Here is a 288358-nt window from a genome sequence, read left to right on the forward strand (position 1 = left end):
AAAGGATTATCTGTTCACACATTTAACAAACATTGTGCACCTATAATGTGTAAGAGTTTAAGACACATGCCTTGAACAGAAAGATGATAATCTTATAGAAGGGGTTAAAATAGAGCCCCAAAAATAACTGTAGTGCAAAGCAGAATGTGATAAAATAATGATGATTATGATATATTATAAAAATACACATTTAGGAAGATTTAACTGTATATCAGGTGCTATTCTAAGAACATTCTATATTATTTTGTGTTTGTTTGTTTTTTTAATCTGCAGAACAATCCTATGAAGTATATACCAGCAACATGCCATTTTGTCAGGTGAGGTGACTACAGCTTAGATAAATAACCTATTCAAGGTCAACCAGCTCCTAAATGACAGAATCATGGTCACATTCGTCTGACCCAGAACCTGCAGAATCACCCACTTGGTGCCTGCTGGAGCTGCGTTCTGCTCTAAGCACCTTCGCCCGCTACACTGCTTGCACCTTCCACCCGTCAGTGTGGCAGAGTGACTGAGGGCACAGAGCTGGCGCCAGGCGCCCGGCCTGAAGCCCAGGGCTGCCACCCCCAGCTCTGTGACATCGAGGAGATTCCTTGCCTTGTCTCTGCTTCCAATCTATCTATAAAAGGGGTGAAGTTCAATGGTTAAATAAGTTAATATACATCAAGTGTTTCGGAGGCTACCCAGGACATAGCATATGCAAGAATTAGATGAGTAGAAGCCATCATTATGATGACATAGATATTGTTAGTCTTATTTTATAGGCAAGAAAACTGTGATTCCCAAAATGAAGCAGCATATGCAAGATTTTATATCTGCTTTTTCCACTATGTAAAACAAGTAGTATTTGGAGGAAAGAGTAATTAATTTCAATCAAAGAAGAGGATGAAGGGAGTTAAGAGACTGGACAGATATTTTTCCAAGTCAAGGCAGCATCATGAAAACCACTGCAGGGAGGAAAGATGGGGAATGGTCACTAGATTCACTGGGCTCCTAGGAACAAACAGTAATCTCATGGAAGGCCTGGCTTGCCCAAAGACCGTGAATTGTTGAAAGCTTCAGCAGAGTTGTATCAGAACCAGCAACAGTGTCACAGAAAATTACAGGCAGGATAGATTGAAGACTAAATTAGTAAAACACTGAATAGGCCCAATAAGGGGCTCTGTATAGCTAGTGGCACTAAAACCAAACAGGTGGAATTTATTTATTTGTGTTCCTTTAATTAAAATTTGTTGAGCACTTACTATGTACTAGGTACTAAGGATATACTGTACAGTGAGCAAGACCCAAACTCAGTCTACCAGGAGATATACAGACAATCAAATAGGTAATAATAAAACAATGATAAATATTATCATTGAAATAATAATTATAATATAATGATAAACGTGATCGAATCGTGTGGGAGCAGAAACTGACCTGGACTGGATGGATCAGAACAAACATCCAAAAGGCAATGGGAGCTGAATGATGAGTACAAATCAGCAGAGGAAAGAGGTGAGAAGGCTGTGTTCCAGGCCAAGGAGTGGCCTGTGCAAATGCCCTGAGGCATGATAAACCCCAGCTCCTTCGAGAAGTAGAGTAAGTTGGTAGGACTGGCTAGAGATAGAGACGGAGTGAGGTATGTAGCAGAAGCCAGATCATCGGGGGCTTTTCCACCAGCATTGATGAACTTCTACTTTATCATAGAGACCCAGGGAAGTGATCAAATGTTAGAAACATCAAAAGACCAGTTTATTATGAGAAAGACCACCACCGTGTGGATTGAAGGAGGCGGAGGCGAGACTGACTGCATTGAGATGCAACAGGAAGCTGGAGTTGCAGAGCTGGTTAGAGAAAGAAGATAGTAGCCTTCATAGGCACAGTGTCACGGAAATAAAAGAGGGATTTAAAGTAAGCTTAGGAGGTGGAATGAACAAGATTTGGTGATGACTAGATGTGAGGGTGAGTGGGAAGAGGAGGAAGGGTGAATCGGGTCACTGGGAGGTGACATTGCCCACTGTCACATCAAAAACAGCAGGCCAGGCGGGAGCAGCTGGGGGATGTGTTGGTAATGGTTCTCCAGAGAAACATGGACATAGGAGGGATACTCACACACGCATGCACGCACACACACATGGTGAGGGGGAACTGCTTCATGCAATTGTGGGGCTGGCAGGTCTGAAATCTGTAAAATAGGCCGCAGGATGGGAACCCAGAGAAGAGTTGATGTTGTAGTCTTCAGTCCAGAGAGAGCTGAAAGCAAAACTCCTTTTTTCTCAGGAGACCTCAGACTTTTCTCTTAAGATTTTCAACTGTTTGGATGAGGCCCACCCACATTATGAAGGATAAACTGCATTATTTAAAGTCCTCTGTTTTAATGTTAATCACATGTATAAACATCCCTTTACAGAAACATTTAAACTTGTATTCGACCAAACAACTGGCACCCTAGCCTAGCTGAGCTGACATGTAAAACTGATTGTCAGTCCCCGGGGAGAAAGATGACTTGGTTTTAGATTAACCCTCACAGTGGGGCATCCTGGAGGAATGTTGGTAAAGTTGGTTCAAGTTCAGATGCAGGTGATGGATTTGGGGTCTTGTTCACAGAAGCAGCCATGACAGGGAACGTGCCTTTGTGAGAGCCTGTGAGAAGGAAGAAACTATGAGACGTTTTTAAAAGGATGTAATCCCCCCTGATAAGAAAGAGGAGGCAGAGGGGGAGACAAGTCAAGGACAAAGAGCATTTCCAGAAGAAAATGTGGTCCCAGAGCGGTACACTTTAGGGAAAAGAACAAGAGCACTCGGAAATTTTCATGGGGTTTGGATACTTTAGTTGTTTATTGAACGAGCCTAAAGGAGAACATACTTGAGTCCCTCCTGGTGCCAGGCGGTCTCCTGCCAGGGCCTTCCCAACCGGTGCCCAGGCAGATCTCTTGCGTTGCCAGCTACCCTGGATTTTCCACTAGGGCATCACTCATCCTCGTGATTTCAAGGAAGTCTCCTAGATCAGGCCCAGAGCCAGCTCTTCCTTTCCTGAGGAGACCCTGCGTTAATTTTTACTTCTCAATGTGCTCTACGTATTTTATGCATGTGACTCTGATTTCCCCTCTTTGGTTCCTCACAGGCCAGGAGGAGGCCTCCTGCACTCGCAGGCTCACGGGCTCCCCACAGGCCACATACACGCCTCTGCACCTGAGAGGGCCCACTCAAACGGCTGGCCGACCCTGCCTTGCTGTCCTGCTGCCCCTCATTGCTTCCCCCTGCAGGTTGCCTTCTCAGCTGATGGCAGAATAATCACCTTTAAGTGAAAGGAAGCATCACATCCCTTCTCTTCCCTGATTCCTTTCCGACATCACCTCCCTCCAAAGAGAACCTCTCACTCCCGTATGTCTCATAGTGGACCTTCAGTATCTGGCCTAAGTCTTCTCTTCAGCTGCTTTATTTATTTCATTCTTTCTTTCAACATTCTTTCATTCTTCACTGAAAAACAGAGAGTGAACATGGTGACTGAGAAAAGTAGAAAAGGTGTGTCTGCTCAGATGGGCTTACACTCCAGTGGGGAAAGAAAAGAATAGATGAACAAGCCTCAATTTCTGGTGGTGAGTGGTCAGAGCTGTGCAGTAACTAGAGCAAAATAAGAAAATGGACTGTGAGTGAGTGGGGCCTGCTTCACACACAGGGAAGGAAGGTGTCTCTGGGAAGGAAGAATGTACAAAGACCTAGACTAAGCTGGAAAGGGTGTTAGGGCCAAAGGAATACATGAGTAAAGGCCCAGAGGTGGGTACTTAGATGGTGTTTTCACACTTCTTTTTAGTCCCCATCCATTGGAAGAGGCTGGAAAACCTGCAAAACAATTATAGTCTCAGAATCCCTTGCAGCTATGATTCTGGATATAAATTAGGTTTTGCCAAATCTTGCACAAGAGTTAAATGGTGACAGTGAGGCAGTGGCCTTCTTCCTGTGGTTTCTGGCTGTCACTCTGGGAAGGTCATGGTTGTCCTGAAGTTTTGTCTCTGCTTGTTTTCTGGCTTTGAGAGGCTGCTCCAGTGGGTGGTGGTTACTTCCCCCCGGGGGATCCCACCCACAGCCCAGATCTCCCAAGTTCAGTGCCTGCACCTTCTGTTGCTGCTTTAGGCCTGTGGGGAACAGACAGTTACCACTTTGTTGGTTCCTGGTGCTTCCCAAGCCTTGTTAGGGCCCATAAACCTGCCTGCACCTTTGCCCCAAGTGCCCTCATTGAGCTCCCTTCAGTTACTCTCCAGGTGCACCACCTGCTTCCTGATAGGAGTTGGCCAGAGAAAAGAGCTGGCCTGACACTGAGGCAGAAGCTGAGGAGCCTACCATGCTGAGAGGCCAGAGAAGTGAATGAATGGTTCAAAGGAGCACAGAGCTTTTGAGGAATCAAGAGAAAGTCAGTATGCTGGCATCCAGGGAGCGTGGAGCAAATGAAATCTGGTGTGCCAGCAGAGGCCAGACCTGCAGGGCCTGGGTGGCCACACAGACACAGAGTGAGTGACCCAGCCCAGCCAGAAACCAGGTGTCTGATTCTCAGAGCAATGCTCTCTTCAGTCCTACTTCATATGACCTTCAGGTCCTAGCTTCTATGTGCTTACTACTTTCCACATGATCCTCTCTCCTGTCACACGGCCAGGGGGGTTGGGCTCTGAATCCTGCCTGTAACATCTCGGAAGAGGTGCAAGGTTGTGTGATGATGACGTTCACCATGCCACAAGACGGCTGGTTTCCACTGACCTCTCCCAGGCTAGCCTCGCCGCGAGGGCAGCCAGCGTTTCTTCTGGAAGCTCTGCTTTTCCACTGTGCCTGCCGCTCCTATGACGAGCCAACGAGAGGAACACAACAGGTGTGCTTGATTCTGAAGCTCCCTCAGCTATCAACGCACTTGGGTGTGATAGTGACACATTTTATGAGACTTAAGAACTCCCTATAACAAAAATACTTCCTAGTTGCCTTTAAAAGCCTCAGCCTTGGATTCCAAAATGGCAGCGGAGTGAATGGAGCTACACAGACCATCTCCCAGGACCAAACTGGAATTACAACAAAAATAAAGACAAATCGTCAGGAAAAAGAAACAGAAAAGCAGCTTGGAGAACCACATAACCAGGGACTGTGACTCCATTCTGGTAGGCTTGCAGAGATGCAAGAGGGGGGCTGGGAGCCCATGGTCTGCAGTGGCCTTATCTGTGAGCAGCACCCTCGGGTTAAACTCCCAAGCAGCTCCACAGCGCAGAGCCGGGACAGAGGCTAAAATAACTACAGCCACTCACCTTGGGCTCCGGCAGAGGGAGGGCAGACTGGCCTGGAACTGTGTGGGGACACTCGGGATTTGGAGGGCGCTCAGAGCTTTTGCTGAGTTGCAGCCACGCAGGACGGTGGTCATCTTACTCCATCCCAGGGCTCTCAGGAGAGGCAGCAGCCCCTCACCTGGAGATTCAACCCCACCCTGTGGGCCATTGAAATGCAAATTGAGGCCCATTAATAACCAGCATCTGCCCCAACCTCCGGAAATCCCCTTATGCTGAGCACCTGAGGGAGTTTTTCATTCAACCGAGAAGCCAAGGCTCTACAGGTAACTGCTACTGATAGCCTCCAGGCAAAAAGCTAGAGGATAACTGTACCATACCTGGGCTAGCAACTCTAACCAAGAAAGTAGGACTTTATAGTGGTGTTTAACGTGGGTCATCCCTGGCTCATCCAAACCCAGCAGAGGGAACCACAAACAGAAGAACACCAACACCCACAGGGAAAATGTGGCAGGCTCCAAAGCCCACTGTGATAGCCAAAATGGTAAAAAAAAAAAAAAAAAAAAAAAAAACAGAAACAAAAGCCAAATGAAAGAACAAGAGACCTCTACCGAAGATGAGATAAATCAGGTGCAGTAAAGCAAGTTAACAGAACTAGAATTCAGAGCCATGATCTTGAGGAAGCTCAACAGCATGTGTAAGGACATGAGCACCATGAGTAAAGACATAGAAATGTTGAAAATCAACCAGTTGGAAATTAAAAACCACCAAGAAGAAATGAAGAATTACAAGTCAGAAATAAAAAACACATTGGAAGGTCTAAATAGCAGAGTAGAGGAAGCTGATGACCGGATCAGCCAATTAGAAAACAGGGTAGAAAAAAATCAATCAATCAGAAAACCAAAAGGAAAAAATAATTAAAAAAACAGAAGACAGTTTAAGAGAACTGTAGGACAACTGAAAACGTAATAACATTTGCATTATAGGAGTCCCTGAAGAAGAAGAAAAAAATGAGCAAGGGTTAGAGAATAACTTTGAAGAAATAGTGACAGAAAACTTCCCTAATTTGGTGAAGGAAGAAGGCATTCAAGTTCAAGAAGCAAAGAGCCCCAAGTAAGAAGAACCCAAACAGGCCCACACCAAGACACATAGTAATCAAAATGCCAAAAATTAAAGACAAAGAGAGAATCCTAAAAGCAGCAAAAGATAAGCAACAGGTTACCTACAAAGGAAACCCCATAAGGCTCTCAGCTGACTTCTCAACAAAAACACTACAGGCCAAAGGGAATGGCATGTGGTAATCAAGGTCATGAAAAACAAGAATCTGAATCAAAGGCTACTCTACCCAGCAAGGCTATCATTCAAAATAGAAGGTCAAATAAAGAGCTTCCCTGACATAAAAAAAAGCTAAGGGAATACATTAACACCAAACTAGCACTGCAAGAAATGTTAAAAGGACTGCTGTAATTAGCAGGAGAAATAGAAAGAAAAATAGAACCACACTAAACAAAAATGGCAATAAATAAGTACATATCAATAATCACCTTAAATGTAAATGGATTGAATGCTCCGATAAAAAGACACAGAGTAGCAGATTGGATAAGAGAGCATGACTCATCTATATGTTGTTTACAAGAGACCCACCTCACAACAAAACACTCACATAGGTTGAAAGTGAAGGGATGGAAAAAAATCTTCCAAGCAAACGAAAAGGGAAAAAAAGCTGGGGTAGCAACACTCATATCTGATAAAATAGATTTCAAAATGAAGGCCATAATTAGAGACAAAAAAGGCCACTACATAATATTGAAAGGATCTATTCAACAGGAAAATATCACCTTGATAAACATAATTGCATCCAATATAGGAGCCCCAACACATATTAAAAATCTTCTGGAAGACTTCAAAGGAGAAATCGATAGCAATACAATCATAGCAGGGGACTTCAACACCCCGCTGACACCACTGGATAGATCCTCTAGACAAAAAATTAGCAAGAAAACAGAGACTATAAATGAAGCACTAGACCACATGGAATTAATAGATATCTACAGAGAATTACACCCCAAAAGTACAGAATTCACATTCTTCTCAAGTGCACATGGGACATTCTTAAAGATAGACCACATGTTAGGGCACAAACTAAGTCTCTATAAGTTCAAGAAGATGGAAATTATATCAAGCATCTCCTCAGATCACAATGGCTTGAAACTAGAAATCACTTGCAAGAAGAACATGCAAAGACATTTGAACACATGGAAGTTAAATAGCATGTTATTAAACAATGAATGGGTTACCGAGGAGATCATGGAAGAAATTAAAAACTTCCTGGAAACCAATGAAAATGAACAGACAAAAACACAAAACCTATGGTATGCAGCAAAAGCAGTTCTGAGAGGGAAGTTCATAGCATTACAGGCCTACCTCAAGAAACAAGAAAAATCTCTAACACATTATCTAACCTGACAACTTAAAGAACTAGAGAGCAAACAAAAAGAAAACCCTAGAACAAGTAGAAGGAAGGAAATAGTAAAGATAAGAGCAGAAATAAATGGCATAGAGACCAAAAAAACAATTCAAAGGATCAATGAAATAATGAGCCGGTTTTTTGAAAAGATAAACAAGATTGATGGACCCTTAGTTAGACTCACCAAGAAACAAAGAGAGAGAACCCAAATACACAAAATCAGAAATGAAAGAGGAGAAGTAACAACTGACACCACAAAAATACAAAAGATTGTTAACAACTACTATGAACAATTATATGGCAACAAATTTGACAACATAAGCAAAATGGAGAAATTTCTAGAAACACATAGTCTCTCAAAACTGGACCGGGAAGAGATAGAAAACTTGAACAGACCAATAACAACTAAGGAAATTGAAGAGGTAATCAAGACTCTCCCAGCAAACAAATGCCCAGGCCCAGATGGCTTCACGGGGGAGTTTTACCGAACATTCAAAAGAGAACTAACACCCATTCTCCTCAAACTATTTCAAAAAATTCAAGAAGATGGAAGACTTCCAAACTCGTTTTATGAGCCCAGCATAATACTAATTCCAAAACCATAAAAAGAAATTAGAAAGAAAGAAAACTACAGGCCAATATCTCTGATGAACATAGACACCAAAATCCTGAACAAAATACTACCAAATCGAATCCAGCAATACATCAAAAACATTATTCACCATGACCAAGTACGATTCATCCCAGGGATGCAAGGCTGGTACAATATTTGCAAATCAATAAATGTGATACACCACATAAACAAAATGAAGAATAAAAACCACATGATCATATCAATAGATGCCGAAAAAGTCTTAGACAAAATCCAGCATCCATTTCTGATAAAAATGTACTGCAATGTGGGAGTAGAGGGATCATATCTCGACATAATAAAGGCCATATATGAAAGACCTACAGACAACATCATACTCAATGGGCAAAAACTAAAAGCATTTCCCTTAAGAACAAAAACAAGACAAGGATGCCCACTTTTGCCACTCTTATTTAACATAGTACTGGAAGTCTTAGCCACAGCAAACAGACAGGAAGACAAAATAAAAGGGATCCAAATTTGAAAGGAGGAAATGAAACTCATTATTTGCAGATGACATGATACTATACGTAGAAAACCCCAAAGACTTCATCAGAAATTTACTAGACTTAATAAATGAATTTGGCAAAGTAGCAGGATACAAAATTAACGTCAAGAAATCTACAGCATTGCAAGATGGTGGTGTAGGTAAACGTGGTATCGCGTCTTCCCACAACCACATAAAAATTACAACTAAACTACGGAACAACCATCATTCAAAACCGCCTGAAATCAAGCTGAATGGAAGTCCTACACTATGGAATTAAAGAAGCAGCCACATCGAGACTGGTAGGAGGGGTGGAGGCGCAACGGGTTAGTCCCACTCCCACATGTGGCAAATAAAAATCAGGAGGTTACCTCTGCTGGAAAGGTCCTCCCTGAGGATGGAGGGGTCCCCATCCCACATCAGACGCCCCACTCAGGGTTCCAGTGCCAAGAAGAGAATCCCCATAACTTCTGGCTGGAAAAACCAGCGGGAACTGAGGCTCAGGGAGGCTGACATGGCTGGAGCCCTAGGCAGCTCCTTAAAGGGCCTGTGTACAGACTTATCAAATCCCTCCCTCTAACCTCGGAGGGGAGTTAGCTCGAGAGGCACCAGAGACATACAGGGAAGAACTGAGCTGTTTGGCACTGGAGCGAGAGCTGGAGAGTGGGCTTTCTCTGGGACAAACGTGCTGTCAGAGGCCTTTGCTCCTTTGGTGGGCCCATCCCTGGGGCGGCAGACAGTCCCCATACCTGGGACTCCAGCAACCTGGCTCATATCGGTAGCCCCATCCTGGTGATTCCTTGAGGCCCCACACCACCCAACTTTCAGGCCCACCAAGCTGTTGCCAGTTGCTTAACCTTAGTATTGGCCTGTCTTGTATCCTGCTTCAGGTTTTCCTAAATTCTTCAAACAGGCAGCATCTGGTCTCAGATAGCCCCACACCTCTCATTAAGTAATACATAGAAACAAACACAGGGAGGCAGCCAAAATGAGGAGACAAAGAAGTAGGTCCCAAATGAAAGAACAGAACAAACCCCAAGAAAAGAACTAAGTGAAATGAAGATAAGCAACCTAGCAGATGCTGAGTTCAAAATACTGCTTATAAGGATGCTCAGTGAACTTAGTGAGGGCCTCAAGAGCATAAAAAAAGGACCAGTCTGAAATGATGGATGCACAGTCAGAAATGAAGAAGGCATTAACTGAAAGAATTTACACAGATTAAATAGTAGAGTAGGTAAATCCAAGAAGCAAACCATTGATTTGGAATATAAGGAAGCAAAAAATGCTCAATCAGAACAGCAAAAAGAAAAAAGAATCCCAAAAAATGAGGATAGTTCAAGGAGCCTCTGGGACAACTTCAAGCGTGCCAACATTTGCATCTTGGGGGTGCCAGAAGGAGAAGAGCGAGAAGAAGCAATCGAAAACCTGTTTGAAACAATAATGGCAGAAAACTTTCTTAACTTGGTGAAGGAAACAGACATACATGTCCAGAAAGCACTGAGAGTCCCAAACAAGATGAACCCCAAGAGGCCCACACCAAGACACATCATCATCAAAATGCAAAAGGTACAAGACAAAGAGAGAATCTTAAAAGCAGCAAGAGAAAAGCAGTTAGTTACCTACAAGGGAGTTCACGTAAGGCTGTCAGCTGATTTCTCAAAAGAAACTTTGCAGGCCAGAAGGGAGTGGCAAGAAATATTCAGAGTGATGAAAAGCAAGAACCTACAACCAAGATTACTCTATCCTGCAAAGCTGTCATTTAGAATCGATGGCCATATAAGATTTTCCCAGACAAGAAAATATTAAAGGAGTTCATCACCACCAAACCATTATTGTATGAAATGATGAAGGGTCTTTTTGAAGAAAAAGATGAAATATATGAACAAACAAAATGGCAATGAATACATAGCTATCTACAATGGGATCTACAAACAAAATGAACAGGTAGAACAGAAACATTCACATAGATACAGAGAACATATTGTTGGTTGCCAGATGGGAAGGGGGTTGGGGAAATGGGTGACAAAGGTGAAGGGATTAAGAAGTACAAATTCAAACCTGAAAGGGAAAGAGGTTGGGGGGTTGGGAAGAAATAAACCAAAAAACTTATATGCATAACCAATGGACACAGACAATAGTGTGGGAAAAGGCGGGAGGGGGGCAAGAGTGAGGAGGAGGAGGGGTCAATGGGGGAAAAATAAGGAACATCTGTAATATATTCTACAATAAAGATTTAAAAAAGAAAAAAGAAAAGAAAAGAAAAGAAAAGAAAAGAAAAGAAAAGAAAAGAAAAGAAAAGAAATCGACAGCATTCTTATACACCAAAGATGAACTCACAGAAAGAGAAACTAAGAAAACAATTGCATTTACAATTGCGGCAAAAAAATTAAGACACCTAGGAATAAACTTAATCAAAGAAATAAAGGACCTATTTGCAGAAAACTACAGGTCATTGAAAAAAGAAATAGAGGAAGATATAAAGAAGTGGAAGCACATACCTTGTTCATGGATTGGAAGAATTAACATCAGTAAAATGTCCATGCTACCCAAAGCAATCTATAGATTCAATGCAATCCCCTTCAAAATATCAACAGCATACTTCACAGAACTAGAACAAATACTTCAAAAGTTCATATGGAAGCAAAAAAGACCCCGAATAGCCACAGCAATCTTGAAAAAGAAGAACAAAGTTGGAGGGATTACATTATCAGATTTCAGGTTATACTACAAAGCCACTGTAATCAAAACAGCCTGGTACTGGCACAAGAACAGGCATATAGACCAGTGGAACAGAACAGAGAACCCAGAAATGGACCCAAGGCAATATGCTCAATTAATATCTGACAAAGGTGGCAAGAACATACAGTGGAGTAAAGACAGCCTCTTTAATAAATGGTGTTGGGAAAATTGGACAGCTACATGCAAAAAAATGAAACTAGACCATCAACTTACACCACACACAAGAATAAACTCAAAATGGATAAAAGACTTAAATGTGACTCATGAATCTATAAAAATAGTAGAAGAAACTGTAGGCAACAAAATTTCAGACATCATACGCAGCAGAATTTTCACTGATACATCCCCTAAGGCAACAGAAACAAAAGAGAAAATCAACACATGGGACTACATCAAACTCAAAAGCTTCTGCACAGCAAAAGATACAATCATCAACATGAAAAGGCTACCCACTGTATGGGAGAGCATAATTGCCAATGATATATCAGATAAGGGCTTAATTTCCAATATATATAGAGTACTCATACAACTCCACAAAAGGAAGACAAAGAACCCAATTAAAAAATGGGCAGAGGAACCGAATAGACACCTCTCCAAACAGGACATACAAATGGCCAAGAGACATATGAAGAAATGCTCAACATCACTAATCATCAGAGAGATGCAAATTAAAACAACAATGAGGTATCACCTCACACCTGTCACAATGGCTGCCATCAACAAATCATCAAACAACAAGTGTTGGCAAGGGTGTGGAGAAAAGGGGACTCTAGTACACTGCTGGGAATGCAGACTGGTGCAGCCACTATGGAAAACAATATGGTGTTACCTCAAAAATTAAAAATTGAACTTCCATTTGACCCAGCCATCCAACTTCTAGGACTACACCCCAAGAAGCCTGAAACACCAATCAGAAAGAATATATGTACCCCCATGTTCATAGCAGCACTATTTATAATAGCTAAGATCTGGAAACAGCCCAATTGTCCCTCAGTAGACGAATGGATAACAAATTGTGGTACATATACACAATGGAGTACTACGCAGCTGTAAGAAAGAAAGATCTGTTATCTTGTGAGACGACATGGAGGGACCTGGAAAGTGTCATCCTATGTGAAACAACCAAACAGAGAAAGACAAGTATCATATAATCTCACTTATTTGTGGAATATAATGAACACAATAGTCTGAGGAATGGGGTAGTCCCAGAGATGTGGAAGTGGGGTACAGACTGACAATCCCCAGAAGAGGGGGTGGTGGGGGAGAGATAAACCACAGAACTTATATGCATGTATGCATGAACAGTGGACATGGACAACAAAGCTGAGGACAGGGCAGGAAGGAATGGGGAGAGGGGAATCACTGGGGGGGGGGGGGGAGGAGAAACATTTGTAACAAAAATAAATTAATTAATTAAATTAAAAAAAAAAAAAGCCTAAGCCTTGCCCTGGCCGGTTTGGCTCAGCCTGCGGTCCAGAGAGACCCGGGTTCGGTTCCCGCTAAGGGCACGTACCTTGGTTGCAGTTTGTCCCTAGCCCTTGTTGGTTGTGCGGGAGGCAGCCACTCGATGTGTCCCTTTCACATCGATGTTTCTCTCTCTCTCTCTTCCTCTCTCTCCCTCCCACTCTATCTGAACAAAAATGGGAAAATGTCCTCGGGTGAGGATGAAAAAAAGCCTCAGCCTCAGCAGCATCTGTGGGAACATCAACGATGCGTCAGTTGGTTCGAGGAGAGTTTTGTATCCACAGATTGAAGCTCTCTCGGACACTTTGTCAATCAGAAAGAGTTGGGACCCCAGGATCTCTAGGAAAATTCTGACGCTGTTATGGGAAGCCCTTCCCTCCACCTTTCCCCATGTGACTGTTTGTGAAAATCTCTTCTGGGCTTCCCTGGCCAGTTTGGCTTAGCAGTTAGAGTGTTGACCTGCGGACTGAAGGGTCATGGGTTCAATTTCCAGTCAAGGGAATGTATCTGGGTTGCATGTTCGATCCCCTGCCCCGGTCAAGGTTGTGTGGGAGGCAACCAATCAATGTGTCTCGCTCACATCGATGTTTCTCTCTCTCTCTCCCTCCCCTCCCTTCCACTCTGTCTAAAAAGTGGCGGAAAAATATCCTCAGGTGAGAATTTTTAAAAGAAAGAAACAGAGAAATTTTTTCTGGGCTAAGTTGGAACTTCTATAATTCAGAATCCTTGCCATTTTAAAATCAATTTGAACTCATGAAAAGTCTAAAATTGTGGAATGTTAAAGAATGAAGCATATTTTTCTTTAAAGTGCCTGGAGCCCGTTTTAATTTGTGGTCTGTTGAAATGAACCGGTAGGCATTACGTAGGACCCACATATTGGAGTTACATGAAAGACAGGCTCGGGAACTGTCAAATTATTACCTAACTGCCTTAAGGGCCCTCCATAAAATCTTGATTATTCTGTTTATCAACACAATAAAATTTTGGAATGAATGACCCTTGCTAGCCAAATTACCCATCCTTCTAGACTAAGTTCAAGCCTACTTCGTCCATCAGGATGGTTTTGTTCTCACTAATCTTCCCCATCATAATTTGCCATTGAATTTATTATCTATCCCACTGATTCAGCTCTGAATTATTGGAACAATAGATTCATGAAACTTCAAATATGGTGAGCACCTCTTACTTGGGACTTATTATGAAATTTGAAGGGGGTGTTTCCAGTTCTGATAATAATTATAGAGCAGTAATAGCACGTGGCGGGAAGAGAGCAGAGAGTGTGAGAAGTCCTGCCTTGCTGGGGACAGTCCTGAGCAACAGAGAACCGCCTGGTGTCCTACACAAATCCTGAACCTCCCACTGGACACCCGAGGCTGACTGTATGCCTTCAGGGTGGGATTTCACAGGAGACACGTTTTCCCTGACGCCGTGGTGCTACCCCATCTTACAATATTAGGCATTGTTTTGACGTGCTATTTTATAAAAAGGAATAGCTCATTTGTGAGAAATACCATGCGTCCTCGTTTTCTCTGTTTTGCCAGTAAGTAACTTGAATTGGTATGTTGTCCTTGTTTCAATTAAAGCTGTTTTTCCCTTTCTCTTTTCATATACAAATAAGTCTGGTCTGTTACTAGCAACAAGTTGCAGATAGCGCTGCTGTTTCATCATGTACTTGTTGCATAGAGCAGCTTCTGATCTCACGTCTCTCAAATCCAGAAATCCAGACATACAAGCACATGTAACTATCTGAGTCCTTCATTACATCATCTGCAGTAGCTATATCTGAAAATGTACATTTTGAAGTAGGTAGTTATTTTAAAATACTTGTTTATTTCTCTGTTATAGTTAGGGCATTATACTAATTTATATACATATAAAGTATGCTAAATATCTGCAAATTTCACTTTGATTTGGTAAGTAAGGCATTATAAATTATTTGTTATAAAAAGGGATATTAAATGCAGTAAGTTTGAGAACCACTGGTCTATTACAAGCACTCATTTTACAGAGGAAGAAAATGAGGTGCAGAGAATTTGAGCGGCCTGAGCAGTAATTGCTGATCCGGAATTAACACCCTGATCTAACTTTCAGTCCAGTTTTCGTGTGTCGTTCTCCGACTTCAGTTGAATATGGAGTAGCTCTCATTTCACCAGGAGGATTTTACTCACGATCTCCTTGAGAGCAGAATCATTTTGCACATTCCTTTTTCTGTAATCGTCACAGCGACCAACACAGCGTTTGGCACGTAGTTGTTATCTAATATGTACTTACTATATCAGTTGGACTGAACTGAATTGCTTCAAACCAAAATGAAATTATTTAAACCAATCGTGGAATGTTAATGTTTTATCGCAAGTAGTGCCTTCCCCTGGGAAAGGGTCAGAGCCACCGTTCCAGGCCGGGAAGCCACCGTTGGCACAGCTGCTCAGACGCACCCTCACTTCCCCCGCCCCTCCCCTGCCTGCAGACTCTCCCACGAACTACATCGCCACCGCCCTCTTCCCACAGCTGACCTTAGTTCACGGTCCCCCGAAGACCGAGCAGCACCCCTCCCAGGCTCCTCTCGGCGGCCATGCCCGTGTGTCCGGACCGCATTGGGACAGGCCCTCGGGCCTTAAGAGACTTTTCAAGGACACATCGGTTTTTCCTGCTCAAGTTTTTTTAGGTTCCGAATTATTTTTTTTCCTGACTTTTCCCAAATGTGTTAACAAATTCTATGGTAAGACACCTAGGGTACATGATACAGGAGCTAATTTCACATGTCAGTGGGAATGGCACCAAAACACTGGCTCAGAAACTGCGTCCAGAAGCAGGTTGCTCTGTCTTCCCAGTAAGTGTGTGTGTGTGTGTGTGTGTGTGTGTGTGTGTGTGTGTTTGGTATAAATAGCTTTGTTTCAGTCTGATGCAAATGGAAGAGAAAAGACCACCCCTATTGGGCCATGCCTAGTTGCTCTGCCAAAACGGAAATGAGGGGCAAGGACATGGGGATGCATGAAGGGTGGCAAAAGCCACCTGCAAAGCAGTGAGGTCAGGAGAGGAGGCACAGTGGCTGCAGTCCAAGGAAGTGCTGCCCACTTGCTCTCAGCACCGAACCAACTTGTAGCTCAACTGCAGAGCATTCCACCTGAAAAACCAGCTGAAAAATAGCTGATCAGGAGTCCTGCACGCGGGAGCAGAGGGCCCGGAGAAGACACGGAGGGCTGAGCCAACGGTCACAGCCACGCAGCACGACTGGGAAGCCCAAGGAAAGGTGGCAGCACAGCTCCGGCCCTGCGGGGCACGGGGTCTCAGTGCCATGAAGGGACCCCCAAGCCAGAGTGACGAAGAAGGGCAGGAGCTGTTGTAGTTGTTTGTTTGTGTTTTATCCATCCCGCCAGGTGGTGGCAAGGGGGTGCCAGTGACCCAGGAAGACCTGAGGCACTGGAAGGGGAGGAAGCACCCACCCTCCTCCTACAAGCGAGGAGGCACCCCCACACACACAAATCTATTGAAACCATCCTGACTGGGACCTGACACCCTTGCAGAGCCCAGTTCTGTGGGAGAAGGGAAAGCAGCCTAGAACACTTCTCCTTCTCAAATTTTCCAAAAGATTCAAGAGAGAAAGGAGGACTTCCAAGTTCTTTTTATGAGGCCAGATTATCTTAATTCCAAAGCCAGATAAAGATAGTACAAAGAAAGACAATTATAGGTTAATACCCCTGATGAACATAAATGCTAAAATCTCCAGCAGAATATTAGCAAATCAATCCAGCAAGACATTAAAAAGACCATATACCATGATCAAGTGGGATTTATTCCAGGGATGCAAGGCTGATACAATATTTGCAAGTCAAGAAATGTGATACATCATATAAACAAACTGAAAGATGAAAATCACATGATCATATTGAAAGATGCAGAAAAAGCATTTGACAAAATCCAACACCTATTTTTTTATAAAACTCTCAACAAAGTGGGAATAGAGAGATTATACCTCAATATAATAAAGGCCATGTGTGATAAGCCTATAGCTAACATCATACTCAATGGGCAAAAACTAAAAGCATTTCCCCTAAAAACAAGAATGAGACAGGGATGTCCACTTTCATCACTCTTACTCAACATAGTACTAGAAGTCCCAGCCACAGTGATTAGACAAGAAGAAAAAATAAAAGTCATCTAATTGGAAAGGAGGAAGTAACACTGTCATTATTCACAAATGACATGATATTGTATGCAGAAAAGCCTAAAAACTTCACCAAAAAATGACTAGATTTAATAAATGAATTTGGCAAAGTAGCAGGATATAAAATTAACATTCAGAAATTGATGGTATTTTATACACCAATAATTAACTCTCAGAAAACGAAACTTTAAAAATCCCATTTACCATTGCAACAAAAAAAAATTAAGATACTTAGGAATTAACTTATCCAATGAGGTAAAAGACCTGTCCTCAGAAAACAACAGAACTTTGAAAAAAATAATAAAGGAAGATATAAAAAAGTGGAAACATGTACCATGTTCATGGGTTGGAAGAATTAACATCATTAAAATGTCCATACTACCCAAAGCAATCTATAGATTCAATGCAATTCCCATTAAAATACCAACAGCATATTTCACAGATCTAGAAAAAATTCTCCAAAAATTCATATGGAACCAAAAAAGACCCTAAATAGCTGCAACAATCTTGAAAAATGACAGAGTTGGGGTTATACTACCAAATATCAAGTTATACTACAAAGCCATTGTAAACAAACAGCCTGGTACTGGCACAAGAACAGGCAGATAGATCAATGGAACAGAACAGAGAACCCAGAAATCAACCCAAGACATATGCTCAATAAATATTTGACAAAGGAGACAAGAGCATACAGTGGAGTAAAGACAGTCTCTTCAATAAAAGGCGTTGGGAAAACTGGACAGATACATGCAAAAAAATGAAACTAGACCACCAACATACACAAGAATAAACTCAAAATGGATAAAAAACTTAAATGTAAGTCACGAAACTAAAAATATCTTAGAAGAAAACATAAGCAGCAAGATCTCAAACTTCTCCCATAGCAGAATTTTCACTGATACATCGCCTAGGGCAAGAGAAACAAAGGAAAAATTAAACAAATGGTACTACATCAAACTAAAAAGTTTCTGCACAGCCAAAGACACCAGTATCAGCCCTGGCAAGTTTGGCTCAGGAGTTGGAGCATCGGCCCACGGACCAATGAATTGCGGGTTCAATTCGGGTCAAGGGCATGTACCTTGGTTGCGGTTTGTCCCAGCCTTGGTCAGGTCGTGTGGGAGGCAACCAGTCAACGTGTCTCTTTCACATCAATGTTTTTCTCTCTCTTTCTCTCTCCCTCCCACTCAATCTGATGATAAATGGAAAAATATCCCTAGGTGAGGATTAAAAAAAAGACACCAGCATCAAAATGAGAAAGGAACCCACTGTATGGGAGATATTTGCCAATGATATATCTGATAAGGTGTTAATTTCCACAATATATAAAATACTCATACAACTCAACAAAAAGAAGACAAACAATCCAATTAAAAAATAGGCAGAAGAACTGAATAGACACTTCTCCAAAGAGGACATACAAATGGCCAAGAGACATAAAAACATGCTCAATGTCATTAATCATCAGAGAGGTGTAAATTTAAATGACAATGAGGTACCAGCCCACACCTGTCAGAATGGCTGCCATCCATAAATCATCAAACAATAAGTGCTGGTGAGGAGGTGGAGAAAAAAGAACCCTAGGACACTGCTGGTGGGAATGCAGACTGGTGCAGCCACTGTGGAAAATAGTATGGAGTTTCCTCAAAAACTAAAAATGGAACTGCCATTTGACCCAGCAATTCCACTTCTAGGAATATATCCTAAGAATCCCAAAACACCAACCAGAAAGAATATATGCACCCCTATTTTCATAGCAGTGTTATTTATTATAGCTAAAATCTGGAAACAGCAACAGTAGATGAATGGATAAAAAAGTTGTGGTACATTTACTCTATAAATTCTATGCAGATATAAAAAAGAAGGATCTATTATCCTTTGAGACAGCATGGAGGGACCTAGAGATGATTATACTAAGCCAAATAAGCCAGTCAGAGAAAGACAAATATCACACAATTTCACTTATATGTGGAATCTAATGAACAAAATAGAACCAGAGGCATGGAAATACGGAACAGACTGATGAATCTTGGAGGGAGGAGGGAGAATGGGCAGGAAGAAATGACCCATAGAGTTTATATGCATATATGTATTACCCATGGACACAGACAATGGGGTGGAGACGGCCTAGGATGGGGCATGAACTGGGTAGAGGGGTGCAATGGGGAAAAAAGACAGAGAGACATCTCTAATACTCTCAACAATGAAGATTTTTTTAAAAACAGCAGGGTCATGAGAGTTGTGACCAGATAGCATGACCTACAAAGATAAAGTTATCTGGGACAGTGATGAAAAATATATGTCATGTGTCTGGACACTGCACAGAGCAATCTAATTAGAAATAAATCCTGCTTTCATAGATAAACTTCTCAAATACACACACACACCACTGCCCTCACTGCCACCACCACCAGAACAGCAATAATCAAGTAACCACAATAGTTCTGCTTTTGTTATAGATGAAACAAGTTTTGAGATCGTTGCTTCCACCCTAACAACCAAAAGAAAAAAATTATATTTCTAAAAATCATCAGAGAACTGAAGACACAAAGAAAGCAAAATGAACGAGCAGAGGAAACTCAAGGCGGCCAGGCCTTACCAAGACCTCCAAAGCCTAGGAGGATGGCAGCAGGACTGAGGGCACAGCCCCGAGGTGTAGGAAGCAGCAGGTAGACCTGTGGCGGCCAGAACTCACCAGTAACCCTGAGCCTGGGAGCTTGGCTATGGAACAGCCAGATCCCCCACACCTGGCAGCTGCTGTGAGACCCCAGGTACCGATGAAAAGGAAGTGCCTGCCCAATTTTCAAGGGGCTTGAATCCAGCGATAAACTGAGTACAACTAAAGGGGTAGCAAAGCCCAGACCCATTGCAACCCAGCCTGATCCCCAGCAGATTGACTTAGTCCCTACTCTCATAGTGGAACAGAAAAAAAGTGTAAACCTTTATGGAAGAAACATCATTTACTTCAGTACTTAGTGTTCTTTGTGTGTTATAAGAATACAAAAAGGCAAGAAAGTGTAACCCAGAGTCAAGACAGGAAATAGTCAATAGAAACAGTACCAGAGATGGCCTAGATATTATAATTATCAGACAGCAACTTTAAAATAATTATGGTAAAATGCCAAAGGATCTAGTGTAAGGTGAATATATGTGTGAAGAAGGGAAAAGTTCAGCAGAGACAAGAACACTATAAAAAAGAACAAATATAAATGCTAAAAGTAACAAATATACTATAAATAAGGAAATTATTATGCACACTAAAAGAATACTGAATGTAGAAGAAAGGGTCAGTGATCCTACAGACATATCAATAGAAAGTATTAAAACAGAAACACAAAGACAAAAAGGGATGAATGAGATCAGAACAGATCATCATATGGTGCATGATACCCAATGTTCAACATACAAGTAATCAGAGTCCCAGGAGAGAGGAAGAAAGAGGAGGAGAGGAAAAATATCTGAGGAAGAAAGGCTTTACCTGGGGAGAGACATCAACCCACAGATCCAAAGTCAAGAGAAAGCGAGCAGGATAATGACACCTAGGCACACTGTGATCAAACATAAGGATACAAATCAGGTTTAAAAGCAGCTAAAGAAAAAGACACAGTGCATCTTGGGAAACAGTGATGACGGACTTTCCTCCAGAAATGACAGTGGAATGACATATTTAACCAAATAACTTATCTGCACATAGGCATTGCCCGTGGACACAGACAGTGGGGTGGGGAAGGCCTGGGGCAGGGGGGACCAGGTGGAGGGGAATCGGGGGAAAGGAGAGACATCTGTGATGCTCTCAACAACAAAGGTAAACAGAAAGGTGCTGAGAAAGTGTCAATTCAGAATTCTATCCAATGAGTATATCCTTCAGTATTTATATATTTATGCGTGTTAACATATACAAATATACATTAATCTGTATTAACATATTACATGTAATATGTAATACATTATAAATTTAATGGACAAGTAATTTAATTAATAATACTTATATTTGCAAATATTTATATATTAATATATGCATATGTGTATTTATATATTGATATATACTTTTATGTATATCTATATAAAATATAATTGTATATTATATATTTATATAACTTTAAATTTGTGTGTTTTAGATGCAAATATATACTTGTATATTACCTATATATTATGGTTCATATATAAATATGAAGGATATATTCATTGGGTAAATTTAAGTTAACATAAATATACCATAGATTATATAGATAAGGCAATTAACTACTCAAAGCAAAAAAGCAAGAGCAGTGATTCATGAGGTTTATAGCATATGTAATCATAAAATACAGACAACAAGAGCACAAAGAGTATATGGAAGTATACAACTGTAGACTCATATAGTTTTGTAAAATAGTACAGTATGTTACTTTGTTCTAACTCAATATATTGCTGACAATTTTTTGAGAAAACTTCGAGTAAATATTTTAAGGAGGGCTAAACTGGGCCTGGCTTCCTCCTGCTTTTGGTTCTATATTTACAAAGCCCATATTAGACTGCTAATCCAGAGAAGATTTTACTTTCCTTTTCTTGACCTAATGAAACAATACAGTTCAAAAGAATGTCTCATTTTGTTAGCACACTAGCAGAGACTGTAGCCAGGATTTGGAGCTGGGCTTCTTGGCTCTAAATCCAATTTGCTTGGACATTGTGTGACCTTGGGGAGGTAACTTCCACATTCTGAACCCACTTTTCTCACCTGTAAAATGAGGCCAATAATTCCCATTTCACAGGATCATAGAGATTCCGTAAAGGCCATCTCCCCAACCCCCCTCAAGCCCCAAATCTACTTGGCAACCAAGATTTGATTTCATATGTATTTATCGACTTGGAATCTCTGGCAATCTGACTTTATTCCCTTTATGTAACAGTTAGGAAGTAATATCTTGGTTCAAAATGAGAAGGTAAAAGGAAAAGAAACACTAACATTATTTGGGACTTAAAAAGTCACACTTGAAGGATCCACAGCTAGCCCGATGACTCAGCAACAAGTATATTTTTCTGCAGAAACTTGGCTTCTCAAGTGCCTGGGGGTCAAGTCTGGCAAATAAAAGAGAAGGTTCACAAAGTCCTAGAAAGCCCTGAAGCATGTGCAGGAGGAAGGGAGAGAGGAAACATCCACACGGTCTGATTCTCGGCAGCCTGGGCAGCAGCGGGCCACCGCAGACCTCCAGAGACCTGCTCCTTAGCAAAGGCTTCGGAAGGCCTTCCTCTGAGCCCGACTTCACCACTCACTAGCTGTGAGATTCCGGGCAAAGTCCTGACCTTTGGTTTCTTTCACCGGGAAATGACAATAAATCCACCTTCTTGGGTTGTTCAAAGTAATAAATGAGATCAAGCATATAAGGCAAAGGCTGAAAACTAGAAATCTTTGGGTCAAATCCAGCCAGCTGATATATTTTGCTTAGCCTGCAGAATATGGCATAATGTTTTCTATTTTTCAAATTATTGGTCAATCACCTGTAAATAAAAATCTCTTTGCATTCTCTTGAAAATGTTAGAAGATCTGGTAATCTTACACTTATATTTCTTCAAAAGATTGACCAGTTAAAGCTAAGCAGTAACTACCTTCTGTATGTAGGTCTTATTATCTCCTGATCTCCTCAGACCCCACCATTCCTTACTGTCTCACCTCTAAGGAATTCATACACTTCTATTATCTTCCTGGCCCTATAGAAACTGTTTTCCGCTAGCGATGGTAAGTGTCTGGCACCACAACTGAGGCTTAATAGGTATGGCACTCTGCCTTCTACCTTGAAGTCCCATGACTAAATGGGGTTCAGAGAGGAACACAACTTGTGGAATCATTTCCTTACGAATCAGTCCCTTCTCTGAATATAGCCAGTTATCTTCATTTCAAGAACATACACCAGGAAAGGAATGTCAGTAACTCTTTCTTTGCTCAGTGACAGACTTCTTTTTCAGCAGGTTGGTGTTAGTGTTGGCTACAGAGGAACTTCATGATGCATTGAAATAAATGTATAAATCTTTTCCAGGAACATGGCATCTCTCTCTGAAATGCCATTTGATTTTGATGCACCCCAGCTGTGGGAGGGAGAAGTGTGGGCCCTGTGCTCTGAGATTTAGGAGGAGAGGTGGGAAATCAAAAGCAATTCTGCCACAGAGACCCTTAAAATTCACTGGTCCTTGACTCTTGTCCAAATCCATCAGTGCAAGTTCCATTAAAGGAAGCCACAGTCTTCCGGGTGGCAGGCGAGAGGGGCAGAGTCTGATTTCACGCAAGGCACTAGTTGCTGCGGGGAACTTTGCGTTGTAAAGTGGGCTGTGGGTTGTGGGGAGCTGGCTGGAGACCAGGCGTGGGAGTTCCCTGGGATGAGACTTCTTTCAGCAAATGAGATTATTATTACAGCACAAGAGAACTAGAATGCATTTGGAAAAAGTGAGGCACCTGGACGCTGCGGCTCAGCCTCTGGCTTGCCGTGGCCGGCTATGAATGTATAAATCATACAGGCCGCTGAGAGGCACGGGGAGCCGGCAGCAGGTTGGCTAAGATGAAAAGCATTCATAAGTCCAGGGCTTCAGCATCTGCCATCTGTGATTAAAAATTCAATGGAGGCATGTGACCTCCCTCGTTCCCCAGAGCAGTCAGCCGTGGACATCAGGGAGAGCCGGCGTCTCCGAGCGGATGTTTGAAGCTGGCACAGCAAGGGACATGGAGGCCAGGAAGGAGCCCTCACGCCCAGGGTGCCAGGTCAGGTGTGAGCCCGCAGAGACAGACTGTGGATCTTTGCAGGAGGCCGTGAAATGAGACCGCTTCTAGGGACCTTCCCTTTCACACCGGAATTCTCGAAGATCACAGCTAGCGGAGATGAAGGGCCAGATAGGTCAGTCTCCTCTGCCCTGGTTTTTGTGCATTAGAAAATAGGTCTTCAGAAAACAGATCACCTTCTCAAATTCTCACACTGACCAGTGCCCTGGCTCTAAGACCAGTGCCCACCATGACCCCAGGCGCCCCCCCTTCCCCGCCTCTTCCCTGGCCTGGTCTCAACATTCCCGCCATAACAACTTGGACAAAGGGCAGTGGAGCCATGAGCCCGGCCCCAGGGGCGCTCTGATTATCTGTCTTGAATCTGACTCCGTTTCCGCCTTCATGAGGGCCACCTGGAGATCCACATGGTGGCAGCCCCTAGCTCCTTACACTGCAGCTCAAGCCTTCTGTTGGTAACTAGAATGTACCTCAATAATAAATCTACCTATTACTTGTTGACAGCCGACTATGTACCAGGTGTTGGGATAAGGACTGCTGTTTCATGGGATCCTCATACAAACCCAACCGTGTGACCATACACACTTTATAAATGGAGAGACAAAGATGTGCAGTAACCCACCCCTAGTCTTCTGACACGTCAGTGACAGGTGCCCAGGTCTGTCTGCACGTGGAGCTATGTTCTGGGTGCCTCTGCAGGCTGTCGCCCCACTTCCCTCAGGGACCCTCCTCCTGGCAGCTGGTCTCCCGTTACTCCACACCTGGTGTGGTGTCACTGTCAATCATGACAATAATTTCCGTCGTTACACAAGGGGACACTTCTCATTGCTTCAAAGTCTCTACAAGTTTTGCCTGGCTTCCTCCTCTCTCCTACCCACATGTCCCTGATCAGTTATGCATTCTCATTGATCCCACCTGCCATCATTTCCCTCTTGTCGCCAAACTGCTCTGTCAGCAGCTCCTGACAGCTCAACAGAGGCCCCCATACTGCTTCTTGCCTTTCATCCGCAGCCATTTATTTATTTCATTTATTTATTTATTTTTGCTCTAAATCATATGGTTATTATAAAGGCAGGTCCCTCTTGGAGGTTTCTATAAAATACTATGCCTTGAGCCAGAAATGAGGGAGAGAAAGCCTCATCATCACAAGAGATCATTTCTGCCTGTACAGATGATGTGAAGTCAAAGGGGTGAGCTATTCAATGCTTACGCATTCAAGTCTGACCTCCCTTGTTGGGCAAATGGAAGAGAAAGTAATTAGTTTCTTTACTAGCTCAGAAATATACCCAAAAAAGGGGATGTGGCTGGGCAGTGGTGATTGTTCAGATCAGCAGGTTTGGGGGTTTAATTTCTTGGTATTTATTAAGCTTCAAGATCTTTCTGACATCCTTCGTTATAATACAGTGGCCCAGCTGGAAGAGCCCTATTTTCAAGTAACGAAAATGATAAATTAGTGAGGAAAATGTTATTTGTTTCTTGAGCTACTGTTTGAAAATTCTGGGCATAGATTTCCCTATCACAGGGCAGAAAAGGGACACTATTTGTTTCCCTCTGTTAGAAGAGGAAGTGGAATGTTTTCCCCAAACCACCCTGACAATGTCACTCAGCAGGTGAGCCTGGCTCTGCGCTTGCTCGCTTGCTCGAACCCCTGAACCCCTCTGAGATGAATGAGGCCCGGAAGAGGCTTGGCCGGAGCTCCCTGGGGCTTGCCTCCCTCCCCCAAGTCCACAAGCATCGGGATTTCTGAAAGTTACTGATGAAAAGAGAAAATGGTAAGTCCCTTTGCCTGTGTTTCATTTCACTGAAAGCGGAAGGCTTGGTTCCAGGGGAAGCAGCGTGGGGGGGGGGGAGGTCCAACCCCGCCCCCCACTCTGAATCAGCACGTGGTCTACACGTGACCTGTGGCTGGCGCTGGAGTACTGCACCCGAGTTCTTGCTTCCGCCTGCGGCACCTTGTTCCTCTGTCACATCCCACTTGAGTCTGTGTATAGAACTTGGCCGTATCCTCTGAAACATGGCATTAGGAAGCCACGTAGATTTTACTTTGATTTGTTGTGGAGAGAAGGAAGAGATGTTTTAAAATTTTAAAATTGATTTTCAGAGAGGGAGAAAGGGAAGGGAGAGGGAGAGAGAAACATCAATGTGAGAGAGAAACACCGATGGACTGCCTCCTGCTCGCCCCTCTGTACCCTGGTGGGAATTGAACCAGCCACCTTTTGGTGCCCAGGATGACGCCCAGCTGAGTGAGCCGCCCAGCCAGGGCAAGGACGAGGTGTTCCACGGCGCAGTCAGCAGAGCGGCCGAGGAATTTCCCATTGCTTCTGGAAAGGCTGCCACGCACTGGCCACGTGACTGGGACACCGGAGAGAAGTGCGGAGCACGCCTCCAGCCTGGCCCCCTGTGAATTTTTATCCTAATATTTAGCTCTTCCTGGCGATGGTCTCATGTCCTGACCCCTGCAGATGGCAACTTCTAAAATCATTTCACTGATGTAATCCCATCAGCTTTGGACGTAACCTTCCCATGCCACTGATAAAACGCTCACTAATTTGCTCAGGGAGAACTCACTGTGGCTCCCACATGTCCCTAGGGTGCCCTCCCACCCGAGAGGTTTGTCCGAGTATTCATGCAAGACCCATCCTTCCCTTAGAGGAGGGTGCGAGGTGCCGGTGGTGGTGGGATGACAGCAGCTGAGAAGAAAGCTCTCCATGTGGCTCACACACCCGCCAGAACTGCGGGAGCGTCTGCTCCCCGAGTGTCTGCGGAAGCTCTGGGGTGTGGGGAGAACGCCCTCGGGTGAGGATGAGCCAGCCAGGAGGCACAGCTGCGGCTCAGGGACCAAAAGCCCCTGGGCAGAAAGGCCGCGGCCGTGGCCCTAGGCAGTGTTAAAGGGGTGCACATAAATCATCAATTCAGCCTCAGAACCTCAAAGCGTTGCTGGGGGCCTCCTTGGTTTATAAAGAAGCTTGTTTGCTGGTGTTCTGAATAAGTTCCAAAAGGAAAGAATATGTTTGGAAATAAAAAATTCAGAAATGTCAGTTCTATAAAAAGAGTGTTTTAAACTGCAAAAACCTTTTTACTTATCTCATTGCACTTAGTTCTCACCACAGTTGTGTGAAGTATGGATCTTTCACTGTCACTGTTTTACAGATTAAGAAAGGGAGGTTCGGCAGCTCAACAGAGGATGCACATCTAGTAGGATATCAAGTCCACTGCCCTTTCCACTCATTGGTAATTGTATTTGTTACAATTTCATGCTGTGTTGCAAACTGACCCAAATTTAGCAGCTTAAAACAGCACCTGTTTGTTATCTTGCCATTGTATAGGTCAGAAGCCCAGGGCTATGTTCTTTTCTGGAATCTCTGGGAGAAGAAACTGCTTCTACTTTCATTCAGTAGATTCACAGGGCTCAGTGCCTTGCAGTTGTAGGACTGAGATCCCTGAAAAAAGTTAAGGCCTTCTCTCTGTTTCTTATGGCCGCCTTCATTCCTTCCCACATGGCACCCTCTATTTTAAAACCAGCATGGTTAGAATAGCCCCTTTTGCCAAATCTCTCTGAAGGCTATTTTCTGTCTTTTAAAGGGCTCCAAGTTCATCAGATCCACCAGGATAATCACTATGTCTTAAGGTCCACTGACCAAGAACTTTATTTCCATATGCAAAATCCCTTCACAGCAATACCCAGATTAGTGTTTTTGACTCAGGAGAGCACAGTGATCCTGTGTGTGTTGGGGGAGAACCATCTGCTGCCCCAGTGGCTCTTCATCTTCAACTAAGAGTCACCAGTGATGCTTATTCAGAGTGCACATGCTGGCCCCTCCCCCACAGAGATCCCGGTTCCCTGCTGGGCACAGCTACTCACCTTCACACTTATCTGCTTTCTCTCCCCTCTTGGCCCTACTGTGACTCAGTGTGGGTGGCCCTGGGACCTTATTTTAAGATGCATTGTTTCATACTTAGCTATACCAATGATACTTTCTCAAACCTATCTATGCATCAACCTCTTCTATTTCTACAAGGATTAACTCATTTAATCTCCAAAACAAACACTATGAGTTTAATATGCTCATTAGCCTAATTTCATAGGCCCAGAGAGAATGAGTAACTTGATTAATATGATACAGCTAGTAAGTGGCAGCGTTGGAATCTGAAGTTAAGCGGGTTGATCCCCAAATCCCTGTTCTTAACCATTTATATGCCACACTGTCAGTTAGAACATACATTTGTTACACTCCTTGAACAAAGTGTGGGCTAGACTGAGGACCACCTCTGCAGATGTTCTCAGTGTTGCTGACAGCTGGTGTGGGAAGGTGTGGACGAGTGGCAAGGGGAGAGGGTTAGTCAAAGCATTAAAAAAAAAAAAATGCTGCAATCAGTTGCAGACAGCATTTCTGATATTTGCTTCCATTAGCTGCTGGTCATGATTTCCACCCAAGCCTGGGATTGGACGATGAGTGTAGGAAAGCACTCATGTGGGGAGGGTGCTACCCTAAAGAAGCCAGGTTTCCCCAAGAGAGAAGAAGCCCCAATATTGACCACAGGTCAGAGATGGCCGCCCATGGTACACAGACCAGAGCATCAGCTCCACACCGGGCTCCTGCTCTGACACCGGGGAGCGATTCGGTGTCACCTGACTACCTCAGTGCCGTGACTCTTCACTCGCCAGCTTCCCCTTCACTGAGATCCCTGGACACCATCTCCGTCCTTCTCACTGCAGCGCAGCGGTGGGATCGGGGTTAGACTTTGGGGTCACTCCCAGAGCTGCTACCTCCCGCATCCCGAGCTTGCTGGGCTCTCTGATGCGCACGGTTCTGGCATCGGGTACCATTTAGCTGGTACGGCCTCACCATGCCACCCAACGTGCAGCCTTGAAACACTGAGGGTTAATGAAGACTCTCAGCTGAGCCCCCCTCACTGGCCCAGGTGGAACACAGGGGGCCGGTTCTTAGGTGTGACATCCAGGCAGCACAAGGACCCGAGCAAGAAAGACCAAGGACCCTCCCTGGCCCCCACTCGCCATCCCCAGACATCACACATCTCCCCTCTGCAGGCAGTCTGCAGACTGTTCTGCCTGGTCACAGAAATCAGAGCACTGAACAGTTTTAAAGCCATCACGATGTGACACGTGATCTGCTATACGACACACTTTCTACAGGAACTCGTCTTTAAAGAGACAACTCCTGCCACAAACAGTAATTAAGAAGAAATCACAAGCATTTTGTATGTCTCTTGAAAAGTGTGAGAGGGGATCTAAACCACAAGACAGCAACCTTTTTCTAAGCCCCTCCATCTACGCCTGGTTCCCTCACCTCCCGCCGCGGCGCTGCTGCCAGTCACACGATGCGCAGCCTCTCTCCCGGCCCAGCCAGGCTGCTCGCCTGTCGCTCTCCTATTCCTCCCAGCTCCTCTCCTGCCGGCCATGGCAGCCTCACCACCACACCAACCCTTCTCCCTTCCAGGAAGCCCTGCCCCGCCATTCTTCGGATCCAGCATCTCAGCATCACACGGGAGGTAGGGTTGTCCAGTAACAAGTCTTCTGTGGAGACCAGCAAAGGAGGTGTGTGCATGTGTAACTGAAGGAGCTGTGTGAACATGAGTCTGGGGCGGGCACTCAGGTAGGAGGAAAGCCCATCCTTGTCCCAGTGAGGGAGTGAGAGGAAGAAGAGATACGGAGCAGCCAGAGAGCCAAAGGGCACCACAGGGCACATCTGCGTGGGGCTGTGCTGCACACAGGACTCTCGCACCTGCTGCCTGCTTGGTTCTTACAGCTGCTGTATGAATTACCTGGCAAAGGTTTTACATCTACCTTTCAAAGGAAGGCACTAAGGCTTGGGGAGTTCACAAGGAATGCAAACTTATTTAATAAGTGGCTACGGAAGACTCGATCCTCATTCTGGCATTCAGACTCCGGGTCATAAGATCATTGAAGTTCCTATCAAAAAGAGATTCTACAGATTATGTCTAATTCCTTTATTTTACTTGCGAGGGTTGCCCAAATACTTAGAGGAAAACCAAGAATTATGTTATACCGTCAGGCTTCTGGTCTTGAGCTCCTGACACTCACCCAAGTGGCTGCAGATTTAACACCTCTCTGGAAGGGGTCTCTGACAGTACTTTGTCTATTTGAGACCCCATAGCCTTAGAGCAAACACAGTCACAAAGAAAATATTATTGCATATATGTATGCTGATGGTTTACACTGATTCAAAATGTGTCTATAAACCTATATATATCAATTAACAAAATCATAACACATAATAATAATTTCTAAACATTGCTTAAACAATCCTCAGTCTTCCTGCATTCTCCTGGGAAATTCTGATGCTCCAAAGTCACTCACTGGCATAGCTGTGTGGAGGAGGGCAAGTTAGGTGGGCCAACCGGCTTCTCTGAGCCTGGAAGGATGTGTTGAATTTAGTAGCAGGAGAGGTGGGAGGCAGGGAAACCTCTCTAATAACCTAGACGAGGATGCCGAAGAATAAACAAGTAACATGACTGTAGGAAAGCAAAAAGTAGAGAATGCCAGGTAAAGTCTGGTGCCAACCCCTAGGGGTCAAGAACGCTGATGTTGGCTGAGTTGTCGGGTTGTGTGCAGTGGCCAGAGGTTGAAGGTGACAGAGTGTCGGCCTCCAGGTGTGGGAATACGTAAGAAGTGAGGATTCATACCCACCCAGTGCACAGGGAAAATATAAATAACAAAAATGAGGATTATAACAAAATACCATTATGTAAAACAACGTACGTGCGCACACACATTACAGGGACACACACCCAGTACAGCAGAGCTTGCTGTGTGGACACGGGACGGATCAGAGACTGGATGGGGGAGATCAGTGGGAGGGGGCTTGTCTGAACGGTGTAGCTACTGCTGAGAGCAGAACATATGATTAATGCAACTCTGCACGAACCCAAGAGAGAATAATTACATACATACACACATGCATAAATACATACAAAAACTGCTAAAGGCAAGCAATGGCTTGTTGTGCACTGTGCAGTATTGCATGTGCGTGACGGGCAAGGAGAAGCGAGAAGTACAGCAGGCTCCCCCGTCACACCTCACTCGTGCCTCCTCTTCCCCCAGCATCAGTTCTACACACACTTGTCCTGTCCAGTGAAACACTCAAGGTCAGTGACCTCTGGAAACAGAACAGCCTGGGAATGAACCACAGACGTTTTTTTGAGCCTCGGTTTCCTCTCTGTGAAAAGCGGAATAATCGTACCTACCTCACGTAGTGATCCTGGGGCTCCCGCGAGCGGGCAGAAGTGAAAGAGCCTGGTATGATACTTGGCTCGGAAAACGAAACGTGCCTTTCTGATCGCTCCGGGCCCCACGCCCCAGGTGTTGGCCAGCGGGCAGAGCTTTGTGAGTGACAGCTGCGGCATCGCGGCGCTGGGAGGCTCTGGAGCCAGCACCCTGGGCTCAGCGCACGGCCCGGGCCCCTCTGGGCACCTGGGAGAGCCACACTCGGGCCTGGCTGTGTGCCCTGCCTAACAGAACTCAGAGATGCTGAGCTCCCTTCCACCCAACTCAGCAGCACATTTTTATCTTTTTTATGTGTTTGAAATGTTACACTAATTGTGATGGATGTTCTCTCTGTGCTCACACTGAGGGGCGAATGATGAAGCCATAATGTAAGGTAATATGTCTATTAAAGATTTAAAATAACCCTCCTGCTGGATGATTCCTCACTCACTAGCAGATTCAAGCTCCTTGAGAAGAAGCTGGTGTTAAATTAGAGATGGCAATAGGGAGGGGAAAAGGAGGGGAATCACGGCTATTCTCCACTCCTGGGGTGCTGCCAAGCCGATCCGCCTTTCCTCCATCTAATTAAGGGGCCGCTATTGCACCGCTCAGCACTGGCTCTGAACACACTTGGATGGCCAATGACTTCGGGAACTCTCGACTTAGGAGCAACGTTAGCTGTACTTACAGAGTCATGAATTAATTGTTATTGTTTCTGATGCCCAAACCTATGTTAGCGCCTTGAGTTATGAGTATGTCATTAAAAGTGGTTCTTGGAGCTGTCTGGTCCCCAAATTCCAGACGCAGATGAAACTTGGACTAACGGAACCAGGAACTCCCAGCCAGGTGAACTCTTTGGCTACCTACACTCTGTTCTTAGCACAAGGGAATCTGAAATAAACGCAGACAGAACTTGGGTATCTTCTGCACCTGTCTGCCCCCTGGTGGCCTCTGTCCTACTAAAGCGCAGGAGGCGCGTGTTCAACCGAACCAGAACCTTGGAGGCGCGAGGCTGAGGAAACTCTATACTCACTTTAGGAGAGATGGCATTTCAACAAGTGGCCTCATGGGAGAGCAATGTAGGAGAGCAACAGTCCAGATCTTAGTCTTCCCTCCATCCCTAGTCTCAGTTCCTCCTCCTGGGCTCCAAAGTCCCCTGAACAGCCACGAGTGTCTAGCTTTACCGAGCATCGTCCATTACCCACTATTCCCTCACTGCTCACCAGCCCCTGACCATCACCATCTCCTCTTGCTCATTTCTACCATGCCTCGTTCCCCCGCTCGGGCTTCTGCCTCAGTGCCGGCCCCTCCCCCCTCGGCCCCACATTCTGTCTGGACTTCTAGGTCGACATGATGAATATAGGAGGGTGAACAATATCCTATCCTACATCCTATTGAAACCAACATCAACAACAAGCAAAACTATTGCCATCAGCAACTAGAAATGAATAGGCTATGATCTCACGACATAAACTTTTCTAAGTGGTTCCCAAGGAAATGAACAAAATATAAGGTGAGGCTCATCACAAGTCCTTCCCCCACACACTCCCAACAGGTGATATGAGGCAAATGTAGGAAGTTAATAAAACTCCCAGAATGCAACCTCATTGGGAAAGAAGCATAATTACAGTGTGAGTAGGCAGTCAGGGCAAATGTAAAGACATGCTCAACAAGCATCTTCATGCGTCTCTGCAACAAAGCAATCACACTAACATGTTGTTAGTATCTCCTGTGGCATGATGATGTCAGCATACCCAGCATTCTATTTGAGACTCCTGAGACCCATGATCCTGTTAGCTGTGTGGTATACATAAGGAAACCAGGGAAAGTTGACCCTAATCACACCGTCTCAACAGAAACGGAGCATGTACGTGGAACTGCCATTTTTCAGAATTCTAATCTAAATTAGAGTAATGATCTAAAACATAAGGGTATTTCCTCATAAGAGTAGAATTTGCCACTGATAATATGTGGAGATCTCTAACATAGGGTTATTTTGCTCCTTTCTTTTTTTTTTAAAATCTCCAGAGAAAGACTAGAATTGGCCAGTTAGAGATTATCCAACAAACCTTCCCACAGTACCAGGCAAAATCTTTTATTGACTTTGAACCATCAGGACACCAAAAAGTAGTAAGAATGTGATGTCTCTCAAAATTGGCTTACAGGGAAAACCAAAAACATCTCACTAAGATGGGAAAGATGTTGAGGAGAATTCATCCACACCTCACCATCACAGTCAGAGAAGCCCACCGTGGCATGAGCCAGCACACCGGTGGGCACGTCATGGGGACTGTGGAAACCTGTCACAGAAAAACCAAACGAGAAAGCATAGTGGCCAAACCAGAAAAATAGCTCAGGTGACAGAAAACATAACTCAAAGAACAGAAGAAGATTCCCAGCAAGGGCTTCATGTGATGAATAACGTACTCAGAACAGGGATCCTTTTTTGTTTTTAATGTAAGGACAAAATGTCAAAAGGACAGAATAAGATCAAAAGAATGATTGCAGAGCTAAGGGAACTAACTGATCACCAAAACAATATCATTACAGAGCTAATCATTAGAACAGCCCAAATCAGAAAAGACATGGCTGAAAATCTGATTACAATCATGCAATGAAAGTCCTTCCTGAGTGAATGCAAAGAATGGCCGGAGATAAAATGACTGCAGATAAAGTCATAGATATTGAGGGCAGGCAGAAACGACACGACATAGGATAAATAGTATTCCTGAAATAGAGAACCCCCAAAAAAGAAGGCCAAAATTATTACAAGACACATTTACAGCTAAACCTCCTTAAATAAAGGAAGCAAGAGACGCCAGGCTGCCTTCAGATTGCTCCGCCCGTGCAGCGCCAGGAAGAAAGGGATGATTCCATTTTCAACAGTGAAATCACCAACAAAAGCACAAAAATGTAAAAAACATGGCACTGAATGGACCACAGAAAGGACATCTCTCTGCAGCGTGAGCGCTGAGAGGAAGGCGCGGCAGGGACACCGGGGCAGGGACACCGCGGCAGGGACACCGCGGCAGGGACACCGCGGCAGGGACGGCGCGGCAGGGACACCGCGGCAGGGACACCGGGGCAGGGACACCGCGGCAGGGACACCGCGGCAGGGACACCGCGGCAGGGACACCGCGGCAGGCGAGGCCGCTTCAGCTCCGAGGCGTGTGTGCTGAGGGACGTGGACTTGGTGCACAAGTACATTTTAGTAAGTAGGTGGATTTGCAAATACAGACTATGTAAATTTTGAGGATCAACTGTATTCCTTGGTCACTTCTTTTTCCAATTAATTTTCTAGGCCAGCGGTTCTCAACCTGTGGGTCACGGCCCCTTCGGGGGTTGAACGACCCTTTCTCGGGGTTGCCCAAGACATAACAGTAGTAAAATTACAGTTATGAAGTAGGAACAAAAATAATTTAAGGTTGGGGGGGTCACCACAACATGAGGAACTGTATTAAAGGGTCGCAGCATTAGGAAGGTTCTAGAACCACTAGAATCTAGGCACTGAGGTTATAGCAATTAACCACCGGACCAAAAAAGAAAGCCTTCGCTCACTGAGCCGAGCATGCTGGAGAAGGGGAGAGACCATAAACGTGAGATCTGCTATAGAAAAGATGAGCAGGCCCTGGCAGGTTTGGCTCAGCAGTTAGCGTGCCGGCCCGTGGACCATAGAGTCTCGGGTTTGATCAAGGTCACGTACCTCGGTTGTGGTTCGTCCCCAGCAGGAGACAATGAATTGATGTGTCCCTTTCACATCAATGTCTCTCTCTCTCTCTTTTTCTCTCTCTTACTCTCTCTCTCTCTCCCCACCCTCCCTCCCTCCCACTCTAAAAAAAAAAAAAAATCAATGGAAAAATATCCTTGGGTGAGTATTAAAAAAAAAAGGAGGGGATGAGACCACAGACTCCCGGAGGAGCCAGAGGAGCAGCCAGGCTCAATGGCCAAGGCCTGAGCTGGTTGAGAGCAGCCACAAGGAGGCCCACAGGGCTGGAGCAGCATGACAGAAGACAATCATGGGGTGCAAGGTCCGAGAGGTAACGAGGTCAGATTGTGAGCACTTGCCGGCCACCGTAAGTACATTGGCTCTTACTGGGGATGAGCTGGGCAGCCACTGGTGGATTTGATCCTTTGAGCAAAAGAACGGTTTATTCTGGTTGCTGCGTTGAGAACAGACTATATGGGGAGCGGCAAGAATGTGAGCAGAGAGGTCATTAAGAGCTTATTACAGAAATCCAAGCAAGGTCAGGATGGCGGCAGGAGAGCTGGTGAGAAGGGGTCAGATGCTGGATGTATTTGAAGGGAACATGATTTCACAACATTTGGAATATGGGGTGTGAGAGAAGGGAGTCAAGGATGACACCCAGGTTGTTAACCTGTTCAAATGGAAGGAACAATTTGCCATGAGCTTTGATAAAGAGGTATGTGAAGGTTTGGAGAAGACAAGATCACTTGGACATGTTAGGTTTGCTGTTTCTCTTAGGTATTTCTGTTGACTAGGCAGCTGGAGGGAGTCAGGAGTTAAGGGGCAAAGTCTGTACTGGCACAGAGAGGCACTGAAAATCATGGGACAGGATGAGATTACTTGGGAAGTGAGAGTAATAGGGAAGAAACAAACTAAGAATTGAGCCCTGAGGCTTTGCAATAATAAGAGACAAGGGAGAAGAGGAGGACAGAAAAAAAGAGACTGAGATATGACCAGTAAATTCAGAATGAAGCCAGGAGTATGTGATATTTAGGAAGCAAAGGGGCAAAAGTGTTTTTAGGAGTAAGAAATAAATAGCTGTGAAATACTTACTGAAAGGTCAAATATCATCAATGCTAAGAATTGATTATAGATTTAGCAACATTGAGGTCACTGTGACCTTACACAAACAAGAGTGGTTTTGGTGAAGATGTTGAGGGCAAAATATCATTTGGCATGGGATTTCAGAGCAAACAGGAGGGCGTGAGTTGGGGACATTGCATGGAGACAGATCCTCAGAGGAGAGAGAAATGGGAGAGGCAGGGCGAAGGGACGATGTTTTCTAAGACAGTAGAAATGGGTGCATCGAGGTATAAAGATGCGAATAACCCAAGAGAGAAATACGAATGACATAAGAGACAGACAGAGAAAAGAATTACTGAAACAATAGCTTTCGGTGAGAGGGGTTACGTCTCTCTGCACAAGTGGCCTTAGAAGGGAACATGGGCAGTTCACGTCCATGAACACTTGGGGAGGCAGAGTCTGTGGGTGCAATGCTGGTAGGAGTGTAGACATGGTGGTGGAAGTTCCCTTCCGATTGCTTCAGTGTTATCAGTAAATCGGGAAGCAATGGCATCAGCCGAGAATGATGGTGAAGGAACAGATGTTGAAGGTTTTAAGAGCGACAGAAATATGTGAAATGTAGTATGAGTGCCTGGGAGCCTTGTGGTTCAACTTAAGGTTTGTGGCCATAAAACTGACAGTTAGACAATCAACATGGTTGCACATTTTTCTCTATTTAGGGGTTAGGTGCAGAGGTGCTGAAGATTTGTTTAGAGTCTTGGTTTCACTGAGAGAGTATTAAAAGGAAGGGCAAGCAGTTGAGTGTGTACATAAGGATGTTCACAATGCTTATAGGTAGCGTCAAGAGTTTGTTGGAGTCACAGTATTAGAGGGAGCAAACTGGAAAAATAAAAGATGAGATCAGAAAGGGGGCTGTATTAGTAAGGAGGGGGCAGGTGTGGCCATGAGAACAGGTGGGAAAGTACTGGAGGAAAGAAATTCAGGGAACCAGAAGGTCGGGTTAAAGGCATTATGTAAATAAATGAAAATCACCAGACATTAAGACAGGAGCAGAGCTGGAGAGAGGGAAAGTGAGCTAGGAGCAAAAGTCACTGAAAACTAAGGGGCATAAGCCTGGGATCAGAAATGGCCGCAGTGGGGAAGAAGAAGAGTGGGTGGCAGATTCTGGAGACGTAAGATGCACCACCGCACGTTTAAAAGGAAGAGAAGGTAGCACAACAGTGAACAGGAGGAAGGACCTCTAACTCATGTCCATGATCAGCAGTCCAAGGGAGAGCTCCAGGAAAGCATCGCTCTCTGCAGGGACCATGTGTCAGGACTAAAAAGTGACGGGAGAATTCAGACAAGAGGTTTAGGACACAGTGTTTTCTGCTGCTGGACCAGGAGTTCTCGCAGTGTTCAGGAGCTGGGAGAGAGGCGGGGCGGGAGATGGCGTCCATGCAGAAGTAGCTCCAAATAGTCCTATCCTGTTTAAGGAGATGCTGAGTTGCTTTTCAGAGACAGCAGACCAGAACCGCAGATCACGCAGCCAAAGCATGAGCAGGGGGAGAACGCTGACCTCCAGGTGCATCTGGAACCGAAGTCTCGCCCACCACATACAGAACCAAAGGACCAGAACCTGCCACAACTTGAATACCAGAACTCTTTCAGAAACACAGGGTCCCCTGTCACCCAAAAGGATGACACCCTCTACCCTGCATGGCCAAGCTTCAAAGTCCTCCAATGAAAACCTGCCCCACCAGCGTTTCCACATACCTGCTCCCCCATACCCTTAAGAACCCCCCCGGAACCCTGGATCGGGGAGTTTGGGCCTTTGAGCTTTAGCTTCCCGTCCACCTGGGTGGCGCCATTCATAATAAAATAGACAATCTTTCTCCACTGCAGTTTTCGGTGTTTGGGTTTGGCTCCGCTTGCCTGGTGGACGAACTCTTTCTGTTCAATAGCAATGGGGACGGGGGACAGAGAAGGTTGAAGTGCAGACAGTGGGAAGAGGCACAGGGATTCTCCAAGAGATTCACACAAAAAGGAATCATGAGATCCGCCCGGGGCCTCAAGGTTCAGGAAGGCACTGGCGGTAGGTAGGAGCGACATCGGAGGGGCCTCTCAATCCTTGTTATGAAGGTAGAAGGTCCGGGGGGGTTTGTTACACAGCCCTTCTTCCGTAACACAGAAATGGCTGGAGAAAAAGTGGGAGAGGCTGCGCAGCGAGAAGAGCAGTTGGATGAGAAGGTGGGACAGGTCAGGAGCATAATGGAGCATGAGGCGGGCCAGCTGGTGAGCCACGGCCGTGGGGCCAGGCTGCGGACAGCCCGGGTTCCTTGGCATGGGAGAAAGGAAGGCTGTGGGCATGAGAGGCCCACAGACACAGTGACAGCCACAGTGGTCAGAGCCAAGAGGACCAGTCAGATCGGTCATGCTCAAATGTCACTACTCACATGCCACCTAAAAGAGTTCTAGTCGTTTTACATGTTCTATTTGTGTCTTCTGCTTTCGTAAAAGTCAGCAGTAAGACTTGTTCACCTGAACACGTGGATTCTTACAGCAATAGCAATAGTAACCACTTTTTTGAATTCTTCTTGCTTGGCGATCTCTTATTAAAATGTATTTTACTGTTCCGGACAGTTGGATTGCTTTCTTTTTCACTTTAGTTGAAAGTGAAGAATTGGAATCCACCTGAATTAAAAAGGAATGTGTATGTGTGTGCATGTGTGTGTTTTTATTTATTCACTTTTTAATTTTTTAATGTATAAGAATAACGCACTTTCCCAAAATCTGGGAATAATATCAAAAGACTGCCAAAGCTAATGAAATGACTATTAATTATACCCATTTTATTCTACCTACAGACACATTGTTTAGCAAGATATACTCAGATGGAACTGGAAAATTAAAAACATTGCTAATTTCAACACATCTTTGACAATGCAGTCGTTTTTGATAAACTGCTTTCATCTCATCACGTCCTTAGATTTGGGTGTTCTTTCTCAGTGTGTGGGGAAGTGTCTGCACGGGGCCTCATCAGAAACGTCAGCCACCACTGCCAGACCACCAACCTGTCGGCTCAGTGTCTGTCCCGAAATACCCGACTTCATTTTCAATTCCAATAAGTAGTTTAATATACATTTCAGGAATACTACTCAAAATTGCTGAGTAATCTATTGTGGAATGTACTTTTTTAATGATAGATTACTAAAAGCAATCAAGAGTAAGCTGATATAAAACTAATATAGTCTATTTTTATAATTTATAAAAACAATAATAAATTTATATGCTGTTTCTCACTACTTAATTTGAAATAATCCAGTGTAATTTGTAGCACCAAAAAAATGTGTTATTTATGAAGCAAGAAGTATAATACTCCTGGTGTTCGTTTGGTAAATGTGTGTGCATACATGGATTGAACCTTTCAGCTTTTGAAAACCATTATATAAGAATTATGTATATAACTTCAGAAATAATACCATTAATTTTGTGAGACATTATAATTAAGACTTTCCCCATATATTTAATGGGAAAAGAAAGATATACACTGGTAACAGCAAATTGTAGCTAGAATATCATTTTATATTTTACTAATCAGAGTTAAAAAATTTGAAGCATTTTATAAGAAAAAATAAACCAAGAACTGATGAAATGGAATAAATATTTCATGATACAATTTGATAACTAACTTATTGAAGAACACACACTGAATTGGAAAGAAATCAGGTACAGCTTCCCATCAGGTTTGTCATTTCCGTAACCTCACACATTCCCATCACATGTTTGCTAGAATTTGCATCACTAACCTGCACTGTTTTAGCTGCTCCGAGATGCTTTTCTTTCCGGGTAATGACACTTCCCAAGGATGAGTATTGAGAATAGCTAAACATAATTGCTTGTGATTAAATTTGTGAAAAAAAGAGACATCTCTAGCATTCAATATTTCTTACCAATTCTCCCTTTGCTCTCAGCACTTTCTCCCGCCACTGCAAAGCATTCTCCAGCAGAAGTCAGGGTTTGGGAGACGAGAGGTCCTTAAAGAGCATTGCCATCACCCATTGCCAGTCCCCTCCCCAAAGGGGCTACCAGGCTCCCTTTCCTTCACCACCCCTCATCCTTAATGGGAAACGTAATGAGTCAGTAAGAAGGCAAAGCTGTCCTTTGAGCTGCCAGTGTTCTCATTAATGAGGGAGGTTGGCTTCCTGGAGGTGTTCAGACACAAGAACAGCGCACCAGGGTGGACTGTGGGAGGGATGCGTGCCTTGGTTTTGTACAGTAGGACAAGGACTATGAACTGGGGGAGCAGAGACGACCTAGGTGACACGGGACACCGTGGAGGTCGAGGATCTGGAAATGAAGTCCTTTGAGACCACCAGCACGGTCAGCCCGGGCATGAAAGCTCTGAGTTTCTGATGCCACAGCTGCACCCCTCCTCAGAAGATGGGCGAACCAGTGGTTTGTGCTGAAGAGAGGGTCTGGTGAAGAGGGGGCCACAGTCCTCGGAACCCCAAGTCTTTAGGTGCGCTTGCAAAGGCAGCTGCCCTCTGGCTACCCTCTTGGTCTTTGGGATCTAGCAGAAGAGAAGAAACGAGAATGGGGAACAACTAAGGGGGAAGGGAGGAAGCAGAGAAAGTTTCTGGAAAACAAAAAGCAAAAGGATAGAATTAAAATGAGCATCTCGATTTCGTCTCCCTCCTGTTCAAACACTCCGTAGTACACGATGGAAGCAATAACTAGTGCCGAGGAAGTGTGGACAGAGTTCATTGCAATCCCAGGGAAAGGGGACTGTTTCTAGGCTCCTTCACCTGGGGCCCCGGGCCCCCCACTGCGCCAGTGCTGAAGCGTGGGGTGCAGGCGCCGCCTTCCTCCGGGGACCCAGCCAGCTGTGTTTTATCACTTCACCTTGAGCAAGCAAACAAACATATAATAAGCTTTCTTTTCAATAGGAGTGTTTAAAGGCAATGATGATATATACTTTGTTAATAAAATATAGGTATGTCAACAATCCTTGCCTGGCCCCTATCACGACACCTCAGGCTTGCTCCTCACTGTGAGGAAGACAAGGACCCCATTAGGGAGGTCTGTCTGAAAGCCAGAGAGAGCCCTGGGCCTCACCCCCAGCCCCCGCAGCTCACAGGTGGGGTCTTTGACCGCCTCATGTGCCAGGGCCATGTTCTGTCTTCCAGGGAAGCCCAGATCACACCTACTGGAGTGGATTTGTCTCTTTCTTTTGAAAGGGAAGGAATTCTCCACTTGATTGCGAGGTAGGAGTCTGGGAGTGGAGAACTAGGGGATAAGGGATATGGAGTATGTCCATAAACACAACATAATCCCAGCCAAAGAGAAGTTCCAAGACACCCCAAGCATTCAATACCAAAGGATAAGAGGGAAGACAATGTTCCATGGTGGTTACGAGGCATAGCAGAGGTCAGCAAGGTCAGCCACAGCTCCGTGAGGCCTTGCTGCGCACCCACTGTGTACCAGGATCAGGTGCTCGAGGAGGAGCTGGGGATGTGGCCACTGCCCTCATGTTCCTTAGGCCCTCACCCTTGGCTCAGTGTCGTCTCCGACAGGTCATGTGGCCACCATGCCACAGGCACATTTTCCATGTTATGCTGATTCGCATGTGTGAGTCGATGCACCCATGCACGCCTGTGTATGGGACTGCTGCAAATGCACATGTGTTAGCGTGACTACACAGAGGCACATACACATGTGTGCAGTTGTACATGTGCATAGACTATCTGTATGTATGTGTTTGTGTAACCTGTAGCTGCATGTGTTCTTGTGCCAATGTGTGGGAGTGTATTATATGTATTTGTGTATGTCTTCACACATAGATGCATAAATGTTTCCATAGACGTCTGCCTGTCTCTGCTGAGTCCTTCAACCCAGCTGGTAAAGACCTTGCGCAATACCTACTTATCTACATGGGCTTACCAAGGTCACTGCTAGGGAGATAATTACATCTCCGCCTGACAACAAAACAGCTCCAGTGCCAACAGTTGGCAATCCATCCCCTGTTGCCAGCACTTAGTTGGTCTCCTGACTTAATCACAACAAAACAGACCTGTCCAGCCCTCACCAGGCAACATCCAAGGGACACTGGGGCTCTCTGACTCTCAGACTCACGTGCAGTTCCCTCCCCTCTCACTTCATCTAATTAACCTCCGAAAGGAAACGGAGGCTTCCCTCTCCCTCCTACCCTCCTCTCTGTCCATGAGCTCGGGCTCTCCCTCGTTCTCCCACGTGAGCTGCCACTCACAGACCGTGCGGACACGGCCGCGGCGGGGCTCACGTGCCGTATCGGTGAACGTGTCAGTCACGTACCATCAGCAGGCCCGCCCCTGAAGTGGGCGCCCTCTCAGTGAGAACAACTAATTTTAAGAAAGGAGGAAGCACTAATTTTTCATCTGAATAAGCACGTGGGAATGGTGTGGCACCGCAGGCTTCATGGAGCCAGTGCTGAGCATCGCCACCCGCTGTCACCCTGTCACCGTTTCTGCACCACTGTGGGAGGACGTGTAAGTGCCCTGGTCTGGGGTGGGAATTAAGAGAAAGGCAAACAAGGGCTCAAAGTCACGTAAGGTAGAATGTGTGGAAGGGAGCCTTGAGGTGGGAGAAGGGGGAGAGGAGGGCAGAGCTGGGGGAGAGGAACAGTGTTTTTGGCTTTATCTGAGCTCACACAGAAACGGGGTCTTTTAACCAACATTAGAAGATGAACTAGTGTTTCTCAACACAGATGGCTAAATAGAAGATTTTTTGGCAAATACTCTGGTTCTGGGGGAAGTCCCTGTCTCGACAGTCCTTCCCACCTGCTACATTATGCCTGCAGGTGACAGGGCAGCTAAGCTGTGCTGGGGGAGGGGAGACGGAGAGTCCTTCCCCTTGACCAGAGATTCTGAGACTTCAGTGTGTTCAACCATCACCTAGGCTGCTTGATAAAATGCAAATCCCCAGAAGCGAATGCATTTGGTCTCAGAAGGTTTCAAGAGTAACCAGGGGATTCAGATGCTGGTGGTGCAGGGGTCACACCTGGAGAAAGTCTGCCTTCCAGCAGAGGAGACAGGAACGTTCAGTTACAGTCCCCTCGATGAGGCGGTAGAGGCTTGGGTCTGGGATTAGTGGCCAGTGCAGGCGCAGACCAGCGCCGACGCAGGAGCGGGATGAGGGTTCTGTCCGGACTGCAGTCCACAGGCAGAAGAAGCCGTGGAGCTGGGGGAGGCTCCTCAGTCTTCACAAGAGGTGACTGCAGCCTTGTCTCTGAACCGACCACCACACAGCGGGGTCAGTCACACCCCTCGCTAAGCCTCGATTTTACTCATTCATAAAATCAGAGTGTCAGTTCTGATATTTTGGGATTCTACTGTCCTGAAATTATTCCCTTTTGCATTTTCTTTTCTCCTTGTTTAAATACCTCTTTGCTTCCTCTATCTAGGCTTCTGCGTTGGGAGAAGACTGGGAAAACCAAACCTTGTGACTCATTTCCTTCAATAAGGAGTTCTTCTCCCACCCCCAGCCCCACCCCGAGCGCTCTCAGGGAAACAGTGTGAGCAGCTTTGCGGGTGGTCTTAAACCATCAGTCTGGGGACAGTTCTCAAGGGACTGCAAGTCTGATTCATGGACATAGGACAATAAAGTAAGACCAAACTGCAGTGGTAACTTCTTCTCCACTCTGGGGATCAGCAACCCCCGTTCCAAGTGAAAGAGGCAGCTACACTTGTGGGGAACTGGAGCGTGCCAGGAGGCCCAGTTAGCCCTGAACCCCTGCTGCTGGATTTGACTTCGTTCCGTTATGTCAGTGCAAAGTGACCAACCGAAGACGGGCAGGCAACTTTCAGCCGTTGACACCTCCAGGGGATTGCTTTTTATTCATATTTAGCTATGTACAACCTCTTTACATGAGAGAGAGAAATGTAAAACAATAAGTGTAGAGTAAAAAAGAAGTAAATATGCAAAATAAAGACTACACAGTCATGCGCAGCTGCCGATATATATGATACATTTGACTCTAAGCTTCACTGAAGAACAAGCATAAATGGAAACACGGTTATTTACAACAGAATTCTTTAAAATGTTAGGAGCCCTACCCTCGGAGAATGAGTGGGCTCTTCAAACACGAGCTTGTGGAGCAACAGTTACCAGCCACGTGTCCCTGTGTGACGCCAGCAAGGGACCCCGTGAGCAGAGGATGGCAGTCCCTGCTCTTGAGGTACCAACAGGCCTAGTCATGGAGAAACACACTAAACACATGGGTGAGTATAAGCATACTACAAGAGATGCTCATAGGCTCATGATAAAGGTACAGTTGCTGGGTATAGGGAGACAAGAGAGTGACCGGGTGGTCAGAGGCGGTTCATGCGGAGGGCTGGACGTCATCTGGATCCTGCAAGGTCATGCTGGCTGAGCTGGGAGGAGGTCTTGGGAAAGTTCAAAGGGGGTTTCAGTGGTCCTGACGATACTAGCCAGGTTGGAGAGAAGGAATTCTCACTACGGCCATCCCCGGTGAGAACTTGTAATGCCTTACCTGAGCCAAATGATGGAGAAATGTTTCCTGGGCTGGTCTCCTTTGCTAAAGCAGAGAAGCCCCTGTGAACAGGGGGTACAAGGGAACCAATGCACATGTAATTTGTTGAAGCAATATTTATTAAGCACCTCCAGTGTGCCGGGCATTGTGCTCTGGGGGAAACGAAGGCAAGCAGAGGGATGTGTGTGTCTGCTTACTTACCGGTGCGGAAGAGCCGAGTCACGCAGAGGACAGTGAAAGTAAGGTCGCCCCCAGGATGGCACAGTGCGTGTCAGGGAGCCCGGCTACATTCCAAGCATCCTGTCTTAGAATCCACTGGGAGAATATTTTGCTTTTTTTTTTTTAAGTAAACATATTCACATTGAGGGTGAGGCAAAACGACAATTACAGGCTTTAGACATTCCCAGGAAACTGAGACAGAAAGTGAGCCCTCTGCCCATGTGTAAGCAGGAGCCCAGCATGGCGCTGTGCTGCCCTGCGGCGGTCCAGCTCACTGCGGACTCTCCCGCGGCGCTCCGAGCCAGCGTGCATGCAAGCACCTGCTTCTCCGTCTCCCTCAAGTCTGCTTGTTTTCTTCCTATGGGCCTGCTTGTCGTCAGATTATACAGTCCTCAGCAGCAGCAAGAGTGTGTTAGAGTTCTCATATCCCCCACGGCTGCAAATCTCAGGAAGCAGCACGGTTAGCGAAAAAATCCCTGGGCTGCGGCCCTGGCACTCCGTCAGCTGGCCGCATGACATCGCCGGGTGGGTCACTTCTCTGGACTCCAGCATTTCCATCTACACAAGTCTGTTGAATAGATCAACTCTAATAATAGTAACAATGACCATTCCTTGAACTCATACAATGTGCCAACCACTTTACACGCACGTGTTCTTCCTCATTATCACCGGGACCCCGAGGAGAACCATCTCTGTCTTGTGAGTGAGGATTCTGAGGATCAGGAAGTTAAGTAACTTGGCCAAGGTCTCACGAATAAGTGGCTAAGGCAGGACTGGGGGACTCCAATGTCCATGCTCTTTCCTCCTCATCACATGGCCGAAGGCCTTCCCTCTGGGTCCATATGTCCACAGTGGCCTATTGTCCAACCCCGGGCTCCCTCGGAGCCCTGCCCCTCCACAGACTGGAGGCAAAAGCACAAGCCAGAGTGGGAAGTTCAGGTGCCTGCTGGGTGGCACAACTAGGCTCTTTATGGTTGAAACCAACTCTCTGGGCTCTTAGAGAGAGTTTGGCTTTTGTCAAATGGAGACTGGCACATGTCACGTGCCCCCACCCTGGTCTCCCATTGCACATGCTGGCACATGCTGGCAGAGATGTCACAGGAAGCTCTGCCTCTGGCCCGGGTGCTCAGTCTTGATCCCTCGGGTGATCTAAGAACTGCCGTATAATCCAACCCACAGTATGTGTGGGTTTGGACAAAGCTGATGGAGGTTAAAGACTGGTGTTCTCCATGGACTTAAATTTTAATCAGCATTTGGAGATTCACACACACACACACACACACACACACGCACACACACACGCACACAAACTTGCAAGCACACACACATACTTCCCCACAGAGAATTGTAGTAAAAGTTGCAGCCTTAAAGCACTTTTGACCTTTTTGTCTGTTTTTCCTATTAGTGATCATCTTTCCTGAACCAAATAGCAAAACAAATGGTCCAACACATGGCAGTCATTCTGTCTGATGGCACATGAACAAAATTGTTTGTAGCCAAGATGCCCCAGAAAACGTGGCTATGTGGAGTTATCCTAACGAGTTTTCTCATTCCCCCAGAGGCCTTGCTCTGCCCCTCTGCGAAGTTCAGAACCCAAGGGGCTATCTCAAGGTCAAGGTTGTCTCTTTCCTAGGCCACCTATGGGCTAAGGCTCTGAACACTTTGAAGATGTCTCTTCAACTGGGATTTAGTTTGAAGAGTTATTTTTAGCTCTTCCTTTTGACAATGTAACCAATGTGGCTGCCGCAGGTCGTTTGTCCGTAGTCTGGCCAAGAAAGAAGGTAGTCTTCGGAGAGAAATGGGTTTTCGGTAGTTTCCCTTGTTTCATGTTGGGGCTCGGGTGATCCCAGGCACCAACAAGGAGAGAAAGCACAGAGGTGTTTCTGCTGCTATCCCTCAGGCATCAGGGCCCAGGCGTAAGTGGCTGTGACTGCTGGGGACAGAGAGCTGCGGGTGCAGGCTGGAGGGTGGACAGCGTTGGAAGCCGGGCTCAGCAGCCTTGGGAGGCCACCCGAAGCCCACAGGAAGCATTGTGTTTGGCAAGATGAACGTATATTCAACTGCCTGAGAGATGAAGCTTCTCTTTTCAGCATGGACAAGGAAAGCTCTCAGGCATTTAAAAACAGGTTTTCATGTAAGGAATGGATTCATCCATGAGATATGGAGCATTTGGACAGGCCCAGCTCTGCTAGATACTGCAGAAGAGAAAATGAAGTGCAAGTCCAGAGAGACCTGGTTGCTCTTTCAGGGAGAAACCTGATAAAGTGGGGATGATGTGGACTTTTAAGTGAGATAAAATGAAATTCAAATTCCTGATCTGTCATTTACCAATTATGTAAACCTTGGCAAGTTACTTGATTTTATCTTGTATTTTCTATTTGTAAATACACAAAACTTCCTGAGAGAGTTTTTGCAAGGTCTAAGTGAACAACATAAGAAAAGGGCCTATTAACATCGGGGCATTTAGAAGGTATTCAATAGATGTGAGTCATATAACTGTGAGACTTTGGAGATCTTTCTATTAAAAAGCAATTGTCTGCCCTGGCTGGTTTGGCTCAGCGATTAGAGGGTCAGCCCTCAGACCAAGGAGTCGCAGGTTTGATTCTGGTCAAGGGCACGTGCCTCAGTAGTGGTTCAGTCCCTGGCCCCACTGGTCGGGTTGTGTGGGAGGTGGCCAGTCAATGTGTCTCTCTCATTGAGATCTCTCTCTCTCTCTCTTTCTCTCTCTCTCTCTCACCCTGTCTGAAGATAAATGGAAAAATATCCTTGAGTGAGGATTAAAAAAAGAAAACACAAACAATTGTCTACCACCGACATCACACTCAATGATGAAAGACTCAAAGCTTTCCTCCAAGATCAGAAACAAGACAAGGGTGCCCCTTTTCACTACTTGTATTCAACATAGAGCCAGGAAGTGCTAGCCAAAGCAATTTAGCAATAAAATGAAATAAAAGGTATCTAAATGGGGGGGGGGGGCTAAATTATCTCTGTTCACAGATGACATGATCTTACCTGTAGAAAACCCTAAAGATTCCACAACCCCTGTTACACACACACACACTGTTAGAATAAACACATTCAGTAAATTTACAGCATAAAAAAGTAAAACATAAAAAAATGAGTTACATTGCTATACACTAACAATGAGCCATCTAAAAAGAAAATGAGGAAAACAAGTCCACTTACTATAGCATTAAAGAGAATAAAATACTTAGGAATAAATTTTACAAATTAGATGAAAGACTGGTACTCTGAAAACTATATACCATTGCTGAAAGAAATTAAGGAGACACCAATAAGTGGAAAGCTATCCCACATTCATGGACTAGAACACTCAATATTGTAAAGATGTTAATAGTACCCAAAACAATCTACAGAATCAATGTAATTCCTAACAAAATCCTAATGACTTTTTGCAGAAATAAAAAAAAGTATGTATACTAAAATTTATATAGAGTCTCAAGGAACCCCAAATAGTCAAAATAATCTTGAAAAAGAACAAAGTTGAAGATCTCACACTTTTTTATTTTGTATTACCATAGCTACAAAGCTATGGTAATCAAAACACTATGGTACTGCCATGAAGATATATATGGATAGAATAGAAAGCCCAGAAATAAACTCTCACATATATGGTCAAGTGATGATATGCAACAGACAATTTAATGGGTAAAGGATGGTCTTTTCCACAAAAGATGCTGTGAAAACAAGGTATCTATCAGCAAAAGAATAAAGTTAAACCCTTGCCTTATACCATCAGTTCTCAACCTGTGGGTCGTGACCCTTTTGGGGGAGGAACGACACTTTCACAGGGATTGCCTAAAACCATCAGAAAACACATATTTCTGATTGTCTTAGGAACCAAGACACGGCTCCTCTATCTGTCTCCAGATGGGTCCGCCCACATGCAAATACCTCCAAATACAGATATGTCCATATACGAGTACCTGGCATAATGACATCATCATGCCAACCCCATCACATACACCCTGTGCAAATACAGATGTAGGTGACAGGGTTGGTGCCATAATGTATTATGCAAACCAGTCACACATGTGTAGAGAGCAGCTACTGTGTAGAAAGCAGCTACTCTGTTAAAAGCAGCTACTGTGTTGAAAGCAGCAGTATTGGAGGTAAAATGACACTTCATAAATTATAATTACTGGGCAAATGTAAAATCATGTACTGTAAAATCATCAACTACTGCAAAAAAAAAAAATATATATATGTACCATGGGAACTTAATCTGGATGTTGATTGGTCTTTTTATATTCAGATGTGGTTCATGTGAATACTGCCCCTTGTGATAGTAACGTATATAAAAAAACAACACAGAGAATGGTAAATCATAGGAAACTTCAATGAACTGTATTGACTAAACTATGCCATGTATCATATTTTGTATTATTAAAGCTATTGTTATATATTTTTTTCATTAGCAAACCATCCTATGACAATAGATCATGTAGAGAAGAATGTTAAGAAAAGAAAATATAGTGAGGACTTTTTACAGTATAGTTTTACCTCAATAATTACAGCAGGAATTGAGAAACCACAATGTTATTTGTTGTGAAGTTCTATCAGCCGAATCTATGAAGCTGAACAAACTAAAATGCCATTCTGATAGCAAGCATTCGAGCTTTGCTGGCAAGGATACCAACAATTTTAGAAGCAAAGCTGATGGACTCGAAAAAGCCAGACTTGACACTGGTGGCAAGTACCACAAACAAAACATAGCAGCCGTTGAAGCTTTATATTTGGTTGCACTCAGAATCTCCAGAGCTGTGAAACCTCACACCATTGCTGAGGTTTACTGTTGCCAGCAGCCAAAGACATTGTTCGAGTTATGATCGGAGATGAATTTGTTACGAAATTGAGTGCAATCTCCTTATCTAATGACACTGTCTGCAGAAGAATAAATGACATGTCTGCAGATATTCTTGATCAGGTAATTCAGGAAATTAAATTTGCTCCACTTCCAATATTTAGCATCCAGTTTGATGAATCTACAGACATTGCAAACTATTCACAGTTACTGGTTTACGTGAGGTACATTAATGATGGCGACTTTAAAGATGAGTTTCTTTTTTGCAAAGCTATTGAAATGACAGCTACTGCATGTGATGTATTTGACACAGTTGGTTCATTTCTGAAAGAGTATAATCTCTTGGGAAAAGATTTGTGGTGTTTGCACAGGTGGTACTATGCTAGGATGTGGATCTGGATTTCAATGTTTGGTACTAGATGAGTCACCAAAAGTTGTCGAAACTCACTGTATGATTCATTGGCAAATATTAGCAATGAAGACACTGCCACAAGAGTTACAAGAAGAAATGAAAAGCATCATAAGTTCTGTCAATTTTGTAAAGGCAAGCACTTTAAATAGTCGACTGTTTTCGCAATTGTGCAATAAGTTGGATGTGCCAAACAGTGCTCTGCTTTTTCACACTGAAGTGAGATGGTTGTTGACAGGAAAAGTTTTAAAACATGTTTTTGAGCTTCATGATGAACTCCAAATGTTTTTTAATCAGAAAGCAAGACAGCATTTTGAAGCACTTTTCAGCGATAAAAGTGAACTGCAGAAAATAGCTTTCTAGGTTGCCATCTTTGCCATCTTGAATGAGTTAAATTTATCACTGCAAGGACCAAATGCAACATGCCTCAATTTGTCTGAAAAGATCCGATCATTCCAAATGAAACTTCAGCTTTTGAAAAAAAAAAATTGGATGAAAATAAAATTTACATGTTGCCTACCTTATCTGCTTTCTTTGAGGAACATGACATTGAACCAGACAAAAGGATTATGGTGATAATTTCTGTAAAAGAACACTTGCACATGCTTGCAGACAAAATTTCATTGTACTTTCCAAATCCACCTGACACCCCATTTGTACTTGCCAGAAGCTCATTCACAGTCAAAGTTGAAGATGTTCCTGAGACAGCACAAGAGTTCATTGAGCGTATTAACAGTGATGCAGCAAGAACTGATTTCTCTACAATGCCAGTTACAAAATTCTGGATCAAGTGTTTGTAGTCATATCCTGTTCTGTCTGAGACTGTGTTGCACCTTCTTCCATTTCCAACAACATATCTTTGTGAAACAGGGTTTTCCAGCTTGTTGGTTATCAAGTCTAAATACAGAAGTAGACTTGTTGTGGAAGATGATCTTCGTTGTGCTCTTGCAAAGACTGCCCTGAGAATTTCTGATCTGGTGAGAAAGAAGCAATCTCAACCTTCGCACTGACGTTGGCTTTTTACGCATACTGTCGCAAAATGTAGCAATGTAGTTTACTGTTGTTATATTGAGACTGTTACCCGTGCTACACCATGCTTCCAGACAAAATTTCATTTATTTATAATTAGAAATAAATACTTCACAATATATAATTACATATTGTTTTCATGATTAATCACTATGCTTTAATTCTGTTCAAGTTGTAACAACAAAAATACATCCTGCGTATCAGATGTTTACATTACGATTCATAACAGTACAAAAATTACAGTTATGAAGTAGCAACAAAAATAATTTTATGGTTGGGGGTCACCACAACATGAGGAAATGTATTAAAGGAAATGTATCACAGCATTAGGAAGGTTGAGAACCACTGATTATACCATATGCAAAAATTAAATCAAAATGGATCAAACACAGAGAAAAAGCTTTATGACATTGGATTTGGCAAGAATGTCTTAGAAATGCCACCAAAAGCACAGGAAAAAATATAAATACATTGGACCACATCAAAATTAAAAATGTTTGTGAAGCCCAGCCAGTATGGCTCCCTGGTTGAGCATCGACCCATGTACCAAGAGGTCACTGGTTTGATTCCCGATCAGGGCACATGCCCAGGTTGTGGGCCCAATCCCCAGTGGTAGGCATGCAGGAGGTGGCCAGTTGATCTTCTCTCTCATTGATGTTTCTGACTGTCTCTCCTTCTTCCTTCCTCTCTCTCTAAAAATTAATAAGGAAAAAAAAAATGTGCATCAAAGAATGCTATAAACAGAGTTAAAAGGGAACCCACAGAATAAGAGTAAATATTAATATATCATATTCTGATAAAGCAGTAATGTCCAGAATTTCAACAACTCAACAACAATATCAAATAATCCAATTAAAATGGGCGAAGAACTTGAATAGGCATTTCTTCAAAGACCTATACACATGGCCAATAAGCACATGAAAAGATGCCCAATGTCACCAATCTTTTCAGAAATGTAAGCCAAAACCACAATGAGCTGCTACCTTGTACTCATTAAAATGGCCACTATTGCCATGGCCAGTGCTCAGGGGGGAGAGCATTGGCCCATAGACTGAAGGATCACAGGTTTGATTCCTGGGCAAGGGCACATAGAGAGTTACAGGTTCAATCCCTGGCCCCAGTCAGGGTCACGCATGAGGCAACCAATTGATGTGTGTGTCTCTCTCTCCCCCAAACCCTTCCTCCCTTCCACTCTCTTTTTCAAAAAAATCAATGGAAAAAATATCCTCAGGTGAGGATTAACAACAACAACAACAAAATAGGTACTCTCAGATACAAAAAATAATGTGTTAGTTAGCAAAGATATGGAAAAATTTGGAGTTTTTGTGCACTGTTGCTGGGAGTATAAAATGGTGTAGCCATTATGGAAAACAGTATGGAGGTTTCTCAAAAAATTAAAAATAGAACTACCATGATCCAGCAATTGCACTGCTGGGTATATATCCAAAAAAAATTGAAAGCAGGGTTTTAAAGAGATATTTGCACATCCATGTTTATAGCATCAGTATTGACAATTGTCAAGACGTGGGAGCAACCCAAGTGTCCATCAGCAAATTGTGATATATACATACAGTGGAATCTGCCTTAAAAAAGATGAAAATCCTGTCACGTTTCATACAACATGAATGAAACAAGTATATTACGCTAAGAGGAAAAGCCAGTCACAAAAAGACAAATAGTATATGATTCCATTTATATAGAGAATCTAGGGAGTCAAATTCATACAGATAGAGAATCAAATGGTGGTTTCCAGGGGCTAGGGGAAGAAAGATATGGGGAGTTATTGTTTAATGAATACAAGGTTACAGTTTTACGAGATAAAAAGAGTTCTGGAGAAGCATGGTGGTGATGGTTACAATGTGAATGTACTTAATGCCACTGAACTGTACACTTGAAAATGGCTAAGAGAGCCCTGGCCGGTTTGGCTCAGCAGTTAGAGCATCGGCCTGCGGTCCAGAGAGACCCAGGTATGGTTCCTGCTAAGGGCAGGTACCTCGGTTGCAGTTTGTCCCCGGCCCTGGTTGGGTCAGCAACCAGGAGGCAACCACTCGATGTGTCCCTTTCATGTTGATGTTTCTCTCTCTCTCTCCCCCTCCCACTCTATCTGAACAAAAAATGGAAAAATGTCCTCGGGTGAGGATAAAAAAAAATGGCTAAGAGAGCTCGGCTGGTGTGGCTCACTGGCTGAGTGCTGACCCAGGCACCAAGAGTCAGGGCAGATGCCCAGGTGTGGGGCCAGTCTTCAATGGGGGACATGCAGGAGGTGGCCAATTGATGTTCTCTCTCATAGATGTTTCCCTCTCTCTCTCCCTCTCCCTTCCTCTCTCTCTAAACAACAAAGAAAGAAAAAAATATATAAAAAATTACTAAGGTAGTAACTTTTGTATTATATATATTTCATCACAATTTTTTAAAAATTAAAATAAAATTTTAAATAAAAATAAAAAGTCAATACATTAAAATCAAACCTGTCAATCAACAGAAACAAGAGCAAGCCAAAGCCCAAATACTAGGGGAGGTTAAAGAATTGAGAGACATTGAGGAGGGGGTGAAGCAGTCAGAAAGGGCTTCCTAGAGGATTTGTGAATAATTAGGTAAGAACATGAGCAAAAGGACATAAGAGAATGAACATGTGCATGGAAGTAAAACAGAAAAACAGAAAGGACCAGCCCAAATATGTGAAGCAGAAGTGCAAAGTTGAGACATAATGAGAGAATAACACTAGGATGGGAATATAGACTTGGAGGGTAGACAGCCTTGAATAACCCCGCTGGCAGAGTTGCTGAACCATGCTCCCTGGCCTGGCCCGTCCCTCTCTGAGTAATGAAAGACCCAAGGAAGGGTGAGAGGACCCAAGGAAGGGTGAGATCACAAGTGCAAGCCCTCCCTGGCCAGTGCAGCTCAGTTGGTTGGGCGTTGTCCAGCGTATCAGGAGGTTGCCAATTCGAATCCCTGTCAAGGGCACATGCCTAGGTTTCGGGCTCCATCCCTGATCCCCAGAAGGGGCGTGCAGGAGGCAGCCAATCAGTGTTATGGTCTCACATTGATGTTTCTCTCTCTCTCCCTTTCCCTTCCTCTCTCTCTAAATATCAATGAACTATTAAGAAATATTTTAAAAACAAGTGCGCAGGGCCTATCACAAGGCCAGGAAAAAAAGGTGGGTGGGGAGGGAAAGGCAAACCTAGCAGATTTGACACCTAGAACAGACTATGATTTAAGTGATTTTCAGTTATTATAATGCAATAAAATGAATATATTGTGTGTATAAATTAAAATTTGGACTCACCAGATAAAAATTATTGAATCTCCCAGTTCTTACTATTAAATTATAGCCACAAAAATTCCAAAGGAGCACAGAGAATAGCAGAATTGAAATGGCTCAAGTTACATTTTTCTGTTTTTCCAGTCACAGCGTTGTTATTGTTTATTTTCTAATCCACTGTTTAAACACAAATCTATGTACTACAAACCTGGCTGGTGGCTCAGTTTGGAGCATTAGCCCATACACCAAAAAGCTGTGGGTTTGATTCCCAGTCAGGACACATACTTAGGTTTCAGGTTCGATCCCTGGTCAGGGATGTACAAAAGGCAACCAGTTGATGTTTCTCTCTCATATGGATGTTTCTTTGTCTTTCCCCCTTCCTCTCTCTCTCACAAATCAATAAAAACATACCCTTGGGTGAGGATTTAAAAACAACAACTATATACTACCATGGACTGTGTACTGGGAACAAGTTTGATTGGTTCCTAGCAGTTATATATTCACTCTGGAAATAAACAAGTGTAGTCAGTCCACAAGCATCACAGGCCAGCTGTACACCGGGAGTTCTACAAGTTAACTTCCATACGGAATGCAATGTTTGTTAAAAGAAAAGAAATAAAAAATGTACTAATTGAAGCTCACATGGATATTATTGAATCTCAGTAGTAACTGAAACAATTATTTAGAAAGTAGACCAACAAAAAATCGTTAGAGGGAAGAGCATTTTATCACAGACATCTATTAGAATTGCTAGTATGTGATGATAATGACATGTTGACCAACTTCTAGTCAGTGTTATTATTTTTAAATTCTCTACAGACAAAAAGCCCATTATTCCTATACCCAGGGAAGACCACTGCCACTGGTATAACACTCAAGGGAAAATCAATTAGATGATGCAGAAGAGGTGATGCAGAAGAGGTGAGTTAATATCAGTAGCCAACTTCCACCATGCAAGCCGCTTAGCTACGCCTCCTACCCTTTCGATGGCAGAGTGCTCCACTGGCGTTAGGAGTTGCTTCCACTTGGACTTCTATCAATCATTCAGAATAGTGCGTCATTTCCTGGCTAATTCCTGGGCTGATAGGTATGAGAGGAAAGCACACATAACAAGTTTATGTGTTTATGTTTTGATTTCCAAAGCTAATGGTTTATTTAACTAACAGGTTATTTCTTGATTACAAGCCCCTAATAGGCTGAAATTATGTTTGGATTTCATAAATGGAATTCCACAAAGCTTGTATTTCAAAACAATGTGTCAAGTTCAGCTCATTCTTACACCAACATTTGTAATCAATGCACAAGGAAAAAGCTTTTATTTGTAAATAAAGCTGCAAACAATCTTAGCTATTAGATGAAGAGAATAACTCTATGCACATTTATTCTACAAATATTTACATAGAGCACAGCATACTGAGGGCATGAGATACAAAACTGATTAAGATAAAGCCCTTGTTTTACAGGGTTTGAAGTCTAGCAGAGGTTGACATATAAATACCTCAGCTACCACCACCTCAACAAAACTGTAATACATGAGAGCCTGTCCATCACCTTTGGAACTCTTACATGTGTCCTAGGAGTGCCTGTGCTACCCCAGGCTTCGAGAAATCACATGCCTACGCAGCTAGGTTTCTTGGCCAGGGATGACCCTCCAGTTCCCATTTTTACTCCCTGCTGCTACCCTTTCAGATTGATGATTAAGATGCATTTTTTTTTTTCCTCATGTGACATGTCTTTCAGTGCTATCTAGTTACGTGATGTATAACATGTGATTCTGCTTAGTCTCAAGCTGGGTTCCAAGCCCCCCATGCTGAGGGGAATTCAGACACGGCATGTGTAACTATACCTGGTGGATAAAAGTACAGTTGTGGGAGGGTGGGGGGGGGTCAAGGAGAGATGGCTCTATGCAGGCAGCATCAGCAAGGTCAGTCCCATCAAAATCCAGAAAATATTTATATTTGCTGATGAAGGGAGAGAAAAAACTTGATAATTTTTCCAGAGCTAGAATGACATAACTGGATGGCTCATTCTTTGGATGAAAAGTATGAAGTAAGAAAATAAAAGTGAGAGCCCCTAATTTATTTTAAAGCACTATGTGAAACAGTATTTGTTTTGCAAACAGTGTTGGCAAGTTTTAATAAAATGTAGGGATAAATAAACAAATAAATAAATAAATAAACAAATAAAAAATAAGCTCAGAATCTAGGCTTGAATGGTTCGCTGATACTGTGACCTTCCATCAGAAAAACACACATTGTTTCAAAGGAAGTCGTTTTGGAGTTCAGAGCTGAACATTTTTTTTTATTAATTTGGGCTGTTTTGGGCCAAGTTATTTATTTATCCAGCAATAAATATTTCAATATGTATTGAAATATGTGCCAGACAAAGGGTTAAGCTCTGAAGATATAGCAATAATTTCTTTTAAAAGGCTTCTATCCTCTGGGTATAATAGACTTCATGGGAGTAAATTTTAAAGGAGCCACCGGAAATGTTTTATGACCAAAAGAGAGATACAAGCTGCAATGGAACCATTAGACAAGAGGATTTAACTTACACTGAGGATTGCCTTCAGGAAGTCCTCTCAAAGAAAATGTCACCGAAGCTGAGATGTGGCACTTCAGGAGGAGATTGGCCATGTGGGAAATGATAGTAAAAGCAAGAGGAACAGCACAGATTGAAAGGGGGAAACACAGAAACTCCACCACAAATGGAAATGCAGATGAGGAGAGAAGAGTAGTAACAACAAGTGCTTTGGTATGACCGGAATACTTAGTGCAGTGTAAGGATGAAGCTAGATAAGTAGGCAGACATCTGATCAAAAGCATCTTGATAGACATGTCCTGACGTTTGTCTTTGCAGTGGTGGGCGACAGGCAGTGAAAAACTTTGACCTGGGAAAATTCATAAGTGAATGTATGCTTCCGTGGAAAGGACTGATTCAAACTCAGCGAGAAGCCTTCTACACTATCCAGGAAAAAGATGCTAAGGATGGAAGCTATAGTGGTATCTGTGCTGATGAAGGGAGAGAAAAAACATGAGAATCTTACCAGAGCTAGAACTGACACAATGTGATGGCTCATTCCTTGGATGAAAAGTATGAAGTAAGAAAATAAAGGTGATGCTCAGAGTCCAGGCTTGAATGATTATATTGATACTGTGACCTTTCATCAGAAAAACACATACTGCAAAGAAAGTCATCTTGGGTTTCAAAGCTGAACATTTTTTCTTTTATCTGGGCTGTTTGGGGTCCAGTTATTAGATGTGTTGTTCTAGAAATCAAGAGAAGAGGTCTTTCAAGAAAAGGTTAGTCATAAAAATAAGTGAAATTTCTCAGGGAATAGGTAGATTAAGGAGCAAGGAAAGCCAGAAAATGACCCAAAAGCATCCTTTTGTGCAGAGTGAGAAGATATTCAAGCCACCTGACAGAAGAGGAGGGGCAGGATTAGGTGAGACACAAGGAGAGAAGGTGAGAACTGCAGGTTCAAAAGAGAGGCCACAGTAGCACGAAGAGACAAGAGGCCTTGGCAGTTAGGGAGCAGGTCAGGGGGGTCTTTGCCAGACTGCCTTCAGGTGTCTTCCCTTAGAAAAAGTTAGGGGCTCATGGGACCATGGTCCAGATAATGTGATGAAACCCATCAGACTGAAGCCTTGAATGAAGCAGAGCAAAAGAAAGCTGTGGGTGGAGAGTGGGGTGTTGGGTTTTACATTGTGAAGGTGGAGCCTATCAGCGGGTGATCGCAGGAGGGGGAGGTGACAGGGGAGTTGAGATGTCAATCACTGAACTGAGGTCAGGAAATTCCCAACACAGGCACCACAGTGGTTGAAAACAAAAGCAGAAGGAAGTGGAGAAGAATACTCTTGAACAGGTATCACCACCGTTGAAGAACGTGAAGAATTAAACCTGAAGGTTGGTGGAGTGGTGAGAAAAAGTGGCAGATGGTGGTGGAAAGTATGCAACTCTGGAGAAGGGTTTAGCAAGGGGGTGAGGACTAACCTCCATGGCAGAGGAGACAAATGATGGAAATATGACTGAGGTCTCAAAAGGATGAACAAGTTCCACCTGAGAGGCTGCAAACACAATGGCATTATCAGGGACAGTGCCTAACTTCACTCAGGAGAGACTGAACATGCTTTAAAGTATGTTTATAATGGAGCAAAATGCCAGAAGGAAAAGCAGGGAGAGTTTGTTTAGACAGAGGTCAGAAGTTTGAGAAGCAGTAAGACAGAGGAGGGCAGCAAATGAGTAAACAAAGGAAATTGTATCTTGGCCAAAGCCAAAAACTGACCAGGATGGGGGATACAGATTTTATTCATACGTTCAGATGAAAATCTCTCATGAATTGTTTCACTGCTGGAAGCTCATGTACTTTCCAGGTGTGGAACTTATGGCATAATTTCTGAAACAATGTAGCTTGAGCGGCATTACTCCCGGTCCATACACGGGGAGCATTTAGACATTCGCTCACTGTCCTTGCCACGGGAAGCAGCCTGTTTGGTCACTGGCACATTGTATCTGTACGGCCGTAGGACGTTTATCTCATGACGCAGCTCTGCACACCCTAAGCTTGTGCTCTGCTCCCAAAGCGTATTTCGGCATTCACTCCTTACTCCTGTGAACTCCTTACACAGATGTGAGTTTCCACAGTCAATCTGAATGGCGGAATTGCCATAAAAATTACAGATAGGATGAACAGAGCTTCGAGACTCTTGGCCAACAAACGGGACTGAACCCACATTATTCCTTCCCTTTGTTTAACGTAAATGAAAAGATATTTTGACATTTCAGTGAGCTGCTCTCATTTTTTAAAAAATTAATCTGAGATTTTTTTTCATTCTCTCAACATTGGGCGAGTTCTATTTCTCTTTCTGAATTTATTAGCTGCCAGAGCACAAAAAGACTTTTCATTTTCCTTTCAAACCACCCACTTGGTATCTTTTATGCTTCAGCAATCCTCAGACAAATCCCTCCCTCAGCATGGCTGCCTCATTAAGGAATACAGAGAGAGGGGCTCAGCCTCACCTCCCATAGGAAGAATCAGAGCAGCCACACAGCCAGCCCCTGGGATTTGGGAGAGAAATGACTTTAACCCAGCCCTGACAAAGCAGACCCCCATCGTGGCTGAAGCATGCCCACCTGGCAGAATCTGCTTGGATCCAATGGCGAAGCCCTTAGACAGACAGTGAGTGAGAAGCAGGAGAGAGGAAGGCAGGAGAGATCACTAGAACTCATTATTGTCATCGTTTGCTAGCTTGCCTGTTTCATCCTTCCCAATGGAGCACGAAAGGGGAAACACACCATCCCCTGTTAATCAGCATAACACCTGGCTTGGGTGGCATCACTCCAGTGCCCAGGGCCTGCATCTCAGGCCAGTGTGAGCAGCAACAATGGTCTGAGTTGGGACTTGGGGAGACAACTGGGGGAGAGGAGCCCTTTCCTGGCTCATCATCTATGTGTAAACCTATCTTCAATCTCTTTGCAGCTGTCTCAGGGATTGGATTCCTTCACACTGAGAAGGGCCTTCAGCGCTTGGGGGCCTGTCAGGATGCCTGAAATTATCACAGGGTAAAGGCATTGGAGTCCCCCAACTTAAAAACATATAAGCTGTCCTCTAAATCTTAGAAAGTGACATGAGCTTCAGATTGGATAGCTTGTATTATTGATGAAAGAGTTACAGTCTAGGAGCTGTGGCGGAGCCTTGGGGAGCATTCTGCTTTTGAGGACAGTGTCCACAGTGTCTGCATGGGTTGTGAAATGAGGCAGAAACAAGTTGAGTTCTGGCTCCCCCACTTTCTAATTATGAGATCTTAAACTAGTTATTGGGTAATATAAATAATGATATATAACCCATAAAAAAGTTTTAAGGTAAAATAATATACATAAGGTACCCAGAAAAAAATTACATTTTGTATAGTGCCTGTTAGTTTTAGATTATCTCCGGTTCTCTGGGAAAATTGAAGGGATAAAATTTAGAGTGCATGTTTGTGTGGAAGACAAAGGGAGTTAGACACCAAGATAGGGAGCAGTGTTTGTGGGAAGAGTCTGAGAAGGGCAGTTCAGACTGGGGTCGGCTGCTGTACAAGAGTGGTGGTGAGCCTTGGCCGGTGCGCGTCAGTGGGTTGAACATCATCCTAGGGACTGAGGGGTCCTGGTTGGATTCCCAGGTTGCGGGATCGATTCCCCAGTAGGGGTCATGCAGGAGGCAGCTGATTGATATTTCTAACGACAATTAATTAAGCCACCTGGGGTCGAATCCTGGCTTGGCTGCTTTTCAATCATATGACCTAGGGCAAGTTATGCAGCTTCTCTCTACCTTATTTTACTCATCCATGAAAGAGAAATAATAAGAGTACCTGCCTCACAGATGGGATGATCAAATAATTTTATCCTTCAAACAAGGACAGTTTTAGAGTGAAAAAAAAGGAGGGTGGCATTATTGATAATTATGCTGGAACTACTGGAATAAACTAGGACTCTTGGACTGATCAAAATAACCTGTTTCTGGGGTTGAAAGTAGTAAGTGACCTAGTACTTGAATATGCTTTGATCCATGCCTACTATGTTGCAAGTACTCAACAACTGTTGCTGTTATTTTTACTAGTGAGTTTATCTTATCAAGTCACCAAACCTATCTAAATAGTTTCCTTCTTGGAAAAATAGAAATAATCATAGTACCCACAACCTGGAATTATTGTTAAAAATTACATGGAATAATGCATATGAAGCACTTACCATGGTGCTTGACATATAGTAGATACTCAAAGTCAGCTGTTATTTCTGAATTTGGGATTAGGGATAAGATGAGAGGGACAGGAGAACTCTAAACTTTCCAAAATTGTTCTTTCTCAGTCAGTGTAGAGTTGGTAATTCACACCTTTTCTATGTGTTTGTCTTTGCCTTTAAAAGAAGCTCAAAGGGAAATTTAGACAGAAAAAGTGAATCATTATAGTTAATCATTTTAGTTAACAGTGGTGAGTATAATGTAATGAAAGGAGCACTGATTTTGAAGTCAAAAGATCTTTGTCAGACTTCATCGTTACTAACTGCATGGCTTTGGGCAGGTGACTTAACCCTTATAAGTCCCAGTTATCTTGTCTGCAAAATGAAGACAGCATCTCTCAGGATTGCTGTACGGATCAGCCCTGGGTAAAGTGCAGAGCGTGTGAGAATAGATGACACTATTTGGTAATGATACCTTTTACTTTAGCCCTACCCTAGCTAATGAAGCACTTCCCATTCTTTTGTTGTTGTGCTTTCTGAAAAAATGAGGAATAAAATAACAAATTATCTTCCTTATCCACACCCCCCCTAAAGGATGCTACTCCCAATTCTCCTTCATTTGCTGCTGCTGCCCAGTTAATGTATTTCTAACAGATTGAGAAGCACTCTAGGCTACAGAAAATCATCGTACTGTCATGTGCAGTTACTCAAACTGCTTCCTTTTCTGTTCATCCCTATTTTACTTAGTCCATGCTTCGGAACCACCACCATCCCTGCTCCAAATGTGTCCCATTTACAGAGGGTCAATTAAATGATTTCCTCTCAACACAAACATTCACATATCTAAAATTCATATTTTAATTATAATTAAGTCAGGGTTAAGTTCAGATAGGTGATGAAAACACCATTTCCTAGTTTATACCACTAAACAGGCCAATTCTTTCACACTTCCAAGCATGTAAATCTTGGGTATGCCTACACACACACACACACACACACACACACACACACACACCCAAAGACCTCAGGCAGCCAATGGCCAGATGAACAAAAAGGTATTTCCATGTGTAGCTTTCTATTCATAGAACTTTTGATTAAAGGAAATATAAACAAATTCCAACTTGTGTTGGCCCCTATTCTATTCACTCTCCTATACTACATTATATTCCTCCCATTTTCTCCACAGGTCAGTGTCAGACCAACAAGAAAACGCTCTTGGTGGGATCCCAGACTCCCTTATTTGCAAAAGGTTAGAAAGTGTCTGTCACTCTCACTAATGAGACGGAATGTCAGGAAGGTAGAGCTTGATCTTACTAAATACATGGAGCCTGGTCTTGGGGTTAGAATTTGCAGTAGCTCATCTGGATGGGACGAGAGGTAAATAGCTACACAAGCATGTTTCATATCAATTTATGTTTTGCTTAAAAATGTGTCCTTTTATTTTATATCACTGTATTAGAATTTTAGAGCCTAATTTTAGTGACTTGGGTACTGAGGTACCCAGAAATAGCACCACAATTATTTTTAATTGCTTTCAACAAGTCTGGGTCTTAACTCTTACCTTTCAAATTAGTTCAACTATCAATTGGACCACAGGAAAAGCAATGGGTTAGCTACATCATGGATAGGAGTATAGAGCCATAGCTGTGCAGCTGGCAGTAGAATAATCTTTCCCAGCAGGCCACCTTCCAAAGTGCACATTGTTACAGAGAATATCCAAAGACTAAGAATTAGCCTGTCAACGTTTCAGCACCGTGGACAGCTCATCAATACATGGTAGTTGTCACTTTAAACTTGTCTCTATAGCACCTTTCCAATGAGGAAACTACAAAAAATAAATAAAAGAAGCAGAAACCAAGGTCCTTGGAGTACATAAGAAGCAGATTTAAAGGGATTATGGGATTTGCTTAATCATTTAGTAAAATTATGGAGGATTCAGAACCAAGTGAACCAACACACCACATCTTTCCATATGAACGGGTTGCTAAAAACCACTGAGGAAAATAGGAGGGTTATTCCTAAAGGTCCAGTTTTACCCAAAAAATGTGAAGTCAGTTGCTTTTCCAGAAGTTGTCTGGGAGGGAAATAAGATGAGGACTTAACATCCAGACTTTGGCAGCACTTCAATCAGATGATAGCTTTCTATTAAAACATGGGGAGCATAAATATATTATAAGCACTTGTTCATGGGCAAAAAAATTACAATGCTTTTATAATAGTTAATTGATAAAACTCCCAGTTAGATAATAAGCCTTACATATTATGCTCATCCCTCTCTTAGACATATGTGCGCATGAGTATGTATACACAAATGTGTATTCTCACTCTCCATGAGGTCACACTTACCTCAGGATCCTTTTCCCAGTGTCTCCCCAGGGTATCTCCTTACCTTCCTTTTCCTCCTCTCTTTCTTACCCCACTTTGGCGACAGTTTTTTTTTTCTTTTCTAACTCAAAGGATCTCTCAATTACATAGACAAAATTATGAAACCAATTGACAGTACATGGACTTTGATAACAACTTCAAGGCAACATTATTGATGTGGGATGACCAAGAGGTCATTTGTAGAGCTCAATATGGCAGAAGTGTTTTTAATTAATACTAAAAAGACAATAAAACAATGCTGACTCTGTGTCCTAGGCTCTGAGAATATATCTCTGACCAAGACAGAGAAGAACCCTGCCATCATGGAGCTTCCATTCTCTTGGGATAGACAGATAGTAAGCAAGTCAGCAGAAAATATAATACATTCTAGAAACTAATAATTTTTATTAAAATATTGCCTAAGCCCTGGCCAGTTTGGCTCAGCGGTTAGAGCATTGGCCTGTGGACCAATGAGTCATGGGTTCAACTCTGGTCAAGGGCATGTACCTCAGTTGCGGTTCATCCCTGGCCTGGTTGGGGTCCTGCGGGAGGCAACTAGTCAATGTGTCTCTCTCACATCAATGTTTCTCTCTCTCCCTCCCTCCAACTCTATCTGATGATAAATGGAAAAATATCCTCTGGTGAGGATTAAAATTATATATGTATATTGCCTGAAATAATGAGATAGCCGAAGATAACAGACATACGAGGTTGGCTTTTCTAAGGAGGTGACATTTGAGCTGAGATAGATAGCTTTATACCAATGACAACTATTAGTAATAAAAGCACTTGTGGATTATGTGTATTCCTGAGAAACATTGTCATCCGATCACCTACTAAGCAAGGAAAGCAGTTTCTTTATCATACAAATGAACACAAATATTTCCTGTGGCTAATGGAGACAGTATGTTTGTTGAGGTAAAAACTGGCTGGTGTAACAGATGAATCCCAAAATTTCAGTGATTTGAGGCAATAAAGGTTGATTTCCTGTTCACCTCAAGTCTGACCCAAGGCTAGAGGCAACTGGGGTCAGGGTGGTGCTAGGTCACTGGGGCATTGTCATTTATCCAGCAGTGCGGGAAGAGGAAGCATGGAGGATAACATGGAAGATATTTTAAGGGCCAGATATTTTTTCACATATATTAGCTGGAACTCAGTCATACAGGCTCACCTAATGGCAAAAAGACTAGGAGAGACGGTCTAGCTGTGTGCCTAGTGCACACCTAATGAACCCTTGCTTCATCTCTGCCCCAAGGAGGCAGAAGGAAAAATCATCTTACTCTTTGGAAAAAGCATCTAGATTGCTGACGGGAAACTGATTAGGCCTAGAGTCTACTGAATATACAATTTGTTTTATTCACTCTGAGGGGTGATGAGCAAATGATTTTTTCAAATAACAGTAACCATATAAATATAATAATCTAATAATGCTTTAATGACCATTAACCCATTGGACCTTCATAAACTTGCATCCTTGTACATAGATAGAGCAAGAGTAGTATTTGCATTTTAAAAAATGGTGAACTGAGAGCCAAAAAATCTTTTGGAGCTGAAAGAATCTAACATATTATTTAATCTAAATCCACCATTTCATAGTTGCAAAAATTATCATCTAAAAAGGTGGCACTGTTTGCCCCATATGTATAGAATTAGCCATTGGCCAAACTGGGGCTTCAATAGGGGTCTTACCATTTACAAGTCAATGATTTCTTATAGTTCATTTCCCCTTTAGGAGGATGGGGGGAAGAGGGTTGTTCATTTGTTTTTTTTAAATCTTCACCAGAGGATATCTTTCCATTTATTTTCAGATAGAGTAGGAGGGAGAAGTGAGAGAAACATCAATGTGAGAGAGACACATTGATTGGTTGCCTCCCACAAGACCCCGACCTGGGCCAGGGACTGAACTGCAACCAAGGTACATGCCCTTGATCAGAATCAAACCCATGACTCTTCAGTCTGCGGGCTGATGTTCTAACCACTGAAAAAACTGGCCAGGACTAGGAAGATGGGTTTTGATGTCTAAAGTAACTATTTGTCATGGGTGGGAGGCATGCAAACGATGCAGATTTCTGGGACTCATACCTAGAAACTTTGAATCTGTAGGTCTGGAGTGAGGCCCCTGAATCTTCAGGCAGCCTGAGGGGTCACCCTTTGGAAAACACTGATTCAGTTAATGTCATAGGCTTTCCTGGGAAGCCCCTGACTCTGCTGTTGGAAACTGAATATGCGCAACATAGAAAAACACACAGTTCATGCTCAAAAAATAAATGAAATGTAAAAACTTAATCAATATAACCAAGAAAAATGGAGACACAATTTGACTTCTGGGAATAAAAGAAATTTCTAAATTTAAAGATATAAAATATCTAAGCAGATAAACTATAGCTGTGACTACAAAAAAATGTATTATCAGATTTTCTTGGTTTTGATTTTTATTTTCACCAATTAAAAATTTCACTGGTTCTTTGCTCGAAGAATAAAAACCATAGGAAAACAGAAAAAAATTAAAACTTTCTAAAATACAAATACTCTAAGATAATATAAATCTGTTAAAATATAACTTTTTGGTCTTTTGCATATATACACACAAAAATACATGTATATGTATATATACACAAGTATTACAAAATTGGGTCTGTTTTTAATATATTAAATTTATTAGAACTACCAAAGCTAATTTTATAGCATAATAAAATGCAGAAACATAGGTTTAACAATAATAATCCAAGAATAAAATATCAGAATGTAATAACAAAATGGAGAATTAGGAAAAAAGAATAAAAATATGAATAAAAACTATGTTAAGAGACATAGTTGCATTTTTTACATTGATAACTAGAAAGAAAAGAACAAGTGTGTGGTTTAGTTTCGAGGTTACCATTTAATGTGTTTTAAACTGCAGGTTATGACTAATCAGTGGCTTACCATGTCTACTGAGTAGATTGTACACCCGCATTTTTCATAAAATAGAAGTGCATTCTATACAACATAGAATATTATTCAGTCGTAAAAATTAAGGAAATCCTTCCACTTGCAACAATGTGGATGAACTGGGAAGACATTATGCTAGGTAAAGTCACAGGCGACAAATACTGCAGGATTCCACTTGTAAGAGGTGTCTACGAGTCAAACTAATAGAAGCAGAGAAGGCAGTGTTGACTGCCAGGGGCTTGGGTGTGGGGGACATGGGGAGTTGTTACTCAATGGGCATCAAGTTTCAGTTATTTAAGATGATAAGTTCTAGAGATCTGCTGTACAACATGGTATGTGAACATAAGGTAGTGTGCACTTTCCTGTTTCGGAAGGTAGACCTGCATTGTGTTCTTACCAGAAAACAGCAACAAAGAAAACAAAGGGAAATGCTGGGAGATGTCTGGTATGTCTATTACCTTGATTATGGTGATTATACCAGGCTTTTTGCATATGTCTAAACTAATAAAATTATACACATCAAAAATTTTCAGTTCTTTCTACATCAGTTATACCTCAATAAAGACATTTAAAACAGAAAATATTAGAGCACATGTGTAATTAATAATGAGGGTAAATTTTATTTCATTGAACATCTTGTTACTCCTCACTCAAGGATATTTTTCCATTGATCTTTAGAGAGAGTAAAAAGGAGGGAGGGAGAGAGAGAGAGAAACATCAATGTGAGAGAGACACATTGATTGATTGCCTTCCGCATGACCCAGACCATGGCCAGGGATCGAACCTGCAACCTAGGTATGTGACCTTGACCGGATTCAAACCGTTGAACCTTTGACCCTTCGGTCTGCCAGCTGATGCTCTAACCATTGAGCAACCGGACAGGGCCCATTGAACATTTTTTACTAAATACCTTCACACACACACACACACACACATACACTAGATCAGAGTGTGAAATCTTCTACACTAGTGTAATAACAGGATATATAAACACACCTTCGCTGGAGGTTATAAAGAAGAAAAAGAGCAAGACTTCTTTGCAGACTCCCCCTTCTTTGCTTAATGAATAATATTCACATTTGTCAGAGTTCATGTTGGGTCTTTTTGTTTTGTTTTGTTTTGTTTTGTTTTTCTCATTCTGCACTTTCTTCCTAGGCAACCTTATCATTTTGCTTATCTTCGAGTCCTGTTTGGGGACAATGCCGAGAACTCACCCAGCTGTAGCCTCGCAGAGATCCAACTGCCTCCCAGATATTTGACTTGTTTCTCAAGTAAGCAAACCTGCACTTATCTCCTCTCACAAATGTCATTGTCCTCTAATGCTCCTTCCCTCAGCCAACTACTTACCAAAAATAAAACTGGGAATCATGCTGAGATCCCCTGTTCCATCTGAGGCTGGGTTTCCTAAAAGCAGGACCTGAGAGAAGGCTTCTTTTGCGAATGATGCATTGAGAGTGTGCTCTCCAGAGACGGGGATTGAGGAAGCAGGATGGGCCAAAGGAAGGGCTGTGTGAGGACATGGCCTCAGATGGAGACCGCTCCACCTGATTCCACAGGGCGCTCTGGAGCACAGAGAATAGGGCAATGCTGATCCTGCAGTGGGGCCAGGAGACCAGACTTCTGCATCCTCACGTCAGTCAGTCATTGGCTACAAGCTGCCAGGGGGGAGAGGGTGGCATAATCTCCTACACGAGACAGCTGCTCAGACAGTCAATCCTCGAGAGAGGCAGTCACTGTGAGGAATTAGCAGCCAACACTCCCAGCAGCTGGAGGATGGAAGCACCTGCCAGGTGAAGGGGGTTTGGACAAAGTACCAGTAGTAAACACAATGCTTCCCATAGACCATTAATCTTTAAAGACCATTTATTTATCCCCTAAACATGATTTTAATCTGTTACTTCTGTCCATCTTCAGTGTCCTGAGAAGTGCTTTCACACCCCTGCTTTTTGGCTTGGTCTGGCTCCTCTGCTAGGAATACTTTTTTCCACATGTGAATTCTTATGCATCTTTCAAATCCAAATCCAGATGTCAGTTCTTTTTTGTGATTTCTGCTGATCCATCTCTCCTCCTACAGAAATAGTCACTCATTTTGTTTACATTGTACTTTATATGCTCATCAGTTATAGAACTTCGACACCAGTAACTACAGCACAATGAATTATTTCCCCCTTACATGGTGGTACATTATCCTGAGATCAGGAATTGTGTCTTATTCATTTCTGTATCTGCAGTGCAAAACACAGTCCCTGACACAACACAGTAGGTGTTCAATAAACGGCTGGATATAAGCCTGAGATGTATGCAGTAAGTGATGGGCAGCAAAGCTGACCTGGAGGCATTCGTTGATGGGAATCCTAACTTGGATAGGGAAGAAATGTGGGTACTGACACACCACTTGTTCCAATACTCTCTCCAAATGCACACCCATCCATCTCCAAACAGCACATCCCTCTGTTAAATTCAAGATGAACTGGTCTGTTATCTCACTATTCCAACTCTCACAGACCAATTCTTTCTCTGACCTCTTAGAAAATTTCACAATGATACCAACCTCTTTCCACATGGGCCAATGTGCTACAGTTGTAGTTAGCTCGTGTGTGACTCCTTGAAAGCCGGTGCCTTATCTTATAACTCTGTATTATAGTGCATGCAGTGATAGACAATGAGGGCCCGAGGAATGTTTTTCAGAATTGATTATGGCAGCAAATGCTTGGATGCAGAGGCTGTGGCAATTTGAAAGAAGCAGTCAGCAGTTCATCAGCCCAATTACTACCTCCTGGCCTATGATGACTGCACTCAGTACACCTGATGCGAACTCCTTAGGCCATGTGATCTAGGAGACCAGGTGCACCTGATTTCCTCGTTGAGTAACATAGCTGCCTACTTCAGGAAGCACTGCTGTGCCCCATGACCCTTGCTCCGAGTTAGGACACAGGGCAGTCCTTCCGCAGTTTAAAAGAGAGAGAGAGAAAAGAGATAATCCCATAAACTTGGAAACAGCACTGCACCCTGGGATCCGAATTGATTTTTTTTCTCTCTCTCATCTGACTCTGCAGGCTGCAGGGCCAGGATCAATAAGACACAACTCCTCTATTAAAGACAACATGAAACATAGTTTTGAGGTGGATGGGAGTGGAAATTGGGTGCTTGTAGGATTGAGAGACTGGTGGAGTCTGCTGCATGAGGATACTCAGAGCAGGTCCTTTCTGGTATCCTGCCCACCCCTGCCATGTCATAGCAATTTGACATTCACCCAATGGTGTAATGGCTAAACCTGAACTGGTTTAAAAGGAGCAGATACAGCCCTGGCCTGTTTGGCTCAGCAGTAGGGCATCGGCCTGTGGACCAATGAGTCCCGGGTTCGATTCCAACCAAGGGCACGTACCTCAGTTGCAGTTTGTCCCTGGCCCTGGACGGGACTGTGCAGGAGGCAACCAGTCGATGTGTCTCTCTCACATCCATATTTCTCTCTCTCTTCCTGTCTCTCCCTCTCTCTCTCTATCTGAAAATAAATACAATAACAACAACAAAAAGGAGAGGATATGTCAGGGTAGTTTAGTTGTTGTTTTGTTTATTTGTTCTGCATCAATGTACTTCTACTGAGTTTCGCTTCCTTGTGTATAAAGGGAGGACGATAACGCCCAATTCTAGAAAACAAGTGCACAGTAACATTTATGAGCAGAGTCAGTGTTTAATAAACATTAATGGCTCCTTTTTTTCTCCTGCTCTCCTTGGAAGTTTAGTTCTGATTTGCATGTGTCTGAATGGGACCTCTGCTTCCTTCATCCTGCACTCAACCTAGATCTGCATTGCTTCAGTCTGTTCGGGCTTTGCCTTCTATGGAATTGTGTAGCACTGGAAGTTACAAACACCACTTAACATGTGATGGAGGATCCTTGTTTATTACTCTTGTTGCTTTATGTACGTCACCTTCACCTTCCCAGGTAGAGTTCAGGAGCCCCCTCAATTGGCAGACACAGTCCATTAAGGAACATGAGCTCCATGAGCATACGGACCAGGCTCATCAGGTATCCCCAGTCCTGAGAGCTGGGCCCAACACATTTTTGTTGAATGAATAAATGGCAAAGGAACCTGGCTCTATTTCAAGCTCTGAGTGTGGCGAATATCTTTTAAATAATAGAATTTGAAAGAATTCAATAGCCTTTGCAGAACCAAATAATGTAAAATGAGTTTTATTGTACAAAAAATAAATGTTATATCTGTAACTAGCTTCATTCTGGGTACTTTGAAAACTTTATTTTTATTTTTATTTTTTTTCCTTTATTGATTTTTAGAGAGAGAGGAAGGGAGAGGGAGAAAGAGATAGAAACATCGATGAGAGAGAGCATCGATTGGCCGCCTCCTGCATGCCCCCCATTGGGGATCGGGCCCACAACCTGGGCATGTGTCCTGACCAGGAATCAAACCGACCTCTTGGTGCATGGGGCAATGCTCAACCCGTGAGCCACACCAGCCGGGCTACTTTGGAAACTTTAATGCTTCATATACATGTAAAGTATCATGGTTATTCTTAATTTTTATATTTTCAGTAGTCATGAATTGATTTTATCTGATTTTGTTGTAAACAATCACGACCACAGGGAAGAACCACTGAGCTGAGAGACTGGAGATAAGTCAAGACCCATCTTGGTTCCTCCCATCCATGTGACTGTGTCAAATCACTTCCCCTCTGGGCCTATTTTCCTTATCTGTAAAAATACTGCTATCTCATGTCTGTATGATATCTGATACCTAGTTTGGGGAGCTAAATTCCACCTCTCAGCATAGCTCAGACTGAAAGTTTTGCAACTTTCCATTCTTCTTATTTGGACGTTGTATGCAAGAGTGATGTTTTCATTGCCAGAAAAATTTTGTCATCAGACGACAATGTAAGAACAGGATATAAAGCATGACCTTTTTTTTTTTTTTTGTCATTTTTAAAAGGCTTTCAAAAATTTTTTATGGAATTTATTGAGGTGACATTGGTTAATAAAATTATATAGGTTGCAAGTGTACAACTCTATAATACATAATCTGTATATTGTATTGTGTGTTCACCACCCAGAGTTAAGTCTCCTTCCGGCACTATGTAACTATGTGTCACCCCTTTACCTTCTTTTACCTCCTGGAAATCCCTTTCCCTCTGGTAATCACCATACTATTGTGTCTATGAGCTCTCTCTCTCTCTCTCTCTCTCTCTCTCTCTCTCTCTCTCTCTCTCTCTTTTTTGCTTGATCCCTTCATGTTTTCCATGCAGCCCCCAACCCTTCTCCCCTCTAACAGCTGTCAGTCTGTTTTCTGTATCTGTGAGTCTGTTTCTATTCGGTTTGTTTATTTTGTTCATTAGACTCCACATATAAGTGCAATCATATGGTATTTGCCTTTCTCTGACTGGCTTATTTCACATAGCATAATGCACTCCAGGGCCATCAATGCTATTGCAGAAGGTAAGATTTCATTCTTTTTCATGGCCAAGTATATTCCATTGTGTACATGTACCATGGCTTTTTTATCCACTCATTTGCTGATGGGCACTTTGGCTGCTTCCCAAATCTTGGCTATTGTAAATAATGCTGCAATGAACATAGAGACACATATATTCTTTCAAATCAGTGTTTCGAATTTCTTCAGATATATTCCCAGAAGTGGAATTGCTGGGTCATAAGACAGTTTCATTTTTAAGTTTTTGAGGTAACTTCATACTGTTTTCCACAGTGGCTGCACAATTCTGCATTTCCATCAACAGTGTACAAGGGTTCCCTTTCTCCATATCCTCACCAACACTTGCTGTTTGCTGATTTACTGATGCTAGCCATTCTGATAGTGTGAAATGATATCTCATTGTAGTTTTAATTTGCATTTGAACATCTTTTCATACAGCTATTGGCCATCTGGATGTCCTTTTTAGAGAAGTGTCTATTCAGGTCTTCTGCCCATTTTTTAACTGGATTGTTTGTTTTTTATTTGGTGTTGAGTTGTATAAGTTCTTTATAAATTTTGGATATTAACCCTTTATCAGATGTTTCATTGGTGAGTATGTTCTTCCATTCAGTGGGTGGTCATTTCATTTTGTTGATGGTTTCCTTTGCTGTGAAAAAACTTTTTAGTCTGATGTAGTCCCATTTGTTTATTTTTCCTTTTGTTTATCTTGCCTGAGGAGACATATCAGAAAAATTGCTACAAGAATTGTCCAAGATTTTATAGCCTATGTTTTCTTCAAGGATTTTTATGATTTTGAGTCTTATATTTAAGTCTTTAATCCATTTTGAGTTTATACTTGTGTATGGTGTAAGAAGATGGTTCCATTATTTTGCATGTTGTCTGTCCAATTTTCCCAACACCATTTATTGAATAGACTATCTTTATCCTATTGTATGTTCTTGCCTCCTTTGTCAAATATGAATTGACCATAAAGGTATGGGTCTATTTCTGGGCTATTATGTTCCATTGGTCTATATGCCTGTTTTCTATGCTAGTACCATGCTGTTTTGATTACTATGGCCTTGTAGTAAAGTTTGATACTAGATGACATGATTCCTCCAACTTTGTTCTTCTTTTTCAAGATTGCTGTGGCTTTCATGATCTTTTGTGGTTCCATATAAATTTTTGGAACATTTGTTCTAGTTCTGTAAAATATGCCATTGGTATCTTGATAGAAATTGCATTGACTCCAGAGATCACTTTTAGTATGGACATTTTAATGACATGAATTCTTCTTATACACTTCCACTTATTCATATCTCCTTCAATTTCTTTCTTCAGTGTTTTACAATTTTCTGAGTACAGGTTTTTTACATCCTTGGTTAACTTTATTCCAAGGAATTTTATTTTTATGCAGTTGTAAATGGGATTATTTTTAGTTTCCCTTTCTGATAGTTCATTATTAGTGTATAAAAATGCAACTGATTTCTGGATATTTATTTTGCATGCTGCTACTTAACTGAATTCATTGATCATTTCTAGTAGGTTTTTGGTGGAATCTTTAGGGTTCTCCATATAAAGTATCATGTTATCTGCTGAAACATGACATTCTTAACATCAAGTAGTACCCAAATCACTGGATTTGCTAAATCTATCTAATTAAGCTCTACGGTAGTTATGAGCTCAAATCTCTACATGTTTCATTTCCACATCACAAAAAGAGTGCTCCTGAGAACCACTGAGGCTTCTAGAACAATCCTTCATTTAATAGACAGGACACAGCTGACCAGAAGTGAAAATGACTGGTCCAATGTCACAACATGGATTATAAACCCAGAGCTTGAAACCATCTCCTTAATTCCAAGCCAGCGCTACGTACATCATGCCACGCCACTTTCTCACATACATGCAGTTGTTTATCTAGGTGTGTGCTATACAGGCCTAGGCCTAATGTGAGACTATAAAACATTTTATCACTAAGAAACACATGAGTAATATGTATTTCTTTCTGTTTGTTTGTTCTTTATTAAAAGTAGCCATGCTGCCCTGGCCGGTTTGGCTCAGCGGTTAGAGCGTTGGCCTGCGGTCCTGAGAGACCCGGGTTCCGTTCCCGCTAAGGGCACGTACCTCGGTTGCAGTTTGTCCCCGGCCCTTGTCGGTCGTGCGGGTGGCAGCCACTCGATGTGTCCCTTTCACATCGATGTTTCTCTCTCTCTCTCTCTGTTCCTCTCTCTCCCTCCCACTCTACCTAAACAAGAAAATGGGAAAATGTCCTCGGGTGAGGATTAAAAAAATAAAAAAATAAAAGTAGCCATGCTTATTAAAAGCTTTGGGGAAAAGAAAACAAAAGTAGAAAGAATAAAAAATATAGAAATCATATATTGTACCAGCACCCAAACCTAATCACCATTAACAAGTTGAATGATCCCTTCCATCTTTCTGTAATGTGCATATTTTTACATAGTTCTCTGCATACTCATATATAATTGTATACTTTGTTGTTGCCATTGCTATCATGTCATGAGTTTTTCACGTTGTTTTGTCTAGCCTTCATAGATATAATTGTAATTGCTAGATAACACCCTGTTAATTGGATTAACCTGTTTCTGAAACATTTTTGTTGAGTAAAGGGTACCAATGGTCTTGATAAAGATCTTGATATGTTCAGGTAAATTGCTCTACCAGAGGGTTGTGCTGACTTCCACTGCCACATACAATGCATTAGACCAGTGTCCTCTACTTTAAAAAGAAAAAAATTGCGTATATCCAATACAGAGCAAAGAACCTTATGTATGTGATGAAAACATGTGCAGAGTCTTTACTAGTGAAGAGAGTGGGAAAATTCCAAACTCGGGAATGGTCGCTGATGACGCGTTTCTGGGACCACAACTTGGGATGGAAAAGCTTTATAACAGAGAAATATTTTACAAGCACAATTTCAAAGGCTTCTCAGATACTGCTTTCTCTACAGATAGAAATAAATAAAGTTACTGAACTTTACTAGATTTTTTTCTCAGTGACAAAACCAGTGAATTGAAGAGGCTCTTAGATAAAACATCAGTGGAAAAGCAGTCATCATTTGTCAGGCAGAATGCAGTTTGAGGGGATGGGGAACTTTGTATTTGCAATCATACGTGCTGACCAATAAGGAGCAACTTTTCTGACCTCTTGCTCCTTCTGCTGTGCCCACTCTGTGGGAAAAGCTCTGCAGGAAATACTGGGGAACCTCAGTCAGGCTGCCACAGGTGCCCTCTCACCCCCACCCGTGCTGTCCCCCTACCTTCCCTAGAGCGCTGCCCTCACCTTGACCTCCACAGTGCTCTGGACTGATTAGCAGTACTGAGTACCAGGGAAGGAGGCAGTGAAGAACTAGTCCAATCTCCCCACAAATCCAGGGGCCTGTACCACAGTCCGCACAAGAGGACAGGAAGGGCTTCGCAAGGTCACAGTCCACTAGATCGTCCAGTCGGGGCTCAACCCAATGTACGTACCTGCCAGGTGGGGAGAGGAGGTGGAAGAATGCTTCTCCTTCCTTGTACACGGATTGGAAATAGGAGGACGGATATTTACCCAAATCATACCATGGACATACATATTTCTAATTTGATCTTTGTCTCAATTGTATATTTTGTGTAGATATAATATATTCATGCAGCTTACATATAACATGTATGTTTATTTCTTTACTATAGGATATTTTCAGTTGAGAGTTAGTGGAAGACACTGGTACTTTCTTTCTCTTTTTTTTAAATCCTCACCCGAGGATATTTTTTCATTTATCTTCAGAGAGGGAGAGAGAGAGAAAAAAAAGAAACATCAATGTGAGAGAGACACATCATTGGTTGCCTCCCGCACAACCCAGATTGGGGGGGGGGGGGACCAAACCACCACTGAGGTATGTGCCTGTGACCAGAACCGAACCTTTAGTCCATGGGCCGATGCTCTAACTGCTGAGCCAAACCAGCCAGGGCAGACACTGGTACTCTCAAAAGATAAGAAATGTAGGCACAGCAGAATAATTTACATATTTTATTATTGTCGTAAAATTCCAACAATATATTATTATTTGGCATAATGGTAATATATTTTATCTGTGGGTACATAAGTTAAAAGAAATGGCATCACAAGTCCAAGTTCAGGTTCAACACAGAAAAGTTGTTCCAGGTGCCAGAGGCTCAGGAAAGTCCATGGAGATGCTTGCTCTTTAGAAAATGTGCACTGAAAAGAGAGTAGACTCTAACCTTGATGCTGACTCTTTGGTCATGAGAATCAGGCATCTCTTGCATGTGGGAGGGGATATGATACAAGCTCCCGGAGGAGCAGAAGGTCCACCCTCCCAAGCTATCTCTGGTATCTTTCTCACCCCAGCGTGCCAAGGCTGACCTGTCACCCAGCTCAAAGTGCTGCAAGCTCTAGCGAGCAGTCTCTCTCCGCTGCCGCCACTCAGAGGTTGAAGGAGGATTTGTTAATAAACAGTGTCCAAGGGCTGACCCAAGAATAGAGGAACCTAGGCATGGTTATCTGGGACATCAGATACTGATGACCAGCTTCTGACTTCTCCTATGAGGTCATTGACCACAGTTCACATTCCCAAGAAATTTCCTGAGCAGCCCTCTCAGCAGCCCTAGGTCTTGAACTTGGAGATTCCCCAGGTCGCCAAGTGGAGTCTGGCCCTCGCTCTGCCTGGGCTCTAATTGGCTCTGGCTTCTACGTGCTTCTGCAGTCTCTGCTGGCAGCTGAGCTGCATTCACAAGAGGAAGAACATCTTCCTGATTTTTTTAAATCATTAAAGGAAAGAAGAAATCAAAGGGCTACATCTGAGCTACTGCTCAGGGCCAAGTACTCCACTGATCTGTCTAACTGAAGAGGGGAAAACACACACTTGAGCTGAAGGGGGAGGGCTCTGAGGAGAGGCTCCCTGGGTCCCACAGCTGAAACCTGCCCTCGAAAGGAAGGAGAGGGATTTAGAGAAGAACTGAGAACAGCTTGTAGAGTACAAAGCATGTCTTTATATATCGGTTCATTCCATAACCACAACCAGGTAAGGTATTTTGCTGTCCTCATTTTATTGAGTAAGCTGAGGTTCAGAGAGGTTGTCTAAAGTCTCCAGGTGCCCCTATCTGACTGGTTCCACAGCTCATGCTTTCTTCCTGGACGTGCGTCATGACGCGTGGCACAAGTCGTGATGAACTGTGTCTAAAGCCTCCCCTCCTTGGCCACAGCTTGTTCTCAAAAGGACCACGGACATTGCTCTTCCCAACCTCCGTGCTCTATTCCAATAACTGAAATAGCCTCCAAAGGTTTCACAGTTCTACTCCCTCAGAGTCCCAGGCCTGCAGGTTAGCAAAAGACACCTTCACGTCCAGTCCGGCCATGACTTTGTCAAAGAGATTAAGCCCAGAGAATATACCAGGTACCCCAGCCCCAATATTTTCCCCCTGCCTTTACCACATGGTTTTCATTCCCGCTTGTGATGGTCTACAAAGAACTCAAGCTCTCCCAAGCTGAGGGCACTGCCTTGCTTTCCCTAAGTTCCCAAAGACCACACTTCTTTCCTTGGAACTTAGCAATATATCTGGTGGCCCTAAATCCTTGCCCTCGGGGCTCCCAAAAGCTAACTTTTCTGCTAGTCCAAAGATGTGTCTTATTACCTCATGCTTCTATGCATATTCCCTTTCAGATCAAACATCTCCCCACAGGAATCATCTTTACTTAGGGCTACAGCCAAGTTCCCATTCTCTCACGCTCCTCTAGGTCAGGACACCTTGCTACAGGATGAGAAAATGTAAGAAGAGTATCTCTAGTCCTGACTTCAAACTCAGCCTGGAGGGCAACACAGGCATCTCCAGCACCATCACATCCCTTTGCCCTTGGGGCCGGATGACTGCAGGTGTCACCGTGGACAGAACAGAAAGAGGTGAGCACCAACACACAGACCCTTACACATGGCTCCACAAGGAGCTGGTGCTGAGCTGCTGGGAGCCCAGAGCACCAAACTCATCTTGCATCTGCCATGACTGAGGGTCACCCAAGGTCAGCACCATTCTGGCAAGCCAGTCCCTTCTGTTTCTGTGGAAGAAATTCTGCACCAGCCAACAGGAGCCATGCATGCACTGGAGCTCCCTCCTGAACCTGCAGTCCAGCCATGGGGCCCGGGGACAACTGCAAATGTCCTTGTAAACCTGGCCAACCTGAGACAGTTTGGGGAGGCAAAAGTTAAGTGTAGAAAGCCCCGCCCAGACAGAACTGCCCTCAGACCAGAGTACCTGGGCTTGGGTGCGTGTGTCCATGGCGTGTGCCCACAGGCCTTCCTGTCGGGGGAAGGATGTGGAGACCCAGAGTGAGCTACGAGGGGAGGAGTGGGAACACCGGCTATGAGGCCACTGTCTGGGCTCCGGGTTCTCTGCGTAGACTGCACTGCCAGACCCATCGTATCCCAGGCATCAGAGAGAACCTAGAAACTGTCGAGGAAGGCACTCCCAAATGCGGGGTCCCCTGAGGTGCAGGTCAGCGCTGTCTGAACAGGGCTTTCTGCATTTAACTTTGCCTCTCTGAACTGTGCCTTGAATGTCACCTGTTAAGTCTATTGCTGGCTCTAAAGTAGACACTGAATATATATTCTTCAAATTGGATAGAATCCTAAATCTAAAGAAACATTGTAAATGGCAATAACATCCAAATCAGTCCCCTATAACCACAGCAAGCCCTGATCCAGATCTCATCAATACTATTTCTACTAATCCCCCAGAATTAGCCAATACAGCTCTATCCTGCTACGAAATACTCCCCACCCCCAAGACTCAGGTGAAGGTCGGAGAGACGATCCAAGGGAGCCTTATCACACGTGTCCCTGAGTCCAGGCCCTGGGTGGCCTCTCTGACAAGCCCTCCAGGCCTCCCAGGGCTTTCCAGCGAGTCACCCACGTGCCCCGCGCACCTCGCAGGTACTTCTGGCAACTCCCCCTGGCAGATAGTCGGGGCGGCCCCTTCAAAGGACTGACCTGTGAGCAGGCTCGTCCAGTGCACTCTGATGCTCTGCCTGTGCCTTTCTGGGAGCCCGCGGCCCCGGTACTGGTTGGCAAAGAGGCTCATGTTCTCCATGAAGAGAATCTTCTAAAGAAGATCTGACGCTGTTCCCAGGGGGCATTCGTCACCCACCACCAACCAGGTGACCAGGCATGTCCCCTCAGCACAGCTCTACCTGTGTATCATCCTAAACCTAGGAGCCCTGGGGAGAGTTTTAAGAGCAGGAGAGCCCTGCTCCGTAACTCACGTCACCTCAAGCAAATTGTACATACAATTCCCGAGATTGTCCTTTGCAGCAGAAGACATTAGGCTCAACTGTGACTGTCCAAGGAGGCCTGAAACTGACCCCATCCTGGGGAACATTCTAGAACATCAGCTAACTTATAGCCATGCTTCTCACCAAGACACAAAGCGTCTGCAGGTGTCTGACGGCGGGGATACTGGAGAGAGCGTTGTTCAAAGAAGGAGAGAGGAGATTGGAAAGAAGGACAGAGAAACGCAGTTGAATCATGTGTGCAGTTGGCCCGAAGCACCTGCGGACAGGGGGCTCGCCATGCTGACAACGGGGGAGCCCGTGTCTGCCCCGTCCTGCTGGGAGCCCTCCCTCGTCTCGGATGCTCTTCGGTCTCCGCGCTGACAGCAGCCCTGCACTGTCTCTGTGGCTCCGTGCTCTCCCTGGACCAGTCTTGAGGATGAGAGGAGATTCCCAGGGCTGCCATAACAGAACGCCACACACTGGGTGGGTTAAAAGAGCAGAAATTTACCCTCTGGCAGCCCTGAAGCCTGGAAGCCCGGGATGGAGTACCAGCAGGGTTGGTTCTTGGTGGAGGCTCTGAGGCAGAAACTACTCCGTGGGGTGTCACTCCAATCTCTGCCTCCATTGTCACTGGCTTTCTTCCCTGGGTCTCTGTGTCTGCATGTCCCTCTCCTTTCTCATATAAAGACACCTGTCATTGGATTTCGGGCTCACCCTCATCTAGTATAATCTCATTTTAACTAATTACACCTGCCAAAACCCTCTTTCCGGGTGCGGTCCCAGCCCGTGGCTCCGGTGGACATCAGTTGGGCGGGGCACTAACTAAGCCGCTACACCTGTCTTGGCCTAAGCCCCTTCGGCCCCCCAGCTGCTGGTCAGTGCTGGCAGAGCCGCTGGAGCCCCCACCACGCGGCCAGGACTCTGCCCTGTCTCTTCCTCGGCTCACCGACGAATGAGAACAAACGCACCTGCTCCACTTGGTTCTCCGCCCTTCCCAGAGGTGTCTCTGACCTTTCTCTGCAGCGCATCGCAGGCATCAACCTGCTCCACCGCACAGCCCGCGCGAGCCCACCACGACGCTCGTGGGGCGCACAGTGGACAGCCAGATGCAGTGCACAGGTGAATGGCAGTCTGCTCTCATCTGACCCTGCACAAAACAATGCGGTGGGTCAAGTTCATTCTCAGAGTTCCTGTACCTGGAGTCCCGAGGCCCCACTCCACCCCCGGCTCCCAGACAATGTTCCATCCCCCACCTCTCCCAACACCCTGGTCTCCTCTTTCCAAACGTCCTTCGGGACACAAAAAGGAGACTAAAGCCATTTGACACATTACTTCATACTCAACCACTCAAAGCTATCAGTAAAATTTCTATTTTAACCGACACTTTTTGATACCATAGCCGCAGACAGTCCGGGTATTTGGCCAGGCTGAAGTCTATGGGCAATGGTTTGGGTCAGGGGTGGCACTGTGAATCCCACCTGGCCCAGCCCCTGTGCCCGCCCCCAGGTCAGGTCAGTTCTGGGTCTGGCCTCCGACCGTGTGCGCTCTCCTCCCCCCTCCTCGGGTGCCTGCTGCACAGCGATCCGTTTCTCGTTCTCTCCCCTTTGAGTGATCCTGTGCCAACATTTCCGTCTTCCATTCCTCCACTCCCTCCCCAGCCCTAGCCCTTGCACAACATTCCTCTTTAAATATTGTCCCTTGGGAGCAATCTTCAAAATTCTAATCATCGGGGACAAGGTGGACATGTTTAGTGTATCTGGCCTTTAAAATCACTTTGGAGACAGAGTTGCTGTTTTTATTGTCTCTCCAGAGACGGAATGATATGTGGCTCCCAGTTTTTATTCCCTGTCCTTTTAGTCAATTCAATTTCAAAAATTACCTTTTAGCAGCCACTGGGGGAGATCAGTAATCAGTAAGGACCCTCTCTGAGGGGCATTTGGATGGCATTTCACCAGCAGGACCTTCCTGGTTGTTCTTGGCCTTGTTCCCCAGGGCGTTGTCCTAGGTAGATGGGCAGGCCACAGGGAGAGACCCAAGTGGAAGAGAAGGCCCTGCGATTCTCAGCCTGGAATGAGCCAGCAGCTGCCAAGCCTCAAGGTACATGCGCGCCTGGCCCTGGGGAAACAATGGGGTGTTCCTTCTGAGCTGCATCTCGAAGTCCTTCACAGTCCCGGCCCGACACCCCTACACCACCGACCACTGGGCAAGGCCTGCCCAGGTCTTCCGCTCGCAGAGTGTGAGGTCCGCGGCTGCAGAGTCCACACTGTCGTCAGACGGCCTGTAACAGGCAGTAAGGGAAGGCTGTCACCACCGGGAGGCTGGCAGTGTGCACTCCACGCAGACCTGTGCTCGGCGGGCTCCAGGCTGTGGCATTACGAGTTGGCCGAGCCTCTTTCCCTCTATTTTTTCAATTACAATTTACATTCCATATCACTTTGTATTAGTTTTAGGTGTGTCACATAGTGATTAGATAATCACATGTTTTACAGTGTTCCCCCAATATTTCCTGTGCCCACCTGGCACCATGCTGTCGTTACAATACTATCGACTACATTTCTCACGCTGTACTTTATGTCCCCGTGACTGGTTTGTAATCACCAGTCTGTGCGTCTTAATCCCATCACCTTTGTCACCCATCCCCTGACCCACTCGACCCACTCTCATCGGGCAACCATCAAAATGTTCTCTGTATCTATAAGTTTATTTCTGTTTTGTTTTATTAGATTCCACATATATGTGAAATCATATGGTATTTGTCTTTCTCTGTCTGACTTATTTCACTTAGCATAATACCCTCCAGGCTCATCCATGCTGTCACAAATGGTAAGATGTCAGTCTATTTATGTCTGATTAATATGCCACTGTATAGATGTATTTCATCTTCTTTACCCATTCGTCTATCGATGGGTACCTGGGTTGCTTCCATGTGTTGGCTATTGTAAATAATGCTGCAGCGAACACAGGGCTGCTTATAGTCTTTCGAATTACTCTTTTGGGGGTTTTGAACATATACCCAGAAGTGGAATCACTGGGTCATAAGGCCGTTCCATTTTTAATTTCTTGAGGACCCTCCATGCTGTTTTCCACAGTGGCTGCACTAATCTGCATTCCCACCAACAGTACACGAGGGTCCCTTTTCTCCACACCCTTGTGGTGGCTGAGTCTTTAATCACACGGCTGGATCTGGTTTTAAACAGAGAGGTGCGGGATGTTGCCTGGTTCTGTGTTTTAAGGACAGCCACGCAGCTTTGCCCAACATGCTGCCTGACATTCGATCTGTGACTCCGTTGTCCAAAACCTCAGGCCCTGTCATGCTCATCACAGAGGACTTGTTGATTTCATACAAACGCACCAGTAGGTAGAATGACCACATCACTTATCCTCCAAACTAGGATAGTTTTGAAAGAACAAAGAAGAGCCCTGGCCAGTTTGGCTCAGAGGTTAGAGCGTCGGCCTGCGGTCCCAAGAGACCCAGGTTCAGTTCCCGCTAAGGGCATGTACCTCAGCTGCAGTTTGTCCCTGGCCCTGGTTGGTCGTGCAGGTGGCAGCCACTCGATGTGTCCCTTTCACGTCGATGTTTCTCTCTCTCTCTCTCTTCCTCTCTCTCCCTCCCACTCTATCTGTACAAAAAATGGAAAAAGGTCCTCAGGTGAGGATGAAAAAAAAAAGAACAAAGAAGACACCACTAATTAGTGTGACAGAACAGCAAGCATAGACCAGAACCGGTCCAGGCGAGCCAGGGTGCTGGCTCCCGGCCGCTGGGACTTTCAGGTACCAGTGCCCCAGGCAGGTGATGTGGAAAGTGGGGAAGAAGCCTGGCGACCTGGGCTCGGTGCCAGGGCCCCAGACCGCTCTGTCGGTAGTGCTGCATCACCCTGAACTGGGAGCTGGACCTCCGCCTTGGGAGCCCGACACAGCTGACTCAAATGAAGCACTCGGCACTGCTGACCATGGACCAGAAAATCCAGGGCCGCTGGTGGCAGCAGCAGCCAGGGCTGGGGAGACATGATGGGAGCAGAGCTGGAACCAGCAAGGGGAGTCTTGGGGCTTAATCTGAGCTTGAGGAAGTGGAGACAAGGTGTCGAAGTGAAAAGGAGAAAACAGGGCACGTGAAGGAAGGAGAGTCAGCGAGTCAGAGAGAACACGAGTCAGAGAGAAGCAGAAACGTGCTGAGTGGGAGGGCGGGGCTTGCGGAGGCCGCGCCCATTGTCAGCGGATGGAAGAAAGGGCGGCAACGGACGTGCAGGCGCTGGGTGGCCCGACGTGAACACCCACCTGCTCTATACCTCGCCGAGTGCTGGCAGACATCCAGGCCTTGATTTCCGTAGCTGCATAATGGGGATAATGAAAGTATCTTTTCTTTAGGAGTATTGTGATGATTACACAATTAATGTACGCAATGCCTTTAGAATTGCTACAGATACACCCTGGCAGTTTCTCAGTGGTTAGAGCACTGGCCAGCGCACCAACGGGTCGTGGTTTGATTCCTTCAAGGGCACATGCCTCGGTCAGGGCGTGTGCAGGAGGCGACCCATCCATGTGTGATTGTAAGTTTGGAGTAAGAGAAGGAACGGAGTGAGATGTTGACTCTGATACCCCCTGTCCTGGATGGCTTAGGAAAGTTGCCAGCCTGACGCAGGAGTAGGGGATGATAATTCTTAGATCTCTTCAAGGAGTAAGGTGCTTTTATTTTCTCTGACAAATATCCTTGTGTATAGTTTAAAAGCAGAGAGAGAATGGTGGTGAGGAGAGAGACGATCAGAGCAAATGCTACCGACGTTACTGCTGTAAGAATTCTCCAGTGGCCTCCAGCACTGCGCCCTCCTCACGCCCACCCCACTCCATTCATCATGAAGATATTGCGGTTTCCTGGGTGAACCGTGCCTTTGAACAGCGTGCATTCTCTGCCTCGAAGGTCTTCCCTTCCTTCCCCCTCCCCCTTCACCTAGAAAACTCTTCTTATACTTCAAGTATAATTTAAAAATCACTTCTTCTAGGAGACTGTCCACTTTCCCTCACTCCAGATCCATTTTCTGACCTCTGCCCTGCTCCGTGCCTGGGTAGCTGATGCTCAGACTGCGTTACACAGGCTCCTGGGATAGTTGGCTTGCAGCTGGGTTTTGCTGATGGTGGTATCAGCGGGAGACGGGACGTGAAAGTAAAAAGAGATGGAGCATCTTTCCTGCTCCCCCCTGCGCTTTAGCGCCTCCCTCCTGACACCTGGCGACGCTGCATCCCTCAAGCTGGCAGCCCTCCTCCCTCGTTCCGGCTCTCATGGGCTCTCACGTCCGCTTCTTGACCTGTCAGCCCACGATGTTAAGAGCTTCCCATGATTACCCGACTCTGGGTGCCTCGGCATCTTTTTGGCCTCTCTACCCTTGCCCATGCCACTCTAAAAAGTTCCTTCCAGAAAGTCTGCTCGGTGGAAACACCTAGGGTGATAGCATGCCAGGATACTGCCATCTTGAACATCTTTTTTGTACCCTTCCTCTTTTCTCCTGTAGCATCCCCCTCTTGTAAACATCACAGTAAACATCACAGGGCCGGGGCATGGCTGGTCCACTCTCCAGCTCCCGCCAGGATCATCGGTTCTCAGATGCATGTCTTGCATTATTATGTCTGGCACACAGCATTCAATGAATACCCAGATCCACTCATTTCTGACTTAAAATTTCTGAATTAATGCTATAATGCCTTTCTCAGAAACAGGTAAAATGCTTTTTCAAGAGTACTTAATATAACACAAACTCAATAAATAATAATATAAACATAAAATTGTATAATTTCTGTTTTGCAAAGTGCTTTTACATCCATTGATTTAATCGTCACAACAGGTTTAGGAAAAAACACATTCAGCTCAATGCCGGAAGTAGTTGCTGGGCCGTCTGTAACATGCATGGAACTTGACAGTCAAGGACGGGGCCCAAGAACCAGCCAGCCTGGATGGACTCATTGCTGGTTCTGCTTCCTGCTGTAACCTCAGACACCGCGAGAGCTCTCATGCTCTCGTTCCCACCTGTGGACAGGAGATACCAGCCCCCGCCTCATGGTGACCACTAGATAAATGGACAGGCGTAATGCAGAAGGGTAGGATTAGTAAAGCCTGGTAAAAGCCCAATGCATATTATGTTTTATTCTTATTCTTGAGAAAACACTAATCTTATGAATGTGTCCAGAAACACTTCTCAGCATTATAGCATCAACAGCTTCTTCTCCTAAAATAAATGCTTTTTTCCATCTCAGGAAGAAAAGTAGAAAACATTCTCTAATGGAGAGGGCTAGAGTTGAAATGCTCCTCAACTCGTAAAAGAGCCCGAACTCCACACCACAGGCTCTCTCACACAGACCTCCTGGACCTGACATGCCTTTAGCAAACACGGGTTAAGCACCTTACGCCTGGCCCTGTCCGGCTGGCCCTGTGAGATGCGTCACACCCTGGGTGTGAATGAGCCAGGTCCGTCCTCCAAGCCACACTTTGTCGCCTGCAGAGTTATAAAAACAATGCCTCCTTGCCGGCTGCGGTGGAGAGAGATGCAGACAGCAGGGGCCAGAGAACAGCAATGTGTAAGTGTCCTTTGGAGCCTCTGCCTTCTCATGGGAAGGGCCCAGGGATAGACAGGGCTGGGCCAGGCAGAGGGCCTCCTCTTGCTCTGTCTGGGTCCAGGAACACTGTGCTCCAGAGCTTTCCTGGGTGACCATATACACGGTCTCCGCTTCCGTACCCCCTCCCCTCAAGGGGGAGAGCAGAGAAAGTGAAGGACTCCGGGTCAACTCGCATCACCTTGGCCTCAGACTGCAGCTCCTCTTACCCTTGTCCTGCCCAGACACTTCAGGCAGGACCAAGCTGGGTGAGGTGGATGGCCCCGTGTGAGGTTTCTGAGCCCGAGCAGGCTGAGGAGAACGCCCACCCCTGGAGATTAGAGCCGAGCAGAGTGAGGCAGGGCTCAGCCTGAACAGGAGAAGAAGGTACCCTAGCAAGGGGCAGCCCACGTGTGGGGGCAGAGCCCAGGCAGACTGAGGAGGGGTCCACATTCGGGATGGCCAGTGTGGGATGCTAGACTCTAAGTGGGTTGAGAAGGGCACCCATGTGGAACAACCTAACTGAAGCTGCTGGACCTGAGTAGGCTGAAGGGGCATGACCCAGCAGGAGCACGGAGCCCGGCTGGGTGAGAGGGGCCACAGCGGGAATGAGATGCAGCAGTGATGGGAGACTGGTTATATACAGAGTGGCTGAACACACCCACAACATGTTGATGATAACAGAACCCAGGTTCCTCACTGGAGAAAGAAGGGAGTTACAATATGGAAAGGAGAAGCTACTAGAACGGGCGCTGTGGTGGTGGCATGGAATTAGATCGGTGTGAACACACGGAGCTCAGATATAAGTAGCAATAGTGTGTGTGTGCGCGCATGCGTGTGTGTGTGCATGCCTGTGTGTGTGTGCGTGCGTGCGTGTGTGTGTGCGTGCGTTCCTAGCTCTGTCCACCGAGAAGTCCTAGAGGCAGTGATGCCCCCAAAGCAGTGTGCACATCCAGTGCCCATTTCTGGACACCAAAGAACCAGCATTCCTTGGCAAAATGGCTAGCTCCAGGGCTGAGGTGAGGAAACTCGAGGCAGGTGGGAAGACCTGGGTGAACCCTAAAGCAAGGAAACACTCACGAGATGGGGGTGACATGTCACAAGCCCACACAAGTCAGCTTGAAGGAGCTTCCATTGGACAAAACTGGGACAATCTAAGCATCAGAGTAAGTAATAAAATGGATTATAACCCTTTGAGTGAACGAGAAAACCGATAGATAGATAGATAGATAGATAGATAGATAGATAAGCACAATGTTTGATGAGAAATGGGACATTTACAGATTTTTTAAGTAACTCCCCAGGAAATACTCATTCATTATAAAAAGAGAAAGTGTAGCATTAGAATGAAGATATCTTGTGGACACCATCTGAATCAAGTGATTAAATCAACTTTGTCAAAAATATGTCACATATGTCATTTCCATGATACTGCTGAATCTAATCTTGAGGAAACATTAGACAAAACCATACTGAAGAATATGCTGCAAGCCACTTGGACTGTAAGCTCCAAAAGAACAAGGGTTATGAAGGTTGAGGAAAGATTAATAAGCTGTTGTAGATAGAAAGAGACTAAAGAGACATGTGAATACATCCTGTTTCTGCACTGGGCCCTCCTCCAGGAAGGACACACCTGGGCTGCTACAGAAACTTTGAATGGAGTCTGAGAATTAGATGCTAATTATGCTTCAGTTACAAACTGAGTAAACTCTGGCCCTGGCCGGAGCGGCTCCGTGGATTGAGCGTCGTCCCATGGACTGAGGTCCCAATGCGATTCCCAGTCAGGGCACATGACCGGGTTGCGGATTCAAACTCAAGTAGGGGCGAGCAGGAGGCAGCTGATGGATGTTTTGCTCTCACATCAATGTTTCTTTCTCTCCCTCTCCCTTACTCTCTTTCTAAAAATCAATAAAAAAAATTTTAAAAGGAATCCTGATAAAATAGTTTTATAAATAAATAAACAATGAGCAAACTCTGGGGACATAATGTGCAGCATGGTGACTATAGTTAACAACAGTGTGCTGTGTGCTACAAAGCTGCTAAGAGAGAAGACCTCGAATGTTTGCACCAACCAGCAGCAACCAAAAAACAAAGGTCACGACCTGAGGTGACGGGAATGTTAACCGAAACTGTGGTAAACATTTTGCAATACATATATGTGTCAAATCAACAATTTTTACACCTTAAACTTACACAATGTTACGTGTCAATTATATCTCAATAAATCTGGAAAAAATGATCATCGTGTATGGCCGTCAGTTTCCTGATGTTGATGTTTATCTGTAGTTGTTTAGGATAATACTCTTAGAGAACATAGGGGTAATGAAGCACATGGTCAAATGGTTCAGTTAAAACAAGTTATTTTAATTGGTACTTAAACATTCTGTATATTTGAGATGGTTTCAACATTTTAAAAATTATATACGAAACAAAATGTACAGCTAGAACATAAATTCTGCCCCCGGGAAAGCATGGGCTCTGTGTTTTACAGTGAAACCTTAAAGGCTGCCCCTTCATTCTGTTGTGCTAGGATTAGCGGGTGATGTGTGGTTAATTTTGCACCCGCACTGAGAATGTTTTAAATCAGCTAAGAAGGCAGAGCGGTAGTGAAACAGTGTACTCCGGTGATCTTTGTGGATTCCTAGGGCCCTGGAAATGGAAACACTTGCTATGTTGACCTCCCCAACTTTGCACATAAGGGAAGATACCACGGTTGCTTGAGAACGGGCTCAGTAATTGCTGCCATAAACCATGCACCCCACGGCCGGCTGCACCGCTGGGCTCCGGCCCCAAGGTCCCGCCACAGGCAGCCTCCGGACGAATGTCCCTTGGTAGGACAGTTTTGCAATCTAAGTCCCACTTTTTACTTCATCTTAAAGACAACAGCCATGCTGTTGCCTCTGGACCCAGAACCATTGCTGAAGACAGAGGTTTCCAGGGACCCCATGGCATAAGCAGAGGAAAGACTAGGTTTGGATTCAGATAAAAATCCTCAAACATTTACTTTTTCCCAAATGTGTTCCATGTCATCGGTGATTCTGGGGCCCAGAATTCAGTGGGAAACCACCCCCGCTTCTGCTACCTCGGGCTACCTCTGAGGAAGGCTGATGGATGGCAGGGAAAGGTGACCTTGTTGGTTTTGAGCCCTCTGAACATCTGAAAGGGAGGGTTTTCATATTCTAAAGGTAATCCAGGAGTGACAGAGACGAAGAGTTTAAATGAAAGACTTTAGCCCTGGCCGGTTTGGCTCAGCGGTTAGAGCATCAGCCTGCAGTCCAGAGAGACCCGGGTTTGGTTCCCGCTAAGGGCACGTACCTCGGTTGCAGTTTGTCCCCGGCCCAGGTTGGGTAGTGCAGGTGGCAGCCACTCGATGTGTCCCTTTCACGTGGATGTTTCTCTCTCTCTCCCTCCTAGTCTATCTAAACAAAAAATGGAAAAAAGTCCTCGGGTGAAGATTAAAAAAAAAAAATATTTCACATGATAAATGAAACGACTTTATGTGAGTTCCTTAAACACATAACTGATGCTTTCTATGATTTACTTCAATTTGAATCAAACAAAAAAAGGCAAAAGCACTCACTGGAGAGCTCCTGCTCTGAGCAACGGCCAGTGCAAAGCCACCTGGGACTTCAGAAACGAGCAGCCGATGCTGAGGATTGAGTGATGGCTATGGAGTCAGACAGGCATGGGCCTGAACCCCAGCTCTGCCTCATAACAATCGCATTCGACACGTATTTGAATCTTCCTGGTTTACATTTCTTCAGCCATAAAACGAGAAGTTCATTAATACCACCTGCTGTTTCGAGTTGTTGGAAATATTTTAAGATATTAAACACATAAAACACTTAACAGAGCAGCTGACTCCTAGGCACCAGCAGACAGCAGATGCCACTGGAATTATTACTGCGGCACTTTACTGGGAGAGAACAGTCTATGTTGTAGGGACCAATACACCGCAAACTCCGAGTCTTAACAAAATAAGGCTCATTTCTCACGCATACCAAGTGCCATGCGAACCAGGCCCTCCCCTCCTGTGGCTGTGCCATCTGAGGCCACGGCTTCCGCGGTCGCTGCAGAGGGAACGGGGGGGGTCCAGGTGCTGCCCTGCAAGTGGCAGAAGTCACTCTGCTCACATCCCATTGACAAGAACTCAGTCATGTGGGTCTCACCCACCCACCTGCATGGCATAGAGTCTTCCTACGTGCCAGAAAGAAAGGGCAGGTGGGCACGGGGCAGTATCTCTTCCACAATAAGCAATAATCAAGGGTCGGTAGGCAAATAAGATCAATAAGCCAAGGCCAACTGACTTAAGAACTTTGAGAGGGATAGGAAAGGTATATTTAAAAGGAGCCATAGGAAAGGCAGAATGCAATCTGCATCATAATGCACAGGCTGCCCCGGCTGGCTTGGCTCAGCGGTTAGAGCGTCGGCCTGCGGTCCAGAGAGACCCGGGTTCGGTTCCCGCTAAGGGCATGTACCTCGGTTGCAGTTTGTCCCCGGCCCTGGTTGGGTCGTGCATGAGGCAGCCACTCGATGTGTCCCTTTCACGTCGATGTTTCTCTCTCTCCCTCCCTTCCTCTCTCTCCCTCCCACTCTATGTGAACAAAAAAAAAAAAAAGGAAAAATGTCCTCGGGTGAGAATAAAAAATGATAATAATAATAATAATAAAAATAAAGCACAGGCGTACCGCAGTGGGAGCCAGAGAAAGGCAAATGTCTTCGGAGTGGAAGCAAAAACTTAATGGCTAAGACAGCATCTGAGCTGGACCTCGGATGAGATGTAGAACTAAACATATACCTGAGAACAAGGAGCTGCTCAGAAATGCATGTGTTTGTGGGAGCACAACCTGTTATATAGCCCACACTTTTTAGCATGTCTGTAAGGGGAACCTAATTTTCTGGAGACTTCTGAATATCCACACAGTTTCATCCAATTATTAGCAACAAGTAAGAAAAGCTAAATGGCCCAGCCAGTGCGGCTCAGTGGATTGAGCGTCGCCCCATGGACTGAGAGGCCCGGTTTGATTCCTGGTCAGGGCACAGGCCCGGGTTTCAGGCTCGATTCCCAGTAGGGGGTGTGCAGGAGGCAGCCAATGAATGTTTCTCTCTCACAAGGATGTTTCTTTCTCTAAAAAAAAAAATCAATAAAAACATTTTTTAAAAAGAGAGAAAAACGAAATGATGCTAAAGGACCTAAATAACTGAAGCAGGTTCGATCTGCTCTTGGTGAGATCCAGGGAAGACTGCCGAATTTTCTGGGTGTTCCAATTATCTATTTCTGTATAACAAACTACCTAAAACTTAGCAGGTCGGGCATTGAGGTAGGGTTCATCTGGGTGATCCTTCTGTCCCAGGTACTATTGATGAAGGCTACTTATTAGTATTCAACTGGTGGACGGGCTGGTCCGGAGGGCCCAACAGGGCTTCCCTCACCCGTCTGTCACCTTGGCAGGGATGCTGGGAGGCTGGGCCCAGCCGGACTGCTCCTCTGAGTGGAGGGCCGGCCTCCGCCTCTCTGGCATGGTAGCCTCAAGGTCATGACACTTCCTACACGGTGGCTCTGAGCCCCAAGAGTGAGCTTCCTAGTAAATAAGGGGCAGGCTGTGGCCTTTGCAGCGCCAAGCCCACCAGGTTTTATTGGTCACAGCAAACCACGGAGTCTAGCCCAGATTCAAGGGGCTGGGAATTGGATCGTGCCGCTTAATGGGAGAAAGGTTAAAATTTGCAGTCACCTTTAATTAGCCACACTGGAATTTGGAGGGTTTAAAACACAGAGAGCTATTCAAAAAGGTAAATTAAGCTCTGGCCAGTTTTGCTCAGTGGTTAGAGCATTGGCCTTCAGTCCAGAGAGACCCGGGTTCGGTTCCCACTAAAAAGGTAAATTATCACGTGGTTCTTGGGGCTTTCCAGGCCTGATGGGAGGTGGTCTTTCGCAGAGGTCCGGCCGGGACGGGTCCTGCTGTGAGTTAAAACAGCAGGTGAGCCCAGTCAAGTCTCCCTTCCCCATGGCCAGTGACACCTACTGTACGGGTATGGTCACCCTCACCAGGCCGCAGCTGAGTATGTGGACAGTTAACTAAATGGTCGAGAAAAGCTCTGACACTGTGAACTGCTGTCTAGCCAAGTGCTGCATTATCACCAGTTGTGGGATCTGCCTCAGGGACCTAATTGTCTGGTTGGGAAAGAGAGATCTCGCTGGCGTGGAAAGAAGTGTGGAAAACACCAGAGACTGTGTGACCAAGGACCAGGCTGTGGGCTGTGGACTGCGACTGCGACCACGGCCGGAGGGGATGACAGGGGTGCGAGCCACTGGGGAAGGACTTCTGCGAATCACACATCTTTCCCCTTCAAGACACATGATGGATTTATGGCTCACGGGAACTCGGGGATTTGGCATCCTTTACATGTTTGGACACAGCCGTTCGTGTTCGGGATGGCTCGTCACTTGTAACTGCCTTGTTGGTTAGGGGAGATCCAGCCTGCCACCGGAATCCTGCACAGCCTCGGACTGGCAGCGCCGTGCGGCACGCGGCCCGTGCTCCGGGAAGACCGCAGGCCTCCAGCCTGCTGGCCCTTGGCTTCGGAAAGCTGAATCTAATAGGCCCGAGCCTGTCCTCGGGCCCCCTCCTTGGCTCTGAGATCTGCTTCTGATGGCTACACCTCCTTTGTCCAGACAGGGGGAGCTCAGCTCTTGGGGCCAGCTTCGGGGAGAGCCCCGTTGCTACTGGCAGCCTGCCAAGCTCCTGAGGGGCTGTGGGCCAGGCTAGACCTTTGGCTCTGATCTGGGGGGTAGCAGGGAAAGTTAAAGACCAGCCCAAAGGCCCCCCTGCCTCTGGCCCAGGCTTGTTAGATCCCCTCAGACCGCACCCAGCCACAGAGGCTAGACACCTTCAGGAGTGCTTCTCTGGGCCGGAGCTCAGATCTCCCCTGACTCCAGGCCTGATGCTCTGGGGTTCTTCTCACACAGGGTACCAAGCCCATATGGGTTAGAGGTGCTCACAGCCAACTTTCCAAAGGAAACATGTTTTTCTGTTTTTATTTTTATTTTTCTTTATTGATTTTAATGAGAGAGGAAGAGGGAGATAGAAACATTGATGAGGGAGAACATCGACTGGCCGCCTTCTGCATGCCCCCCTCTGGGGATCGCGCCCACAACCTGTGCATGTGCCCTGACCGGGAATCGACCTGGCGACCTCTTGGTGCACGGGCTGATGCTCAACCACTGAGCCTCACCAGCTGGGCATAGGAGACTAATCTTAATGAACTGGCAGACACTCCATGAACTGCGTCACAGACGAGATCACTAAGACTTGGAGAGGCAATGCCTCCCACAGACACCTGATTGTTCTGTCCTTCTCTGCATGATCCCTCCAAAAAGATTGTACTCTGTGAACAGACTTTGCCACCCAAATGCCCTCTTTTCATCATGTTCCTTGTTAGTCCTGCATTTTCTAAGGCCTAGAGGGGCTCGGTATTTCTTCTCCAGATTTTTCTTCATGTCGAATATCGTGAATGTGCTAGCCCCGTCCCTGTCCATCCTCGGCAAGGCTGAGCCACAGTGCCCTTCCTCGCTAGGACTCAGTTTCTTCGACACTAAGAGGAAGACACCAGCTCTGTGGGTGAGAGTTAGAAACTTTGCTCTGTGTCTTATTAAAAGTTCTCAACCTCTTTTTATTACTTCTTTCCTAGCTCCTTTTCTGTGGCTTCCTGGGCCTTCCTACACAGGTGGATGGAGACTGGGAAACTTCTCCACGTTCTCCCTTCCTCTTTCGTTCAGGGCTCCTTCCTCCTCATGTCCATTTTGCTGGGGACATGCTGCTCCAGGGGGGACCGCTCGAGTCTCCTGTGGAACCAGTTCCTTCCAGCTCAGAGGGCTTCCTGGGGACGAGGATATGCTGGGACTCCCTCTAGCTGCTGTCCATGAGCTGGACATCACAGCGTCTCGGAGCCAGAGTGGCCCACAGTCCATCCCCACTTTCACCGGGTGCTCTCCACCTCCAGCTCTTCCGCCCAGACCCTCCGACAGCCTGAGCGTCACCATGATGCCTCCGCGGGCTTCCGACCCGACCGCTGGCCGGCGGGTCCCCGCGCAGGGCTGGGGCAGTGCCGATCTCCCAGGGGCCGGCTGAACCTGCGGCCACTGCTTCCCGGGCTCCAGGCCCACGCCATTTCCACAGAGTGCCATGCCCCCTCGGGCCTCCCCCAGGAACACCGCGGAGTAAAACGGTCCCCGTGGCTTTGTGAAGTCAAAGTGGAGGACAGTAAGGCCTCAAACATGCAAGCCGAGGCCAGTGCTACTGTTACAGTTACTGTTGTCAGGGCAGGGGGTTACCTGAAACAGAGCTAGCTGGCAGCCTCTGGACCCAGACCATTGTGACTCTGACCTGGACCATCTTGGGTGTGTCATGTGATCTCTGTGACTCCCAGTGACCTTGTCTGTAGTGGGTACAGAGCTACTGGCCTCACGTGGTTTTAGGAGAAAGGGAAGTAACCACAGACAAACTGCCCGGTAGAGGGAGCATTTACCAGACGTGAGCCCCCCACCACGGAAGACCTGCCCAGCGCACAGGCTGACGGGCTGGTGCCCACCGGGACCCACGAGGACTCCAGAGGCGAGCTCAGCGCAGCACCTGGGCAATCCCAAGCCTGGCCCTGCCCACCTCTCCCAGGATCCAGATGTTCACTTCCTGAGCCCTGCCGCGGCCCCCCTCCTCCATTTCCCCCCGGGACTCCCTGAAGAGGGCAGGTTGTCCTCGTTGTCGATGGCCAGGGGAGTGTGTGGGCGCAGACCTGCGACGGCATGTTGTTGCAAGGAGACAGAAGAACAAACCGGAAACCGGTCAGCTCCTTCGGGAAGACTCCCTCCTCCGGCAGCTGGAGATGCTCCAGTAAATCAGCTGGGAGACCCTAGAGACTGCAGACGGGCGCTCGCCGTGGTGAGCTCCCAGAGCTCATCGGCCCTTTGGTTTTGCTGGGCTCCCCAAGGAAACAGGGAAACGCTCCAGGGCCAGACTCTGGCCTCTTCCCCAGGGCCCAGCTCACAGACACATGCGGTAAATATTTGCTGAGATGAATGACAGACATCAGGATGCTGACTCGGAGAGCGAGGAGCACTGGGTTCCAGGTCTCACCTCCTCCGGCGCTGCGTGCATCCGAGAGACTCCCCTATGTGCAGGGAAGTGAGGACTTCCTCCGACCCAGTAACTTCAGTGCATCTCACCATTCTCTGTGCCGCTGAGTAAATTCGAATCCCTGACCTCCCTGTGTCAGTTTTCGGGTTTTAAAGGATTGACATCTCCAATTAGCTGTAATTGGAAAGGATTAAAATCACCCATCGGGCCAGTTTTATAGATAAATCTTGTGCTGCTTATATTTTCATTTGAGGTGCAGGTGGTGGGGGGAGCCTCACTTTAGTCTCTCTCTGTCAGTCTCTTTCTTTCTCTTCAAACCAAAGCCTAGAGATGCAGACAATATTTGTGGACACTTCTTGCTCAGCCCTGCCTTGCTCTGCATTGTGTCGGATCTGACAGCTGGTAATGCAAAGAGCTGAATTCTAACTAGACAGTCAGGGAGAGGCCGGTGGGGGAAGGTCTCAGCAGAGGCTGTAATCCCTCCTGCAAAGGCTCACTAGGAGTGCGGGCATAATGATCAAGCGGCTCCTCAACACTCTCCTGCTTTTGTTTACCTAACAGTTTGACTATGCATATGTATGCAAATCAGCAGTGGGGCTGTGCTGGCTGTTCATTAATTAGCATCTGATTCCCCCTGTGTTATCTGGGCTTGCAGAACTGGCTAATTTGATAAACAGTTGATCTTCCCTTCAGCGGGCTCTCATGTGGCATCTCAGGCTGGATTGAACCTGAGTGTCAGGCCTGCCTTGGACCCCACTGGGAGATGAGAGGGGGATCAGGCCAAGGGAAGAGGATGGGGCCTGAGAGCCAGTAAATGTCGGAACTGGGAGGTGCCTGACCTGGGATTAAGACACAGCAAACATCCACTGAGTTCAGACTTGGCCTCACTTTTCGTGTTTTAGAAGTCTTCGTATGCAGTGGCCTCCTTTAACCTTCATAAAGGCCCAATGAAAACATTTATGGAGCTTGTCTTATCTCATCTTCATAATAACTGTATTATTAGCATCGTCCTGTTTTGCAGATGTAGGAGTCAGGGCTCGAGAAAGCCTGGCTAAAAACGGCTGAGCTGGGACTCCAAGCCAATTAAACTCTGTGGCCCTCACCCTTTTCCCAGCTTTGCCAACTAAGAGGCTGAGAACATCAACATCAGAGCTCAGAGGAGCAAACTGAAGATGAAAGACCTGCCTGCGGCGGGGTGGGGTGGACCCCAGGGCAGGGATGCCAGAGGACACCACAATTAACCTTTCTGCCCAGGTGGCTGGTTTGTTGGGTTTTTATTCTAAGATACTTGCAAGCAGAAGCCGCAGGTATGTGAAAGCTACAGATCTGATCCCGGGGTCAGGGGCCACTATTCTCACCTGGACACGCGCGTTAATCCAGGCTCTGCTGGTGAGACCCCGTCTGCATCTCCTCACTCCCACCGCCTCGCCACCCGGCTATTTTCGAGGCCTTTTACCCTTCCTGCATCAGACCAGTGCATACACACACACACACACACACACACACACACACACAGCCACACACAGAGACACACACATGCACAATCAGCCCCCTTGCACTGACCTTCCTCCGCTCCACAGCTGACAGCCCCTCCTCCCGCCGCGACCGGAGCCTTATTAACACATCCATCTCCTGTGCATCTCACTGAAGGGACACAGGATGTTTGCGTTTAGCCACATCCAACAAGAGGCAAGGAAAGCAGAGGAACCCTTTATCTCTGCAGAAACTGCAGGGGTCACGCCTCAGGCAGCCTGGGGCTCACAGGGAGGAAGCCTCCCCCCAAACCCCAGCAGGGAGCTGTTCCTTTTCCTCGTCCTCCCTCCAGGTCTGGGCTTATTTACAGTCAGACCTCAAGCACTGGAGGGTGCAGCCCCATTTTCAGAGGTCATGGGCAGGCCGTGACAAAATATAAATTGATGGTTGGGGAATTGAAGGCTCTGGAAACACCACTGTGATGAGTGGGCATCCCAGCCAGGTGTCAGGGCTGGAGAGGCCCCAAGCCAGCCTGGGCTGCCTGCTTCCCAGCATCCTTTCTCTCCTCCCCAGGACCCAAGGTCCAGAGGAAAGAATAAAAAGCAGGGGCAGCCTGTCACCAGGCAGGTGAGGGTGAGGCTCCCCCCCAACAAAACCAGAGGGCCAGGGGCCAGGGGCCGGCCGAGATCAACCCCTGGAGTTCCAAAGTGAGAAACTGTGAAACACACACACTCAGAGCCCTGATGCTGAGCAAAGTCAAAAGTGTTTTTATTGTTTTGTTTTGTTTTGAAAGCCAAACGTTTTCATCAAGTTACCAGCACACAGAACACAGAGGCTGGTGTGCTGTGAAAGATTTGAACTGGGAATTACAACAACAAAACCCCCAAACCTGTGATCACTGCCCTACTGTGACGTTCATGACCACATCAACAGGATAATCTTCAGCCACGTGGGGGAAAGTCTGGCTCAACCCCAGCTCTGCCTCCAGCTGTGCTGTCAAGAGGCCAGGAAAGGTTTGACAGGCCCTCCTGCACTGGCCTTCAGGGGCACGGGTCCCTCCCATCTGGTTAATAGCGTCCTCACCTGTTGAGCCCTCTTTGACCTCGCTTAGCATTTTTGTGTGGTAAGGAGGGCAGGGGTTATAATTCCCAATTTGAAGATAAGAATCGGAGGATCAGGGAGGTTCAGCGATTCTTCTAAGTGTGCCCAGCAAGGACGTGCCGGAGCCAGACTAGAAGCTCTCAGGCCTGCCACCCCACAGCTGACCTAGAAAACACTTTTAATGCCGAGGCACCTCGCAGCTGCCCCTGGCTCCTCCTCACAGAGGTTCCCTTAAACTGGTCCCAGAGCGTCGTTTATAACGGATTCTGGTGACTTCGGTCACCTTGACATTTCCCCACATCGACTCCACCCCTCTCAAAATGTTGCTTTAGGAGACAGCCGGGCTGAACAGACCTTGCAGGCAAAATGTGGCCTCCCTGGCTGCGTGCCCTTCCCACCTGTCACAGGAGAGTGTCCTGTTCTTCTCTGTGCTTTACTGCTTGTGGCCTCCGGGGCCTTGGGCTGCAGAGCTTCCACGGGGGGGCGCCAGTGCTGCCTGCACAGTCTGCAGAGCAGGCGGGAGACCTCCTGGGCTGGAGAGGCACCTGGGAGACCCTCCTGCCTCCCTGCACACCACCCCCTCCCTGAGAGAGGGCCCTTCTAGAAGGCGGCTCCCAACCCCTGGCTCCCGCTCTGCCAGAGCTAAAATATGGCCTGGAGCTATTACTGAGGCTTTGCTGCTCACAGACAACAGATGTTTGCTCAATAACTCAAATCTACCCAGAGCCTCCTTTGATGGAGCCCCAGAGCTGAGTCACCCTTTGGGTTCTGGCTGCCAGCACAGGCCTGCCAACGCCTCCCACAGTGCCCAGGGCGGGGCTCGGGCTCACCACCTCTTTCAGGCTTCACTCCCTCAGCTTGGTCACTTGCTTTTTGTGCATTTCGTCTTTTATTTTTTAAATCCTAGAGGCCATTCCTTACGAAAGAAACATCTTCCAATGCCTCTTAACTCCAGCCCCCAACACAGCCCTCTGAGCCCGCCCCGCCCACTCTCAAGGCCCCTCCAGGAACGTCATCCTCCCAATGGAGCCCTGGACTACGGCCAGGAGGAGCAGGCCCCTCCCTTGGTGTGTCCCAGGCAGGAGGAAGTGGCTGTCTCTGCTGCGGCTCCTCCGGCCTGGCCAGGGAAACCTCTCTGTCTCAAGAAGCTTTTAGAGATCGACGGACCAAGCATGTGTGCTTGTGGCTGTCTTCCTGTGCCAAATGCTCTCGGTTGCATGGTGTCCAAAAAAATAAAAGAGATCGGTAAGGCAAGGGTACGAAGAACACATTAATTATCAGGAAACACTGTCCAATCAGTCACTGGGGCCACTGCAATGCTGGGAATTAACTCTGGGGACAGAACACCCTGCTCCCCTCATCCCCCACCCCCATTAATCACTTGTATCCTGCCTGTGCACTGATGGGACAGGTGGTCAGAGTTAGGATGGGGAACAGCAGAGAGGGCTGCCCACAGGGTCTGACCAGGTTCAGCCTTGGGAGCGGAGGGTGAAGTAGGCCAAGACTTGGGACATCGTCATGTGTAACTCCCTGATGCCCAGTGACTCTGAGGGCTCAGGAACAGAAATGGTATCTGCTGCCCTTTGTCAACATCCCTAACAGCTGGACGACCGTATTATTTACAACACAAACCAGGTCGTTTCTGGAGTGAGAGGTTGGCCAGTCACGGTCGCACTGGGCCTCTGCCAGGCCAGCCAGCACTGTTCTGCTGTCCTCTGCTTTTCTCCTCAGTAGAAGCACTACTTTCAGGAGAGGATCTGACTGGAAGAACACACACACACACACACACACACACACACACACAGCGAGTCATGTGCTCAGGGTGACGGCGTCTGGCAGGGTGAAACTGGGGGTAAGTGGAAGTTAGTCAGGGCGCTGGGCGCGACATGATGAACAGTGAAATGCTGCCCTCACTGCCACTCAAATACTAGGAGACAAGATGTAGCTGACACCTGGCAGGGGAGGGCACAGCCCCGCTCTGCACCGTGCTGCCCTCCACCACTGTGCCATCTGCCTTGCAGAGACCGAGATTCCTACTTCACCGCGACCATCCAAGCCACCGGGTGGGCTCTCCCTCCACCTCCCACCCAAAAGAGACAAGTCCATCTTTATCAGGTCATGTCCCCGCCTTTCACCAGGGAGGGGGTCCCCTTCCTCATGGGAGAGACCAGCTCCTCCAGGTGCATTCGGGGCGCAGCCCACTCCATTCTTAAGTAATCATCAGCTACCTGGCCTCTCTCCCATGTTTCTTCAACCTCTCCACCCTTGCAGGTCAACCCCATCAGCAGGCATTTGAACATGGTCTAATCTGTCATTAATAATAGCAGTAATAATTTTTGTTAATTCTAGATCTCACATCTTCCTCTAGCTAGCTGTATAGTTCTCTTTCTTCTCATAGTCCATCACTGCCCCCCAAATTGTTTATACTTTGTGATCCCCTTCCTCACTTCCCAGGCATGCCTCCGTCCTCTCCAGCCTAACATCTGCCTCCCTCTCAGGATCAAACCAACTCCCACGGAGTCACCAGTGGCCTCCACACACTGAGCCCACTGGGCGCCTGTCAGGTTCCCCGCTGTGTGCCCTCTTCGTGGCTTCAACAACCCAGCTGCCCAGTCCCTCCCTCCTCCACGACGCACTCTGGTCTCTCAGCTTCTCTGGCTACAGAAAACCCTCCTAGTTTTCTTTCTGTCACTGTCTCCTCAGCCCCAGGCCAGCTCCTGATTCTCTGCCCAGCTTCCCCTGGGGGCGTCCCTGGGCTCTCGAGGGCCCACCCCTCTCCTTCCCACTCCCTCGCTGGCTGCACACCCCGCTGACGTCCCAGAACGTGCCCAAGGCTGGTGTGGAGCATCCCCCAGAGCACTGTAGGGCACCGCACCCCAGTTCGGGACGCTGTTCCGGGGGCCCCATCTCAAGAAAGCAACACTTTTCAGTCCTCCCAGTTAATCATAATACTCAGGACACAGCCTTCAGAAGTCACCCTCATGCCTCCCCCCTAACCCACAACTGCGTCCAGTTGTCCCTTCCTTCTAAATTGCTTAAAGCTACTGCATTTTCTCATCTCCACTGCTAGTCCAGTCCGTCTTCACCGTGGCTGTTCCCCTGACATGTGTGACCGTCTGCATACTCATCTTCGGTGCTTACCCCTGGAACAATAAAACATATATTTACTTACACAAATCATATTGTTGCTCTTTTTTCAAAAAACAATATTCTTACTATAATCTACAAATCCCTACATAGTCTAAAACCCCCCTTCTCTGCCTCCAGTCTCATCCTGCACCCCCCCCCCAAGTCATTATGTCCCAGAGACACTGCTTTGTCATTTCCTCAAACAGTCTGATTTCTAGCCTCAGGGAACCTTCTCTCTGGCTCTAACCCTTTCTGCTCCATCCTCACTCCAGCTGGGCCGTCTCCACCTCTCCGCACAGTCTCCCTCAGTTCTCTGCCCTCAACTGTTGCCCTTTCATTTTGCTGTTGGCATCCCATAGTTCCATTTGGCTGAACACATACTAACTATGCTTAAGAAGTTTTTGTTTACATATGTCATGTACTCCGTGACTGTAGTACTTATGTTAGATAGGACAAGGGTCTCAAGATCTGGGTGGCTCTTATTAAATGTTATTCTTGCTAAATGTTACAATGTAGCACAGTATTTTGCAGATGCAGCTGGGAAAAGAAAGCTTAACAGGAACCCAACCTGATAAGTGTAGCCAATTGCAAATAAGAAATCAACACATAATTAACCCAAAAAGTGTACACAAGCAGAGGCTAAGCCTCCCTTCTGGGAAACAGAGCTTTGGCTATGAATCCTGACTACTTTTCTTGCTACAAGTAAATAAAACTACCTAATAACAACCATGTCTCATTCTTACTTCACCTGTATATCCAGTGTCTATTCTATAGTAGATGCTCATTAAACATTTGATGAATGACTGAGTCTTACACTTTGAAAATAATGAGAATAAACTGGAGTCTGTTCTGAAGAGAGAGCCCACAGGGGGAAGAGGTTTTGAACAATGCCATGATAGCAGAAAACACTCCAAGAATACTTACTGTAAGCCAGCTACTACACCAAGAACTTCATTTGTATTGTCCTCCCTGAACCTCAGAGCCATCCTTTGGGGAGTTCTACAGTTATGATCCTCATCTATACAGGGATGTTGATACAAAGTGGGATTAAGTTCCCTCCAGGTCACACACACACAGTTAATAAGTCAGGGGCCCAGCACAGTCACCCTTGAAGGTGAGCTCTTAGCAACTCCACTCTACCTTCTCTGTGGAATCAAGGCAGACACCCCTGGAGAATAAAAGGAAATGCTCATCAAACACAACAGTGCTGACCTGTGGGAGCACTGTCTGTGTGGATTCAAGGGATAATTAGAAACAATGATTGATTAAATATAGAAAAACAAATTTTGTTTCATGTAATGGGAAAAAACTTACAATAACTAGATAATGTGCAGAAACAATGGACTGCCTCAGGCGAAGATGCTTACATAAAGGCTAGAAATCAGTTGCCCATACAGACGATAGACAGATATTAAGTGGACAAGTCGACGAGAACATGTGATGCTCATTGTCATCCTGACAGTCTGTGCAATTTATCTCCCATAATTGATACATTTCCATTTATTATGGAACAATGATACATATTTTCAGCTCCATGGCCATAAATCTCAATTATCAAGAAAAAGATATTATTAATTGTCTAAGAAGGTGGCCTTCTCAAATTCGTTTTGAATAAGGCAGAGTCTGAGATTTTTTTTTAAGTGATTAATAAAATACTACAATAAGTAAGTGAGCTCATTTTGAAGCAATTTGCAAAGAAGAAAGGTTTCCTGGTTAACCCGTAGCCAATCAGAAATTCAGTGAAGCCCTGGCCAGTTTGGCTCAGCGTAACTGCGTACCGGAGAGTCCTGGGTTCAGTTCTTGCTAGGGGGAAGGAAGGAAGGAAGGAAGGAAGGAAGGAAGGAAGGAAGGAAGGAAGGAAGGAAGGAAGGAAGGAAGGAAGGGAGGGAGGGAGGCAGGGAGGGAGGGAGGGGGGAGGGAGGGAGGGAGGGAGGGAGGGAGGAAGGAAGGAGGAAGGAGGAGGAAGGAGGAAGGAGGAAGGAAGGAAGGAAGGAAGGAAGGAAGGAAGGAAGGAAGGAAGGAAGGAAGGAAGGAAGGAAGGAAGGAAGGAGGAAGGGAGGAAGGAAGGAAGGAAGGAAATTCGGTGAACCAGGGCGAACATCCCCACAACGTCTCAGTCCATCCAGTTTGTCGCTCCGAGCCTGGCCTGCCCCCCGGTCCTTAGCCATTTTGTCTGAGGGCGGTGAAGTTTTGTATGGATTTACATGTTTACAAAACACATCACAGATTGGGGGAAAGCCTAGCCAGACCAGCCTGTTGTTCCTTGGCTTCTAGCAATTTTGTGGTGGTGGGGTGAAGGGAATGAAATAAAAAAGAAAGGAAGAAAATAAAAATGAAGGGGCTGATAGGAGAGGCTTAAACACTGCAATTTTCCAACCATTTTCATCCAAATTGTCTGCAATTTCCCCATGGCCCAGGCTCCAAATTGCGAGTGAATGCTGCGGCGGGCCCCAGAGTAACAGCTGGACCGGCACCGAACATGCAGACATGCCCCCTCCAGGGCAGAGGAGGCCCTGCCATGGCGCCGAGGTGGGTCTGCAGCGGGGGAGGCTGAGGAACGCTGTCCAAATCCCACATCTCACGTCCCGCTTCCAGAAACAGTCCCATCTAGGTCTGCAGGGATCTGAGTCAGGGAAATCCATTTCAGACGTGACAGGCCTCCTTCCTCTATTGCCTCTCTTCCCATCCCTTTACTGATGAGCAGACCGAGGCCCAGAGAAGTAAAGTGACTTCCCTGAGGCCACACAGTAAGTTACTGCTGCACCCATAAGGCAGAGACTTGGGGCTGCTGGTACTGCTTCTTTCTCTGCCTCCTTTTCTCTGGACAATGCAGGTAAGCCCTTGAGGAAAGAGCCCTGGCCAGGTGGCTCAGTTGGTTGGAATATCTGAACACCAACTGGGTTCGATTCCCAGTCAGGGCACATACCTTGGTTGTGGGTTCCATCCCTGACTAGGGAGTGTATGAGAGGCAACTAATCGATGTATCTCTCTCTCATCAATGTTTCTCTCTCTCTCTCTGTCACACACTCCCTCTCCCTCTCCCTCTCTCCCTTCCTTCATTCCTCTCTCTCTAAAAATCAATAAACATCCTCAGGTGAGAATTAAAAAAAAAAAAAAAAAGATCTTGAGGGAAGAACTCATCTCTTTGCCAAAGCACCTTACCTGTCCATGTGACAATAAAAGGGAAAATAGGAATAACGTGTAGACAATGTAATGTTCTTTGCCTATGAAAGTCAACTCCAGGACCCTAGAGAATAAAATCCATCCATAAATGAGAAAGAAGACACATACCTAATGGGATGTGAATATCTTGAACCACTGAAAGTTCATTAAAATTCATAATGGAGCTGATAATTAAACACATAAATACATGGTGTGGCAGGCATTAAATCTAATTATTGCACCTCTGAAAATCAATTTGTGCATGTGGTTATTAATTTGTGGTTGTCATTAATTATCAGTGACAAGATCAATATGCAGCTACTTCTCAGCTGCCACCTCACCCTCTCCGAGGAAGGGCCCAGCTGAGATGCTGGGGACTCTGGCTTTCCTGGGGAAACCAGGGATGAGCTGTCCTAACCTGGCCCAGTGGGAAGAGCTCTGAGCTGTGGTTCAGGAGACCTCACTTCCCCCCTGAGATGCATGGCCCTGCACCAACTGACCTATGTAATACCATGTCTGCGTGTGACATCTAGGAACAATTTTAATGTCCCCAACTCTGATGCTGGAGTCAGTTCTAAGCAGGTTCTGATCTCCACTCTGCTGCCTCCTATCTGTGGGCTGTGGGTGCGGTGGGTTATTTATTCCCTCTGTTTCCTTCCCTGGGAAGAGAACATGGTAAGATCCTTAAAACCAGAGCATCCAAACGGCCAGGCACATGGCCATCATCACTATTCTTTATCAAGTTTTATCAGCCTATTTCCCTGTGAAGGTGATGTTCCATTTATTATAATAATAAATAATATATAGTAAATGGAAGTTATTATCATTATTATCCTGGTTCTTCCAGCCTGTCAATGTTGTTGGGTGGGCAGGGATCCACAAAAGATAACATATAAGAAAGACTTTTGCAAACTGAAAAGCACTCTAGCAACTGAAGATCAACGCTTTATACTGGGATAGAGGGGATGGGACCCGGTTGAGGGCCAGGGCCCAGGGAGGTGCCTCTTTCTCCACCAAGTCCTTCAGACAGGAAAGAGCAACTGGCCCGCATCCCTGGGTAGCTCCTTGGGGAAGGCAAATTTTCACCCGCAATGTGAAAACCTTAGAACCAGCCTGATCCCTGAATGAGGCTGTTGTCTATGTAAAAACACTTTAGGTGACAGGCAAAGGCACTTCCAACCTTTATAACACCTTTGTTAAATATTGTCTGATAGAAAAATTATCTCGGAGAGGAAGAGAGAAACACAGATACCCTGGTGCTAAAAGGCATCGCACTCATGTGTCAAGGAAGGCTCTCAATGTCTTAAAAAATTAAGAAGACAACACGAAGAGCTGACAAGACTTCAAAGACGCGGCTCAACACAACTTTGCCAGCATCCCAGTGTTGCCTGGGTGGTTCTGTTAGCAGGTGTCTACCTGATCCACTCAAGGCTGTGCTGCGTGTGTATTTGAATAGACCGAGAACACATCCCCCTCCCCCCCACGCCTCCTCCCCCACCCAGCCTGGCACATGGACCGGGCTCCCAGCCTGGAGTTTCTGGAGGGCACACAGCCAAGGAACCAGCAGCAATGCTCTCAGAGCGCTTGATGCCGCACAACCACCAAATTGGCTTTCTTCGAGGATGCAGAGATTAATGAAGCCACCCACTACCTCTCATCACCCCCTGCCTGAAAAAAGGCTTGTTTGATTGTTCACTTCAGGGGAGGAAAATGAGAGAGATGTAACTTCACACGGAGCTAAAACACTCGTCTTAAATCATCTCCCCCAGACGTGGCTCACCGGGCCACACACGGCTTCCCTGTCTGCAGCACACGGAGGCCTGGCTGCACAGCCAGCGCAGCCTGCTCACTGACTGCTCCGGGCCTCTGGCTGGAGCTCTGCAGACTGCAGCCTCTTCCCGGGAGGAGCACATTACCTGGCGTGCCGGCCCTGTTTTCCATGTTTGTTTGTTTTCCTCCGAAAGAACGAGAGACGGTCCGTGCAAAGCGATAGCTCTGTCACCAGTGCCAGACCTCTAGATTTTTCTTTGTACCTGTTCGTGGCTTGTTCGCAGTTTATGTGTTGGAAAGTGTTTCTCTTTTAATTGATGCCAAGGGACTGCTTGCTCCTTTAAAGTGATTCAGGACTGGCACTGCTCATTAAAGGAAGAACAGGAGGTGGGGCTGCAATGGAGCTAATTGTGTCGGGCTTGAGAAGAGGGCAGGTGAGGGCTTTTCATCTGAGACCTTTGCATGTTGCTAAATTAAAAGAATGTCTGTGCTGATGAACTGGTTGGAGCCAGGCAATGAAGCAGAGCTACTTGGAGGTCAAGGCCAGGACTGCTGGGGAGGTGTTTCCTGTCACTGTGAACTCTAAGAGGTGGTGAGCAGGGAGGAGAGGGGGCTCTGTCCCTCCACCTCCCTGCCCCCTTTCCACAGAGAGACAGACACCCTTTAAAATCGTGGCTAGAAAAAAGGAGCCAGCCAACTATAGACACAGGCCAAATCCAGCCAGCAGCCTGTTTTTCCATGGTTTAATGGTTGGGGGAGGGAAGGCACGGAATAAAAAGACATAGTATTTCATGACATGTGAAATTCACATACAATTCCAATCTCAAGGCCACAAATAAAGTTTTATCAGAACACATATTACTGACACATTATCTCTGGTGCTCCTGTGCTCCGACAGCAGAAGGGAATGTTTGCAGCAGACCCCGTATGGCCCATGAGGCCTACAATGTTCCCTGCCTGGCTTTCCCCAGAACATGGGGTAACTCCTGCTCTAGAGTAAAGGAGCAGAGCTGGGGTGAGGGCTGAGCAGTAGCTGTGAGATGTGGAAACGGCTTTGGCCCTTGGGTTAGGAATGCTGGGTTTGAAGCCTCTCCGCACTCAGGGGAGAAAGAAATCACATACATCTCAGAGCACAGCCATCCCCATTTGTAAAAGGAAAATAAGATTTTGTGATGTTAAATAAGATAAACTCTATGACAGGAAAAAAATAAAAGGAGCTTGGCACAATGCTTGGTATAGGGTAAATGCTCTATAAATAATAACAGGCAGCATTATTCACAGTAGATGACATATGGAAATAACCCAAGTGTCTTTCAACGGATGAATGGAAATAGAAAACTATGTTATTCGGCCACACAAAAGAACAACGTCCTGCCATTTGTGACAACAAGGATGACGTGGATGGACTTTGAGCATTATGCTGAATGAAATTAATCAGACAGAGAAAAACAATGATACCACTTATATGTGGAATCTAAAAAATCCAAACTCTTAGAAGTAGAGACTGGAATGGTGATCACTAGGGGGGAAATGGGGACAAGTTGGTCAAAGAGTAGAAACTTCCATAAAAAGACACAGAGTAGCTGACCAGATAAGAAAGCATGACTCATCTATACATTGTTTACAAGAGACCCACCTCACAACAAAAGACTCACATAGGTTAAAAGTGAAGGGATGGAAAAAAAATCTTCCAAGCAAACAAAAAGAAAAAAAAAAAGCTTGGGTAGCAATACTCATATCTGATAAAATAAATTTAAAAATATGGCCATAACTAGAGACAAAGAAGGCCACTACATAATATTGAAAGGATCTATCCAACAGGAAGATATAACCTTGATAAACATATATATGCACCAAATATAGGAGCAACAAAATATATTAAAAATCTTCTGAAAGACTTCAAAGGAGAAATCTACAGCAATACAATCATAGCACAGGACTTCAACACCTCGTTGACACCCCTGGATAGATCCTCTAGACAAAAAATTAACAAGCAAACACAGATTCTACATGAAGCACTAGACCAAATGGATTTAATAGATATCTATAGAGAATTACACCCCAAAAGTTCAGAATTCACATTCTTCTCAAGTGTACATGGGACATTCTCAAAGATAGACCACATGATAGGACACAAATTAAATCTCTACAAGTTCAAGAAGATTGAAATCATACCAAGCGTCTTCTCAGATCACAATGGCATGAATCTAGAAATCTATTGCAACAAAAACATACAAAGACATTTGAACACATGGAGCCTAATAGCATGTTATTAAACAATGAATGGGTTACCATGGAGATCAAGGAAGAAATTAAAAAATTCCTAGAAACCAATGAAAATGAACACACAACAACACAAAATCTATGGGATGCAACAAAAGCAGTTCTGAGAGGGAAGTTCATAGCACTACAGGCCTACCTCAAGAAACAAGAAAAATTTCTAATTGTCTAATACCACAACTTAAAGAATTAGAAAGCAAACAACAACAACAGCAAAAAACCCAGAGCAAGTAGAAGGAAGGAAATAGTAAAGATCAGATTTTAAAGATCAGAGCAGAAATAAATCACATAGAGACCAAAAAAAAAAAAAAAAAACAACAATTCAAAGGATCAATGAAATAAAGAGCTGGTTTTTCAAAAAGATAAACAAGATTGATGGACCCTTAGCTAGACTCACCCAGAAACAGAGAGAGAGAATCCAAATACACAAAATCAGAAATGAAAGAGGAGAAGTAACAACTGACACCACAGAAATAGAAAAGATCGTTAACAGCTACTATGAACAATTATATGGCAACAAATTCGACAATCTAAGCGAAATGACAAATTTCTAGAAACACACAGTCTCCCGAAACTGGACTGGGTAGAGACAGAAAACTTGAACAGACCAATAACAACAAAGGAAATTGAAGAGGTAATCAAGACTCTCCAAGCAAACAAAAGCCCATGCATGGAAGGCTTCATAGGGGAGTTTTACTGAACATTCAAAAAAGAACTAACACATGTTCTCCTCAAACTATTTCAAACACTTCAAGAAGAAGGAAGACTTCCAAACTCGTTTTATGAGGCCAGCATAATTCTAATTCCAAAACCAGAAAAAGATACTACAAAGAAAGAAAACTACAGGCCAATATCCCTGATGAACATAGATGCCAAAATCCTGAACAAAATACTAGCAAATCAGATCCAGCAATACATCAAAAAAATTATTCACCATGACCAAGTGGGATTCATCCCAGGGATGCAAGACTGGTACAATATTTGCAAATCAATAAATGTGATACACCACATAAACAAAATTGAAGAATAAAAACCACACGATCATATCAATAGATGCTGAAAAAGCATTCGACAAAATACAGCATCCATTTCTGATAAAAACACTCAACAATATGGGAATAGAGGGATCATATCTCAACATAATAGAGGTCATATATGAAAGTACTACAGCTAACATCATGCTCAATGGGCAGAAACTAAAAGCATTTCCCTTAAGAACATGAACAAGACAGGAATGCCCACTTTTGCCACTCTTATTTAACATAGTACTGGAAGTCTTAGCCACAGCAATCCGACATGAAGCGAAAATAAAAGGGATCCAAATTGGAAAGGAGGAAGTGAAACTGTCATTATTTGAAGATGACATGATATTATACATAGAAAACCCTAAAGACTCCATCAAAAATCTACTAGACTTAATAAATAAATTTGCCAAAATAGAGGGTACAAAATTAACATCAAGAAATCGACGGCATTCTTATACACCAATGATGAACTTACAGAAAGAGAAACTGAAAAAACAATCCCATTTACCATCACAGCAAAAAAAATTAAGATGCCTAGGAATAAACTTCACCAAAGAAGTAAAGGACCTATTTGCAGAAAACTACAGGACATTGAAAAAGAAATAGAGGAAGATATAAAAAAGTGGAAGCACATACCTTGTTCATGGATTGGAAGAATTAACATCAGTAAATTGTCCATACTACCCAAAGCAATCTATAGATTCAATGCAATCTCCATCAAAATACCAACGACATATTTCACAGAACTAGAACAAATACTTCAAAAGTTCATATGGAACCAAAAAAGACCCGGAATAGCAACAGCAATTTTGAAAAAGAGGGACAAAGCAGGTGGGATCACAATACCAGATATCAGGTTATACTACAAAGCGCCTGGCACTGGCACAAGATCAGGCATATAGACCAGTGGAACAGAACAGAGAACCCAGAAATGGACCCAAAGCAATATGCTCAATTAATATTTGACAAAGGTGGCAAGAGCATACAGTAGAGTAAAAACAGCCTCTTTAAAAATGGTGTTGGGAAAATTGGACAGCTACATGCAAAAAAATAAAACTAGACCATCAACTTACACCATACACAAAAATAAACTCAAATGGATAAAAGACTTAAATGTGACCTGTGAATCCATAAAAAATCTATAAGGAAATGTAGGCAACAAAATTTTGGACATCATACACAGCAGAATTTTCACTGATACTTCCCCTAAGGCAATAGAAACAAAGGAGAAAATGAACACATGGGACTACATCAAACTAAAAAGCTTCTGCACATCAAAAGAAACAACCATTGCCCTGGCCAGTTTGGCTCAGCGGTTAGAGCATCGGCCTGCGGTCCGGAGAGACCCAAGTTCGGTTCCCGCTAAGGGCACATACTTCGGTTGCAGTTTGTCCCCGGCCCTGGTTGGTCGTGCGGGTGGCAGCCACTCGATGTGTCCCTTTCCCGTCGATGTTTCTCTCTCTCTCTCTGCCTCTCTCTCCCTCCCACTCTATCTGTACAAAAAATGGAAAAAAATGTCCTCGGGTGAGGATAAAAAAAAAAGAAACAACCATCAAAATGGAAAGGCAACCCACTGTATTGGAGAACATCATTGCCAATGATACATCAGATAAGGGGTTAATTTCCAATATATATAGAGTACTCATACAACTCATCAAAAGGAAGACAGAGAACCCAATTAAAAAATGGGCAGAGGAGCTGAATAGACACCTCTCCAAACAGGACATACAAATGGCTAAGAGACATATGAAGAAATGCTCAACATCACTAATCATCAGAGAGATGCAAATTAAAACAACAATGAGGTATCACCTCACACCTGTCAGAATGGCCGCCATCAACAAATCATCAAACAACAAGTGTTGGCGAGGGTGTGGAGAAAAGGGGACTCTAGTACACTGCTGGTGGGAATGCAGACTGGTGCAGCCACTATGGAAAACAATATGGTGTTACCTCAAAAAATTAAAAATTGAACTTCCATTTGACCCAGTGAAATGGATCAAGGAATATACCCTTCTAAGAATATACCCTAAGCCTGAAACACCAATCAGTAAGAATATATGTACCCCCATGTTCGTAGCAGCACTGTTTACAATAGCTAAGTTCTGGAAACAGCCCAAGTGTCCATCAGTAGACGAATGGATAACAAAGCTGTGGTACATATACACAATGGAGTACTATGCAGCTGTAAGAAAGAAAGATCTCTTATCCTTTGAGACGACATGGAGGGACCGGGAAAGTATTATCCTAAGTGAAACAAGCCAAGCAGAAAAAGACAAATACCACATAATCTCACTTATTTATGTAATATAATGAACATAACAGTCTGAGGAATAGTGTAGACCCAAAAACATGGAAGTAGAGTACAGACTGACAATCCCCAGAAGAGGGGGTGGGAAGATATAAACAACAGAACTTATATGCGTGTACGCATAACCACTGGACATGGACAACAAAGCTGGGGATGGGGCGGGGGGGATGGGGAGGAGGGTATCAATGGGGTAAAAAAGGAGAAACATCTGTAGCAAAAATAAAATTTTAAAAAAAAAAGATGTATTTAACATCTGATGAGCAGTTACTATGTGTCATGCACTGTATAAATTACTTTGTTGAAGGTATATCTAAACTTTTCATTGAGAGTGTAATATATTATAATGTTCATTCTGACGAAAAAAAGAAAAAGAAAAAAGAAACTTCCAGTTACAAGATGAATAAGTTCTGTGGATCTAACACACAGCACGGTGACTATAGATGATATTGTGTTGTTTAATGGAAAGTTGATGAAAACAAATAGATTTTATTTAGAATCAGTGGACATATCAAGAGTTTACCAGACAAGAAAAAGCTAAAGGAGTTCATCACCACCAAACCACTATTATATGAAATGTTGAAGGGTCTTCTTGAAGGAGAAGAACAAAAATATGAATAAAAGGGCAATTAATACATATCTATTAACAATTGAATCTACAAACAAAATGAGCAAGCAGAACACAAACAGAGTCATAGATACAGAGAACTTTTTGTTGGTTGCCAGATGGGCAGGGGCTGGGGGAATGGGTGAAAAAGATGAAGGAATTAAGAAGTGCAAATTGACTGTTAGACTGATGAACCCCCAAGTGAAGAGGGGCGAGAGGGCAGGATGAGATAAACCAAAGAATTTCTATGCATATATGCATGACCAATGGACACTGACAATACTGCGGGAAGGCAGGAAGGAGACTGGAGAGGAGGGGTCAATAGGGGAAAAAAGGGGGGAGATCTGTAATACATTCAACAATAAAGATAAGTAAAAAAATAGATTTTAAATGTTCTCCCCACCAAAAAAATAGGGTAATTATTATATTACAATACACAGAGTATTCCCCCAAAATGTATAGAAAGTGTCTGTAGATTCTATTACAGTTTGAAAATAAAATATATTTTAATGAGTGCTGGCTTTACAAATATACTTTTTCCATGTATACATTTTTGGGGAAACACCCTATGTAAGTATATTAAATCAATGCCTTTTACACCTTAAAGTTATACAGTGTTATATGTCAATTATATTTCAATAGAGAGAGAAAAGAATGGAGAAAATAACAAATTTACATACACTGTATAGCCCTTATTAAAGGCTGCACTTTTTTTTTTTTTTTTTTTTTTGCATTTATCTTCAGATAGAGCAGGAGGGAGAGAAGAAGGAAGAGAGAAAAACATTGATGTGAGAGAGACACATCAACTGGTTGACACCCACACAACCCCAACCAGGCCGGGGACAAACCGCAACCAAAGTACATGCCCTTAGCGGGAACCCAACCCAGGTCTCTCTGGCCTGCCGGCCAACACTCTAACCGCTGAGCCAAACCAGCCAGGGCAAAGGCTGCACATCTTTATTTTTTATTTAATTTTTAATTTTTTTATCCTCACCCAAGGACATTTTTTGTTCAGATAGAGTGGGAGGGAGAGAGAGGAAGAGAGAGAGAGAAACATCGACGTGAAAAGGACACATCGAGTGGCTGCCACCCACACTACCCAACCAGGGCCGGGGACAAACTGCAACCAAGGTACGAGCCCTCAGCGGGAACCAAACTGGGGTCTCTCTGGACCGTGGGCCCCCGCTCTAACCGCTGAGCCAAACCAGCCAGGACTAGGCTGCACATCTTTAAAGATCCCCCTTGGGTTCCATTTCTTCAATAAAGTTCCGTATCTTCCCAGCCAACCCCGCCCAAGTGGTCACCCCTCCCCTGAATGTCTGCAGTGTTTACCAAACTCCTCTCTCCTTTTGACCTCTGTGTGACCTCTTGACATTGGTTTCCATAGACATCCAGCTCACCCTCCCTCTAGACTGTCAGGCTGGTGCTGTGTGGACAAGCCCTCCACTGCCCCCTGGTTGAAGACGTGCCCCTGCGCCTCCGGGTGGGAACACGCTGCACTGCTTCGCAGAGGGCTGGTGGGTGGCGGCCTCGTGGAGAAGGTGGGTCTGGAGCTGAGCACAGGCAGTCACGATTTGCTTGTGCAGAGTCTCCCCCAGGTGGCGGAGGGGCACAGTCATGCCACGCTGTCAGGTGGAAGGCAAGGCATGGAGACTGCTTGCAGGAACGCAGCAGTTAAAGGGAAAAAACAGGGACTTCCGGTCAAGGTAGCCTTGTAGGTAAACGCCATCACATCCTCCCACAGCCACATCAAAGTCACAACTAAACTACAGAACAACCATCATTCAAAGCCAACTGAAATTGCGCTGAATGGAAGTCCTAAACTACGGAATTAAAGCAGCAGCCACATGGAGATTGGTAGGAGGGGCGGAGGCGGACGGGCTGGTCCCACACCCACGTGTGGTGGATAAAAATCAGGAGGACACCTCAGCTGGGAAGGTCCTCCCTGAGGAATGAGAGGTCCCGGTCCCACACCAGGTGCCCTGCTCAGGGTTCCAGTGCCAGGAAGAGAAGTCCCCATAACTTCTGGCTGGAAAACCAGCGGGAACTGAGGCTCAGGGAGGCTGATGTGGCTGGAGCCCCAGGCAGCTCCTCTTAAAGGGCCCGCGCACGGACTTACAGGACTCTCTCCCTCTAAGCTTGGAAGGGGGGCAGCTTGAGGGGAGCTAGAGACATACAGGGAAGAACTAAGCTGTTTGGCACTGGAGCGAGGGCTGGAGAGGGGGCTTTCTCTGGGACAGACATGCTGTCAGAGGCCTTTGTTCCTTTGGTGAGCCCTTCCCTGGGGCAGCAGACAGCTGCCATATCTGGGACTCCAGCAACCTGGCTCACACTGGTAGCCCCGCCCTGGTGATTTCCTGAAGCCCCGCCCCACCCAACTTTCAGGCCCACCCAAGCTGTTGGCAGTTCCTTAACCATAGGATTGGCCGGTCTTGGATCCTGCTTCAGGTTTTCCTAAATTCTTTCAAATAAGCAGCATCTGGTCTCAGATAGCCCCATACCTCTTGTTGAGTAATACTGAAACAAACACAGGGAGGCAGACAAAATGAGGAGACAAAGAAACAGGTCCCCAATGAAAGAGCAGAACAAAACCCTAGGAAAAGAACTAAGCAAAATGGAAATAAGCAACCTAACAGATGCTGAGTTCAAAATACTGCTTATAAGGATGCTCAATGAATTTAGTGAGAACCTCAGTGAACTTAGTGAGGGCCTCAAGAGCATAAAAAAGGTCCAGTCAGAAATGAAGGATGCACAGTCAGAAATGAAGGAGGCACTAACTGAAATAAAGAATAATTTACACAGATTCAGTAGTACAGTAGGTAAAACCAAGAAGCAAACCATCGATTTGGAATATAAGGAAGCAAAAAACACCCAGTCAGAACAGCAAAAAATAAAGGAATCCAAAAAAACAAGGATAGTGTAAGGAACCTCTGGGACAATTTCAAGCGTGCCAACATTAGGATTTTGGGGGTGCCAGAAGGAAAAGAGAGAGAACAAGAAATCAAAAACCTATTTGAAACAATAATGGCAGAAAACTTGGTGAAGGAAACAGACATACATGTCCAGCAAGTACAGAGAGTTCTAAACAAGATGAACCCCAAGAGGCCCACACCAAGACACATCATCATCAAAATGCAAAAACGTTCAAGACAAAGAGAGAATGTTAAAAGCAGCAAGAGAAAAGCAGTTAGTTACCTACAAGGGAGTTCCTATTAGACAATCAGCTGATTTCTCAAAAGAAACTTTGCAGGACAGAGGGCATGGCAAGAAATATTCAAAGTGATGAAAAGCAAGAACCTACAACCAAGATTACTCTATCCTGCAAAGCTGTCATTTAGAATCGATGGCCATATAAAGAGTTTCCCAGACAAGGAAAAGCTAAAGGAGTTCATCACCACCAAACCATTATTATATGAAATGTTGAAGGGTCTTCTTGAAGAAAAAGATAAAAAATACGAGCAAACAAAATGGCCATGAATACATAGCTATCAACAATTGAATCTACAAACAAAATGAACAAGCAGAACAGAAACATTCTCATAGATACAGAGAACATTTTGTTGGTTGCCAGATGGGAGGGGGGTTGGGGGAATGGGTGAAAAAGGTGAAGGGATTAAAAAGTACAAATGGGTTGCTAGACTGACAAACCTCAGAGGGAAGGGGTTTGGGGGGTGGGAAGAGATAAACCAAGGAACTTGTATGCATGTATGCATAACCGATGGACACAGACAACAGTGTGGGGAAAGGCAGGAGGGGGGCGGGAGAGGGGAGGAGGGGGTCAATGGGGGAAAAAATGAGGAACATCTGTAATATATTCAACAATAAAGATAAGTTTAAAAAAATAAAAGAGCATGAAAGGGAGCCTGGTGGCAAACAGATGAGGATGCTTGGGCTTCAACTGACAGAGAACCAAGCTCAGACTGAAGTGCACCTAAGAAACTGTGTGAGCTCAGGTAACTAGAAGCCCAGAAACAGGACTCCAGGAGCAGTAGGACTCAGGTTCGGCTTCTCTACAGTTTCTCTTGGCTCTGCCCATCTCTGTGTAGACTTTGTTCTCAGGCTGGTTTCCCAGCCAGTGCCAGGATGGCTGCCAGCAGCTGTTCACATGCAACAAGACAAAGGAGAAACCTTCTCTCCCGATCCCCTGGAATGGAAGCCCGTTTCTCTACTCTGATTGGGAAAATGAGAGTCACATGATTACTCCTGGACCAATGGCAACCTGGCCTTCCGAACCAGTCTAGCAAGCCCAATCAGGGGCATTACTGCAACTAGCTTAGGCTAACAGTGACACCCCAGGGCCCAGCTCTCCCCAGGCACAGAGGCTGCGTGGAGAGGGGTGGACACCTGGATAAAACGAGTGTTGCAAGAAAGGAGGAAAGAGGACTGAATGCTGAGAAAGTAACCAGCACTGCCCTCCACAGAGGGTAAATCTCAAGGAAGCAGGGTGGAGCCATGCTGCAGCTGACAGTCGAGACCAAGCTCAGAACTCCTGCCGGTGTCTTACAGACCAAAGGGCGTCGGGGCCATTGCTCTCTGAAACCAGCTCCCGATGGGTTTGTAACAGCCTGAACAAACCTGGAAAAGGCTGAGGCAAAACATTTTGAACAGGAGGAGACAGAGTAAGTTGTAACCGAGATTTCACTTGGACTTTCTGTGCAGCACAGACAGACATCATGTCTGCGGGGCTTCACTCAGCAAGCTCATCCCTGGCCCAAGAGATAGCGCCAGACTTGACTTACTGCTGCCCAGGAAAACGACTCTCTTTGGCTTCCTCTTTCCTGGGGTTTACCGAGAACAGCACACTCTCTCTATATATATTTTTAGAAATGACAGAAATATTCCTGGTGCTTGGGTTACGTAATTAAGATTTGCTCTGGGAACACCGAGGAATCACATAAAATGGCTGCATGGCTTCCTAAATGAATTACTTAGTGTTTAATTACTCAAAATTACTATCAATTACTAACTGCTACTGCAAATTACTTGCAGAATAGACACATTTGTTTGTGGCTATTAATGATTCCAATTACTCCTCACAGGTAATTGGTTTCTGCACGCAGACAGGCACCAACTGTCGAAGAGGAGCTGAGCAGTACAAGCGCTGCTCTCTCCCAGCCTGTTTTAGCTTTACCTGAAATCCTAAAATAAGCACTGCAGCCACCCTTGCTCTAGGCCCCTCTGCTTCGTGCCCAGCTTCCCGTGGAACCCCTAGGGCTCTGAAGACCTCGGAGATCTCTTTCAACGTGCGGAGCAGGAAGCAGGAACTGCGAGTTAGAGGTTACTCAAACCCATACAATTAATACCAGAACGTAGATCAACACCAAACATCCTGCTAAGTGAAAAAAGCCAGTCACAGAAGACCACAGATTGCATGGTCCCATTTATATGAAATGTCTGTAATAGGCAAATCTATAAAAAATAGAAAGTAGATTAGTGGTTGCCTGAGGCTGGCAGAGAGGTAAGCATGCAGAACGGGGAAGGTGGGGAGGAATAACCGCTAATGGGTACAAAGCTTATTTGGAATTTGACAAAAATGTTCTAAAATTAGATTTTCAATATATATACATATATATTGTATATATATGTATATATATAAAGTATATTTATATATGTATATTTATACATATATGTATACATATTATATACATGTGTGTATATATATATATTCTTTAGAGAAAGGAAGGGAGAGGGGGAGAAAGAGAAACATCAATGCAAGATGGAAACATCGATTGGCTGCCTCCTACACAAACCCCTACTGGGGATGGAGCCTGCAACCCCGGCACGTGCCCTGACCAAGAATCAAACCAGCAACCTTTCAGTGCGAGGGATAAGGCCCAACCCACTGAGTCACACTGGCCAGGGCTCCAAAATTAGATTTTGATGATGGTTGTACAACGCTATCAATATACGTAAAACACTGAATTATACACTTTAAATGGATGAACTATATGGTCTATAAATTATATCTTAATACAACAGTTGCAAGTATGTTGATCATATGACTAGATGGTGGGAGGGCTGGATCGAGGCAGGGACACCCCGACTCCCTCGTCACTGCTCTCTCACTGGACCGTCCTGCCTCAGCATGTGTCCAACTTGCCAGAAGGCATAACTCACTGAAGAAGACTGTGGTCTCATGACAGCCTCATTTCCAGCTATTTGTGTATTATTAAGAGGACATAAACTATGTTCATTAAAGTAACATAAAATGCAGCCAGGAAATATACCTAATAATAGAAATCCAAATTAAATGTTTTATCTTCACTCTCCCCACCCGAAACAAACTTTTTATGACAAGGCTTGCTGGCAGGTAGTTCATTCTGAGAGGTGATCCTATGGCATAGGATGGAGGGGAGGGGAAAAATAAAAAGGCAAGGGAGAAAAGTCATAGAAATGTGCATTATTGAGTGGACTTAATAATTGGGAACCACTGGGCCTCAACCTACTATGAGTCTCAGGAAGTTGTGTACACTGTGCTTCAGAAGTGTGTGAGCAAGATATGGAGAGGGAAATATTCATGACTGCTCCTGACCCCTGGGTAGTGGATTGTTGAACTCCTTGCTCTTCCAGATTGGCATATGAGCCAGCACGGTTGAACGGGGTCCTGTGGCACCCTCCATGGTAGAGACAGGGAAACCCAAGGGCAGGAAGTCAAAGCTACGCTATGTCGCTCAGTCAGGCTCTGGCCAGATGATATCTTCATGCAACCTGTTCCCAGAGCAAAACCAAAGCCAAAAGGTGTATCAATGGACTTCATTAAGACTAACAAATTCTGCTCTATGAAAGACAATGTCAAGAGAATGAGAAGACGAGGCAATGACTGGGAGAACTTTTTGCAAAAGATAAATCTGATAAAGGACTTTTATTTAAAATATACAAAGAACTCTTATAATTCAACAATGAGCGAACAAAGAATCTGATTTAAAATGGGCAAAACATTCAACAGACCTCTCATCAAAAAAAGACACGTAGCAAAGTAGGCATATGATAAGATGCTCAACATCATACGTCAGTAAGAAATTTCAAATTAAAACAATAATAAGATACCATTACACACCTTTTGGAAAGGCCAGAATTCAAAACATTGACCAAATACTCCAAAGATGTGAAGCAACAAAGATTCATTGCCGGTGGGAACGCGAAGAACACAAACAGCCGTGTGGGAAGACACTTTGGCATTTTCTTACAAAACTGAACATGCTTTTACCATAGGACCCGGGAATTGGGCTCTTTGATATATACCCAAATGAGCTGAAAACAATGCCACCCCAAAACCTGCACATGGATATTTATAGCAGCTTTATTTATAATTGCCAAAATTTGGAAGCAATCAAGATGCCCTTCTGTAGGTGAATGGATAAATAAACTGTAGTACATCCAGACAATGAAATATTATTCAGTGTTAAAAGAAATCATCTATCAAGCCGTGAAAAAGACATGGAGTAAGTTTAAAAGCATATTACGAAGTGAAAGAAGCCAATCTGAAAAGGCTACATGCTGTATGATTCCAACTAGATGACGTTCTGAAAAAGACAAAACTAAGGAGACCTAAGGAGACAGTAAAAGACTGGTGTTTGTCAGGATTTAGAGGGAAGAAAGGAGTGAATAGGCAGAGCACAGAGGATTCTTAGGGCTGTAAAAACACTCTGTATTATTCTGCAATTGTGGATACATGTCATTATACACTTGCTCAAACCCATAGAATGTGCAACACCAAGAATGAATCCCAACATAAGGCATGGACTTTGGATGCTAATGATGTAACAATGTAGGTCCAGTTGTCACAAATGTAGTCGTGCCGTGCAGGATGTATATAGTGAGAGAGGTTGTGTATGGGGGAAGGCAGGGAGTATATGGGAAATCTATGTAAGTTATGCTCAATTTTGCAGTAAACCTATAATTACTCTAGAAAAGAAAGTTCATTAATTAAAAAAAACTAATAAACAAAAAGATGTCTCAAGAAGGTGTGACATAAGGCATCAAAGATGTCCAATATAAGAGATATTATCAAAATTGTAATTATATTTTATAATAATAGAGGCAGCTCCATCAACAGCTCCAGCAAGAATCAAATTTAAGAACAACTGAGTTGGTGATATGGGACGAGAACCTCCAGTCTAGAGGAAACTCCACCTATATCTGGAAGTTTCTAGAGTTTTAATGAAATATCAGCCTTCCAGCGCTTAGGGGGAACATTACATTGGCCCAAGGTCTTGCCTACCCTCTTCAAGTAACCACAATCAAAGATGAATACTTACTATATTCTTCCCATTCCCCAGCACCCCCATCATTTGTAGCTATTGTTTCACTGACCTAATTCTCTGGAAAGTTTTCCTTGGCTGGGTCAGCCTCACTCTGGGTGCTCACCTGCTCTCACCTCCGTGCACACCGACCTCTGGTCTGCCCCTGTGCCTCTGCCTACGGTCTGCTTCTTCCTCAAATACCTCCGCGACTTCCCTTTCACTCCCCAGACAGAGCCTAACTTGCAGGGCCTTTACATGTCTTACCTCAGCACAAGTCAGTTAGGGAAGTCCTGATGGTAGAAAACCATGGGCTCTAGACGTTAAGCAATTTTCCCAAGATCACACAGTCAGGATGTGAACCCCGACAGTCTGCCGACAGAACGTGCTGCCTCACTGATGTCAGAGGCCCACTGGATGCTTTAGAAATGGATGCAGGATCATTACACAGTTATAAGCAAGGTGAAGGGAGTCCCACAAGGGGTTCAGTAGCTCTAAGGGGCAAAGGAGGGGAGGTTCCTGGAACCTGGAGAATGCTGTAGGAGAGGGCAGTGAGTCCTGGAGGAGCTGTGGGTGGACAGAGAAGTCCGTCTGCCAATCTGCAGGCCAGGAAGGAAAGAATCAATGGAATAAATACCCTGACCTCACTCTCCCATCTCTTGTTGGCACATCCCATTGGCTGAACCCAAGTGGAAGACAAAGAGCAAAAGAACACATCGATGCAGCCTCTGGAGGTCAGGGTCCCTGGACACAGCAGGGAGAAGGCTGGTGAAAGGGTCTGGAAGACAAATATCAAGTCTAAGCTAAGGTTCAAACCCTGGTCTGAGTCTAGCATTCCAGCATTTTGCTAGAGGGTCTCCAAGGGGACCGCTGCCCCAATCCTGATCCAACTAAACAAAGCCAAACCTACAGTAGAAGCAGGCGCATTATCTGTGCAGGCCGCCGCCGACAGGCATGGTCGAATGTTGTCATCACCGTTCTCATCAGGCACGGCCCACCCAGCTCGGCAGGAATGCCCAGTGCCTAGTGCCTTCTCCTAACAGACGTGCCTTTGAAGATTTTGCTCACTCCAGAGATCACAATGGCTCCGTGAACATCAGCTGTAGAAAACGAGGCTGACTGAAATACCTGAATCAGGCACAGGGCAGTTCTCCCAGCCCGTGCTAATGAGCCCAAGAGAGGGCTTCCCTGTCTAAGCCTTTACAGAACTAATGTACATAGGTCCATGCCAAATGCTTGCAAGAAATCATTCTAAAATACATCTTATAATCATATAGATGTTTCCTGTTCCAAGTTAAGTGAGTCAAAATATGGAAGAAGTATAAGGGCAATTACCATGGTTTTCTCTGGGCCCTGGGAACTATGGCCACGTCAACTGCAGGCTAAGGCCCTCACTGTCGCCTGTGGCTGTGCGCGAGGCACACTGTGAACTAGCACCGACCGCCACGGCCCCTGCCATCCGAAGGAGAAAGTACTCTTTTGAATCCCATTTTGTGAACAGGAAACGGGTTCATGATGATTAATTCAGAGACGTCTTCTATACACAGCTCACTGGGCTATGATCAGGAGAGAATACACAGGTGAAAAGTAAGACATCAATAAACTTGAACTCTATTTGGGGAGAGAAGACACTAATAAAAATATCTGTGAAAAGTGAGTGCCCAAAGGTTAACGTTTCCAAGGTTTCAGAAAGGAGGCGATCAGGGTGGGCCAGGAAGCCAGGGGCGGGGAGTGAGCTGAGGACCAGGAGAAGGTGAGGGAGGGGGACTGGAGGCGAAGGCTTGGGAAGGGGCCCGACATGGTGGGCATGGTCAGGATGGCGAGGAGCTAGGCCCTTGGGAAGAGAGGCATCAGGGTGAAAGGGGAGATCGGGGAAGGGGATCTCGGCTCCCTCTGCTGCTGTCTCCCTGTTGCCTGCTGGCCCACACCTGTCTCTCAGGCTCCCACTCAGAGCCCAGATGCTCCCTCCCTGAGCTGGCAGCCCTGACCATTCCCAGCCTGCACCCGTCCCGCTCCCCGCAGGCTCCATCTGACAAGTTGTAAATAGCCTATTTGAAAAGTAATTGCATGTTTGGGGCTGGTGCTTGCCATTTGTATTGCTCATTCTTTCCCCAGCCGCTTTCTCTCTTCCTATTTCCTAAGTTTGTTTCCCAGGAAGCAAATCTAGGAGCCTTCCAGGCAAGTGACTGAAGGAGATAACGAGGCCCTCTGGGCCACACACGTCAACCAGACTTGGCTGACCAGGGAGCCACTCGGGACCAAATACCTCCCTGAAGCCACAGGGCAGAAAAGACAGAATGGACTCATCCCCTCCTAAAAGGCCCCCTGAGCAGCGGTGGACCGGCTACAAAGATCCTGCCCACCTCGGGCGCATGGACCCTCCTCTGCCCTGCACTGGGGCAGCAGAGGCAGCTCTCCAAAGATGTCTGCCTCCTACACACCTCCCAGCCCCCTGCTTCCCTCGCATCCCTCAGCAATCAAATAATCAGCGCTCATTTACTGAACACCTACTATGCGCGAGGACACCTTAAGTATCCTATAGGACATATTTCCCCTCAAAGCTAGGCCCCGGTGCTACTACCCAGGCCCTACACCTGGCACTGCGGTCTCCACCTCTCCTCCCCTCTGTGGCCCGGTCCTGCACAGAGACAGCCCACCAGTGCTGGAGAAAGTCACCGTTTCCACGCACTTGGGCACATTCCAACCTTCGCACCTGAATCTCTCAGGCCGCTGGAGCTCACTCCCGCTGGAAGAGTCGGGAGGCAGTGCCCACTGGGCAGCCCTCAACCAATGCTGACAGGTTAGTGCATAAGAACCCCTCCTCCCTCACCTCCCGGTCAGGGTAACTGGGAGGTGCGCATTTTACTCTGGCTTCCAGAATTGTCCGGCCAAGTATTGCCCGGGCTGCCCCCAGGAGAAACGGGCAGAGAAGCGCCCTTCGCGGCGTCGTCCCCCCCGCCACCCCCCCCCGCCCCCCCCTGTCCGCTTCCCACTCGCCGGCCAGCGCTGCGGGCGCCTCCGCCAGGTAAAATGCTCCGCTCGGCCTCCGCCGCGGTCCCCTTCCCGGGGGTCCGTGTCAGTCAGCTGGTACCAGAAACGGTATTAAGGTGAGATCCTAAGCATGGGATTCCGGAGTTAGATCCTTGCTGGCCAGGGGTCAAGGATGCCTTGACTGTTAATAAAGGGGGTGAAATGACACACATCATGGTTGTATAAAATTCAAAACCCCATGAAAGTCCTTATCTTCAGCAAATGGCAAAAAAAAAAACCTGCTGAAAATCAGGCCGACCCTCTGATTCTCAAATGTCACAGAATTCTAGGGATGGCTGGGTCCACAGGCCTGGTAAGTTCCTATGCTAAAGTCAGAAAAGGACTGGGATCCTGAGCGCTGGAAGAGGAACATCTCAGCACACGTGTTTGAGTATCGTAATGATCAGACTGATGAGCAAGAAGGAGCAGGAGTTCTGGGGACCCTGGAAAGACACATGTGCACCAGTCACTGGGAGCTAAACCTGCAAGAGTCAGGCCCATCACGTCACCGAAGGCCTTGGGGACTGGCGGTCTGCAGTATGCTGACCACCCCCTCAAGGAGAAGTCTGTTACAAGCCTTGCCTTTTCTACCATTTAGAAAAGGGCTCCCCGCTGGATGGGCGTCCTTGGAGTGTTGACACCCACCGCTCTCAGGAATGCGGCTGCAGACCACTTACCCAGTGACTCAGAAGGCGGTCAGTTCTCAGTGCTGCCGAGAGCAAAGGAGGGCTCTGCAGCACTGCGGTCCGGTGGCCCAGTGCTTGGCCCCTACGATTCATCCGTTCTCATCTTTCCATGGTAGATAAGGATGCTCCAGAGTGTGTCTAAAAGCCAAAATTCCAGAGTTGAGGGGCAGCTCTGTAGGTCCTATAGCAAAACATTGCCCACCCTTTCAAAAGCAGTGCCTGGCATGCTCCTAAGCCCCCTCACTATGCACTATCAATGACCATGTTGCTGTAGGTGCCAAAGGTGAGCTGGATGTGTTCAGACCCACTCAGACATAAGATGGGATGAGCGCAGTCGCAATCATTAGTCAACGGAGATGGCCCAGACCCCAAGCCCACTACTGCTGCGGCATCAAGCCTCTGGCCTCTCAGCTGCCTGCAGGCTCAGTTCATGGAAGGGTCTGCTTTCTATTTTGCTATGAATTTAAAAGGACTGCGGCCATTAGCCCCTCAGAATTAGTCCTGACACGTAGTGGTGAGTGGGGGGCCCTCCGGTGGGCAGAGCTTGAGCAATAATCGTTGTACTGAGGGTGCAGCAGCCTGCGTTAAGGATGCACAAACGCTTCTGGGCATGGAGAATGGATTACATGGACGCTTGGGGGCTCTGAGGAATCATTCAAAAGGTCAGAGTCGAAGAAGCCAGAGGAAAAAACATGTGTGTGGACTCACAAGGGTGGGCACAGAGTGTAGTGACGAGAACATCCACAGCAGGGGGTGCACTCAGCAAGCAGGTGGGAAGACCCATCAGTAGAGTCTGTCAGCCCGGCCACTGCACTGCTTGCTCAGTGGGTCCATGAAGAGAGCAGCCAGGCCGCAGAGGCAGAGGTCAGGGTCGGTCCTTGCTCAGTGGGTCCATGAAGGGAGCAGCCAGGCCGCAGAGGTGGAGGTCAGGGTCGGTCCTTGCTCAGTGGGTTTATGAAGGGAGCAGCCAGGCCGCAGAGGTGGAGGTTAGGGCCGGTCCTTGCTCGGTGGGTCCATGAAGGGAGCAGCCAGGCCGCAGAGGTGGAGGTTAGGGCCGGTCCTTGCTCAGTGGGTCCATGAAGGGAGCAGCCAGGCCGCAGAGGTGGAGGTTAGGGTCGGTCCTTGCTCGGTGGGTCCATGAAGGGAGCAGCCAGGCCGCAGAGGTGGAGGTCAGGGTTAGTCCACCAACATGGACTCTTTCTCACTAAGCCTGACAGTCACTGCACTTCTGGATGTCTGACCTGTTGGCAACAGGGGTTGAGGCTAAGCCCCGGGTACGGCACCATCCCTCAGGGAGATCAATCACCTACCTGGTGATGAGGTGCATTCCTCTGGCCCTACTGAGGTCAGTGGTTCCAAACAGACATACGTCATACTTTGCAGAGGCTTTGCCCCTCAACATTCAGAGCAGCCGAAGCTTTGTAACCAATCTCCAGCATTTGCTTAGACCAGAGTTCACTTTATAATAAAGGAGGTAAGACGATGAGCACAGACCCCTGAGGAACAGGCTCTCAGCACCACTCAGTGGGGTGGTCTGGTAAGGATAACTCGCTGCCAACCAAACCCCAACTCCACTGTCGGCGTGGCCCTTGCTGCTAGCATTGCTGTTGTTACCAAACTCAGGAGGTTCACTGCTTGGGGTGTTCTATTAAAGAACACGGTGCCCTGGCCGGTTTGGCTCAGCGGTTAGAACGTCGACCTGCGGTCCCGAGAGGCCCGGGTTCGGTTCCCGCTAAGGGCATGTACCTCGGTTGCAGTTTGTCCCCGGCCCTGGTTGGTCGTGCGGGTGGCAGCCACTCGATGTGTCCCTTTCACATCGGTGTTTCTCTCTCTCTCTCTCTGTTCCTGTCTCTCCCTCCCACTCTACCTGAACAAAAAGGGAGAAATGTCCTCAGATGAGGATAAAAAAAAAAAAAAAAAAGAACATGGTGCTATTGTCGTTAGGCAGTTTTATTTACTTTCAGCAAGTAAAGGAGACGGGACTCCCATCCAACACTCTGTCTCCCTGAAAATGAGGCATTGCTTGTGCACACTATTTGGGTTAATTACATGTTGATTTCTTCTTTTCTACACTTAGCAGGTTGGGTTCCTGTCAAGCGCATCCTGTTTACAACTGAGTCTGCAAAATGCTACGTGACATTTTAACATTTAACAAGCACAGCTTTTAGTAAGAACCACCCAGACCTTGAGATCCTTGTCCCATCTAACAATTCTTCGTAACTGCCCCTGTGGCTGCACCTAGAACAGGACTTCTCCAGTCCTCCAGCCCCTATCAGCTCCTGGTTAAAATGTGGGGCAGATGTGTTGGTCTGACCACATCTGCATCCAGTGGAGGTGTCCTAACTGGAAAGGAAACTGGAAAAGAAAGCCTGAGGCATTTTCAGATTCTGTGACAGAAAAAGAGCTCTTATTTGCACCAGCACACGGCAAGATGTGGAATGAAGAGTTAGGTGCTGGCCAGCCAATAAATGTCCAATGACCAACACATACCTTTCTGAAAACTCAAAATGACTCACTATGTCAGCTGTTATAAATCCCTCAAAGCTCCTTTTCTCCCTCTATAAAATCGGGGTGTACGAGTGACTTAAGAAGTCTCCTGATGGCTAGCCCTGTGGACACCCTGCTGCTTTTCCTCTGGGGTTCTGCCCCTTGGTCTGTTCCACAAGCACTGTACCCTAGTTCACGTTACCTCCCCTCCCCACCACTCCAGAGGGAGTGACACAGAGACACTCCACAAGCGGGAAGCAGCCAGAGTACCAGCTCCTGACAGTCACAGGAGCTGAGTATAGGCAGGTCTGGGCTGGCTGACGGTGCCCTGCTCCCCTGCTGCCTGGGGTCTGGGCTGACAGTGCCCTGCTCCCCTGCTGCCTGAGGTCTGGGCTGATGGTGCCCTGCTCCCCTGCTGCTGGGGTCTGGGCTGACGGTGCCCTGCTCCCCTGCTGCCTGGGGTCTGGGCTGACAGTGCCCTGCTCCCCTGCTGCCTGAGGTCTGGGCTGATGGTGCCCTGCTCCCCTGCTGCTGGGGTCTGGGCTGACGGTGCCCTGCTCCCCTGCTGCCTGGGGTCTGGGCTGACGGTGCCCTGCTCCCCTGCTGCTGGGGTCTGGGCTGACGGTGCCCTGCTCCCCTGCTGCTGGGGTCTGGGCTGACAGTGCCCTGCTCCCCTGCTGCTGGGGTCTGGGCTGACGGTGCCCTGCTCCCCTGCTGCCTGGGGTCTGGGCTGACGGTGCCCTGCACCCCTGCTGCCTGGGGTCTGGGCTGACGGTGCCCTGCTCCCCTGCTGCCTGGGGTCTGGGCTGACGGTGCCCTGCTCCCCTGCTGCCTGGGGTCTGGGCTGACGGTGCCCTGCTCCCCTGCTGCTGGGGTCTGGGCTGATGGTGCCCTGCTCCCCTGCAGCTTCGGGTCTGGGCTGACGGTGCCCTGCTCCCCTGCTGCTTTGGAGGCTGTCTCCTCGCCGCTCACTGCGGTCTCTGCAGTAGTCAGTAATGTGGCGGAGGTTCACATAACTGGGAGTGTATTTACGGCAGTCCCTGCTGTCGCTTAGGAAAACATTGATTTCCTCACAGCAGAATGACTAGGACCATTCAATGAGACTAGACCAGCACAGACTCTGGGACTAACCAAAGAGCACTTTTACCTTTTCTTTATACTCTCCCGAGCAACTGGGAGTAGACACGCCACACCATGCAAGCAGGATAGGGTCACAGCATTTATTACTTGATCTCTTTTTTAAAAAAGCACCTTGGCCTGGCCAGTGTGGCTTAGTGGATTGAGCGTCGTCCCATGGACTGAGAGGCCCCTGTTCTAGTCCCAGTCAGGGCACATGCTTGGGTTTCTGGGTTCAATCCCCAGTAGGGGGTGTGCAGGAGGCAGCCGATAGATATTTCTCTCTCACATCAATGTTTCCATCTCTCTCTAAAAATAAAGGCAATAAAAACATTTTTTTTGTTTAATCTCAATTCCGCACCCCAACTACTAGATAAGTAATTAAGCACTCTGCTCTTATTGTAAAGGCTGACTGACAGGCATAAAGAATGCCACGTTGTACAAAGATTCCAAAGGCTTAGTGGGAGCTGCATCCCATTAAACAGGATGCAAAGGGAGGGGCCAGGTGATGCTTACGGGGGGGGGGGATCAGTCCCCAGTCCCTCCCTGACCAGAGGGTATGTGAGCTCATTATCTGCCTGTTAAAGTCTCAGTTAGAAAAGCAGTTAGTGAGGTGAGGGTTTCTTTTCTTCCCCTTCTTGGGAAGATCTCTATCTTTCTTCTTTATTGATTGCTTGCTTTTCATGTTATATCCTTTCTCCCTCGCCTGAAATGAAAAAAATGAGCCCTTGCCACGGGCTTTAAACTTTACACCCAGACAATATCTCCCCCTTATCTAGTGCCGGGCCAGAAGCTTCAGCCCAGAGGACCCTGGGTAATGCTACAGCAGATTATGTCATAAAATGGAGAGATAAGCAAAAGAACCAATCTAAAGGACGCCGTGAAATTTACCTTTCCACCGCCCTCCGCTCCCCTTTCAGAAGAAGGCTTTAAATCAATCTGCCTTCGCCGTAAATTCTCTTTCTAAAATTTGATAACAAGTGCAATATTTTCCTTGGAGATTGGGTTCTAATAAGATGGAAGTTGGGGGCAGGGAGCAAGCTGGGTTTGGTAAAGTAATAAAATGCCAGGATTGATCCTGGTCGGTGGGGTTGCATGGAATTACCGCTATTCGTGGCTGGTAAGCATCATCCAGCCAAGTCACAAATTGCATTTCTTCCAGTGGACAGTCGAGTCTCTGTATTGACCCCGATTTGCTGTTCTGTCCTCGTGTAATTGCTGCCCCGTGATTAAGACTCTGGTAGGGAAGGTAGTCCGGCCAGGCCGGCAGCGGACAGGAATAGCCACGGGACCAGAGTCACGCTGCCACCACGACACTGAGGCTAGATGTGGGAGCTGAGCGCCTTAGAAACCCAGAGTGCCAGGGGCAGCCCCACCCCAGTCACCCTCCTCCGAGTGCTGCACAAGCCAGCACCTCACTGGACCTGTCCAAATGTCGCACACTTACAGTGAGAGTCCTTACCCACAGGTATGATGTGGTCCTCCAGGGTGCACCGGCACCCAGCGTGGCAGAATTTCCATCCCTACTACTGACAGGAAAACGGAGGCACGGGCTGACTATGAGCTGCTCGGAGGTCAACACCAGGCAGAGAGAGATCCCCCACCCGATCTCTTCACCCAGAAATGAATCCGTGGGGTCAAATTGGAACCTGACCCATGAGCAAAGGGTTAGGTTTTGCAAGTCCCCAAGTTGGGAGCTTGGGTGTCCTGAGTTACCCATCTTCGAAGTGGAAAGTTTCACAGCCACATCTCTTACAGAGGGGCCAGGTGCAAACTCACTCCCTGATCCCACCCACTAGCTGTATGCCTGCCGTCTCTGAGACCGACTCCTCATTTGCTAGCTGGGGACAATAATATGACCTGTCCCATAAGGTTCCTGTGAAGGTTTCAATGAAATAACATGGGAACATACAGAGATATTTACAACCTTTCTAAGCAAAGGAGGCTTTTACTGTGCAAGGAAATGTATATTTTGATACTTTGGCGTGTCTTAGCCATGCCCTGGGAAATGAATTCAAAATAAGGTCATGCGCCTTTAAATAGAAACTCAGATAGATGCCTAGCACCGCACTGTCAGGAGTCAGTTCACCTTTATTTAGTTCCCGTCTTCTCGGAGATGGAAATGGGAATTCCTCACTCTGTGAACTTGACGATATTGCAGCTAAATCATCTGTGTGTGATTCGCCTGTCTGATGGTGAGGCTGTTTGACTGCATGCTTTAAAGAAAATAGTCCTCAAACCTGGAGTGATTTTCCCTTCTTCCTGCCTTTGTCTAAGTCAGAGATGTGAGGGACACGGCAGTGGAGGCTGAGCCGTCAGACCAGCCGTGGCCCGTCAGGACAATCTCTGCCCCACTATTCCCTACTCGCCCTGGCTGGGATAAGGGAATGGCAGTTGAACCAAGAGGGAGGTCCTTGGCCTGAGGCCCACCTCCCCTCCCCTCTGGCCCCAGACCCTCCCCACCCCCCAGACCTTGCTCAGGAAAGGGTTTGCTTGGAGCCCTAGGAGAGAGGAGCGTGGATAGATTCGCACTCCTGGCGTTCCAGACCCGACGCCTACATTCAGAAACCATGTCACTTTGAGCAAATGAACGCAATCTTTCTGTTACCAAACAAGGACAATAGTACCCATAGTTCCCGTCCCACAGCGTTGACGTGAGGACTAAGAGTGTGTTTGAATGCCTGCAGCGTGGTGGCCTCAGTCATGCCAGCTTGTCCGAGCTCTTCCAGGCAGCAGTGAGGGAGGAGGCCAGACCCCAGCAGACTGAGGACAGATGGTGGGCAGGCAGAGGCAGTGGGCAGAGAAGGCTCCGGGAGCCACCTCGGCGTCCATCTCTAGCTGAGTGGGGAAGGAAGAGGTGGTACATACATACAATGGAATACTACTCAGCAATAAAAAAGAATGATATCCTGTCGTTTGAGACAACATGGATGGATCTTGAGGGTATTATGCTAAGTGAAATATGTCAGACAGAGAAAGATACATGCATACCTGAAGTTAACATAATAGTGTATACCAGTATACGTACATTTTTTAAAACTAAAGCAAAAAAGGAATATTAGTGGATTTTATATAATATACATAGATTACACTACACTACACTAAGATTATGACTCATATTTAAATACTATCCCTGAGATGATTTTATAACAGAGTGCTTTGCAATGTATGTGACTTTAAGGTAGCACCAATGGGTTAAGTGTTATATTACGAATAAACACCATTGTGAAGAGAGATGTGGAGAAGGAATCACACATGAAAATAACAAGGTGTGTCGCATAAGCTCTGATTGGCACAAACGCAAAGAAATAGTCAAAAGAAAAAGGAACGTGGCTGAGAGGATGAGAGTGACCACTGTTTGTCTCTTCCAGGGAACCCAAATTTTTCATGACGTGTTTTTTCCAGCTGCCCTTTCGCCAGGTGAATGATTTCTAAATATTTCTGCAAGGAAGAAATTTAGAAGAAAAATTCACCTTCTCTCAAAAGGATTGTAATTGCGGGGCATTTTTCTCATGTGCAGGCCTGGATGGGGAGGTCATAGGAACGAGGGCGTGCAGAAGGCTTCAGACTTTCATGGAGGGAAGACAATGGGTACAAGAGTCAAGATCCCTGTCCCTGTTTCCTCCGCCCTCTGTTCCTCCATGTGCTCCGCTGCCGAGGAGGCCTGTCAGGGATCAGCAGTGTGACAGTCTCATGTCAGGCTGCTCATCAGAACCATTCGGGGAGTTGGTAACATATACAGATTCCTGAATTCCCTTTGAGAGTTCTTATTTATTATAGTATAAGGATGGGAAACAGAATTTGATATTTATAGAGCTCTTAATACCTTAGTGACCGGGCAAGTTTGAACCATACTGACTACTCCCTTTATAAATGTAACCTGCCTCTGCAGGGCCCCTGTCCCACAGGGTGTCCCATGCGGGGCCCCTGTCCCACAGGGTGTCCCATGGCGGGGCCCCTGTCCCACAGAGTGTCCCATGGCAGGGCCCTGTCCCACAGGGTGTCCCATGGCGGGGCCCTGTCCCACAGGGTGTCCCATGGCGGGCCCCTGTCCCACAGGGTGTCCCATGGCGGGGCCCTGTCCCACAGGGTGTCCCATGGCGGGGCCCCTGTCCCACAGGGTGTCCCATGGCGGGCCCCTGTCCCACAAGGTGTCCCATGGCGGGGCCCTGTCCCACAGGGTGTCCCATGGCGGGCCCCTGTCCCACAGGGTGTCCCATGGCGGGCCCCTGTCCCACAAGGTGTCCCATGGCGGGCCCCTGTCCCACAGGGTGTCCCATGGCGGGGCCCCTGTCCCACAGGGTGTCCCATGGCGGGGCCCCTGTCCCACAGGGTGTCCCATGGCGGGGCCCTGTCCCACAGGGTGTCCCATGGCGGGGCCCTGTCCCACAGGGTGTCCCATGGCGGGCCCCTGTCCCACAGGGTGTCCCATGGCGGGCCCCTGTCCCACAGGGTGTCCCATGGCGGGGCCCCTGTCCCACAGGGTGTCCCATGGCGGGGCCCTGTCCCACAGGGTGTCCCAGGGCGGGGCCCTGTCCCACAGGGTGTCCCAGGGCGGGGCCCCTGTCCCACAGAGTGTCCCATGGCAGGACCCCTGTCCCACAAGGTGTCCCATGGCGGGGCCCTGTCCCACAGAGTGTCCCATGGCGGGGCCCCTGTCCCACAAGGTGTCCCATGGCGGGGCCCCTGTCCCACAGGGTGTCCCATGGCGGGGCCCCTGTCCCACAAGGTGTCCCATGGCGGGGCCCCTGTCCCACAGGGTGTCCCATGGCGGGGCCCCTGTCCCACAGGGTGTCCCATGGCGGGGCCCCTGTCCCACAGGGTGTCCCATGGCGGGGCCCTGTCCCACACAGTGTCCCATGGCGGGGCCCCTGTCCCACAGAGTGTCCCATGGCGGGCCCCTGTCCCACAGAGTGTCCCATGGCGGGGCCCTGTCCCACACAGTGTCCCATGGCGGGGCCCCTGTCCCACAGGGTGTCCCATGGCGGGGCCCTGTCCCACAGGGTGTCCCATGGCGGGGCCCCTGTCCCACAGGGTGTCCCATGGCGGGGCCCTGTCCCACAGGGTGTCCCATGGCGGGGCCCCTGTCCCACACAGTGTCCCATGGCGGGCCCCTGTCCCACAGTTTAGTGGCTGAGTGTGCCCGGCCGAGGACGCAGAGGAGTCCGTCTGCAGGTGGACTATGAAGAGTGGCGATCCCTCTAGCCCCGTCTCACAGAGACCCCAAAAGACCACCAGGAAGCCCTTTTCCATGACCTGAGCTTCCCCAGACCACAAGCCTACGAAATCAGTGACCGTGAGCAGTTTGATCCAAGAACTGCACCAGGTGGAAGAATCCAAGGCTGGCCCCTTTATTTCCCATACTTGGCCCCCTGCCTCCCTGTTCTCCTAAATCCCCTGAGTTCCCCCACATCCTCCCATCCACGCCCTCGTCCCTCCACTTCAGCCCAGGGGACTGACCCCCACTCCCCCCTCTTGCTCTGCATCCGGCAAACTCTAGTGCCTCAGGCCAAGGAGACTCACTCTGCACACAGGCGGCTCTCAAAGGAAGGGCTCTGTCCTGCGTGAGGGAGGTCTGGGTGCTCCAGTTCTGGTCAGGCTCCCCACCAACAAGAGCTGTGCCTCATTTTCTCACCAATTTCCAAAGAAGTAAAGGCAGCTCATCCAAGCAAGCACTATTTTTTTAATGGTCGTAACGTAGTCCAATGTCACATAAGGGAAAGGTATTGTTGCAATTCCTGGGATCCTGACCTGCTCCCTGTGTGTAACCCTAAACGTTATCGTACAATGGGGTGATTCACTTCTTCCCTTTTTAAGGGTCACAATAGCTCTGAATGGCTCTGTTTCGGGCCCAGTAGAACACCTCTGACACGTAAAATCCTACTCCAATGCAAGACGAAGGGGGTGTCCCCATTCACTGTCCCACATGCAAATGAGAAATTAATAAACCCTTTGGCCAGGTGAGCGACCCGTGGTTCCGGCTCTTACCCAGCTGGCCTGACTTCTGGTTCCCAGGGCCTTTCTGAGCCTTGCCAGCGGAGAGGCAGAGGGTGCCCTCCTTGGCGGAAGTCCTGAGTTTGCTTCTCTGCAGAACTGGGTGCCCGCTTCCTTCCTGGGCACCGCAGCCCAGCGAGCACGGGAAACCACCAAGGGGGAGGGAGCAGAGCCAGAGGCAGCGGCACTGCCCCGTTCACCAGCTCAGCATCCTCAACGAGGGCAGCAGCCCAAACTGGCATCAAGATCAAACCGGCGCCGGGAGGAAAAGAGCAAAACCATTCATTCCCTGGACCCTGCTCCAAGTCCATCTGCCAGAGGCATTTTCCCGGAGAAATACCAAGTTTGGTCCACACAGAAACCTGTCCATGAATATTCGCAGCAGCTTTATTTGTGACAGTCAAACACTGGAGACAACCCAGACTCCTTCGGCATGTGAGTGGTTAGAGCCACCACGGCCCACGCGCACCACGGAATAGCGCGCTGCGGAGAACAAGGAGGGAGCACGGTACCGGGACAACCCGGCGGCTCTGGAGGGGGTGATGCCGAGCACAGCAAAACGTTTACATCGCATGATTCCACTTATGCCACTTCCTGGAGGTGACATAATTATAGAAATGGAAACCAGATTAGGGATGCCATGGGGTAGGAGAAGGGAACAGAGGGAGGCTGCTGTGGCAATAAATACACAGCACAAGGGACTCTTGACTTGACCGAATTGTTTTGTGTCTCAACTATGGTGCTAGTCACACAAATACACAAATGCAAGGAAACTGAAAGGCTGCACTGAACTAGCACACACACGAGAACATACAACACAGTGAACCTGAATAAGGTGGGTGGCTTATGTCAATGTCAATCTCCTGATTATGAAATTACGTCACAGTGATGTAAGATGTTACCACTGTGGGAAGCCGGGTGGAGGGTACACAGGATCACTCTGTATTATTTGTTACAACCACATGCACATCCACAATTATCTCAATATAAGAAGTTTTTTAAAAAAAAAACATCAGCCCCAGCTTAATTCCCTTCTTCTTTACTGTAGGCTACATTTAATGTCTGTCTTTCAAAAACCAGAGCGTAGAAAAGAAAAAAAAATAGCAACTTTATAGTGAAGACAGCTGACAGACACCACCATAAGCAGATGATCAAGGTCACCAAAGAAAGTCATGTTGTCATGTACCCCTTGCTATGAGTGATGAGGAGGGCACCTCCCCTCGGAGTTATTCTTCCCCCAAATCCATAACCCCAGTTTAATCTTGAAAAAACATCAGACAAATTCAAATTGAAGGACATTCAACAAAACACCGATACCCTTCCATGATCTTGACATTTCTAAAAATAAGGAAAGAATGAGACCCACATGACAGAGAGAGCATGAGGAGACATGAGAACTGAATGCAATGTGGTGTCCCAAATTGGGTCCTGAAATAGAAAAGGACATTAGCAGAAAAACTGGTGAAATAAATACAGTGAATAGTTTAGTTACTAATATTGAATCGACAATATTGTCCACCCTCCCAAGCCCAGCTCAAAATCTCGCTTGTCCAGGAAGGATTCTCTGACCACTGGTTACCCTGGGCCACGTGGATTTCTCTCATCCCTGTAGTGAGAAAATATAGAAGCTAGTGAATTAATTTTTGTCCCTTCCTCAGAGACCCTGCCACCAATATAGCTTGGACTTTCCTGTACTTTTAATCTGCTATATTCAAAGTCAACTAGGTATTTCAAGAAGCCTGAGCTAGCCTACTGGATATGAAAAAAACATGACCCATTCACCCATGTCGCCTCTGTCAACAGCCTGCTAGCCATCAGACACCAGACCATCCGAGATCAGCCAGCTGCTCACCAATCCAACAACTGACCGTGGACATACATGGAGACCCAGCAGAGATCGGGCACGACCAACAGAAGGACTGTATATCTCAGTCCGGCCCAAATTACCAATGCACAGAATTGTGAGCCAAATAAGTGCTTGTTTCAGGCCACTATATAAAAATCAACCAGCTGTATACTGAGATTTTTATCTGTATCTACACATCAGATATAAAGTTGAATTTTACATTCATCATATCTTTCATTTATTCTCCAAAATACCTCTGCGAGTTTAAGATGAGCATCTCCTGAGGCGCAGAGAGGCTAAGTGACTGGCCTAAGGCTGCACAGGTAGGAGAGTGCGGAGAGTTGAGGGCAGGTCTTCTGAGGGCAAGGCCAGCATTGGACTGTTTCCCTTTTCCAACCCTACTTGTCATCTTCTATTTTAATGTGGTTTTCATCACTCTATTCTATTCCAACTAGACAATAAGACTTTCAACCTGGCTCATGTCTTAATCTTTTTATCATCCTTTACAATATGTAGGACATGTAGACCTCAGCACACTCTAATTAAATTGAATTAAATTAACCTCTCAAGAGCTTCTGAGCGTCTCCTCTCTCCACAGCCTCTCCGGTGCCTGGGCCATGGGCAGTTCCTGCTCGTTGGAGATACTGATGATGTCTGTATCGTGGAGCTACTGGGTGCGGAGAGCCAGAATGCAGCCATTATTCAAAAAGAGGAAGTTCTTGTTGGATCTCTCTTTCCCTCCCTTCACAAAGCAGGAGGGTGACTAATTAGCCACATCTCCATCACTGACCAGAGCTGTGCAGAATGGACAGTTGGCCACCACAGTGGGACGTGCGAGCAGGCAGCCGGGAGGCCACAGCGGGCCCGTCGGTGGCACCCTTCCCCCCACAGGGCCTTGCTCCGGGACTCAGAAAGGCCTGGTCCACCCTGGTTAGGCCTGAATTACAAACAACTTGAGTGCAATCTGGGCCCCTCTACTGACTAGCTGGGTGGTCTTATCCAGTCACTGACCATCTCCGGGCCTCAAAATCCTCATCCGAAAATGGTGAGGATGTCGATAAGCCCACACGTCACCTGCCCTAAAGTCGCCAATCCCTCTCTCCTGAACCCCCGCAAGTGGATCAGATGTCTTTGTTTCTCTACAATGAACGACTTTTCCCCATTTCATCTTTTGGGAAAATTCATATTTCCATTTGCAAGAGCCAGGTTTCTTAAAATCAGGTGAGCAACGTTTCCCTTCTGATTGGATTCCCAGATCAGGGGTTGGGATGTACCCGGGCCCACAGACCCACACGCTGCGAGTGCACAGACGGAGAGCAAATGCTGGTGGTTGCTGAGCCCATTCCAGTCGTCTGCAGGGGCAGCTGCCCCTCATCAGAACACCGGAGTCCATCCATGCATCAGATTTGACGAGCCAGGGAGGTCCCTCTCCTCCCTCCCTTCCCAGCATCTGCTGCTGTCACAGACTGAAATGCTACCAACAGGAAGCCATTCTTTGGGTTTCAGAACTATTTTTCCTGGAGAGTCTGAATGCAGAGCGCGGAGTCCTGGAAATGGCGTGTGGCTCCAGGAGCTATGGGGTGGCCCCTGGAGAGCGCAGGGCTGGACAAGTGTGTTTGTCTAGGGGAGAAGGGGCTCGGGAGAAGGGGCTCGGGAGGAGGGGCTCAGGAGGAGGAAGAAAGAAGGTCTTCTGAGAAGGCAGAGGCATGAAGCCATTGTCTATTTTATAGTTCTGCCAGTAGAACACCTACAAGGTAGTGTGGGCCCCGCTGAGACCTAGTGAATGAGAGAGAGCAAGAGTTGGTGTGTGTTCCAAGTAAAATTGGGAAGAACAGAACTTTTTATAGCAATGGTCTTGTTAATAATTATTTCATAGCAAGCAATAATTTCTTGACCTTGTTAATGTGTTAGGAGTCAGTAAGCATAGAGTCAGGTTTTTCTAGATAGTTCTGATTTCATTTTTTCCTCTAGACCACAAGCCTTGGCTTTTTTGTTTGGAAAGTATCCAAAGAGACGGGAAGCTGTGAATTTTCTGCGTTCAGGGACTTTGTCAGCCTCTCTCAGCTCTCTTCCTCCAGACCTCGCTGTGCCCAGAATATGATAGGCAGCCAGTGGCGTGTTCATTTGTTTTTTTAACTGCACTGAACGGTTGATGTGAACGTCTCTAGAATACGGGAAACCACTGACCTAGCAGAGGCCACTTCCAGGAAGCAGCGCACCTTCGGGGTGCTGTACTCCGTCCTGGAGATGTGAGCTGTGTCCCCAAGAGGGCTATGGGACAGAAAGCCCTCAGGCCTCGTCACCAATGAGCAGAAGTTTCCTCTGCAATCTGCAGCCCCGCCACCTCTGCCCCAGACCCGCGTGGTGGGCTGCGGCTGTGAGGACGCAAGCTGCCTGAACGGCTCAGGATGACGGGATGCCGCCTGGGGCTGCTCTCTAAATCATCTCAGCCAATCAAGCACTTAATGTTCTCTGTTCCTCAAGAATGTTGCATGTCAGTGCTGCCCATGTATCTTTCAAGTTTTATCTTCAGCATCTTATAAATCATCCATTAAATACTTCCCAACTAATGCACACGGCTGTTGTTCTCAGCCAGGCTGGAAAGTGCACACATCAGTTTTACTGCATATTAGTCCTGCCCAGTGGGCTCTAAAAAAATAAGGGAGAAGCCAGAGAAAGAACAGGCAGCTCTTGACAGCCCCTGCACAGCTGCTGGTACGGCCTGGAGGCGGTGATGAAGGGTGGCAACGCAAGGTGTTGGCACCGACACCCGTCTCTGGCATTCCTTCTTAAAGCGGTGCCAGGGGTGCCAGCCCTGAGCCTAGCGGCCTGTGGAGCGGAGTGCCGCCACACGGCTTGCAGGGCACTGTTTTGACCAAGCCAGGAAGGAAGTTCTTTGCTGAGAAAAAGGGGCATTGATGTTGAAAACGGTTGTGGTTTAAACTTGCATTGCACCTCTGATGAGTCACCTTGCCTTCTTACCGCTCAGATTCTACATCACTAAAGTGGGATAATCTATAATTTCATAAAGAAGTTACGATTTCTAATGTATATGAAAGTACAGTTTCCATCTTAAAAATTAGGTACTCAGTGCATGAAATAAAAAAAAAAACAAACAAACACCAGTCTTGATATTCGCGATAAGCAAGCCAGAATGCCATCCCAACCACATGGACGTCCCGGGTTTGGTCTTCTGTCACACCAGACGCTAGGGTGGCTTCACCCCTCACCTCTAACGAGATCATGTGACTTGAAGCAAGCCGTAAATGTGTCGGCTGGTGTGCAGGTGGATCATAATAAAACATCTGCCTCAGCTCGGGATCAGAACCACATAATCCCTTCTAATGGGTGCCTGACGTGTCCAGATCCTGGAAGTAAAGAGGATGAGCCATAGGTAGAGCAATAAGTACTGAACTCCAGCCCAAAGATCTGGGTTCGAGCCCCGCTCCATCATGGACTGGCTCTATGACCCTGGGGAAGTCTTATCACCTTTCTGAGCCTGCATTTCAACCACTATAAAAGGAGAGCATTTGACTATATGACTGGTTTAAAAAAGATACTTAATCCCAGAATACTTACTACCAAACACAATTTTGTGGCAGCCCAATATATAAATAGCCAAACTGAAGTTGCTCTTGTTACTGCCACCCGGGGGTCAGGGTTTCCTTCCTTCCCGGCCTCCTCCTGAAGCCCCTCTGATGAATCCCAAGACCCCCTTGAAGTATAATTTGTAAACAACCAGTCCAGAAAGAACCTACCTTCCCATCGCTACGGGAATTGTTCGACAAACTCCTGTGTCTGTGCCATAAGAGATTACGCCACAGTGTACAAGACAGGCAGACACGGTGTAGCAACATGGAAAGTGTGTTCCAGGTGAGACGAGCAAGGTGTAGGGCCACACCCGCAGAGCAGGACCCCACTGAAGACCGTGGACACACAGGCAGACGTGCACACACTCACTGAAACCCGAGGAGTACTCACTGAAATCCCGGCGGCCATCTCGCGTGCACAGGGTTGGGGGTGAAGCCATGTTTTCACTTTGGCTCTAGCAGCTGAGGTTTTCTTCTCACCCCAAAAAAGTGTTCATAGGTTAGTGGCCAAAAACAACAAGAAAGGTAGAGCATCCAGGGTCTTTCCAGCTCCGTGATCCATCTGGCTGAAGTGACTCTTCACGTTCACCTGCCTTTTCAATGCTACTTCTGTAATCTGATGTTGCTGCGGAGTCGCCCCCAGTCCAGAAAGCACCTTGTTGCTGCAAATTGGAGTAGTGGGGAGTCCCAGTCCTGGGCTGAGTGTCCTGCCCCTGGGCTGTGTGAGGCAGGACATCCCAAGCGACCCGAAGCCTGAAAGCAGCCGCCAGCCTGCCTGCACCCACGGTGCCTCTGTTGTGTAAAACCTCTGGTCCGGTCGGTCCTCGCGGAAACGACCTGGCACTAGAGGCGAAGAGGCTAGCTCCCATGGGTCAGCATGAGCCACCATGTCACTTTACTGGGAAAGGAGACAGAAAAACACTTCCACAAACTCATATTGACCTAATCATCAGCCCAGCAGAGCACAAGGTGGTCACAGCCATTATCAAGCTTCCGTTGTATATGGTCCCTGTTTGTGGGAAGCAGAGGAGGTGTATTTGAGGAGAGAGCTGGCCTAGGATGCTGAGGCTTTGGACAACCATATATATTATAAGTTTCCCCAAACAGAAGCTACAGAGATGAAACTATAAAGAAATGTGAAACTTTCAGAGAAGTCATTGATTCGAAAGGAAGGGGAACAGATGAACTACGTGGGCGCACGTCCATGAGAGGCTGCAAGTGGGAAGAAGTCTTCAGATTAGTCTCGAGTAACATTTGTTCAGCAGCTATTACGCGACAAGCCCTGGTCTGATCACTGTCGCGTATGCTTTATGCCTAAGTTTCTTCACCTCTGAACTCGAGAAAAAGCCAGAGCGGACATACCTCAGGGTTCATGCCTGGAGGAGAGAAAGGGCAGTGTGGACCTAGGAATCTGTCAAAACTCGGCTCAGAGACGTTCAATCTGGGCTCCAAAGGTGAATTTGAACCCAAAGCAGGGGAAACCCTGGCTGTGTCCCTGTACATCAATCAAGGTTATATTTGGCCACAACGGAAGAGCTAGGAAGTGGTATTCTACATGGGATAGAAATCTGTGTCTGTGTCCAGGACAAGCACCGAGGCAGGCAGTCTGGTCTCGGACAGACACTGTGTGGTCACCAGGAACCTGGTCCCTTCCAGGCTTTCGCTCACCTTCCTCGCCAAGGCCTCACCTTTGTGGCTCAGGAGCTCTGTCTGAGCGCATGTTCCCAGCTGCAGGATGGAGGGAGAGGGAAGGAGCCTCTCCAGCAGTCCCACGCACCTCAATTCCCATCTCTTTGGCAGAGCCTAGTCACATGAGCACACAGCCCTGCTCTTGGCAGCCCCTGGGAGATGCCCGAGCCCCCCAAACTCACAAGCCAGCTGCCCTGCCCCTGGGAGGAGGCCCAGAGGGGCTGCCGGGGTCTCGGGCTACTGTTTGCCAGTGCTGCCACCTCCTGGACAGTCTGTCTGGTACAGCAGTTGCAGGGCCTGCGGAGTTGGCTTCTTGAGCTCTCTGGGATCAGCGATGCATCAAGGCAAGTACATTTGTTTGTTATTTACACTATCGTCCCCAGGACCCCATTTGTTACCCTGAACCCTCTTTCTGATGTAATTGAGATTTTTTAAAGTTAGATGCATGAGAGCCCCACGTCTAATCACTCACGCTGGGTGCCCAAGCTCCAGGCTCCAGGCCAAGTTTCCGCAATGTAATAAATAGCGGGCATGAGAACTAGCCCGTCAGGCCCCTGGACAAGTGTTCTGGAAGCCAGAGCAGCCTGCGGCTTGGACCTGGCGGGGTGTTTTTCTGTCTCCTAGAGCAGAGGCTGGGGCAGCCTCGGTTAGTTACCCTGCGGGTCGTCCCTGGAAAGTCACAGAGAAAGAAGCAGTAGGTGGGCGTTCCACCCAAACCACAGCTGTCTGCAGCTCTGTCCTGATGAAATCTGTAACCACTTTAAAATAAAATAAAAGCAAACAGCACCTCTGGCCAGTGTCATTCAGCGGTTAGATCATCAGCCTGCAGACAGAAAGGCCATGGGTTCGATTCCCGGTCAAAGAGCATGTACCTAGGTTGCAGGTTTGATCCCCGGCTCTTGTTGGGGTTTTGTGGGAGGCAACCAGTTGATGTGTCTCTCTCACATTAATGTTTTCCTCTCTCTCTCCCTCCCTTTCTCCATTCCACTTTATCTAAAAATCAATAGAAAAATATCCTTGGGTGAGGATTAATAAAAAAAATAAAAATAAATTTGAAATCACCTGCCTACCCGGGAGGCCCTGACCCAGATGCTTAACAAATACGAGTAGTGCCAGATGCCAGTCATGGAAATATTAACATGGTGGTAGAGAACATCTGAGTTCATGGAATGAAGATGAAACATCCCAGGACTCTCTCCCCAAGCACGTTCAGCCAGGGAGTGGTTGAGCCAGACCAAGCGCCGGTGTTGCCTGAAACACGGCCCAGGGCCCTGGCCCACTGCTCGGTCATGACTTACCTGCAGCAGAGGCAGGGCGAGCAGGGGTCGCAGAGCATGACACCTGGGCTGAGAAACCTGGGCTCCAACCTTATCACGAGATTGGGCGCTACTGACCTTAGTTTCCACGCATGTAAAATATATATAATACGATCTTGCACAAATAGAATAACAAATATAAAGCACTTATAAGCAACTCGCCCTTACAAAGTAAACGTTGAATATATATTAGTTTTGATTCTCTATTTATAATGCTAATAATCCTGTCCATGTGTTTAGCTCTAAACAACAAGCAAGGCCTCGGAAGCATCCATCATGTAGGAAAACAGGGCGGGCGCACACCATTCTGCGAATCCACAGCACAGAAGCCACGAGATCCACGCGCAGCAGTTTCCCGAAGATCACAGCTCTTCCCGGATCACAGCCACCTCAGTGCCCGTTCTGGCTCAGTGCCCCTGCACTCAGATTCTGCAGACCAGGCACTATTCTAAAGGCTTTACAGTTAACTCAAGTCACCGGCCTAACTCAACTCAACAAGAAAACTAACGTCACGAGAAGAGCCTGTCCCTGAGTCCCGGCCACACACCCACCTTGTCTCCTGTCACCGCCGAGGGGGAGCCACCTGTGCTCCCAGGGAGGCCCCTCACCTTGTGCACCGGGTCTGTCCCCTCCCCCTTAGTCAGCACCACTGCTCCAGCAACTCGCCCCTTCTCTCCTCCACGCACTGGGTCCTACTGCATCATTCAACACAAAATAAAAGATGCTGCTTTTTCCCTCCCATTGAAAAACAAAAGGCACCCAAAAAACGCGCTTGACCAACTTCTCCTTCATTCCTGTCCTTTGAGAAGAATGCCCTGGAAGAGTTCTCTGCTCAGTGCCTCCATTTCTCTTCTCAACACCCTCCCCTCAGTCCTTCAGTCCCAACACTCCGCCCAGCCCAGGGACCTTTCCCCAAGGGTCCGTCCCAGTCTGATCTTACTTGATCTACAAGCATATTTGACACGGGAGACCACTCTAATTGAAACGCTTTCTCCTGCTGGCCTCCAAGGTACCGCACTCACCTGGTTTTCTCCTCTCTCTGGCTGCTCTTTTGCAGACTTGTTTGCCGCTTGCTTCTTCATCATCACCTCAGCCTCTAAGTGTTGATCTGAATCAATGTCACGGCTTAACTACCACTGATAAACTAGTAATTCTAAATGTATATGTTTATTAATGACCCCTCCAGATTCATTTATGTGGTGCCTTAAATATATACCTTTAATATGTTCAAAAATTAAACTAAAATGTGCTCTCTCATACCCCACATATGACCTGTCAGCAAACTCTTTGGGCTCTAACTTCATCTAGGTGCTTCTTATATTAACTCAGAGTAAAAGTCAAAATGCTTACTATGGTGTATATGGCCCCACAAACAAGCTATTTGAACTAGTAAGTGAATTGAGCAAGGATACCATGTGTAAGATCAGTTTTCAAATATTAACTGTTTTTCTATATACTAGCAATAAACAATTTAAAAATAATTTTTTAACCCAGCTGATGTGGCTCAGTGGTTGAGTCGACCCATGCACCAAGAGGTCACCAGTTCGATTCCCGGTCAGGGCACATGTCTAGGTTGTGGGCCCGATCCCCAGTGGGGAGCATACAGGAGGCAGCCAGTCAATGTTTTGTCTCATTGATGTTTCTAGCTCTCTCTCCCTTTCCCTTCGTCTCTCTCTAAAATCAATAAAGAGAAAAAAATTTTAAATAAAAATAATTTTTTAAAACACTATTTATAATAGCTTCAAACAATGGCATATATAGGAATACATTCAAGAAAATATATCCACTGAAAACTATAGACCATTGCTGAGAGAAATTAAAAATGGCTTCAGTAAATATAGAGATATACTATGTTCATGGTTTAGGAGATTCAGTATTGTTTTTTTTTTTTTTAATCCTCACCCGAGGACATTTTTCTATTTTTTGTTCAGGTAGAGTGGGAGGAAGAGAGAGAGAGAGAGAGAGAGAGAGAGAAACATCGACGTGAAAGGGACACATCGAGTGGCTGCCACCCGCACAAAACCAGGGCCAGGAACAAACTGCAACCGAGGTACGTGCCCTTAGCGGGAACCAAACCCAGGTCTCTCTGGACCTCAGGCCAATGCTCTAACCGCTGAGCCAAACTGGCCAGGGCGAGACTCAGTATTGTTAAGACATTAGTAATTCTCCCCTAAACTGAGCCATATATCCAATGAAACCTTAGTTAAAGGCTGAGAGGTCTTTTTGGTAGAAATTAACAATTTTCTAGAATAGTAAGCAACTCAAGTTCCTACCAAAGAACCTAGAAGAGTAAAACAACTTTAAAATGAGAATAAATAAAGTTGGAAGGCTTAAACCACTGTATTTCAAGACTTACTATAAAGTAATCAAGACAATGTGGTATTGGTGAAAACTTGACTTCTAGGTGAACGAAACAGAACAGAGTCCAAAAATAATTACACACTATGGGAAATTGATTTTCAACAAAGGTGCCAGGTCATTCAGCTTGGTACTTAGTCTTTTAGACAGATTGCGCTGTAATAGCTACATCTAAGCCATGCAAAAATAACCATTAACCTTCAAAATGCGCCATGTGCCAAGATTAACTCAAAATGGATCATGAATCTTAAGGTAAAAATAAAAAACAAAAACAAACCAACAAAACCTGGAAGAAAATTATATATTAATTAAATTTATTAGGGTGGCATTGGTTGATAAGATCATGTAGGGTTCACATATACATTTTTTAAATCCTCACCTGAGGATATTTTTCTATTTATCTTCAGATAGAGTGGGAGCAAGAGAAAGAAGGAGAGAGAGAGAAACATCAATGTGAAAGAGACACACCGACTGGTTGCCTCCTGCACGACCCCAACCAGGGCCAGGGATAAACTGCAACCGAGGTACATGCACTTGACCAGAATCGAACCTGTGACTTATTGGTCCACAGACCGACGTTCTAACTGCTGAGCCAAACTGGCCAGGGCTCAAGTATACATTTGTATGATCCATGATCTATATATTGAATTGTGCTCCCACCACCCAAAGTCAAAACATCTTCCGTCACCATATTTTGCCCCCTTTACCCTCTACTATCCTCCGCCCCCTTCCTTCTGGTAACTACCATACTGTTGTCTGTGTGTATGAGTTTCAGAAAATTCTTAAAATTTGAAAATTGGCAAGATCTAAGCAAATATTTCTTAAAACACAAAAAAGCATTAACTATAAAAAGAATACATTTTACTTCATCAAAATTAAAAGCATGTACTCTTTGAAAAATAACATTAAAAAAAAGAGACAGTAAACCACAGACTAGGGAGAAAATATTCATGCAATACATATATTTGACAAAGGACTTATACCCAGAAAATATAAAACTCTTCCAACTCAGTAATAAGACAAAAAACAACAACAAAAATTAATTTTGAAAACAGGTAAAAGATTTGAACAGACACTTCACAAATGAAGATATATAAATGGCCAAAAATACAAAAAGATGTTCAACATTATTAGCTATTAGATTAATGCAAATGAGATACTAAAAATGTAATGAGATACTACACACCCACTAGTGGGGCTAAAATTTATTTATTTATTTATTTATTCGTTGAATTTAGAGAGAGAGAGAAACATCGATTTGTTGTTTGACTTATAAATTCATTCACTGATTGATTCTTGTGTGTGCCCTGACCCAGGATTGAGCCCCAAACCTTGGTATATCGGGACAATGCTCTAACAGCTGAACTACCTGGCCAGAGCAGTGTGCCTTAAACTTAAAAGACTGGCAATAACAAGGGTTGATGAAGATGTGGAGCAACTGGAACCTTCACACATTGCTGACAGGAGTGTAAATGGTACAACCACTGTGGAAAACACTCCACTAGTTTCTTTGAAGCTAAACGTACACTTCTTCAATGAACCCAGCAATTCCACTCCTGGATAATTGTGCAAGATAAGTAAAAATATATGCCCATCAAAAAAAATTGCACATAAATGTTTATAGCAGATTTACTAATAGCCCCCAATTATCTGCTACTCAAATATCTATCAAGAGGGGAAAGATTTTAAAAATTGTGGTATATTCATACAATGGAATCTGCATAATGAGGGTAAAAAGGAATAAACTACTGAAACTAGCAACAACATGGATACATCTCAGAAACATTATGCTGAATGAAAAAAAATCTAGGCATGAAAGAGTACAGACTGAGTCCATTTATGTGAAATCCTGGAAAAATCCATGATGACAGAAAGCATATCAGTGACTGCCTAGGCATGAAACAGGGATTTGCTATAAATAAGGATGAGTCAACTTTTGGAAGGGTAATAAAAATGTCCTGTATCTTTATCGTACTGGTGGTTACATAGGTGTACACATATATACATTTATCAAAACTCATCGAGTGGTACACTTAGAATGGGTGCATTTTATTTAAGTTATACCTCAATAAACTTATCTGAAAAAAAAATCCAAAATCCTTACTATGACTTCAATGGCCCAACACAATCTGACCTGACCATGACCTTTCTGACCTCATCTCTTAGTTTTCTCTCACCTGCTGTTCCCTGTGCCTAGAATGATTTTTATGTAGATATTCTCATGATTGGAATCCTCCTATTCTACAGTTCTTCATTCAAAATGTCACCTCTTCAGAGAGGCATTGTACAACCACACTATCTAATCTCAAACCCTACCCCATGCTTCCTGATCCCTGCTTAGTTTCTCTCTTAGCTCTCATCGCTTTGTAACATGCCCATATATCATGGAGAATTTAAGAATTTCACATGAAGAAGGATGTTCCGCGAGGACGGGTATTTTTGTCTGTTTTATGCACTGCCTCATCCTGAGTGCCTGGCTGCGGCGGAGATGGCCGCTGCCCCCAACGAGTCCCATAGATTTGATACTGTAAGTGCCCAGCCTAGAACTGCATTTCCTGGCCCACTTCCTCCAGGTGAGGCCACTGGACAGTCTTGGCCACGGGGTGCTAACAGCAGTGACGTGTGTCGCTCCCAGGTGCAGGTGGGTAAGAAGTGGCAGGTGTTCCTCCATCTCCCTTTCCTCAGTCACCAGCTGGAAACGAAGGAGTCTGAGCACCCCGTGGGTGGGGGAGCCACAAGACAAGACAGGAATTACTTTGACTCCTTTATGGTCATTGGGTAAAACTTCAGGAGTCAAGGTTATAAAAACTAATCAAAGTGATTTTACTTTCCCCGCATTCCCCTTTGAAAGAAAACCAACTCTCAGAAAAGATTTGCATTCCCCTAGTCTTTGCTGAAGTTGAGATTACTTTAAATCAGGTCACCTGAAGTTGAAGTATTTCAAAGAAACTTGCTCTCACTCCGCCACCAAGTTCCCTGGATGAGGCCGGCTGTGTCAGAGGCGGCTCTCTGGACCCCATCCTCGCCCTCAGAGCAGGAGCCACGGCCAGTGGTGAGACCAGCCACCAACCTCTCACCCTGTCTGAGCGCAAGGTTGTCTTTATTCTCCGGTAGAAATGCTACACAGGAACAATCTGAGCGGCGAAGGATGCCTCTCAGGAATCATGTGAACCACGCAGGCTCTTTGTCTTCGTTTCAGTAAATAACATCCCGGAAAGGCCTCCATGGATCTTAATGAGATCAACTTGAGAATAAGTGTGTTGAGAATAAGAGTTTGTTGACACTCTCTCATCCCCATTAGAAAAAAATAAGTATTATTAATTACATATGGGTGTTAGGAGGTCTTCAGGCCCATAAATAGGGATTTTTTTAAGGCTCTCCCTTAACAAAATACGTTGCATTAGCAAATTTTGAGGTCAGGGACATTTCATAGTTCAACTACTTTCCTGTAAGGCCAAGCACTGGATACATTAAATATTTAGTCAAAATATCTGAATGTATAAATTCTCATCTATGACTATTCACGATGTTAAACTTTCAACAGTAGCTGCCCAATGTCCACGACTTGGGAGGGTTCACTCATTTATTGGTGATGCTTTGGTGTACATTTCCTTCTAATTGTTTGTTAATTAAGATAATCTGCTAGTTAAGATCTTTGGCATTGATCAAAGATGTCAGGGCATATAAACATGTGTCAAAACTGCTTCCAGGGGTGATGTATGGGACATGGACACCTCAACACCTGCCTGGAACAAAGGCATAACCCTCCCTTAGGCAAAACTAGCCTTGGAAATCAAAACCCACCACTCATGAATTTCTAATAGTCTTGTTGGTGAATGCATCATTCATGTCACCCAGGTCTCATCAACTTGCAGATAGAAATTGACAAAAATTTAATAACTTGGAGCTCCTGCTCTTCCATCCCGACCTATAGGAACTTCAGAGATCCCCGTCACACCCATCCCAGGGATTCCTAGGGCCTCCAATGGAGAGCTACCCACTGCTCCAAGACCTGTGTGCCAGGCAGTCACCAAAGAGCATCCAGCTTGGTGGGTCCTCCTGCCTGCTGAGAGGGACCACCAATCCCTCGAAAACACCACCAAGGAGCCTCGTTGCTGCCACCGCTGAGAGCCTTCCCTCCCTGACTCCACCCTGCACATCGTCCCTGTTTCTCCCAGACAGCCTTCAGATTCTCTCCTACAGGTGTCTTTTTCATCTTACCGTAGCCCTTCTCTCCCTAGGGGCCTTGCGATCTCCAACAAGTGGGGCAGGAGACAGCCATGACACTCTCTCTTCCCTTTCCTTCTCCTCGCGCTGTCGCCAGACTAAACATCCGGTGCGTGGCTGGGCGGGCCGGGGAAGGGGAAGTGAGCCCTCCCACCCCCGTGGCTGTCTCTCCAGGGCTTGTGCGTACAGGTGCAAATGGAGTACACTCACGAAGCATGGGCTTACAGTAGGTGGTGACACCAGGTCCAATCAGGAGTGCTGACCTCGGGATGCTGGCCTCCCGGGGTAAAACTGCCTGGAGGAAGCCAAGGGGAAGATTGACTGGTGTCTACACTTTCAACAGCAAAGTCTTATATCATGCTCATTGTTGAGAAAATAAAGGACGATCTTATGCTCTTGGACTGGTTGACTCTTGTTGAGACTCAGGAGATGGGCCCGGCATCCTCCATCCTGGTTCCTCAAGTGCCTGCAACACTCTTTCCCTCAGCTTGTGGTGCTGTCCAGGTGCTGCCCGCCCTCCCCTCCTGCTGGCGTCCTCACCCCTTCCTCCTTCCCGGGCTCCCCGGAGCCTGACTGCTTTCCATGCCCTCCGGAGCTGCCCTCCGGAGCTGCCCTCCAGCCCCCCCCCCCTCCCCTGGCATCTCCATGGCTCTTTTCCACTAGCTCTGGCCAGAAAGTTTTCATTTCTCTCTGTCTCACTGATTTCACAAGTGTAGTTGGGCCTTTCTTCTTACTTACTGGAAACACTCCATAAATCCACAAAGCTTTCAGTAAACACCAAGTGCTAAGCACCCTTTACAGCCCGCAGCCCTTTCTAGGGTGAACCATTCTCTCTAAAAGATAGGCTAGCATACGGTTGCTTCCCTCGCTCTCCTCACCTGCCACCTCTCCGGTTCATCACTACGGGTTCTGTTCGATCTGGGCAGCTGAAGGGTCCCCCTGCTGCTGCTTCTGCAAATTAAGAGGTGACTTTAAAGGAGCACCTGTGACCAGAATTCTAGCATCTTCTAAGGAAGCTTTGAAATAAGTAAATGCTGCTGCAACGGGAAGACAAGTCCTTACGGACCTGTGCACGTGCGTGCGCACACACACACACGCACGCTGTGCAAAGCCGAGTGGCAACAGGAAGCTGAGGCCTCCCTGAGCTGGGCTGAGCTCCCAAGTGAAAGAGGACCATGTCTTGTCCCTGACACTTGCAGTCCATTAGCGTCTGTTCACGCTCTTTGACAGAGAGAACAGAATACAAAGAAGCAGTTCCCTCAGAGTTCTGACATCCAGTCCTGATGCTCAGGTTCCCCATCCCAAAGGGAAAACACATACCATTCAGAGTATTTTTAAATTATACCCCCTGGGTGTAACTACCCACCTGGACAGAATTATACCCAAGGTATTTTTTATTTGATACTCATCCTAACTTTGAGCTTTATTTTTTTCCCCCAGAAAATTGAACTCTAGCTAGCAACCTTTTTATTAGGGGCCACACTACTAATTTATGATGGTTACAAAAAAAGACTCAGAAGCTAGCACCAAGGTGTCCACAGTCCCTGTCCAGGGCCCTTTCTGAGCTAGCACACACCTGGGACTGGTCACCCCACAGCCGGTGACTAACCTGTCACTGCTCTGACTTAGCCATTTAGGAACTGGAAGAAGCTGGCCATTCTCATGTACAGGAGGGTTCTACTCCAGCGAGTCTGAGTTATAAAAAACCACGTGGAAGCGGAAAACGATAACGTGGCCATGGTTACTTGCGTTACAAAAGACTCTGGGCTTTATAAAACGATTCACTGTGGAATTCCCTTAAGCAACAAGCACATCCATTACATTAAAATATGATCCTATTTACCAAAATTCAAATTTTATACAAGGTTTCAAGAACACGTTATTACATAGGGAAGTACAGAGCTGCCTAAATGGGGCCTAAATGGCATCCCTGAGGTAAGTCCAATTGTAGAACCAAAGTGAATTTTTATGTGTTGATAAAAAGTGTCCTAAAACATATTTAAAGAGTGTTTACCTGAATGGCTGGTCTCCTACATGAAAAAATAGAACTCCCACTTGTGAGTGACTCAGTGAACTCCAGGGCCACTCCCCAGCGTTGGAGCCGGAAAGCACGCACGCCAAGCAGCAGAGACGCGATCAGCTCCAGCCCCGTGAGCAGAGGCACCCAGAGTGGAGTGTTCCTTCCACACTGAACCATCCCCATACCACTCTCCCTCCCCATGTAGGACACACTTTGTCAGAATGAGGGACTGTGCCAGAGACCCACGATGGGCAAGACAGCTGTGCTTCTCAAAGGCAAGAAGAAGTGTGCAGAGTCCCGAGCACCCCAGGGCGGCCTGTCTGTGTCCTGTCCCGGCGCCAGGCCAGTGCGGAGCCCTCCTGCAGGTGGGGCATCTCCTTGCCTCACTTCTCCTGAGACCCCATGGTCATGGAGAGAGCCTGGGACAGACACCTCAGCATACAGCTCACCTCTCGTTCTGCTGTCACTTCTTGTGTCGACAGCAACCCCCTTCTCCTGGTCACCTTTCTGGTCTTGGCACCCATGACGAGGCTGTCCTTGTCATCGGGTGGGGTGCGGGCCCAGGGCAGGTTCTGCCTGGGCCACCAGTAGTGTGCGGGCTCTCCACTTTGTGGAGGGAAGACTTCCAGCACGAGTCTAGGTGGCTTTGGGAGTATGTCTGTTAAGGCGGAGGGACTGTCTATTGCAGCTGGGGATGGTGAAACAGAAGGGGGACTTAAGGTATGAGGAGCACCAGGAGAGGGAAAGTCAGAGAAAAAGGGCCTTAGAGACAGGTTCGGGGGTAAGCCCTGGGCGAGCTGCCGCTGCCCACGGCTGCCCTAGTTGCGAATCTCGTGGGGTGCCTTGGGGTTCAGGGGAAAAGGAGCAGAGATGCAGGCACGGGTGTGCGCTAGCGAGAGTACCCTGGCTCCTTTGTCTTGAGACCTTTTGTCTCTTTGGCCAGCCCAGAGGAAGCCTCAGGGGAGGGTCTGAGCAGAATATCCATTAGCTTCTCAGGTGTGTCCTTCAGTGTGTTAATCCATCAGGACGTGCGTAGAGAAGGGTCAGGGAGTATTCTCTGGTTGGTTTTATTCTGAAAGGACGTCATTGCGGACGACCCAGGACCCAGGCCATCCTGTCCTGGGGCAGTTTGGAGTGTGTAACCCATTCACTGCTTCCTGGCCTTTTCAGGAAAGATAAAACCTTGTGATCCATTCGCTGGCTGTAAATTGCTCAGATTGTCTGGCCTTGTTTAATTACATTGTCTCAGCCTGGCCGGTGAGGCTGGGTGGCTGAGCACTGACCCATGCACCAAGAGGTGTCCTGGTCAGGACACATGCTGAGGTTTGGGGCATGCAGGAGGTGGCCAATCCGTGTTCTCTCTCATTGATGTTTCTATCTCTTCCTCTCCCTTCCTCTCTCCAAAATCAATAAAGAAAAAATTTTTTTTAAATAATAATAATTTTGTTGTCCAGTTTCCCTTTTCCAATTGTCAAGAAATCTCCCCAGCTTCTTACCTCCCTGCCTCACCCTGCGAGGTCATGCGTCCCCCAGGGCCTGAGACTCCCTTGGTTGTTGACACGAAGCGGTGGCGCGTACCCAGCCGGGCGCTGCCGGCTCACTGCGCTGCCTCCGTCAGCCCCGGGGGAGGGCATCGGATTTACGGTAATTGCGTTTTTTCCCAGCTTTCTTCTGCTGGTGCAGCGGCTTCTTCGCAGTCTCAGTCCCGAAGAAATTTTTTCATTATGGCTCACAGCTGTGATCCTCGGGTTAAAAGAAATTACTCATGAAAGGGCAGCCTAGGGTAGAAAGCAGCAGCATCAGAAGAGGCGTCGGCTTCCAGGGGAGAGGGGACTTCAAGGATTTATTGACATGAGGGAGATCACAGCTCTGGCTCCAGGCCCAGCTGCTGACATTTGCGATAGATTTAGGCACCTCCGTGTGGCTTGGAATTATTTTTTAACTCAAACTAAGAGGTCGGCGCGAGGTGTTCAGATCTGCTCCTGGTGGTTTTGCTGATGCCCAGGCAAAATTAAAAGGGAACAGTGGTCGTCTCCTCCTCCCTCCCTGCCGGTTCCTCTGTAACTCCCCACCCCCTCCTTCCTCCACTCCTCTCCTGACTTATAAGGACTCCTGAGTCCTCTTCTGGCATCTCCAAGCCCATCTCCTCCTGCTCCTCCTAGCAAGACCTCTGGAGCAGCCCCGGGGCGGAGCCGGGCCCCTCACAGCCAGAGGACGAGGCGGCCCGCGCCATGGCCGGCGCCCTGTCCACCACCCCGATCCGGGAGTGAGAGCCGGAAGGGCCCATGCTGCCTTATTTGTGTGGTGCTTTTTGTGTCTGGGGTCTGCCCTAAAGTTGCTGTCCCTTTTGAACGTCACCCCAACCCCCAGAGGAACAGCAGCGAGGCTGGCGTTGCCATCTCCGGGGAGCCCACAGCCCTCCTCAGAGCCAGCAGGCCACCTGCCCAGGAGCAGAGCCTGTCACAGTGCTTGGCTGGCTATCTGACACTGAAGTCCTCAAGGTCAGAGGTCAGAGTGCAGGGGACTTTCAGGACGAGGGACTCTAGGCCCCTCACTTTCCAGGAGAGCATGCTCAGGTTCAGAAAGGAAGAGACTTCTCCAAGGCCACGCAGTGCTTCCAAGGCAAGGCTAAGCCAGAAACCACGACTGCCGCCCGCGCCGGGGAGGGGAGCACTTTCCCGTGTCCTGCTACTCTTTAAGCACCGCGAAGGGCTCACTGGTGGCCAACAATATGAAAAAGCTAGCATCCATGAGCGACGCGAATGCCAGGCACCGGGCCTGTGCAGTTCTGCCCCTCCACCACTCACTATGCGAGAACTATATTTCATTATCATATTCTAAACAATTTTCTTATTTTTCAATTACAATTGATGTACAATATTATATTAGTTTCAGGTGTACAACCCAGTGATTAAACATTTATATAACTTACTAAGTGATCATCCCAATAAAACTAATATCCATCTGACACCACACATAGTGATTACAACATTATTGACTATATTCCCTGTGCTGTACTTCACATCCCTGTGACTATTCTGTAACCGACAATTAGTACTTAGTCCTTCTTCACCCATCCCTACCCCCTCCCATCTGCCTACCAGCAAAGTGGTCTCTCTATCTAGGAATGTGTTTCTACTCTGCTTGTTCATTTATTCTGTTTTTCAGATTCCATATATAAGTGAAATCATGTGACACTTGTCTTTCTCTTGTCTGAGTTATTTCACTCAACACAATACCGTCTAGGTCCTTCATGTTGTTGCACCTGGCAAGACTTCATTCTTCTTTACGGCTGAGTCATATTCCATGGTGTAGATGCGCCACTTCTTCTTCATCCATTAATCTATTTATGGACACTTAGATTGCTTCTATATCTTGGCTAAGTTCATAATGCTGCCATGAACTTATGGATGCATATGTCTTTTCAATTTAGTGCTTTGGGTTTCTTCAGATAAGTAGCCAGAAGTAGAATTGCTGGGTCCTTCTTTGTCTTTTTTTCATTTTTGAACACTGAAGCTCAAAGCTGTTGGGGACCTGTCGAAGATCTCAAAACTAATGCAACTCAAGCCCAGTCCCATACGTCTCCATGACAACTCTCTCCATGATCACGGGACTGAGGAGCGTCCTAACTGCTGTCCGTAGAAGTGCTGTCCCAGAAGAATGTTCGCCTCTCAGATCAAACACTCACCCCCGAGGAAAGCCAGGTACAGTCATTTAGACTCCAAGTCATTGTGCTCAGTGGAGAGTGAGAGCCTACTCCAAGCAAGCATCCCCCTGTCCCCAGCATCTGCTTTTGGTCCTCAGGGGGGAAGAGCAGAGTGGGCCAGGGTGTGCGTCTCCTCGCTGAGCTGCCAGTGAAATGTTCTTTCATGCTGCATTCTGATGACTCCGTGGAATGATTACAGGATGGTGGAAAAGGACCGTTCTGTTTTCTGGTCAATCCTGAGAATTTGGCAAGAGTCTCTGGGGCTTTTATTCAGAGTGTTCATGCCCTGACCCGAGAGTCCGTGGCATCTCAGTGCTGTGGATGGCCAAGCGCACTGTCGCACGTCCCCTGTCCAGGACGGGGCTGCACAGGACACCCACGGATGCAGAGCTGTCTGAGAGCCAGCGTCTCCTCGACAAGTTGGGCCACTGAATGAATCTGAGACCCCAGAGAAAATGTGGTGACTAGATGGGGAAGGATAAAGAAAATCTTTTTTACGCTTCTCCTCACTTCCCATTTTGGTTTTCTCTGAAATGTAACATGCACTGGGATCTCCTACAACACTGCTTTCTGGGTCCTGTTCTTCCCGTGATTTAATCCAGCAGGTCTGGAGTGAGGCCGGGAGTCTCAGGAGCCCCAATCTGAAGAGCGCCCCGAGGGCCCTGGGCAGGGTGGTTGCTGGGTGTTGCCGTGTTCAGAGTAGGCAGCAGAGGAGGCACTGGCCCAGCTGGCAGACCCGCGTTTCCAGTCGGCCACTAGCAAGGTGGGGCCCCAGAGAAGGGACAGATGGGCGCTCGGGAGAGCCGTTTGTCCTCCCGCTGAGGGTATTTGTCTCTGCATCTGTGAAACTCATGACGGGGCTGAGTGGCTCTGTGGTCCCTCCCAGCTCCATCAGACCAGAGCCTGGCACCAGCACCCACTCCGGACAACCACGGAAGGAATTTCTGGAGCTGGGGTTATTGGCAAGCCGGGTTCAGGAGAGGGAGGGAAGGAGAAGCCAGTTACAGAATGATTTCACCCGACATGTGCTTTGTATGTATTACCTCATCTAACTCACAGTACCTCCTTGCAATAGTACTGTGGACTGGGTGCTGATATACCCCCTAAAATTCACATGTTGAAGCCCTCATCCCCGATGTGATGAGATTTGAAGGTGAGACCTTCGGGAGGGGATTCGGTTCTGAGGTGAGGTCCCCATGAATGGCACTAGTGCCTTGATAAGAAAAGACACAAGAGGGTTGTCTCTGTCTCTACCACGTGACGGCACAGCAGGAAGACAGTTGTCTGCCAACAGAAACAGGGCCCTCACCCAACATTGAACCTGCTGGGACCTTGATCTAGGATTTCTCAGCCTCCAGAACTGTAATAAGCCACTCAGCTTATGATACTGTGAGAGAATAGATAATGTGTACATTGGTTTTTGTCCCAGTTCCTGGCACAGAGCTCTTAAAACCCTTGTATTTCCTAAGTGATAGGAGCATGAAGAACATCTTTTGTTCTAAATTTGGTCTTTGATCCCAGTTCCTGACACAGAATTCCTAGATCCCTTAAAATTTCCTAGCTGATGATAGTGGTTTTGTTCTGTGCGGTGGCTTTGAGTAGGCTCTTGGATGGGGCTGGTCACTAGAAAGACCAAGCTATGATGTAAACTTGGAATTTTCATCCCCACCTCTCCATTGTTCAGAGAGGGGAGAGGGCTGGAAATGGGGTTAATAATCAATCAAGTCTCTGTAATGAAGCCTCCGTAAAAATCTCAGAAGTACATGTTCAGAGAGCTCCCGGTTGGTAAACACATCCACGTACCGAAAGCGTGGCTCACCCCAGTGCCACAGGGACAGAAGCTCCTGCCTGCACTTGGGACCCTCCCCTGTCCTGCCTAATGTAGCTCTTTATCCGGCTGTTCCTCTGTATCCTTTATTATGTCTGTTAATAAACTGGTCAATGTAAGCAAGTGTTTCCCTGAGAGCCGTGAGCTGTTCTAACAGAAAATTGAATTGAAGAGGTAGGGCATGGGCATCTCTGATTTGCAGCCACGGTGGACAGAAGTTGTAGGTAACCTGGGGACCTACTACTTGTGATTGGTATCTGAAGGGAAGGTCTTGTGTGACTGAATTCTTAACCTGTGGGATCTGACGCTATCTCCAGGTAGCGAGTGTCAACTTGAGTTTAAATTGTAGGACACCCAGGGTGGTGTGGAAGTGCTTGGTGTGAGAAACCCCCCCACACACATCTGTTTGTGAGTGTGGTAGTAGTGTAAGAGTAAAGGACGAAGAGTGAGTTTTTCTTTACAGATATTTTTGTTGCCTAAGACAGGTAGGTGTTACTATAAGTGTTTTACTTATAAGAAAACTCAAAGTCAAGAAAGTTGCTGGAGATCACAGAGCTAGGAAGCGACAAAGCTGGAATCCCCAACCAGGTCTGACCTCCAGTTCAAATACTTTTTATACAGCTGTTCTATCATTGAGACATTCAGAAAGAGTTCTGTACATCAACTATGCACCAGATGCTGCTCGAGGCACTGAAAACACAGCACTGGAGGTAATTAAGTCCTTGCTTTCGCAAAACTTGGCTTCCTCGCTTGGGAAGACAGATCATAAAGAAGTAAACACAATAATGAAGACAATTACAGATAGTAATAAAGACTATTTTTTTTAATCTTTTTTTTTCAACATGGGTGACATTTAGGCTGAAATCTAAATGGCAAGACAAGCCAGCCATGCCAAAATCGAAGCAAGGAAGCACAAGAGAGAACTAATACATGAGGTAGGAGAGTCGGGCGAGAACCCGGGCACACAGGCCAGGAAGCTGGATCTCAGTCTGCATGGGATGAGGAGCCAGCGGAAGGTCAGGAGCAAGGAAACGGCACACAAAGTTATCTCTAAAAAGCTCACTCTGGCTTCTGCGTGGATGCTGACCGAGGAACACAAGTAAAATTTAGGAGACAAGGTAGGAGGCTGAGAAGTAGCCCAGCCAAAAGCAGCCTGTGTGATCTAGAAGTGGTACTTCCCCGCTGTGGAGACCACTCCCTTCCATTTCACATCCACCACCTCGTCTCCCCCAGGTGTGCTCTGGGACAGCAGTTCCCACCCAGGGCCTGAGGACCTTGAGCAACCTCAATACTTTCTCAAGGTGGCCTGCGAGGGCATCATATTTTCAAATACAGATCTGTGTGAAGCTGGGTTTTCTTCATGTACTTCAACCAAAACAACAAATGGTGACAGATTGCCAATTTTTGTTTGCTTTGAAAAATGTAGTTATTCTTCATGAAAAAAAAAGTGTGCTGTTCTGTTAACATGCAAGTAATTATTGCTGAGTTTGTTGTTGTTAATCCTCACCTGAGGATACTTTTTCCATTGCTTTTTAGAAAGAGTAGAAGAGAGCAGAGGGAGAGAGAGAAACATTGATGTGAGAGAGACACATCAACTGGTTGTCTCCTGCACTTGCCCCAGCCAGAACCGGGTATCAAACCTGCAACCCAGGGTATGTGCCCTTAACTGGGAATCACGACAACTTTGGTGTGCAGGCCAACACTCTAACCACTGCGACACACACGCCAGAGCTATTGCTGTTATTTTTTTTCTTAACTTTAAACAATTATTTTTTTTATTGATTTTACAGAAAGAGAAAGTGAGAGGGAGAAAGAGATAGACACATCAATGAGAGAGAACATCACTTGGCTGCCTCCTGCATGCCCCGCACTGGGTATCAGGCCCACAACCTGGGCATGTGTCCTGACCAGGAATCGAACCGGCGAACTCTTGATGCATGGGTTAATGCTCAGCCCCTGAGCCACACTGGCCAGACCTATTGCTGTTATTTTTTAATGAATTAATCAATATTTTTCTGACTCTTCAATTTTAATTTCTAATATAATAAATTCTGACCAATATAATCAGCATATTTGAATTCTCAATAATTTCTGAGAGTGTAACAGAGTCCTGAGCCACTGGAACCACTATCTTAATGATCCAAATGACCCTGAACAAGGAAAGGGGTGACAAGGGGTATCAGAAATCGAACCCCTTTGGGCCCTGGCCGGTTTGGCTCAGCGGACCAGAGAGTCTGGGTTCAGTTCCCCAGACTAGGCCCGCTAGGTCATGTGCCAAAAAAAGAAAAGAAAGCCAACCCCTTTGGGAGACATCTCTGGGCACTTAGGGCTCTGCCCTGATTGATCATGAATCATGCTCTGTGGAGAGGGGCTGCCCCCCAGCCATGGCAGCGGAGTGTCTGCGCTGCTGCGGTGTGTGCAGGGGAGTGTAGCAGCCAGCCTCGCACAGGGGCAGCAGCACTGTGCCAAGGTGGTGGGCTGTGCTGGCCCCTCACTGCAGTGCAGGCATATGTTCAGCCACATGGCTCAACAAACCAGGAAAGGAATCACTGTCTTCTGTAAGGTGCCGGTACCCTGTGCAAGGGCCATCTGCATTGCTGGATGACAATGAACCCTCAGGGCATTTGTTACCACTTCGACATTTCCCAGGGGCCTGCTGAGCAGGTAATTGCTTGCTGGGGAAGGCAGGGGCCGAATGCTAAGTGCAGCAGGGAGCGTCTGGGCTCCAGAGATCACTCCCTGGCTACCCTTGTCTGGCAGATTTACAAAAGGCCGGGCTTCTGAGGCTGCCATGCAGTACCTACCAGTGGCTCTGGTCTGGCCAGAGCTGGGGCCAAAGCTGGGGTGTCTGGTGGGTGGAGGTGCGCATTGCCAAGCATCCTTCAGAAGCTCGGTTCAGGTTTTTGGACTAAGAAACAAAATCCTAAAATGTTAGAGCCAGATGACCCTGGCAATCATCTTGCTTAGCTTTTGCCAAAATGTTGTCCTCATATCGGCAATCCACCCAGATGCTCCATGAAACAAAAAATGTTCTGCGGCAAAGAAGTGTTAGGAAAAGTAAACTATATTTATTCATTCTCTAGTTGGAGCCTCTGTGCACATTAAGATGGTAATCGCTCTTTCAAAAAGGCTGCAGTGAAGAAACCTGCTTAACTTTATTCTGATACAAATGCTGTAAGGAAGAAAATGACTTGCCCAAGATCACATAACAAAATCCAGAATTAAAACTCAGGTCCCTTGACTCCAACCAAGCACTCTTTTCCTGAACCACAGTGAAAGGAGATCCATTTGGCAGAGTTTCCAAAGCCGTCTACCACTGAGATTAAAAACAGAGGTCAAGGTTAAACCATCAGCTTAGATCATGCAAATATTCTATCCATGGGCACTTTTCAAGCGTCTGTGGTCCCTGAAGAGGATAGGAGTAAGAGGAAGAAAACGGGGAAGGGGTTGATGAGAAAAGGTCTACTTCTGGGATTGTCCTCTAATCCAAATGGCCACTGCATGGGTGCAAGATAATTTTGTCTCTAAAAACATCCACTGATATTCTTTCACCAACACGTACCCATCAGAAACAGGCTGGGAAGAGATCATTTGATTATGTTGTGAATTAGAGCTCTTCAAATATGCATTTAATTTAGAGTTAATGGGATGCATGTTTTGTGAATTAATTGACAAAAAAATGCTTATTAAACACAAATTCACTGATGTTTGACAAGTAGGTAGTAAATACCCATTTTGCACATGCCAATTAATTTCCAGTATATGTTTCTATTAATAAGCAGCTGGTTTTAATTTAACAAATAGATTGCTGTCGGTTGAAATTGGAACGTAGACTTGGGAAACCTTCGTGAATAGCAAGACTCAACCCCACTCACCGTCTGCCCTGGCCACTGTGGACAGAGGAAGTTCCAGGACAGCCTCACCCAGCACAGTTTCCAGCTCCAAGCGGTCAAGGCGCAGGCTGATGAAACGGCGACTCCATGTGCGGAGTCCTCCTGCCGAGAATGCCTTCCCCCACTGTCACCCGGCAAACCACTCAGGCAGCCGACCCCACCTGAAACCTCACTGCTGTGTAGCCATCTCAGATGCCTGCAGACCAAGTAGTTAATTCCCCTCCTAAGTGCTCCAAGCACAATGTGCCCCTTTCACAGCGTTTGTAACACTGAGTAAAAACTGTAAATTCCTAAAAGGCAGGTTCCTGGCGTGTAGCACTAACAACCACAAAAGCAGTAACAACAATCTGACAAGGCTGCCATTTGTATTCCCAGTATCCATTTTTCTTTATGTTTGTAACGGAGCCTGGATTTTACTGACAGCTACAAGACTACCTGTCCCAGCCAGGTGCAACCATGTGATTAAGTGCTGGCCAATGAAATACTAGCACAATTGCCATAAGAGAGTAAGAGCCGGCTCCTAAAAAGGAAGCTGACATATTTAAGAGAGTTTTTTCTGCCTTCTCTGAACACCCTACCCCCACACATTTGTGCTGTTCAAAATATGGACACGATAGTTAGATCTCCAGCAGCCTATCGGATTGTGATGTAACCTTTAGGCTAGAAGCCACATACTGAGGATATCAGGGCCAAAACAGAGGAAGAGCCTGGGTCCCTGGTGGCTTTTAGCATCACCATATTATTCCTGGTTGCCTGTCTCCATACTCCCTTTACAAGAGAAAATTAACCCAAGCGTTTGAAAGCCACTGTTATTTAGTAAGATACAGTTGGACTGACTTCTAAGAAAAACCAACAGTAGCCAGAAACATTTATGAATGCTTACGCTGTATGGATGTGTCTATTTTATAGATGGAAAAGATGAGGCCCACAAATATGAAGCAGCATGTCCAAGTTCACACAGCTAGGAATCAATCAGGTTTTACATTGCAGTTATGTCTTTCTGACTCCAGGACTGGGACTCAACAAGCACAGCCTCTCAAGCGAACCAGCCAGTGGTCGTTCAGACCACCCACCGCTATGAAAATGGTGCCAGGACAGGCTCAGTCTCTACCTGTCCTTGGACAAATCATGTCACCTCTCTGTGACTCAGTTTCATCACCAGTAAAAGGATAATGTCAACTACTCTCTATTGAGCACCTCCTATTTGCCAGGATCTCACAAGCATCTTACAGGTGTTAACATAGTGCTCACAGCAACCCTGTGGATTAATGCTATTACTTTGCCCACTTTATAGATGAAGAAATTGAGGCTGATCCTGAAGTTAAGTAACCTGCTCAAGATCACGACATTAGCAAATGGTGGGTAAAGGAGAGGTGAAGGACTCGGGTCCATCTGTCTGTCTGATTCTATAATTCAGCCTGGAATCTCCCTCTCAGACACCTCACAACATCCCTGTACACACAAGGGAATAGAAGTTTCATCTGCTAAGGGATGAAGCCAGGATTCAAAACTAGGTCCACCTGACACCAGAGTCGGATACTTCCCCGAACTCTGTGAGTGAAGGGAAGGTTGGAAGCCAGCGTCTGAGGATGGAGACTGCACTGCATTCAACCAGCTCTAAGTCCTGCGCTGGACCAGCTGAGGGAAAGCGAAGTGAAGCCAACACCGGGTGCGTGAGAGACGGGAACCCTGCCCCTGACACCAGCGCCCTTGGTGTGCCCCCGAGCACGGGGCCGGGTAGGCTCGCCCGTGGCTGTCTGGGAGAGAGCCCGGCCTTTAATGAAAACTTAGGGATCATCGGAGTGTCCTGCGGCTGCCATGACAAATTACCACAAGCCTGCTGGCTTAACAACAGAAATGTGTTCCCCCTCAATTCTAGAGGCCAGAAGTTTGAAATCCAGGTGTCGGCAGGGCCAGGCTTCTTCAGAAGCTCTGGGGAAAATCCTTCCTGCCTCTTTCTAGCTGCCAGTGATGCCTGGTGTCTGTCCTTTGGCTTGTAGATGCACCGTCCCCATCTCTGCCTTCGTCGTCACGTGTGTTCTTGTGTGTCCTCTCGCCTCCTCGTAAGGATTCCCGTCATTGGATTCAGTATCACCTCATTTTAACTTGATTGTATCTCAAAGACCATATTTCCAGATGAAGTGACATTCACAGGTACTGGGATGTCACATCCACATATGTTCTTGGAGAATACAATTCAACCCACTGCAACACTGTTTGCTGATTCTCTGCAAAGGAATTATTTCCTGCAAGGAACCGTAGGTGAGGCCGGCCCTCTTCGTGCTGAGATGTGAGAGTCTCCCACAAAAAAAGTGCACGCGTCTGGGTGTCTGGGTGTTCCTTGTGGCCCAGGGTAATGTGGAGTTCCACTCTTAGAGATTAATTCTTGGGTAGACCCCAAGAGGACAGCAGGTAAGTTGACTGTCACGGACACTGAACTTGAATCGGTCAGAGTGCGTCTGCAGAGCGAAGGGCGGTGAGCGGTGCGCGTGTGCGGGGAAAGCGCAGGGCAGCTGCAGGCGCGGGGGTGCGGCCCCGTGCGCGCGGGTGGCGGGGCCTGGCGGGCGGCACGGGAAGGAGGAAGGAGTCTACGAAGGAAGGAAGAGAAGAACTTTTTCCCTAGGTGAGCGGTTGGGCTCAGTGACTTTTAAGATTCCAAAATCTCTTTGAAACATTAAGACACTCTACGCCCTGGTCTTCCTGAGAGGAGGTGCTGGGAATGAGGTGTGCCGGCTCCAGGTCACAGGTGGCCCGAGGTGCAGCGTCACTTGTTCCCCCGGGTCTGGGCAGACTCCCGACCGCTCACACCTCCCCACCCGGCCAGGGACAGGCCCTCGGCCTACTGTGTTGACTCTCCGTTAGGCACTCAGGCACAGTGGCTGCGAAGTCACAGCTTCTCTGAGAGGGAGAAGGACAAGCGAGCATGAGCTCACCAGTGAGCCTCAGACATTTCCTTCCGGCTGTGGACGCGCAGCAGCGAAGGGCTCCCCGGGAGCGGCCGGGGCCTGGCGACCCCGACAGAGCACTTAGCTCTGCACCCTGCGCAGTCCGCATCCCGAGCCAAGGCCATTTGAAGATTCTGCCACCAGACCAAGCCATGTTCTCCCTACTCACAGCCCTTACATGCAGTAGATATTTTGGGCCCATGCTATTATGCCTCTGGGTTATTGTTTTAAATTTGAGTCATTATAACAAATTACTGTACTTAGCTCTTCCCGAGGAGCTCTGAGGACTTCCTGTCACTCTGACACCCCCTCGCCTGCCTCTCCGGGGCCACGCTGACAGAAATGAAGGAGGCCATCTCTGTCCAGATGCTCTTGGCATGCCAGGGCTCAGAATGAGCACCTAGGGTGCCCCTGGGCACACTCATCCGCTCCTTAGTTCACAGAGTGTCTAAGCCAGGCAGTCTGGACCCTGCCCTTTGGGAGAGAAGGCACTGGAAGCCAAAATAATAAAAGATCTGCCCCTTACTGAGTCATCTCCGTGTGCCAAGCACTGAATTAAGTAAGACCACATGGTGTCTCCTGCAGGAAAATAAAATGTAAGCGGGGCGGGGGCATCTGCTTGGGGATGCCCCAGGTCCGTGTTGGAGCTGGGAAGGTGGGAGGCACACGTGCGGCTCGAGGGGCAAGGGGAGAGCAGAGGCAGCTGTCATCTGGAAGCCAATCGCCACCACCAGGGAAGGCTCCCCCTGGCGGCCACGCCCAGGGCACAGCGCGCCAGCCCTCTGGGGCCTGGCAGACATGGTTTGTATCCCAGAGACAGGTGGGCCTGCAGGGTACAGGCAGACGGATGAGTTCTGCAGGAGGTGCCAGCAGTGGGGTCCACAAGTATCCCCATTTTCCCAGGGACCTAAAGAAATCGGACAGTTTTCTGGGTCCTGAGATTATGAAGCCATTTTCCAGTCTTCAGGTTGAACCATGTAGTTTACGTGATCCCTTTGCCGGACTTTGCCCACGTACGCATTCATGTCACCAGCTCCAAAAGCACTTCCCCTTAAAAGGGTTAAACACTAAATTTATTGTCTCAACAAATGCTATTTTAAAAACGTATGGTAGCCCTGGCCGGTTTGGATCAGCGGTTAGAGCGTCGGCCCATGAACCAGAGAGGCCTGGGTTCCGTTCCCGCTAAGGGCACATACCTCAATGGCAGTTTGTTCCCGGCCCCAGTTGGGGTCGTGTGGGTGGCAACTAGTCAAAGTGTCTCGCTCACATCAATGTTTCTCTCTCACGCTCTTCCTCCTGCTCTATCTGAAGATATATGCAAAAATGTCTTCAGGTGAGGATAAATAAATAAATAAATAAATAAATAAAATAAAAATACAGGGTAGCCCTGGCCAGTGTGACTCAGTTGGCTGAGCATCATCCCATGCACCGAAAGGTGGCCAGTTAGATTCCCGCTCAGGGCACACGCCCAGGTTGCAGGCTCCATCCCCCACAGTACACAAACATGTCACTCGAAACTCCTGGAAGTCGGTGTTGTGACTGTCCCCATTTTATATATAAGGAAACTGAGGCACACAGAGGTTAAATAATTTTCCCAAGGCCACACAGCTATCAGGTGGCAGAGCTGGGGTTCGAACTGGGCAGTTTGCTTCGGGAGACTGTGTGTGCACTGCTGTTCTCTGTACACTGCCATAAAACCCAAATGTCCTGAGCTCTGCTTTGCACAGTGAGCTTTATCTATGGTTTTTCTCCCAGTTCCAATTATGGGTGAACACTGCCGAGCTACGAGGGAGGGAATGCGTGGGTGTATGTGAGACTAGACAGGTGACAGTGCTGTGTGCCTGTGAAGCGCTGGAACATAAAGGTATCCGTCACCACTGTCCCCTGACACCCCACACTGCTGTGTCCCTGAGGGGCGGTGTCTCAGAAGAGGATGCCTCCTCCCTCATCCGCCTGTTTAGAATCTAGATTCTCAAATGTCTTTTTTTTTTGGAACTGGAGCATGTCCACTTCTCCTTTTCCCTAATCTCTGCCTAGTAGCTCCAGAAGCCGCTCTCCGGGGAGTGTTCCCGGCTCTGCACAGGTGCTGCATCGCTTTCTTTCCACACCCGCCTCCCAGGCACAGCTTCTTGTACTCTGATACTTTTATAACTCTCACCAGGAACTTAACTCTCTCACATCAATGTTTCTCTCTCTCTCTCCCCCCTCTCTGCCTTTCATTCTATGTACAATCAATAGAAAAGTATCATCAGGGGAGGATTAACAAAAACAAGCAAACAAAAAATGCTCTGTGTGCATCTCTGCTCTGCCATTTCCCCACCAACCCCGGTAGTCCAGTCTGAGAATCAGTACACAGAATGCTTCCTTGTTTGCTCTGCATCTTCCCTCCTGCGTTTTTCATCTGTCTTCCTTTCCCTGCCCCACATTTCAGGTCTGCAGCGGTCAGCTTGGCATCTCGCAGCTCTGCACACGGGGACGGGAGATGGGATTCAGTCATCTGTCATCCACCCCTGCTTCCTTCTTTTCCGGCTGAGCTGGCTGGGACAGTCGGGCTGGCTGCCTGGGGTCTTTTCCAAGTCGAATGTTCTATTCTTTCGGGCTCTATGGTCTTGAAGACAGGAAGTACATTGCTTTCCAGTCTTCTTGAAAACGGATAAGTCTGGTTTCCGGGATCCCTTCCAGAGAATTTGTCTGTTCTTTATCAGCACTTCACAGCTGACGCACAGGCAGTTCAATTCGCAGCATCCCCAGCACATTTCTGTGTGTTCTGCAAGAAATGTGCCCCTGGTTGAAATAACTTTGGGGAGCGTTGGTGAGAGAAAGGCAGTACTTCTAACTGCAGGAGCCAAGAGCCCTCCTCTCTGAGCGGGCTTCCTGAAGCTGGGAAGGAGCAGCGGAGTGGCATGGCCCACATTTGTGTGTCCATAGCTTTGGAGGGTCCTTGTTACTGTCTCCCACAAGGAGAGCCCCATAGATGCACCTGTTTAGGAAATTCTGGAATGATCACGCTCCCACCCCAGTGGTCAACTCTCTTCCCTCTCCCGGCTCCAGTAAACACTGTGGTCCAAAACACGTGCCCATGTGTGGCGTTAAGACCAGAAGCTTCCCCTGATCAGGCAGACCCTACAATTCCCCACAGAGCCACCCAACAAAATAGGCACAGGATTGTCACCTAGTAAGACATTCTCTTAAAATATTTTCATCGATGTTACAGTTAACTTTTCGCCAACCAGTGTGAAAGAGGAGGCCGACATAAGGCTGCAGATAAACCTTTCTGATTGTCCAACACACATGTGCACACACACGTGCACACTCATACAAAACACGCACACACAGATGGGCTGTCAGAGCAGTGAGCCCCTCAGAGGAAGGCAGGCGACCACCCCAGAAGTGCTTGAACACTACAACAATCTGACATCTGGAAGAAAAACAAAAGACTTTTAGTCATGGAAATGTGTGTGTGGATATCGAGTCATTCACTTAAAAACACCTGCTTTAAAAATATCTCTTGGGAAGAACTTCCATCTATATTAGAATTCATAAAACAAAAACACTCTGAATGTGTTATTAAAATGTTAACATCAGAAACAGTCTGAGAGGAGCCAGAGAGACTCCAGTTACCCAAAGAGGCTTAAGGAGGGAAATCCCTGAGCAATTACAATCCTCAATAAGTTTTTATTTGTGTACATAAAATGCAACAGTGGTTGGAAGACTATAGATCCCGAGTTTCAGATTGCTGGGAAGAACTACTGGCTCAAGTAGCAGTAGGAGAAAGAAAGGGGATGAGAGAAATAAAGAAACCTGAGCTGAGATTTTCTGCACAATGTGCCAGGAAACTAGGAGGAGTATGCCCGGCTCGTGTGGCTCAGTGGATTGAGCGTCCTCCCATGGACTGAGAGGTCCCGGTTCAATTCCTGATCCGGCACATGCCCAGGTTGCAGGCTCAATCCCCAGTAGGGGGCGTGCAGGAGGCAGCTGATCTATGTTTATCTCTCAGATCACTGTTTCTATCTCTCTCCCTTCCTCTCTCTCTAAAAAAAATCAATAAAAACATATTTTTTAAAAAGCCAGGAGGGGCCGTGTTGTGCCACCCGAGCCACCCTTCTCATTGCACATGGACCAGGTCCTGGTCCTAGAAGCAGAAATCAAGTCTCAGAAAGACAAGGTGCCTGTTTACATGACAAATGTCTGACTGCACAGGAAGTGTGCTCTCTGCCTCTTCCACAGTGGTCCGTGGAAAGAGCCCCCCTGAAGCCGAGTGGCACAGTCCACGGCTGCAGCTCGAAGCATTAACATCTCGGGGTGACGGCCACCTTCCTAAGCAAGAGGTGAACAGTGAGTCCCAGCTTCTTTAGTACCTGTTCATGGTGACGCTGGATAAGCACAATCGAGGAGCCTCATCTCTGATGCCCTTTAGAGTAGCAAAGAGAATATGGGCTTTGGAGCCGGATAAACTTGGGTTTGAATCCCAACTGCTACAAGCAGGTTTCCTAACCCCTGAGCCTCGGTTTCCATATTTGTGAGGGCTATGTGGTTAAGATTGAATAGTAGCAAATAGCTCACATTTATTTAACCTTACTTACTATATGTCCTTTGCGCACACAAACACATTTAACTTCTGATGATAATGCCGTAACGAGGTTGTGTAGTAACCCATTGTACAGATCAGGAGACTGCAGTGCAGAGTTGGTAGGGAGCTTTCCCTACCCCATGGGGATGGGTAGTATCGAGGCCAGGGCTCGCAGCCAGGCAGTGGGGACCCAGAGCCTGTGCTCTGTGTGTTATTTGCCATTTCACTCAGGTGAAATGACGGGAGTGGCCCTTCACCCTTTCCTTTAAGTGTCCATTTTCAGATTTGTCTGCTTTTATCTTGAGGGGCTGGGGCAAGGGTTCACTTCAGTTCACAAAAGCCTGAGTCAAAGGGTTGCAGGGAGAAGACTGGTCTAGAAATCTTTTTTTTGCATTCATCTTCAGATAGAGCGAGAGAGAGAGAAACATCGATGTGAGAGAGACACATCGATGTGGCTGCCACCCACACAACAAACTGCAACGGCGGTACGTGCGCCCAGCGGGAACTGAACCCGGGTCTCTCTGGACGGCGGGCCGACGCTCTAACCGCTGAGTCAAACCGGCCAGGGCTGGTCTAGGAATCTTTATTGTGATTTTGTACAATCCCGCCGCAGCTGTTTCCATCTGTCTACGAAGCACTGCTGGCCACAATGGGAAGAAAGCGTGGAGATTATCTAGTTCATCCTCACATCCATCAGTTAGGGAGACAGGCCCAGAGAGCACAGGCAGCCACCTGTCCTTTCTGCTCTGCACAGCCGGCTCGGCAGCAGGTACCACAGGCACCAGGTTCTCAACAAGGCTCCTGTGGGCAAGACACAGGATACAGGAGGACCTGGAAGATAGGCCTCTCTGGGATTTTACGAGATAGACTAATAGACATTTGGCCAAACTGCAGAGAGTAGCTAGGAGTGACCTCCATGAGAGACAATATGAGTCTATCTTCATCAGCCCACACCTCAGTTATGAAGGAGAGCTTTCTCTAGACCGCTAACTGGGATGGCCGGAGTTTGGGCTCCACCACCTTTCTGTGCTGTGCCGTAGCTGCAAAGCAGAGCCCTGTCTGTGGCCTGCTGTGCATGGCCTCAGAGCCATCCCAGGTAAGCGCACCAGGCCCTTTGGAAACCACGTGGATAAGTGGGGCACGAAGCATGTGCTCACCTACGATCAGCTTGTTCCAATAGACTAAGGTCTGTAAGGAAAGTCAAAACCCCCGATGTTTATTGAGTGCCTGAGACCCATAACACATGTAACACAAATACCTTTTACTCAAAATGAATGTGAAAAAGGAAGGCACAGCTGTGTCTGCGGGTGGTCCCAGGGTGGAGGGGTCAAACAGAGGTCAGTCTCACAAAAATCCTCCGACTTTTACAATAAGCAAAATGTTATAATGCATAACCTAGCCAAGGGCTTTATAAGATAAGAGTTCTGTATATGAGTTTAATAAAAACATGGTCATTTAGGAAAATAAGAGTTAATGAGATAATAACGTCTATATCAATTGAAAAACAAGAGCCCGACCAGAGTAACTAAATCCACGGCTAGTGTTTCCTGGCTTCATTTTCATCAGGCTTGTCTTTTTAATGAGTCTGTTATGTGTTTTTACTCTTACGGCTCTAAGTCATTCATGTTAGACCTGTCCTTTCTGCTTCGTACAAGTAGAACAGCAGCCAATAAGGTTAGAGCCCAGCCCCGTAAGAAATCCATCCCCCTTGCCTCATGCTAACACAGCATGCAAAGTGAGAGACAAAGGACTCACTTAGGATTCCATAGCTGACACAGATCTAAATTGGTGCCCCTGATGGAGTCTTTCCCTTCTACCCCCTGCCTTATGTCTTTGCCCAAGTTACTGCTGTACTTACCTGACTCTGTCTCTGTCTCTCCCTCTCTCTGACGTTCACATGGAGAGAATTCCACTGGACAGGTTCCCAGTTGACAGCTTGAGCTGGTCAGCTCCACCAGCTCCACCAATTCGTGGATCTGGAGCGCCGTAAATGCACAAACCGAGTACCTGGTGAAGGCCTCGGGTCCTGCCTGATTGTGTCTATGTCACAGCCGCAGTCAGTTTTTTGCTTCAGCTTAATAACCATGTTGCACGAACTGTGAACACTTTTTGTTGTTCATTTTGCTTAGGAAAATTGAGTTTTACTATCATTTTGACAGAAAAGCTTACCATAACAATGATGAGAGAGTGATGAGGAAGTACATGCAGGAATGAAGAGACCGAAGGATGTCAGTTAGTCCGCTTGCGCAAGAAAACAGGCTGTGGGAAATCTGGGTGTGGCTCTGTCACCTGCTGAGAACAGTGGGATGAATGGGGCCGGCCTCTCCCCACCCCTCTGGGACCTGAGGAGCCCCACAAGCCACAGCAGATCAGCCTGGGTTCAGAGGAAAGAAGCTTAGAGAACACCTCGTGACACAGATGAGAAAACTAAGACCGGGGAAGGAGTGACTCTCCCAAGTTCATATAACTAAGGAATGAAGTCTGAGCTTTCTGGGTCCTGGGCTAGGCCCCTCTATCCCCCCCAAAATAAACCCAATTAAGGCTTCAGTAAGGGAATGAATAGGATGGTCTGAGACCCCTGGGAAGAGCACTCAGATGTTCTTTGACAGGTCAGAGCCAAGACAGATGAGTAAGTTACAATACATGTGTCACCATCGGTGTACTGTTTGGGAATCTGGGAATAATCTATACCAGTGATACAGGTCATTGGTGTCAAAGAGGAAAGGGGTGACAAAGGAGTCTGGGGTGCCACCAACCAAGATCATAAGAAAGAGAAAAATAAATGCCAACATGCCCTGGCCCCAGGTTGCCTATGGCGGCCTCTTCCTGGTGGGCATGTCAGCACATTTCACTCTCCGTGCAGTCGAAGAGGCTCATGAGAAGGGACCCTCCCCTCGCCCTCCTGGAAGGCAGCGAAGGCTCTCGTGAGAAGTGTTTGAGTCCTCCACGGTCTGGTTACGACTGAATGACCAGCTTTCCTGAATCCCTGGGCATCATCAGTTGGTGAGAGGCGTCATCCACTTAATAAGAGGTTCAGGGAGAAAAACGAGCACCGTGAGAAATGGACACATGTGTCCTTGAACACGGCCCTAGTTCAGAAATGTGAAAATGAGAAAAATTATTTGCCAGTAGAATTAAGGATATGCATATATAGTAGTCACATGCCTCAGAATGGAATAGATTTCTAGGAGATGAAGTAGCTCCAGACAGACTATGTAAATACTTTAAATAAAAGAATAAAAGAAGACATTTGTTGGAATTTATTTGGTAGCAGTGGAAATTAAACAAGGAATAATAGGGCATATTAGTTTTTTTATTACTGTGGAAAAAATGACCACAAAGTTAGCCACTGAGTACACCTATTCATTATCTCACAGTTCTATAGCCAGGCGTCTGGGCAGAGCTGAGCGGACCTCCCTGCTCAAGCTATCACAAGGTTGACACCAGGGGTCAGTCAGGCTGGGGTCTCATCTGAGGCTCAGAGTCTTCTTCCAGGTTCACTTGTTTGTTGGCAGAATGCATGTCCTTCACCTGTGGAATTTCCAGAGACTGTCGCCAGGGCTGGCAGGGCACGTCCCCTCCGGCTGTCGTGAGGGAGTGTTATATAAGCTAACGTAATCACAGAAGGGCTGTCTCCCCACAGTCACAGTTCCGATCCACGCTCAAGGGGAGAGAGTTACACATGGGAGTAGGCGCCAGGGGCAGGGATCTTGGGGGCCATCTCATAACTCTGCTGATCATGGTGGGAGAGTTATAAGAAATAAAGAGCCAGCAGCACTTTTTGATTGAAGGAGGGGAGTACAAGACCGGTCCTGATAATTAGAGTATCTTATGAACGTATAGGGTCATTAATATTTTAAAGCAATTCTACTCACGTGAGCTCTTTTGGTCCTTGAAGTCTTCCTGTGACTGGTGGATCGGATATCTTTGCTTTCATATCACAGATGGGAAAACGGAGGTCAGAGCAAGGTAAGTCACTGGCCGAAGGTCGCATGGAGCATCACTGGCTCTGCCACAGCCTGGGCTGCAGTCAGTTTCCTGAATGCAAAACCACTTCCCCAACACATCCAGAGTCATTGCTGCTGATTTTGCTGAGAAGTATTCCTCTGCATGAAGCCCTTTTTTTCTTTTGGGCAACTCTAGTCCAAGCATCACCGGATCACAGAGATCTCACCCTCCAGAGCTCACGAGAGGGATGTGGGCTCTACCGAGGCACCAGGACTTTGGCTCCCTGTCGCTGTCACGCAGCCACGCCGGAGAGCACAACTCCCTTCCTGCCTGAGGAGCCCCTCACTTGGTGACGCAGCAACAGCTTGCCTCCAAACACCAGCTTTAGAGGGCAAGGGCAAAGGGAGCGACTTGACTCAGAAGACATGATAATAACTATGTGGCCTCAACCCTAGCATACACTTGACAGAATCCCTGTTACCATTTACAGTAGAAACAGCCTCATTTGGGAGATGAGTGGTTAATTTATGGACCACTTACTTCCTTAAGCTTCTTAGGATACAGAGTGGTCTAGCTGGCAGAAATCAATTGACAAACAAAAAAGGAAAAGAATCACTCATGCTCAGTCTCTGGACATTCTCTCTCTCTCTCTCTCTCTCTCTCTCTCTCTCTCTCTCACACACACACACACACACACACACACACACACACACGGGCACACACAAATAGGCGTGGGTCCCAGGTGTGGCCCCTGCATATTGGGTGGCATGCTAAGTTATGAGTTACTGGAAGAAGCTTGCCTTCCCTACCTTGTACAACCATCTAAGCTCCAAACTGCAACCACTTTATCAACTAATTAAATGTACATCACTTAGAGGAACCTGGCATGAAGGAGATTCAAACTACGTTAACAGCGAAAACTCTGGTGATCAAAACACATCATTAGAGACATGAAGGACAAGAGGAGGAAGATGAAAGGATTCCCCTCTTCTCGTCTCTGGATTCCTGCTGCTCCAGACTGAGAAATAAGAGGAAGTCACTTAATTTTCCTGAGTCTAAGTTTGCTCAGCTTTAAAACAGGGGGTGCAATGGGGGAGATGGAATAGCAAGATGAGTTTTCAACGAGACTAATTTATTCTACTGTGTACTAATACTGAGACTTCAGGAAAATTACTTAGTCCCTCAAAACCTCAGTTTTGTCAACCATAATGTGTAAAAAGTACTTAAATCATAAGACTGTGAGAATTACTTATGTTAACATGTATTTTAAAAAATCATCACAGAGGCAAGCATTCAATAGATGTTAGTTTCTCCTTTCCCCCTTCAGGGTCCTTTTCCACCCCTCACCTTTTTTTTTTTAAGATTTTATAATCATCAGTCTTTTTTTCAAATGGTAAGTCATTGGAAGTGTAAAAGCACCATGAAAAATGTTGTCTTGGCATTTCCAACAGCCTGTTGTGACACCATTTCCCACCCTCCTCTTGGAATTATCGAAGAAAAATATATAAATGCACATGTACTTATTTGTCAGTGTCAAGATCAGATTCTCCTTTTGGGAAGTTCTCTCCAGTGTCTGGTGAAGGCCTCAGACACCTCCCCTTGGCGTCATGCACTAAGCAGGAGTAAACAGAATGCTATCACTGGAAATGGAAATCAAGTGCACAGCTTCCACAAGAATGAGTATTTAGCCACTTAAATATATGCATCTAACCTGGTTGTTGAGGGTGATCATAAAATGCTCTGCAGTGTATTTTTAAGGCAGAGTCAAACCCTACTTCCCAGGTTGAAGACCAGGAATGGGAAAGAAAAAGTATATATGTGGTCAAGTGTGCTGAAAAGGATTAGATTAAGAAAACAGAACTGGCGTGCCTCGTGAGCTCTTTACTCCTGGCTTCGCAGGGCAGTGGGGGCAGCAGAAGCTCTAGGAATGCTCGGAGTATCAGAGAGACATTTGCAGGCTCTGATAGCCCTGACTCCTGGCATGCTCTCCCCCATTCCCAAACACCTCATGGCATCCAAATTATAGCCTGGCCACTGTGGCTCAGTGGATTGAGCATCATCCCATGGACTGAGAGGTCCTGGTTTGATTCCCAGTCAGGGCACATGCCCTGGTTGCAGGCTTGATCCACGGTAGGGGGCGTGCAGGAGGCAGCCAGCTGATCGATGTTTCTCTCTTACATCGGTGTTTCTATCTCTCTCTCCCTTCCTCTCTCTAAAAAAAAAAAAAAAAAATCAATAAAAATATTTTTTTAATTATAAAGGGACACATTATAATGGGATTTATTCATCTTCTCTTCAGTGTAAGGATCTAAATGTAGTTCATTTACCTACAAGAGCTATCACAAGTAAGAATGCTGATTACTAGAGAGAGATACCCTGAGATCATGGGAACCAAATTCCTCAGGCTCAAATGCATCCATTGTCAACTTATCATTATATAAAACCCTCCCATAACAGGTGTATTCTTGGGGCTTAAAGAGTAACATATATAAATTAGTAGTAGTCATTAAGGTCTGAGCATGATTTGTTTATCAGATCACTTCCAAGTGGCAGGTAGCCAATAACAGGACCTATAAAAAATGGTCAGCCCTGAAAATTGATCTGGAGCAAAAGGACAGCTACCTGCAAAAAAAAAAAAAAAACAAAAAAAACAGGCTAGAGTTAACTATCACAGAGGGGAGGGGCACTAAAAACTCAGCACCCAGCCTGGCCAGTGTGGCTCAGTGGCTTGAGTGTTAAGCCATGGACTGAGAGGTCCCCATTTGATTCCTGGTCAGGGCACATGTCCCCAGTATGGGGTGTGCAGGAGGCAACCAATCGATGATTCTCTCTCACATCAACGTTTCTATCTCTCTCTTTCTCTAAAAAAAATCAATAAAAATATATTTTTTAAAAACCCAGCACCCAGTTCTACAGAAGAGATGTAACACTTTACTCCATGCTAAAAGGCAAAATTCTAGTGCCTCCAACGTAATTCTTTATTGTAATCCCCCCTTATCTCCAGGGGATCGACTCCAAGACTTCTCGTGGGAGCCTGAAAACGCCAGTAGTACCAAATCTTCTATATACTATGTTTTTTCCTACATATACATACTTATGATAAAGTTTAATTTATAAGTTAGGCACAATAAGAGACTAACAACAATAACTAACTAACTAAAATAGAACAATTATAAAAAATACTGTAATAAAAGTTATGCAAAATTGTTCTCTCTCTAAATATCTTATTGTACTATTCTCACCCTTCCTCTTGTGATGATGTGAATACAATGTCTACATGATGAGATGAAGGGAGGTGAATGACATAGGCATTAGACCTAGCATTAGGCTACTATAAGGGTTACTTGAACAAAAGCACTAGGATACTAAGACAGTCCATCTAATAATCCAGGTGGTTCCTAAGTGACTAATGAGCAGGGATTGTATACAATGTGGACACAATGGATAAAGAGATGCTTCATAACCCAGGCAGGACAGAGCAGGATGGCACGAGATTTCATCACACTACTCAGAACAGCCTGCAATGGAAAACTTATGAGTTGTTTATTTCTGTACGTTTTCACTTAATGCTTTCACACCGTGGTTGACTGCAACTAACTGAAACCATGGAAAGAGAAACTGCAGATAAAGAGGGCTGCTGAATTCACGGTTTGTCCTAAAAGGGCTCTACTCTGGTGTTGTCCAAGGTGCTGAAGCCTTTGTTGGTTTTGTCCGGAACATATACACTCTCTCCTTTTTAAAAATCTCCTTTTTTCTATCTGTTGCACAGTAACTGTTAACATTTAATGGTCACTCACACCGTGATGATGCTGTTAACTCACCCTCCAATGGGTAGATACACTGAACCCAAAAACGTCCAGTCTGTGTTCTTTGTGGGCCCGCATACAATAGGAGGGGCTGAATTCAGCAACTCGGCATTTCTTTCACCCTTTTATCCACTCTTCCATTCACCCATTTGATTTTTACTAATAAGCAGTAGATGGGCCTCACCTTTGGCCCTATAGCCAAGTCATGGGACAACAAGAAAATCATTTCAGGACTTTCTTCCTTACAGTTGGGAGGGATGCGAAAGGGACCCATGGGCCTGAATCACACAGGAAAAAAAATTCTAACTCAACTCAAAGAATTAAATAACCATATTTAAAAGACTTAAAGTTTATACAAAACCCAAAAACATCTGCGTGGGGAAAAACACAATACACAAAGTTAAAAGACAAATGACAAACTGAAGCACATAGAAAAAATATATAGACTCTTCAGCATGAGACTGGAAAGCCAACCTTCCTTATAATACTATAATATATTAATATATGTTTAAATGACAGTGAGATACCATTTTCATTGATCAGATTGGTGTAAACCCAACAGTTTTGTAAAACGTTAGGATGGAAAAACCGTAGGAAAATAAGTACTCTCATAAGATGCTGGAAGGAGGGTAAATTAGAATGTGTACAGAGGGTAATTTGGCACTATCTGTCAACATTATAAATGCACGAAATTTTTGACCCAAAAATCTAGTTCTAGGAATTTATCTTATAGTTAGTCTTACTCACACGTGAAATGACATATGCATACGATTCTTCACTCCAGCATTTTGACTCATGGAAAAAGATTGAAAATAAAAGAATTAGCCACCAATGGGAATTTACTAAATTATAATATACATGCATACAATAGGATTTGTGCTGGTGTTAAAATGAAAAGAAGTTCTGTATATACTGATACACATTAATCTCTAAAATATATTGTAAATAAAATAACAAGTAAATAATAGTCCAGAAAGAACATAATAAGGAGAAAGAAAGAGTATTTATATGTATTTGTTTATAAACACAATCTATTTCTGCAGGGAAAAGAATCTGATTAACACTGGTTGCCTCTGGGGAGGAGTATTGGGGGATTAAAAACTTAGAGATGTGGGGGGAACTTCCCTTTGTGAACTTGTAAGCTTTTTAATACTTGAGCCACATGAATGTATTGTCTATTTAAAAAATATGAACTTTTTTAAAAAGCAAAGCTCTCTTAGGGAAAAGGCAATTGCCATTCATTATGACTTCAGTATTGATCGCTCATATAACTCTCCTTGCTTTTAGCGTTTGCACTACCCATGTATTGCCTTAATAATAAGCTTTTTTACTAAGTGCTACACCATGCCATTTAAACATATATAATATCAATAAATGGTGTTGTGCAATTCCATACTTTTATGTTACCAATTTTTTCACATGAGTATATCTTGTCTTCTCTTTTGAAATTTTTTCAGCTTTCTCCTTGAGTAGCATATGTAAAAAGAAAAAATCTTAACAATTATTGATTACCTTCCATGGGCCCAAGGCTGTTATGATGTCTAATTTAATCTCATAACAATCCTAGAGCTGATCATTATTCCTCTCCTTATTATACAGATGATAAATTTGGGGCACAGAGAGGATAAATGGTTTTCCGATGGTAACTCAGCTAACAAGAGGCAGAGCCAAGACCCGAGTACATTTTTCTCAGTTTGCTCAATACTGCCTCCATGTGCATTAGAAAAGTAATGGTCTTTAGAGTTTCAATTTTGGATCATTTTCCTGACCTATCAATGCTTCAGTTTTCACATTTGTAAAACCAGGTTTCACGCCTGTTTTGCAGAGCTAGATGAGAATTAACATAAATGCACAAAGTGCTCTGCCTGGCTGGTAATAAATGTTCCATAAGTGTTGATTTCCCCGACTTTTGGATTCCAGTTTTTAGAAGATTAGCAGACATTTAGTTATGCTCAAAAGTATAAGCAAACGTTTTTCCTAAATCAAAACCATCGCAATAATAGTTCTATGGTAAGAGAAGCCTCCCAGGGGAGGCATGCCAAAGGTAATCTCAAAATGTGCTGTAGCAGAGCCTCCTGAGATCAAACAGGGCAAGTTCCCTGTGCTCTGAGATGCCCTGCCCCCCTCGCGGCTTATGAGCTGAAAGGCTCCCTTAAAGGGATCTGTCAAGAATGACTTTATACTTTCATCCAGGTTGGGCACGAGCCAGTTTATTAAGCCAAAGGTGGAGGCTGATTGCACCAGCTAAAATTTCCCTGCTTCCATCCGGAAACAGGCAGAAGTCAAGTCATGTTTGAAATATAAACCCACTCCAACCCACTGCTTCAACAAAGAGGAACCGGCGACTGGGGCACCTACGGAGCACCTGTAATTTCACATAATTGGCCCAAAACTTCATTGTTCCATGATGCAAATGAAAGGTCATTAATGGGCAGTAAAACGGGTGGGAAGAATGTGTAACAGAAGACAGCTCAATGCTTTCCGGGGAGACGGGCACATCGAAACTCTGCTGTAATACGCAGTTGGCTAATTTCACTGAGGTATTGAACAAGTGATAGATGGGGATAGTTAACAGGCACCATGACAGCAATAATGAAGATACTCCCTGCCAGCAGAAGACCTCTGCTCCTGCTTCCTTTTAAATGACTTCTCATACCATTCAATACCCGCTTGTCAAGAGTACCTGTTACCTACTCCCTCATGGCTCGGGACGAGACGCTCTCACTCCAAAGGACCGTCTGCCTACCTACCACTGATCTCCCCGAGCCCCCCTTCTCCTCTATTAATGTGATTTACCTAGGAAAGTGCAAAGCTAGAAAATTGAGCTACAAGGAAAATTGAACTTAAGAGCAGCACTGCAATTTCTACCCAGTTTGATGCTTTTCATTGCTTCTAAGTGGCTAGCAGTCTTCCCTGTTTTCTGGGCACGGCCGTGTCAGGACAGATAGCCTTTTTATTTAATTGACTGTCATTATGGTGCAGTGTTTATGCATCAGAAGATCAGAGGAGATGCTTAGGGCCTGTGTAATGTTTCCGAGAGACAAAGACCCAGGGGAATGGGAGAACAAGGCAGTGGCATCTGGGATGGAGGGGACGGCAGGCCGCTCTGCTGGGATCTCCAGGCTCCAGACACTGATTAGCAGGGAGGTGAGTGGCTTTCCCAGTGACTTGAAAGGCAAGCCAAGAAGACTTTTGATGACACTGACATACCATGACTTTAGAATCAGTTTAAGTGTCATTCAATTTGAGACCAGATCTAATAGGCTGGGTGTTAATCTCACTTCCATAATGTAATCTCTCTTAAATATGCAACAAGAGTCCTGTTACTTAAGTCTTTGCATATTGGCACAGCACAAAATTATATTGAATAAAGAATCTTTATATTATAAAGAGAAAGCTGGACATGGCCATTTGCTGTATGATGAGAAGATTAAAGGTACATTTTAGACCTTTCAAGCATAAGTAACTAAAAAAGGCTCAAAAATGAAAAGAAAAAAATGTCCAAATGGATTAGTAATGACACAGCCTTCCTTTTGGGAAACACAAAGTTCAATGTTGACCTACATCTGAGTGAAATGGGGTTGGGAGGTCAACATTCAAATTTCAGGAGACTTATTTAATAATATAGCGAAAAAGACTAAACATCAGAAAGAAGAATCCTAAATCTTTTTTGCTCCCACATTTGGTCAAAGATAAGCACATCTACACATATCCTCACCCCACCCCCTTCATGAAATGTCTGCAATGGGCAGGGGTCTGGGTCATTATTTGGAAGCTCCAAGAGAACTTGAAAGGCAGATATCAGGATCCCTACGTGGCACTTGAGAAGCCTAGAGTTCAGAGAGGCAAGTGACTTACCTAAGGTCACTCAACTAGTGGATACTTAAGCTTGAGTGCAACTCACCCTACAAAATTTCTCCATTCCACATCACACTGCAACACAGAAAGCGGAGCCCATGTGCCTTGGAAGGCCCAGGTGTCTCTCTCCAAGGTCCCTGACAATTGCAGCCACCTGACCTCCAAGGACCCTGGACAGAACTGTGGGCAGTTCTCCAGGCAGGACTTTCACAGCCACTTTCTCCCCCTCTTACTGCCATCGCTCACTTGGTCGGGGGCTTCTCTCCCAAGACCACGTTCTCTCTGCCCACCTCTCTGTCCTCTCCATGCACCTGCTAGCTCAATACAGGTAATACAAGTTGACAAACGTTTTCTCACAGTGGAGATCAGGTTTCAGATGTCAATTACCCTAGACCAGGATGAGGTTCACACTCAGGTTACCTTTGCTTCATGGGAGGATCAGCTGGCTTGCATACTTAGGCAGTCCGTATTTGTTCATGGATACCCGCTCTCAACACATACACACACACACACACACACACTTTAGAGTATTCGTGGAGAACCCCACAGGCAGCCTACCAGTAATGCAAGAGCCAGGAACAAACCTATAAAGTCAGCATCCTTTTTTGTGAAGGGTTTACTGACAGTTACCAGCTCTTTCTTCTCTCTGGTCCTAGGTCCCTCCTTCAGGCAAAATCACTCTCTTTAGAGTTGTTCCAGAATGTCACCTCTCCTGGCCCTGTTTGCTGTTGTTTCCAGCTTTGGACAAATGCGAGGGGCACAGAGTAGAGGTTAAAAGTACACGACTTTGCATAAGTGTTGGCCACGCAACCTGGGGCAAGTTATTAAAACCCCTCTAAAATGGTTTTCTCTTTTTTAAAATAAGGTAAATAATATAGTGCCCACCTCATGAGTTTGGTGTGAGGAAAAATGACATAGATATAAAACATGTGGGGCTTGGCAAGTAGAAAGGACTAGTAAGGAACATCTGGCACTATTAACACACCTGTTAATATGCAAAGAGGTCTTTCCTCTTCTCCCTCCTGCCCCACCTTGCTCCTCTCTGGCTTCTCTCAACTCTTCCAGTTTCTTTACAACTTCGTGTCTCTCATCCCCACCCCACAGCCCCCCTCAAGGGCTCCGAATCTCTGCTGCTGAGACTGCAGATTCTGCTGCCCCGTCTCTGCTAGGTACTTATCTCTCAGACTATCGTCTCCTCTTAATACCCACATTAGCATAAATGTTATTATCTCTAAAATCCAATTAATTTCAATTACGGTGACCCCAGACAGTTTGCCCATGCTCTCAATCCTTGGAAGGGTCTAAGAAAGTAGGGGTTGCCTCTCACTTCTTCAATTTTACCCGGCCCTGAGAACCATGGAAAACACAGATGGCCAGACACAGACCACCTCAGACCCCACTTACCCAGTCACCCCAACTTTCTCAAGATGCAAGCTTTTTTTAGGGTAAAGACTTTAGTAGCATTGTCTGGCTTTCACTGGTCTCTGTTTAGACATGGTTATAGACACAAACAAATAAAGTGGCCCAAAATAGGCAGCAAAGAGCAGCAAGAGAGATGAGCTAGAAGCATGAACAAACCAAAGAGAGAATAGCCAAGGGCAGACTGACTGCCTTTATGATCCTAAAACTGCAATTTAGATCAACATAGTTAATATCAAATAATCAAATCTTAATTAGCCCAACCTGGTCTACTTTATGAATCCATTCAATAGACAACAAATGTCAGCTGTTCATCTACCATGTGACAGGCACTCTGGTTCTGGGGCCATAGCCAGACAAGGTCCCTCTCGAGCTTGGTGGAGGAGATGCACAGGGTACAAGTGTGGAGAAAAGGGGCCACACGCTAACTGGACAAGCTCAGGGGTGGCCTGCATGGCGGCCTTACATACTCAGAGACCTGAGCTAACTGCAAAGGATGGTCTGAAATTGAAAATGTTTTAATTAAAAGCAGTTTATGGCAGGTAGTCATGTCCTAGGCTACACTTCTCCCTGACAAACATCAATCTTTACCTTAACTGCGCCTGCCTATTGTCTTTTGCATCTATGATAACATTCCTTTGGGAGGTCAGGGTAGCACCCCTTTTTCCAGACTCCTCAGGGCACAACCAAGGCACCAGGGCAGAGATCACAAATCCTTGTTTTGTTATCATGTCAATTAATAAATGTTGCTTCCCTGTACCCACCTATTTGTAAAAGACGTCATGCCTATCATTTTATTTCTATCCAATCCCAGAAGTTTCCTGCTTTCCTTCTCCTTCCTCCCTAATCTATCACTAGTGGGTTTCATGTCACTCACGGCTTCTCTTTTGAACGTAATGTATAAAATAAGGTGCAAAACTGCCATCCTGCGGAGCATTATCTCAGCCCATTGAGATTTTGCTTTCCAGTAGTTGTTGACAGTTTGGCTCAAATAAACTCACAAAAATTCTCTATAGGTTTAATGTTTCTTACGTTGACACAAAATACCTCTGGTCCCTCTCATCAACACTGATAATAAGGAAGATAAAGTAGAGTTTTGCTCTCATTGATAATTTGACATCTCAAGTTTGTGTGCAGTCCCTGGGGCTGAGGAGGGCCTGGGCTGTCCATGGGCAGCTCTTACCCAGGTTTTGTTTAAGGTGGGCCCCTTTGTCTACATAGTAAGTGTTGTAACCTGACCACTGGCCCTCTCCACCTAGATACCATTGCACACCCATGGTAATGACATAGCCGATGTCCCCAAGCAGCCATCTCCAACAGAGCCCGGCATTAGAACTTGGTCCTATTTCCTCATGTCTTTGTGCATCCAGTTTTCTTTGAAGATCCCTTTTCCCCTATATTTTCCAGGAAGCATATCAGTATCAGTCCCAGGGAGGACTTAAAGTGCCAGATTTCACGCTGCAAACATTATATACATTTAAGCTTGAAATTACCCTCATTTTACAGAAGAAGAAAGGAAAGACCAGAGGAATTGTGACATGTCCCTCAGTTACTCAGTTTGTAGGTGACAAAGCTGGGACCAGAATTTCACTCTGTACATGGAGCCCAGCCCAAGCAGTCTGGACAGATAGACCGGAGGAGGCCTCAGGCCAAGTCCTGGCCACAGGCTGCCACTTACCAGCTGGGCTCAGTTACCATCTCTCATCTGAATTCCCAAATAGAGCAGTGTTTTGACCTCTGCTCTACATGTGTTGTAACAGCCAGAGGGCTTAAACCCCATGAGTGTGGCCAAAGGACTCAACTCCTAAAGCCAGTGCAGTGGGCTGAGAATCTGCATTTGTACACGTGAGCTGCCCCAGGACTAACGACTCCAACACTGGCGTGCGGCAATCGTCACCTCCAAACTCTGCTGGGCACAGTGCCCATGGCTTGGGAGAGAACCTGGACTCCCGAGGCCAGCAACCCCCAGAGCTGGCCAGGGATGGGGAATGGTGTCTGAAGTGAGGACACAACAGGAGGTCGAGAACTTAAAAGAAATTCAACATCATACTTTGTGGACCAACATTTGGATTTTTGCAGTTTGAGCTTGGAGGCTGCCGACAGAGCAGGACTCTGCTCCTTGGACTTGGAAGCTGCCTGCAGAACCAACAGTCTCCCTGTGCTGACTGACCTCTGTTGGTAAATAACCCAAAAGCTTTTGTTCTACAAGCCTAGACTGGATCTAGGACATTGACAAAACCTAATCACACGTTACCCATTGTTTCCATCTCACGATTCCACTTGCTTGACCACTGAGTCAGCCCACCAATCAGAAAACAAACAATACAAGTTTGTGGTCTTGTTTCCCCTAGCAACCCATCTCTGCTCATCAACTCCTTGTAACTTTTGCCTTTAAAAACCTACCCCTATTCCCTACCTTTTGGAACATGTCTTTAGTTCATACTTCCCCGATTTGAAAATCATCTTGAAATAAAACCCTCTTTTGATTCATCTTGGAATTTTTGTTTCCACGGAACAAGCCCCACGGAGTCCAGCCACACTGGGTTCTCCTTCACGGTGAGAAGTCAGCGCTGGAAGAGCCCGTACCAGAGGGGGGCGGCAGTCCTGGGTCCAGGAAGACCTCCCAGTGCTCTCCCGCGCCTCCCCTTTTCCCAGCTTTTCAATTAGTTACTCTTCTTTATTTTATTTTATTTTATTTTATTTTATTTTAGTATTTTATTTTATTAGCTCCTGTTGTCCACTCCTCCCCAGTTAAGTGGTTCTCTCTGAAAATTTAGTCCCTAAAAGCAACAGCATCAGAGTCAATTCACGAAAGGCCCCGCGGTTGCAGGGTGACTAGGCCGGAGCCTCTGGGGGCACAGGGGTTCCCATGTGAGGCCATCGTGGACCCTCCGATATAAGGAATGGGGCACCCTGCCTTCCCGGGGAGTCCCCGGCATCCTGGCTAGCACAGGAGGGAGCTGCTCCTCCCTCCCAGACCCCATGGGGTGCTCAGGCTGCTGAGGATAAAAGGAAACTTTCCAGGCCCCGGGCTGGGGTGTCTCGAGGGACTTCCTGACTCAGAGACATCAAGCACCTCCCTTTCGGACTTCGGTGGGTCCTGGTAAGAAGCGAGTAATTCTCTCCTTCCCACCTCCGGGCTCTTAGCTCTCTCCCCCAGCAGCCAGCTCATCAGCATATAGAGTAATTTTGATAGAACCTCTGTAATGCTTTCTCTCTAAAAAAGGATTTTAATACCCTTCTGAGTGACATTTAATATGATAACAGTATGTAAGTTTGACAGGAAGCTGTTTTCCAAGAGTTAAACTCCTAATGGTCTCACAGATCAGACTGACAATGGCTTTCCTGATCATTATTAAATTCCCTGTGATTAGAAAATGGGCCGGTGCCATTGATTTAAGCTCTTCGAGTTAAGCTAAGCTTTAGAGGCCTTTCACCAGGCACAGGAAAGGCATTTAATATTGTATTTCACCTTCCCAATTAAAGCACTTTTCAGAGTACAAATACCAGGCAGCCAGGCATTGGGCCAGGGGTCCAGGAAGAAAGGTGGGAGGCATTTGTGCAGAATAGCGCCCCGGGGGGGCAAGCTTCGCCACTGCAGAGTCAGGAGGGGTCACACACCGGCATGAAGGCAGACTTCCCCATGGGCACCATGCTTCCTATGCGCCAAGTCCCTGGGCCAAGGACACTGAATTTCATCTCAAAGTTCCTCAAAGATGGGGAGGCCATTTGTCCTAGAATTTCCAACATAATTTCCATTTCAAGAATTTCAACCTGTGGTCTTCTCAATAACTGTCAAGCTGAGTATACAAATTTTGCACCAAGAAATCATCACCAAATCTCCAAAGGTTAATGATTCTAGGTTACCTTTTCAGGTTACTAAGTGGGGAGAGAGTAGAGCAATGCATTTCTGTTAGGATCAGGGATCCTAGAGGAGAATCTTGAGCAATTGCAGGGCAGTAAGTGCTGTGCATGCTTCTGAGGCACGTGTGGTCTTCAGGTGTGCCCACAGCCCATCTGGACGATGAGTAGTGTGAGTGACTGTGCTCAGGCCCTGAATATTCTCTCTCTCTCTCTCTCTCTCTCTCTCTCTCTCTCTCTCTCTCCTGCTGTTGTTAATCCTTACCCAAGAATATTTTTTCCATTGATTTTTAGGAAGAGTGGAAAAGAAGGAGGGAGAGAGAGAAACATTTATGTGATAGAAGCATATCGTTGGTTGCCTCCTATATGCACCCTGTCAGGGCCAGGGTTTGAAGCTACAACCCAGGTATGTGCCCTTGACCAGGAATCGAACCCACAACCCTTTGGTTCGTGGGCCGATGCTCTAACCACTGAGCACACTGGCCAGGGCATATTCCGTCTTCCCTCGAATGCCTGTCTTGCCTAATCCCCACCAGCCGAGAGCCTTGCGGAGCCCAGGTGCTGCCCCTCCCAGGCAGGGGTCCTGGCACCACTGTTCTTGGGTTCTGTCCAGGGGACTCAGCGTCTGCACTGGGAACCTTGCCGTGCATTCTGTCAGTGGTTTCTAACTTTTTTACTAGAGTCCACAGTAAGAAATACATTTTTACACAACCCAGACCATGCCATGCATTCAAAACTGAAACAAAAATGTCACCAAGTAATACTTATGTGCATGAGGTGAATTTTTATGTCACAGCCTCCGAGCTCGGTATCATGACTCTCACAGGTCCCCCCACCTTCAAAGTGGAAATGTCTCTGTTACTAAAAATCATAAATACACCTTTATTAACTTATTTCACAAATCCCTAGAGAGCACATTTCTGTCCATTTCCGTGTTAGGTTGGGGGTAAAGAGGAATACAGGTTTTCTCCCCTCAAGCAGCTCACAGTTTACCTACAGAGCTTTAACTGGCGTGCAGGTCGCTCCAGCATCTCCCTTCCCCTACATTGCAGGCTTTGAATAATTGTGCATTAATTGACTCGACGGCTGGATAATGTTAGGGTTGCCACTAGATCCAATAGCTACTGTTGGTTGAGCAACTAAAGTGTGTCTGGCAGTGTGCTGAACATTTAACCTCACTGTCACATTTAATCCTCATGACGAGCTAGTGAAGAGATTGCTATTATCCCCAACACATAGGTGAGAAAGGCAATCCGCAGACATGATCGATGGCTTACCCAATGTCACACAGCTTAAGTCGGTGGAGAATCTAAGAATTAAACCTGGACTCCTTGAATCAGAAGCACGTGATCTGCCCACTTCGGAGACGGGGTGGGTTTAGGCAGCCTTACAACAGGCTGATGAGGGCTGAGAGTCTAGGAAGCCTGGCCCACGGCCCCTTTCAGGAACAAGAGAAGAAATCAGCAGGACAGAAGTGGAAGGTTAGAGGGTGATGGGAGGGAAAACAAGTTTGGATTGCTGAAAATAACAACAATGAAAACAATAACAATAGCAACAATGTTTTTTTCCAGTATTTATAATATGCTAGCCATGATTTCAGGGTCTTTACTCATTAGTAATCTCATTCTACAGATGAAACTTAGGCACACAAAGGCTATATAACTTGTCCAAGATCAAACAGAATGATGTTTGATTATTTCGGACAGGTGTGACATTGACATTGCTACAGACAATGTACTCTCTTTGCTTCTCACTTTTCCTAACCCCAGAACTCCCTGGTTGCTCAGTGGGAAGCATGAGGACACTGGTGCCCTCCTCAGATCCCGCAGCACAGCTGACCTGTCCAGTCCCTGGCTGCTCACACTTCATGGCTGCATCCCTCCCTGGGAGCTGCCCTCTGCCCCAAGGATTTACCCTCCCAGGGTTACTCCCCTCCCAAGAGACAAGCTGTGGCCAATGATGGGTTCATATGAGAATCAAAAGCTCAGCATCTTTCTTTTTCTCTTTTTTCCCTCTCAACTAGGGAAATACTGAAAGGTCATCCTAGCTCAAAACTCCCCACTGGATGGCTGACTCCTCAATGGAAACTGTATTTGAAATCAGTTGTTTCTCCATCTTCTTGTCTCCTCCTGCTCCTCCTCCTCCTCCTCCAGCTCCTCCTCCTCCTCCTGTTCTTCCTCCTCCTCCTCCTCCTGCTCCTCCTCCTGCTCCTCCTCCTGCTCCTCCTCCTCCTGCTCCTCCTCCTGCTCCTCCTCCTGCTCCTCCTCCTGCTCCTCCTCCTCCTCCTCCTGCTCCTCCTCCTTCTGCTCCTCCTCCTCCTGCTCCTCCTCCTCCTGCTTCTCCTCCTCCTGCTCCTCCTCCTCTTCCTGCTCCTGCTCCTCCTCCTGCTCCTCCTCCTGCTCTTCCTCCTCCTCCTGCTCCTCCTCCTCCTCCTGCTCCTCCTCCTGCTCCTCCTCCTCATCCTTCTGCTCCTCCTTTATTTTCACCAGTCTTGCCTTTCTCACTTTTTATTTTGACAGGTGTTTCTCCCAGAAGTAATCCCCAATGAACCCTGAATGAAATCCTCCATTTCATAGTCTGTTTCCAGGGAACCCAATCTAAGCCAATTAGCACCAGGAGTGATCCTGGAAAGCTGACTATAAAGTGGGAGTTGGGAGATGATGACCCCCCAGTTGGCAGTGTGGACCCCATCACTGTGGTCAGAGTAGCATGGACAGTCTCTGGAGTACTTTAGCAGTACAATGGCAAAATGTCTAGCAAAGTGACATGTGTTAGGACACCATTGGGAGGTAATGCACTGGCTGGGTGAGATCTTGGACACCAGGGAGTCATGAAGGGAAATTAGAATGACCTTGAAATTGGTGGATGTGGCTGAGAGCCACTGATTTGCACACTGAAGGCAGATGATCAGACCTAAGACTCAAGGCAAAACGTGAGAAAAGGATTTCCTTTGCAGAGTCTAAGGACACTTTCAACTCCTGCAGCAGAGGGCCATCAGCACAAGGAACTGGACTCAAGACCTAATCATCTGAGAGCAGCAGAGCCTCAGAGATCGTTGATTCTCAGCTTGCAGGTGTCCAACCCCAGGGTCAAGGCCAGGCCAGGAGAGGAGTGGGACTCTGAGACCAAGAAGGCGTGGTTATCTGGGCTGATGCAGTTGAGAAGTTTGATCTGCCAGCTTCTCCCAAACCCACTGGGCCTGCAGAGGGGACCCATCCACTGGGGTAGAATGCAGTGAGCACCTCCTTGCCTGAGTGTCACACGAGACCTCAGATGAGGCAGGTGCCCCACAAGACCTTGCTGGAACCCTTCACGATCCTCGCCCCAGTCTCCTCTCCTCCTGTTAATCAGACGAATAGAAATCATGGTCAAACCCCTTATAGCCAACAAAGCCAGTGAAGGGAAGAGGGGCTACAACAAAGGTGTGCAAACTCTATCAAATTCTTGAAAGAAGAGGTGAGGTGCGTGTATTGGACAGAATACGGAGCGTGATGGAATAGAGAAGGAAGAAAATTGTATAAAGGAGAATGTCTCCACATGCAAATGTATTCAAGTCCCTCATAATGCAGAACTCAACACCCTGGCAAGAATTCTAGGACAAGGTGCCAGGTTAAATCCTAGAAGCTTGGAAAAAGCAATGGCCCACACTACGTAGATGTACCAGAACTTCCCCGGCAAGTGATGAGAGAAAGGCCCAAAGGGTTCGGAAAAAGTGGGCATAACAGGGTGGATATAGGCAGAACACCTACCAGTTAACTATGTTCCATGGGAGGCTCGGAGGATTCTCTATTTACCAAGGGATAGGGAATGTGCTGGGAAAGGGACACAGCATCATTGAGATGTCCAGTGGCGTGTGTTGTCCTTCAGCTGGAACTGGCAGGAGGAGATGCCGTTACAGAATTGGGCTTTCTGATAGCAGTGGGAATGCTAGCATCTCAAAAACCAAGTAGAGCAGGTGGAGGACAGTAGGCGACTGCTTACTTAGCCAAAGAGCAGCCTCAGTTGCAGCTACTGGGCCAGATGTGGTACCTTGGTCAGAGCAGATTGACAAGGTTCCAGCATGTGCTGTGCAGACATCACCCTGGCAAATGCATTCTTTTCCCTCCCTTCTCAAGGAGGACCCAAAGCAGTACACACTTACAATCACAGTGTGCAGTTACAGTGTTGCCCCAGGGCTTTGTTGATTCACCTTCCGTCTACCAAAGAGGCTGATCCATCTGTACTGTCCACAGATTATCAAATGAGTCCACCATCTTGGTGACATTGTGCTAATTAGAGCAACTAAGCAAGAAGGGGCAGAGGTGCTGGAGGCCTTGGTAAAGCACATGTGCTCCAAAGGGTGTACACGAACTCTGTGTTGTCAGGGTCTTGCCACAGCAGCAACGCTTTTAGCATCCAGTGGCCTGGGGCATGGAAAGACAATCCCCACCCCCACCAAATAAATGACTAATTATCGCATTTCCCTACTCCCACAACTAAGAAAGGAGCACAATGCCTTGATAGCCCTCTTTGGGTTTGGGGGGCAGCATATTCTATACTTAGAAAACTGCTCAGACCCATTTACCTGGTGACATGAAAAGTGGTCAGCTTTAAGTGAGGCCAAGAAAGGGCTCTGCCTCAGGTCCAGGATGTGACACAAGCACCCTGTCACTTGGCCATACAACCTGGCAGACCCTGTGGTATTAGAGGTGTCTGTGTTTGGAAGAAGCATCAAGTAAATTGATGACAAGCCCCAAAAGAATCACAATGTGATGCTTAGGGTTTTGGAGCAAAACCATGCCATCTGCCACAGACATTTCATTTGAAAGGTAGGACCTGGCTTGCCATAAGACCCTAGTAAAAATGAACTATGTGAGCATGAACATCAAATGGCCTTCTAGCCAGAGCTGTCCATCACGACATGGGCTTTGTCATACCCATCAGGTCATAAAGTCAGGCCAACGCAGCATCAATCTTTGGTAAGGTAGAAGAAGTATATCGGGGCATAAGCAGGACCTCTGGTCTGAAAGTAAGCTACATAAGCAGATAACCTCAATCCTCATGTCATCTACCATTGATGCACTGGTGTCTCTGTCCCAAAGGTCACCCCTATTGCTGGGGCTGAGAGATCAGGGAAGGGCTACCTTACATCCACCCATTGCAGAAGGAGACGTCTGAGCTTGATATATGGTTGGGTCACCTTGGTGAGTCAGTGTGAGCTGCAAATGGGCTGTGAGTGCCCCATCAGGAGTGACTCTAAAAGAGAGCAATGAGGAGAACTCTTCCCAATTATCCAGACTTTGGGAGATGCTCCTGCCTCCCATTTTGTGGAGAGACACATGGCCCAGAGCATCTTTATCGAACTGGCTCCTGAATCCTGAAAGGAGAAAGATTGGAAGATTGAAAACAAGTTCTCAGGAAGGTCATCTAGATGGACAAATAACAATGAACATAAAGTGTGAAGACTTTAGTATCACAGGTTAATAGCTACCAAAATCACCTACAATGGGAAAGACCTTAAACAACCAAGGGGACAGAAGGACTCAGTCATCTGACATCAGCCAGTATTTGTTATGGCCCCCTAGTACAGGTATGATGGGCATGAGGCTCTGCATGGGCCCAATGGGAAGGGCTTGCATCACCAAGGCTGACGTAGCTACTGGTGCTACTGAATATCCAAACTACTAGCCACAGAAGTCAAAACTGAGCCCCATATTTGACACCATCTTGAGGAGATGGATTAGGTTCTTGGTGGCAACTCTCAAGGCCTTTCACCCTGAAAGGGGTTATGATTCAGCTTGACTATTATAACATATTATCCAGTATGAGTTTGCCTTTTCTATCCATAGGGCTTTGGCTAACCCAACTGTCTGAGGATTAAAGGGGATATCTTAAGCTGACATAAAATTCCAACCAGCATGGCATTAGGCCAAAGGACCAACTTCAAAAAAAAAAAAAAAAAAAATTTTGAGCAATAGTGGCAACGGGCATTTGACCATGGGACCCACTGGTCCTGCCACCTACTGCACCCTCAGGTGTTACAAGCCTAATGCAGCCATGGACGGCCTCTTAAGGAAGAAGCTAAGATGTCAACTTGAAGATAACACCATTGTCTGGATACAGTATGGATGTTAAATGAATGACCACTGTACGAAACTGTGACCCTAGAGGTTGAATACATGAGTCAGGAAACTAAAGGCTGTGAGGAAGAGTGGGTCCACTTACCTTCAACCCATCCCCCTCGGGATTTACACTTCCAATCCTACACCTTAGGCTCCGCGGGTCTAGATGTCTTGGTTTCCAGAGAAGGAATATTTGGGGTCTCAGTAAGAGTCCATTAAACCTTAAGCTGCAACTGCTAACAGTCACTGGGCTTCTCATACCCGAAGGCAAGTGGCATGGAAAGGGTCCGGACAGAAGATGGGGCTGCTGCTAGACACTGGGGGTGGGAAAGAATGTCTCTTTGGCAGTAAATGTAGCCACTGAGGCATCTCTTAGTGCTCATATGCCTTCTTTTTATTTTTATATTTTAGGGAGAGAGAGAGAAACATCATGTGAGAGAGAAACATCAGTGGGCTGCCTCCTGCTCCCCGCAACTGGGGATTGAGGGAAACCCGGGCATATGTCCTGACCAGGAATCCAACCGGAACCTCAGTCCATGGGAGGACGCTCAATCTACTGAACCACACCGGCAGGGCTCGTGTGTCGTCTTCTAACAGTAAATTAATAGACACAGTAGCCATGAATTAAGAAGAACCTGGGAACCAGGGGCTCAGAGCCCTCAGGGATGAGTGTGTGGTTAACCCCACCAGAAAAAAATCACTTAGACGAATTAAGTATGGGTAAAGGTGAGGGATATCTAGAATGGTGATGGAGCAGGAGGTTGGGAGTACTAGTTGTGGCTGGAAGATCAACTGTAGCAGGCGGCTTGCGCGGTGCTGGGCCCTGGGGTCCGCTGCGTCCCAGGGAGCAGTGGGCTCTGAGCCCAGCCGCCCTGAGCTCTCGGATTGGAGCTGGTGCCCGAAGCCAGTGCCAGGTGCTGGAGCCGGGTGCATGGCCCGCTGCAGCCAAGCTCCTGGCCAACTGAGCGGAAGCAGGCCCAGCAGCCCGGGTCGAGGCTATGGGAGGAGCGCCTGCGCGGATGGAAGGAGGGGAGGAGGTTGCGCTGCCCCAGCCCCGCCCCAGGCACCCGCGCAGCCCCCTCCCCTTCCCGCGCCAGGTTGCCCGCGCGCCCCGCCCGTTGCAGTTCCAGGTCCACAGGCCGTAGCTGTGGTCAAACCTCCAGAACACTACCCTGGAGGAGCGGATCTTCTGGTTAGAGTGGTCCCCATGGATAGGACAAAAAAGACCAAAGGGCAGCTGTCAGTGACACCCCGAGGGGGCCGAGGCGTACACAAGGCCAGCAGCGTCCCGGAACAGACAGGACCAGAGGAGAGTGGCTGTGGCGGCGGCAGTGGCCTTGGAGGGGCCCCCACCCGTTCTGCCCCTGGGGAGCTTCACTGTGGCCCGGGACCTCTCATCTCTGCCCCAGAGATTGCACATGAGGACTTGAAGATGGGGTCTGACTTGAAGATGGGGTCTGACGAGGAAAGTGACAAGGCTTCAGCCACGGCCTTGGATGAGGAGGTGCGGTCACCAGTGAGGGTGCGCATGCGCAACCATCCCCCGTGCCAGATTTCCAGTGACGACGTCGGCCAGCGCCTATCACTACCAGCTGACCTCGGGCTGCCCCAGGACTACCTGGAGAAGCTGACCCTCAATAGCCCTATCCTCGACAAGCCCCTCAGCCGCATCCTCAACCATGTCAGCCTGTCCGAGGTTGGCTTTGCGAAACTGGAAACCTATGTCAAGCTGGAAAAGCTGGGTGAGGGCAGCCATGCCACTGTTTATAAAGGCAAAAGCAAGGTCACAGGCAAGCTTGTGGCACTCAAGGAGATCAGACTGGAACACGAAGAGGGGGCACCCTGCACTGCCATCTGGGAAGTGTCCCTGCTCAAGGACCTCAGACATGCCAACATTGTCAGGCTACATGATGTTATCCTCACCGAGGGGTCCCTCACCCTTGTCTTTGAGCACCTGGACAAGAACCTGAAGCAGTACCTGGATGACTGTGGGAACGTCATCAATATGCACAACATGAGACTGTTCCTCTTCCAGCTGCTCCGTGGCCTGGCCTACTGCCACCGGCAGAAGGTGCTACACCGAGACCTCAACCCTCAGAACTTGCTCATCAGCAAAACAGGAGAGCTCAAGCTGGCTGACTTTGGCCTGGCGCGGACCAAGTCAGTTCTCATGAAGAACTACTCCAGTGAGGTTGTGACGCTGTGGTACCGGCCCCCCGACCTCCTGCTCGGGTGCACGCGCTATTCCACCCAGATTGACATGTGGAGTGTGGGCTGCATTTTCTACGAGATGGCCACGGGCCAGCCCCTCTTCCCAGGCTCCAGCGTGGAGGAACAGCTGCACTTCATCTTCCGAATCTTGGGAACCCCAACTGAGGAGACGTGGCCGGGCATCCTGTCCAACAAAGAGTTCAAGACACACAACTACCCCAAGTACCGAGCTGAGGCCCTTTTGAGCCATGCTCCCCGACTTAATAGTGATGGGGCTGATCTCCTCACCAAGCTGCTGCAGTTTGAAGGTCATAATCGGATCCCCGCACAGGACGCCATGAAACACCCATTTTTCCTCAGTCTGGGGGAGCAGATCCACAAACTTCCTGACACTACTTCCATATTTGCACTAAAGGAGATCCGGCTACACAAGGAGGACAGCCTTTGCTCTTTGTCGATGCCTGTCTCGGGCAGGCCAGCTTTCCGTGTGGTGAACCCCGAGTTCTAAGCCACATACCCAGGCCCCAGCAGGCAGCACTGGGGAGATGCCAACCTCCTCACAGGGCAGCCCCCAGTTGCATCCTCCCTGCTTGTTGCCTGCCTACCCCCCTGATTCATGCTCACCTGCCCTCATGTTCCCTGCTGCCTGTCCAAACAGCTGACCATTGGCCTGTCTACCCATCTATCGGCCTGTCTTCTGGGTCCTAACAAAGCTTTCATTGCTCCTTTTAAAAAAAAAGAAAGAAAGAAATCAACTGTAGCAATAGGAGGTATGGTTTGTCCACTAATCCTTTGCCTGAAAATTCTTAGAAAATGAGACCAATCTGAATCCTGAAAGACCTGTTTCTAGATGAGATGTAAGAAGTAAGCCGGTCTGAGTGGCACAAAAGGCAGATGTAGTGGATACCACGGTTGTTTCCCCAGGTCCCCTTTTCTCTGAACATCCAGCCCCCCTGCTGCTAGGAATATTGCTGTTGATAGCTCAGAGCTGCATCCCTCTGGGCCAATTGTCCTTAGCAGGAGGGAACTGGTTCATTCAAGGTTATTCTTCCTCCCAGGAGGTATCCCATAGCCAACCGGTGACTGACTGATGTGAATACACAGCCACCACACCCTTGTCTCAGTTTGGGACAACTCTGGAGGTCTGTCCCAGCTCCATAGTTCTGTGGGATCAGCCAAACACTTGGTTGCAACATCATTGCTGATCAGTTTCTCCTGCTACCTATTCAGTTGTGTGTGTTTTCTCACAGGTGTATCTCCTAAGAGCAATCTATAAGAAGCCCTCCACATGTGTTCTTTGTCTCGGGGTCTGTGTCCAGTTAACCTAAGTCAGTACATGTCACTTTCCTGGATTGAAGTTTACATCATGTCAGATGCATTTTCCTATAGGTGTGAGAATGTCCCCACCCACCCACACCTTTGAGTGAGAGTCAACAGTCAACATAGAGCTGATCCCCCCAGATGTCTAGGGACTTATAGGGAAGAAGTCTGTGTATGACCAGAGTCTGTCCCAGCTTGGTAAAATCACAAATGAAGCCAGGATCACTGCCCTACAGTGTGAGGCACACATGTCCCCACTCAAACGAGTGGAAAGGCTACAGATTTAGGAGGTGGAGGGCCAGCAAAGCAGGGCTTCTGCAAAAATGTCACCACCTATATCTCTGCCTCAGCCAGTGGAAAGTTGGACCTTCCACTCCACAAATCTACCCACAAGCAACCCTGAAGCTCTCTCATAATGGGAATAAATAGTGTGTATCTGGACTAACATCCAAGAAAGAAGATGTTCTCAATTACCTCTATGGCCTCAAAGTTTACCTAATTCACATCTATACAATACTTTTCTGTTCTCGTAGTTTTTAGTTTATTTCTAAATTTTAGCATGTACCACACTATAATTATTTAGGAGGGGCTGTTCTACTAACATATTGTGAGATCTTTCAAAGCAAGAAGGCAGATTATATTCATCTTCATGGTCCTGGGGCCTGGCTAAGTGGCTGTGGCTTAGGTCCCAGGAGATACAACAGACCACGTCACCCCAGCTATCTCCAAATGGCAAACATCCAGCCAACTAAAAAGGCTATTTAAATATGTGTTAAAAGTGTATATATCCTTTGATAAAACACTAAGTAACCTTTTAAATAAAGGAATGCTTTTTTTCCTATAGACTTATCTGTTTTCTAATGTCGTCACACCAAGAGGCATGTGTTTGTAACATTTCTTAAAAGAAAGAAGGAACCATCAATCCCTGGAGATTGTGCCCTTCATTCTAAAAAGAAACTCTAAGTCTTGTTTTTGAAGGTTCTTAACCTCTTACACATTCTTTTTTGGAAATGTACCAAAAGGTCTGTGTGATTCAGGGTTCTCCAGAGAACAGAACCAATAAGAAATATATATATATATAAATATATGAGATTTATTGCAGGAAGGCTCACATGATTATAAAGCCAAGAAGTCCTGCTGTCTGCCATCTGTAAAGTGGAAAACCAGGAAAGCCAGTGGTGTAATTCTGCCCGAGTCTGCAGGCCCAAGAACCAGGAGCACTGATGTCCAAGGGCAGAAGAAGACCAATGTCTCAGCTACATGAAGAGTGAATTTCCCCTTCCTCCAGGGTTTAGCTCGACGCAGGCCCTCAGCAGGTTAGATGAGGCCCACCCTCGTTGGTGAGGGTCACCCTTTTACTCAGTGTGTTGATCCAAAGGCTAATCTCATTCAGACACACTCAGAAATGATGTTTTCCAGGCATCACGTAGCTGCCCGCCTCTCAAGTTGACTCATGAAATGAACCACGACAGGGTCTGAAGTTCCTTCAGGTTGAAATTTACACACAGCCTGCACCAGGAGAGACTGTGAAGGCTCCTGGTGCCCACAGACAGGCCGCAGCTCACGTCCTGGTGGTCAGCACGTCAGAGTCCATGAGTCAGTCACAGCGAGAATCAAAATTCCAATAGTCAAAGTGCATATATCCCTTATCTATCCGTGTGTTTTCAGAAACTTCAGGAGCATATTATACCTCATGGGTGAATATGGTTAGAGGAATTTCTCTTTGTCTAGTTAAATTTCTTTTTACATCGTGTGTGTGTGCTCCAATAACAATAGTAATAATAAAGATATTTGCACAGGGGGAAGATATAGCTATGAGGGGACCAGGAAAAGGCCTGTACTTAGGTACTGCCTACCCTGCATTTCCCAAGTCAGCCATGAAGCTGGCCAGCTCTGCCCCTGCCCCTCCCCATCACCTTGCCACATTCCAGGCAGTCACTTAGGGAGGCCCAGGAGGTGCCAAACCTTGAGACTTGGTTGGAACAGCCAAGGGAGGTCCTGAGATGTTAGAGTTGCAAGCAGCTCTGAACACCGTCCAGCCTCAAGCACGCTTCAGGAGGGAGCCACCGAGGCCCAGCTGCGAGGACTTAGCTACCCAGTGGCAAAGCTGGAAACAGAGACCCTGGCCTGCCCACTCCCACGCCTGCTCCTGTCAGCCTTCCACACTCCCTCCCGTTTGTAGCTGCTAAGGCTCAGGAGCTTACTAACCTCCCTCCACAGACCCCTCTTCAAAACAGGGGAGGGCCCTGGCCAGTTTGGCTCAGCAGTTAGAGCGTTGGACCACAGACCAAAGGGTCTTGGGTTTGATTCCTGGTCAAGGGTATGTACCTGGGTTGCAGGTTTGATCCCTGCCCTGGTCAGGGCACGTGGGGGAGGCAACCAATTGATATTTCTCCCTCTCTCTTTCCCTTTCTCCCTCCTTTCCACTCTATCTAAAAATCAATGGAAAAATATCCCCAGGTGAGGATTAACAAAAACATACAAACAAAAAAAGAGAGGGGAGGGGAGGGGCTGGGAGGAGAGAGGAGGTGGAGGAGAGGGGAGGGGAGGGGAGGGGAGGGGAGGGGAGGGGAGGGGGAGAGCAGAGAGAGGGAAACCAAAGGGAAGAAAAGAGAACAGAAAAGGGAGAGTCTCCTCTACCACCTAGGCAAAGAAGACAGAGAAGACAGCCTGTCTGCATCTCCCCACCTCCCGCTCCCCCCCCCCCCCCCCCCGTGTCTCCCATTCTCAGCTGCCAGCAGCCTTCTGTGACATTGCTTTTACTCCAAGGCTACCTTTGACCTTCATCCAGGTGACCTCTCGTCAAGAAGAATATCACAGGTCAGGATATGACTGTCCCAGCCCCACTCACACTAGAGATGGCCAAAGTAAGAGGATCCCAGGGATAAGGGACAGGCCGGGACCCCATGGGACCCTTACTGGACTAATGGCAGAGGGAGGGGATGCTCTTGCTTGAACTGTGCTCGCCTCGCCAGGAAGTAGCTGCCGGCATCTCTTCCCCTCTGTGGGAGGCTCAGAGGAGCAGGGACTCCTCCTGCACTGAGGGAGGCTGCCCACCCGGGGCAGAGCGCACGTTAGTTTTTGCCGGCTGTCGCCCTTGGGTTTTGAACAAGTCAACTTCCTTATGTAACTGCATGATGAAACATCCCCATCCATTCCATTGCACAAAGTAAGCAGCTAAAAATGCACGCAGTCCCAACCCATACCATACCAATGACAAAGGGTTGATGAGCCCTGGGGGTGTGGGACCCCCCCAGTAGTAGCCCAGTTCCAGCCCTCCTGCTGCATCCTGACCCAGCCCAGCCCCCAGACTTTGACATCCACCGTCCACCTTCCAGGGACCGTTGCTAGGAGACGAAGAGACAGCTGGCTGGGTCCACTGCCTGGCCACTGTGGGGTGGGGGAGCAGAACAAGGAGGGCCACACAATACAGTGTTTGGCCTTCAAGTCACAGGTGCCTTCTGGGCTTCAGCAAGGCTTGCTCTGTGGTGAGGCTCTTACCCACAGTGAGGGGCCTCGCGTGCTCAGGGGTCACTCCATCGCTGATGAGGATCCTCGGAGGATGTGTCTAAAGTGTAGAACATACACACACACCTCTACACTACCTACACAGACCCACATGTACACCTACACACACCTCTGCACAGCCCTGCACTCACACCCCGACTCACACACTCCTACACACACATACATACCCTTACACATGCCTACACACATCCCTACACACACATCCATACCTCTTCTTCATGTAATAATTCTTAGGTCAAAGCACATTTATAGGCCATCAGGACGAGGGTGGTGTGTGTTATATCTGAATATTGGTCCCTCAAAGGTAATATGTTGGCAGCCTAACCTCCCTAAATTCAAAGGTATCAGGAGGTGAGGCCTTTGGCAGATGATTAGGTCACCTAATCACTAATGGAATCAGTGGCCTTACAGGTAGGCCTCAGAGAGCTCTGGACTCTTCCAACCTGTGCGGTTCCAGCTACAAACCTCACCTGCCCTTGCCAGCACCCCGATCTGGGGCTCCCATGCCGTAGCCGTGAGAAGTAAGTTACGTTATTCATCAGCTACCAGGCTGTGGTACTTTGTTATAGAGGCCAAAATGGACTAAGACTTGTGTTAATCAGTTTGGGCCGCCAGACTGAGTGGCTTAAATACTAAAATTTATTTTATCACAGTCTAGAGGCTGAAGTTCAAGATTCCGGTTGCAGAAGGGTTGGTTGTTGGTGAGGCCTCTCTCTTTGGCTTGCAGATGACACCTTCTCTCTGTGTCTTCACATAGCCTTTTCTCTGTGTGTGGGTATGGGAAGAGATCTCCCTCCTCCTCCTCCTCCCTCTTCTCCTCTTCTTCTTCTCCTCCTCCTCCTCCTCCTCCTCCTCCTCCTCCTTCTTCTTCTTCTCCTCCTCCTCCTCCTCCTCCGCCTCCTCCTCCTCCTCCTTCTTCTCCCACCAACCCTAGGGTTAGGGCTTCAACATAAGATTTCAGAGGGGACACAACTCAGTCCATGACAAAAGGAAGTCCCCTGCCCCAAATATCCCTGCAAGGGTCCTCTGGCTAAGTGATGGCTCCGCTCGTAATGTGAATCCCACGGCCATCTGTCCAGAGTTCAACATTTATGGCGTTAAGGACTTGTTAAAAGTGCAGGAAAGCTGAGGGGCAGGAGTACCCTGCGAGCTCATCCTGCCGTGCTCCGGGCACAGGACTGGTGGGGGAGAGCTGCTCGCAGAGGTGACACGTGTGCCCAGGGTCACACAGCTGGCTGAAGACAGAGCTGGACGCCCACTTGGGCGAGTAGACTGGGCCCCTCTGGAGTCCACAGTCAGCCCAGGGAAAGCCTGTAGGGTTGGAGACTCAGCCAGTTGCCATTTGAGGTGCTGGACTGCAGCGTTTTCAAATTCCCAACAGACAGGAATCTTCCAGATTTGGAATCAAGTAATCAGAATTCCCCCAAATCATATTATTTAAAAATACTTTCACTAACAGACTAATAGATCTCAGATGGAAGGGGGTGGGGCGGCGGGAAGAGATGAGCTGAAGAACTATGTGAATATATTCACAGCCCACGCACACAGCCAGCAGTGTGGTGAAGGCCTGGAGTGAGGTGGGAGCTGGGTGGAGGGGGCAACGGGGGGGAAGAGGGGGACATTTGTAATACTCTCAACAACTAAAAAAGACTCAAAAAATACTTCCTATAGTTTACCAACTCTTTATTTGTTACTATGACTATATTTTTTTTTTTCATTGAGTTTTGTTTGTTTGTTTTATCCTCACCCGAGGACATTTTCCCATTTTTTTGTTCAGGTAGAGTGGGAGGGAGAGAGAGGAACAGAGAGAGAGAGAGAAACATCGATGTGAAAGGGACACATTGAGTGGCTGCCACCCGCACAACCGACCAGGGCCGGGGACAAACTGCAACCGAGGTACGCGCCCTTAGCGGGAACCGAACCCGGGTCTCTCAGGACCACAGGTCGACGCTCCAACCGCTGAGCCAAACCGGCCAGGGCGATTTTTTGTTTTTTAATAGAGAGAGTAGAAGGGAGGGCAAGAAATAGAAACATCGATGTGAGAGAGACACATTGATTGGTTGCCTCCCACACAGCGCCCCAAGTGGGACTCAGGATTGAACCTGCAAACCAGGTACATGCCCTTGACCTGGAATCAAACCCGAGACTCTTCAGTGCACCAGCCAACGTTCTAACCACTTAGCAACCCTGGCCAGGGTTTATTATTATGAATATATTTTTTAAGAAAGCTATTTAAGCCCTGATTGGTTTGTGATTTGGCTCCAAAGTTAGAGTGTCAGCCTGCATACCAAAGAGTCATGGGTTCGATTCCCAGTCAAGGGCATGTACCTGGGTTGCAGATTTGATCCCCAACCCTGGTCAGGGTTGTGAGGGCAGCAACCAATAGATGTGTCTCTCTTAACATCAATATTTCTCTCTCTCTCCCCCTTCTCCCCCTCCCTTTCTCCCTCTTTTCCACTCCATCTATAAATCAATAGAAAAATATCCTCAGGTGAGAATTAATAAAAAAAAAAAAAAAAGAAAAGAAAAGAAAAAAGAAAGCTATTTAATAAACAAGAAAAATTCAGTTTAGCAGTATTTACAAAAACCTGTAGCCTATAGTGAATTTTCAAACTCTAGTAAACACCAGAGAACAATTGTAGGTGATATTCAAATGCATGAGATCCAAGTCTCCCAGACAGCTTAACAGCATTGCATAGGGTCAAGTGTCAAACTGCCAATTTAAGGACCTACTTGGCTTCCAAAATTGTTATTCCTTGGAACGGCCTTCAAAGTCTCTGTATACAGTATACTGTGCCCATAAACTTAGTAATAGGTATTTTATTCGCAGGAGTGACTCACCATTAGCAGCAGACAGGGCCATAAAAACAGGCTTTATCTTGGCGATGACAGCTGATGGTTGCCACGTCCCTTCTACCTGCCGCAGCCCGGCTCCAGCAATGTCCACCTCAGCCCTGGATTCTAAACCTCAGTGTCTCCGGCTTTGCTATCCACTCCATGGGGTGGAGAAGTCAGTGGACTTCTTTCAAAGCCGTGAGGTCTATGCATTGATTGTAGGCTTATGTTCTTTCAAGAGACTTACAATACTTTTTCCCATTTTTCTAATTTCTCAACTGATTTTTCTCAGGATTCAGACTAAAAACAAACAAAACCTCTCCCCATGAAAAGCCAAGAAGGAGTTCCCACATGAAGCCATAAGCCAGGAGTCTGATCTGCCTACCCAGCGTCCCACGCTCTGTGAGGCCCCCTGGCTGGACACAGGGCACTCAGACGTCACACACTGGACATGACAGGGCAGCAGTTTAGGGAGTTCATCCAGTCACGTGAGCAACATTCTGGGCCAGGTGCCCTGCTGGCTGGGGCTCCGTGGGAGGGTCCTCTGGCTGCTGTAACAAGTTACCACAGCGGAGGGGGTCAAAGCAGCAGAAATTTGTTCTCTCGTAGTTCTGGAGCCTAGACGTCTGAAATCCAGGTGTCCAGGGACCACACCTGAGAGCGTGAAGGGCGCATCTCCCTTACCGTCTCCTGGGAAAGGATCCCTCCTCGCCTCTTCCGAGCTGTCGCGCGCCCAGCGGTCCTCCGCACTGCCGGCTTACAGCTGCTTCATGCCGCTCTCAGCCTCAATCTTCACAGGACTGGCTTCCCACTGTGTGTCTCTGTCTCCAAATCTCTCCCTTTATAAGGACACCGGTCATTGGATTTGGGACCCACCTTAATCCAGCATGACCTCGTTGTAACGTGATTATATCTGAAAGACCCTATTTCCAAATACGGCCACATCACAGGCACCAGAGACACAATTCAACCCACAACAGTCTCCAACAGCAAATGAGTTAGACATGGTTCTGACCAGCCCAGAGTTTACTAAGTAGGCAGGAGGTATATTCAGTGAATAAGAACCACTGAATGAGGGAGAAAGCTTGGCCTACAAGTCGAGCAAGATGAGAGGCAGCTCATTCAGAGTGTGGTGATCATGGAAGGCTTCCTGGAGGAAGAAATCTCTATGCAGAATGAGCAGGAGTCAGCCTGGGGAGGGTACCAGAGAAAAAGAGGGGCAATGAAAGAAGGCCTGGGATTAAAGGAGCAAGGTCTTTGCTTTGTCCAACCTGTCCCCTTTGCTCAGAAGGCAAGTCCCCAAGATCCCGTCCTCAGGCCTCAGCTTAAATGTCACATCTTTGGAAAGATTTCCCTGGCCGGCCTCATCCACTCTTCTATCCGTCACCCAAAGTATTCCCTTTAAGGCACCATCATAGCTTGCACTGGCTACTTACTTGCTCATTTAGGGTCTTCCTTCAACACTGGAAGTCAGCTGCTTGATGGCAGGGGTCCTACCACTGTTTCATAGATACATCCTTAGCACTTTGCACAGTGCCTAGTGTATTATATGTGATGAAAGGAATGAATAAATGACTGAATATGTAGATGAACAAACACAAATTGGCTCAATGTGGCTAGATTTCAGATTTTGAGGCAGGAAGTGGTGAGAACAAAAGCTAGAGAGAAAAATAAGAGCCAGAGCCTTCAGGTGGGGACATCCAGGTGGACCCCTGCAGCAGGACCGGGGAGGAGCATGGACTTGTTCTCAGAGCAGTAGAGAGCAGGGGTAGGGCGGGGCAGGAAGGGTTCTGCATATAAGCCAGAGCATGCAGGATGGTACTTGGCATCCAGCAGTGAGCACAGGTCCCCGCGTCGGGTCTGGGTTGCAGCAGATCCGAAGGAGCTGGAGAGCTGCACCCGACCCGTGCACTACACATAGCAGATGCTCAGCGAATAGTGGTCGGTGAGTGACTGCATGAAAGCCTCTTACAGGACACCATTCACTTCCAGCTGGACAGCAAAAGCCAGGAAGAGGTCATAGAAATCCTGAAGACTCTGCACCTCGCAGTTCTTTCCTCCTCACAATTGTAGGGGGCTGCTTTGTCTTTCTTTTCTGTTCTACCTCCTAGACCAAGGAGAGGGAGGCCTGTACACTGCTGGGTGAGGGTGGCCATACCAAACAGCCAAAAGCCAGAGAACGCAGGAGCTAAAAGGAGAAAGTCAGCACCTTGCTGCTCCAATGATCTCGGGAGCAGCTTCACCGGCTGCAGCCCGGATACAGCACCTCCTGCTGAGTGAGCCCCAGCGGCAGCCTGCTTAGAAAGCAAAGCTGGAGCTGCAGAAGCATTTGAAGGCCTAGCCGGCTGGCTGGGTTCAGCAGGGCCAGCAGCCCCCTTCCCACTCTCCCTGCAGGGACTAAAGGTCACCAGACACCTGCAAACCTCAGATCTCCCTTTGCATCTGCACAGCAAGGTTTTTCTTAGAGCCCTGGGTGTTTTCCATCTTACATGAGCAGGAACTGAAAAAGACTAGACTTGGTCTGGCTTCGTACATTTTTTCAATGTGCCAGGCGGTGTCCACTGCTGCTTTGACTACTCCCACTCAGTGCAATGCCTGAAGTTGCTGGGCTAGGCCCAGAGCCTCTGAGATCCTGAGCAGACCCCAGGGCATTTTGATTAATTACCTGTTGAGATGCCAGAGCTCTCAGTCAATCACCAAGCAGGTTAAGACCCTCCTCTGTGCCCGGTCCCAAAAGGGCTGCAGAAGCCAGCCAGCCCGGGTTTGAGCAGACCAGCCCGCTCCTGTTGCCCATATTAGGGGCGTATTACTGTAACCTCTAAGCAAGGCAACTTGCAGGACTTATCAAAATAACAAAAACGCGAACACTTTGACATGACTTTTTCACTTCTGGTTCACACATAGGTTCACATACATGTGAAATGGTATTTTTATCAAGCTTTTTCTTGCAGCTTGGTTTGAGAAGCACAAGCTTGGACATAGACAAAATGTCCACCGGTAGGTCCTGGCTAAAACAAACAGTGCTCTGTCCAGAAGGTGGGGTACACACGACTGTGAAAATAGACAGGCGCGCCTTGTACCCTGGTGGGAGGGTCTCCAAGGATCGAGTGCTTCATAATAAATGTGTTACCTTAAAGCTAACAAATGCACCTGCTCACCATTTCCCTGGGCAGGGATTCAAGGTACAGCTGAACTGAGTGATCCTGGCTCAGGGTCTCCCATCAGGCTGCAGCTGAGCTGTTGGCTGGGGGTCATCTCAACACATGCCTGGGCGGGTGGAGCGCTGCCTCCTCTCCCAGTCAGTCCTGTCACTGCGGCGGGTCTCAGAGGGCCGGTCTCCACGCTCACACAGTGTGGGCAGGCTCAGTCCCACACCCCACGCGGCGCGCAGGCCTTTCCGAGGCTGCTTGAGTGTCCCCAGAACGCGACAGCTGTTTCCCCAGATAAGGGCTTCCAGAGGGAGGAGAGCTCCCAAGACAGAAGGGGCCGTTTGTTTACAGCCTAATCTCTGAAGTGTGACGCCCATCACTGGAAGCAAGTCACTGATTTCAGCCCACAGCCAGGGGCGGAGCAGTTTGCCTTTGGAGGAGACAGGTATCAAGGAATTTGTGGACATAGCTTTATTATTATTTTTTTAAACACCCTTATTCTTGGTTATGGACACATCTTTAAAATCGCCACACCAAGATGATTCCTAAGCAAAAATAAAAAAGCGGAAGTGCAGAGCAGTTTGTATGGCTGGCTACTGCTACATATGTAACAAGAAGAAAACACGGTTATAGGTGTTCACTTGCAGACACATGAAACCCCTCTGGAGGGACGCACGACGCACAGTGAGCTGGTAAGCCTCTTGCCTCCAGGGAGAACAGTCTGGTAGCTTAGAAACGGGTTGGAGGGAAAATTTACACAGTTATCTTCATCCAACTCTTAAATTTAGCATCATGGTAAATTACCTGCTTTTAATAGGTATTAGATAGGAGGCAATCATTTTGTTATTCCATTAATGTTTACTGAGCATCATGGAGCAGAGCCCTTGGGAGTGGTTGGTGTACCCTTAAGGAATTTGCAGTCTGTCTAGATAAATGAGATCCCAGTACAGTTAAAACCTTTGGAAATAACTTCTCATAAAATAAGTTAAAGGTCAAGTGTACGGTCCAGATCACAGCCCCAAGCCAGGGGTCTCGGGGGCTCCGGAGGGGAGGGTGTCTCCCGGGGCTCTGGGGGGAGCTCAGCTAAGCAGAGAGAAGTGGCAGGTCTGAGGTGGGCATACGAGGGACCAACGTGAGATGTGAGCCGGGGGTGGGAGAGGGGAGGAGAGACTTTGGAAAGACCTGCCCGGTACAGTCAGAAGTTTGTGTTCTTTGTTCATTGCTTCTCCCTGAGGCCTTAGCCTTTGTTCTGTTCTTGGCTCCTATTGCTCTGAAGAGAAGGCTGTGGTTCGATGGAGCCTCTGCATGCCCCTCCTCCAGAGAAGCCACTCTGAGTCTCCAGACAAACCCACTCACTCCAGATCCAATCAAAAGGTTCCCAAGCAGAGCTGACCTGTGGCTCAGAGCCGGAGAGCTGGAAATCAAGATCACCTCTCTCTCCCCTCCCTCCTTTCTGGCTGCAAGCTCCGGCGGGCCTGCCCCTCCCTGCACAGCTGTCCGCTCCCACCTGCTGCCAGCCCCGTGATCAGCCCTAGTTTCTGCTTCCCCTTTTCATGGGTTGAATTGTGTCCCCTCTAAATCCCTATGTTGAAGTTACAATGTCCAGTACCTCAGAAGGTGACCATATTTGAAAATAGGGTCACTATCGTTATAATTAGTTGAGAGAAGTCATTAAGGAGGGCCCGAATCCTGTATGTCTAGTGTCCTACAAAATGGGCAACTTTGTACACAGACACACACACAGAAAACGTCCTGTGAAGGGGAAGGCAGAGCGGAGCCGCCAGAGCGAGGGGACGGTGTTGGACCGATGCTTCCTCACAGCCTTCACCAGGACCAGCCTTGACCACGGCCCTTTGGCCTCCGGAGCCGGGAGGCACGCGTTTATGTCGAGCCACCTGATTTGAAGTACTTGGTTACGGCAGCCTTAGCAAACCCTTCCACTCTCGGGCTGACGTGTTCCTGGCTTTGGTTTTCCACGGAAGAGCTTCTCACCCTGGAGCACAGCACAACTGACCGCCAAGCCCGAGTCCGTCAGCTCACGCGACCTGCGTCACCTGTTTGTGGAGGAGCCTGGTCCTGTCAGCTGTGAGAAGGACGGACCGTAACTTCTGCTAGAAGCTGGTGTCCCAGGTCCACGCCCACCACAGGGGTGAGAGGGAAGGCCTTGGGGGGAGGGTCCAGAAATGCAGCTGACACGCAGCACGTCCTTCCTTCCACTGGATCCCTGGGCCCAGTCCTCAGCCTGAATGGGGGGCCGAACAGGAGTAAGGACCGGGGGGCCCAGTGTCCTTACTCATTCACGAAATTGTACCTGATATGTCAGCGATTTTTAACCTTTTTCGTTTCATGGCACACATAAACTAATTACTAAAATTCTGCGGCACACCAAAAAAAGATATTATATGTTTTGCTGATCTTACAATTCAATTTTGATTCATTCACACGGATGGCTATTGTTGCATTGGCTGTTGTCATTTTTTAATTTGACAATCTAAGGGAAAAGAGGTCAGTGCCCCTGACGAAATAGTCCGGTATTGCATGTTTTCAAAATTCTTGCAGCACAGGGGTTGAAAACCGCTGTTGTGTGATGGGTACGATGCTGGCTGCTGGGACAATCAGGTGGCGAAGACGCACATTTCTGAAGGAGCCCACAGCCAGGAGGGAGACAAATAGTAGTGCCAGAGCTTCCTCCACATTTGTGTTTGAAGGTATTTCACAATTTGATCCCCTGAATAGCTCGATGGGGTAGACCCTCTGACCTCTTCTACAGATCGGAAGCTGAGTCCCACAATGGCTGGCTGGCAGCTGGAAGAGCTGGGACTTGAACCTGGTCTGCCTGGTTCCCTGCCCCCAGCTGCCTCGTGTTCATATATATAAACAATGGACTCGCCTGCGAAGTCAGGACGAGAACCATCCAGAGCTAGAGAGGAGGTGTTCTGGGAAACAGGGATGGAGAAGTTGAGTGTGAGCTGGGCCAGGACACCTGTGTGTGGACAGATGCAAGGAGATTGCAGAGGGCGCATCTGGAGAGCATCCTTCTGGCATTTTGTGGAGGAGGCTGGACAGGAAGTGAGGGTCAGGTGGAGAGGCGGAGGCCTTGAACGTCAGGCCCAGGAGTAGGGAGTGAGCATAGTAGGGGCCACAGACGTTTTCGGCACAGCAACGTGGTCTGAGCCGATTTTAAGAAGAAGCCGCGGGCCCTATGAAGGTGGACTGGAAGAGGTTAGAGCGGGGACACACGAGAGTTTTGGCGAGTGCTGAAACGGGGACTGAATGACAAGACTGGCAGGCCTGAAGGGATTCTTGGAAGCAGAGTACCGAGGACATTTTCTACATAGGCACCCAGGGAGAGGGAGAAATCGAGACACTGTGAGTCTCTCCTGTGTTACTCCCTTAGATGGTTCTAAAATGCAGCTCTAATACAAAAGCCAGTTTCTGCCCACAGTTTGTTACATTATTCCTTCTATGCAGCCCTCCAGCTTTGGCCTCTGCGCGCATGCACACACACACACATGCACACACACACACACACACACGCACACACTCTACTCTGACCTATTGTCATATCTAGCACCTTCATTTTATTGGAACAATCTCTTTGCCACAAGAGGAGGTGATCAGAATACCTTTCTCAGGAAGGCAAGGACTGTTTATATTCTTGACCCGATTCCAAAGACCGAGCAAATCCCTGGAGAGCAATTAATTAAATTGTTATCTCTGTGTCTAGCTTAGAGATTTCTCCCATCCCCTCTCTCTGTCTTTGTCTGCAGTCCTCCCTAATCTTCCCCTCCCCTCCCCCACATCGTACTTACTGGTTAAGAAGCTAAATTTCATCTCCCTTAGTGGTGGAACATTGCTTTGTCTTTTAAAGACACTCACAACCTAAGAGCTTTAATTTGTCCTTTGTAACCATGTTGATGCTATATTTAGTAATTTTATTAATGAGATAATTTACGTAAATTCCATCCCGGAGCCCTGCTGAGCAGCAAGCTAATTCTATTCTTCTTATTAGAGAAAATAGACAAACCAAATGAGATTTAAAGACTAGACGAATGAATTTGTCTCTGTGCTGAAGTCAGACCTGGGACCTCAGGACAGGTGTCTGGGGATCTGAAGAAGGGAACACCACGTCCCATCCACCAGCATGCAGTTGAAAGGACGGGGTGGGGAGAGAGGGATAGATTTCAATAAAGGGACAGAAATGCAGCCCCAAGAATTCACCCGGGCTCAGTGAGACTCTCTCCAGAAGGACATACACAGATCTACAATGGAGTGTCCGTCCTCCTGGTCCCCTTCTGCAGGTCTCAACCACAGTTCACAAGGGTGGCCAAAGAGAAGAGCCCACGGCCTTGTGAAGTGTTTTCCGTGGCTGTTTGCTCTCTGACATCCTCCAGCTGCTCGTGGCAGGGAGGGACCAGGTCTGATCAACTGGCTCCTCCCGTCTCTGTGTCAGCACCAAGTGTGTATCCGTGGGCTTCTTAATAAATACAAGAGAACCCCACTTCCAACCAAGCCAATAAATGAAAAAACTGATTTGCACCGGAGACTTCAAGGGGAGGTTATTAGCTGTACAAAAAGACAAACTAGAGCATTCTTTTAAATCCCAGCTCCCCCAGTGCATTGGAAATGAGTTCCATTTAGAAAAAATTCAATAGACACACAACTTTGGAGAACGCTCGGCTGCTGGAAAGAAGGCGCAGCGGGGTCCAGACGCTGACGGTGATTGAGGGAAGTGAACGGACATGTTTCCTTCCTTCCCGATGGGGCTGATATTTCCGTGGAGTGAGAGCTGAGTAAGTGCCAGCGCGCTCACACCTTCACCAGGTCTGGTCCCCGTGCCGCCCGAGACAAGGAGCTTCTCTGTGTCACACGGAGGAAACGTGGGCTGGGCGGGGGGCTGCGGAGCTCGCGCACAGCCAGAGAGGGGTGAGTCAGAATCAGGGTGCCTCCAACCCCACACCCCACCGCACAGTTTCCTCTTGTTCAGAGACACGTTTCCATGGCCCCTAAGGCCAGCTTTCCTCCTGTAAACACCGCTGCTGCAGGAATCACATGCAAAGTCCCACTCCAAGTCAACCTAACTCTTCTCCTGGAAAACGGATTAGATCACCTGGGACCCGAGCCTGCCTGGGCTCTCAGATTGTTAGAACTCTGAGGGCCTCCCATAGCTGTGAAACAGCCCCCAGCCCCGGGTGTGGCCAGGGCCACAGTCGGGCAGTGGACGGAGAACAGAGGGCAGCCTGGGAACTAACCTCAAGGGCTCCTTACTCCTTGACAAGCTGACCCCCATTCCCGCCGTGGTTCCAAGGCGGAGTCCCCGCTCCCCAGCCGCCCCTGCAGCGGCCCTGGCACTGAGCCCGGCTGTGAGCAGAGGTGAAGGGCTGGTGGACCCCCAGGCCTGACACTCCCCCCCCCCCCCCCCCCCCCCCCGGTGCGAACGAAGACAGCAGCCCTGGAAGTCAGTGTTGCAAGGATGGACCTACAGCTGACATTTGAGCTTTGTTTTTGGTAGCAGTTGGAGTTCCCTTAACTCACACAAACTCATCAAAAAGCCCTGCTGGCCCTGGCCAGTTTGGCTCAGCGGTTAGAGCATCGGCCCGTGGACCGGAGAGTCCCGGGTTCAGTTCCCGATAGAGGCATGTACCTCGGCTGCGGTATGTCCCCAGCCCTGGTGGGGGTCGTGTGGGTGGCAGCCACTCGATGTGTCTCTCACATCGATGTTTCTCTCTCTTCCTCCCTCTCTTCCTCCTACTCTATCTAAAGATAATGCAAAAATGTCCTCAGGTGAGGATTAAAAAAAGCCCTGATGGGGGCGCAGAGTGAAACTTGGGAAAGTAAGCCACAGGACAGGAGGTGGCAGTGTAACCAGGTCACAAGCTTGGGACCAGGCAGAATGGGTTTCAGTTGCAGCTCCAGCACTTGCTTTGATATCAATCCAGTTTCCATCACTGTTTTCATTCTAAGGCCTGGGGAAGACACCTGATGACACCCCTGCTGACCCACGGGAATGAACAGGTGCAGAAGAAAGACCCCAGATAACTGTGTCAGCTCAGCGTTGAACTCCACCCTCACAGCACACCCACACCCAGCACAGGGCCTAGGGCAGTGAGTGCTGTCTCTCCTCTGTGCCTCTGTGCCCACTCCCCATTCCCAGGAGGTCCCTGATGGAATCATTCTTCCACCTCTTTCTTCTTTCCAGCCCCCACTCGCGAATGACCAAGGCAATCCTAGTTAGGCAGGAAGCAGGAAAGGGTGCTACCAACTCATGGGGACAACTCCCCCAGCTTCACAGGAGGAGGATGGAGAAGTTTAGGGTTCAGTGGATGGAGTCAAGGTTCTCTGGAGATTTTGTTCCCCTAATTTTGTCCTCCCTCTGGAAGGAGAGAGACGTTTACATCTTATGAGTGTCCTTTACATCCCAAAGACTATCCTTCCTAAAGCCTTCTACATACTTCTCACCTTCTCCACAACTTCTGAAGAGGGTATTAGAGTGTCTTATGGATGAGGAAACTGCGGCTCAGACAGGTGGAATGACTTGTCCAGGACCACAGTTCTGGAATTCAAACCCAGGCCCCTCCCTCTGACTCCGGGAATCCCACTCTCTCCTCATCGGCTCCCAGATACGCCAGACAGGAAGCCCTGTCCCTTCGCAAGGGCCTGGGCTTCCTTTAGCCCAGACAGGAGCCTATCGTCCCCCCATCCTCTGGATGCTGTCTTTCTTGTCTGATCCACATGACTCCAGATGACCCTGTGGCACTTCAGGAACAAGAGGGGTATCTGCTTACCCAGAGCTGGGACTGGAATGAGGGTGGAGAGGTGCCAAGGACGCAGAGCTTACGGAGGACCCCTTATGAACGTGGACCTGAGAGCAAAGCCTCCTTGGAGTCTGTGCTGTGGTGCCTCTCTGGCTTCACCCGGCCCCAGGCCAACCACCCACAATGCAAACATCGCGTGCTCTGAGACCCAGGAGTGCTATTGAAGGTGTCCCGCCAATGGTTTCTCACGTGTTTCAATAGGCCAGCATGTTTGTGGAAACCCAGGTAGGAGAGTTTCTTTGGTGACATGGACAAGGTGTCCAACCAAACTCACTTCTGAGTAAGGCTGGAGCCCAGGGACCCCAAAGCCACTGCCACAGAGTAGCCACGCTCCACTAACTGAGGAGCACGCCACTCTGCCACTGACGGTTCTCATGCAAAGAGACACAGGCTCCTGGTCCGCAACCAGGGCACTCTGACAGGCAGACTCTGGGGAGCCATGGCGGGCAGGAAGGAGGGAGAGAATCGTCCTTGCTGAAAGGCTTGGGAGACATTCTGTCATCCAACTCCCAGACAGCTCCAGCCTCTTCCTTCTAAGGAGTCCAGGCCTTGCTGGGTTCTCCCAAAGGGGCATCATGAGAGTGTCTTCCATCCTCCGCCAGGCACCCCTCCTGGCCTGTCCCCAGCTCGAGAAGCTCCCCTCCCCCATGTTTGTTCACAAGAAAGCTGCAAGCCGGTGGGGGAAGCCACACAGTCTTGTTTTTGTCATTGTTATTGAGAAACACTGTTATCTTATTTCCCAATCTATTCTAAAACTATTTGTGAAGGCGATATGACTATCGAGGGGGGAAAACATTCCAGCAACAGCTAATCCACGCTTGTCCTAACTGGCTTGTGCTTTTGTGCTTTCTGTTCTGTTTTGTTTTTAAGGCGCTATGGAGCAGCAGGAAGGGAGCTGGAAGAAGATAAGCAGGGAGCTGGAGATTCCAGGCCTGGGAGCCGGGCTGCGCTCTGCCTGCCTGCAGGGCTGCTGGCAAAGCATTCCCGCGCCACCTGACGGCCACGCGTCCTGCGAAACCGGAGTACGTCTCACTGGTCTCTCGGTGAGGGGTGGCTACAGCTGACTCTCGCTGTGGACATAAAGCTTTGGAGTGCGAGTGGGAGTGAGGGTGGGGGTGGGGCGGGCTGGTGTTAACTGCTGGAGAAACAGGGCTGTGTATAACCCCAGCACAATGATCAAGCCCCCTCTCAGCCCCCCTCCAGTAGTAGCTGAGACCTCAGCTTGAATCCAGCCTTCACTCACAGGTAATTTCCTGGTCAGGGCCTTAGTTCCTTCATCTGTGGAGGAAGGGAAAGTGGTCACCTGTCCCCTGACAGAGGGGAGGGGGACACGTATTTATTAAGCATGGGTATGATGGTAGCATCCACTTCACTTGGATTTTTTTCATTCCATCTTCATAATTTTATGAGGCGGGCACGGTAACCTCCACATTCTGGGTGACAACACTGATGTTCAAAGACATCACGCAATGTACCTACGGCCTCACATCCAGGGATCACAGGCTCGAACTCCAGACCTCCTTGAAAGCTCTTTCGAGTCAGAGAGGTCTGGGTTCGTTACAGAACAGACTCGCACCGGCCTTGCTCTGCTCCTCGGGCTCCCACTGTGCACGGCTGTAAGCATCGCCCTGCAGATACCCCTACTCAGCGCAGGTCTTTCTTACCCTTTGCCCCTCCTCCTCCCCAGTTCCTAGACCCCCGGGGCAGTCGTCCCTTTGGTAACACCAACTGTACTTCCCCAGGTCCAGAGTCAAGTGAGAGGCTCTCATGACTTCAAACAGCCACCACCAAGCAAATTAGGGGGCCTGGGCCCAGAAAATATCCTTTCTGTGGTTTTGCTCTCGTGGCCGTCGTGGCCCGGAATTTACCTTTCCTCCTATCAGCCTGGCCATGTCCTCCGGCAAGACCAGACTCCCCAGCGCCTCCCCCGAAGTCTCTGCAGGCCTCCTTCCCACTGGCCCGGGCCTCAGGTGCTGCCTCCGGGACTTCGTGGTGTTCGGGACAGGCTCCTCTGAGACATCCAGACTGGGGGACAGAGAAGCAGTCCCAGGGAACGTCCTACCACTAGGGCAGGGACTGTGGTTCACTTTATCCACGTACAGGCAACAGGTAGGAGGGGACTGGACGCCACCTGGGACGTGGAGGAAGGCGGACACTGAGGCAGCACGTGGCTTCCAGGCATGACAGGGTTTCCGAGGGCCACAGACCTCTGCAAACCCTTCCCCTGCAGGCACTTAGCACTGGGCTGTTGTGAGATTAAGCAATGGATCTCAAAATATTGTAGCCTTTTGAAAAAGATATTTCTGTTGGATACGATAGGTGTTCAGAGGAGATAGGGTTTCCCCTCCTGCTGGGGGAGAACTGAAAACATGGATAAGAAACAGATTCATGAAATGGTGGTCTTTAAGCCGACCTTAAAGGACATATAAGATTCAGACATGCCGAAATGGGGACAGGATGGCAGAGGAGGCAGGTGAGGAAGTAATGAGACCAAATGTTGAAAAACCAGAATCAATTTAGTCAATGCATTTTATTGAGCAACTATGATGTGCCAACCACTGTTGTAAGTGCTGAAGATTCTGAGTAAAGAAAACAAAACAAGATCCCTACCCTGAGGGCTTACATTCTTTTTTGTGTGTGTGGTATGTGCCCCTAGCGGGACCCGAACCCAGGACTCTCTGGTCCACAGGTCAACGCTCAACCGCTGAGCCAAACTGGCCAGCACAGGGTTTACATTCTAATTGGGGAGAACAAACAATAGCTATACACAAAGAAGAATACACAATGACTTCTGAAGTAACAGGACTGGAGGGAGCATCCTCTAGATAAGACAGTAAAGTGATGACCTCTCAGTTCAGGAGAGAGAGCTGGGCTGAGGCAGGGCATGTCCAAGGAAGCAGCAAGTGCAGAGGCCGTGGGGCAAGAATACACTTGGCACATTTGAGAAACCAAAAAAAAAAAAGGCTGTGTGGCTAGAATAGAATGAACAAAGAGAAAAGTAGGAAGACTGAGGCCCTATCTAAGGAACAATTAGTTGTTCATTTGGACAGGAGTTGAAGTTACAGGTGATCCTAGAAAATAATTTGGAACTAAAAGTAGGAAACCTCAGACCCTATACCAGGGTGGATATAATTCATTCCTCAGGGGCATGAATGCACAAGTCAGGTGTGCAAGGACAATTCTTGGGGACACCCCCAGATATTTCTCTTAAACTTGGGTGACTTTGGGGATGTCAGAAGCACGTGACCCAGAGCACAGAGGCAGCAGGGCAAAGGGAGGTGCCAGGCTGTTGGCCACGTTTCACGACAGAGGATCTAAACAGAAAGTCACCTGTTTCTCCTTGTCCCTGAAAAAAGAAATGAAGCTCAGAGAAGCAAACAGGCCCGGGAGGGGTGAGAGAAGAAGACGTAACTGATGGGCATCAGTCCTGGCTCCCCTCTGCCACCAGCACTGATAGTGTGTCACTGCGGGGCCACACGTTTTCCGGCTGCTGTGCGGCTCCGGGCCCGCCGTGGCGATCACTTGTTCACACAGAGGAGCTGCAGACAGCCGCAGTGTAGGGCCCTGCCGGGGGGGAGCTGCAAGAGAGAGGACGACTCTGGGTAAGTCCTGAACAGTTGAGGTTGTTCGTTGCGGCAGGAGAACCTAACCTGCCCTGACTAACAGAGTACAGCAGAGAACCCCAGCCTGCTATGACTGACAGGGCGCCTACTCCCCGAGTCCGGTGTGTTCAGCGTGCGTGTGTGTGTGCCTGGGGATGTGTAGAGAGGGGTGCATGCCAGTAGCTCTGTGTGCCCACCGTGGGGGTCCGTGTCTGGCTGAGTGCCGCCATGCCTCCATGAGGGCTGCGGTACCCTCACGGCACACCCTGGCACCCTGGCTGAGCCTGGGCAGACTCGGGGAAGCCTACCAATGCCCATCTGTCAGGCACCTGCAATGTCAAGTCCATGACTTGCAGAGCTGGGGCAGGAACCAAAAGGGTGTGCTGTCCTAGCCCATGGTCCCAGAGTGCTCTGTAGAGTTGCCTGAGTTGCGTATTCCCCAAAACTGCCTCCAACCATTTCTATCCTTCCTAAAATCCTAGCCGGGGGCATTGGCTGCAAAGGCCGGTTGGCGGTGGGCTGCCCAGGAGCAGAGGGCAGAAGCAGCAGGGGTCAGGAACTCAGAGACCTGCAGTAATACCGGCACAACGATGTACCGTGCCAAGTGGGTCCGTGGCACGTGGGGAAGCACATATTTTCCAACCACTATGCCGTACATCTGAGAAGAATACAGAATAATACTCAGTGTAAACGTAAATGGAAAAATAAAAACATATATGTGTGTTTTTTTAAAAAGAACCTAGAGACCGAAACCCTTCCCGCCCCTCCCCCGCCCTCCGCCCCAGAGGGCCCTCTGTGAAAGCGGGTGACTTACATTCACCACAGCTCTCCATTTGTACCTCATTTCCTAATAGAAGGTCCCTCCTCGACTCTGTCTCCTCACTAGCACCCAGGAAGCAAGGCTGAGCAGCCATGGGACCCATTTCACAGATGAAAAAACAAGGCCACCTCACAGGTGCAGGCTTTAGCTCCAAGAGCTTGCGAGCGAGGAGCGAGGAAGCCGTGCCGCCCTCTCGGGCCAGCTCCGACGCCCCTTCTCATGCACCTTCTCGGATTGATACCAGCGGGCCGAGCAAAATAAATCAACACTAGATTTCCCACCCCTCTGAGAACACGTCTCACCACCCTACGCAATACCAATAAGATGAGAAGAAAAGAAATAATTTCATCAATAGCTGTGGCTTCCTTGGGTACAATTCTAATTACAGTTAGACTGCAGGGCCTTCAGGAAAGGGTGAAAAATAAACCAAGGGCCTTTTTGAACTGGGGGAGGTGTTGGACGGGAGGGCTGAGGAGTGGGGGCCTGAGGTGGAGGGCACAGCAGGGTCCCAGCCCCTAAGGAGACAAGGCTAGTGGAGACTTTTAATGATGAATCACACTGCCCCAACCCCTGGCCTTATTCATTCCTTTCCTCCGTCTTCCCTTTGAATAATGTGCTCTCCTGCGACTTCCCTCTCGTTCCCCTCCCACATTAACAAGTGTATTGCTTGGTTGAGGCTACCTGGACAGTGGTTCTGAATGACTGGCAAGGGACAGGAAGGTGATGGCGCAGGAAGGATGAGGGGCTCACCAGAAGCTCCTGACTGCCTTTGTCACCTATAAACACCCAACTGGCTTCCACAATTCCTTTTCAACGGCACTTCCTGAACAAAGTAGGGCAGCCAGCCCGCCTGCCTCCTCCGTCTCTGCTCCCCCGCCACGGGGCCCGCATTCGCTCTCAGCCAGCAGCTGTGCTAACTTCCTGGGGCCAGGCATGCTGGAGGCTCTGGGGGTCACAGTCACTCCCCAGGGAGCTCACGCCTCCAGAGACAGACACGAAACCACTAAACCACAACTTGTGTTGGTGCAGTAAGTGCCCAGATACGGCAAGGACAGAGCAGAGTGCTTTGGGAACACAGACAAGGGGCCCTCCACCCAGGTGGGCTCTGATCCAGGAAGGCTTCCTGCAGGAGGTGAGCCCTGACTAGAGTGTGGATAAGCCAATGTATGTTAGCCTGATGAATGAGCCATCCAAACCCAACACGCCTCCACCCCACGGTCCATTACATTATGCGGCTTACTTCCCCATTGGCATCTTCCGATCATACACACGTACACTAGCATTTTCCAACCATACATACACAAACTAATAAATAAACTCAAGATATGTACAAATTTGGTTGTTTATTCCTTTTCTAAGCTGTGTCTCTCTCCATTAGAATGTGACCTCCAAGGGACCAAAAACTGTATTTTGTTAACTGCTTGATGTCAGCGTCCTGCATCCTGTCTGGCATGCAGTAAGAGCTCAATATTATTTGCTGAATTAAAGAAGGAACGGGTGGATGGCAGAGCATGTTGGAGGCAGAGGGGCCTGCATGCGCACAAGCAGGGCCAGGAGGTGAGGTGGGGCGTGGGACATCACTCAGAGCATCCCTGGGGCTGGAGTGACGGCCTGGTAAGAGGAACGCCTGAGGGAGACAAGGCACCCAGTGTACAAGGAGGAGAGGTGAGAGCCTGGGGATGCAGTGGCAGCTGGGAAACGGAGGAGCTGGTAGCTCTCATCCCAGAGAGAGAAGGCTGAGTGCCAGAGCCAGCCGGCCCTTCGCTGGAGGAGCCAGCACAGGACGAGGAGCCAGGCTGGACTCTGGGCAGCTCACACAGCCTGTGGGCCTGGAAGAAGAAGGGGCAGAGAGGACATTTCCCAGCTGGGAGCGTGCGGCTGGGGAGTCGGACCAGGAGCCTTTACCTTAGCCTGTCTCCCCGCTGTTGCCCTCCAGGGCCAAAATAATGACAATACAGACAGTCCTGAGCACCTCTTCTGTGCCAGGGATGTGCTCTAGGACTTGATACACCTTCTTTAATCCCCCACACGCAGAGAGCGCCTGTTCCACAGTGGGCACTCAGTGGACAGCAGCCACGTGCCAGCTGCTCCCCTTGATGGCATCATGGGCTCGTCCTCGTCATCCTGTCAGACCTGGGAGGCCCAGGGCCAGGTATCATCCCTCACTTCCAGCTACGGACACCGAGGTTAGAAGGATCTGTCTCTTCCACAAAGTTAAAAGAAACAGAATAAGTGGAGTTTGGCACCGTTAATAGGGCAGAATCCAGGGCTGCAGAACAAGGGCCTTTCGCACAGCCAGCCCAAGCGGCGCACTTGCCCTGGTTTCTCCCAGTTATGTTTCACAAACAGGTAAACTGGATGTTGTGATCCCCCTCTGTCTGCAGATGAGAAAACAGATTAGAGGGGCTATGGGACTCACCGGAAGCCACACAATGAGTACAAGGAAGAGCCAGAATTTAATCCCCAATTTTTCTGAGTCCAAGGTCCATGTTCTTTCCAGTCAGTCCCCCTGCCGGGTTCTGAGTGCTCATTCCCTAGGTCCATTCGTTCATTCCTCAGTTGCTTAGTTCACCCCTCCCCCATCCTGCCACTGCGGTCTCCACCCAAATATGTCTCCTTTCTTCCTTGGTGTGGTGCAGAGGAGAGGACGTTTCTGGCTGGGGTTGGTGACTTCAGGAGCTGGGGTGTCTGAATGGCTTGCAGGACAATGCCAGGGACCTTTGTCCAGTGGGGAGAGGAGGAGACGCCCCTAGTCGCTGCCTTCACTGGTTTCCCTGAAGAGCCCCTGCTGCCTGTAAACACAGCAGTCAGACTTCGGGTTTAATGCGGCCACTGCCCTTCCAGAGCAGGCACCCCGCTGTCTGCGACCGCCCCCCGCGGCGCAGGACAGAGCACCGCTGCTCTCGGTGGAGCTGCTGTGGGTTCAAGCCCAGCTCCCCTGGGTGGTCCTGGCATGTCGCTGTGCCTCTCTGAACCTCCATGACCCTCCCTGTCACACTGGGCAACGAGGCCCTTCGCTGAGTCCAGGCCCATTGGAGTTGACTGCACTGCATGTCTGAGGAGTGTGGACGGGCCTGGTTAATAAGGCCTCGCATCCTTCCTCCCGTGGAGGCTGTTTAGAGCCAGGGAGGCTCAGTCTTGTGCAGGGCAGAGCGCTCAGCATCTGCTCACCCAGAGCCTGAAGGCTGTCTCCCTGGTCTGTCCGTGGGTCTGTGAGGCCAGCCTGCTACATGGCAAACAACAGCCACTAACCAGCGGCATCGCTTTGGGACAACCCTTAAGACTCCTTGGGTCCCCTCCCTCAGGCGGAGGGCAGGGCTGGGCTCTCAGCACGTTCGGATCCCGCGCCACAGGCTGACTCGGGCCAGGGTGATGCGTGCGGCCCGTGGCCCTCTCCAGACCGCTCTGTTGAAGACAGGTGCTCCGGGGGAGCCGTGCATGCCCTCACCCCCATGGGAGAGTGTTTTAGCATCTTCTGGGACAACTTGCTTTCAACCTTGCTGTTCAGAGATGTTCGAGCCTAACAAAGAGAAAGAATAAGCTAACTGATGGAGGCCGTGAGCATCACAACGGGGTGCTGTGAAGTCGTTCATCTTTATCATGTTCCTCACGTGCTTGTCATCAACACACATTTAATGAACACCTGCTGAGTCCAAGCTATTATGCCAGGTGCAGAAGAGGTTCCCCAAGCCCAAAGAGCCCATATTCAAGGTAGAGGCAATAGGACACATTTTCATGAAAAACCTGAAAGCATGAAGCTCAATGCTCCCCGGGTGAACCATGAGCGCGGTGGAGACAGTGCGGGCAGGTTGGAGCCGCAGGCCCGCCATTCCTCCCTGCTGCCCCCTCCCCACCGCCAGGGGCCCTGTCTCTTCTGTGCTCCCCTGACATGGGGGGATCCCTTCATTCAGTTGGCCCAGCAACCCCTTTAAGCTCCTCCACAAAGAAGGCATAGAGACAACTTCCTTCTTGCCACTCTCGTTCCAATATGGCTTCTCATTTGATAATAAGGCCCGAGCTCCTTAGCAACTTAATTGTCCAGACATCCTACTGCCACTCGGGACTAACAGCCACGGGCGTGCCTCTGTTCTTGCTTGTCTCCGTTCATTCGGGCTACAACCAAGCACCACAGCCTAGGTGCTCACACACAGACACCTTCCCCGGCTCTGGAGGCGGGATGTCCAAGATCAGGCGCCGGCACCTCCAGCGTGCGGTAGGGCCCTGCTCCCTGGGTCACAGACGGCCGTCGTCTCGCTGTGTCCTCACATGGCAGACAGGGCAGGGGAGCTCTCTGGGTCTCTTTTATACGGACACTAATCCCCTTCAGGAAGGTGCGACCCTCATGACCTAATCACCTCCCAAAAGCCCCACTCCTCAGACCATCACATTGGGGGTTAGATTTCAACTTACGAGTTTGGGGGGACACATGTATTCAGTCTTTGGCAACACTCTTCATGGCCTTGGAAAGCGCCTTCACTACAACCCGCTCTCCTCTCCCTCTCCGATTCTCCTTAGTTATTAAAATTTGGCTCACCCTCAAGGCACAATTTAAATGACATCTAAGTCGCGAAATTCCCCTGATCCTCCAAGTCAGAATCAATGACTGTTCTCCTCTTCCTTCATCGTTCTTGTCTTTCTGCAGCAACACCGCACTGTCTGCTTTACTTGTAATAAGTTGTTTACACATCCGTTTCCCTCGTTGGACTGAAAGCCCCTCCAGGCAGGGGCCATGCTTATCCAGGGAGGGTCCTAGGCCCTTACTCTCCAACGCGTCTGTGACTGAGTGGACCTGGGAGCTCATTAGAAATGCAGAGTCTCAGGCCTCATCCTAGACCCACTGAATCAGACTCTACTTTTAATGAGATCCCCAGGGATTTACATGCACGGTAATGTATGATAAGCTCTATCTACACAACACTTTGCACCCAGTGCCTTGCACGCTGCAATTTTTCAGAGAGGGTTTGATGAATGAATTAAGTGAGTGACTATAGAAAGAATCATCAAAGGCCACTCAGAGCTTTATCCACAGCCATTCCTGAAACCTGGAGATCCTTCCTGGCTGTTTTAATAGAGTCACCGCACAGTGTAAAAACCTCCCACACCCTCCTCTAACTTTATTTCTCTACCTCCTTCTCCAGAATAAGGCACCTCCCACTTCCTATGGACAACCATGTCCCAAGCTCAGAAATGTAATTAGAAAAAAATAGTTTTGACAGCAGCTCATCCATAACCCACCCCAAAGCCATGCATGTGTAGGGGAGGTAGTTCATCAGGGGCTATGAGTGATGGTCCAGCCAGCAGGCCACAGCAGAAGGGAACCCCACTCTTATCCATCATCCTTCCCTCACTAGCCCTGCAGACCTCCCAGCAACGGGAACGGCCCCTCTAGGTCTGCAGGCGGCTGGCTGCTCTCCATCAACCTCGGCACTGCTTCCCGTCCACGCGCGCCTGTCACGCAGCTTCCAGGGTCAGAGGACTCCCACAGCCCTGCTGGGAAATCCCCACGAGACAGCCTGTCACCAGGGTGTAACAAAGATGGCAGGTAACCTCGTAACCACCTGCTTCCCTTGTGATGGTTAATTTTATGTGTCAACATGACTAGGCTAAGGGATGCCTAAGTAGCTGGGAAAACAGTATTTTCTGGTGTGTCTGTGAAGGTGTATCCAACAGAGTTTAGCATTTAAATCAGTGGACTAAGTTAAAAAGATCACCCTCACCAGCGCGGGCATCATCCGATTCATTAAGGGCCCAAGCACAACAAAAAGGTGGAGGAAGGGTGAATTTGCCCTCTGCGTGTGTGGGACATCCATCTTCGCCTGCCCTTGGCCATCAGAGCTCCTGGCTGCCAGGCCTGAGGACGCAGACTTGGACGCACACCACTGGCTTCCCTGGGCCTCCAGCCTGCAGACGGCAGATGGCAGGACTTCTCAGCCTCCACAGTCCCATCAGCCAGGTCCTCATCATGAATCTCTCTCTATGTTTCTGTACATATCCTATTGGCTCTGTTTCTGTGGAGAACTCTGAGTAACACAACACCACACTCTTATCCCCCTCAACACCTGGGAGACTATACAGATGATGTTTGCCCATAAAGCAAATAGTAATCATCATCTGAAAATATGACTTGCGGAATCTGAGAGTCAGAAAGGCCACTGAGACCCCGCCCCACGCGCGCGCACACACACACAGACATACAGACACACACACACACACACACACAGACACATGCACTTTCAAGGAATCAGCCAAGGACTATACACATGAGGAATACAAAAGACGGAGAAATCATGATATTACATACTTTGATTTTGTGGACTCCTTTTTACCCTTTTCAATGGCTTTTAGACCCATTATCTCCTGAGTCAGGCAGGAACTGTTATCACCATTTCACAGATGGGGAAACTGAGACCCAGGGAGGTTAAGCCTCTTCTCGTTTTTTGTAATTTATATCCTCCCTATGTCAGAAAGGATTTTAGTGGCTTAAAATGAAACCATATTTATATAATGACTAGCATTTGAAGTTTAGCTGTAGAAACATTTCCACATTTGGTCAAAAACTACTTGCCTAAAACATATTATGACAATTTAAGTACTTCAATTTATGAAGAAAAATCACCATTTTCAGGTTTTATTTGCTCAATAAACTTATATTGAACATTAAGAAAACATAACTGCTTCTATACATGTAATATAAAGTGTGAAGGAATCAGGAACTGCGGCGAGGAAGGGACTCCGTGCCAAGCGGCAGAGACAGCTGGACAGCTGGCCACTGTAAGAGCCTCTCACTCGCCTCGGGCTTCCTCGCAGGCGAAGTGAAAGGAGAAAACACTGCACTGCCAGGTCTTGTCGGATGAACAAAAGAGAGCACGTTTACTCACAAGGAACAGGAGACCCTGTACCTAGCACTGAGTTCTAACAGGACTGCTCAGTAGAGTCTGAGGAAATGGAAGATGTTACATAAGCTTTTCAGCAGTGACCAAAGGGGTATTCAGAAACACTTTTGTTGTTGTTAATCCTCCTCTGAACATATTTTTTGCCATCAATCTTTCTTTTTTTTTTTTTTTTAGACAGAGTGGAAGGGAGGTATGGAAGGGAAAAGAAAGAGAGGGGAGAGAGAGAGAGAGAGAGAGAGAACATCGATTGGTTGCCTCACGTATGTGCCCCGACCAGGGATTGAACCCACAAACTAGGTATGTGCCCTGACCAGGAATTGAGCCCAAATCCTTTTGGTCTACAGGATGACAGTTCTACCGCTTGAGCCACCAGGCCAGGGCTAAACTGCCCCTTATTGATCTCTGTAATCTCTAGCCTCTACAAGATGCCTGGCATAGACTACACACGCAAATGTTTGATCAATAAAGGATAAGATGCTCTGGCCAGTGTGGTTCAGTTGGTTGAATATCGTCCAAGGTTGCTGGTTCCCCATGTGGGAGGCAGCCGATCAATGTTTCTCTCTCTCTCTCTCTTTCTCTAAAATCCATTTTAAAATATTTTATTTATTTATTTATTTATTTATTTATTTATTTTTATTTATTTTTTTTTGGTACTAGCCCTAACAGGAACTGAACCAGAACTCTCTGGTCTGCAGGCCAACGCTCCAACCGCTGAGCCAAACCGGCCAGGGCTAAAAATGTTTTTAAAATAAACAAAGAAATGAATAGGGAATGAATGAATAAATGGTTTCTTTTTTTTTTTCAATCCTCAACTTTTATTTTATTTTTATCCTTACCCGAGGACATTTTCCCATTTTTTGTTCAGATAGAGTAGGAGGGAGAGAGAGGAACATCGATGTGAAAGGGACACATTGAGTGGTTGCCACCCACACAACCCAACCAGGGCCGGGGACAAACTGCAACCAAGGTACATGCCCTTAGTGGGAACCAAACCCGGGAGTCTCAGGACCGCAGGCTGATGGTCTAACCACTGAGCTAAACTGGCCAGGGTGAATGGTTTCTTTTTTTTTTTTTTTTTTTTTATGAATTTATATTTATTTGTTTGTTACAGATATTTTACCTTTTTACCCCATTGGCACCCCCCACCCCACCCCACCTCCACCCTGTCCCCGGCTTAGTTGTCCATGTCCATTGGTCATGCATACATGCATAAAAGTTCTGTGGTTTATCTCTTCCAACCCCCCCACCCCCCCATCCCCTCTTCTGAGGGATGTCAGTCTGTGCCCTACTTCCATGTGTCTGGGTCTACTGTATTCCTCAGACTGTTATGTTCATTATATTCCGTATATAAGTGAGATCATGTGGTATTTGTCTTTTTCTGCTTGGCTTCTTTCACTTAGGATAATACTTTCCAGGTCCCTCCATGTCGTCTCAAAGGATGAGAGATCTTTCTTTCTTACCGCTGCATAGTACTCCATTGTGTATATGTACCACAGCTTTTTTATCCATTCGTCTACTGGTGGACACTTGGGCTGTTTTCAGATCTTAGCCATTGTAAATAGTGCTGCTATGAACATGGGGGTACATATATTCTTCCTGATTGGTGTTTCAGGCTTCTTAGGGTATATTCCCAGCAGTGGGATCACTGGGTCAAATGGGAGTTCAATTTTTAATTTTTTGAGGTAGCACCATATTGTTTTCCATAGCGGCTGCACCAGTCTGCATTCCCACCAGCAGTGTACTAGAGTCCCCTTTTCTCCACACCCTCGCCAACACTTGTTGGTTGATGATTTGTTGATGGCGGCCATTCTGACAGGTGTGAGGAGATACCTCATTGTTGTTTTAATTTGCATCTCTCTGATGATTAGTGATGTTGAGCATTTCTTCATATGTCTTTTGGCCATTTGTATGTCCTGTTTGGAGGTGTCTATTCAGCTCCTCTGCCTATTTTTTAATTGGGTTCTTTGTCTTCCTTTTGTTGAGTTGTAGGAGCACTCTCTATATATTGGAATTAACCCCTTATCTGATACATCATTGGCAATGATGTTCTCCCATACAGTGGGTTGCCTTTCCATTTTGATTATTTTTTCTTTTGCTGTGCAGAAGCTTTTTAGTTTAATGTAGTCCCATGTGTTCATTTTCTCCTTTATTTCTGTTGCCTTAGGTGATGTATCAGTGAAAATTCTGCTCCGTATGATGTCCGAAATTTTGTTGCCTACATTTTCTTCTAGAATTTTTATGGATTCACGGGTCACATTTAAGTCTTTTATCCATTTTGAGTTTATTTTTGTGTATGGTGTAAGTTGATGGTCTAGTTTCATTTTTTTGCATGTAGCTGTCCAATTTTGCCAACACCATTTATTAAAGAGGCTGTCTTTACTCCACTGTATGCTCCTGCCACCTTTGTCAAATATTAATTGAGCGTATTGCCTTGGGTCCATTTCTGGGTTTTCAGTTCTGTTCCACTGGTCTATATGCCTGTTCTTGTGCCAGTACCAGGCTGTTTTGGTTACAGTCGCTTTGTAGTATAACCTGATATCTGGTATTGTGATCCCACCTACTTTGTTCCTCTTTTTCAAGATTGCTGTGGCTATTTGGGGTCTTTTTTGGTTCCATATGAACTTTTGAAGTATTTGTTCTAGTTCTGTGAAATATGTCGTTGGTATTTTGATGGGGATTGCATTGAATCTATAGATTGCTTTGGGTAGTATGGACATTTTAATGATGTTAATTCTTCCAATCCATGAACAAGGTATGTGCTTCCACTTTTTTATATCTTCCTCTATTTCTTTTTTCAATGATCTGTAGTTTTCTGCAAATAGGTCCTTCACTTCTTTGGTTAAGTTTATTCCTAGGTATCGTAATTTTTTTGGCGCGTTGGTAAATGGGATTGTTTTTTCAGTTTCTCTTTCTGTGAGTTCATCATTGATGTACAAGAATGCCGTCGATTTCTTGATGTTAATTTTATATCCTGCTACTTTGCCAAATTCATTTATTAAGTCTAGTAGATTTTTGATGGAGTCTTTAGGGTTTTCTATGTACAATATCATGTCATCTGCAAATAATGACAGTTTCACTTCCTCCTTTCCAATTTGGATCCCTTTTATTTTTTCTTCATGTCTGATTGCTGTGGCCAAGACTTCCAGTACAATGTTAAATAAGAGTGGCGAAAGTGGACATCCCTGTCTTGTTCCTGTTCTTAAGGGAAATGTTTTTAGTTTCTGTCCATTGAGTATGATGTTGGCTGTAGGTCTTTCATATGTGGCCTTTATTATGTCTAGATATGATCCCTCTATTCCTACATTGCTGAGCGTTTTTATCAGAAATGGATGCTGGATTTTGTCGAATGCTTTTTCAGCATCTATTGATATGATAATGTGCTTTTTATTCTTCATTTTGTTTATGTGGTGTATCACGTTTATTGATTTGCAAATACTGTACCAGCCTTGTATCCCTGGAATGAATCCCACTTGGTCATGGTGAATAATTTTTTTGATGTATTTCTGGATCCGATTTGCTAATATTTTGTTCAGGATTTTGGCGTCTATGTTCATCAAGAATATTGGCCTGTAGTTTTCTTTCTTTGTAGTGTCTTTTTCTGGTTTTGGGATTAGAATTATGCTGGCTTCATAGAACGTGTTTGGAAGTCTTCCTTCTTCTTGAATTTTTTGAAATACTTTGAGGAGAATTGGTGTTAGTTCTTTTTTGAATGTTCGGTAAAACTCCCCTTGTGAGCCATCTGGGCCTGGGCTTTTGTTTGCTGGGAGAGTCTTGATTACCTCTTCAATTTCCTTAGTTGTTATTGGTCTGTTCAAGTTTTCTATCTCTTCCGGGAGTAGTTTTTGGAGACTGTGTGTTTCTAGAAATTTGTCCATTTTGTTTAAATTGTCGAATTTGTTGCCATATAGTTGTTCGTAGTAGTTGTTAACGATCTTTTGTATTTCCGTGGTGTTGGTTGTTACTTCTCTTCTTTTATTTCTGATTTTGTGTATTTGGGTTCTCTCTCTTTGTTTCTTGGTGAGTCTAGCTAAGGGTCCATCAATCTTGTTTATCTTTTCGAAAAACCAGCTCTTTGTTTCATTGATCCTTTGAATTGTTTTTTTGGTCTCTATGTCATTTATTTCTGCTCTGATCTTTACTATTTCCTTCCTTCTACTTTCTCTGGGGTTTTCTTTTTGTTTGCTTTCTAATACTTTAAGTTGTGAGGTTAGAGAGTCAATTAGAAATTTTTCTTGTTTTTTGAGGTAGGCCTGTAGTGCTATGAACTTCCCTCTCAGAACTGCTTTCGCTGCATCCCATAGATTTTGTGTTGTTGTGTGTTCATTTTCATTGGTTTCCAGGAAGTTTTTAATTTCTTCCTTGATCTCGTTGGTGACCCATTCATTGTTTAATAACATGCTATTTCGCCTCCATGTGTTGAAATGTCTTTGCATGTTCTTGTTGCAATTGATTTCCAGTTTCATGCCATTGTGATCTGAGAAGATGCTTGATATGATTTCAGTCTTCTTGAACTTGTAGGGATTTAGTTTGTGTCCTATCATGTGGTCTATCTTTGAGAATGTCCCATGTGCACTTGAGAAGAATGTGTATTCTGTAGTTTTGGGGTGTAATTCTCTGTAGATATCTATTAAATCCATTTGGTCTAGTGCTTCATTTAGAGTCTCTGTTTCCTTGCTAATTTTTTGCCTAGAGGATCTATCCAGTGCTGTCAATGGGGTATTGAAGTCCCCTGCTATGATTGTATTGTTGTCGATTTCTCCTTGGAAGTCCTCCAGAAGATTTTTAATATATTTTGGTGCTCCTATATTGGGTGCATATATGTTTATCAAGGTTATATCTTCCTGTTGGATAGATCCTTTCAATATTATGTAGTGGCCGTCTTTGTCTCTAGTTATGGTCTTCATTTTGAAATCTATTTTATCAGATATGAGAATTGCTACCCCAGCTTTTTTTTGCTTTCCATTTGCTTGGAACATTTTTTTCCATCCCTTCACTTTCAACCTATGTGAGTCTTTTGTTGAGAGGTGGGTCTCTTGTAAACAACATATATGTGAATCATGCTTTCTTATCCAATCAGCTACTCTGTGTCTTTTTATGGGAGCATTCAATCCATTTACATTTAAGGTGATTATTGATATGTACCTATTTATTGCCATTTTTATTTAGTGTGGTTCTATTTTTCTTCCCATTTCTACTGCTAATTACAGCAGTCCTTTTAACATTTCTTGCAGTGCTGGTTTGGTGCTAATGTATTCCCTTAGCCTTTTTTTGTCTGGGAAGCTCTTTATTTGATCTTCTATTTTGAATGATAGCTTTGCTGGGTAGAGTAGTCTTGGATTCAGATTCTTGTTTTTCATGACTTTGATTACTTCATGCCATTCTCTTCTGCCCTGTAGTGTTTCTTGTGAGAAGTCAGCTGAGAGCCTTATGGGGTTCCCTTTGTAGGTAACCTGTTGCTTATCTCTTGCTGCTTTTAGGATTCTCTCTTTGTCTTTAATTTGTGGCATTTTAATTACTATGTGACTTGGTGTGGGCCTGTTTGGGTTCTTCTTACTTGGGACTCTCTGTGCTTCTTGAACTTGAATGCCTTCTTCCTTCACCAAATTAGGGAAGTTTTCTGTCACTATTTTTTTGAATATATTCTCTATCCCTTGCTCATTTTCTTCTTCTTCGGGGACTCCTATGATGCGAATATTATTACGTTTCCAGTTGTCCCATAGTTCTCTTAAGCTGTCTTCCTGTTTTTTAATAGTTTTTTCCTTTTGTTTTTCTGATTGGTTGATTTTTTCTACCCTGTCTTCTAATTCACTGATCCGGTCCTCAGCTTCCTCTACTCTGCTTTTTAAACCTTCCAATGTGTTTTTCATTTCTGATATGTCATTTTTTATCTCTTCTTGTTGGTTTTTAATTTCCAATTGGCTTATTTTCAGTGTCTCTATGTCCTTACTCATGCTGTTCAGCTTCCTCAAGATCATGGCTCTGAATTCTAGCTCTGTTAACATGCCTAATTGCTCCACATTGATCTCATCTTCGGTGGAGGTCTCTTGCTCTGTCATTTGGCTTCTGTTTCTGTGTTTCACCATTTTGGCTATCACTGTGGGCTTTGGAGCCTGTCAAGTTCTCCCTGTGGGTTTTGGTGTTCTGCTGTTTGTGGCTCCCTCTCCTGTGTTTAGATGAGCGAGGGAGGACCCACGTTAAACACCACTGTCAAGTCTTACTTTCCTGGTTAAAGTTACCATCCCAGGAAAGGTACTGTTATCCTCTAGCTTTTTGCCTGGAAGCTAGCAGTCTAGGTTACTTGATGAGTTTTGGGTTGTCAGTTGATTGAAAAACTCCCTCTGGTGCTCAGCCAAGGGGCTTTCAGGAGGGTGGGGCAGATGCTGGTTGTTAGTGAGCCTCAATTAGCACTTCAATGACCCACAGGGTGGGGTTGGATCTCTGAGGGAGGGGCTGCTGCCTCTGTCAGAGCCCTGGGAAGGAGCAATGTGGCCACCGTCCTGAGTTGCTGCACTCAGCCAAACCTCTGAGCGCCCTCCAGATCCTGAGTGTCCCGACACAGTTCCAGTCCAGTCTGCCCTCCCTCTGCCGGAGCCCAAGGTGAGTGGCTGTGGCTGTTTCAGTTCTGTCCCAGCTGCGCTGTGGAGCCGCCTGGGAGTGTGACCCGAGGGCGCTGCTCCCATCTGAGGCCACTGCGGAGCTGCGACCGTGGGCTCCCAGCCCCGTCTCGCGCCTTCGCAAGCCTACCGGGATGGAGTCAGTGTCCCTCGTTGTATGGTCCTCGCAAGCTGCTTTTCTGTTGGTTTTTCCCGTCGATTTGTCTGTGTTATAGTTGTAATTCCAGTTTGGTTCTGGGAGATGGTCTGTGTAGCTCCGTTCACTCCGCCGCCATTTTTCTACCACCCACTGGACTTTGGGAGAGCTGCTAATCAGGGCTTCTCCAGCCCTCAGGCTTGCTCTGGGACCCTGGTTGGACTAATCAGAGTGTTTCCCTGGAATTTTCACTTGTTGAAGGTGAAGAAATTGTTCTTTCTTTTTCCTTGGATTTCTAGGTTTAATGATGATACTCCAGAATCGCCATGGCCCTGTGGATTGCATGAGAGAAAGGAGCCAACACAAAGGTGGAAACTTACTTGAGAGATGAAAGGAGAGAGAAATGAAGTTCGAGAGACAGACAGAGGGAGAGAAAGAGAGAGAGAAAGATTCTGTCTGTGGCTTTAATTATCTTCTTGTCTGTTTATTTGAAAATTCATTTTTTTTCTCTCCTTAGGCTAGTATAAATTGGGTTTTGGTCCCTTCAGACTGAAAGAGTCCTGACCAACGTGCCGACCCTCCTCGAAGATTTTAGAGGAGACTCCATACCCCGTCTTCCTGGAAACATATTAGAACACAACCCTGATTTTTTATGTCTGTGGCTATTAGAGTACAGACTTTTTAACACCTTTTCACAGGACAGAGGGTTAAGATGATCTCCTCCAAGGTGATTCACCGGTGCCTTTGACTTTGATAATGATAGTGAAAGTCTTGAGTATAGTAATCTTATTATCACTGACTTGATGAATGCTGTGTCAGCTGCTGTGCTCAGAACTGGATATGCTTTCTCTCGGGTGGCTCCCAAGTCTGTGAGTGAGGGCCCACTAGTACCCCATTAACAAGATGAAGAAACTGAGGTGTAGAGAGCCGAGGGAGCTGCAGGCAAGGGGCAGAGCGGACATTCAAACTCACATCCCTACGACTCTTGAGTCTCCACACTTCCCCTCAACCAGTTCCCAGATCTCATCCGAACGCAATGCTACTCAAAGCCGGTGACCAACACAACCCTTGTGAAATCGAAAAACAGAACCATAGTTGAGGGGGGCAGCTCAGCGGCCACTTTCTGGCGGTCAAAGAAGAAAAAAAAAACAAGAAAAACTCAAAGAGTAGCAGCTTGAAGAAACAAAGCTCAGGAACTCAAACATTACAATAAGCCTAAGAAAAAGACTATATTTTGAAGACCCTGTTATTTAAACAGTTGTCATTTTGCTGAGCCGACGTGTTCAATGATGGGCTGTCAGCTGCACCTCAGAGCTCTGTGGTAAAACGGACTAAAAGGAATGCCATCAAAGCTCCCTAGACCAGCTCTCTATGAATGCCCAGCTCTAAGAGGTGTGAGTCCTCCGACCTTAAAGATCCTTACTGTGGAATCAAAGGGGTCTTCTCTGGCTGGGGGAGGTGTGTCGTGGGGGTGGGGAGGGAAGCCCTCTGAGCAAACCCATATGATGGATGGGAAACTGTTACAAATCATTTCCTGGGGTGACAAGACAACGTTCCTCCTTTCCTTGTATGCTCCTTCCCCCCACCACACGCACTGGACCCCCTCTTCCTGCCGGGGTAGTGGCATGGTTCAACCACTCCTGTCCCTGCTTCTCCCCAAGTCTGGCGCCTGCGTTGGCCTCGGTTACTGTTGACTTGCGGTGGGAAGGCGCCATCTGCTCGCACAGCCGGCCAGCATCCATCAGAGCCCTGCGCGCGTCAGCAGCCAGGAGGCAGAAGGGAAGCGAGGACACATTCCCATGTGAGACCCCGGAGCCTGTTCTCTGTCCTTCAGACGCCAGGCTATGGACAGTCCATGTAGAACATCTGCAGTTGGCGATCAAGAGCACACCGTTCCCCAACACTGCTCAAAAGAAGAAAAGGCAAGATCTTCAGGATGACATTGAGATTCAGAAGCTTTTTCCATCCCGTAATACCCACTCTCCCCCTTACAGGTATTACTTCTCCCTTCCTCCTTCCCATACCCTCTCTCGGTGACTTCTACATCTACACACTGGATCCGTTTCGCACCCTAGCTTCTCGGTGCCTAACACCACCTCCAGTACTTGGCTCAGCAATGACCTCAGTGCCCCTCAGCCGGGTCCATGCCCACAATCCAGATTCTGTCATTACTAACGGCACCATTTCCACTACACTGATGTCGAACATCCAGCTGGCCGTGCTCACAAATGTCCGTTACTCTCTCTAGTGCCCCTACTTTAACAGTTTTTGATCCTCCAGAACTTCCAGATCATATAACCTAGGCTCACTGTCCTTCACACTTTTCATTGTTTTAATTTTATGCTCCCTTATTAAAATCAATCTATTGAATAACCCCTAAATTTTTTGCCCCTTCTCTCGCCATCTGGGAAGTCATCCTGGAAGCCTCCAACCTTGGTGAAACCCTACCTCATACCTGCACCCAGCTGAGTGAAAAACATGCAAATACCTTGACCGTTCTCACCTTAAATCCATGACCACAGACCTCAGCGGGGCCAGCGTTCCCACTTCATTTCCTGATGTTTCCTGCTCTGGCTCCATGTGGTCATTCTATCACAACTTCTCCCTCCTCCAGTGCCCAGCACCCTTCCTACCTCTTCACTCTTCGGTGACGGTCTATTTCACTGAGAACATAGAAGCAATCAGAAAAACTCTTCCTCTTCCCACAGCCACAGCTCCTCGGATCGGCCTTTTCTTCCGATACAGAGGAAAACTCTTCCAGATCAACCCTTCCACTTGCCCAGAGGATGCAGTTTCCTCCCACCTACTTTGCCCTGGTAGTTCTTCTACTGTTCTCCTGTTTCAGTTTTCTCTCTCTAGATCAGCAGTTTTCAACCTTTTTCATCTCGTGGCACTCATAAACTAATTACTAAAATTCTGTGGCTCACCAAAATTTATTTTTTGCCATTCTGACCAAAAAAAAAAGGTATAGTTTTGATTCATTCACATGCAATGCTTATTATTGTGTTGGCTGTTGTCATTTTATTATTTGACAATCGAAAGGAAAAGAGGTCAGTGCTCCTCAATAAATAGTCAGGTATTGCATGTTTTAAAAATTCTTACAGCACCCCTTTTGACAATTGCTGCTCTAAGTGGGTATATTACACACAAACATACTGAAATAACATGCATCTTTTCTAAAAAAAAAAAACAACAAAAAACAAAACTCACTTGCTGTGGCGGATGTGGCTTAGTTGGTTGGGCATTGTCCCGTGCACCGCAAGGTCGCGGGTCTGGTTCCCGGTGCATATGCTCAGTTTGCAGGCTCGAGCTCTGTAGGGGGCGTGCAGGAGGCAGCCGACTGATGTTCCACTCCCACATCGATGTTTCTCTCTCCTTCTCCCTCTCTCTTCCACTCTCCCTAGAAATATATGTGTGTGTATATATATACATATATATATATTTAACTTAAATGATTAATAAGGAGGCAAATTTAAAAAATCAATAAAGCCCTGCCGGTTTGGCTCAGCGGTTAGAGCGTCGGCCTGCGGTCCTGAGAGACCCGGGTTCGGTTCCCGCTAAGGGCATGTACCTCGGTTGCAGTTTGTCCCGGCCCTGGTCGGTTGTGTGGGTGGCAGCCACTCGATGTGTTCCTTTCACATCGATGTTTCTCTCTCTCTCTCTGTTCCTCTCTCTCCCTCCCACTCTACCTGAACAAAAAATGGAAAAATGTCCTCGGGTGAGGATAAAAAAATAAAAATCAATAAAAAATCAATAAAAACCCTCACCTTAAAAAAGAAAAACCTTCACTTGACCCTAGTTCCCTTTCCAGCTACTACCCGATTTCCTTACTCCCTTTATACTAAATTTATTGGAGTTTTCTGTAATCCTTTTCTTCTCTAAATCACCTTCCATTTTCTCTTCTGTTCTCTTCATGGAAGATTGTATTATTATTCCCAACTGTTGGCTCCTCCTTTCTCTCTAAGGATCACATGCCCCTGGAGGCTGCACATCACCTGTGGTGCCTCCTGCAGGTGGAGTACACCCGCCACTGCATCAGCAGGCTTGGCCACGTGGCTGGCTTCATCCAACAGAAGCAGAGCAGATGCGATACGGGCCACGCTGGGGAGAAGCTTTGAGAGGCACGCGAAGCTGCGGTCAGCGCCTGACCCTTCCTCCAGGCCACAGTAACTGCAAACCGCAGGCTGGAGCTACTCCCCAGCCTGGGTTTGGAAATGAGAAGCTATAAGGAGCAGAACTGTAGCTGGCCCAGAGCTGCCAGTGAACAACAACAACAACAACAAAATGTTGCTGTTTGACAAGCCTCGAGAGTCAGTAGTTGATTCTTACTGCAGCTTTAGCAAATCCTGACTTTCCAGCAAGTTTTGTTGCCATCATTCTCCGGGAAAACCAGTTTTGTGTGACCAGATCCAGTGACCAATGACTGGTCCCCTTGTGTACTGGACCATTGATTGTGCTATCCTACTTAAAACCCTTCCATGGCTTGCTATCGGGAAACCCCGTTTCTGTCTTCCCCCTATTCACTGGCCCCTGTTCACCTTCTCTCCTGGTTCCTTCTCTACACCTTGAGATCCAAGTGTTCCACCCTAGAACATGTCTCTTCTCTCCCACTGTCTCCCGAGGTAATGTCGTCTATCTGTGTCTGGGATTCTAAAACGAATGTCTCTGGCCCCTCGTTTCCCCTGAACTCCAGGTGTAACTAGTTTCCTATTCGGCATCTCCACTTGCATGCCCGAAACGGACTCTAATATCCTCCAACCACCTTCCCCATTTCAGCCTGGCACCCCCACCACCTCGCGTCTATGCTCAGGCCAAAAAGACTTGCTGTCACCTTTGTTCTGCTCCTCTCAGCCCACATCCACCGCTTCTGAGCCCCAACGCCGTCACTCCACGTGGCACCACTGCCACACACCAAGCAGCCAAAATAGTTCATTGCTTTTTAAGGTAAATGAGATCCCATGATTGCCCTTGCTCCAACCCTATGATGATTTGTCATAATTCTTCAGAGGAAAGCCAAAGCCCCGTGCACAGGGGCTAAGGCCCAGCAACTTCCAGCCCCTGGCTGTCTTTCCACCTTTGTCTTCCGTCACTTCCCCCATACTCATCCACTCCGGGCAAACCAACCTTCTCGAGATTCCTGAGACTCACATTTCCCCATCTCAGGGCCTTTGCACTTGCTGTTCCCTGTGCCTGGAACAGTCTGATGTCCTCAGACTGGCTTCCTCGTTTCACTCAGGTTTTGCTCAAATGTCCTGTGTTCTAAACCAACCTATTTAATTAGCTGTCCGCTCCTTATTATATCTTATTCCCCGATTCATGTTCTTTTTAGTGCTTGGCACTAATAAGAGGCAGTATAGTTCAGGAGTCAAGAGCAGGCTCTCTGGCTTTGGCAATTGCTCTCTGTGTCTATTTTCCCATCTGTAAAGTGGATATCAGAATAACAGCACTCATCCCATAAAGTTCTAACAGAGCTTAAACAAGTTAATACCTGTAAAATGCTTAGTAACAACACGGTAGGATGTAATGGTTGCTGGCTTTTTTACCTGGCGTGGAATTCTGCTATTTTCCCTGTAGAGCGGGAACTCTGTATTTCTGGCTCACTGCTGTGTCCCAGCACACAGAGGTGCAGAACTGTGTTGGTGGAACTGCCTTAAGAAATTGTACTTCATTTTGTGCACCTTTAAAAAAAATCATATTTAAATTGGATTGTATATAGTCTGTCTCACCCTTCCCCATCACAGTGTTACTTTATGATTATTTTGAATTGATCTTTGATTACTAACATTTCAGTTGAAAGTTTCCTCCCTCTTTTTCTCAGTATTAAGCAAGATAAAGTCAGAAAAACTGATAAAGCCCTGGCCGGTTTGGCCCGGCAGTTAAAGCATCAGCCCGCGGTCCAGAGAGAACCAGGTTTGTTTCCCACTAAGGCAGCGGTTCTCAACCTGTGGGTCGCAACCCCCTTGGGGGTCGAACAACCTTTTCACAGGGGTCACCTAAGACCATTGGAAAACACATATTTCCGATGGCGATTCATAGCAGTAGCAAAATTATAGTTATGAAGTAGTAACAAAAATAATTTTATGTTTGGGGGTCACCGCAACATGAGGAACTGTATAAAGGGTCACAGCATTGGGAAGGTTGAGAACCACTGCGCTAAGGGCATGTACTTCAGTTGCAGTTTGTCCCTGGCCCCAGTTGGGGTCATGTGGGTGGCAGCTAGTCGATGTGTCTTTCTCATATCGATGTTTCTCTCTCTCTTTTCCTCCCTTTCTCCCTCCAGCTCTATCTGAAGATAAATGCAAAAATGTCTTCGGGTGAGGATAAAAAAAATAAAGAAAAGAAAAACTGATAAAGATTCCTGATTAGAAAATAATCATTCTATAATTTGTCTGTGTATAAAAGTTTCAGTCTTTGAGTGTTGGATTTACATAAAATTCATTATATCACCATTTGAGTTAATACTGTGTAACCTGGCTGGGGTCACTGAAAATAAGTGTTATATTTAAAATGATCACTCATGCCCTGGCCAGTTTGGCTCAGCAGTTAGACTATCAGCCTGCAGACCAAAGAGTTGCAGGTTCGATTCCAGCCAAGGCATATACCTCCGTTGTGGTTGATCCCAGGCCCTGGTCCGGGCCCTCATAAGGGAGGCAACCAATTGATGTATCTCTCTTCCTGCCCCCCCCCCCCCAACTCTATCTAAAGATAAATGGAAAAATATCCTTGGGTAAGGATTCAAAAAAAAAAAAAGATCACTCATGAATTCCTGAATCTTTTTGCTGACTTCCTGAATCCCAACTACGACCTGATCTATACAGTTATGCACCACTTAACCACAAGGATATTATGTTCGAGAAACGTGTCATTAGGTGCTTTCATCGTTGCGTAAACATCACTGAGTGCACTTACTCAAACCTACATGGTATAAACTACTACATATCTAGGCTACATGGTCTAGCCTATTGCTCCTGGGCTAGAAATCTGCACGACATGTTACTGTACAAAACAACATGAGATGAAATCAAGCACAAGAGAAAATGATGCCAACAACAGTCACAGTAAACAGGAGAGGTAAGAGGCGGCTGCCAGCGTAACACAGTTTTACAGCAACTATTTTTTTATAAGTAGAAAGAGTACTCTCTAAAATAACAATAAAAAGTATAGTACAGTAATTGCATAAGCCAGTAACCTAGTTGTTTATTATCATTATCAAGTTTTATGTACTGTACATCACTGTGCCTGCTCCTTTTCTCCGACCGGCAGTGCGGCAGGCTCGCATTCCCAGCGTCACCACAGGCACGCGAGTAGTGCATTGCACTAGGACATTAGGAAGCTATGATGTCACCAGGTGATAGGAATTTTCAGCTCCATTATAATCTTCTGGGACCACTGTCCTGTGTGCTGTCCATCATTGACCGAAATAGCATTATGCAGCCCGTGACAGCAATGAACAGCAATCCCTTATACAGCATTCGGTGTGCACAAAAGCAGTCTTTGCAAACCATTGATTTCATCTTTAGTACTCCTCTCAAAGATAAGAAGAGGCCCTTGTCATCGCACAGTTCACAGAGAGGAGAAGGGTCCTGCCCCAGGTCATTTGAAGTAGGGTACAGGCCAGGAAAGAAGAGCTGTGGATCTCCACTGGCCTCAGATGGAAGCTCCCCAGCGGCCGGGGCCACAGAGAAGCTCATGTGCACCATGAATCACGCGCGGGGCTATGCAGCTGGGACCCGCTCTCCTCTCCCCGGGAGCCATAGAGCCAGAAGCTGTTCAACTCTGCAGGACCTCAGAAATCACTCTGGCTATGGCCAGCTTTTCCACATGAGGACCCTGAGGGTAGTAGCCGAGGTCATGCTGGCTGTTGTAATGGCTAAACCCTCTCACGGTGGTAATCCCGGGTCCCAACCTTTCATCCATGGTCCCACCATCTTCTCTGTGCCTGGCTTCTAGGGCTGCCGAGGAAGAGGAAAGAGCAAGGCGGTTCTTACCATCCAGGCCCGGAAGTGGGGCACGCCCCTTCCACCCACATCTCACCGGCCAGCAGTCACCTGGTCACCCTAACCTCAGAGAGGCTAGGAAGTGCAGTCTAGCCGTCAGCCCAAAGGAAGCGGGCCTGTGACAGCCACACCAAGCCAGTCACGGCACTTTCTTAAGCCCGTCCACCCGTCCACCCGTCCACCCGTCCACCCGTCCACCCGTCCACCCGACCACAAGCAGCAGGCTGAGGCGGTGCCCGGGACCTATTTCTGAATGTGAAGATCGACTGACTATCCTCACCCCTCGCTCCTGTGTCCTGGCTTCATGATACATGTTCTCTATTGTTTCTAAGTTCGTGTTGTCCTTGACTTTTACTCGCTGAGCTATGAAAAACAACAATAAGGAACAGGAAACATTAGCTGTCAGTTTTCCGGGTGACAGAGCACCGGAGAGGAGAGATTATTAGGAATAGGAAAGAGAAAGCCGTCCTGTTGGAAGTGCCTGGCATCCCCAGCTGTAATCAACTCTGATGTTTCTCCCAATAGTCCCAGGTACTAGATTATTAGAGCTGAAAGGACCTCAGAAAAAGCTAAAACAGAGGGAAGAAGCTGCCACTCTTATTAATCCATCATGGAACCTTAGGCAACACCCCCCACCACCACCACCTAAACAAGTGAAAACAATGCCTCATACCAGGTTGTCATAAAGATTAAATGTGATGCTGCAGATGAAATGAGCCGACTCAAGGCCTGGAATGTAGTAGGTTCTCAATCAGTGCTAGTGGGCTTTGAGCCTGCCTCAAGACTAATGGTCTGTGGCCCTGACCAGGTGGGACTAATTCGGTGCCTAGGCTAGGGCTCAGGCCTGTCAAAGGGCCCAAGCACTGCGTGTAGTAAGTCGCTGTCGCCTGGGCTTATCCAGGGGCCGCCTGCAGGGAATGAGGGCAAAGGCCAGGCCTAAAGCCGCCGTCACACTTTCGTGTTATGCCAGAGCTAGCAGCATACCTGGGGCCGCCCCCCAACAGTTCCTCCCTCTGTTCCACAAACTCAAAGCCAGGAGCCCCTTCCCCCCACCACCAAGCTCCATCGTGAAACCCACCTAATCACAGATAAATTCTTATTTGCACTTCCATTTCCTTGCTATGAGACTTTGGACGTTTAATAAATGGTAGCTATTATTTTTATTATTGAGTTCATTATTATTTGCAAGGCACAGTGATGTTACCTTCCTCTGAGGGTTTTCACTGCCTCTGAAAACACACACTATCCACGACCAAGACACAAAGGGAAAGGCAGGTCCGCTCACACAGGTGCGCCTAAGCAGCAGCTCCAGCCAGACCGAACAGCACTCTCTCCAACTGGTCCCCAGGCGTGGAGAGCTGAATTAAAACAGTGACGAAATACCTCTCCTGGCAGAGGTCTCCAGTGTCCTGCTGATGAGCGAGATCCTGGCCCAGGATAAAGAGGGCCTGAAAGCCAGTGACAAGATTGTCCGCTCTGGCACTGGGATTCATGAAGTTCTAAGGGGTGAGGAGGAAGAGACAGCATCATGGAGCTCAGGCCCACGAGCCGGTGCTGCCTGCGTTCACGGCGTTGAGACGTGCAGGGACATTTCTGCACCCGCAGGCTCCCGGAGGCAGGGTGACAGCACACAGAGGCTCTGTGCTTGTTATGTCTGACCCTTGACCCAGCCAGTGGCGTGGGCTCTGCCGTGTGTCCCCAACGCCCTTTGCACTCATTCCCACCACCTAGAGAAGATGATTTTCCTTTCAGATTCCCATAGCATTTGTACATACCCTGGTACTATGAAGAACTCGTTATACTGTAACTGTCCATCTCCTTGCTCCGTCCACACCAGGGTCAGGTATCAGATCTTACTCCACACCTGAGGAAGCAGGTGTTCAATAAATGTTTGCTGATGAACAACTGGACTCTTTTGCCAGATGCTTAAGCTCCTGACCCCTGACTCTCGCTGGACACTGGATCCCATCTCTCTGCTGACCTGACTTCCAGACACACCCACAGCCAGTCCCCTCCTGGACCAGCCTCAGCGGGGAGCGCTGCTCTGACGTCAAGGATGTGCTGTGCTCCTGAACTCCTAGTCCTCTGTGCCCCACCTCCACGTCTGAGTGCTGCCATGCAGGCTCGACCCTCCGCGTCCCGTCCTCACAGCCTGGACTCAGAAGCAGGGACCTGTTGGACAGGGCTTGGCATGAAGAGGACAGGGGTTCGCCCTGGCTGGGTGGCTCGGTTAGTGGGAGCATCATCTCATACACCAAAATACTGTGGTTTCATTCCCACTCACGGCACATTCCGAAGCTGCAGGTTTAACCCCAGGTCGGGCACACATGGGAGGCAACTGGTAGATGTTTCTCTCTCAAATAAAAAAAAAAATCAATAAGAAAACATATCCTTGTGTGAAGATCTAAAAACTAAAAAGAGGGCAGGGGTCCACCTCCAGTTCCCAGCTCTGAAACAATGCCATCTGTCGTAAATGACCTACGGTTGCCGCTCCTCAGCTTGTTCAGCTACAGACGGATGAAATGATTCCAAACCCAGAGCAGAAGTCAGGAATGAACGGGAAGGTGGAGGCACCTTGAAAACCATGTTTGTTAGGTCAGCTCTGCCTCTGACCACGGCAGGAAGCCAGAAAGCCGCCGAGGGTTCTCCTACACAGCGTTGGGATAAGGCCACCTCTGCATGCTGCCTCCCCCTGGATGACCCCCTGTCCAGGGAAGGGGCGGTCGGCAGTGTGCCTCTGACATGGGCATTCCTCAGAGTGCAGAAATGCCCACGAGTGGGCCATGCAGGGAGCAGAGGAAGGTGGAGGTTTTTCTTCGGCATTGTCAAGTAAGCGGATCAGCAAAACAGGAAGCGGCAGAGAGCAGAGACTGTCTGTGTTATCTCAAGCTTGTGATCACATCGCCCATGCTCTGCTGAGCCCGTGAACAAAGCAGCCCTCAGAACATGGGTGCTCAGCGTGGGCGGCGCTCAGCCAGCCCGCTGACAGCCCAGCTCTGCTCCACTTGCTCACCAGTGAACCTGACCTCCCCGGAGGGTTCATCATGGCTTCAGTGTCCTTGGGACTCCTGATGCACATCTGCCTGGTTCAGTATTTCCTGAACACCCACTGAGGCCGAGCATGGCCCTGATCCCTTTGACAGCCACAGAAAAGAAAGACCCACTCAGTGATCTCCCAGCCAGGAGCCACAGTTGAGAGTTCTCTTACCCAACACTTCCAGGAGGTCACTTTCCTACTCAAGAACTTGCAGCAGCTCCCTAGCACTTTGGTATCAAGAACAAACTCCTCTGCCTGACTTTCAAGCACCACCCGCCCCCAAACTAGGCCCACCTTATCTTGCTGACTGTAGCCTGAACCCTCCACCGCTGCAGGTAAAATGTTGTAAATGTGCCCGACCCTACCTGTCTCCATTAGGCATGCTGTAACTTCTTCCCTAGACCCTTGAAGACCTCGCTCAAATCCCACGAGCCCTGAGTGATTTCCGTCACTTCTAAACACCAGTTCACTGAGAGTGAGCACAGCCTGCACTAAATTCTCTAACTGCTTCAAGCAGTCTCTCTTTCTCTCTCACTAGATTTCAGGTCCTGAAGGGCAAAGACTATTCAATTAAGCTCAATTCAACAAATATTTATTAAACATCTACCGTTATCCCCTGACTATATTTGTTGATGTGTTGACTGACAGGCTGGTCCAGACTCCCGGCTCCTCCAGGCAGACAGACAGCTTTTATGATAAAGAATTTAACTACAAGCTTATGCAAATCTCTGAATTCTGCCCTTCCCTTAATGACCTCAGGGCATCCCTGAAATTAGATGGAAGTACAACCTCATTTTAGAGCTACCTTGAGAAATAGGCAACCATTTCTTCTCCCCTATAAGGCCAAGCATCCTGAGGGTGCCACCTGACACAGCAGTAACCGGTGTGGCAATGCCACCTGACCTGTGGGGACCTCATTCCTGCAGAGAAGCTACAGCCCCATGTCTGTGTCTCCTCTGGGCCGCGGGACCAGCTCCTGGCAGGTGCAGTTCTCCACACAGACCACCTCGTCCTCTTCACTGCCTCAAAGCTGCTGCAGACCACCTCATTTTCCAGGACAGATCCCTCGGGTGCTGCCTGTGTGTTGGTTCCCTGCTTCTTCTCTCAACACCCTACCCCCCAAACCTTCCTTCCTTTCTTCCTGAGGGAGAGATGGAGGCGGCTGGATTCTAGCTGCTCACTTTTTGTATGTTTGACTATTGCCATCTAGTGGCCAAGTGGCATACACCAAACTTCCCTTTCATCCCCCTAAAAGCCTCTTCCGTCTTTCTTTGAAAGAGGGGGAGAAAAGAGCTCTTTTTTTTCAAGCCCAAGAGGGCCTAAAAACGACAAGGATCACCGGAGCTCCAGTGTTCTCAGGAAATCCCTTGAACGCCTGCCGACCTGCAGACGCTGGCATCGGCCCTCCCTGGAGTGACAGCCTGGGCAGAAGGCTTTCTCCAAGCTAACTGAGGCGTCTCAAGACTGGGCAGAGGAAGTAGGAAGAGAGGAAGAGGAAGGGAAGGGGAGAGGTCCCACACTCAGGGCCTGAGCCACGGAGAGCAAAGATGAGATGTACAAACCCAGGCCAGCCAGGAGGGAGGTGCCAGACACACCCGGCCCCACAGCCGTGAAAGGACCTGCAGGATCCCAAATGAGGAACTTGCATCTTCGCCAGGCCTGGAAGACAGCAAGGAGGCCATGGCGCTGGCCCTCCACCGTCACCCGGTGCGTGGTGAGCTCCTCATTCTCCTGGTGCACGTTCCTGGCTTTACAGGGACACTGGTCACCTGCAGGCTGGCCTGCTCCCGGAGGAGGCACATCCTTTCTCTTCCCTCCATTCCTCCATCCCTGACTCCATCCTCCACCTTTCTGTCACCAAACTGGCTCTCAGTGAACAAAACATTCACCTGAGAGCAAGGCGGACTGAACCCCTGGCAGCACCTGGGCCGTGGTGGCTTCGGCTCCTCACCAGCCAGCCCCTTCTCCTCATGCCCGCTGGTCTAGACTCCCCGCCCCACACCCCTGCCTTCAAGCATCCTTGTTCTGTTTGGAAGAAACACCTTCTTGCTGGAGGAAATGAAAATACACCCAGGCAGGGTGGCCCCCTGCCGCCTCCCCTGACAAGGCCGCCAGTCCCCACGCCCCGCCTGGGGCCCTGCCTCAGGAGACACACCGAGGTGATGAGGTGGGCTATTAAGCAAATTCATTATTGACTATTTCACATTAGATTCCATTTTTTTCCCTTTGATGCCAACACAACTAATAAAAATGCACTTTATCTTCTTGGATTTACGGGCTCGTAAAGCTGCGTTCGTGTACCTCAGGGAGTTGGGATCAAAGCAGAATTAAACATCTCAGCGGAGGCCGCCCAGGTGAGGGTGTGGGAGGAGCCAGGGGTGGAGGGCGAAGAGGAGGAGTGATTCAAGGACAAGAAATAAACTGAAGTAAAAACCTGGCAAAAATATGGCTTTAATATATTGTAAAAGAATAAAAACCTCATAAAAAGTTATCACCAGACATGAGGAGTTGGTAATGCCGCCCATTGTGGATTCCGGAGGAACTTTCTGGGAGATGAGAGTCATTAGGAGCGAGCTGAGAGCTGCCGGCGCAGAGGCCGCGGCCACCAGCCTCGTGGGGCAGGCGGCAGTGGGAGAGGGCGGGCGTGCCTGGGAGGGAGCTGGTCCTGGCTTTGCTAATCAGCCATGAGGCTCCGAGCAACTTTCTTAATCTCTCAGTTTTCTTTTTGTCTTCTGTCATCCAGGGACAACCCTCCCTCCCCGCTTCTTCCCAAAGCCATTGCAAAAATCAAATAGAACAGGGCAAGGCATGGAGCTTTCGTTGATTCAACACAGAAATGTGAAAGCCATTTTTGTCATTTCTTTTCCTTCTTCCCCAAATCCAGGTTATCACGAATCTTATCATTTCTTCCTCAAAACTCTCCTCCTTTTCCTTTTCCCCACCTCTAGTGTCCAGGTGCAAGCCACTGCTACTTCTCATGACGTTGCTACAATGTCTTCCTGGTCAGCATCTTCCAAATTCCTTCCGCACACAGAGCTGGAATTATCTCGTAAAAATATAAACCCTATGGCCTTCCCTGCTTAAAACTCTTCAAGGCTTCCATTGCGCTCAGGACCAAGTTCAGAATCCTGAATCTGGTCCAGAAGACTCGACCTAGCCAGGCCTCCGTCTCCAAACCCATGCTCATCCCCAATCTTCTTTCTGGTCCGCCGCCACACGGAGCTCGTCCTGCCTCTGGGCCTGTGTTTGTGCAGAGAGCTCCCTGCTCTTTCCATGGTCACCTGCTTCTGTGGATTAGTCTCAACTCAAGTGTTGCTCAGACTTCCACCAAATATCAGCCACCTGTGTTCTAACTTTCTGCTTTTCCTACGGCACAAATGAGGTAAACTGACATCCCAATTTGAGTGATATACTGACCTGTGTATTTACAGTTCACATCTGACTCTCCCACTAAATCATAGGTCTTTGAGGGCAAAGAGCATGCCTATTTGGCCAGTTTGCTTGGCGAGAGTAAGAGGGAGCTTGGTGAGAAATGAGGCCAACTCCGGCAGGGCCTTCTGGGTCGTGATAAAGATTTTGTATCCATCTTATGTGCAAAGGGAAGCTGTTGAGGTATTGTAAGCAGTGGCTGTGAGTGTTTTAGGGCAAATGTAGAAAAGGGGGAAACATTTGGAAGGCTTCTGCAGCTAGTGAGAGGCCTTGGACTAGAGAGACACTGTCAGAGACGGGATATCATTTTGAAGAGTGACTCCATATGCTCTGGGCCCACTTCGGATGAGATACTTTCACTGTCTTACAAAGTGAACATATAGTAAAGAAGATCCAACAACCTGTATTTCCCTGATGCACATCAATGTTTGTAGACACCCATAACAATTCTTCCTAATGACCCCCTTACTCATCAGGTAGGGTTTTATGTTCCTCTTCTGTGCCAAGGAATTGTTAGCGACCCAAAGTGCCTTGGTAACTACTAGGTACGTTTTCCCTTTCTGTCGATTCCAGCTTTGTTCTCTGCAGTTTCGAAATTCCCCAACTCCTTCCTTGCACTTGAATCCTGTTAATCACAGTCCTTGAAAGTGCGATGTTGCAGTAGATGGAAGCAGTGATGCTGAGGGCGGGGTAGAGGCGCTCAGGAGCTCAAGGCCTGGGACAGGACGGTGCTGCTTTGAAGAATGATTCAGAAGGAAAGATGACAGATTGACTGAGAGAATAGACTGGGCTCCTGGCACTAGCTCAGTCCCTGAGAACCTGTGTGATTTGAGACAAATGGCACCCCCACCTCAGAGAGCCAAGCAGATCCTCGCTCTTCCGGGGCTTTCATTCACCCAGCACCATTATTGAGGACCTACTCTGTGCCAGATGCTTTCCAGGTGCTAGCAACAGAATGACAATTGACGGAGGAAGTACCTTTGTGGATGCAATGCTCTGAAAGGCTGAACACTGTGTATAAGCATGGGGTGTCACTGTAGCAACTCCCGCACAAGGAAGCAAAGGCGTTCTCAGCATTTCAGACAGGGACTCTGGTCCCGAGGATGCTCCTGTGAACTACTGACTGCTTCCTTACCTTGTCCTTGTCCCCCTCACAGAAACATCATGGTTTGAGGAAATTTTCCTGGCAATCAGCTCATGCATGATTTATAAGTTTATGGTTCTAAGAGGCATCTGAATGTCGGGGCGTAGATCTCAGTAATTAATCCTAGGAGGTCCCTAATGACAGGGGAGACTGTGCTGTATGGAAGTTGCTTTAATACTAAACAGCTTGTGTTATCTAACAAATGAGAACATTTCACATCCAATAAATGTCACTTTGATAAGTGCTACTAACGGTTGTAAATCTGACAAATAACAGACATGCAAGACCTCACCCACACTTGTTCCTCCCTTGCGGTTTGAGGGTCCGTGTCTGTCTTCGCGGGCACCTGGGGGCCATGCGTGGGGAGATGCACAGCCAGCCTCTCCACGGTGCCAACGCCACAGCACCTGCATCCACATGGAAGCTTTGCAGTTGCCTAGTGAATGTGGGTCACTTTCAGTGCAAAAGTGGATAATTCAAACAGATAAATAAAGCAAAACAACCCAAACAAAAAGCCCATGTCCCTGCTTTTTTCTCTGTTCTCTTATTCAGGACATATCAGAGGCTGTTGGGAGTTGGCTAAAGTGATAAAAATCACCCCAGCTCATCATCAAAAAGCATTTAAGTGATTAAATGCGCTTTGCTGAATCGAGGAGATGGCAAAGATCCAATCTTTCCTCTGGGCTAGCAGTGGACCTTTGCTATTTGCCACGTGGAGAAGACGTTATCTTGTACATCACTCCTCTCCACTCCGTGAGTGGGCCCTGAGGCTCACAGAAGGATGGAGGGTTCTGGGTTCTGTCACTCTGTGATGGAGGCAGCAGCCAAATCAAACTTCCACAAAACAAAATTGCTGAAAGAGAAGAGTCCTGTATGATTCCAATTACATGACAATCTGGAAAAGGCAAAACTATGGATACAGTGAAAATGTCAGTGGTCCCCATGGGCTGGAGGGGAGGGAGGGATGAATAGGTGAAGTACAGGGGCCTGTGGGGCAGTGAAACTCTTCTGTGTGATACATGATTCACGGTAGATGCACGATACATTTGTCAAAGCCCATAGCACAAAGAGTGAACCCTAGTAAACGACGAACTTGTTAATAATTATATTATTATTTCACATATATTAATAAATATTAATTATATCAAGAGTGACTCATCAACTGTAGCAAATGCACAACAGTAATGCAAGATGTTAATATTAAAGGAAATTTGGGAGTGGGGCACAGGGTTATATGAAAACTTTCTATACTTTCTGCCCAGTTTTTCTGTAAACCTAAAACTGCTCTAAGAAGAAATTATATTAATTTAAAGAGAGGAGTGGTTATTTATGACTTCTTGGGCTCAAGATCACAAGACTTCTTGAAGGTACCTCAGTGCAAAAGTACCTTTAGCAAGCACTGTCCTTAATAAGCACGAGATGTCATAGCCAAACCAAGCTCACGTTGACAGTTGATGAGGGGGATCCAGATGGCTCCGAGGTAGCTTTAGAAAGGTCATCTCTCAACCCACTGGCCACTTTCTTAATTGCCTCCCCCTACCTGCATCTCTTCACACCTGGTGACATATTTCCCTGCTGGTGTGTGAGTTCTATGTTAGCAAAGTACACTTGGTCTATTTTGTTCATTGCTATATCTCTAGAGTCTGGAATTGTATCTAGAACGTAGCAGATACTCAAAAAATAATTGTTTAACTAATTAATAAGTGAATATAATCACATATCCACCTAGTCACTAAATCTCCCTCAAGTCCCCCTGATTCACCATCCCAGGAGAGGCAGAGAAAGTGGATACTTATAAAACATGGTCTCTACCTTTAAGGGGTTTATTGTCTATTGAATAGAAATAATCTAATTTATAAATTACAGTTATAGACAATACATGATAATCATTCCAGGAGTCACAATCTAGTTCTGTCTGCCCAATGTCATGATACACTGGTGATAACATAAAGTGTCTGGTACAGTGTCTGGCAAATGGGAGGTTCCTACAAATGTTTATTAGCTCCCCTTTCTAAAAAATGCCTAGCAACAAATTGATTATCAAACCCTATTCTCTTCTATTTTCATGACAGAATCCCATCATTTAATGCTACTTATGGGCCTATTGGTCCTACCCTTGATAAATAACAACTGTTTTTTAATTGCAGAGTCTTACAATTTACAATTATAAGGTACTTTCATACCACACACACACACACACACACACACACACTTTCAGCCCTGGATATCAAGACTGATAGGAAATAGCCTATTTGGGATCTAGAGCATTTTCAAGAGGGGAAGGAGAATTAAGATTTGCAGGGTGACTGGGAGTGACAGGCACCGTGCTGAGTGCTCCATGCAGTGATCTCATTTTTCCCTCCCAAAGGGATGCTAGAAGGAAGGTATTATCTCCAAACTGCTGAAGAGGAAACTAAATATCTAAGGAATTGTGACACTTTGAGTTAATAAGAATCTTAGTGGAGATTAAAATCCAGGTCACTCTGATTCCAAACACCAGATTCTTTCCAGAGACCAATGTATTTGGGAGAATCTAATAGCCCTAAAATCTAGAGGTTCCAGGAGTTTTTCTGTGGATGGAAGATTAAAACTTGAATTGCATACTAAAGGCCAATTTGAAAGAACAGCTATGTTTCTCCTTCCTTCCCAACTGATAAACTGTCCCTAATATTCTCCATAGCTGGCCCTAGTGTTTACCGTGTGCTAAGTACTTCAAATGTAGCGTTCACTTAATTTTCTGTGATTTTGATAGTACTGGTACCTCTATTTTACAGATGACTTAGTGGAGATTTAGAAAAGCTGACTAACTTGTCTAAGTTTATATGGTTTAGGAAGAGATTGAGCTTCATCACAAAAACTAGAGCCTCTATAGGAAATGACTTTTCTCAAGGTCTCAGGTTTATACTAGGCAGTATTGGTCAGCATTAGTATTAGACAGTATTAGTCTGAATTAGTCAGCTCAGACTACCATAACAAAATACCATAGGCTGGCTGGTTTAAACAATCAAAATTTAGAGAGATCCAAGATGGTGGTGGACTGGGTGGATGTTACACCCACCCCCTCCCAGGACAAAACTGGAATTACAACTAAAATATAGAATAACCAACTGAAGGCTAGATGAATAGAAGTCTTATAATCAAGGATTTACAGAAACCACATCTAGACTGGTAGGAAGGGCAGAGACGGGAAAAGGGCTGGCCCTGCTCCCATTGGTGGAAGCTGAGATTCCAGAGGAATCTAGGATGGGGGCCATATTTCAGTTGCAAAATTCCCGCTGAGGAGTGTGGGGGTCTCAACTCTACACTGAGTTTCCCAGTCAAGAGCATAAGAGCCAGGAAGAGGCACCCACATAACATCTGGCTGTGAAAATCAGTAGGGACTATGTCTGCCAGAGACAAGAGTCTGCTAGAGACACAGGCACCCTCCTAAAGGGCCAAGGTACAAAATCTCATTTGTAGCCACTCACCCTGGGCTTTGCAAAAGGAGGGAAGGGTAGACTAGAGTTGTGTGAGGAGAGGTTGGGGTTTGTGGCTCTGGGAAGAGAGCTGAAGGGACAGCTGATGGGACCTCTGTACTGAGTCACTTTCCCACATTGCCCCCCTCTGAGGAACTCACAGCCTGCTAAGTAGTCAGCTGCCTGGGCTGGGGTATAGAGGCCTTGGCAGACTCAGGGAGGGTCAGTGATTGAGTTCTGTGGCTTAGGGGAAAGGGCTATTCCCCCCACTTTCCCTTGAACCTAACTGGCACCTCCCCTTCAAAGGAGATCCTCTAGTCCCAGTCTCGGAGCTCCAGGTGGCCCAACCCTCTGGACTCCTGTGGTCCTGTCATACTGAGGTCTGGCCAGAATCTGAGAAGACTGAGTGGCATGGCTCTCAGGCAAGGGCCACTCCTCCTGTATTCCCTCAAGACTGACCAATACCTCCACCTCATAGGAAATCCATTGGCCCTATCCTCCCAATTCCTAGCATGCTTGCCCTGTTGAGGTTGGGCTTCTGACAGAATGTTGGATGGACTAAGTACGTGGCTCTAGGATGGGGGCCATTTTTCCTTTGCATATATAAGCAGTGCAGATCCCTCCCTCATGTGGCTAAAGCTTAGTCCGTTTGGGCTTGTTAAACCGCTGGCCTCACACTGACTACTCCCTGAGACCCCACCTAACCACAGAGGTGTATGAGCACCTGGCAGGTGGCAGCTAGACTTACTATACACTGGGACATTTGCTGAGTGGCCTCAGACACAGCATTGGCACTGAGTTTGAACCTACATCAATCCAGTGAGCACCACTTGTACCTACCTGATGACTCACTGAAAACCTACCTCATGCAACTTGAGTACCACCAGAGGCTATTTAAGTGACGAAGACTATCAGGCAGTCACTAAGTAAAGGCAGGCAGGGCATACCTTGGGGTGCCTTGGGACTTTTGCGGACCTGCCCCTGAGCCTGGTGCTGATAAAAGCTGGCTTTGGTAATCACGTTGGTCCTCCCCAAGCACACCCTGGTCCAGCAGAGGCAGTTACAAGTGGTGGGTCACATTGTAGCTCCAAACAGGTTGCCAGGACAAGTCACAAGCAGTGTCTAACATAGGTCTGCATCATAATCCCTCCTGAGAGGCCCCAGGAACAACACACCCAGAGGCCAACCTCAGATGGCATTGGAGCAGGATCCAATTCACGTCATAAGTGGCATATCCAAAGGGAAATCTTGGCAGGCACCAGACCCTGCTGAGGTGAATTTCACTTTGTGTGGTCAGCACCTGCACAGCAGCTCATACACAGTGGTCAGGGTCCATCCTCACAGTCAGCTAGCCCGAGGGTCTACCAGGAGACAATAGCAATCAATACTTAATTACAACAAGAGGCCTCACATAACCCACACTAGGGACATTCCTGGAGCACACAGCCCAGGTGGTCAAGAAGACTATGCCACTGGGTCCCTACTACATAAGGCCACCCTACCAAGACTGAGAGTCATAGCAGATATGCCTAATAAGTAGAAACAAACACAAAGAAGCAGCAAAAAGGGGAGATTAAAAAAATCACAAATGAAAATAAAAAAGGAGAAATCTCCAGAAAAAGAGCTAAATAAAATGAAGGCAAGTAATTTATGACATATAAAGTTAAAAAAAAAAAATGGTTATAAGATTTCTCAAGGAACTTACAAAGAACCTTAACAAACAATTAGCAAGCATAAAAAAAGGACATAGAAAACATAAAAAGAACCAGTCAGAAATGAAGAATACAATATCTGAAATAAAAAAATACAGTAGAAGGAATACACAGTAGGTTGGATGAAGCAGAGAATCAAATCAGCAATTTGGAAGATAAGGTAGAAAAAACACTTAATCAGAGCAGCAAAAAGAAAAATAAATTTTGAAAAATGAGAAGAGAATAGTTTAAGTCATCTTTGGGACAACATGAAGCATACCAACATCTGTATCATAGGGGTACAAGAAGGAGAAGAGAGATAGCAGGGATTGAGAACCTATTTGAAAACATAATGACTAAAAACTTCCCTAACCTGGTAAAGAAAAAAGACACACAAGTCCAGAAAGCACAGAGTCCCAAACAAGATGAACCAAAGAGACCCTCACCAAGAAGCATAAAGTGACTACATTAAAGACAAAGAGAGAATCTTAAAAGCAGCAAAAGAAAGACAGTTAGTTACCTACAAGGGAGCTCTCATAAGACGGTCAGGTGATTTCTCAACAGAAACATTTCAGGCAAGAACCCGGGGTTGGCACAAAATATTTAAAGTGGTGAAAAGTAAGGACCCACAACCAAGACTACTTTACTCAGCCAGCAAGGCTCTGAAAATGGTTCACTATTTACTTGACCCAGAAAACCGCACAAAATCATGCAAATCAAGAGGTTCAAATCTTTGTGTTCACTTTAAGAACACTCGTAAAACTGCCAGGCCATCAAAGGTATGCATATTTAAAAAATCACCAAGTATTTGAAGGATGTCACTTTATAGAAGCAATGTGTGCCATTCCATCATTATAATGGTGGAGTTGATAGGTGTGCCCAGGCAAAACAGTGGGGCTGGACACAGGGTCGGTGGCCCAAAAAGAGTGCTGACTTTTTGCTGCACATGCTTAAAAATACAGAGAGCAATGCTGAACTTAAAGGTCTAGGTATAGATTCACTGGTCATTGAGCACATCCAGGTAAACAGAGCTCCCAAGATGCAACTTAAAACTTACAGAACTCATGGGTGGATTAACCCTTACATGACATCTTCCTGCCACATTGAGATGACCCTCACTGAAAAAAGAGTGAATTGTTCCTAAACCAGAAGATAAGGTTGCACAGATGAAAAAGATATCTCAGAAAAAACTGAAGAAACAAAAACTTATGGCCTGGGAGTAAATTCAGCATAAAATAAATACTAATAAAGGTAAAAGCAGAAAAAAAAAATTGAAAGAGAAATAAAAAGATTCCCAGACAAGAAAAAGCTAAAGGAGTTTGTTACCACCAAACCAGTATTACAAGAAATATTAAAGGGTCTTGAAGAAGAAGGAGGAGGAGGAGGAGGAGGAGGAGGAGGAGGAGGAAACATAATTAAAAGAATAAAGTGGCAATAAATACATACCTATCAATAATCACTTTAAATGTAAATGGCTTAAATGTTCCTATCAAAATAACATAGGTAGCTGAATGGATAAGAAAACAAGACCCATATGTGTGCTATCTACAGGAGATAAGAATAAAAGATACACACAGACTAAAAGTAAAGGTATGAAAAAAGATATTTCATGCAAATAAAAATGAAAAAAACAAAAGCTGGGATAGCAATACTTATATCTAACAAAATAGACTTTAAAACAAAGGCTATAGTAAGAGACAAAAAAGGACACTTCATAATGATAAAAGGAGCAATTCAACAATAATATAACACTTTATTTGTAAACATTTATGCACCCAACATAAGAGCACCTAAATATATAAAGCAAATCTTGATAGACATAATGGGAGAGATTAACAGTAATACAGCCATAGTAGGGGATTTTAACACCCCATTGACATCAATGGATAGATTTTTGAGACAGAAAGTAAACAAGGAAACAGCAGCCTTAAATGACACACTAGACCAGATAGATTTAATTGATATCTTCACAGCATTTCACCTAAAGCAGCAGAATATACATTCTTTTCAAGTGGCCATGGAACATTTTCTAGGATAGACAACATGTTAGGACACAAAACAAGTTTCAATAAATTTAAGAGGACTAAAATCATATCAAGCATCTTTTCTGACCATAATGGTATGAAACGAGAAGTCAATCACAAGAAGAAGTAAAAGAAACTAGAAAACACACAAAGACATGGGAGCTAGATAGTATGTTAATAAACAATAAATGCGTTAACAATGAAATCAAGGAAGAAATCAAAAGATACCTTGAAACAAATGAAAATAAGAACACAGCAACTCAAAATCTATACAATACAGGAAAAGCAGTTCTCAGAGGGGAATTCACAGCATTGCAGATCTACCTCAAGAAACCAAAAAAAAAAAAATCCCAAATAAGCAATCTAAATTTACACTTAAAGGAACAAGAAAAAAGAATAACAAATAAAGCCCAAAGTGAGCAGAAGAAAGGAAATAGAAAAAAATCAGAGCAGAAATTAGTGAAGCAGAGTAAAAAAAATACAAAATATCCATGAAATCAAGAGCTGGTTCTTTGAAAAGATAGGCAAGATTGACAAATCTTTAACAAGACTCATCAAGAAAAAAGGAGTGAGGATCCAAATAAATAAAATCAGAAATGAAAAGGAGAAGTAGCATTTTAGGATGGCGGTGGGCAGGACCGGAGGGAGGGTGACTATGTGAGAGAGTGAACTAGTGTGTGAGAGAATGTGAGTGGATTTAAAGGTGGATGACCAAACCTGAGCAGTGCAGAGATGCAGAGCAGAAGGTTCCTGTGCTGTTGACGGGAGCAGCTGGCTACTGTGGTAAGCAGCCCTTCAGAGAGCTTCTCTCTGTGCCATGGGGAGGTCCTACCATTTTGGAAGATCCCAGGTCTTCCCTGGGAGCAGGCAGTGGGAGCAGCTAGGGCCCAGGAACCTGAGCCCACCAGCACTCCTAGCACCATCGGACCAGTGGATACTCTGTGTCAACACAGACCAGTGCACAGTAGTGGAGCTCCCAAGGCACTGATCACAGAAGCCAGGGGACAGCCTGGAGCCCAGCACCATCCCCCATAGTAGCAGCATGATCAGAGTCAAAATATACCCCCAGCAACAGAGGCTGGGGAGCAGACATCCATCCCCAGGCAACAGAAGCACAGACCAGCAGCTGAGACCCATCCCCAAAAACTACAGCAAAAGTTGAGAAAGAGTTGAGCCCCACAGGGCAGCAGCAATCCCCAGCCAACAGCGGCAGAACCTGGGGCTCCACAGAGGCCTGTGCAGTCCAGCAGTTCACTAGAGCAGTGGGAAGCTGGAGCCCTAGAGAGACTGGTGCAATCCAGCTGCCCGCCAGTGGCACCTGCAGGGTGTGGGGGCACCAGAGAGGCCTGTGCGACCCAGCAGGGACTGTGCCATCTAATTACCGCGGGACCTGCAAGGTGCTGAAGCACCAGAGAGGACTGTGCAGCCCAGCAGGGACTGCGCAATCTAGTTACCCATGGGGCCTGTGGGGTGCTGAAGCAACAGAGAGGCCTGCGTGACGCAGCTGAACACAAGATAGACTTAGAAGATGTGAAAATGAAGGCAGAGTGAATAGAAGCTACACAGATGATCTACCAGGACAAAATGGGAAGTACAACTAAAACAAAGACAAATCCTTGGAAAAAAGCAACAGAAAAGCAGCAAGACAGGCCCATATAACCAGGGACACTGATCGGATCTTTGGAGGCATGAGAGGGTGGCGAGCTAGGAGCCCACGGACAGCAGCAGTCTTGGCTGTGAGCAGCGCCCTTGGGGAATAAAATCCAAGTCCGCTCCACAGCTCAAAAATAGGGACAGAGTGCTAAATAGCCATAGCCACTCACCTGTGGGCTACTGGAGAGGGAGGGAAAACTGGGCTGGAATTCTGTGGGGACACCCGGGATTTGGAGGGCACTCAGAGTTTTTGCTGAGCTGCGGTCACAAAAGATGGTGGTCAGTGTACTCCTTCCCAGAACTTTAGGGAAAAGCAGCAGCCCCCTCCCCCCCCCACCCCAGAGATTCAGCCTTTCCCAGGTGAGGCAAAGAAATTCAAATTGAGGCTCATTAAGAACCAGCCTCTATCCCACCCTCTGGAAATACTCTTATGCAGAACACCAGGGCTACATTCCAAGACACTGAGTAACTGAGACTACTAGCCACCAGGAAAAAGCTAGAGGATAACTGAATCTTTCCTGGACTTGCAAATCTACCCAGAAAAGTAAGACGTGACAGTGGTGTTTAACATAAGCCCACCCAGGCTCATCCAAACCCAGCAGAGGGAGCCACAAACAGCAGAACACCAACACCCACAGGGAAAATAGGCAGGCTCCAAAACCCACTGAGATAGCCAAAATGGCGAAACAAAGAAACAAATCTCAAATGAAAGAACAAGAGAACTCTATCGAAGATGAGCTCAATGAAATTCAGTTAAGCAAATGGTCAGAGGTAAGTTCAGAGCCATGATCTTGAGGAAGCTCTACAGCATGAGTAAGGACATCAGCACCATGAGTAAAGATATAGAAACATTGAAAACCAACCAAGTGGAAATGAAGAATGACATAGCAGAAATTAAGAACACATTGGAAGGACTAACCAGCAGAGTGGAGGAAGCTGAGGACCAGATCAATGAATTAGAAGACAGGGTAGAAAAAAATCAACCAATTAGAAAACCAAAAGGAAAAAACAATTTAAAAAACAGGAAGAGAGCTTAAGAGAACTGTGGGACAACTGGAAACATAATAACATTCGCATTACAGGAGTCCCTGAAGAGGAAAAAAAAATGGGCAAGGGTTAGAGAATATATTGAAGTGACAGAAAACTTTCCTAACTTTTTGAAGGAAGAAGTCATTCAAGTTCAAGAAGCACAGAGAGCCCCAAGTAAGAAGAACCCAAACAGGCCCACACCAAGACACATAGTAATTAAAATGCCAAAAATTAAAGACAAAGAGAGACTCCTAAAGGTAGAAAGAGATAATCCACAGGTTACCTACAAAGGAAACCTCATAAGGCTCTCAGCTGATTTCTCAACAGAAACACTACAGGTCAGAAGGGAGTGGCACAAAGTAATCAAGGTCATGAAAAACAAGGATCTGAATCTAACATTATTCTATCCAACAAGTCTATCCTTCAAAATAGAAGGTCAAATAGAGCTTTCCAGACAAATAAAGGCTAAGGGAATATATTAATACCAAACCAGCATTGCAAGATATGCTAAAAGCACTGCTGTAATTAGTAGAAGAAATAGAAAAAAATATATAACCACACTAAACAAAAATGACAATAAATAAGTACATATCAATTATCACCTTAAATGTGAATGGTTTGAATACTTCAATAAAAAGACACAGAGTAGCTGACTGGATAAGAAAGCATGACTCACATATATGTTGTTTACAAGAGACCCACCTCACAACAAAAGACTCACATAGGTTGAAAGTGAAGGGATGGGAAAAAAATCTTACAAGCAAGAAAAAAGCTGGGGTAGCAATACTCATATCTGATAAACTCGATTTCAAAATAAAGACCATAACTGGAGACAAAGAAGGCCACTTCATAATATTGAAAGGATCTATCCAACAGGAAGATGTAACCTTGGTAAACATATATGCACCCAATATAGGAGCACCAAAATATATTAAAAATCTTCTAGAGGACTTCAAAGGAGAAATCAACAGCAATACAATCAAAGCAGGGGACTTCTGCATCCCACTGACATCACTGGATAGATCCTCTAGACAAAAAAATTAACAAGCAAACACAGGCTCTAAATGAAGCTCTAGATCAGATGAATTTAATAGATATCTACAGAGAATTACACCCCAAAACTGCAGAATTCACATTCTTCTCAAGTGCACATTCTCAATGGGACATTCTCAAAGATGGATCACATGTTAGGGTACAGACTAAGTCTCTACAGTTCAAAAAGATTGAAATCATTTCAAGCATATTCTCAGATCACACTGGCATGAAACTAGAAATCAATTGCAACAAGAACATGCAAAGACATTTCAACACATGAAAGCTAAATAGCATATTATTGAACAATGAATGGGTTACCATGGACATCAAGAAAGAAATTAAAAACTTCCTGAAAACCAGTGAAAATGAACACACAACAACACAAAATCTATGGGATGCAGCGAAAGCAGTTCTGAGAGGGAAGTTCATAGCACTACAGGCCTACCTCAAGAAGCAAGAAAAATTTCTAATAGACTATCTAACCTCACAGCTTCAAGAACTAAAAAGCAAACAAAAAGAAAACCCCAGAGCAAGTAGAAGGAAGGATATAGTAAAGATCAGAACAGAAATAAATGACATGGAAACCAAAAAAACAATTCAAAGGATCAATGAAACAAAGAGGTGGTTCTTTGAAAAGATAAACAAGATTGATGGACCCTTAGCTAGACTCACCAAGAAATAAAGAGAGAGAACCCAAATACACAAAATCAGAAATGAAAGAGAAGAAATGATAACTGACACCACAGAAATACAAAGGATCGTGAACAAATATTATGAACAATTATACGGCAACAAATTCAACAATCTAAGTGAAATGGTCAAATTTCTAGAAACACAGAGTCTCCCAAAACTGAACCGGGAAGAGATAGAAAACTTGAACACACTAATAACAACAAAAGAAATGGAAGATATAATCAAGATTTTCCCAGTAAACAAAAGCCCAGGCCTGGATGGCTTTACAGGGGACTTTTACCAAACATTCAAAGAAGAACTAACAGCCATTCTCCTCAAACTATTTCAAAAAATTCAAGAAGGAAGACTTCCAAACTCGTTTTATGAGGCCAGCATAATTCTAATTCCAAAACCAGAAATAAACACTACAAAGAAAGAAAACTACAGGCCAATATCCCTGATGAACATAGATGCAAAATCCTGAACAAAATACTAGCAAATCGAATCCAGTAATACATCAAAAAAATTATTCACCATGACCAAGTGGGATTCATCCCAGGGATGCATGGCTGGTACAATATTCACAAATCACTAAATGTGATACACCACATAAACAAAATGAAAGATAAAAATCATATCATCATATTAATAGATGCTGCAAAAGCATTTGACAAAATCCAGCACCCATTTCTGATAACAACGCTCAGCATTCTGGTAATAGAGGGATCATATCTCAACATAATAAAGGCCATATATAAAAGACCTATAGCCAACATCATACTCAATGGGCAAAAACTGAAAGCATTTCCCTTAAGAACAGGAACAAGGCAAGGATGCCCACTTTTGCCACTCTTATTTAACATAGTACTGGAAGTCTTAGCCACAGCAATCAGACATGAAAAAAAATAAAAGGGATCCAAATTAGAAAGGAGGAAGTGAAACTGTCATTTTTCTCAGATGACATGATATTATATGTAGAAAACCCCAAAGACCCCTTCAAAAACTTACTAGACTTAATAAATAAATTTGGCAAAGTAGCAGGATACAAAATTAATGTCCAGAAATCGATGGCATTCTTATACACCAATGATGAACTCACAGAAAGAAAAACTAAAGAAACAATCCCATTTACTATCGTGGCAAAAAAATTAAGATAGCTAGGAATAAACTTAATCAAAGAAATAAAAGACCTATTCGCAGAAAACTACAGGTTATTAAAAAAAGAAATACAGAAAGTTATAAAAAAGTGAAAGCACATACCTTGTGCATGGATTGGAAGAATTAACATCATGAAAATGTCCATACTACCCAAAGAAATCTATAGATTCCATGCAATACCCATCAAAATACCCATGACATACTTCACAGAACTAGAACAAATACTTCAAAAGTTCATATGGAACCAAAAAAGACCTCGAATAGCCACAGCAAACTTGAAAAAGAACAACAAAGTTGAAGGGATCACATTACCAGATTTTAGGTTATACTACAAAACCACTGTAATCAAAAGAGCCTGGTACTGGCACAAGAACAGGCATATAGACCAGTGGAACAGAACAGAGAACCCAGAAATGGACCCAAGACATTATGCTCAATTAATATTTGACAAAAGAGGCAAGAGCATACAGTGGATTAAAGACAGCCTCTTTAATAAATGGTGTTGGCAAAATTGGACAGCTACATGCATAAAAATGAAACTAGACCATCAACTTACACTCTACACAAGAATAAACTCAAAATGGATAAAAGACTTAAATGTGACCCATGAATCTATAAAAATCCTAGAAGAAAATGTAGGCAACAAAATTTCAGACATCATATGCAGTAGAATTTTCACTGATACATCACGTAAGGCACCAGAAACAAGGAGAAAATGAACATATGGGACTACATCAAACTCAAAAGCTTCTGCACAGCAAAACATACAGTCATCAAAATGGAAAGGCAACCCACTGTATGGGAGAGCATAATTGCCAATGATATATCAGATAAGGGGTTAATTTCCAATATATAGTGAGTGCTCATACAACTCATCTAAAGGAACACAAAGAATCCAAATAAAAAATGGGCAGAGGAGCTGAATAGACATCTCTCCAAACAGGACATACAAATGGCCAAGAGACATATGAAGAAATGCTCAACATCACTAATTAACAGAGAGATGCAAATTAAAACAACAATGAGGTATCACCTCACACCTGTCAGAATGGCCACCATAAACAAATCATCAAACAACAAGTGTTGGCGAGGGTGTGGAGAAAAGGGGACTCTAGTACACTGCTGGTGGTGCAGCCACTATGGAAAACAATATGGTGTTACCTCAAAAAATTAAAAATTGAACTTCCATTTGACCCAGTGATCCCACTTCTAGGAATATACCCTAAGAAGCCAGTGGGGTAAAAAGAGAAACATCTGTAACAAAAATTAATTAATTCATTTAAAAAAAGAGAAGTAACAACTGACTCCACAGAAATACAAGGAATTGTAAGAAAACATTATGAACAAGTATATGCCAATAAATTGAACAATATGAAAAAAAAATGTATGACTTCCTAGAAACATGCAATCTTCCAAAACTGAATCAGAAAGAATCAGAGAATCTGAATAGACTGACTACAACTAATGAAATTGAAGCTGTAATAATAATAATAAATTCCCAACAAACAAAGTTCCTGGACCAGATGGTTTCAGAGGTGAATTTCATCAAAGATTCAGAGAAGAAGTAACAACTATCCTTCTCAAGCTTTTCCTAAAAATTTAAGATGAGGAAAGTCTCCCAAGCTCATTATACAAGGCCAACAATATCCTAATTCCAAAACCAGATAAGGACACTACAAAGAAAGAAAATTATAGACCAATATCCCTGATGAACAAAAATGCTAAAATCCTCAACAAAATATTAGCAAACTGTATCCAGCAATACGTTAAAACAATCATACACCTTTGATTGATGTCTTTAAATGATAAAATGGGCTTTATTTCAGGGATGCAAGGTTGGTAAAATATTCACAAATCAATAAATGTGACATACCACATAAACAAAATGAAGAATAAAAATCACATGATCATATCAATAGATGCAGAAGCATTTTATATAATCCAGCTCCCATTTATAATAAAAACTCTCAGCAAAGTGGAAATAGAGAGAACATACTTCAACATAATAAAAAAATACATATATAAAAAACCCATAACCAACATCATACTTAATGGGCAAAAGCTAAAAGCATTTCCCTTAAGATTGGGAACAAGACAGGAATGTCCTCTTTCACCATTATTATTCAACATAGTACTGGAAGCCCTAGTCACAGCAATGAGACAAGAAGAAGAAATAAAAGGCACCCAAATTGGAAAGGAAGGAGTATAACTGTCATTTGCAGATGACATGATACTGTACATAGAGAACACTAAAAATTCCACCAAAAAAAAGTTCTAGAACTGATCAATGAATTCAATAAACTAGTAGGATACAAATAAATATCCAGAAATCAGTTGCATTTTTATACTCCAATAATGGATTATCAGAAAGGGAAACTAAGAAAACCCATTTAAGATTGCATTAAAAAACAAAACAACAACAAAAAAAAACCCTCCTCAGAATAAACTTAACCTTACAGATAAAAAAAAAAAAAAACACACCTGTACTCAGAAATTTAAAGACACTATAGAAAGAAATTGAAGAGGATATAAATAAGCAGAAGCACATACCATATTCATGGATAGGAAGAATTAACATTAAAATCTCCATACTATCCTAAGAACTCTATAGATTCAATGCAATTCCTATCAAGAATCTACAGATTCAACCCAATTTCTATCAAGATATCAATGGCATAGTTCACAGAACCAGAACAAATATTTCAAAAATTTATATGGAACCACAAAAGACCACAAATAGTCACAGCAATCTTGAAAACGAACAAAGTTAGAGGCATCAAGCTACCTAGTATCAAATTATACTACAAGTCCATAGCAATCAAAACAGCATGATACTGGCATGAAAACAGATATATAGATCAATAGAACAGAATACAGATCCCAGAAATACACCCATGCCTTTATTCTACAAAGGAGGCAAGAACATACAATGAAATAAAGATAGTCTATTCAATAAATGGTGTTGGGAAAATTGGACAGATAACATACAAAATAATGAAACTAGACCACCTTCTACAGCATACACAAGTATAAACTCAAAATAGGTTAAAGACTTAAATTAAGACTCGAAATCATAAAAATCCTAGAAGAAAACATAGGCAATAAAATATCTCTCTTTTCTCTTAGCAATATTTTTTTCTAATATGTCTCCTCAGGCAGGGAAAGAAAAAAAAAAAAAAAAAACCACATGGGACTACATCAAACTAAAAATTTTCTGCACAGCAAAGGAAACCATCAACAAAATGAAAAGACAGCCCACTGACTGTAAGAACATATTTGCCATGATACATCCGATAAGGGGTTAATCCAATTTTGATAATATCCATAATTTATAAGAGAGATTTCTCCAAAGAGGACATACAGATGTCTAATAGACATATGAAGAGATGCTCAATGTCACTAATAATTCGAAAAATGCCAATTAAAACTACAATGAGATATCACCGCATACCTATCAAAATGTTTATCATCAATAAATCAACAACCAACAAGTACTGGCAAGGATGTGGATAAAAGGGAACCCTAGTACACTGCTGGTGTGAATGCAGATTGATGTAGCCACTGTGGAAAACAGTACGGGGTTTCCTCAAAAAATTAAAAATGGAACTGACTTATGACCCAGTGATTCCACCTCTGGGAATATATCTGAAGAAACCTGAAACATTGATGCATAAAAATATATGAACCCCTATGTTCATTGCAACGTTATTTACAGTAGCCAAGATTTAGAAGTAGCCCAAGTGCCCATCAGTAGTAATGAGTGGATATAAAAGCCGTGGTACATTTAAACATTGGAATACTACTCAGTTGTAAAAACAAAAACAAAAAAAAGAAAGAAAGAAAAAAGAAAAAAGAGGAGAATATATTACTTTTTGCAACAGCATAAACGGACCTGGGAAGTATTATGCTAAATGAAATAAGCAAGTCAGAGAAAGACAAATACCATATGATTTCTCTTATATGGGGAATCTAATGAACAAAACAAACAAGCAAAATAGATACAGACTCATAGATACAAAACACAGACTGTTGGAGGAGGTGAAAAGATAAAGGGATTTAACACACAAAAAACTCATAGACACAGACATACAGTGATCACCAGAGGGAAGGGGGTGGGGGAGGTAGAAGAGGGTAAAGGAGAGATAACTGCTGATGGAAGGAGACTTGACTTTGGGTGGTGAACACACAATGCAATATACAGGTGATGTATTATAGAATTGTACATCTGAAATCTATGTAATTTTATTAACCAATGTCAGTGCAATAAATTCACTAAAATTTTTTTAATTAGGAAAAATATATAACCAAAATATATTTTCTCACATTTCTGGAGGCTGGAGGCCCAAGATCAGGGTTCCAATATGGTCAAGTTTTATCATGAGGGCCTGCTGAGAACAGAAGGTTTGTCTTCCCCCCATATTCGCATGTTGAAACCCTCATGCCCAATGTGCTATTTGTAGATGGGGTCTTTGGGAAGTAATGAGGTCATGGTGGGGAAGGCCTGTAACGGCATTAGTGTCCCTATAAGAAGAGACAGCAGACAGCTTGCTTGCTTCTGTCTGCTGAGCACCACGTGAGGATGAAGGAGAGACAGCCACTAACGCAGAGGAAAGGAGATGCTGAGTCCGTCAGCACCCTGATCTCAGACGCACAATCTTCAGAACTGTTGTTTAGGCCACCTCATCTATTTTTGTTATAGCAGCCAAAGGGCCTAACGCAGGACCCCACCCTCCTGACTCCATCTAGCCCTAAACACCTCCCAAAGGCCACATCTCCAAATAGCAACAAATTAGGGCATTAGGACTTCAACATATAAATTTGAGGGGACACAATTCAGTCCATATCACCTTCCCTTGGCTTTATCTCACTATCCCTTGCTGCAAAACCAGGTCATTTTCTTTTCTTTTTTCTTTTCTTTTTTTTGTGGTACGTGCCCCCAGCGGGAATCGAACCTGGGATTCTCTGGTCCGCAAGCTGACACTCAACTGCTGAACCAAACTGGCCAGGGCTTTTTTTTTTTTTTCAATTTTCTTTTTGTTTGTGGAACCAAGAATAGCCATATAAGCCAGGCTTAATGTCGCCCCTCTGAGCTGGGCTCAGCTGCTGACTCATTAGACACTTTCAGTCTTAGAAGAAGCATCAACTCAGGTTATTAACAGAGGGAGACAATTGCCTTTTCTTTCTTTCCTCCTTGTTTATTCTAAAAGGGAAGAGTAACGGGTTAGCTTCTGTTGTCAGAATAACGACGAGGGCATTTTCTGGCAGTCAGTTCATAAGGAAATTTGTCTTGTAATTGGAGCTTCAGAGGCTCACCCGGCATCACTGCATCCAGAGTATAAATTAGCCTCCTCTCTACATTTACAAATTTTATTGTAATTATTGCAGCTAGTAAGAATACAGTCCTACTAACTTCATTTAAAACTCAGCCCTAGCAGGGGCTCCACAACCCCGGGGACAGAGCAGGCCCCAGGGTCCTGCAGCCTCAAGGAAACGGTGCTGTGGGAGGGGCGGGGGGGGGGGGGCTCTCCAGCAGGGTTGAAAAGGCCGTGAGAGGCTTCCAGGAGCCTGCAGAGTCCCTCCCCCTCCCTCCTGCCCATGACTTCGGGACCATCTCCGGTTCTTCCAGGCTTCCTCAGTGCCACGAACATGCCCCGCCCGTCCTCTGCTTCCCCTCCACAAAGGACCTGGAGCATAGCCCCATGCTCTCTCTCCCGTCCCAGACCTTGGCTCCCTCAGCCACCCAAAGCTGTCGGCGCCTTCTTCCTTTCCAGTCCCAGTGACCCCCAAGGGGAGCTGAGGTTCTGAGGCACCAGGAATGGGTCTGTCTTGCCAAGTGAGGGCGCTGGCTCAGATGGCCCTGGGCCTCAACCATGGTCTGGCAAAAAAATTGAGTGTTGGCAACACAGGACAAAAAATTCTCCCAAAGAAAAGACATGTGACCAGAAACCCTGTCATAATCCCAGCAGAGTCCGCTGGCCCTCAGGCAGGCAGGCAAGGACTGCTCCTCCTAGAACGGCAGTGCCAGAAAGAAGTGGGAAGGTCCTCTTGTCTAAACTTTGCCTTCCACAGAGAAGGAATCTCAGGAAATAACAGGCCGTGAAGTGACAAGGTGTGCTCTCCGGAGCCTGTGGCCAGTGGGCGTCCCCTGGGGTTCACAAAGCCACCGAGGCCAGCCAGGCCAGGCCAGACGAGCCGCCCCTCACAGACAGGGAGCATCCTCATACAAAGGAGACCCAGTCCCCTGCCTCTCTCTGCACAGTTTCTCCCTTCCTTCCCGGCTACTGCTTTCTCATGAAAAGCTGGAATCAAGGTTGGGGGATTGGCTTCCCCGGACTCTCCCCAGGAGATGAAACTGCTTTCAGATTTGCCTCTCTTGAGCATAACCGACCCTTTCACTCACTTGCTTTTAACATGAAGCTGGGAAGGGGCAAGAGAAAAAGCAAGAAAGCAGGTCTTTCCAGAGCCCATTACTTCTCTCTTTCTCTCTCTCTCTCTCTCTCTCTCTCTCTCTCTCGTTTCCAAATGAAACTGGTTTTGGCTTCATTTTTTCCTCTAATCCATTTCAAACGGCTTAAGCCCCACACAGGCAGCCATGAAGTTCTTGCTAACAAGGGCACCTCTGGCTTCATTGTTCACCTTTGAAGGGAAGGAGGCACTTCCCGTCTGCATTCTAACCTATTGTACTGTCTGTCTTACCACGCAAAGTCCCTACTTTGTTCGTAGGTTTAGCATCCTCTGCATTTACAGCCTGGGTGATGGAATAACGATGGGCAAGGATAGGTTCCGGGCTGATGTAAATGGAAACTGAAAAGATATTAGGCTGAAAGAGGCAGGAAGAATGGAAAATCTGCTGCAGAAATTGAGGCAGTGCTGCTCTGCCTGGAATTCACCAAAGTGAAACCACATGTGTGAATTTTATTTCTGGCTCATGGTCTTGCCCCCACATCCTCTTTTCTCAAAAGGGCCACATAATGATCACTGCTAATGTTACTGAGCACTTACCAGGTGTCAGGAACTGCTGAGTACTTTACCTGCAATATTTCCTTCGGTTCCCGAGCAACCCTATCCTAAGGTGTCGCTGTCATGTCCATTTCACAGATGGACTAACTTAGGCTTGGAGGTTTTAAGAAACTTGGCCTGGCTCACCAAGCTAACAAGTGGTTGGTCCAGGACTGGAGAACCCACCTTAAGCCGCCAAGCTGGGTGGCGCCGGGACTCACTGCTGTTTATCCGTTTGCTTTCTCTAAATGAATCTCCAGCTGGCGCGCTGCAGAAAAGGCTGAGGAAGATGCTGTGGGCTTAGGAGGCAGAGCTCAAGACACCATGAAGCGGCAAGTCAAAGCAACACGCCGTCCTGTCATTCACTCCAAGCTGTGGGCCCTGGTTCTGCTGCGTTCCAAGTTAGTGAAAGGGGCTGGTCGGAAGGCCTCCCTTCTGTCCCTGGACGTTCCCATTTCTGGTGATACTGGAGGAATATAAGAATGCTTTTGGGCAGGAGCATGGAGTGGCCATTTCCTCATTTCTGCCCTAGCGCCTTTCATTCAGCTACACGCGATGAGGAAAAATTCTACACAAAAATGAGCAGAGCAGAACAGGAAGTTTCTCCTACTTCACTTATTTAAAAATATTAAAGTGGAGAAAGCTTTCGGGTCATCGGTTTCTTTACTTTCTCACTCATCGTTGATTGATTTCACATTTTGCAAGTAGTGGGCGGACACAGCAGGGAAAGCATGAATGAGGAGCTGCGTCTGGGGGTGCGATGACTCAGCTTTGTTCTCTTGGCTACGCCGATGTCAGAGCAGACCTGGTGCGTGTGAATAGCCTGAAAGAACAAAATTACCTGCCCAGGGCCCCTTAACCTTCCGGTACATATCTCTGCAGTCTCACAGGGCTGGCACCTCGCTGGTTTCATAGAATAGAGGCCGTTAGAGAAAACCTTTACTGTGCTGGTAGCAACACGGAGACTTCATGATGACATCACAAACTGGACAGTGGAGCTCCTCAGTGGATATATTCAGGGCTTCCAAGGAGCCCCCAGAAGATGGAACACTGGATGACCTGATTTCCCAGCTGAAGGTTTGACATGGGGTTTGGGAGGTAAATGGGGGTCTGTGGCCTCTGGATGAAAGGTCTGTATTTTAGGCCAGTATTTTCCACCTAAGATGGTTATAACCATGCACATTCGTCTAGATTCCTATAAAATCACAGTCAGCAGGTCAGATAAGCTGCATTTGTCAAGTGTAATGGGGACACCATGATCTCCCATCCTTAGAGGCAGAGGGTCTCATGAAGTGGCCAAGCATGAAAACAATGTCTATGAAGTCCTGAGAGTAAATGAGACCAGCCAGGGAGCAAAGGACAAAACCTCAGACTACGCCTTAGAGAGAAACATTGACGTGAGAGGGACCAAAAGGGATTCAGAGTTCTGAGAATCAAGACGTGCCCTTACGATAGCCAAGTGTGGCGCCACTGGCTGAGAAGACGGAGTTGAGCAGAATGGAGAAATGAGACAAGTAAAAGAGTACTGACCTCGATCTGAGAGACACGGTCCCAATTTTCAAACCCAGACTCTACTCTGTGTGCCCTTAACTGTTTTGCGTCTTCGGTTTCTTATGAAGAAACAGGGATCCCCATGCTTTCTTCATATGGATACCACTGGACTTGAATGAGAAAGTGAAAACAGACCTGAGGAGGCAGGGCCTGCACCTTTGCAAATCTATTCAGCAATTCATTCAGTGAAAATTGCTGCATACAGACCAAGGGCCAGGCAGCAAGGAGGCCGTGATCCAAGCAGACACAGGCCCTCAGGGTACTCATAGTCTAGAGAAATTCAATAAGAGTTTTTTTTCTTCCTTAGAGTTCAAAGATTGTGAATTGTTTCTGGCTAGGCTAGATGGCCCCAGACCAAAGTATGACGTGGGAGACAATTTGCTTTCATTTTCCAGGTGTTCAAGGGTTGGTCCATATGATATCCCTAGACCCCAGTAGTATTTCCCACCCTAGGCCTCCCACTATGCAGCAACACTTGCATTTTCCTGACCACCTCCCAGGTGCCAGCGTCTCTAACTGACTCCACCCCCTTTCTTCAAACCCTCGCTAGCTAATGGATAAATCTACTGATCATAATGCAGCTTTAATGAGGCTGAAGATTTTTGTCTAATGTATTCACTTCTGTTTCCCTAGTACCTAGATCTTGGCATAAGGTAGGCACACAAAGAATGCTGGACTCCCTGGATGTCCTGTCCGTGTCAAAGCATCAGGCAGCGGAAAACTCAGATGCCCTGCCAACAAGGGAGCAGGTGAGTGGAGGAGCTGTCAGTGTTGGGTCAGGCCATCAGTCAGAGGAGGTGCTTGAAAGTGACCTTTCAACCCCTGCTGAACACAGCTGCTAGTCCACCTGTGCAAAATGCCTGTCCGTGCCCCAGGCTGAGCCAGCTGTGAGGTGGGTGAAGCAGCACCCAGTGAGAGAGTTCTAAGGTCCTGACTGCCCATGGTTGCCCCTCCCTGTCCTCCACCTTGCTTCACTTAACAACAACAAAAGTCTGTGGCATGGATAAGAGTCTGTGAGCTCCCGGATGTGCTCCCCACCTTCTGCTTACTTCTCAGGAGACAGTGCCTTCGCTCCCGGACAGTGGTGCTCCTCTGGGGGGGGGGGGGGGGCGGCGGGAACAGGCTGACTGTCTGACACATGAGAAGAGAATGCAGCTCTGCCATGTGACCCAGAGCAACACACAGCTGCCTGGGCCTCAGTTTCCTCATAAGTAAGAAAAAGGCAAAGGGTCACCTTGAGAACTAACAGAGGTTGCACGTGTGATAGTGAAGAAAAAGTCTGATGGCTGAAATGACAGGGCTGCATCAGTGCGTGCCTCCCGTCCACATACCAGGACAACTGAAGATGTCCTATTCACGGGCAATCTGTAACTATGATTTCTTATAAAATTATCTTGACGTTTGAGTCTTTCTATGTTTTAGGTCAATAGAATACGGAATCCAAGATGACGACATTTTTGTCTGGCATAAAATAGGTGCTCAGGAAACATGTTCAAGGATTAAAAGAACAATAAACAAATAGATGGCTTCACCTTGCTAATTTGTTCTCTCATTGATCCCTCGCCCAGATTCTTATAACCAGAAGACTGTCTTTTTTTGTTGTTTGGTTTGCTTGTGGCTTTTTTTGTGGATCAATATTAAATTTTTTTCTTTTTATCTTTGTTGTTGAAAGTATGACAGATGTTCGTCCCTTTTTTTCCCCATTGACACCCTCCTCCCACTACCTTCCTCCACCTGGCCTTCACCACACTGTTGTTTTTGTCCATTGGTTGTGCATATGTGCATATAAGTTCTTTGCTTTATCTCTTCCCACCTTCCTACCCCCCTTTTCTCTGAGGTTTTACAGTCTGTTCCCTACTTCCATGTCTCTGGATCTGTTTTACTCTTCAGCTTACTTTGTTCATTATATTCCACAAATAAGAGAGATCATGTGTTACTTGTCTTACTTTGACTGTCTTATTTTACTTAGCATAATATTCTCCAGGTCATCTCAAGGGGTTACAGATGTTTCTTTATTATAGCTGTATAGTATTCCATTGTGTATATGTAGCACAGCTTTTTTATCCACTCATCTACTGATGGGCACTTGGGCTGTTTCCAGATCTTAGCTATTGTAAATAGCATTGCTAAGGAGCATATATTCTTTCTGATTTGTGTTTCAGGCTTCTTAGGGTATATTCCTAGAAGTGGGATCACTGGGTCAAATGGCAATTCAATTTTTAATTTTTTGAGGTAACACCATATTGTTTTCCATAGTGACTGCACCAGTCTACATTCCCATCAGCAGTATATTAAAATACCCTTTTCTCCAAATCTTCACCAGCACTTGTTTGATGATTTGTTGATGGTAGCTATTCTGGCAGGTGTGAGGTGACCTCTTATAGTCATTTCAATTTGTATCTCTCCAATAATAAGTGATGTTGAGCATTTTTTATATGTTTCTCGGCCATTTGCATGTCCCGTTTGCAGAAGTGTTTATTCAGGTCCTCTACTCATTTTTTAATTGAAGATAGTTTGTCTTCCTTTTGTTGAGTTGTATGAGTACTCTATATATTTTGGAAATTAACCCCTTATCCTATGTGTCGTTGGCAAATATATTCTTCCATATAGTGGGTTCCCTTTTCATTTTGATACTGATTTCTTTATCTGTGTACAAGTTTTTAAGTTTGATGTAGTTCCATTTATTGATTTTTTTCTTTGTTTCTCTTGCCTTAGGCAAGGTATTGGTGAAAATTCTGCTACTTGTGATATCTGAGATTTTGCTGCTTGAATTTTCTTCTAGAATTTTTATGGTTTCACAAGTTACATTTAAGCCTTTTGTCCATTTTGAGTTTATTCTTGTGTTCGATGTAAATTGGTGATCTAGTTTCTTTTTCTTTTTTCCTTTTTTTGCATGTAACTGTCCAATTTTCCCAACACCATTTATTGAAGAGACTGTCTTTACTCTATTGTATGCTCTTGCCTCCTTTGTCAAATATTAATTGCACATAATGTCTTGGGTCGATTTCTGGGTTCTCTGTTCTGTTCCATTAAACCATACGCCTGTTCTTGTGCCAATACCAGGCTGTTTTGATTACAACAGCTTTTTAGTATAACCTAAAATCTGGAATTGTGATCCCTCCAACTTTGTTCTTCTTCTTCAAGATTGCTGTGGCTATTTGGGGTCTTTTTTGGTTCCATATAAACTTTTGGAAAATTTGTTCTAGATCTGTGAAGTACACCGTTGGTATTTTAATAGGGATCTCATTGAATCTATAGATTGCTTTGGGTAGTATGGACACCTTAATGATGATTCTTTCAATCCATGAACATAGTATATGCTTCCACTTTTTCATATCTTCCTCTATTTCTTTTTCCAATGTCCTATAGTTTTCTGAGAACAGGTCTTTTACCTCCTTGGTTAAGTTTATTCCTAGGTATCTTAATTTTTTGTTGCAAAACTAAATGAGGTTATTTTTTTAGTTTCTCTTTCTAAGCATTCATTACTGGCATATAAAAATGCCATTGATTTCTGTATGTTAATTTTGTATTTTGCTACTTTGCGAAATTCATTTATTAAATATAGGAGACTTTTGGTGGAGTCTTTAGGATTTTCTATGTACAATATCATGTCATCTGAGAATAATGACAGTTTCACTTTCTCCTTTCCAATTTGGATGACTTTTATTTTATTATTTTTGTCTGATCACTGTGGCTAAGACTTCCAGCACTATGTTGAATTAGAGTAGTGAAAGTGAACATCCCTGTCATCTTCCTGCTCTTAAGGAAAATGCTTTTAGTTTTTGCCCATTGAGTATGAAGTTGGTCATAGGTTTGTCATATATGGCCTTTATTATGTTGAGGTATGATCCTTCTATTCCCACTTTGCTGAGATTTTATATCAAAAATGGCATTGGATTTTGTCAAATGCTTTTTCTGCATCTATTGATATGATCATATGATTTCTATCTTTCATTTTGTTTATGTAGTATATCACATTTATTGATTTGCAAGTATTGTACCAGCCTTGCATGCCTAGGATAAATCTCACTTTGTCGTGGTGAATACTTTTTTTTTTAATGTATTGCTATATTTGATTTGCTGATATTTTGTTGAGGATTTTGGTGTCTGTGTTCACTAGGGATATTGGCCTGTAACTTTGTCTCTTTGTGTAGAGTCTTTACCTGATTTTGGGATTAGGGTTATTCTGATCTCATAAAAAGTTTGGAAGTTGTTCTTCCTTTTGAATTTTTTGAAATAGTTTGAGGAAAATAGGTGTTATTTCTTCTTTGAATGTTTGGTAAAACTCTCCTGTGAAGCCGTCTGGGCATGGCTTTTGTTTTCTGAGTTTATTGATTACTGCTTCAATTTCACTAGTTGTTAGTCTGTTTCAGTTTTCTGACTCTTCTGTTTGAAAGTTGGAAGACTGCATGATTCTAGGAATTCTCTTATTTTGCCTACATTGTCCAAGTTTTGGGCATATAACTGTTCGTAGTATTTTCTTAGAAGCCTTTGTATGTCTGTGATGTCAGTTGTTACTTCACCTCTTTAGTTTCTGGTTTTATTTATTTGGGTCCTCTCTTTGCTTCTTGGTGTGTCTGGCTAAAGGTTGATCAATCTTGTATATCTTTTCAAAAATACAGCTCTTGGTTTCATAGATCTTTTGTATTGTTTTATTTTTTTCTATGTCATTTATTTCTGCTTCGCTCTCATCTTTATTATTTCTTTCCTTCTACTTCCTCTGGGTTTTTCTTTTTGTTCTCTTTCTACTTATTTAAGTTGTAGGGTTAGATAATTCATTCTAATTTTTTCCTGTTTCTTGAGGTAGGCCTGTAAATGCTATGAACTTCCCTCTCAGGACTGCTTTTGCTGTGTCCCATAGGTTTTGTGTTGTAGTGTGTTCATTTTCATTGGTTTCCAGGAAGTTTTCTTTTTCTTCTTTGATCTCATTGGTAACTTGTTCATTGTTCAATAACATGCTATTTAGCCTCCATGTATTTGAATGTTTTTGAGTGTTTTTGTTGTAATTGATTTCCAGTTTCATGCCATTGTGATTTGAGAAGATGCTTAATATGATTACAGTCTTCTTAAACTTGTAGAGATTTAGTTTGTGTCCTAACATGTTGTCTGTCTCTGAGAATGTCCAGTGTGCACTTGAGAAGAATGCATCTTCTTCAGCTTTAGGGTAAAATGTTCTGTAAATATCAATTAAATCCCTCTGCTCTAGTGCCTCATTTAGGGTTTCTGTTTCCTTGTTGATTTTTTCTGTCCAGGAGATGTACCCAGTGATGTCAGTGGGATGTTAAAATCCCCTGATTGTATTGCTGTTGATCTCTCCCTTGAAATTCTCCAGAAGTTTTAAAATATATTTTGGTGCTCTTGTATTGGGTACATATATGACTACCAGGGTTATAGCCTCTTGTTGTATTGATGTCTTTAATATTATGAAATAACCTTCTTTGTCTCTTACTATGGCCTTCATTTTGAAGTCTATTTTATCAGATGTGGGTATTGCTATCCCTGCTTTATTTTTGTTTCCATTTGCATGAAAAATTTTTTTCCATCCCTTCACTTTCATCCTGTGTGAGTCTTTTGTTCTGAGATGGGTCTCTTGTAGACAGTATATATGTGGATCATTTTCTTTTTTTTATCCTCACCAGAAAACTTTTTTTTTTTTTTTTTTTTTGCATTTATCTTTAGATAGAGTGGGAGGAAGAGAAGGAGGTGAGAGAGAGAAACATCGATGTGAGAGAGACACATCGAGTGGTTGCCACTCACATGACCCCAACTGGGGCCAGGGACAAACTGCAACCAAGGTATGTGCCATTAACAGGAACCAAACCCAGGACTCTTCAGTCTGTGGGCCAAAGCTCTAACTGCTGAACCAAAATGGCTAGCAGGGGGTCATTCTTTCTTATCCATTCAGCTACCCTATGTCTTTTGATTGGGGCATTTAAGCCATTTAGATTTAAGGTTATTATTGATAGTTACTTTTTTTTTTTTTTTTTTGCCATTTGTATTCTTTATGCCTGTGTTCCTCTCTCTATATATTTCTTCTTCTTACAACAGTCCCTTTAGCATTTCTTGTAGTGCTGGTTTGGTAGCACTACAACTCCTTTAGTTGTTGTTTTTTGTTTTTTGTTTGTTTGTTGTTTTTTTTGTCTGTGAAGCTCTTTTATTCTCCTTCAATTTTGAATGATAGCCTTGCTGGGTAGAGTAGTCTTGGATTCAATCCCTTACTTTGCATTACTTTGTATACTTCATGCCACTCCCTTCTGGCTTGCTGTGTTTCTATTGAGAAATTAGCTGACAGTCTAATGAGAGCTCCTCTGTAGGTAATTATCTGTCTTTCTCATGTGTGCTGGATCTCTTGCATTCTTCTCCTTCTGGTATCCCTATGATGCGAATGTTTTTATGTTTTGTGTTGTCCCAAAGCTTCCTGAGACTCTCCTACTGCTTTTTAATTTTTTTTCGATTTGCTACTCCAATTGGGTGTGTTTTTTCTACTTTTTCTTCTAATTCACTGATTTGGGCTTCAGCATCTTCTAATCTACTATTGAATCCTTCCAGGGTATTTTGTAGTTCAGCTATGTCATTCTTCATTTCCACTTGACTTTTATTCATAGCTTCTACTTCTTTTTTCATGCCTATATAGTTTCACTGTGTTCTTTATTATTCTTATTGAGTTGCTTGTAATTCTCATTAAGTTGTTTGAGCACACTTATAACCACTACTTGGAATTCTTTATCTGATAAATTGTTTGCCTCCATTTCATTTAGTTCCTTTTCTGATGATTCCCTCCTTTTCTTTCATTTGGGGGTTGTTTATTTGTCTCATTTTATCAGTCTGGTAGTCTAGGGCCAGGTTGGGCAGGCTGGGTCCTGGGAGCAAGTCAGTGTACCCAGAGGCATTGGCTCATGTGTGCTGGATCTATGATCCAGTCCAGTCATCTGAGGGTGTTAGCGGCTCTCAGAGGTGGCAGCAAGGCTGGTGGCTCTTTGCTGCAGTGGGGCCAGTAGGACTGTGACTCTCTGCTGCTAACAGCTCCTCCTGCCCAGAGCACCTAAACACCCATTCTGGGTTCTCCCACCTACAGGCAGCTGCCCACCCACACTCACACCCACTCACACTCTCACTCTGGTCCTGCCACCGCCATGTTCAACACTGTCCTCTTACTGCATCATGTTCATATGTGGTTCAAGGCTATCTCTATAATTTTATTTCCTATGAATCAAACACTGATTATCAAATGTGCACTTATAAAACATAAGTTTGGGGGTCCATAGGGAATAAATAATAAAATGTGGTTTTATCCCCTAAAGAACTTATAATTTGTTTGAGGTGGGGAATGCCAAGTGAACAAGGCAAACAGTAGGTAATAGAGGAGAAGAGCTGAGGTGAACAGAGATTTCTTGAAGTTTATGGTATTTGAACTGGGTCTGGGAGGACATATGACCTGAGGTTCCCCAAGCAAATGCCATCTAAAATAAGACTACCTTTCTTTGGTTATCTAATTGTCCTTAAAATAGTTAAAGTCTGTTGGCTTTATAAATAAAACTGGGTGTGCAACTTAGTGATAATACACAAGTTTGAATTTATAAATTATGGCAGACTCCACTAATTGCCTGCCCAATATTTCTTCTTGCTTTCTTCCTTACTGCCAGAAACCCAATCCTGTTTGGGGGTGGCAATGTGCCCAGGTAAATGTATTCAATTTTCCACACTTCATCCCAGTCAAAGGAGTTCATCTGGACAATGAGATAAAGCAGAAGTTACTGGGTGGGGCTTTTAAGTAGCAGTAATATTCAAAGTAAGTAACAACCACTTATAAAGAATACCTGGTATAAACTGCTGGTAAATATAGCCCTATTCCAGGAAAGTTCTTTAACTGAAACATACCCTTCCCCTTCTTCCTGCCTAGCACATGGAGACCCAATGCCTGGAGGCATAGCAGCCATCATTCAGTGACAAAGAGGAAAGGCAAACATGCTTAAAGGTAATAGTGGTAAAGATGCTAGTGATGACAGGTCAGGAAGAGAGAGAAATCTAGATCTTCAATGACTTTCTTGACTAGTTGTACCTAAGGACTGCCTATTGCCAGACCACATGTTACATTTGATAAATTAACCCCTTATTTATTTAAGCCACTCTTAGATATATTTTCTATTGCTGGCACCTGAATGGAATCCTAACTGATATAGTCATCAGGCCATATTTAACTGTAAGAGTATGATTGGCTTATAATCTCCAAAGGATTTGAGGTTTACTCATGCCTGGTCACTCAGTGCCCCCCTTTCCAATGCCTGTCTTGTCTGAATACGAATAACTCCAACACCCAGATGGCCACAAAATAGATGACCCACTAGGGTCCAGCATACACCTAGTCTGCATTGTTACTCCTCTATGTTCTAAGTCCCATTGACCAGTGTGCAATCCTGTCCCAACAAGACAAGAAATGATATCATTTCATTGGTGAGTTGCAGGCTGTCAGAATAAAATGTTCTCTTCCCTACTTTCAGTGTGTGCCAAACCCTGCCTAGACCAGTGACAAATTGTAACTCTGAACTTTCTTCTCTGGTTAGAAACCTTCTGATTTCTTCACTCGATCTTAGGAGGCCAGGAGGTGGCTTGCTTTGATTTTCTTGTTTGCCTATTTTTTGTGAGTCGGTGTCTCACTGAGTTGGAGATAAACCAACCTGGTTAGTGAGTCAGCTCTGGAACTGGAAACTGGATCTCAGCTCAATTAGTACTTAAGGGAAAAGTTCAGGGGGTTTGGAAAAGGAAAGGGGCATTTGAGGGATAGTAACCAAAGGCATGCAAGTAGAAAAATATTTAATTTTGTGCATGGGACCTTCAGTACTGTAGCCTCATAAGGCTAGAAACAACATTTATGGGAGATTTGCAAAAAAAAAAAAAAAAATCTGGGAAGATAAGCTAGGACCACACTGTTGGATGCTGGGCTAAAAAAAAAATTGGACTTTATCACATAATAATGAAAAAAATGTTTTAATTGTAGAATTCTCTTTCAGTTTCAAAATGCTATCACCTATTTAAGGCCATCTGATTCTCACACAACCTCTGGGGTATGTGTAATACTAGTTTCTCTTATCTTTGTTTGAGGGAAAGGGACTCAAGGTATAAAATGATCCATAACTAAAAATAATGTAATAGATTGAGACTCAAAACTGGGTCTTTAGCCTCTTAATCCAGGGTTCCTTTCACTCTACCCTGCCGAGAACAGGAATGATGTGACTGTAATCATGCGTTTATGCAGACAGTGGGAGGTAGGTGTGGAAGCAGAGGGACCAGCAAGGGCAATTTTGAAATGGCTCGGTGTTAGGTAAAAGGGTTTGAATTAAACTTATGTCAAGAATGTGATGAAAGAGAGGAAGGAAGACAAGCGTTCTGGTAAGGAGGACTCAGCAATACAGGAGACGTTTACTTACTCAATTTCTATCCAACCAGCTCTCCAGATGGACCCATGGTCTTCATCTCCTCCATAAAACGAAATGGCTGATGCCCATGGGAAAGTGAATGCTTGTGATGAGCAGGTGACCATCTGGTTCACTGAACCTCTGCTCCCACCAGTTCAGTTTGTTACTAATCTTGTTTATTTCTATTATTTTTGTTATATAATGACATGACAATGAATTGTTACAAATGATGCTGTTATGTAAACCAGGTTTGATGCTTCAAGAATAGTAATAAAGATGAGTCACAATTCTTTCATTTCCTTTGCAAAATATTTAGTGTTTGCTCTGCTTTTAGAAAACCTGAAAATCTTAGATCATGAATTAAGGATATGGTTTATGCAAGAAACTTATCAAAGAAATTAAACCAGCAGACTCACGCTCAGTGAAAGGCCTTGACCCTGCAGCAAAAGATTGGCTTTCTCTCTTTAAAATAAAACATTTCAAGTATTTAAGTAGCATTTCTTCATTTTAATTGATTCTTTTTTTCAGTTAGTTACCTATCAATTCTGGCCCCGTAGAGAGTTTCTTCTACAGTTAAAATCACAGAAAGCTGAACGGAACATTGGAGATAAGCTAATTCAGGGATTATCTAACCTTGTGTATCAGAATCCCTGAAAGTTAGGTAAACACAAATTACTGGGCCTCAATCAAGATCTCTGATTCATCGGTTCTGAGAATTTGGTTTTCTAACACATTTTCAGGTGAAGATGATGCTGGTGGGCCAGGAGCCACACCTTGGGAACTACTGAAACCACCTATCTCTGAGGAAGTTCTAAGGTTTGGGGCTGGGAGGGGTTCCCTCAAGCTCACATGTGGGGTGGAGTAACAAGGAAGCTGAGACCAGCACCCAGGTCTCCTGGATGTCAACACAGAGACCTTCCCATTGCCCCCTACTATCAAAATGAAAAGTGTAATATTTGTGATGGATCTACAGATGGCCACAATTTCCTTAACACTCTTTCCGTCCACAGGTAGCATCGACATCCCCTCTAATGATCTGAGCTGGTTCTATAATTGCATGACCAGTACCATATGGTAGAAGTATCCAGACCCAGTCTTAAGACAGTAGTGGCTTCCACTTACTGTCTCTTGGAACTTTCGCTCTGGGTGCTCTGAGCTCCCATCCTGGACACCTGACCACCTTGCCGCCACCAAGCTGGAGAGGCCATGTGTAGGCACTCTGGTCAATAGTTCTCGGTGAGCCCAGCCTTCAGCCACCCCCAGCAAGGAGACAGGCAGAAGAGTGCACCATTGCACATTCTCCAGACCTGCCGACTCCGCGGTGAGTACCAGTGACCTCTGTTGATGCCATGTGAAAAGAATGATGCTTGGCCCAGATATCTGACCCACAGTCATGAGGTATATTAAAATGGTTGTTGTTTTCAGCCATTAAGTTTTGGGGTACTTTGTTATACAGCCATAGATAACTGGAACAATATTGAAAAGACAGAGCTGTAAGGACCCGGGGTTCTATTTACAGGCTGAACTTTGAGACAAAAGCACTCTGTGTGAAATGTAATAATGGGTGACTGATGAGAAGTTGGTGTGTAGTGAAAACAAAAAGGCAACATTGACTGAGGTTTTGCTCTGCAGACTGTGAGTACACTTGGTAATATGTACCAAAATAAAGAGGCAGAGACAGGGCTAATTTTTAGAGAATATTTGGGGAGCCCTGGCCGGCTTGGCTCAGCGGTTAGAGCTTTGGCCCTCAGACCAAACTGTCATAGGTTCGATTTCGGTCAAGGGCACATACCTTGGTTGCAGTTCATCCCCAGCCCTGGTTGGGGTCGTACGGGAGGCAGCCAATTGATATGTCTCTCTCACATTGATGCTACTCTCTCTCTCTCTCTTTCTCCCCCTCCCACTCTGGCTGAAGATAAATGGAAAAAATATCCGTGGGTGAGGATTTAAAAAGTAAAATAGAGAATATTTGGGGAGTAGAGAGGTTGTTGTGGGGATGAAGTTGTTAGGTACAATTTTAGACACTTCAAGTTTCCCAGCCAGAATGCCCAACCTCCACTCCAGCTCCTGATGTCTCTCATCTGGCCTTCCACTGCTGAGTTTGCGCCCACACTCCTTCCTAATCCAGGCTGATCTGGTCTGGCTCATCTCAGCCCTGCTTCTGCACTGTTTAGCACTACCACTGGGTTTTTTCACATGCTTCTCCCAAATACAGTTGTAAACTCATGATGAACACAAGTTGCCTTTTACCTTCTCAATGCTGAACGCAGTCCTGTGCACACCTGGTGTCGCCCACATTCCCGCCAAGTGGGAAGTGTGTGGATGGCTCACATGACGCCAGCAGGAGGCAGAAGGGGTGGGTCGGGGTGGAGCACCGCGGGCGGGCTGGCATCCTCTCGGTGCTGCCACCGTGCTGAGCTGCAGCCTCAGCGACGTGTGTCTCTGAAGGTTACTTTGAAGAGCAATGTCCACCTCAGTCTGCTACATTTGGGGCTGTTCATAAAGATATCACTCTTGTGTGTGGATATGAACATATATATTACTGTTTTATCTGTTTGGCAATTCAAGTAAATTTTTCTTGCTAGTCTAATTCTCAGAATTGGTATCCAAGTTCAGAGTTTACATCAAGTCTTCTCTCTGCCATTTCGATCCTGACAATCCCCTGGGACCCTAAGAGCCCTTCACTCCTATTCAATTAGTCTATCAGCAAATGCTTTTGATCTTCTTACTCTGCCAAGCACTGTTCTATGGAGGAAAAAACTACAACGTTCCCTGGGGTTTGAAAGAAAGAAAGTTCACATCCAACACGGCTCAAATCAGGCCCTGCTTCACAGAGAGGTAGTGTTTGAAATTACCCTGTAAAATATGAACAAAATTTAACAGACAGAAGTGATGGGGAGGGAGCTGCGGGTCCAAGAGGCATTTATCCTCAGATGAGAAGAACACGAGGGAAGCGAGGTACCAGAGCACGGGGCGTGCGCAGAAGGTGCGTTGGGGATGTCCACACAAGGCCTTGGGTATCAGGGCACTGAACTTGGCTTGGATTTGGTCACTGAGTTATGGAATTAGATGGACAGGATTTTATTCACATCTGATTCCTCTCCACAGTCCCTAACATTATGCTTTATATGTGGTAAGTGATTATTCAATGTCTGTTGATTGATCGATGAACGGCCAATGCCAGCACTGCTTGTCTCCGGATCTTTTGGAGACTTAATTCTCCCTCTTTCTTCTCTGGCATTCAGGCAACATTTATTCTAAGAAATGACTCTGACTTTAGAGACAAAGGAGAAGAAAAAATCCCAGTAACACAGAGGCCGCCAAAGCAGAACCATTTTTAAGTGGAATGATTTCTCCCTACCCAAACTTCACCGCAAGGCCCCATTGCAGAGCTGCAGAGCCCGGCACGAAGGAACCATCAATTACAGGCCTCCAGACATCGGGGACAGAGAGCCACAGTTCCCACCGGAGTTGGTTGTACATTTCTCCTTGCAAAGCATCCAAAGCGGATTGGAATCCTGGCTGATAAGCTTGTGGAAAGAGAGCTGAGGCAAAGAGCAAAGGCATTAAATAATATATAGATTTTCACAAAAGATCATTTCTGCGTAAAGGCTGGCTGCTCACATTGGTGACCAGGTTCAGGAAGGACAGAGGCTGCACCGCTGACAGTGGAGGGCACAGGGCCGATGCAATCAATAGTGGCACAGTGACCATGTCTAATGGGCTTTTAAATGCCCACACTGGAAGTCCAAATTTCTAGGAGGGCTATAAGGTCAAGGCAATTTATCTTTGTTCTGTTCATGCACTTGAAAACACCTTTCCTGCTCTAGGGCACAATCACCTATCCAGTGGTAAGAGTTAAAATTCCAGACACACCCACCCCAGGGGGACACTTTCCCACCTCCAACTTTTCAGAAACAAGTTCATCCGTGAGATTCCCAAATATTCGAGGGTCCACACCCTCCGTCTTCCCCAAGAGCCCCATCCCTACCAGCCCTTCAGAGCTCGTGCACTTCCATGAGATGGCAGCCCGGCAGCACAGGGAGGGCAGCAGGCAGCTCCCGGGCAGCTGCGGGGGTGCTTCGGCGAACGGTGGTTTGTACTGAATGCTAAGTACAGGGAAGGGAAGGGTGACGCGCTTTCATCTTAGAACCTTTCTACTTTCACAGAGAGGAAGCAGACAGTGTCAACAATAAAAAGTAAACTTAAAAAGAAAAGGAGTTTTGCCCTCCACTGATTGTCTCTTGTGTGTAAATTCCTTTGCCTAATCATCAAGGACCTACCTTCCGATGCCTGGCCCACCGGTCCCCGAGTCCGCATCCTCTGATGTCCCCTTCTCCCTCCGCTCCCACAGGCCTGCCTCTGTCTGTGCACATGATGTTCTCCTCTCCTGTCTGCTTTCCAAATCCATCCTGCTTGCGGCCCCACCTTCTCTATGAAACCAACTATGGCTCTTCCCACGAACATGCACAGACTCTCCGAAACAGGCAGGACTCTGCCAGACACTTGTTTTCTTCACATTGCTTGGGGAGCGTACAGTTTCTATTTCTGTCTAAATTATCATTTTTTAAGGGGGGAAGCCTGCCTTTTCGTCTACATCTCCCAGGAAGCACTATGGCTTGCAGAGTGTAAGACTCAATGAACATTTGTTAATAACGAGACCCGTCTATGTGTTTAACTCATTAGCCCACAGAGGCCGGCAAAGAGATGAGGGGAACATGCAGCTCATTTGAAGAGATAAGAGACTTTAAGCCAGCCAGCTGCTGACCACCCCACCACCCCAGTCTTTTTATTTATCACTTCATTGGTCATTGCTCTTGTGGCTGTGGCTGTTCTTTTATTCAGTAATGATGATGATCGAGTATCTGATGATAACAATGACAATAATGACAAATACTTAATATTTACTGAGCATTTACTAAGTACTCAGTGCTGTTTTAAGCACTTAACCCATGTGGTCTCATTGCCATCACCGGAGAAGGTATTGTCATCTTGATGCGGAGGAAGGTGAGGCAGAGAACATTAGTAACCTGCCTGAGATCATCCAGTTGAAAGGACAGAGCTGGGGTTCGAGCCCAAGCCGTCCACCTCGAGAGCCGAAGCCCTGGGAGGTGCGTTAGTGCTCCCACTTCCTCTCACCTTGTTTGTACAGTGCCCAGAGTGCCAGGGAAGCCATACCCGTCCCCTAAAGACATTAGAACTTATTTAGCACTTTATTTTTTTTAAGTGCCCTGCATAACTCATTTGATCTTGATAAGAGAGCTCTGTGGAAGGTGGGCCGAGTGTTTCTATACTTAGGAAGAGATAGGGAGATGGAGGCCTTGCCTTGGAGTGTAAAGTCCACCAGTGGGGGCAGGAAACACGCACCAGAAACACCAGACGCTAGAGGACGGGAAGAGCCACGACCCTACAACCCACCCTTCATTTCACAGCAAAGCAACTGAGGCACCAACAGGTGACTTGCGCAGGACGGTGCCACAAACACACATCTAGAACTAAATTGTGTGACTCCTTGTCATGTCCTTCTATGGCACTGCCATGGCCCTGAGCATGCTCCCCAAAAATGAACAGTGAGAAGAGAGTTCTGGTCAAGTGTGCTGGGACCTTCTCCAGCCTGTGTCTGCTTCTTAGAGAGTCACAATTCACAGGCTCCAAAAAATCATGCAAAACACTTCATAAAATCACTTGACCAAAGAAGTTCTTTAATAACACCCATTAATATTCCTTTGCAGAATTAATACTCTGTGGAAGTCAATGTGGGAAACAATGCATAACAGTTATATTGGGATATATGTATATAAATAAATGCAATTTTTTTCCCGCTCTTGGGACTAGACATGTAAAGAAAATAGTTCCTCTTTTTCTTTCTTCTTACCTCTGAGACTCCCATCCCGACACCATCACCAAATCTCTGCATCACACTCCTCTACGCTACAATAAAACATACATGGAAAAAAACTTCGCCCACTTAGATGAAACATAATAGAAAATTAATCTCTCCAAAGAAGCACCTGTATTCTTGCAAGTATACACACCACATATACACACGTGTGCCTTGAGTTCTAGTGCTTGTTTTTTTTTAGTTTCTTAGGCTTGTCACATTACTGCCTTTGCATAAGTGAAGATCATATCTCCTCTGTTCCTTTGAAATTTGTTTGTAAAAGATAATATTAGCCTGGTCAGGCCACCAGGACAAAATACCACAGACTGGCTTAAACAACAGATGTATCTCTCAGTGGAAATGTATCTCTCACCTTTCTGGAGGCTGGAAGTCCAAAATCAAGGTGTGGCAAGGTAGGTTTCATTCTTGGCTTCTTCTCTTGGCTTTCAGGAGGCCACCATCTCACTGTGTGCTCATGTGACCTCTTCTTGGCACCGTGTGTACGCTAGAAGGGATGTGTGTATGTGTGTGTGTGTGTGTGTGTGTGTGTGTATGAGAGAGAAAGAGAGAGAATAAGAGGTCCTTTGAGAGTGAGGCTCTAGTGTCTCTTATAAGGACCTTAATTCCTATGGGATCAGGGCTCCACCCTATTGATCTCATTTAGCCTTAATTACCCATCTCCAAATACAGCCACACTGGGTGTTAGGGCTTCAGTGTATGGATTTTGCAAGGACGGAATTCAATCCACAACACAGATGAAGTTGATAATGATGACAGCAAGGAAGGTCATGTTTATGGTGGCCAGAGAGGTCTCAGTGGTAGATCGAAGTTGATTTTAAAAACGAAAGAAAGAAAATTGAGCAAACTATTCACACCCTGCCGCCTCACATCCTTTTCCCAACTTGGGGAAAGAAATAAAGAATTTCAATGGATCGTAACAGCTATGTCTGAAAAATTTAATCTCTTATGAGCTGGAGTTAGGTGGCAAATTTATATTAAGATAGAAATAACTGACATTCTTTTCTCCGAGCACATCTTCGTGGTGGGGCAGACTGGAAACCTGAAGCAGCAGCAGGCTGAGCTCACCAAGGACACACCTCCCCTCAGTGTGTCCGGGGAGCCAACCACGCCCTGGTGGCCAGAGTCCCAGGGGCCAAGCTTCTCCATCTGACCTCTGTGACCGCCACGGGCAGCACTGTGGGCGACCACAACCTCTCCCCTGGGCCGAACCCCCACTCACCTGCCCAGTGCAGCCAGCCAAGCAGGAGCCCAGGAGCCCAGGGAGAGAGGAGAGGGCATGAGGGCTGGAAAGGGCATCACTCTCTGCAGGGCTAAGGGCCGCCTTCGATGTTCTAAGAAAGACCTCACTGATCACTTCCTTCCTCGTTATTCTAAGACGACGGTAATTTCATGCAAACACGCCTTCCTCCGCACGCAGCTTCTGACTGCCACGGTTCTTGTTTGGTGCTGGCCCCCAGCGATGCTAATGAACGGCTCCGGATCATTTTTATTCATTTTGCACATTTCGCTCACAGTACTTCATGTGACTTATGTAGCCCCTGCAGCTCATATTTCTATTTGAATTGCAGGGCAAGTAGTGAGTTTTAACATTCCAACTGCACACACATTCTTCTTTCCCTCGAAATGAAAGATCATTTGAACTTTGAATTGCATTAGCATGACATTTTTCTACTAAATTACCCTGGCTGCACTCAACAGCCTGAAAAGAAACAAACCTCTTTTAACTCCATAGGCTGTGAGTGAATAAATAGCAGAGGAGACGTCAACAGACAGGAAGGGGGCACAACCCAGCAAGGCTGGGCACTGCCCCGCATGGGGAGCCCATCTGTGACGCCGGCCGAGAGCTGGGAGCCAGCTCGGCCCCTTCCAGGCCAGGCCACGGTCGGGTCATCAGGATGGATGGCAGAGAAAGTTAATGGTTCTCAGCAGCTGTTGCTTTGTAAAAAAAAAAAAAAAAATGAGGTGCTGCTTCTCCTATTGCTTTTAGAGAGTAATGTTTGCTTCTTCTTGTATTATAATCATAGGAAATGTTCATTGTGGGAAATCTAGGAAACACAAAAAGAATAAAGAAGAAAATGAAAACCACTCAAGCTCTCACCACTTACACAGAGAAACTATGGCTTTTGGGGTATTTTCCAAGTCCTTTTGGGGGAGGGGAAGAGCTCTATTCAATAGTACATGTGCATAGCATAACGGTGTTTCTCGAGGTGTTGTTTTCTCCATAAATTCTAAAATATATTATATAAATGATTTGAATCTTCTTTTTACTTGACATTTCTTCTGTGAGCATTTTCCCATTGTTTTAAAACTCAGGATTTATAGTGACTGCAGTATGTTTTATCACAGGAGTATATGGTAACTGATTTCATCATTTATAGGTATACACTGATGTCAGTTCCAAGGTGTGCGTTTAGAAACAATGTTATGAGAAACATCTTTTTGCACATATCATCTGAAAACTGATACTGGTTACCACTTCTTAAGCACCTACTACATGCCAAGAGACACTTCCCAGAGAATGTTACATATATCAACATAATAATCCTAATATATAATATATTAGCCCTTGTAATCTTCCTTAGAGGTAGTCATTATTCTCCACATTTATGGACAAAGGCATTGAGGTGCAGAGGTGAACTGCAGGTGCAGGGCCACCAGGCAGAAAGAAATGATCTGGGAGTGGACCCCAGCAGTGTTTGACTCCAATGTCCATGCTCTTTCATCGGTGCCCTGGGTGTTAACACGACGCACCCACGACTCCCACGGCCCTTCTCTAAAGATTATAGGAAAAGGTGTCCAAGGTCACCTACGTAAAAACCCATGTCTGCTCCAGAAGTCTATATCGTTGCCCAGTCAGAATGCCAGGAGCTCAGCAGGAGCTGGAGATTTGCCTCCCTCAAGGAACAAGCAGTGGTTGTCTGGAGGCTGGTTGGGAAGTGGACAGTCTGCTTTGGACAGATGCAGACACAGGTCCTCAGCTGGTCGCTGTCTGCAGCAGGGGTCGGTAGGAGCCACCTGGACAGGGACTTCAGACAGGAGTCCTGCTGGGTGCAGGGCGAGGGTGGGCACCAAGAGTGGAAAAAGAAGTGGTATCTTCTCAACACTTGTAGCATGAAAACCCAGTGATGTGTTTGACATTTTCTGTTTAAGAAGGTGGCATGGACCCCCTTTGCAGGTTGACGTGAAAACGTGTTACTCCTGCTGAGTGAGTTGCTGGTGATAAGCTAGCATCTGGGTGGATGTATCACAGTTACCCTGCAAAGGGCACAGAGAAACATTTACTCACATGAAATTCCACAATAAAGAAACCATCTCACACTCTTCTCCTCCTCAAGATCTATGCAAGGCTGCTTTGGCCTAGTGGGATGGAAATGGGATCCACGGGTCCCCCTCCTCTTCACCACCTCTCAGGGTAAGATCTCAGTGAGCTCCACGTGGTGTAACCATACGGGCACCAGCCATGGGCACAGTGGGCTGTGCACCCATAATTCACAGAGTCTGTGCATGGCCCCAGGAAAGTTGACTATGCCCCATCCCCCGGGTTCGGGCTATTTCAGGGGGCTCTTTACTCCTCTACCACATGGTGTGAGATAGGGAGCCACATTTGGCACAGAAGCGAGAGCTGAACCTGAGCTCAGCTGGAAACTCCTGGAAAAGTTACACCAGGGTTTGCAGCAGAAAGAGGTAGTGAGAACCAGGCTTGCACTGGAGCTGGATCTGCAGTGTCATCCTGACAACGCCAGCTATTATTAGCATGTGGCCTCAGGTCAGTCAGCAAACTTCTCTGAACCTCAGTTTCTTCATCTACAAAATTAACTCATTTATTTATTTATTCAATTTTAGTCATTGACTGCCTCCCATGCTAACAGTAGGTAACACCTATTGAGTGATCACTAAGTGCTAGAACCTTGATAAGCGCTGTTTAAACATTGGGCAATGAAATACGCATGATGTCTGCCTTTGTGGAGTTTGCAATCCAACGAGAGTAAACACTGTGAACAAGTAACCATTTAAACGCAGATTGGAGCCAATACTATTACATAAATACACAAAATGCAACAAGAATGAGAAACATCAGGATGATACTTTCTCTTGTAGGAGATATAAAAGACCCAGCAAAATACCTGACATTAGTACCTAAACAATAAATCAATTGTTATTGTTACTTTTATTAAGTGGATATCAACTGGACCTTCTTGTCTCTTGAGATCTGTTTAGATAAAAAAACTTCAACCTCCACTTCCACTCTTTTTAGACATCTAAAATGCACTCCAAAATGTCTGTAAAATTTCTAAGGGACATTCCTCTAATCCTCTGGCTCTGAGTTCTTGTTCACTCAGTTTATGGGTCATCCAACCATCTTATACATGCTCCTTCTGTAACGTGCCGTAGTGACCCAGTTGGGAAATCCAATCTGACCTTGGTTTCACTGTAGATAAATAAATGAGTGAATAACACTCAGGCATAGCATTCGTGTGTTTAATAGACTTGAATGAAGGCATAGGAGAGAGGCAGAGGGGCCTGTATATGGCAGCAAAGAAAAAAAAACTTAAAATTGAATACTACGCTTTTTCTCTCTGAAATGCCCTTAGGCCTTGCGTGCGCTACTTCTCTCCATGTACTTCACAGTTCACCATCAACCTTTTTTGCAGGTAGCAAACCCTTTGGTTTTGCTTGTTTTTTTTTTATTGTTCTTGCAACTGTTAACATCTATGTTCTCAGAGTTTCACCTTCTGTTCTAGACATCTTATCAAGATGTCTTCTCAAAGACAGTGTTCTCCCAGAAAAAAATTGTGCTGCAAACTAATTACCTATATATGTTCCCCTGCTTTATTGTTATTGTCAAAATGAATGTCATTATTAACATTAAGATTAAGCCTGACACCTGAGACAGAGTTTCACAGATGTAGTCTCCATAAACCAAATTCCTTGTATATGAGGGTGAGGATCCAGGACATCCGGGTTTCCCAGAATGGACCTCCCCAGGAGCCTCACACACCATACGATGGGTAACAATGAGGTTACATCTGCCTCACTGTGGTCTACACCATTTGTTCTTTCCAAATTTAGCTACTTAAAGTACCTAAAACTCCAGAGCTTGAGGATCCAGTCTTCCATCTCTCTTCTCTTCCTTATCTCAAAAATTAGATTCCTTGAAATATTTTTTCCCTGGTAATTCAACAGTGAATCAGTCTAGGAATTAATTAATGAAGCCTTTGAAAGCCCAGAGCGCACCAGAATCAATGGGCAGAGATCACAGCAATGCGCTCCGGACACACCGAATGCAGGGGCATCAGTGAATTTCACCCAGCATCTGCCGACCATACTTATGGGAAATGAATTCTTCCAAGATCTTTAGGAAATCACTCCTTGTCACATCACAGACCAAAAGGCAAACATATGACAGAGTTTTTTCTCCCTGGTCTCACTGACCCAACTGTTTCATTATATTCTTATGGAATAGAAGCTCTCCTTTTCCACTGGATTTCAGCGTGAGGAAACATCAGGTCTGGAACTGCCATCAGTGTCCAGAGGCCACCATGTGGAAATGGCACAAAGGAAAGAAGAGCTGAAAGAAAGAGGCCCGGCCTGACTCCATCATTTAGCCCTAGATCTACAGCATCTACAGCCAGCCAGCCCTATCCCTGGACTTGCAGTCACTTGAGTTAATCAGCATTCTCTTTTGCTTAAAATATCTTGCTCAGTTTGTTTGTTTGTTTGTTTTGTCCCATGAATAAAGACAAGTTCTACCAGGTACACAGATCTCGTGGTAGGTCAGAAATCTGCTTCCTAATCCACCCACTCTTAATCCTTCTCTTGGGGTCCAATGGTGATCCCACAGGGGCTTCTCCTAGGCCGGAACAAGTGTCCATGTGTGTTTCAGGGCAGGAATTCAACCCACATTTGCTCCAGACAAAGAGATGAAAGCAGACACCTAGACTCAGAAACAGGCAGAAGCGGGTCCCTCACTTGCCACCGATGGCCTGCCTCGCCAATCCCACGCCCTGCCGCTGCCTTGCAGAAATGCTTCAAATGCATGAAGTCCTTCACTGGATTAGGTCAGTGCTCATGTGAAAGATAAAAAAAAATTAGTGCAGATGCCTGAGCCTTAATGCTTCATGATGTAGACCTTTCAGCCAATGCTGTAGACATTGCTAGGGGGCCATGGGGAAGAACAGTGATTAATGAACAGAGCTGGGGAAGTTCCAAAGTAACAAAAGATGGTGTGACCATTGCAGTGTCCATTGACTTAAAAGGTAAATATAAAAATATCAGCATTAAACTTGTTCACGATGTCACCAATACTACAAATGAAGAGGCTGGGGATGACATCACTGTTGCTACGGTACTGGTGTGCTCTCCTGCAAGGGAGGCTTTGAGAGGATTAGCCAAGGTGCTGATCCAGTGAAAATCAGGAGAGGTGCGCTGCTAGCTGTTGATGCCATAATTTCTGAACAGTCTTAAGAAGCCATCTGAACCTGTGACAACCCCTGAAGAAATAGGTCAGGTTGCTACAGTTTCTGCAAATGAAGACAAAGAAATTAGCAACATCATTTCTGACACAATGAAAAAGTTTGGAAGAAAGGGCGTCATCACTGTAAAGGATGGAAAAACACTGAATGATGAATTAGAAATGATTGAAGGCATGAAGTTTGATTGAGGTTCTATTTCTCCATACTTTATTAATACAGCAAAAGTTCAGAAATGTGAAGTCCAAGATGCCTATGTTCTACTGAGTGAACAGAAAATTTCTAGTGTTCAGTCCATTGTGCCTACTCTTAAACCTGCCAATGCTCACCATGAGCCCTTGGTCATAACCACTGAAGATGTGGATGGAGACGCTCTTAGTACATTCATTTTGAATAGGTTAAAAGTTGGTCTTCAGATTGTAGCAGTCAAAGCTCCAGGTTTTGGTGACAATAGAAAGAACCTGCTCAAACATATGGTCATTGCTACTTGGTGGTGCAGTGTTTGAAGAAGAAGGATTAACTCTGAATCATGAAGATGTTCAGCCTCATGACTTGGGCAAAGTTGGAGAGGTCATTGTAACCAAAGATGGTGCCATGCTCTTAAAAGGCAAAGGTGACAAGGCTCAAATTGAAAAATGTATTCAAGAAATCATCGAGCAGTTAGATATCACAACTAGTGAATATGAAAAGGAAAAGCTAAATGAATGTCTGGCAAAACTCTGAGATGGAGTAGCTGTGGTTGGTGGGACAAGTGATTTTGAACTGAATGAAAAGAAAGACAGAGTAACAGATGCCATCAATACTGCCCGAGCTGCTGTTGAGAAAGACATTGTTCTGGGAGGGGGTCCTGCCTTGTTTCGATGCATTCCAGCCTTGGACTCATTAACTCCAGCTAAGGAAGATAAAAAAAAGTTGGTATGGGAATTATTTAAAAAGCACTCAAAAAGTTTGCAGTGACCATTGCTAAAAATGCAGGTGTTAAGGGATCGTTGATAGTTGAGAAAATTATGCCAAGTTCCTTAGGAATTGGTTATGACACTATAATTGGAGATTTTGTGAATATGGTGGGAAAAGGAATCATTGATTCAACTAAGTTTAGAAGAACTGCTTTATTGGATGCTGCAGGAGTGGCCTCTCTGTTAACAACAACAGAAGCTGTAGTCAACAGGAATTCAGAACGAATAGAGAGCCTGGGATGGGCGGGATGGGAGGGACGGGAAGTGATATAGGAAGAGGTATGTTCTAACCCTAGATAGTGCTTTACTGTCATTAATAGGAACTGTGAGAAGAAGTTCAAGGCCATGCTCCTCACCTACAACTTCAGAGAAGTCAGCTAAAGGGAATGGCTGAAGAAAAGGCTGGCTGATGTTTAGGAAAATCACATAACCATCAATTACTGGTTTCTGTTGACAACACACAATGATTTACTGCTGTCATTGTCCATGCTCACAGACTATTTATTTTGTTTTTTTGTTTTTTGTTTTTTATCCTCACCCGAGGACACTTTTCCATTTTTTTGTTCAGGTAGAGTGGGAGGGAGAGAGAGAGAAACATCGACGTGAAAGGGACACATTGAGTGTCCCACCCGCATGACCCAACTAGGGCCAGGGACAAACTGCAACCAAGGTACGTGCCCTTAGCGGGAATGGAAACCCGGTCTCTTTGGACCACAGGCAGACGCTCTAACCACTGAGCAAAACCGGCCAGGGCTATTTTGTATTTTTTAATAAAAATACATTTGTACATTTCTAATAACTA

General features: G+C 46.2%; 1 protein-coding gene and 1 pseudogene across 1 annotated transcript; both read left to right on the forward strand.

Moving 5' to 3' along the window:
* Positions 1-191225: 191225 nt before the first annotated feature.
* Positions 191226-192737, forward strand: LOC118616033 (cyclin-dependent kinase 16-like). Its single transcript, XM_036241377.1, has one exon. It carries the CDS (start codon positions 191226-191228, stop codon positions 192735-192737), a length of 1512 nt encoding a protein of 503 aa, XP_036097270.1.
* A 91343-nt stretch (positions 192738-284080) lies between these two features.
* Positions 284081-287106, forward strand: LOC118643812 (annotated as a pseudogene).
* The last annotated feature ends 1252 nt before the right edge of the window (positions 287107-288358 follow it).

The sequence above is a fragment of the Molossus molossus genome, unplaced genomic scaffold (genome assembly GCF_014108415.1).
Source record: "Molossus molossus isolate mMolMol1 unplaced genomic scaffold, mMolMol1.p scaffold_m16_p_4, whole genome shotgun sequence".
Taxonomy (NCBI): Eukaryota; Metazoa; Chordata; class Mammalia; order Chiroptera; family Molossidae; genus Molossus; species Molossus molossus.

Excerpts from the sequence above, each read along its gene's own strand:
- LOC118616033 (XM_036241377.1), top strand. The coding sequence starts at position 191,226 with ATGGATAGGACAAAAAAGACCAAAGGGCAGCTGTCAGTGACACCCCGA.